General features: G+C 38.2%; 3 protein-coding genes and 5 pseudogenes across 4 annotated transcripts; 4 read left to right on the top strand and 4 right to left on the bottom strand.

Annotated features, from left to right (window-relative positions):
- Positions 1-7374: 7374 nt before the first annotated feature.
- On the bottom strand, positions 7375-8441 carry LOC143671712 (histone H3.1-like; annotated as a pseudogene).
- Positions 7703-35278, top strand: SAGE1 (sarcoma antigen 1). The gene is made up of 12 exons (XM_077144999.1): positions 7703-7889; positions 20030-20183; positions 23743-23923; positions 25579-25626; positions 26057-26428; positions 26798-26891; positions 27275-27323; positions 31496-31676; positions 33332-33379; positions 33809-34180; positions 34554-34647; positions 35031-35278. Exons 2-12 carry the CDS (start codon positions 20097-20099, stop codon positions 35125-35127), a joined length of 1623 nt encoding a protein of 540 aa, XP_077001114.1. The 5' UTR covers positions 7703-7889; positions 20030-20096; the 3' UTR covers positions 35128-35278.
- Positions 35279-44909: 9631 nt separating this feature from the next.
- On the bottom strand, positions 44910-45086 carry LOC143671335 (DNA-directed RNA polymerases I, II, and III subunit RPABC4 pseudogene; annotated as a pseudogene).
- Positions 45087-76425: 31339 nt separating this feature from the next.
- Positions 76426-77019, top strand: LOC143671034 (NTF2-related export protein 2-like; annotated as a pseudogene).
- Positions 77020-106728: 29709 nt separating this feature from the next.
- On the top strand, positions 106729-107454 carry LOC143671711 (ribosome maturation protein SBDS pseudogene; annotated as a pseudogene).
- A 55415-nt stretch (positions 107455-162869) lies between these two features.
- On the bottom strand, positions 162870-175514 carry MMGT1 (membrane magnesium transporter 1). Its single transcript, XM_077146784.1, has 4 exons — positions 175284-175514; positions 170515-170567; positions 168328-168431; positions 162870-165906 (listed from the first exon to the last, which is right to left on the bottom strand). The coding sequence occupies exons 1-4, from the start codon at positions 175360-175362 to the stop codon at positions 165747-165749; spliced, it is 396 nt and encodes a 131-aa protein (XP_077002899.1). The 5' UTR covers positions 175363-175514; the 3' UTR covers positions 162870-165746.
- A 4671-nt stretch (positions 175515-180185) lies between these two features.
- On the bottom strand, positions 180186-180747 carry LOC143670577 (serine/threonine/tyrosine-interacting protein pseudogene; annotated as a pseudogene).
- Positions 180748-196391: 15644 nt separating this feature from the next.
- On the top strand, positions 196392-270111 carry SLC9A6 (solute carrier family 9 member A6). Of its 2 annotated transcripts, XM_077145816.1 has the most exons (17): positions 196392-196736; positions 207088-207287; positions 208986-209063; positions 209357-209433; positions 209733-209845; positions 215158-215263; positions 223049-223190; positions 224726-224831; positions 225125-225213; positions 227844-227957; positions 236193-236304; positions 237255-237408; positions 241687-241776; positions 242969-242999; positions 245324-245403; positions 263982-264087; positions 267371-270111. In XM_077145816.1, exons 1-17 carry the CDS (start codon positions 196406-196408, stop codon positions 267641-267643), a joined length of 2202 nt encoding a protein of 733 aa, XP_077001931.1. In that variant the 5' UTR covers positions 196392-196405; the 3' UTR covers positions 267644-270111. The 2 variants fall into 2 exon arrangements, with proteins under 2 accessions (XP_077001931.1, XP_077001930.1); XM_077145815.1 differs by lacking the exon at positions 241687-241776.
- The last annotated feature ends 18247 nt before the right edge of the window (positions 270112-288358 follow it).

Genomic DNA, 288358 nt, shown 5'->3' with positions numbered 1-288358 from the left:
CCTTATTTGAACACCATAACTACATGGAAGCTTGAATTTGGAGTGCGATCTTGTTGATCTGTACAGGTTAGTGTGATGCCAAGGTATATCACAGAGTAATTTGGCCAGAAGTTTAAAAAATATTTGCAAAGTCCCCGTGAAAAATGATGTAGATGACGTAATTTTCCGTGAAAAGGTGGAAATATTAAACTTCTCCACCTGGGAAAGACCGTATACTCTCGCAAGCATTGGGGACTGCCAAGTTGATAAGCCAGGCCCTTGATCTTGGGGTTTGCCCTTAAGAAGCTTATTTCTGCAAAGGAGAAGGTAAGCCTACTTATGATTATACCTCAGAATCATCCCTAGAAAACCTCTTTTGTTGCTCACACGTGGCCTCAGTCTCTAAGCCAAATCCTCCCTACTCCCGGGGGTGTAAATCTCCCTGGCAACGTGGGACAGGACTCCCTGGAATGAGCGTTGAGCAATGGCATCATGGCATTGACAAAGACTTCTTGACTAAAAGGGGGAAGAGTAAAGAAACAAAATAAAGTTTTGGTGGCTGAGGGTTTTCAAATAGTCGAGAGATCATTCTGGAGGTTGTTCTTATGCAGGCTGTAGATATCCCTTCTTAGGCTTTGGTATATTGGAGTAGCTGGGGGGAAAAGCCTGATACTGTTGAACTGTAATCCAATAGCCGTGATTCTTGAAGATTATTGCATAACTATATGGCTGTTAAGTGTGACTGTGTGATTGTGAAAACCTTGTGACTGGCACTTCCTTTATCCAGTGTATGGACAGATGAGTAAGAAAATAAAGACAAAAAAAATAAATAAATAGCAGGAATGCACAGGGAGTATGAGATGTTTTAGGTATTATTTTTTACTTTTATTTATTTATTTATTTTTGCACGGGCAAGTTCCAGAAATCAAACCCGGGTCTCTGGCATGGCAGGCGAGAATTCTTCCACTGAGCCACCATTGCACCACCCTCATTTTTACTTTTATTTTTATTTTTAATTTTCTTTTTCTTTATTTTTTCGAGTAATGAAGATGTTCAAAACTAAATTATGATGATGAATGCACAGTCATTTTTTGACAGTGAACCACTGATTGTACACTTTGAATGATTATATGGTATGTGAATATATAATGTATATTCATAAAATCACATTAAGAAAAGAAAGAGAGATTTGCCTTTCGGAGGCTAAGAAAAAGTGGTAGAGCCTTTGAAATTTAGGATTCTGTGTCAGTAAGCGCTGGGTTTTTGCCCTAAGTTTTTCCTTTGAAAATTGTTCTCCTACCTGAGGTGAGGGTATTATAAACTCTTCTAAATACTATTATAGTTCTCATTTCTGCATCTGGTTACATGAAGGTATATGACTTTTTAATTTTTTCTTTTTAATGCACCTTTATTGAGATATATACATGCACTATACAAACCATCTGAAGTATGTAATCACTGGCTCACAGTATCATCACTTAATTGTGTATATATCTCCCTGTTTAATTTTAGGACATTTTCACTATTACAGAAAAATAAAAATAAAAAATAAAACCAAAATCCTCCCAAACCACTCATCCCACCTATTGTTGACCCATAGTATTGGTGTGGCACTTTTGTTATTATCGATAAAAGAACATTAACATATTACTATTACCTATAATCCATAGTTTGCAATAAGTACATTTTTCCCCCTATGCCCCTCTATTATCAACTGCTTGTAATAGTGTCATACATCTGTTTTAGTCAGTGAAAGAGCTATTTAGTATTTTTACAATTAATCACAGACACTGTCCACCACAAGATTCACTGTGTTATACATTCCCATGTTCAAACCTTCAACTTTCCTTGCAGTGATATGCATGACTCTAAATTTCACCTTTCCACCACATTCAAACACCATTCAGTACTGTTATTCTCACTATAATGTGGCACCATCCCCTCTATCTATTTCCAAATGTTTAATTCCAACTTAGTTAAACATTCTGCACATATTAAGCAATTGCTCCCCATTCTTTAGCATCATTCTATCCTGGAAACCTACTTCTATATTTTAGGTTTATGAGTTTGCAAATTATACTTAGTTCATATCAGTGAGGCCATACAATATTTGTCCTTTAGTGTCTGGTGTAATTCACTAGACATAATGTCCTTAAGGTTCATCCATGTTGTCATGTGCTTCAGAGATGTCTATTTGTGTCCTTACTTTCAGATCTTCTGGATATATCCCGAGTTCCGGGAATGCTGGATTGTAAGGCAACTATATACTTAGCCTTCTGAGGAATCCCCAATCTGTCCTCCACAGCAACTGTACCATTTTACATTCCTAACAGCAGTGAATAAGGATTCCAGTTTCTCTACATCCTCTCCAAAACTTGTGGTTGCCTGTTTGTTTAATACTGGCCATTCTAGTAGGAGTGAAATGATATCTCACTGTGGTTTTGATATGCATTTCCCTCTTAGCTAATGAAGATGAGCGTCTTTTCACATGCTTTTTAGACATTAGTATTTCTTCTTTGAAAAAATATCAATTAATGTCTTTTGCCCATTTTTAAATTGGGTTACTTGTCTTTTTATTGTTGAGTTGTAGGATTTCTTTATTTATTCTGAATATCAAACTGTTATCAGATATGTGGTTTCCAAATATATTCTCCTATTGAGTTGATTGCCTTTTCACCCATTTGACAGAGTACTTTGAAGAACTGAAGTATTCGATTTTGAGGAGTTCCCATTTATCTATTTTTTCACTGCTTGTGCTTTGGATGTAAAGTCTAAGAAGGTACCACCTACCATTAGATCTTGAAGATATTTTCTTACATTTTCTAATAGGAGTTTTACAGTACTGGTGCTTATATTTAGGTGTTTGATCTGTTTTGAATTAATTTTTTTTAACATGGGCAGGCACCAGGAATCAAACCCAGGTCCTCTGGCATGGCAGGCAAGCATTCTTGCCTGCTGAGCCACCGTGGCCTGCCCCGTTTTGAATTAATTTTTGAATAGGGTGTCAGATAGGGGTCCTCTTTCTTATGATTATGGATATCTAGTTCTCCCAATGCTATTTATTGAAGAAATAAATAAATAAATAAATGTCAGGAAGCATGATTCCTTCCATTTCATTCTTCTTTTTCAAGATGTTTTTCACTATTTGGGGCCTCTTCCTCTTGCAAATAAAATTGATAATTAACCTTTCCATTTCTGTAAAGTAGGCTGTTGGAATTTTGATTGGTATGGCATTGAATCTGTAGATCAATATGGGTAGAATTTCATCTTCACAACATTTAGCCTTTCAGTCCAAGAACACTGATGTCTTTCAATTTCTTTAGGTTTTCTTTGATTTCATTTGGCAATTTGTTTTGTTGATTTCTGTTTATAAGATATTTACATCCTTGGTTAAGTTTTTTCCTCCATGTTTGAGTTTTAGTTGCTATTGAAAATAGAATTTTAAATTTATTATCTCGTAGGTAGATTATTACTAGTGTATAGAAACACCACTGACTTTTTTTTTTGTCACGGGAAGACCCTGGGAATCGAATCTGGGTCTCCAGCACAGCAGGCAAGAATTCTTGCCACTGAGCCACTGTTGCACCACCCAACACCATTGACTTTTTTTTCCTGCTCTCTTTTTATTTCTTTTTCTGAATTGATGCAAATGTTCTAAAAAATGATCATAAGCATTGGCTTTTAAAAATATTTTATTGAGATATCTCCATGCACCATACAGTCCATCCAAAGTATAAAATCAATGGCTCACAATATTATCACACAGTTGTGTATTCATGAATATGATCATTTTTAGAACATTTGCATCACTCTAGAAAAAGAAATAAAAAGAAAACAGCTCATAAATCCCATATCCCTTACCCCTCCTTCTCATTGATTACTAATATTTCAATTTGCCCCATTTTTTTCTGCCCTTTTATCTTTCCTTATTATTTATTTATTTTTTGTCCTTATTTTTTTCTTCATTGTCACCACCCTGGATAAAAGGAGTGTCAGCCACAAGCTTCTCACAAGACCATGGTCACATTGTAAAAGTTATAATAAACAATCATATTCAAGAATCAAGGCTACTGGAATACAGTTCAACAGTTTTAGGTCTTCCTTTTAGCCATTCCAATATACCATAAACTAGAAATATCTACAGAATGCATAAATGTAACCTCCAGGATAACCTTGCGAGTATGCAATCTCTCAGCCACTGAAACTTTATTTTGTCTCATTTCACTCTTCCCTTTTTTGGTCAAGAAGTCTTTCTGAATTCAAAGACGCTGTGTCCCAGCTCATCTGCAAGAGTCCTGTCCCACATTGTCAGGGAGATTTACACTCCTGGGAGTCATGCCCCATGTAGGGAGAAGGCAGTGAATTCATCTGCAGAGTTGGCTTAGAGAGAGAGGCCACATTTGAACAACAAAAGAGGTTCTCTGGGGGTAGTTATTAGGCATAATTATAAGTAGGCTTAGCTTCTCCTTTGCAGGAATAAGTTTCATAGGGGCAAGCGCCAAGGTTGAGGGCTCAGCCTATTCAATTGTTTGTCTTCACTGCTTGCAAGAATATTAGGAATTTCCCAGATTTCCTCCCTTCTCCCCAGTTCCCCAAGGGGACTCTGCAAATACTTTTTTTAACTTCTGCCCAAATTACTCTGGGATGTATCAGGGCATCCCACTAACCTGCACAAACCAAGCGCTCACTCCCTACTCATTATTCCATGTACTTATCATATTTGAATAAACTGACCATACAAGTTAAATTAGATAATGCCCTATACAAAATGTAACTTTTGCGCCAAATAAACACCTCTCCCTTTGGTCCCACAGAGGAGTTGAAGTTTTAAAATATAAACCATGCCATCCTTTATTCTGTATTCTTATTTACCTAACCCTATCCAGATCAGTTCCATTCATAGCCCTAGGCGACGTCTGATTGGTTTTTCAACTTTTTAAACAATTGCTGTATCGGGTAATGCTGACTTTCCTAGCTTCAGAGCTCTAACTCTGGGTCTCAGGTGTCACATAAATATCCAAAGTTCCACAGTACAATCAGGTTATACACAAATAGTCAGCATTTTAGAATTCAGAAATAACAGTTATAACTCTGGAATAGAAGTGACTGTTATAAAAACTTACAATCTAGGGACCTTTACAGTAGGCCCCAACCTGATAACCCACGCTCTCAACCTCAATTCTCTGAGTTTGTATATTATAGTTAGTCCATCTGAGTGATACATGGAAATATTTATCTTTTTGTTTCTGACACTTCATTCAACATACTGTCCTCTAGGTTTATTCACCTAATTGCATGACTCACTTCATTCCTTCTTGTAGCCACTCAGCAGTCTGTTGTATATATACACAATAGTTCACCCATTCTTCAGTCGATGTACCCTTAGGATGCCACCATCCATTGCAAATCACAAATACAGCCACCAGAGACATCACTGTGCAAATGTTCATTCACGTCCCCACTCAGTTTCTCCAGGTATATACTGAGCAACAGGGTTTCAGGATCATATGGCCACCCCACTCCTAGCCTCCTGTGGAACCACCACACTGCCCTCTAAGCGGTTGCACCTTTCCCTACCGACAGTGAATAGGTACATCTTCATCTTTTCTCTAGCACTTGTTTCCCTCTGATCTTTTTTTTTTTTTTTTTTTGGGGCATGAGCAGACACCGGGAATTGAACCCGGGTCTCCGGCATGGCAGGTAAGAACTCTGCCTACTGAGCCACTGGGCCTGCCCCTCTCTGATCATTTTTAAATAGTTTTATTTGCATATTATACGATCCAACTTAAGGAAAAAAAAATCAGTTTTCCCAGCATAATCTCAGAGCCATACCTTTGTCACCACAGTCTATATGAGAACATTTCCTTTTCTTCTACAAAGAAACCCATATCCCTCCCCCATATCCCCACTTACTGACATTTGGTTTTGGCATATTGCCTTTGTTACATTCAATGAAAGCATAGTTTATCTTACTTTTAACTATACACCTTAGCTTGCATTGACTGTATTTTTTCCTGTATACCACCTTATTTTCAACTCCTTGCAATGTTGACATTCATTTCTCCTCCCTCATGCAAAAACACTTTTTTTTACATATAATCACCATCACTCATTTATTAGCTCAAGGAGCTTTGTTGTTTTTTTCAAGATTTTAAAAATATAGGATCATATCTTCTGAAAATAGTGACAGTTTTGTTCTTCTTTCCCCATTTGGATGCCTTTTATTTATTTATTTTTTTCTTGCCTAACTGCTCTATTTAGAACTTCTAGCATGGTGTTGAATAGCAGTGGTGACTGTGGGCATCCTTGTCTTGTACCTGATCTTAGAGGAAAAGCTGTCAGGTTCCCACAAAGGGAAATCTGCGAATTATTGAGGAAGTTTCCTTCAATTCCTACCTTTTGAAGTGTTTTTATCATGAAGGATGCTGACTTTATCAAATGCCTTTTCTGCATCAATTGAAATGATCATGTTGCTTTCCCTTTTTGGTTTGTTAATGTGTTGTATTACCTTAATTGATTTTATTATGATGAACCACCCCTGCATACCTGAAATAAAACCCACTTGGTCATGGTGTATAATTCTTTTGATGTAGCCTTGGGTTCGATTTGTATTTATTTTCGTGAAGATTTTTTGCATCTATATTCATTAGAGAGATTGGTCTGAAGTTTCTTTTCTTGTACTATCTTTATCTTGCTTTGTATTAGGGTGATTTTGACTTCATAGAATGAGTTAAGGCAGTGTTCCCTCTTCTTCAATTTTTGGGTAGATTTTGAACATGAATGATTAATTCTTCTTGGAATGTTTGGTAAAACTCACCTGTGAATCCATTCGGCCCTGGGCTTTTCTTTTGGGTAGAGTTTTTTTTTTTTTTTTTCGCAGTTTAATATATTTTAATAGAAACTTACAGGAACAGCACAGAAGACAGACAACATTAGAAACATGTACTTGCATTAGGACAACTTAGTCAGAAAAGTATAGTGAATGGATGGAATCTGCTGTATGATAAAAATGCTACAAATGCCACTTAATTGCCATCAATAAGAAATTTCCTTGTTTTTAGAAAATCCAAATGCTGGCATTATCCAGAAAAAATTTAACAGGTTTATTTATAATGTTATAAAGTTGAACTGTTGAAACTTGTTCACTGAAACATTTCAGCTTACATTAATGCTTTATGTCTCCGCATTTATACTAAAAATTCACACACAAATGAATGGAAAAACTGCCAGTACCTGATTTCTGTCCCCTAGTTTTCCATTCGCAGTCATATACTTGGGTACCTTTGACCCCATAAAGAAAAAAAAAAAAATCTAACGTTCAGAACTACCGACAACAGGAAGAGAAAAAAATTTTTTTTAAAAAAATACTGCAATGTTTCCCATCAAAGTGGATTCTTAAGCACGTTCTCCACATATGCAGCTTGCTAGCTGGACGTCTTTTGGCATAATTGTTACACCTTTGGCATGGACACAGGTTGGTGTCTTCAAAACGGCCGACCAGACAGGCCTCCTGCAAAGCGCGGAAAGCTACACTCTGGAAATGCAGATCTGTTTTGTAGCCCTGAGCAATTTCTAGCACCAGACGCTGGAAGGGAAGTTTGCGAATCAGAAGTTCAGTGTAACGTCTAACTTCACGGAGTGACACAGTACCAAGCCTATAGCAGTGAGCCTTCTTCACCACGCCAGTAGAAGGCGCACTTTTGCACGTGGTTTTCGTGGCCAGTTGCTTCCTGGGCGCTTTACCTCCTGCGGACTTGCAGGCTGTCTGCTTTGTACGCGACCTGGCGTGGAGACCTTCTCACTTCCCCCATTCTCCTTGGGCTGGAGCTCCGTGAGCTGGAGGCAGCCGGTATCGGAGAGCAACTGCTGCGTGGCGGCGGCAGCAGCGGCGGCGTCTGCGAACCTTTTCGGTAGGTTTTAAAGACTGATTCAATCTCTTTTAAGTTGTCTAGTTTGTTGGCATACAGTTGTTCATATTAACCTCTTATGAGCGTTCCGATTTTTCGTGGTCCGTGGTAATGCCCCCGTGTTTTGTTTTTTTTTTTTTCTCATTTTAATTTGCACCTTCTCTCTTTTTGTCTTTGTCTGTCTAGCTTAGGGTTTCTTGATTTTACTGATCTTAAACAACCGACTTTTTTGTTTTCTTGATTTGCTCTATTGTTTGTTTGTTCGTTGTTGTTTTTAACATGGGCAGGCACCGGGGAATGAACCTGGGTCTCAGGCATGGCAGGCAAGAACTCTGCCATTGAGCCATCGTGACCCACCGTGCTCTATTGTTTTTATATTCTCCATTTCATTAATTCCCACTCAATCTTTGTTAGTTCTTTCTTTCTGCTTGCTTTAGGATTAGTTTGCTGTCCTTTCTCCAGTTGTTCAATTAGATCATTGGTTTTTAGCTCTTTATTCCTATTTAATGTAGGTGTTTGGGGCTATAAATTTCCCTACCGTTGCCTTTACCGCATCCCTTATGTTTTGATACATCGTGTTCTCATCTTCATTCATTTCAAGATATTTAGTGATTTCTCTTGCAATTTCTTCTTTAATCCACTGAGTATTTAAAAGCATGTTATTTAACCGCCGTATGTTTGTGTATTTTCCGAAGCTCTATTTGTTGTTGATTTCCAGCGTCATTCTATTATGATCAGAGAAAGTGTTTTGTATAATTTTAATCCTTTCAAATTTATTAAGACATGTTTTGTGTCTCAGCATATGTGTCTAACCTGGTGAATGTTCCGTGAGAACTTGAGAAGAATGCATATGTCCTGCTGTTTTGAGGTGCAATACTCTGTAAATGTCAGTTAGGTCTAGTTCATTTACTATATTAAGTTCTCTGTTTCTTTATTGATCTTCTGTTTAGATGTTTTGTCTTTTGGAAACCGTTGTGTTGAAGTCTCCCACTATTATGGTGTAGTTGTCTACTACTTCCTTCAGTTTTGCCACTTTGGGGCACCTGGATTAGTAGCATAAATATGTGATTGTTATTTCTTTTGGTGAATTACCCCTATTTATTAATATATAGTGTCCTTCTTTATGTTTTTTAACATTTTATTTATTTAAGGTCTATTTTGTCTGATATTAGTACAGCTACCTCAGCTTTCTTTTTGTTATTACTTGCATGGAAATATCTTTTTCCATCATTTCACTTTCAGCCTATTTGCATCTTTGGGTTTAAAATTAGTCTCCTGTAAACAGCATAGGGAGGGATCATATTTTTAATGTATTCTCCCAACTTTTGTCTTTTGACCGGGAAATTTAATCCATTAATATTGAAAGTTTTGGGGTGGGCCACGGTGGCTCAGCAGGTAAAAGTGCTTGCCTGTCATGCCCAAGGACCCTGGTTCGATTCCCGGTGCCTGCCTATGTAAAATATATATATATATATATAAAGTTTTTACTGTAACTGGAGTTTTTGTTTGTTTGTTTGTTTTTAACATGGGCAGGTACCAGAAATTGAACCCAGGTCCTCTGGTATGGCAGGCGAGCATTCTTGCCTGCTGAGCCACCGTGGCCCGCCCATAACTGGAGTTCTTGATTCAACTATCTTATCCTTTGGCTTTTTCGGTCAGATCTGTTCTTTTTTCTCCTTTTTTATCCTTTTAGCTACTCTCACTAATATTCTTTAATTCTGTACCCTCCTCCAGACCTCCCTCTCTTCATCTTTTCTTTTCAGGCCGCAGAACTCCCTTTAGTAGTTCACATTAGGGTGAGTCTCTCATTCCTGAACACTCTCAGCTTCTGTTTATCTGTGAATATTTTAAACTCGCCCTCACTTTTGAAAGACACCTTTGCTGAATGGAGAATTCTTGGTTGGCAATTTATCTCTTTCAGTATCTTAAATAAATTGTACCACTGCCTTCTCACCTCCATGGTGTCTGATGAGAAATCAGTGCTTAGTCTTATTTGGCTTCCCCTGTAGGTAGTGAATTGCTTTTCTCTTGTTACTTTCAGAATTTTCTCCTCTTTGGCATTTGACAGTCTGCTTATTATGTGCTTTGGTGTAGGTCTATTGGATTTATTCTGTTTTGAGTACATTGGCCTACTTTGATTTACATATTTATATGTGTTTTGTTAGGCTTCAGAAATTTTCAGCCATTATTTCTTCAGATGTTCTTTCTAGCCCTTTTCCTTTTTCTTCTTCTTGGACACCCATGATGCATAGGTTTGCATGCTTTTTTGTTGTAAGTTGTTTCCCTGAGACCCTGCCTAATTGTTTCCATTTTTTTCTCCATTTGTTCTTTTCTTTATTTGAATTCAAATGTCCTGTCTTCTAGCTTGCTAATTCTTTCTTCTGCCTCTTCAAATCTGCTGTTGTGTTTCTCTAGTACATTTTAAATTTCATCCATACTTTTATTTCCATAATGTCTGTTATTTTTCTGTGTTATTTCAAATTCTTCTTTGTGCTCTTATAGTGTCTTTTTTTGTTTTTGTTTTTATTTGTGTGTGTGTGTGTGTGTGTGTGTGTGTGTGTGCTGTATGGTGGGGGTCACATTTCATTATTTTTCCATGTGAGTATCCCATTATTGCCACATCATTTGTTGAATTTTTTTGGTGGCGGAAGTGCACAGGCCAGGAAGCAAACTGGGTCTCCCTTATGGCAGGTGAGAATTCTGCCACTGAACTACCCTTGCACCCCCTGGTGTCTTCTTAATATCCTTTATCTCTTTATACATGTTTGCCTTCATTTTTTTTGAATCAATTCCAGAGATTTGTTTGGACATCTTTGATTAGTTGTTCCAGATTCTGTGTCTCCTCCAAGTTTTTTATTTATTCCTTTGATTAGGCCATCTCCTCTTGAGTTTTACTGTGTTTTTTGATTTTTTTGCTGATATCTGGTCATCTAATTAGGTTGATAGAATATTCTGAAAGTTGGTTTCTCTCTCTTTTCTAGGATTTAGTTGTTGCCTGGTTTTGTATTAGGGCACTGCGTTGATATTGGTTCATTCATATTTCTCAGCTGAGTGCCCATGTAGGAATGTAGACTAGGTCCAGTGGGCCTGGAATAGGGTCTGGAAATGCTCTGAAAAGCCCAGTTCCTCTGCATTTTTCAGCCTGCCCAGAAGATGGTGCACTTTGGTTATGTAATCATCCTCAGAAGACTTTTACCTTCTGGAGCTTTGCAATGTCCAACTGGGTGGGGCTGAAACTGCGAGGCCCCTGTACCCTCACTTTGCTGAAAGTGAATTTGGCTCTCTCTCTTGCACTAAAGGATTCCTCCAGCCACCCCGTTCTGCAGTCATCTGCCAGACAAATATCAGGCTCCTGACTGCTTTTCCCCTCAAGTGTGGGGATGCATACCAGACCCAGGGCTGGAATATTAAGCTCTGTGTCTATTTTCTCAGACTCTTCATCCCTCACTGACCTGAACCTTGAAATATCTTCCCCTGTCTCACTGGGTCCCCAAACAGTTGATTCAAACAGTTTCTGCCTAGCTGCTTTCGACTTTTAGGAAAGATTTTGTGATTCCCTCCATAATCTTCTGTTTGGAAGCTCTTCCTTGCTGCCATTTTGTATTTTGCCCTCCCTCAGCATTTGTGAGATCCTTCTCCAGTCTTTACCTTCCTCAAGAATTCTGAACAAGTGAGAATTGTCCTTTTTTTTCACTGAACCTCTGGGAAGAGGTTGTCAGTAGCTGCCTTGTGTAGTGTAGTTCGATGGATTTTTAAAAATTTTTAATTCTCCTACCCTATATACATTGTAACATTTCCCTTATTAATCCATTCTGATATATCTTTCAGTGCTATTAATTGTGTTCACGATGTTGTACCGCCATCACCACCATCCACTTAACAAAACATTTCCATCATTACAAATAGGAACACTGTACATTTTAAGCCTTAGCGGCCCATTTCTTATCTACCCCATCCCCTACCAGTTTACAAAACTGTATTCTAGATTCTGACTCTATGAATTTGCTTATTGTAATTATTTCAAATCAATAAGACTGTACTATATTTATCCTTTTGTTTCTGGCTTACTTCATTCAACATGATGTCTTCAAGGTTCATTCATGTTGTTACATGTATCAGGACTTTATTGTTTTTTTTGGCTGAATAATATTCCATTGTATGGAAATATCACATTTTATTTATCTGTTCATTTATTGATGGACACATGGGTTTCTTCCATCTTTTAGAAATTAGCAATAATACCACTATGATCATTGTTGTGCAAGTATTTGATCACATCCCTGCTTTCAATCTTTTGGGATATATATCTGCTAGTGGGATTGCCAGGTTTATATGGTAATTCTATACTTAACTTTCTGAGGAAGTGCCAAACTGTCTTGCACAGTGGCTGTACCATTTTATATTCCCAACAACAATGAATGAGTGTTCCTATTTCTGTGCATCACCTCCAATACTTGTTGTTTTTTTGTTTTTGTTTTTAAACAGCAGTCGTTCTAATGGGTGCGAAATGGTATCTTGTGGTTTTGATTTACATTTCCCTGATGGCTAATGATTTTGAGCATCTTTTCATGTGCTTTGTGGCTATTTGTATATTTTCTTTGGGGAAATGTCTTTTTAAGTCCTTTGCCTATTTTCAAAATTAGATTGTTTGTCTTTTTTGCTGTTAATTGAAGGATTTTATAGATCTTGGATGGTAAACCTTTTTCACTTGTGTGGTTTCCAAATGTTTTCTCCCATTGTGTAGGTTGTCATTTTATTTTCATGATAAAGTTCATTGAAGAAAAAAAGTTTTAAATTTTGGTTAAGGTCCCATTTATATATTTTTCCTTTATTCCTGTGCTTTGGGTATAAAGTCTAAGAAACTTTAAGAAAAGTCTTTGAGATGCTTCCCTATGTTTTCCTCTAGAAGCTTGTTATTTCTAGATCTTATATTAAGGTCTTTGATCCATTTTAAATTGATTTCTGTATATGGTGTGAGGTAATGGGCATCCTTTTTCTCTCCAAATGGAGATCCAATTTTCCCAACACCATTTGTTGAGGAGACTATTCTTTCCCAATTGAGTGTACCTTACCCCTTTGTCAAAAATCTGTTGGCTATAAAACTGAGAGTTGATTTTTGAGTTCTTGGTTCTATTCTATCTGTCTCTGTTTGTCCTTATGCCAGTGCCATGCTCTTTTGCTTACTGTGGCTTTGTAATGAGTTTTAGGACCATAAAGTGTGAGTCCTCCAATTCATTCTATTTTTCAAAGCAGATTTAGCTATTCGGAGCCCCTTCCCCTTCATATAAATTTGATGATTGACTTTTCCATTTCTGCAAAGAAGGTTGTTGGAATTTTAATTGGGATTGCATTGAATCAATACATTTCTTTGGGTAGTATTGACATCTTAACAGCATTTAGTCTTCCAATATATGAACATGGAATATCTTTCCATTTATTTAGGTCTTCTTTAATTACTTTTAGCAATTTTGTGCAGTTTTCTGTGAATAAGTCCTTTACATCTTTGGTTTGATTTTTTCCTAGATATTTGATTCTTTTAACGGTTATTGTGAATAGAATTTTTTTCTTGATTTCTTCTTCCAAGTGTTTATGTTTGTGTATAGAAACACTACTGATTTGGGGGTATTGATTTTGTACACTGCCACTTTGATGAAATCATTTATTAGATACAGGAGCTTTGTTGTAGATTTTACAGGATTTTCTAAATATAGTATCATATCATCTTCAAAAAGGGCAAGTTTAACTTTTTCCTTTCCAATTTGTATGCATTCTATTTCTTTCTTTTTCTTCTCTCTCTTTTTTTTGTTTAATTTCTCTGGCAAGAACTTCCAGTATAATGTTTAAGAATATTGGTGACAGTGGACATCCTTATCTTGTTCCTTATCCTAGAGGGAAAGTTTTCAATATTTCACCATTAAGTAAGATGTTAGCGATGGACTTTTCATGTATGCCCTTTATTATAATGAGGAAGTTCCGTTCTATTCCTATTTTTCTGATTGTTTTTATCAAGAAAAGGTGTTGTATTTTGTCAAAGACCTTTTCTGAATCAATTGAGATGTTCGTGTGGTTTTTTTCTTCATTCTGTTAATGTGGTGTATTACATTAATTGATTTTTCTATGTTGTGCCAACCTTGCATTGCAGGGATAAATCCCACTTAATCAAGTTGTATGATTCTTTCAGTATGCTGTTGGATTTGGTTTGCTAGTATTTGTTGAAAACTTTTACATCTATATTCATAAGAGATATTGGTCTATGGTTTCCTTTTCTTGTGGTATCTTTTCTGGCTTTGTTATGAAGGTGATTTTGGCCTTGTACAATGAGTTAGGGAATGTTCCCTTCAATTTTTCTGAAGAGTTTAAGCAGTATTCAAGTCAAGTCTACTTGGAATGTTTGGTGGAGTTCCCCTGTAAAATCAACTGGTCTTGGGGTTTTTTTTTTTTTTTTGGTAAGTTCATGATGACTTATTCAATCTATTTACTAACTATTGGCTTGTTGAGATCATATAATTCTACTTGAGTAAATGTAGGTGGTTTGTGTGTGTTGCTAAGAATTTGAACATTTAATCTAGATAACCTAATTATATAATCTGTAATATGAACAGTTGTTCATATTAATGACAAATATCCTATTATAGTCCTTTTTCATTTCAGTGGGGTTGGTAGTAATGTCCCCCTTTTCATTTCTGTTTTTTGTTATTTGCACCCTCTGTTGTTCTTGTAATATTTCTCAAGCTTTAAATCATATGCAAGAGCACATAAATATTATTGATCAATTATCTACTGACCGCCTTTCTATTTAGTTTCATTCTCTTACTCAGCCTTGGTGGCATTTCTTTATAGGATTATCTGCCTCATGTGTTGGATTATTTCAGTTCTGCTGTCTTTTATACTGTTGTTGTAGTATGTGGATGCAATGCCTGTCCTATGGCCAAGGAGGCCTGTTAAAGGGGGTGGGGGTGAAATGTGGTGACACAGGGCCCAGGCCCCCTCCTAAAATCCCATAACAGACCTGCTTTAGTCAAGGACAAAGGTCAAGAAAGTAAACAATTTCCCCAGAGGGGTAGAATATAACCACGAATACAAAACACATTGATTGTATCTTAGTCTTAAACAATAATCTTAGTAAAGAATCAGGTTTTAGGCTCCTTTAATTATTATACCAGGGACCTGATGTCCTCATACTGTATAAAATGTCTTTGCTCTAAAATTGTATATTACTCCTTGCACTCCCCCATCCCTTGCAGAGGGCTAAACTTCTTGCTCAGTCACCGTGGAGAACTTTTTCTGTTTGTAAGTCCCAACAAACCTATGTCTGTTTCTTTACCTGGTGTGTGTTTTGGTCTCACAGCAGCCCTAGCCCATGCTCTGTATGAGCTTGGTCTGGGCCAGAACGCAGATTTTGAGCTGGGAGCTTAGCACCTTGAGCACATTAATTTCTTTCACAAAGTTCCAAAGCACATTTAGAAGCAATAAACCAATTTCGTTACACTCATTATTTAGACTAAAACATTCTGAGGCAGTATATACTTGGTCACTTGAAACCTTTTATAGACATTTGATTACAGGTATCTAAAAATGAAAATCTGAACAACCCTTTTGCCACTTCCTGACATGTACTTCCAGTGCCTTTTGTGGTGTGAGTTGCGTCACGGGAATGTAGGCTCAGGCACAGCGGAGACTTTCAGCAAATGACTGGCTATTTACCTAAACAGCACAAAGGATCCAATGCGGGACATTTGTGCTGCCACAGTGTGCTTTTTTTATATACTTCTGGAGAAGGGGGACTGAAAAATAAACAAAGGGCATTCATCAAGCACCTTTGTGCCCTGGAAAGTAGCAGGGCTGCTTGAGATTTCACATCTCCCCCAGAATGCTTGTAATGTCTTGTGAAATGGAAATACACCAAACACCTGCAGGCAAACAAGCACTAAGGGGAAAGCGGCATAGGCAAAGGTTGAGTGAAGGCTGCTGAGTGTGTCCGTGACTTCCCCAGCAACACTTTAACCACTGGAAATTAGGGTGCTAAAGCCTTTGAATCTAATCATATTAAAAAGGAATCCAGAAGACCCAGAACGAATTCAGAGAGTTTATGCTTAGGACCCTGTTCCACTGTAGCCACTCTTGGGCTCAAAATCTGTATCATTAGCTTTCAACCAGAAAAGCAAAACCAGGTTGAGGTGTTAATATGTACGGCTTTAAATACATACATCATAAACATTATATATATATATATGTTTGCTGTCTTCACATCTGATGCAGTAGCAGGACAGGCATTCTTTCAGAAAGAGAAAATAACTAGCTATCTGAAACCACGACCATGAAATGGATTCTCACAAGGATGGATTAAAGCCTTTTTTTTTCCATTCTTGTTGCTCTGGCTCGGTGAGGTGGGCATTCTGCAGAATCTGGGGACCTTCATAACAGAATTAAATGACCAAGGCACTGATCTAAGCCCTTTACTCTGTTCTCAGTTTAGGTGTCTCCTACTCTAGAAGCCTTCCCTGACAAACACATTTAAAGTGCCATCAATTCACTTATCACATCACCCTCTTTCAAATTTCTTGGTGTGTTCGCCATTATCTGGCTTTTACTCTGGTTGTTCATTGTCTTTATCTCCAAGCTAGAAGGTTAAATCCATTTGGACAGTGTTTCCTTTGCTTCTATTTCATGCCTAGATGCATAACTACCATTTGGTAGGTTTTCAGAACTATGTAATAAATAAATACATTAGTTTAAATTTTCATAAGAAGCCTAGGAAGTTTATGCTTTCATTACAATAGCAGTGATGCGCAATTCACAGCAGAGTATACTGAAAAGACTCAAAGAAATTAAATAAGTAACTCCAATTCGTTTGTAAATGTGATGCATAGAGCCACAACTCAAACTGTCTGCATTGTACCCAGAGTCCTTTCCAGCAGCCTTAGGATTCCCTCTGAGAGAAGTTTCTCGTTGGTTGCTATTTGTCAAGTTATCCGCCTCCCAAAACATTCTCTTCTCACTCTCCCTTCCTGACAGGAGTGCAGGAGAGGACCTAATGCTCATCTGTCTCTGCCTAGGCCAGTCAGGCCTGACTGATCCCTTTACTCTCACCCAGCCTATGCCTGACCTATAGGGCTGGTCTTTCCTCTGTGTTCCCCAAAGGAAATAATTACAAACCAGTGAATGGCACACCTTGAACTTCAGTCTGCTTCATAGCTTGTCACCTCCTCTAGATATGTGGCCATGACTACTGTTTCTTACATTCAGCACCAACTCCAGGAAAAATCAGCTAGGTATTTGGCAATGCCTTCACTTGTTCATGATCACATTCAATCCCCACAATAACCATATGTGCTAAGGATATTTAGGTCTGTCCAAAAGCTTGGGAAACTGAGCCTGGGGAGAGTACATCACCTGCTGTTTAGAAAACCAATTCACCTCAGAGAGCAGAAATTCTGCACAAATGCTAAAAGGCCCAACATGTGAAATCAAGACTGTCAGCCTGACTCCAAAGGCATCTTGACATTTCCACTCTGCCACAAGCTGCCATATACCTCTTCCACAATGTTGTCGATTCTCCTTCTTTATTTTGGATTCATTACTCTCAGTTTCTCTGTAGTTATGACATGTGTCTAAGGAACCCAGCCATCATCATTCATTATCACGATCGTCATTATCCTCTCGATTTTCTTCGTGCTAGCTCTGCCTGCCACACTACACACATCTAACCAACCTCCTTCTTTTCTCCTGAGGATCTCAACAAGAAGGAACAGCTCACCCCATTTTCCTGTTAAGGAATGTAAGGCCAAGGCAGAGGAAGTGGTGATCAAGGCACACAGTCAATAAATGGCAAAGCCAATACTTTAAGGTTGGGGAAGGACAGCAGGCAGGGCTGTTGGAGCCACCTAATGCTTTTAGGACCTGCTATATGGGGGTGGGTGAAATTAACTGTTGGCCAGTCACCCTAACTTGACTTCCATGCCATAGCACAACCAGATGATTATCAAAAGTGCTTTTACTTTAAAAGCAGAACTTCCCCTGAGGCCCAGAATCAGGTATCCCACATAGTTTCTCCAACAATTATGTGGCTGGCTCCTATTTAACACTGATGTTCTGCTTAAAGCACTTTCTCTATTGGATTTTTAAGAATGTATTCATCTCAGAATTATAATTGAATAATTTCTGAGCTAGTGCTTAAAGAACATAAAATTGTGTATATAGTTGGCATTCTATTTGAAAACTTCCAGTGCTGGGCAAGTCTTTGAGAGGCAGATGTGTAAAAGGGATTCCCAAGGTAATGCATGAAGAGGAATATGTATAGACACCTTCTACTGACAGTCTAATATGCAGTTAGCCAGGGGCTGCACAAACTTGTGTTTTGAACCCCTTAAAATATATCCCTGAATCCTTCATTCATGACAGTGTGGCAAATATCACCCTGGAAGGGACAGTCAAAAGAGAGCCCTGAAGGGCCATGGTCCCTCTGTACCTCCAACCTGTGTGGTATCTCCTACCTTTCCCTTCCCACACTATGCTCTAGACACATCAGCCTCCTGGTTGTGCCTTAAATATGGCAGGCACGTGCCCACTCCTGGCCTTCGCAGGTGCTGTGCCTTCTGCCTCGAACACTCATTCCCCATTCTTCATGCTCTTGGTCTCTGCTTAATTGTGATCTACTTAGAGATGTCAGCTCCGCAGTCACTGGCTCTGGGAAGAGCCTGGCCTCAGCTCCAAGCTCCAGCAGATCCCAAAGGCAATGAGGCTGGAAGCTGTCAAAGTAAATTGCACTCCACTCAGCAGATCCGTCATTATTTTCAGTAAGGGAGCTCTCAGCTGTTCACCTCCATGAGCAAAACTGGCTCATGACTGCCCAGGAGCAAATCTATAATCCATGTGGTCAACCCACACATTTTGGAAATCTCACGGTTTGGTGTTCTAATTAACATACTTGAAAGAGAATATTTCTGGTGGCTTTAATATTTTGTGGTTGGATTAGAATTCAGAACAAGGGTAGCTAAAGGAAATTCTACAGTGGGAACATTGTAATGTAGTTAGTTGTATTGAGTGTAGCTTTGATCATTAAGATTTTAAGAGGTTTACCCATTAAATTAAAACCTGAAGAGTAATTGAAATGATTTGCTACATTTAAAGCAGGGTTTGAAACATTAAACCTACAGAAATGCTTATTATATGGCATGTCTTTTAGATCCATTAACTAGAAGGAGATTCCCTCTGCTGAAATTTAGCAAAGGTTTTGTGGAGGACATTTGCTTGATAATGAAAATGGCAAGTCTCTTGCCAAATGAGTAGTTATTGTGTAATACTGCAATGTTTAGAATGCTTATTTTCACCCAATCTTGAAGGCTACCAAGGTACAGGTTTATTTTTCTGACTTAATATTATGGGAATTGAGGTTTAATGAACATGTACACTACACTCCTTTGATGGACATGGAAAATGAGGGTGAGCATTTAATAGTGTGCCATATTTACTCAAATGTAAAGTGGCAGCTGCTCGTCAAATTCTGGAGACTGCGCACCCTGACAGTATATATCACACTGCCTACAATGATGAGTTCAATAGAGAATTACTCATCTACATGAAGATAATGAGTCAGTTTCTAGGATAATTGTGGTTGCCTCAAAGACCTCTTTACCAGGTCTTTTTTATTCTTTTTTCAAGTGGGCTTATCTGCCCATTTACATGAGCAAAAGATCTCTTCCTACCCCACCTCCTGACATTGTACGCCAAGTTTTATGCGTGAGGGGACTTTTCTGGGAGGAGAGTCTTGTAGATGTAATTAAATGATGAAATATGTTAAGGTCGACTATTTAAGGTTCTCTGGGTGACAGAAAACCTGCATGGAGCCTAAGAAAGAGCGGTGATGTTTTTGTAAGTTGGGATGATGTAAGACGAGAGGTCAATGCATTCTCATACTTGTCTTGAAGGGTAAGGGAGTTGCTAGTTATTTGTGCCTGTAGGCAGGAGGGCAACTTAGTACAGACTGAGTTGAAGGGAGGTGGTCTTAGATTCTAGAGCATGATGATCCTAGTTTCAGATTCTAAACTGTCTTTTGGGCCGAGAAACACGTTGCTATAACAGTGTATGACCTTGACCTCACAAACGATCCTATGCTTCAACCTTATAGCACTGTTTCTTTACAGGTGATCTACCACTTTCCTTTATAGTATTGGAGTCCCACTAATAGGTAACAATCAAGACTTTCTGATCATGTCAAGTTCTCAACCCAGACAGACTGATCGAGATCTACCAAAACGCTTTCATGCTCCTGGTATTCGAGTTAAACAAGATAAGAAGGTAGGAAAACTACTTTTATTTCTGCTCAAGTTATGAATTTTTCCTTTACTTCTTTTCTTCTTGAGAGAATAACACAAATCAGAGTTTCTTGTTCTGTTTGCTTGAAAGATAAAGTAGGAACTTGGGGCTCTATTGTGAATGGAAAGAGGGAAGCTACTAATGCAGGAGTGTGTTGTTTGAACAGATGTAACAGCTGCCATTTATTGAATCCCTATTAGAAGCTGATGTTTTTTTTCATGTTTTTTAAAGAAATGAACTTCAATTTATTTCCAGAGAACAAATACACAAACAGAAGTGGTAGTGGCAGTTAAAAACCATCCCAATTCTGTCCTTTTTTAAAAAAAAATTAATAACATATATATTCAACTTAAAATTTCCCCTTTGAACCAGTTCCAACATAGAATTCAGAGGCATCCATTACATTCATGTAGTGCTGCCATCACCACTGTCCATTAGTCACAGATCCACCATCTGGAACAGAAACTCTGCACCCATTAAACATTGGCACACCTAATCCCCTTCTCTGTCACCTCCTGTAAAGTGTAATCCACTTTCTGTCTATATTAATATGTGTATGCTAGTCATTTCATGTAAGTGAAGTCATACACTGTCTGTCCATTTGTGTCTGATTCACTTCACTGAACAAGATGATTTCAAGGTTCATCCTGTTATCACTTTTATCAGAACATCATTCCTTTTTGTGGCTGAGAAATAGACCTTAGGATGTGTAGATAATTTTTTTAATCCATTTATTTGTTGGCGTTCACATGGATTGCTTCTACCTTTGTTCAATTTGAATAACTATGGGTGGGCCATGGTGGCTCAGCAGGCAAGAATGCTTGCCTGCCATGCCAGAGGACCCAGGTTGGATTCCCGGTGCCTGCCCATGTAAAAAAAATATATGAATAAATATGCATTCACCATTCATGTATAAATATCATTGTGCATCCCTACTTACAATTCTTTTGGGCATATACCTAGAATTTCAATTGCTGGGTCATATGAATATTCTGTGTTTAATAAGAAATATTTTTATTGTACACAACAAGCAAACATACATTCTATTTTTTTTTCAATGAGCAGGCACCAGGAATCGAACCCGGGTCTCTGGCATGGCAGGCAAGAACTCTGCCTGCTGAGCCACTGCGGCCCTCCCCAAACATACATTCTTGACATACAAACATTCTATACATGGTGTATAATCAATGGCTCACAATATCATCACATAGTTGTGTATTAATCACCATGATCATTTTTTTGAACATTTGCCTCTCTCCAGCAAAAGAAATAAAAAAAGGAAAAAGAAAAATCTCATACATGCCATACCTGTTACTCCTCCCTCTCATTGACCACTAGCATTTCAATCTACTCAATTTATTTTAACCTTTCTTCCCCATATTATTTGCTTATTTTTTATACATATTTTTTATTCATCTGTCCATACCATAGATAAAAGGAGCATCAGACACAAGGTTTTCACAGTCACACAGTTACATTGCAAAAGCTTTATCATTATACAGTCATCTTCAAGAAACGTGGCTACTGAATGTGTTTAAGTTTTTGAGGAATCTCCAAAGAGTACTCCCCAGTGGCTGCAACATTTTACATTCCCACCAGCGAGGTATGAGGGTTCCTATTTCTTGACTTCTTCACCATCATTTCTTACTTTCTGTTTCTTTTTTTTTAATGCAGTTTTCATCCTACTGGGCAAGAAGTTTAATGCCACATTATGCTTTTAATTTACATTTCCTCTAATGGGAATAAGCTCTTTTTTTTCTTTCAATTTTGATCATTCCATTCTACGTATATAATCAGTAATTCACAATATCATCACATAGTTGCATATTCATCATCATGATCATTTCTTGGAACATTTACATCTATTCAGAAAAAGAAATAAAAAGAAAACAGAAAAAAAAATTCATACGTACCATACCCCTTACCCCTCCTTTTCATTGATCACTAGCATTTCAATCTAAATTTATTTCAACATTTGTTCCCCCTATTATTCACCTTTATTCCATATGTTTTACTTGTCTGTTGATAAGGTAGATAAAAGGAGCACCAGACACAACGTTTTCACAATCACACAGTCACATTGGGAAAGCTATGTCATTATACAGTCATAGAAGCTTGTTTTTAAAATGATTGAATTTAATGCCCACAACTGATGTGTAAGGTAAATATAGCTATCTTCCACTTTAAAAGAAAAGAATCAAGGCTCACAGTGGTCAAATGTTTTGCTCTCAGTGACACATCCAGTAAGTGGTAAGGTCAGGATTTGAACCCACATCTCCCTGGCTGTAGTCTGTATTCTTTCTCACTGTCCTCTAACTCCCTTAGTACTGAAATCAGTCTACTTCAGCTGTCTGTTATGCAGATCACTTGTGCGCTATTTAATCCATGATTTAGTGTTCCCTTGCTTATGAAGTGTGGTATGATAGTGCCTCACCTGTTTTGCCCTACCAGTGGTCTTCATGTGTGGTGTAGCCTTGTGTGTGTGAGTGAGTACATATGAGTGACATACTGATCATGACCATTTAACCACGAAGGCGAATGTGACTATACGTGCACTCATGGAGCAGAACAGTGGTGTTAAGGCACAGAACATGCAGTACTATCTTCTGTAACCCAGCGAGACTAGCTGTATTCCACTTGCCCCAATCCGCAATTTACTGCAGTTTTTCATGAGCTCTCTGTTGCCCTGGTTTGCTCATTTATAACAAGAGAGTTAGAAAATCTCACCTAATTCGTAAGCTTCTTTAAAATCAACTGAGCTAATGCATGTAAACTTTAGAAGTGTACCTGGTAGGTCGCAAATGCTCAATAAAAATAATTTCCCCTATGTTGCACTCTTCTTTGATGAGAAATGCAAAATTTTCAGAAAGGTTGTTTATCACAGTTTTATTCAAACAGTGGTAAGCATAGTTTTGGGTTGCCCTTGGAGGATAACAGCTTTACGCTAGTATATATCCTTCTATCCCACTCAGTCTCGTTGAATCTGCACCCAACGCTGGAAGGCACTACCAATACCCGCCACGCCTTGCTCCATGGTAGATTTACTTGAATCCTCATGGGATGCAGATTGGGTTGTTTATATTCTCAAACTATCTTGCCATCGCTAATCACATGCAACATTCCTGTAATATGTTAAACAGTATTTGTTAATGATGAGTTCAGAGCACACAAGGAGACTCAAGGGACTATGATTCTGAAAACGTTGACTTAGGTTTGTACTTCTTAGAAGGGAGTACCACGTATTATGCACTATGGATTGGTGAAAGCCACTCACTCCCCGAGGACTCTGAGTAATCATGGTTGTATGATGCTTCTTTGGATAACAACTTGTATTTTACCTACCTCTTTATGTACTTAAACTGGATTAAAATTGAACTGCATATCCTAAGAAAAGAGTGCTTGTTGGATAAAGGTAAAACCTTGGCCCCAAACTTAAATGGATGTGGCAAATGCATGCCTGTTCTATGATTAAGAAGAATGTTTTTTATTATGCAGTGGTTGATTTTGTCTTTAACAGAAAATGTTCTCTAATGTTTTCCAGTATACAATGATGAATGTGGCAGATAAGCTTGAAACAGGGCTTCCAAGCAAAGCAAAACGTCCTGGAGGATGCACAAGTAATATATCATCTGAGGGAAGGGACAACATGGCCCCGATGTCAAAGAAACAGAAAGGACAAGGGGAACCGTGTCCCTGGGGCACATCCATTTCAGCGGAAAATGGTATTTATGTCTTTGTGGGATGGAGCAATACGAGCATGTTTGCAAGTGGAAGGGAAAGGCTCTAATGAGGTGCAGTCATGTGCAGGGACTGAAAGAGTTAGAAGGATGAAGCAGGTTGCTGTGGCCATAGCAGACAGTGCACACAAGTAGATAATAGGGCTGAACTCACTGTCTACCTGTCCTCACCTCCTGTTCATCCTCTATCCCACGGTATCTGCCTTCTTCACTCACTGAAATGATCCTTGTCATTGTCACCACATTCTGTTCCATTTTGCTATTAATTTACAGCAGTGTTGGCAGTTGTTTACTCTCTCCTACAGGGAAACCATCTTGGATTCCCATACAACAAACTGTCCTGGGATCTTCCCCACTTATTGGTGACTCCTTTTCTTAATGTTTTTGTGATATTTCATTTTCTCCCCACTGGTGAATACTGATGGTCCCCAAAGCCAAATCCTAGGCCTTCCTTCTTAAACGCCTGCTCTCTTTAGGTGATCCCATGTAATCTTGGGACTTTAAATCTGATTTGCATTACAACCTCAAAATTTATTCCTCTAAACTGCAACTTGCTCTTGAACTCCAGACTCATTTGCATATATACATGGTATGTCCATTATGGTGTCAAATAGACAGAGAAAATGCAACGTTCCCTCTTTGTACACTGACATGAGATGCCTCTGCCCAGCACCTGCTCTCCTTGCTGACCTTCCCACTCAGTTACTGAACCATTCTGCAGTACACTGGTAAACTTGCAACATCCTGCTGTCCACTTGTTCCCAGAGCTGGTGGGAGAGTGTAAAGGTCCTGGTTTTAGAGTGTGAAGCTTTCCATAGTTTCATTTCTCCCACCTTGGCTGGTTTCACACTCTGAGGTCACTGAATGCAGGTTCAGGGAAGGTTGGGCCCAATCTCCTTTTGTGAGCAGTTGCATAACCCCTCCTAATACACCTGGTTCTAACATTTACCCAGCATTTCTATGAGAATCCTTAGATTCACCTTGAATTCTCGTTCATTCTTTGCTCACTTCCAGGCCATTAAAATGCCCAGGCAACTTGGTGTCTGAAATAAATCCTGAAACCCAGCATTTCTCTACACTGCTAGAGACTGTGGGGCTATGGTCTTCCACTCAGTTACTGCAATAGCTCCTTAGCTAATCTGCCTGTTTCCCGTTTTGCTCCTTTCTAAGTAATTTTCTCTAACCCTGAACCAGACTGATCACAACAACGTGTAAATTGAGTTAAGCCAGTTTTACCTTGAAAATCCTCCATGAACGTCCCTTTGCTCTCAGAACACAGTCCAACCTCCTTTTTGACGATTGTCTTTAAGGCGCTGCATACCTGGCTCCTATAATCATGTCCTAACATCTCTTCAATCAGTCTCTTCCTTGCCTTCTGCTCTCCATCCTTTTCTCTTTAGTGGCAGGCTTGGTTCTCCTCGTGGCCTCTGGACTTGACCTTATTTCAGCCTGGAGCACTTCCTCTGGGTCTTCACTTGGCCAGCTCTTTCTCCTCTTCCAGGGCACTGTTGAGAGGATGCCTACTCAGAAAGGCCATAACTAAACTCATTGTACATTGAGACACTTTCTCCTACTGGATCTATTTCCTACATATTTCTTACCTAACACAAACTCAAAATGGAATTATTTGTTTGTTTCAGGTAAACTTGACACTTTGAGTTCCCCAAGAGAATGTAAGTTCCATGAAGGTAGGAAACATTTCTTTGCCTTCAGTACTGTTTTCATTTCCTGGTTAGAGTGCCTGGCAGAGGGAAGGTTGAATAAGCAACGTAGAGGTAACAGTTTGGAGTAAAAAAAACCTCACTTTATGATACTGTATAGATTTTCAGCTCATTACAACAACAAGAAATGATTAGTAACAAGGATCTGTGAGTGTTTGCTTATTCGTTGCTCTGTCTTACATACCTGTTTTCTCTATGTTTTCATACTGCAAATAAGGCAAGAAGGAAGTTTCATTTCATTGTTATTCCTGAGCTCACCTTTAAAGTCTGAGATTCCTACCTAGTACGTCCTCTTTCTTATGAAATTAGTTCTTCCAAGCTGACGAGCATGGAGGTGTACCTGTGGGGGTGATGATATGCAGTGACGTCACAGCTGAACCTCTTTATTTGGTTGCAGATGATACTGGCGTTCACAATGCCTATGAGAAGATGGAAAATGGTCAAACACCAACTGATGTTGTATCATCAAAATATGTTCTGCCAGAAATAGTTAATATGGCAGGAGATGGTATTCCACCCCAAAAGCCGGATTCTTTGCCTAATGATGCAACCGTTTCCAGGCAATACAGAGTGAATGACAAAATTGGTAGCAATGCACGTTTACAAGGAGCCGCAGGCTGCAGCACGTCTTTAGATGACACAAAAGTGAGAGCAGCTTCTATTTCGGGATCCATGCCAAGCAAATCGCCTATAAGTCCTGCAGCGGCAAAGATAATCAATGATGACATAAAATACCAATTAAGGAAGGAAGTTAGAAAGTTTGGACGAAGTAAGTGGTAAAAGGTTTATTAATACAACGATAGAAAGTCACTGTGATGTTTAAGAACCACTTGAGTTGCTTCCTTTGGTAGAAGTGGATTTTCACATAATTCAGGATGGCTCCTTTTTACTTTGACTAGAAATTCCCAACAAACGTTTTTTTTTCTTTCCGTTTTTTATTTGATCAGTTTTCACAATAGTTTCCATAGGCTATGTTCAGGTTTCTTTATTTAACCATTTAAAACAGAAGCTACAGGGAATATTTTTGGCCATGAAAAATGGTTACTGAAGTAGTGGCTGCACTAAGATAAAGTTATACTTCCTATTCATATTTTAGAAAAACACTAGTTGTGTTTTTTTGTTTGTTTAATATATTCAGAGTTTGAACGAATGTTCACGTTGTTTGAAGAAGTACAAGGGCCCCTAGAAGTGAAGAAACAGTTCGTCGAATTTACCATCAAGGAAGCTAAAAGGTAGGTGTAAAGAGGAACTCTTTAGTTCTCTCTGTATTCCGTTCCTGTTAGGGATGGTGGGGGAAGAGAAGAGACCCTATGTCACATATCTCAAGACCTGGCCCTAAATCATATCTAATGCTGTCCACAAGTACTTAATTGAGTATTCGGAGTACTTAGTTGAGTATTGGGTGAGTCTAAACTATTCCTCTAGGTTCAAGATATGCTTAGGTGGGATTGGGTTCTCAGTTCACATTCTTGATGTTCGCAGAACTGTACATTTCAATAAGGATGAATTTTCTTTTTCCAAGTAAATTGCAATTTCTTTTTTGTAATCCCCTCAGTACCTTCCAAACTATAGGTGTTTAGATCTTTAGATTAATGAAATATTTCTTTATTTTCAGATTTAAAAGAGAAGTCTTAATTCAGGACCTTGAGAAAGTACTAGAAAAAGTAAATTCCCATCTTCTCAACAAAGATAATGACATGGAAACATATAACCATGTTATCATAAATACCATTGAGGAAGAAGAACAAGTTTACCACAGCCTGCAATGGAATCAGTTATTGTTGAAGCTTCCTAAAATAGCAGTCAAGGACATTGCCTTTCAGAGGTTAAGGAAAAGCAGTGGAGCATTTTAATTTTATGATTGTCTGCCAGTAAAAGCTGGGCTCCTGCTCTAAGATTTTCTTTTGAATGTAATACTTTGTTGTTTGTTTGTTTCCTGCTTTTCCTAAGTGAAGTGGGAAATTTTTGTTCCTTGGGTAAATATTATTGCAAGTTGGTCACTGCACTTGGTCACATGGTGGAAGCTGCTGTTTATAACTATTTTCCATATTCCATATTCCATAGTCCCTTTGATCATGGTTCTTTGCTCACTAGGATGTGCAAATCTTCACTCCTTAAAGCTCTGTGCCCTTAGTTCTTCTACCACTGTCGAGAATGGAAATTTTCCATTGACTTTAATCAGAATACACGGAAATACTAAGATACACTTGAGACATTTCAGACATACCTCACTTTAGCCCCTTATGTACTAGCAAACAACTTCCCTTTCATATTCCTCAGTCACTCCAGCCAGTACAGTAACCCTATTTCTGTTACCTGTTGATTGAATCATTGTTTTGTTCCCTGTTGAAAGCCTGTTTCTCATTGAACAAAGACCTCCAGTCCTGATGAGTGTAAAGTTATGGGTAAGGGATGAATAATTCAGGCTAGTGTATCACAAGGATCATAATGAGAGGAGACATTTTCACTTTTACCCTTGCTTTACCAGAAACTTGAATCCAGGCTGTAGGAGAAACAGCACCACATATTGGATGCTTGAACAGAGGAATACCCCTGAACCTAAAGTTACTGACATTCAGCTTGACTCCTACCTGAGTCTTCAAATGCCATTGCCCTGTTCCAGTGAGGCATCCATTCATGATGAATGGGGGTACAATAAGTCTAGTCTTATGAGTTGAAAGATGCCTTGCCCCCCAAAGTAATATATTGAAGTCCTAAGCCCAATTCCATGAATATGACCTTATTTAGAAATAAGGTCTTTGAATTTGTGATTAGTTAAATAGAAGTCAAACTGCTTTTGGGTTGCCCTTAATCCAGTGTGACTGCTGAGCTTCTAATTTTATTTTTAAGGCATTTTATTGCAATATTGTTTTAGTTTTTAAGTTGCCAGATTGCAATATACCAGAAATTGAACAGCTTTTAAAAATGGAATTTATTAAGTTGCAAGTTTACAGTTCTAAGGCCATAAAAATATTCAAATTAGGGCACCAACAAGAGGTTACCATCACTCAAGAAAGGATTATGGTGTCCAGAACAGGTCTGTCAGCTGGGAAGGCGTGTGGTTGACATCACTGGGGTTTCTGGTTTCTGGACACCTCTCTCAGCTGGGAAGCCAGATGATGACATCTACTATCTTTCTCTCCTCATTTCATAAGGCTTGCCTGGGGCCGCCTTCGTTCTTCATCTCCAAAGATCTCTGGCTGTGTGTACTCTGGGGGTTCTAAAGCTTTTCCCAAAGGGGTTCTTTCTTAAAGTGCTCCAGTAAGCAACCCCATCTTGAATGGGTGGAGACACATCTCCATGGAAACAGTCTAATCAAATGTTACCACCCACAATTGGATGTGTCACATCTCAATGGAAACAATAAAAAAGATCCCACCCAGCAATATTGAATGAGTATTAAAGAGCATGGCTTTTCTGGGGTATACAACAGTTTCAAACTGGCATAGATATCTTCACATACATACAGTCTATCCACAGTATACAATCTAAGGCTCAGAATATCATCACATAGTTGTGTATTCATCACCATGATCATTTTTTTGAACATTTGCCTCTCTCCAGCAAAAGAAATAAAAAAAGGAAAAAGAAAAATCTCATACATGCCATACCTGTTACTCCTCCCTCTCACTGACCACTAGCATTTCAATCTACTCAATTCATTTTAACCTTTCTTCCCCCTATTTACTTATTTTTATACATATTTTTTATTCATCTGTCCATACCATAGATAAAAGGAGCATCAGACACAAGGTTTTCACAATCACACAGTCACATTGCAAAAGCTTTATCATTATACAGTCATCTTCAAGAAACATGGCTACTGAATGTGTTTAAGTTTTTGAGGAATCTCCAAAGTGTACTCCCCAGTGGCTGCAATATTTTACATTCCCACGAGCGAGGTATGAGGGTTCCTATTTCTTGACTTCTTCACCATCATTTCTTACTTTCTGTTTCTTTTTTTTTTAATGCAGTTTTCATCCTACTGGGCAAGAAGTTTAATGCCACATTATGCTTTTAATTTACATTTCCTCTAATGGGAATAAGCTCTTTTTTTTCTTTCATTTTTGATCATTCCATTCTACGTATATAATCAGTAATTCACAATATCATCACATAGTTGCATATTCATCATCATGATCATTTCTTGGAACATTTACATCTATTCAGAAAAAGAAATAAAAAGAAAGCAGAAAAAAATTCATACGTGCCTTACCCCTTACCCCTCCCTTTCATTGATCACTAGCATTTCAATCTAAATTTATTTCAACATTTGTTCCCCCTATTATTCACCTTTATTCCATATGTTTTACTTGTCTGTTGATAAGGTAGATAAAAGGAGCACCAGACACAACGTTTTCACAATCACACAGTCACATTGGGAAAGCTATGTCATTATACAGTCATAGAAGCTTGTTTTTAAAATGATTGAATTTAATGCCCACAACTGATGTGTAAGGTAAATATAGCTATCTTCCACTTTAAAAGAAAAGAATCAAGGCTCACAGTGGTCAAATGTTTTGCTCTCAGTGACACATCCAGTAAGTGGTAAGGTCAGGATTTGAACCCACATCTCTCTGGCTGTAGTCTGTATTCTTTCTCACTGTCCTCTAACTCCCTTCGTACTGAAATCAGTCTACTTCCGCTGTCTGTTATGCAGATCACTTGTGCTCTATTTAATCCATGATTTAGTGTTCCCTTGCTTATGGAGTGTGGTATGATACTGCCTCATCTGTTTTGCCCTACCAGTGGTCTTCATGTGTGGTGTAGCCTTGTGTGTGTGAGTGAGTACATATGAGTGACATACTGATCATGACCATTTAACCACGAAGGCGAATGTGACTATACGTGCACTCATGGAGCAGAACAGTGGTGTTAAGGCACAGAACATGCAGTACTATCTTCTGTAACCCAGCGAGACTAGCTGTATTCCACTTGCCCCAATCCACAATTAACTGCAGTTTTTCATGAGCTCTCTGTTGCCCTGGTTTGCTCATTTATAACAAGAGAGTTAGAAAATCTCACCTAATTCGTAAGCTTGAGGAAAATCAACTGAGCTAATGCATGTAAACTTTAGAAGTGTACCTGGTAGGTCGCAAATGCTCAATAAAAATAATTTCCCCTATATTGCACTCTTCTTTGATGAGAAATGCAAAATTTTCAGAAAGGTTGTTTATCACAGTTTTATTCAAACAGTGGTAAGCATAGTTTTGGGTTGCCCTTGGAGGATAACAGCTTTACGCTAGTATATATCCTTCTATCCCACTCAGTCTCGTTGAATCTACACCCAACACTGGAAGGCACTACCAATACCCGCCACGCCTTGCTCCATGGTAGATTTACTTGAATCCTCATGGGATGCAGATTGGGTTGTTTATATTCTCAAACTATCTTGCCATCGCTAATCACATGCAACATTCTGTAATATGTTAAACAGTATTGTTAATGATGAGTTCAAAGCACACAGGAAACTCAAGGGACTATGATTCTGAAAACGTTGACTTAGGTGTGTACTTCTAAGAAGGGAGTACCACGTATTATGCACTATGGATTGGTGAAAGCCACTCACTCCCCGAGGACTCTGAGTAATCATGGTTGTATGATGCTTCTTTGGATAACAACTTGTATTTTACCTACCTGTTTATGTACTTAAACTGGATTAAAATTCAATTGCATATCCTAAGAAAAGAGTGCTTGTTGGATAAAGGTAAAACCTTGGCCCCAAACTTAAATGGATGTGGCAAATGCATGCCTGTTCTATGATTAAGAAGAATGTTTTTTATTATGCAGTGGTTGATTTTGTCTTTAACAGAAAATGTTCTCTAATGTTTTCCAGTATACAATGATGATTGTGGCAGATAAGCTTGAAACAGGGCTTCCAAGCAAAGCAAAACGTCCTGGAGGATGCACAAGTAATATATCATCTGAGGGAAGGGACAACATGGCCCCGATGTCAAAGAAACAGAAAGGACAAGGGGAACCGTGTCCCTGGGGCACATCCATTTCAGCGGAAAATGGTATTTATGTCTTTGTGGGATGGAGCAATACGAGCATGTTTGCAAGTGGAAGGGAAAGGCTCTAATGAGGTGCAGTCATGTGCAGGGACTGAAAGAGTTAGAAGGATGAAGCAGGTTGCTGTGGCCATAGCAGACAGTGCACACAAGTAGATAATAGAGCTGAACTCACTGTCTACCTGTCCTCACCTCCTGTTCATCCTCTATCCCACGGTATCTGCCTTCTTCACTCACTGAAATGATCCTTGTCATTGTCACCACATTCTGTTCCATTTTGCTATTAATTTACAGCAGTGTTGGCAGTTGTTTACTCTCTCCTACAGGGAAACCATCTTGGATTCCCATACAACAAACTGTCCTGGGATCTTCCCCACTTATTGGTGACTCCTTTTCTTAATGTTTTTGTGATATTTCATTTTCTCCCCACTGGTGAATACTGATGGTCCCCAAAGCCAAATCCTAGGCCTTCTTTCTTAAACGCCTGCTCTCTTTAGGTGATCCCATGTAATCTTGGGACTTTAAATGTGATTTGCATTACAACCTCAAAATTTATTCCTCTAAACTGCAACTTGCTCTTGAACTCCAGACTCATTTGTATATATACATGGTATGTCCATTATGGTGTCAAATAGACAGAGAAAATGCAATGTTCCCTCTTTGTACACTGACATGAGATGCCTCTGTCCAGCACCTGCTCTCCTTGCTGACCTTCCCACTCAGTTAATGAACCATTCTGCAGTACACTGGTAAACTTGCAACATTCTGCTGTCCACTTGTTCCCAGAGCTGGTGGGAGAGTGTAAAGGTCCTGGTTTTAGAGTGTGAAGCTTTCCATAGTTTCATTTCTCCCACCTTGGCTGGTTTCACACTCTGAGGTCACTGAATGCAGGTTCAGGGAAGGTTGGGCCCAATCTCCTTTTGTGAGCAGTTGCATAACCCCTCCTAATACACCTGGTTCTAACATTTACCCAGCATTTCTATGAGAATCCTTAGATTCACCTTGAATTCTCGTTCATTCTTTGCTCACTTCCAGGCCATTAAAATGCCCAGGCAACTTGGTGTCTGAAATAAATCCTGAAACCCAGCATTTCTCTACACTGCTAGAGACCGTGGGGCTATGGTCTTCCACTCAGTTACTGCAATAGCTCCTTAGCTAATCTGCCTGTTTCCCGTTTTGCTCCTTTCTAAGTAATTTTCTCTAACCCTGAACCAGACTGATCACAACAACGTGTAAATTGAGTTAAGCCAGTTTTACCTTGAAAATCCTCCATGAACGTCTCTTTGCTCTCAGAACACAGTCCAACCTCCTTTTTGACGATTGTCTTTAAGGCGCTGCATACCTGGCTCCTATAATCATGTCCTAACATCTCTTCAATCAGTCTCTTCCTTGCCTTCTGCTCTCCATCCTTTTCTCTTTAGTGGCAGGCTTGTTTCTCCTCATGGTCTCTGGACTTGACCTTATTTCAGCCTGGAGCACTTCCTCTGGGTCTTCATTTGGCCAGCTCTTTCTCCTCTTCCAGGGCACTGTTGAGAGGATGCCTACTCAGAAAGGCCATAACTAAACTCATTGTACATTGAGACACTTTCTCCTACTGGATCTATTACCTGCATATTTCTTACCTAACGCAAACTCAAAATGGAATTATTTGTTTGTTTCAGGTAAACTTGACACTTTGAGTTCCCCAAGAGAATGTAAGTTCCATGAAGGTAGGAAACATTTCTTTGCCTTCAGTACTGTTTTATTTCCTGGTTAGAGTGCCTGGCAGAGAGAAGGTTGAATAAGCAACGTAGAGGTAACAGTTTGGAGTAAAAAAAACCTCACTTTATGATACTGTATAGATTTTCAGCTCATTACAACAACAAGAAATGATTAGTAACAAGGATCTGTGAGTGTTTGCTTATTCGTTGCTCTGTCTTACATACCTGTTTTCTCTATGTTTTCATACTGCAAATAAGGCAAGAAGGAAGTTTCATTTCATTGTTATTCCTGAGCTCACCTTTAAAGTCTGAGATTCCTACCTAGTACGTCCTCTTTCTTATGAAATTAGTTCTTCCAAGCTGACGAGCATGGAGGTGTACCTGTGGGGGTGATGATATGCACTGATGTCACAGCTGAACCTCTTTATTTGGTTGCAGATGATACTGGCGTTCACAATGCCTATGAGAAGATGGAAAATGGTCAAACACCAGCTGATGTTGTATCATCAAAATATGTTCTGCCAGAAATAGTTAATATGGCAGGAGATGGTATTCCACCCCAAAAGCCGGATTCTTTGCCTAATGATGCAACCGTTTCCAGGCAATACAGAGTGAATGACAAAATTGGTAGCAATGCACGTTTACAAGGAGCCGCAGGCTGCAGCACGTCTTTAGATGACACAAAAGTGAGAGCAGCTTCTATTTCGGGATCCATGCCAAGCAAATCGCCTATAAGTCCTGCAGCGGCAAAGATAATCAATGATGACATAAAATACCAATTAAGGAAGGAAGTTAGAAAGTTTGGACGAAGTAAGTGGTAAAAAGAAGGTCTATTAATACAACGATAGGAAGTCACTGTGATGTTTAAGAACCACTTGAGTTGCTTCCTTTGGTAGAAGTGGATTTTCACATAATTCAGGATGGCTCCTTTTTACTTTGACTAGAAATTCCCAACAAACGTTTTTTTTTCTTTCCGTTTTTTATTTGATCAGTTTTCACAATAGTTTCCATAGGCTATGTTCAGGTTTCTTTATTTAACCATTTAAAACAGAAGCTACAGGGAATATTTTTGGCCATGAAAAATGGTTACTGAAGTAGTGGCTGCACTAAGATAAAGTTATACCTCCTATTCATATTTTAGAAAAACACTAGTTGTGTTTTTTTGTTTGTTTAATATATTCAGAGTTTGAACGAATGTTCACGTTGTTTGAAGAAGTACAAGGGCCCCTAGAAGTGAAGAAACAGTTCGTCGAATTTACCATCAAGGAAGCTAAAAGGTAGGTGTAAAGAGGAACTCTTTAGTTCTCTCTGTATTCCGTTCCTGTTAGGGATGGTGGGGGAAGAGAAGAGACCCTATGTCACATATCTCAAGACCTGGCCCTAAATCATATCTAATGCTGTCCACAAGTACTTAATTGAGTATTCGGAGTACTTAGTTGAGTATTAGGTGAGTCTAAACTATTCTTCTAGGTTCAAGATATGCTTAGGTGGGATTGGGTTCTCAGTTCACATTCTTGATGTTCGCAGAACTGTACATTTCAATAAGGATGTATTTTCTTTTTCCAAGTAAATTGCAATTTCTTTTTTGTAATCCCCTCAGTACCTTCCAAACTATAGGTGTTTAGATCTTTAGATTAATGAAATATTTCTTTATTTTCAGATTTAAAAGAGAAGTCTTAATTCAGGACCTTGAGAAAGTACTAGAAAAAGTAAATTCCCATCTTCTCAACAAAGATAATGACATGGAAAACATATAACCATGTTATCATAAATACCATTGAGGAAGAAGAACAAGTTTACCACAGCCTGCAATGGAATCAGTTATTGTTGAAGCTTCTTAAAATGGCAGTCAAGGACATTGCCTTTCAGAGGTTAAGGAAACCAGTGGAGCATTTTAATTTTATGATTGTCTGCCAGTAAAAGTTGGGCTCCTGCTCTAAGATTTTCTTTTGAATGTAATACTTTGTTGTTTGTTTGTTTCCTGCTTTTCCTAAGTGAAGTGGGAAATTTTTGTTCCTCGGGTAAATATTATTGCAAGTTGGTCACTGCACTTGGTCACATGGTGGAAGCTGCTGTTTATAACTATTTTCCATATTCCATATTCCATAGTCCCTTTGATCATGGTTCTTTGCTCACTAGGATGTGCAAATCTTCACTCCTTAAAGCTCTGTGCCCTTAGTTCTTCTACCACTGTCGAGAATGGAAATTTTCCATTGACTTTAATCAGAATACACAGAAATACTAAGATACACTTGAGACATTTCAGACATACCTCACTTTAGCCCCTTATGTACTAGCAAACAACTTCCCTTTCATATTCCTCAGTCACTCCAGCCAGTACAGTAACCCTATTTCTGTTACCTGTTGATTGAATCATTGTTTTGCTCCCTGGTGAAAGCCTGTTTCTCATTGAACAAAGACCTCCAGTCCTGATGAGTGTAAAGTCATGGGTAACGGATGAATAATTCAGGCTAGTGTATCACAAGGATCATAATGAGAGGAGACATTTTCACTTTTACCTTTGCTTTACCAGAAGCTTGAATCCAGGCTCTGGGAGAAACAGCACCACATATTGGATGCTTGAACAGAGGAATACCCCTGAACCTAAAGTTACTGACATTCAGCTTGACTCCTACCTGAGTCTTCAAATGCCATTGCCCTGTTCCAGTGAGGCATCCATTCATGATGAATGGGGGTACAATGAGTCCAGTTTTATGAGTTGAAAGATACCTTGCCCCCCAAAGTAATATATTGAAGTCCTAAGCCCAATTCCATGAATATGACCTTATTTAGAAATAAGGTCTTTGAATTTGTGATTAGTTAAATAGAAGCCAAACTGCTTTTGGGTTGCCCTTAATCCAGTGTGACTGCTGAGCTTCTAATTTTATTTTTAAGACATTTTATTGCAATATTGTTTTAGTTTTTAAGTTGCCAGATTGCAATATAGCAGAAATTGAACAGCTTTTAAAAATGGAATTTATTAAGCTGCAAGTTTACAGTTCTAAGGCCATAAAAATATTCAAATTAGGGCATCAACAAGAGGTTACCATCACTCAAGAAAGGATTATGGTGTCCAGAACAGGTCTGTCAGCTGGGAAGTCGTGTGGCTGACATCACTGGGGTCTCTGGTTTCTGGACACCTCTCTCAGCTTGGAAGCCAGATGATGACATCTACTATCTTTCTCTCCTCATTTCATAAGGCTTGCCTGGGGCCGCCGTCGTTCCGCATCTCCAAAGATCTCTGGCTGTGTGTACTCTGGGGGTTCTAAAGCTTTTCCCAAAGGGGTTCTTTCTTAAAGTGCTCCAGTAAGCAACCCCATCTTGAATGGGTGGAGACACATCTCCATGGAATCAATCTAATCAAAGGTTACCACCCACAATTGGATGTGTCACATCTCAATGGAAACAATAAAAAAGATCCCACCCAGCAATATTGAATGAGTATTAAAGAGCATGGCTTTTCTGGGGTATACAACAGTTTCAAACTGGCATAGATATCTTCACATACATACAGTCCATCCACAGTATACAATCTAAGGCTCAGAATATCATCACATAGTTGTGCATTCATCACCATGATCATTTTTAGAATATTTCATCATTCCAGAAAAAGAAAGAGAAAGAAAAAGGAAAAAAACTCATACATCCCAAAACCCTTACTCCTTCCTCTCATGGACCACTAGTATTTCAATCTATCCAATTTTTTTACACCTTACACACACCCCCATTATTTATCTATTTTTTGTTCTTATTTTTTAACTCATATATCCATTCCCTGGATAAAAGGAGCACCAGGCACAAGTTTTTCACAATCACAGTCACACAATGAAAGCTATATAGTTACACAATTGTCTTCCAGAATCAGGGCTACCAGAATACAGTTCAACATTTTCATGCACTTCCCTCTAGCCACTCCAGTACACCATAAACTAAAAAGTGATATCTATGTAATGCATACGAATAACCTCCAGGATAACCTCTTGACTCTGTTTGAAATCTCTCAGTCCCTGAAACTTTATTGTTTCATTTCTCTCTTACCCCTTTTGATCAGGAAGACTTTCTCAATCCCATGATGTTGGGTCCTGGCTCATCACGGGAATCCTGTTCCACATTGCCAGGGAGATTTTACACCCCTGGGAGTTATATCCCACATAGTGGGGATGGCTGTGAGTTCGCCTGCTGAGTTGACTTAGAGAGAAAGGCACATCTGAGCAACAGAAGAGGCTCTCTGGGGGTGAGAGCATAATTATAAGAAAGCTTAGCTTCTCCTTTGCAAGAGTAAGTTTCATAGGGGCTGTATTAACTAGGGTTCTCTAGAGAAACAGAATCAGGGTGTGATATCTATAAATATAAAATGTATTAAAGTGTCACATGTAACTGTGGGGATGTACAGTCCAAGATCTGTAGGGCAGGCCACAAGCTGGCAGCTCTGATGAAGGTCCTCAGTGAATTCTCAGGAGAGGCTGGCAGACTGAAGCAAGAAGAATGATCATCTCTTCTGAGTCCTCCTTAAAATCTTCCAATGATTAGTTTAAGTGCCACTCATTACAGAAGACAAATGCAATCAGCTGTGGATGCTGCCAATATGGTCATGATTTAAGTCCATGAAATGTCCTCATAGCAATCGGCAGGCCAGTGCTTGCCTGACCAGACAACTGGGCACCACCACCTGGCCAAGTTGATACATGAACCTGACCATGACAGAGGTGAACCCCAAGAGTGAGGGCTCAGCCTATTGAATTGGTTGTCCCCATAGCTTGTGAGAATATTAGGAATTCCCAGATGGGAATTTTAATATTTTCTCCTTTTTCCCCAGTTCCCCAAGGCAACTTTGCAAATATTTTTTTAACTTTTGCCCAAATTACTCTGGGATGTATTGGGGCATCACACTAACCTACAAAAGCCAACAAGATCTCACACCCTATTCAAGATTCCATATAATTATTGTGTTCAAATAAACTGAACTTACAAGTTAAATTAGATAATGCACTAGACTGTAAGCAAACCATGGAGTGGTAGGTCACACGAAGGCAGTGTCAGAGATTGGACTTTGGGAGCTACATACTAGGAATGCCAAAGATCGCTGACCACCTCTAAAAGTAGAAAGAGGAACGACTAGATCTTGCTTGTTTCAGTTTGCTAATGTGGCTGGAATGCAATATACCAGAAATCGATTGGCTTTTATAAAGGGGATTTATTAAGTTTCAAGTTACAATTCTAAGGCTATGAAAATGTCCAAATTAAGGCATCAACAAGAGGAAAACTTCAATCAAGAACAGACAATTATATCCATGGTTTCTCTGTCACGTGGGAAAGCACATGGTGACATCTGCTGTCCTTCTGTCTGGATTTCTGGTTTCAAATGGCTCTCTCGGTTTCTAGAATCTCCTGGAGCATTTCCATCTACATCTCCAAATGTTTGAATTCTCTCCAACATATCCCTTTCTTAAAGGACTCTACTAAACATATTAAGACTCACTTTGAATGGGCAGGGTCATATCTCCATGGAAACAACCTAATCAAAGGTTCCACCCAACAATGAGTCTGCCCAAAAAAGATTGGGTGAGAAGAACCTAGCTTTTCTGGTGATACATTACAGTTTCAAACCAGGACACTGCTCTACAAACTTCAGAGGAAGTGTGGCCTATCTACATTAGATTTCAGATATTTAGCCTTCAGAATTGTGAGATGATACATTTCTGTTGTTTTAAGCCTCCAGGTTTCTGATGCTTTGTTATGGCAGGCCTAGGAAACTAAGACAAGCAACGAGTTCCATGAGTAGAGCCCCACTGTTACAATTCATGTCCTGTGAACAAGTTCCTTGTTTAAAGTGATGCCGTGTGGAATTTCATGGTGATGGATAAGGCAATATCTAAGTTCACAAATATTGGTTTTCTCTAAGGCAATGTGTATGTAAGGAAAACCCATACCAGGATTAAGTGTTTATTTGAGTAAGGACAAAAGGCTACCCCTTCATTGATGGACATGGTCCACCTTAATCACCCCACCTCCTGGTTGCTAGATGAACACTCTGTAGACTGGTGCTGTATTGTGTGCTCGATGTAGTTCTCTGCTGCTGGCAGATAGGACATTCAGTAATTGTTGTATGGAGATCAGACTCAGTGAGTGGAAATCCATTTCGCTGATCCCATGCATACCCTATATCCCTGCCACCACTTACTCCACGGTCATTTTTTTCTTGAGCCCATTCACTTACAACATAAGGAGCTGGCCCATCCATCTTATTTTACTTCTCCGATACAGACATCCTTGATAAGAAATCTCATGAGACACAAGCATCTTTGCATTATATGCCCATTTGGACAGATCTATTCACAAAGCTTTATTCCATACCTTTTTTGCCACAAATTTTCAATCATGCTTCTTCTACATCCCTGGCCATGCATCCAATCAACTGGAGGATATGCACATATACCTCTGGCCATGTATCTTCCTGGAAGGTTGCATGATCTGGTGTGCTACTCAAAGTTCTGCCCTTTAGGAGGATTTCTGTTCACAGCTGTCATTTATAGAAGGAGGATAGTGGGGCTATTATACCACTGTTCAACCACAATCACACACATAATGTTGGGCTATTATGCATCATCTGTCCACTTTTGCCTCTTGTTGTGGGCAGGATTCTAATTATGCCCTTCCAATGCCCAATATTGGAAACCATATATCCAATATGGGTTTACTCTCCAGAATATACAAATATCCAGAATATATAAAGAAATCTTACAACTCAACAACAAAATGACAAACAACTCCATTTAAAAAAATGAGCGAAAGATTGGAATAGATGCTTTTCCAAAGAGGAAATAAAACTGGCTCAAAATCACATGAAGAGTTATTAGGGAAATGCAAGTCAATACCACAATGAGATACCATTTCACAACTACTAGAATGGTCACAGTTAAAAAAAAAAAACCTACAAATTTGGGAGAGGATGTGGAGAAATAGGAATACCATTCTTTGCTGATGGGAATGTAGAATAGCACAGTAGACACAGTGAAAGACAATTTGACAGTTCCTCAGGAAGCAAATTATATAACTTCCACACGATCCGGCAACCCCACTACTAGGTATATACTTAGAAGAACTCAAAGCAGGGACATGTACAGATATTTTCACACCAATGTTTAAAGTGACATTATTCTCATTGCTAAAAGATGGAAGCAAGCCAAGTGTCTATCAACTAATAAATAGATAAATAAAATGTGGTATGTACATATGATGGAATATTATTTAGCTATAAGAAGGAATGAAGTCCTGATACATGCGACAACATGGATGAACACTGAGGACATTATGTTGAGTGAAATAAGCCAGACACACAAGGACAAATATTGTGTGATCTCACTAATATCTCATTATAATAAGCAATCTCATAGAGCTAAAATCTAGAATATGAGTTTCCAGGAGTTAGAAAAAGGGGTAGAGAATGAGAAACTGGTGTTTAATTTTTACAGAATTTTTAATTAGGTTGATTATAAATGTTTGGAGATGGATACAGGTGATGGCAGCACATTACAGTAAGTGTAATTAATGGCACTGAATTATGTGTGTGATTGATTATATTGTGCGAACAGGGAAGTTTAGGATCGTATATGTCGGTAGAAGGAAAGTTAGAGGATAAAACATGGGATTATATAATATAATGAAGCTTGTGGTTGATGACTAGGTTTAATAGCACAAATACAAGAATGTTCTTTCATGAACTAGAACAAATGTACATTAGCATTACAAGGTATTAACAAAAGAGTGGTAAATGGGGAAGATGTACCTAATACAAACTATGGAGTACAGTTAATATTTAATATTTTAATTTTAATTTTTTCATCAGTTTTAACAAAGGTTACACTCCAATGTTAAGCGTCAATATAATGGGGCATGAGGAGAGCAGGATATTTCTTTTTGGAGTATTGAAAATTGATTGTGGCGATGAATACACAACTCTGAATATACTGTGAGCCATGGATTAAGCACACTGGATGGATTGTACGGTATGTGAATAAATGTCAATAAAATTGAATTCAAAATACAAATTATGGGATGCTGCGAAGGCAGTGCAGAGAGGGAAATTTATAGCCCCAAATGCCTACATTAAAAAAAGAAGAAAGAACTAAAATCAAAGGCCTAACTACATATCTGGAAGAACTAGAAAAAAGAACAACAAACTAATCTGAAAGCTAACAGAAGGAAAGAAATAACAAATACTAGAGCAGAAATGAATGGTATTGAGAATAAAAAAATAAAGAGAATTAACAGAACTAAAATTTGGTTTTTTGAGACCATCAATAAAATCAACAAACCCTTAGGTAGACTGACAAAGAAAATAGGAAGAGGTGCAAATAAATAAAATCAGAAATGAGAGGTGGGACAATACTACATATCCCACAGAAATAAAAAAAATCTTAAGAGGATACTATGAATAAGTATATGTCTACAAATTAGACAACTTAGATGAGATGGACAAATCCTAGAAACACATGAACAACCTATAATGACTCTAGAAGAATTAGAAGACCTGAATAGACCAAGTACAAATCTAGAGATTGAATCAGGTATAAAAGCCTCCCAAGAAAGGAACAGCCCAGGGTCAAATGACTTCACAGGTGAATTCTACCAATAATTCCAGAATAACTATTACCAAGGCTACTCAAACTCTTCCCAGAAATTCAAGAGGAAGAAACCCTACCTAACTCATTCTATGAGACCAACATTACCTTTACTCATGAATTCTGTTGATTTTTTTTCCTCCTTTCTTCCCTGGCAATCACTCTCTTTGTCTGAATTTCATTCTTTTGTACGGAACTACAGTAGAAGGATTAAGACACATCCTGATTTAGGTGGGGAACACTGTAACTGAAGGAACCTCATTGAAAAGTCCTAATTACAATGGGTTCACACCCACAGGAATGGATTATACTAAAAAATATACTTTTCTGGGGTACATACAGTTCCAAACCATCATACATGGATTACTTCATTTTATAGTACAATAAATCTTTGAGTTGATGCTATCATTTCACACCAATTATACAAATGAGGGAAGGAAGGTATGGTACGGTCACAGAGCCAGCTAACAAGGGTCAGTGTGGGTGTTCAGACCCAGAGCCTTCTGCTAATGCCATGCTGTTTACTGAGCTCTTGAATAGCAATCAATCTATCAATAAGTCCTATCAGTTCAACTTCAAAACATTGTCTCTCACAGTCAACTATTTCTCACTCCGTTCACGGCCATCACCCTGGCCCAATCACCATGATTATCTTTCGGAACTATTACGGGTGGGTCTTAACTGGTTCCCTACTGCTACACCTGGCTCTTTATAGTCCATTCTTACACAACAGCATGGGGGATCCTTTAAGTGTTTAATATGTTACTCTCCTGCTTATTTCCCCAATGGTTTCCCATTACAGGGCCCTAAGTGAATTGGACTCTCCCTACCTCTGCAAGCTTCTCTTCCTTCACTCTCCTACCTCAGAAGTTCTAATCACATGGGCTTCATCCTGAGGTGGGAACAAGACAAACTCACTTTCCACCCTGAAGCTTTTCCACTGGTTATTTCCTCTACAGAAATGTTCTTTTTTTTATCTTCCTATGGCTGTCTCCTTCCCATCGTTCAGCTGTCTGCTCAAATAACCATACTCCCCCTTGACTAACTTACAATTTACTCTGGGAGGGGTGGGTATGTACGTGCATATATGTATATGAGGAGGAGGCAATTTGTTTTCACATCTTGTCAGCCATGTCTTTACATATTTTATTATTCCTTAGGGCTGGGTATTTCTACTTTCATCTGTTATATTTGAATTTTTAATAATTTCAATGTGTGAAGATAGCTCATATCTCAAAACATTATTACCTCAGCACATTGACCTCCACAATTTCTCCTCTTTGACAATGAAAATGAAGTTAAAATAAATGAAATGAATTACCTAAAATTATTACGCTAACAAGTGGCAGAGCTGCAACTTACAATTTTAAGTTCCATTTAGTGTCCACAGTTGTGGTTAAGGAGTTTATTAGGGGCCAAGTTGTACATCGATTTCAAGCTCAAATTTACTGATTTTTATATTTATAGAGTACTATTCAAAAGAAACTTTTAAAAGCAATTTTACATATATTTTCTACTTTTTTCATAAAAATATCCAGGTAGGTAAGAGGTCATATTACTTCCATCTTATAGATGAAGGGGGCATCAAGAGGTTAAGTGACTGATTGAAAACAGGTCTTGGGTTCCAGTTGTAATATTTTTCCATTAAACCATGCTGCCTAGTTAACCAAATAACAATATTCAAATAAACGATCAATACACAAAATATCTAGGATGAATTAGAACAGTAAAGAAAAGTATAACTACATTACACTTGGGATTTATTTGTTTAAGGGGCTATTGTAAGGAGGTAGCATATTTATTAGTATTTCCTCATCTGAAAAGGGTAAAGTCAAGAAGAAACATACCAGAACCACAAAATTATAAAAGTCACAGATAAAGGAAAGCCTGGATCAAGGAAGTATTCTTTAAAAAGAGACAGGCATGGCTATTAATAAAGTTGGAATATACCTAAATCCTATGTTAAGGAGGCCAATATGACTTTTCATAATGACGGAATCTTGGAATAGCTGGAGTACAGGTGAGAGCATTAATTCCATGTTCCTAAGATCAAGGCAAAAGATTTAAACATTTATCCAATAAATTTTAGTGTAAACTGATCCCCATTCTCTTTATATTCTGAAATTAGGATTTTTGACCATAATGAATGATTATATCCAGGAAAGTGCACCCAACTGGAGTGTCTGCTTCACCCACTTTACTTGGAGTTGATTTCGCCTTACAGAGAACAACCATTACAATTAATTTCCCTCTCCCAAGATCTTAAAAATAACCAAACATTATTTAGAAATACAGGAAGTCCTATATCAAGTAATATATGAAAAATAAAAGTCAAAATGGTGTATGCACATAGTCAGCAGGTACACTGGTATACTCTGTACCAAATGACACTACAGAGTTTGCAAACTCTGTAAACTGGTGATATAGGACAGTAGTTTCCAAAGAATATACTTAATCAGACCCTCAGGTTGCCCCAGAAACCAGTATTTTAAACAAAAGATCCAGTGATTCTAGGTTTTGATTAAAAGTATGGTTTAGGAAAAGCAATTCTTACCTCACCATGTGTCAGATTAAATATACAATAAAATTAAATTATAAGTCATGTAATCGAACAATTTCTTTACACAAAGTGTTAACAGCTATCTAAATACAATATGGTTTAAAGTGGTCATAAAATGAAATTGTGTATGTGTGGTTGCATTCATAAAGATGAGTGTGCTGGGCGGGCCATGGTGGCTCAGCAAGCAGAGTGCCTGCCTGCCATGCCAGAGGACCCGGGTTCGATTCCCGGGGCCTGCCCATGTAAAAAAAAAAAAAAAAAAAAAAAGATGAGTTGTGCTAACCAAAGCTATACCAACAATGTGAAGCATTAATGGCGACGCTAACTATAAGCGGAGATGTTACTCTGAATTCACATATCATTGAGCATCAAAACCTACCAGTCTTCCAGTTCTTTTCTTGTACATTATTCTGAATCCACATTCTCTGCATCTGGTCGGGTCCCTGGATTTTATTTCATTTTCTATGTGACATTCTCCACAGATAGAGATCACTGACTGCTGCTCTGGGGGTTGCACATCCTTCTGTGTGTCCATTGCGTGTCTGCAGCAGGAAGAACCCCTCTCATTGAGGGACTGCAGTTACCCCTGCAATTGATTTTTACATGAATTTGTTTATTAACTTTTTTGTGAAGTTTTTAGTATTCTCTCTATATAGGGTCATGTCACCCATAAATAGTGATATATTAGTTCTTCCTTTCAAAGTTGGATGCTTTTAAATTATTTTTCTTACTTCATTGCTCTGATTATAATATCCAGTTCAGTGTTGAATAGAAGTATTGAAAACTGGTATCCTCGTCTTTTTTCCTTATCTTAGAGGGAACCCTTTCAGTCATTTGCAATTTTGTATAATATTCGCTGCAGGGTTTTTATAGATGCCTTTTTAACAAGTTGAGGAAGTTCCCTTCTATTACTAGTGTATTGAGTGTTTTCATCATTAATGATTCTGTCAAATGCTTTTACTGAATCAATTGTAATGATTGTGCAATTTTTTTCACCTTCATCTATTAAGGTGTATATTACGTTGATTGATTTTCAAGAGTTGAATCACCCTTACGCTTTAGGGGTAAATCCCAATTAGTTATGGTGCGTAATCCTTTTCCAAAACTCCTAGAACGGGTTTGCTGGAATATTGGTTAGGGTTTTTTGCATCTAAATTTACAAGGGGTATTGGTCTGTAATTTTTTTTTCTTGTTGCTTCTTTGTCTAACTTCAGTTTCAGGGTAATGCTGGCCTCTTAGAATGAGTTAGAAATTATCCCCTCATACTTTTTGGAAGAGTTTGATGACTGGTGTTAACTCGTTAAATGTATGGTAATATTCACCAGTGAATTCATGTGCTTGGAAGTCATCAATTTCTGACCAAATCTCTTTACTTAAATGTCTCTTCAGATGTTCTGTTTCTTGTTGAGTCACTTTTGATAGTCTGTGTGTTTCTAGGAATTTGTTCATTTAGGTTTTCTAATATGTTGGCATACAATTTTCATAGCATTCTCTTACAATTCCTTTTATTTCCATGAAGTTGGTAGAAATGTTCTTACTTTCATTTCTAATTTTAGTAATTTGAGTCTTCTTTTTTTCTAGTCAGTCTAACAAAAGATTAGTTCATTTTGTTAAACTTTTCACAGAACAAACTTGTGATTTTGCTGAATTTCTTTATTATTTTTCTATTCTCTATTTTATCACTACCCCAATATATATTTTTCCCTTGATTTCTCTAACTTTGCTTAGTTCACTCCGGTTTTTCTAGTTTCTTAAGGTCTAAAGGCCTTAGAATTTTTCATAGTATTCTCTTACAATCCCTTTTATTTCCATGAGGTTGGTAGAAATGTTCTCACTTCCATTTCTAATATTAGTAATTTGAGTCTTTTTTTCTAGCCAGTCTAACTAAAGGTTAGTCCATTTTGTTAAACTTTTGACAGAACAAACTTGCGATTTTGCTGAATTTCTCTATTATTTTTGTATTCTCTATTTTATCACTCTCCCAATATATATTTTTTCCTTGATTTCTCTAACTTTGCTTAGTTCACTCTTATTTTTCTAGTTTCTTAAGGTCTAAAGTCCGGTTATTGAGCTGAGATCTTTCTTTTTTTTTAATGTAGGCATTTATAGCTGCAAATTTCTTTGTGATTGCTGTTTTCACTGTATCCCATAAGTTGTGATAGATTTCATTTACATTCATCTCTAAGAATTTTTTTACTTCCCAGTTTCTGTCATTTCTTTTTTCCTTTGAATGGGCCAAACTTTCTTGTTTCATTATATTCTTTTTCTTGAAAACTTTTTGAATAATATTTTCAATATTATGTTGTAAATCTGGAAATCATATTCTCCTCCCCCCAGAACTTGTTGTTGCTTGTCGTGGCTTGTAGTTATTTAGTGACTTTTCTAAACAATTTTTGAATAGACCAGAGTTTTTGTTGTGTGTGCTGTCTAAACTCTTTGTTCTTTTACCTTGGTAGTCAGCTGATGGCTTAACAGAAATCTCCTTAAATGCCTGGAGCAAAAATAGAATTACTCTCACAGTCTTTACAGATTGGCTCTGAGTTTGGGCACTCCTCCAGCGCTTAGGTAGCTGTTTACAATTCTGCTTCAGCTGTGACTTCCAGTTTGTGCTGGGCCTAAAGATCAGAGATGAAAGCTTCTGATCCTCAGTGATCTTTTCTCTGTGTGAGTCTTTCCTCGGGCGCGTGTGTGGCTTTCTAGATTTCCCAGTACACATGGGAGTTTTTCAAAGCCCTTATTCTTCAAAGTTTCTCACTTCCTAGATTTTCCTCCTACACTTTTGGTGTATCTGTTGTTTGGCCCACTGTTTTGTCTTAGGCTGCAGCAGTTTGTTCACTTATCTTTCAAGGTTTTTGAGGATTATCCTACACAGAATGTTTCTTCTCCTCTCTGAGAGTCCCCAGAGAGGTGAAACAGAGGCAAGCCCCTGAAGTCAAACACAAATCCTTGGGGAAAAGGTCTGCTCTGCATCCTCATGTACCAGGACCCGTTTAAGAATGCAGGCTGCCATCTTCCAGACTGTTACCATGCCAGGGATGGGGTTGGGCTAAGGGTAAGTTAAATTGCATAAGACTTTCCGGCTGTGTTTCAGTGGTCTTTCTCCTGATTCAGTATTTGCTTAATTTCTGTAAACCTTTGACTATTTCCCAGAGTTCTGATAAAGTTGTTTCTGACAGTTTTTGCCAGTTTTATTCAGTGTATCTGCGTAGGAATGGTTCCTCAGAGTTACCTACAATACCATTTTCACTGGCATCACTCTTCTGTGAATGATGTTTTGAAGTTTATATCCTTAAGTTCATATCTTACGCTTTTAAAGAAAAACATGCACTATTTTTCCTGGATGGAATAATAAATCATGAGAAAGGCATAGCTAGAAATATCTCCAGAATTGATGATCTTGTGAAAATCAATAAAGTGATTTATTATATATATGCCAAGTCAAAATCTTGTTTGTACACTTAAATTTTTGCAAATTAATAAAAACATATCAATATTGCTCCATATAAACCTTTGTATAAACATTAAAGGAAAAAATACACATTAGTTTGTTTTTCTTTTAGTGCTTCCAAAGAATAGAATGTGCAAGTCTACCTGAAGACTTATTGCCCTCATCGTATACAATACAAAGAACAGATGCCGGGGCTTGGGGCAGCCTCAGGTGCAGTTTGTAATGTCTCTGGAAAATACAGAAGCAAGCTGGAGGTAGATTGTTTGGTGGCTGCACCCGCCTCCTCCCGCAGAGAAATAAGTTACAGGGATGCTTTTATTGTTCAATAAAGCCCAAGTAGCAGCTTCCTTACTCATTGATTCAAACTATGCTAAATCTTGCATGTTTAAAAGGCACAACTAGAAATTGTTGAAAACTTTATTCAGCACACAGATGATAACCAGTTGGATTCTGTAGTACACCTTATCTTTCTAAAGGATATACTAAGAACACTAGCAGGTGGCCTCTAATCATTCTGGAAATGCCAAGAATGGCAAAGTTCAGATGAGTGAACCCTTATTGCTTGTGGTAGGGGCAGCACATTTTTTTTTTTTACTGATTTTAGGCTGCTGAATTAATAATTTAACCTCCTCAGGTGGGAAAACAAACTTAAAAAACCCCAACAAACTGTACACTCAAAGGAAATTCTCAGGGCAAAAGCCCAGCTTTTACTGACAGAGAATCATAAAATTAAAGAGGCTTCACAGCTTTTTCTTAGCCTCTGGAAAGCATCTCCCCTGACTGTTACATTCTAGGAAGGTTCAGCAATATCTATCCTATTCTACTGTAGAGCACAGAAAACTTGTCCTGGGTTCTCATTGGTCTTTGCGATAACATGTTGATCTGTTGTTGATGTGATTAACTTTGTTGAGGAGATGATGGGAATTTATTTTTTCTAGTATCTTCTCAAGGTACTGAATTAAGACTCGTCTTTTAAACCTGAAAGTAAAGAAATATTTCATTAACCAAAAGGTATCTAAATAATTTCCTCAGCATGATAAAGCACATATATGTAAAATGCACAGCTAATATTATAGACAATGGTGAAAGACTTCAAGCCTTCCACCTGATGTCAGGAACAAGACAAGGATGCTTGCTTTTCACCACTGCTATTCAACATTGCACTGAAATATCTAGCTGGAGAAATTAAGCAAGAAAAATAAAGAAAAGGCAACCAAATTAGAAAGGAAGAAATAAAACTATCTCTATTTGCAGATGACATGATCTTTTATATAGCAGTCCCAAGAATCTACAAGAAAACTACTGGAGCTAATAAAATGAATTCAGCAGTGGTGAGCTACCAGATTAATACCCCAAAATCAGTTTCAGTTTTTCCTATATGCCAGCAAAGAATATTCCAAAATGGAAATTAAAACAATTGCATTTCCAATAGCATCTGAAAGATCAAAATATTTAGTAATAAATGTAATCAAGGAGGGAAAAGACTCAGACATGAAAACTTCAAAACACTGCTGAAAGAAATTAAAGAAGAACTGAGTAGGACAGCCTGTGTTCACGGATAGGAAGAATTGCTATTGTTAAGATATCAATACAATCCAAAACAATGTACAGATTCAACACAATTCTTACCAAAATCCCTGCCTTTTTTTTGCATAAATGTAAAAGCTGATCCTCAATTCATACCAAATTGCAAGGAGCCTGTGCCAGTTTGAAAGGATGTATGAACCCTAGAAAAGCCATGTTTTCATCCTAATCCCATTTTGTAAAGGCAGCTGTTTCTCTTAACTGCTATTTCACACTGTATGTTGGAACCTTTAATTAGATTATCTCCAAGAAGATCAAATCAAATGTGGGTATTAAACTTGATTAGATAGAGATGTGACTCCACCCATTGGGTGGATCTTGACTGGTTTTACTGGAATCCTTAAAAAGAAGAACACTTTGGAAAAAGCTAGAGAACTACAAGAGAAAAAGGCATGAGATTCTGAGAGAGTAGAGAACACCGCAGCACCACAAAGCAGAGAGTCCACCAGCCAGCGATTTTTGGAGATGAAGAAGGAAAATGCCTCCCAGGCAGCTGGAGAGGAAACTAGTAGATGATGCCATGTTCACCATGTGCCCTTCCAGCCAAGAGAGAAACCCTGATCATGTTTGCCATGTGCCTTTCCTGATGAGAGAAACCCTGAACTTCATCGGCCTTCTTGAATCAAGGTATCTTTCCTTGGATGCCTTAGATTGGAATTTTCTATAGACTTGCTTTAATTGGGACATTTCCATGGCCTAAAAATTGTTAACTTGCAACTTATTAAATTCCCCTTTTTAAAAGCCATTCGGTTTCAGGTATATTGCATTCCAGCAGCTGGCAAACTAGAACAGGGCCTCAAATTGCCAAATCAATATTGCAAAAGAATAAGATTGGAGGTCTCACACTTCCTGATTTCAAAACTTACTGCAGAGTCACCGGAATCAAAACAGCATGGTATTGGCACAAAGATAGTCATATTGACTCATGGAACAGAACTGAGAGTTCAGAGATGAGTCCTAACACCTACGGACAATTGATTTTCTATAAGAGTGCCAAATATATTAATTGGGGAAAGAACAATCTCTTCGACAAATGATGGGAATACTGGCTATCCAAATGCAAAAGAATGAGATTGGACCTTACTTCACACCATATACAAAAATTAACTCTAAATGGACTACACTGGTTTGAAACTGTTGTGTATGCAGAAAAGCCATGTTCTTTAACCCTAATTCAGTATTTCTGGGTGGGATCTTTTAATTAAGCTGTTTCATGGAGATGTGACCCACTCAATTGTGGGTGGGACCTTTTGATTAGGTGGTTTCCATGGAGATGTGTCTCCACTCTTTCAAGGCAGGATTCCTTACTGGAGTTCTTTAAGAGGGAATTATTTTGGAAAAAGCTTCAGAGCCCACAGACCCAGAGACCTTTGGAGATGCAGAAAGAAAATCCCCAGGGAAGCCTTACAAAACAAGAAGCTGGGAGAGAAAGCTAGTAGATGTTGCCATGTGCCTTCCCAGCTGACAGAGGTGTTCCGGAGGGCATCAGCCTTTCTTGAGTGAAGGTAACCTCTTGCTGGAGCCTAAATTTGGATGTTTTCATGGCCTTAGATTGTAAACTTGCAACTTAATAAATTCTCTTTTTAAAAGCCATTCCATTTCTGTGCTAGTGATAAATGAAAGAGAGGAATAAGGGGTATGGTATGTATAGTCTTTTTTTTTCTGTTATCATTTTATTTCTTTTTCTGTTGTCTTTTTATTTCTTTTTCTAAATCAATGCAAATGTTCTAAGAAATGATGAATATGCAACTATGTGATGATATTGAGAATTGCTGATTGTACATGTAGAATTGAATGATATGTTAATATTTTTGTTTGTTTGTTATTTTTTTTAATTAATAACAAAAAAGCCATTCCACTTCTGGTATATAGCCATCCTGGCAGCTTTAACAAACTAAAACAGGGAGTGGGATGCTGCTGCAGTTTGCAAATACCAAACATGTTGGAATGGCTTTTTAAATGGATAAGGGGGAAATTCTGGAAGAGTTGTGAGGATCTTAACAGAGAAGGCCTAGAATGCTTGATAGAGAAGGCCTAGACTGCTGGTAGTAATGTGGACTCTAAGGATACACTTCTGATAATGCTTTAGAAATGATGCATGTGTTATTGCAAACTGGAAAGAAGGTGATCCTTGCTTTAAAGTGGCAAAGAATTTGGCAAAATTTACCACTGGTTTTGGATAGAAAGCAGATTTTAAAAGCCACAAGCTGGGATAATTAGCTGAACAGATTTCCAAATTAAATGTGGAAAGTGCAGTCTGGATGCTCCTTGCAGCTTATAGGGAATTGTGACAGGAAAGAGATAAGCTGAGAACTGAACTCCCAGGTACAAAGAAACCAGAAATTGATGGCCTGGAAAATCCTGGGCTTCCAGGAAGGGAGACCCCAGAGAATAGTGCCCCACATGAGGATTTAACCAAACATGGAAACAGTCAGCCATTTCAGAAAAAGCCAGGATTGGAGATGGAGTTATCCAGGAAGGACTTGTGGAAAGTCCTCTTGTTTGATGGGTATGATCCTTGTCTACTACATAGAAAACCAACAAGAATGCTGTGGGATTCGTATAAATGGGACCATTGCAGTCTGGGCTAAAAGGGACACAGAAGGGGCAAATTCAAGGAAAAATAACTTCAAAAGCAGAACCATGGAAACTTCAAGGTCTGAAGCCAAGAAAGCTCAGGTTAGGAGAGTGGATCCACCCATGCACTTGGAGAGGGTGAGTTTGTCCTGAAAGCAGAGGGTGGCCTTCCACCTCCATGTTCTGGAAGGGTTTTGGTGTCCCAGGCCTTCGCGAGGGTGGAGCACATTCCTTGGAGATTGGGGAGAGCCTTGCTGCCAGCCCATTGTTCTGAGGGGGTTGTTGCCTCGATGCTTGGAGAGGGTGGAGCCCAGAAAACAGTGGTCTCCCCAGTGTCCTTCAATGCTGCAATTCTCACCCCACTATTTGGAGAGAGCAAGTCTTCTGCGTAGGCCCTTGGAAAAGGTGGGACTGCCACTTTCTAAAGCCCTGAGGATGAATGACTCTCAGACTTTGAAATCTAATGGAGTTTGCCCTGCAGGTTTTCAGAACTGTTTGGGTCCAGTGACCCCTGTGTTCCTTCCAATTTCTCCCTATGGAAAAGGAAATATGTATCCTATGATTGCCCCTTCTTTATGTGTGGTAGCAGAAAACTTGTTCTCAATTTTACAGGTCCACAGCCAGAGAATTTTGCCTTAGGCTAGATCATGCCTGTGGCTGACTTTGATGAGATTTTATACTGTTTCTGACTTCGTATTGTATTTGTGTTGTCACTGAAATGGTTTAAATCTTTCTGACATTGTGATAGAATGAATGTATTTTGCATTTGGAAAGAACATGTCTTTTCAGGGTCCAGAGGGGAGAATGTGTTGGTTTGAAACCATAAGCTGTGTTCTTTAACTCTGATTTAGTACTGCTGGGTGAGAGCTTTTGATTAAGCTGTTTCCATGGAGATATGACCCACCCAACTGTGGGTGGTTCTTTTTTGATTAGGTAATTTCCATGGAGATGTGTCTCCACCCATTCAAGGCAGGGTTCCTTACTGGAGTCCTTTAAGAAGGAATTATTTCGGAAAAAGCTTCAGAGCCCACACAGCCAAGGACCTTTGGAGATGCAGAAGGAAAACCCCCAGGAAAGGCTTCCAAAACAAGAAGCTGAGAGAGAAAGCTAGCAGACATCACCATGTGCCTTCCCAGCTGACAGAGGTGTTCTGGAGGGCATCAGCTTTTCTTGAGTGAAGGTAAACTGTTGTTGGTACCTTAATTTGAACATTTTCATGGCCTTAAAACTGTAAACTTGCAACTTAATAAATTCCCTTTTTAAAAGCTATTCTGTTCCTGATATATTGCATCCCGGCAGCTTTAGAAAACTAAAACATGGACCAAGGACCTAAACAAAACTAAAACTGTAAAATTCTTAGAAAAAACCTTCATAACTATGGATTTGGTGGTGATTTTTCAGATATGACAATGAAAACATGAACAAAAAAGAAAAAACAGATAAAATGGACTTCATCAAAATTAAAAACTTTTGTACATCAAAAGATATTATCAAGAAAGTGAAAAAACCTACACAGTGGGAGAAAATAATTGCTAACCATTGCTGATAAGGGTATAATATCCAGAACATATAAAGGACTGCTGCAACCAACACAATAACAAAAAGACTACTAACCCAATTAAAAGATGGGCAAGGGATTTGAATAGACATTTTCCCAAGAAGACATGCAAATAGCCAATAACCAAATGAAAAGATGCTCAATATCACTGGTTTTCAGGGAAGTGCAAATCAAAACCACAATAAGATACCATTTCACACCCATTAGGATTGCTATTATTAAAAAAAAAACAATAATAAGTATTGGCAAAAGATGCAGAGACACTGCAACTCTTACGCATTGTTGGCAGGTTTTAAATGGTGATGCTACTGTGGAAATGGGTTTGTCAGCTCTTCAAAAAGTTAAGTACAGAATTATCGTATGACCCAGCAATCCCACTTCTAGGTATATACCCCAAAATATTGGAAGTAGGAACTTGAAAAGATACTTGCACGCTGATGTTCATAGCAGCATTATTCACAATTGCCAAAAGATGGAGGCAGTCCAAGTGTCCATCATCAGATGGATTAACAAAATAATGTGGTATGGATACACAATGCAATATTATTCAACCATAAAAAGGAATGAAGTTCTGATGCATGCCACAGTATGCATGAATTTCGAAGGCTTCATGTTCAGTGAAATAAGTCAGACACAAAAAGTCAAATATTGCATAATCTTGATTATATGACATGCCTAGAATAAGCAAATTCATAGAGGCCAATAGTTGATTACAAGTTGACAGGGGTTGGGTGGGGAAGGTGAGGGGAGGGAGAACTTATTGTTTAATAGGTGTAAAGGTTCTGTTTGCGGTGATGAAAAAGTTTTGGTCATGGAGGTTGGCGATGGTTGCACAGTATTGTGAATGCAATTATAGCACTGAATTGTACATTGAAAAGTGGCTAAAATGGTAAATTTTGAGTCTATCAATGAAACGATGGGAAGTCACTGTGATGTTTAAGAACCACTTGAGTTGCTTCCTTTGGTAGAAGTGGATTTTCACATAATTCAGGATGCCTCCTTTTTACTTTGACTAGAAATTCCCCCCCAAAAAAACTTTTTTCTTCCTTTTTTGATTTGGTCAGTTTTCACAATAGTTTCCATAAGCTATATTCAGGTTTCTTTATTTAAGTGTTTAAAACAGAAACTACAGGGAATATTTTTAGTCATAAAAAATGGTTATTGAAGTAGTGGATACACTAAGATTAAGTTCTGTTTCCTATTTATATTTTTTGAAAAATACTAGTTGTGTTCTTTTTTTGTTAATATTTTCAGAGTTTGAACGAATCTTCATTTTGCTTGAAGAAGTACAAGGGCCCCCAGAAGTGAAGAAACCATTTGTTGAATTTACCATCAAGGAAGCTGCAAGGTAGGTGTAAAGAGAACTGTTTAGTTCTCTCTGTATTCCCTCCCTGCTCGGGATGGGGGTGTGGGATGGGGAAAAGAGGCCCTATGACACGCATCTCAAACCCTAACCCTAAATCATAGTTAATACTGTCCACAGATATTTAATTGAGTACTGTGTGAGTCTAAACCACTCTTCCAGGCTCCTCACATGCGTAGGTGGGATTGGGTTCTCAATTCACATTCGTGATATTTGTAGAACTCTGTATTTCACTGAGGATGTATTTTCTTTTCCTGAGAAGATTGCAACCTGCTTTTTTGTAATTCCCTCAGTGTCCTTCAAACCACAGGTGTTTAGACACCTTTTTTGTTTTAATGGGTATGCACAGGGAAACGAATCTGGGTCTCCAGCATGGCAGGCGAGAGAACTGCCACTGAGCCACCATTGTCCCCTCTAGATACCTTTTGATTAATGAAATGTCTCTTTATTTTCAGATTTAAAAGACAAGTCTTAATTCAGGACCTTGAGAAGATATATGAAAAAATAAGTTCCCACCACCTTTGCAACCAGCATGATAACATGGAAAACATACAACCCTGTTATCATAAATACCACTGAGAAAGAAGGAGGAATTTGCCATGGCCTAGAATGGAATCAGTTATTATTAAAGCTTCCTGAAAAGCAATAGAGCATTTTAATTTTGTGGTTGTCTGCCAGTAAAAGCTGGGCTTTTGCCCTAAGATTTTCCTTTATATGTATACTTTGTTGTTTGTTTGCTTCTTTTCCCATGTGAGGTGGGAGATTTTATCTCCTTGGGCTAATTATTATTACAATTTGATTACTGCACTTGGTCACATGGTGGAAGCTGCTGTTTATAACTGCCTGTTTTCCATATTCCACAGTCCATATTCCCTTTGATCATGGTTCTTTGCCTGCTGGGATGACTCACACCTTCAGTCCTTAAGGGTGTGTGCCATTTGATCCCCTGTCACCATCAAATGTTGACATTTTCCATTGACCATAATCACAATACGCGGGAATACTAAGAAGCACATGAGACATTTCAGATGTACTCTTCTTTGGCCCCTTGGGTTCTAGTAAGCAATTTCCCTGTCATATCCAGGATCAGTCACTTCAGTCAGTATAGGCACCCTCTTTCTGTTGCCTGTGATTGAGTCATTGTGTTCCCTGTTGAAAGCCTGTCTCTCATTGAAAAAAAGAACTTCAGTCCAGATGAGTGTGTAAAGCCTTGGTTAGGATGAATAATCATGTTACTGTATCACAAGGGGTAATAATGAGAGGCACACATTCACAGATTCCCTGTCACCCTTTGTTTGCCAGAGGCATGAATCCTGGCCCTGGGAGAAGCAGTACTACATATTGGATACTGGGACAGAGGCAAATTCCCTGACCTGAAAATTATTGGCATTTAGCTAGAATCCTACCTGAGTCATCTAGCGCCAATGCACTATTCCATTGAGGTATCCACTTCATGATGAATTGAAGTATGATAAGTTTCAGTTTTATGAGTTGAAAAATACCCTGGCCCTGAAAGTAATGTCGAATTCCTAAGCCCAGTCCCAAGATGTGACCTTATGTAGAAATGGGGTCTTTGACATTGTAATTAGCTAAACTGAAGCTAAACTGCTTTCAGGTTGAACATAATCCAGCATGACTAATGACCTTTTAAGAAATGAAGAGGCAGACACTAGAGAAGATGGTCATGTGAATGTAGGGACAGAGCCTCAGGCTATGCAGCTCCATGCCATGGAACTCAATGGATGGCTGACCAACTCCAGAAGATAGAGGCAAGAACAAATGCTGCTCCTCAGGTTTTAGAGGAATCGTGACATGTCTGCATAAGTCTTCAGACTTTTAGCCTCCAGAAATGCGGGATGATACATTTTTGTTGCGTTGAGCCACCTGGTTTCTGCTACTTTGTTATGACAACCTTTGGAAACTAAGACAAATAGTGAGTTCTATGTACAGGGGCCCGTTGCAGCAATTCATGTTCTGTGAAACAAGTTCCTTGTTAGAAGTGATGCTGTGTGGAATACCATGGTGATGGATAAGGCAAAATTTAAAAGGACTTAAAATTAAATTGTCCTTAATTTCTCTAAGGACAATGTGTAGATATGGAAAACCTATATCAGGATTAAGTGTCTGAGTAAGGACAAAGTACTGCCCCTTCCATGATGGACAGGGCCCACCATAATCACCTTGCCACCTGGTTGTTGGATGATCACACTGTACAATGGCACCATATCATGCACTCAGTGTTGTTCTCACTCAGCAGTGGCTGTTGTGAGATCAAACTCGTGTCGAAATCAGTGTTTCCGAGCCCGTGCAAAACCCACATCACTGCAACCACTTACCCCATGGTCACTTTTTTCTTGAGCCCATTCAGTTATGACAGGAGTGGCTGAAGGAAAGAGCTGCTTAGTGTCAAAAGAATTGGGACCCTATTCATCTTATTACGTATACTTCTCAGATAAGGACACCCTTGGTGAGCAATCTTATGAGGAACAAATATCTTTACATTATATGCCCATTTGGACCATTCTATTCACAGACCTCTTCCCTAATACCTCTTTGTCATAAACTTTTAACTGCACTTCGTCTGAGTCCTTGATGATTTAGCCAATCAATTGGATGCAGCCTCTGCATGGAAATGTGTACATGCCACTGACCGTGTATCTTCCAGGCAAACAGGAGCACTGCTCATAGTTCTGCCCTTTGTAGAATTTCTGTTCACAATGGCCCTTCATGGAAGTTGCAGACTGGGACTATCATGTGTCATCTGTCCACTTTTGTCTCTTGTGGCAAGGACTTTAATTATGCCCCTCCAAGGCCTCAGTTTACTGATTATTCAATCACCTCCTAATATGAGGTACCACATCTCACCAAATATATAGCATATATATAATGTAAATAGCATAGATATAATAAAATAGCCATAAAAATGTTGATAAATATGTGGAGAATTTAGTGAATACGTGGAAAATTTTTATACATTGCTGGTGGGAATCAAAATAGTTCAGCACCTCTGGACAATATTCTGGTAGTTCCTTAATGAAGTAAATATAGTTTTATCATATGATCCAGAAATTCCTCTTTGGAGTATATTCCTGTGGAGAAATGAAAACTTAAGTCCACACAAAAGCTAGTACTCAATAATCTTAACCAGATCCAACATTATATTTTTTACATCTTTATACTTCATCATTAATATTCTCACACATATTCTCCAGCTTACTGTCTCTATATATTTCAATAGTCTTGCATTTCTGTGGTCAATTGATCTTTGACAAGGCTGCCAAACCCACTCAATTGGCACGCAACATCTTTTTCAACAAATGGTCCTGGGAGTACTGAATATCCATATCCAGAAAAATGAAAGAGGTCCCCATTGTACATCTTATAAAAAAGGAACTCAAAATGGATCAAAGACCTAGCTATAAGAACTAGGACCATAAAACCCCTAGAAGAAAATGGAAAGAAGCATCTTCCAGATGTGGAAAGTGGCTGAAACCCACACATTTCCTTCTGCCGGTGTTGTCTTCCCGTTCAGTCGTCTAGCCAAAGGTTCTTAACCTGGTGTTTGGCTTCTAAGACAGCAAAAACAGAAACCGCAAGTTTCCTTAAGGCCTAGGTCAGGAAGTCACGCAGTGTCACTTGCACTGCATACTACTGATGTGAAGAGTGAGGGATTTGGGGGCTGTTCAAGGAAAAAAAAATATGGCCAATAGATGGCAGTGCTGTAAAACAAGCTGTTTATTGGGGTGGCATTTGACAAGGTGCTCGGAAGAAGCAATCTCTCTCAGTGGAAGACCTAACCAGAGGCTGTGACTAAAAGGTCCACCAGAAGAAACAAACAAGGGACACTCCCAGGAGAGAGGGGAATGGGGGTGGGGCTGCTCACCACTAAGTGGTATTACTCAGTCTAGTGGTATTACTCAGTCACCACACAAGGGAACCTCTGGCCCATAGAGCTCCAAGGGGCCAAATCAGCTTGGTATCCTTTAACTACAGGGCTCATCTTGTATCTATGGCTAGCAGGTGTTGGGTACAAATGTGTGGAATAATGGATATGCAAAGCAGGTTGGCTCTAACTAACTAAAAATGACCTATTTGGGCTATTCATTTATTTAATTTTTTAATTGGAGAGTCTGTTGATTTAGAGAAAAATTATGTAAAAATACAGCATTCCCATATACCCCCCCATTATTGACACTTTGCATCAGTATGGTACCTATGTTAACATTGATCAGAGTATATTATAATTGTACTAGTAACTATAGATCATAGATTAAATTAAAGGTGTGTTTTTTCCTATATAGCAAGCTATTATTAACACCTTACATTAGTGTGGTACAGTTGTTACATTCATGAGAGAACATTTTTATAATTATACTATTAACTGAAGTCAATCATTTACACTTGAACTCACCCCTTACGTCTCCCTCTCATTGACCACTGGTATGCCAATCTACAGAACTTATTTTATCCCTTGTCCCCTTTACTATTTATTTTTTATCTATATTTTTTCACTCATCTGTCTATACCCTGGATAGAAGGAGCATCAGACACAAGGCTTTCACAATCACACAGTCACATTGTAAAAGCTATGTAGTTATACAATCATCTTTAAGAATCAAGGCTACTGGAACACAGCTCACCAGTTTCAGGTACTTCCCTCCAGCCTCTTCAATACACCATAAACTAAAAAGGGGTATCTATATAATGAATAACAATAACCTCCAGGATATCGTCTTGACTCTGTTTGAAATCTCTCAACCACTGAAACTTTATTTTGCCTCATTTCTCTCTTCCTCCTTTTGGTCAAGAAGGCTTTCTCAATCACATGATGCTGGGGCCGAGCTCATCCAGGAGTTCTGTCTCACACTGCCAGAGAGATACACCCCTGGGAGTCATGCCCCATGTAATGGGGGGGGGGGCAGTGAGCTCACCTGCCAAGTTGGCTTAGAGAGAGAGGCCACATCTGAGCACCAAAAGAGGTTCTCTGGGGGTGACTCTTAGGCATAATTATAAGTAGGCTTAGCTTATCCTTTGCAAGAATATGTTTCATAGGAGTGAACCCCAAGATCAAGGGCTCAGCCTGTTGATTTGATTGTCCCCAATGCTTGTGAAAATATCAGGAATTCCCCAAATCAAGAAGTTGAATATTTCTTCCTTTCTCTCCAGTGCCCTAAGGGGAATTTTCAAGTACTTTTTTATCCACTGCCCAAATTACTCTAGGATATATCGGGGTATCACACTAACCTGTATAAATCAACAAAAATCTCATACTCTATTCATGATTTCATGTACTTATGGTACTTAACTAAACTGACCTACAAGTTAAATTAGGTAATGTGCTACCCTAAATAGAAATTTTGTACCAAACTAAACACCTCTCCCTTTGGTGTCACACAGAAGTTGGAGTTTTAAAATATGGACCATATCATCCTTTACCCTGTATTCTGATCTACCTCAGTCTTATCCATATCAGCTTCATTCATATCTCTAGTTGAAGTCTGATCCCTTTTCCAAACTTTTTAAACAGTATGAAAGTCAGGTATTCTGACTTTCATAGCTTTAGAGCGCTAGCTCTGAGTCTCAGGTGTCATATAAATACCTGGTATTTCTGGGAATGACCAGGTTATTTACAAACAGCTCAATATTCAGAATTTAGAAATAACTATTACAACTTCTGAAGATATGTGGCTACTATAAGAGCTTACAATCTAGGACCCTTTACAACCTAATAACAAATGCTTTCAACTTTAATTCACTGAGTTTGTATATTTTAGTTAGTCCAATGAGTGAAGCATGAAAATGTTTGTCTTTGTGCTTTTGACATTTCATTCAACATGAGCATAGCTCTCTTAAAGTTCATTCACTTAGTTGCATGCCTCAAGGTTTGCTTTCTTTTAGCGTTGAGTTGTGGGATTTCATATATTCTGGAAATCAAACCCTTATCATACATGTGGTTTACAAATATTTTCTCCCATTGAGTCAGTTCTGTTTTCATCCATTTGACAAAATCATTTGAAACACTGAAGTACTCGATTATGAAGAGTAACCAGTTTTCTATTTTTTCTTTGGTGCTTGTGCTTTGGGTGTAAAGACATTCCATGTTCATGGATAGGAATGCTAAATGTCATTACAATGTCAATTCTACCCAAACTGATCTACAGATTCAATGCCATACCAATCAAAATTCCAACAGTCTATTTTAGAGAAGTCATAAAGTTAATTATCAATTTTATTTGGAAGGGTAATGGGCCTCAAATAATGAAAAACATCCTGAAAGAGAAGAATGAAGTGGGAGACATCATTCTTCCTGACTTTAAAGCATACTATAAAGCCACAATGACCAAAACATCATGGTAATGGCATAAACACAGATATATTGATCAATGGACTCAAATTGAGATTTCAGAAGTAAACATTCAAATCTATCTTCTATTGATTTTTTATAGGGTTCCCAAGTCCACTTAACTGGGACAGAACAGTCTCTTCAATAAATGGCATTTGGAGAAGTGGATATGCACAACTAAAACAATGAAAGAGAACCCCTATCTTATGCCCTATTCAAAAATTAATGCAAAATAGGTCAAAGACCTAAATATAAGCACCAGTAACATAAAACTCTTAGAAGAAATTACTTCAAGATGCAGTGAAAGAAAAATAGATAAATGGGAACTCTTCAAAATCGAATACTTCAGTGCTTCAAAGTACTTTGTCAAAAGGGTATAAATGCAGCAAACTCAATGGGAGAATATATTTGGAAACCACATATCTGATAAAGGTCTGATATTTAGAATATATAAAGAAATCTTACAACTCAACAATAAAAAGACAAACAACCCAATTAAAAATGGGCAAATGACATGAGTAGGCATTTATCCAAAGAGGAAATACAGATGGTTAAAGAGTATGTCAAAAGAGTTTTTAGCTTCATTAGGCATTAGGGAAATGAAAATCAAAACACCACAATGAGACATCTTCTCACACCTACTTGAGGGGCCACTATTAAACTGGCAACTACAAGTGTTGGACACGATGTGGAGATATTGGAACAGTTTTTCATCGCTGTTGGGAATGTCAAATGGTACAGTCACTGTGGAGGACCGTTTGGCGGGTCCTCAGAAAGCTAACCTTATAACCCGGAAATCCTGTTACTTGGAATATATCCAGAAGGTCTGAAAGCATGGACACGAACAGACATTTGAACATCGATGTTCATAGCAGCATTATTCACAATTGTCAAAACCTGGAAACAATACAAGTGTCCAACCACAGATGAATGGATAGATGAAGTTCTGAATCACACAACATGGATGAACCTTAACGACATTATGTTGTGTGAAATATGCCAGACACGAGAGGACAAATATTGCATGATCTCACCGATATGAACTAAGTACAATATGCAAACGCATAGATATAAAATATAGAAATAGGTTACCATGATAGAATGAGCTAAAGAATAGGGAGCAATTGTTTAATATGTGCAGAATGTTTAGCTAAGTCCATTGTTTAACAAATGGACTTAAACATTTGGAAATGGATAGAGGTGATGGTAGCATATTATTGTAAGAATAATTGACAGTACTGAATCGTGTGTGAATGTGATAGAAAGGTGAAATTTAGTCATGCATGTAACCAGAAGTAGAGTTGGAGGTTAAAAATGGGAATGTATAACATGGTGAATCTTGTGGTGGACAATGTCTGTGATTAAATACACAAATATTAAAAAGTTCTTTCATGAACTAGAACAGATGTACAACACTACTACAAGGAGTTAATAATAAGAAGGGTATATGGGGGAAAAGTACCTATTGCAATCTATGGACTATAGATCATAGTAATATCTTAATGTTCCTTCATCAACAGTAACAAAAGTGCCACACCAATACTATGGGTTATTAATAGAGGGGATACGGGATATGGGAGGATTTGGGTTTTCTTTTTGTATTTTTCTTTCTTTTCTGGAGTACTGAAAATGTTTTAAAATTGAACATAACATATGCACAATTATGTGGCAATACTGTGAGTCAGTGACTGTGTTTTTTCAGATGGTTTGTATGGCGTGTGAATATATCCCAATAAAATTGCATTAAAAAGAAAAAAATTCACCTACTTAAAGATGCAGAAGTAAGGACTTTAATAGTATTTAGACAGAAGAATTTATAATATCCCAAGCCTCAGGTAGGAAAACAAAGAAACAATTTTTAAAAGAAATTCTTAGGGTAAAAACCCAGCATTTACTGAGACAGAATCATAAATTTCAAAAGCTCTACTGCTTTTTCTTAGCCTCTGGAAGGCAAATCTCCCTTTTTTTTCTTGATGCAATTTTAGTGATATACATTATATATTCACATACCATATAATCATTCAAAGAGTGTAATCAATGGCTCACAGTATCACCATATGGCTGTGCATTAATTATCAGAATAGATTTTTTGAACATTTTCTTTACTCCAAAAAATAAGTAAAAAGAAAAAGAAAATTAAAAATAAAAGTAAAAAAGAACACCTAAAAACCCTATACCCCCTGTATACTCTTACTATTTATTTATTTGTCTTTATTTTCTTACTCATCTGTCCATACATTGGATAAAGGGAGTGCCAGTCTCAATGCTTTCACAATCACACAGTCACACTTAACAGCTATATAGTTATACACTCATCTTCTAGAATCAGGCCTACTGGATTACACTTCAGCAGTATCAGGAATTTCCCTCCAGCTACTCCAATACACCAAAAACTGAAAAGGGTTATCTATATTCGGTATAAGAATAACCTCCAGAATGATCTCTCAACTCTATTTGAAAACTCTCAGCCACCAAAACTTTATTTTGCTTCATTACTCTTTTCCCTCTTTCTCAATGCCATGGTGCGAGGACCAGGCTCATTCCAGGGAGTCCTATCCCACGCTGCCAGGGAGATTTACACCCGTGGGAGTAGGGAGGAGGAACGCACCTGCTGATTTGGCTTAGAGACCGAGGCCACGTCTGAGCAACAAAAGAGGTCCTCCAGAAGTAACTCTTAGGCATGCCAATAGGTAAGCTAAGCTTCTCCGCTACCTACATAAGCGTCACAAGAGTAAGCCTCATGATCGAGGGCTTAGCCTATTGATTTGGGTGTCCCTAAATTTTGACACAATATCTAGGGATTCCCTGATGGTAAGGTTTAATAGTTCCATAGTCTTTTTCCCATTCCTCAGGGGACCTTGCCAATAGTTTTTGATTATCTGCTTAATATAATATTTCCAGGCATTACAATAATCTATACAGGATTAAAGGACCTCTTTCTTATTCTGGGCTTCCTGTGTTTCAATTGCTCAAATAAGCTATACAGATAGGTTGAATCAGATTATACACTACAGAAAATTTCATTTGCAGACCAAATAAGCCATTCTTCCATTGGTCTCAAAGAGTATGTGTGGTCTAAAAATATAGACATTGTCTTCCTTGCCCCTATGTTCTGAATTACTTTAATCCCAACCTGTTTAGCTTCGTTCTTATCTCTAAATATCAGGTTAAATATATAAAACAGCCTCTCAAAATCCAGAAATAATAATCACCACTCCACACTTCATGTGTATGCTATAAAAGCTTGCAATCTAGGCCCCTGTTTTCTTATAAGCATTTTCTAAAGGTGACCATTTCATTTGGTCTCACCAAATGTCCCAAATGTTTATTCACACCAATGCATGCTTCACAACATTGTTCCTTTTTGTAGCAGCACAACCTTTGTTCATAAGTACACACCATCATTTGCCAATCTACTTCTCCGTCAGTGCATCCTTCAGCCACCTGCATTCATCGGGCATCATGTATAGGTACAATTTAATTTTTTAATTCCCAATAATTATTTATCATGTTTCCAACATTCTCTATATCAACACTGTCCATAAGAAATTAACTACGAAGCCCGAGGTCTAATTAAAATTTTTCTAGTAGCCACATTGTATAAGTAAAATTAATTTTAATAATTTATATATCCAATGTGCTACCATTCCAACATACAATCAATATAAAAATTATTCAGATAGTTTGCATTCTGTTTCCCATACTAGTCTTTGGATTCTGGTGCCGATTTTTTTTTTTGATAAACATTATTTCTTTATACAATCATCTTTAAAAAGAAAGACTACTGAAACACAGCTCTGCAGTTTCAGGTGCTCCCCTTTAGCCACTCAAACACACCATAAGCTGAAAAAGGATATCTATCTAATGCATAAAAATAACCTCCAGGATAACCTCTAGACTCTGTTTGAAATCTCTCAGCCATTGACACTTTATTTTTTCTCATTTCTCTCTTACCCCTTTTGGTCAAGAAGGTTTTCTCAATCCCTTGATGTCAGGTCCCAGCTAATCCTGGGATTTTTTGCTCTACGTTGCCAGGTAGATTTACACCCCTGGGAGTCATGTCCCATGTAGGGGGTGGGGTGGGGAAGCCCAGCAATATTAATTTTTTTTGACCCCCCGCCCCCCCCCCCTTTTTTTAAGGGAAACTGAGGCTCAGCCTTCTTTTCTTTCTTTCTTTTTTATTTTTTTTAACATGGGCAGGCACCACAAATCGAACCCGGGTCCTCTGGCATGGCAGGCAAGCATCCTTGCTTGCTGAGCCACTGTGGCCTGCCCCATATTCATTTTTTTTTTCCTCTATGCTCTTTTTTTTTTTTATTAATTAAAAAAAGAATTAACAAAACAATTAGAAATCATTCCATTCTACATGTACAATCAGTAATTCTTAATAACATCACATAGTTGCATATTCATCGTTTCTTAGTACATTTGCATCGATTTAGAAAAAGAAATAAAAAGACAACAGAATAAGAATTAAAACATTAATAGAAAGAAAAAAAAAACAAAAAACCTATACCTCACATGCAGCTTCATTCAGTGTTTTAACATAATTGCATTACAATTGGGTAGTATTGTGCTGTCCATTTCTGAGTTTTTATATCCAGTCCCGTTGTACAGTCTGTATCCCTTCAGCTCCAATTACCCCTTCTCTTTTTTTTTTTTTAATTAATGGAAAAAAAGAAATTAACCCAACATTTAGAAATCATACCATTCTACATATGCAATCAGTAATTCTTAACATCATCACATAGAGCATGATCATCGTTTCTTAGTACATTTGCATCGGTTTAGAAGAACTAGCAACACAACCGAAAAAGATATAGAATGTTAATATAGAGAAAAAAATAAAAGTAATAATAGTAAAAACAAAACAAAACAAAACAAAACAAAACAAAAACCTATAGCTCAGATGCAGCTTCATTCAGTGTTTTAACATGATTACTTTACATTTAGGTATTATTGTGCTGTCCATTTTTGAGTTTTTGTATCTAGTCCTGTTACACCGTCTGTATCCCTTCAACTCCAATTGCCCATTATCTTACCCTGTTTCTACCTCCTGCTGGACTCTGTTACCAATGACATATTCCATATTTATTCTCGAATGTCTGTTCACATCAGTGGGACCATACAGTATTTGTCTTTTAGTTTTTGGCTAGACTCACTCAGCATAATGTTCTCTAGGTCCATCCATGTTATTACATGGTTCATAAGTTTATCCTGTCTTAAAGCTGCATAGTATTCCATCGTATGTATATACCACAGTTTGTTTAGCCACTCTTCTGTTGATGGAGACTTCGGCTGTTTCCATCTCTTTGCAATTGTAAATAATGCTGCTATAAACATTGGTGTGCAAATGTCCGTTTGTGTCTTTGCCCTTAAGTCCTTTGAGTAGATTCCTAGCAATGGTATTGCTGGGTCGTATGGCAATTCTATATTCAGCTTTTTGAGGAACCGCCAAACTGCCTTCCACAGTGGTTGCACCATTTGACATTCCCACCAACAGTGGATAAGTGTGCCTCTTTCTCCGCATCCTCTCCAGCACTTGTCATTTTCTGTTTTGTTGATAATGGCCATTCTGGTGGGTGTGAGATGATATCTCATTGTGGTTTTGATTTGCATTTCTCTAATGGCCAGGGACATTGAGCATCTCTTCATGTGCCTTTTGGCCATTTGTATTTCCTCTTCTGATAGGTATCTGTTCAAGTCTTTTGCCCATTTTGTAATTGGGTTGGCTGTCTTTTTGTTGTTGAGATGAACAATCTCTTTATAAATTCTGGATACTAGACCTTTATCTGATATGTCATTTCCAAATATTGTCTCCCATTGTGTAGGCTGTCTTTCTACTTTCTTGATGAAGTTCTTTGATGCACAAAAGTGTTTAATTTTGAGGAGCTCCCATTTATTTATTTCCTTCTTCAGTGTTCTTGCTTTAGGTTTAAGGTCCATAAAACCGCCCCCCATATTCATTTTAATTGAGAAATCTTCACACACACACAGTCCATACATGGTATACAATCAATGGCTCAGAATATCATTGCACAGTTATGTATTCATAAACATGATCATTGTGAGAACATTTGTATCACTCCAAAAAAGAAATAAAAAGAATAAAGAAAAAATGCATACATCCCATACCTTTTACTCGTCAACTCATTGACCACTAGAACGTCAATCTACCCATTTTTTACCCTTTATCCACCTTTTATTATTTATTTATTTATTCATTTATACACTTATGTTTTTAGTCATCTTTCCATACCCTGGATAAAAGGAGCGTCAGACACAAGGTTTTAAAAATCACACAGTCACATTGTAAAAGCTATATAGTTATACAGTCATCTTCAGGAAACATGACTACTGGAGCACAGCTGAACAGTTTCAGACACTTTTCTCTAGCCAGTCCAATACAACATAAACTAAAAAGGGATATCTATGTAATGAATAAGAATAGTCTCCAGGATAGCCTCTCAATTCTGTTTGAAATCTCTCAGCCACTGAAACTTTATTTTATCACATTTCTCTCTCCCCCTTTTTGGTCGAGAAGACTTTCTCAATCCCATGATGACATTTCCCTGCTCATCCCAGGAGTTCTGTCCCACGTGGCCATGGAGATGTACACCCTGGGGAGACATGTCACACATGAGGGTGTGGGGAGGGCAGTGAGTTTACCTACTGAGTTCCCTGGCATATTTCTAAGTTCGGGTAAAACCGATGATGCTAGACCACTTTCTGGCTTTTTATCATAGATGTATCATGATTGTCAGTAGTATCTGGAAATGAAATTAAGAGGTTGATCTGAAGACTAGGTGCTCTACGTCACCCACACAAGTACATGTCTGTGCTCACCAGTTCTGAGGAAATTACTTCTTTCATAAAACAAAAGGTGTAACAGGCAGAAAGATGAGAATCCCTCAAATTTAGCTCATGAGTGATAATGCAAGAAAATCACCTTTTTATTTTGGTGGCACTATAAATGCATGCAGAAATCAAGTAAGACAGTACAACTAACAGACTTTCACAGATCCTTGGCACTCATGATTTGGCCTCATCTTCTTGCCTGTCACAAGTAGTAAAGCTGCAAGTCTCACATGTCAGGACTTCACAAGTGCGCCTATAAACTGCCATGCTTTCACTAAGCTTGAAGCCAGACAACTTGGGTCTGTGTCAACCTGCCTACTCGCTACTGAAACATTCTGTGAAATATGGGGGCACATCATGCATGAAAGCTCTAACTCTTCTCCATTGCCAAACATCCCTGACTGGATGATTCTCTTCATCCTCTTCTCTGCCTCAGAGGAGTGTGTTTCTTTTGGCTCCAAGTCCAACACACGTACGTCATTTGCTCAGCTGTGCTGGGCAATGGGAGTCAGCAGTGAAGGTGCCACAAAGAAGCATTCCTCATTCTTATGAACTTACATTTTCTTAGGAAGATATACGGTACAGACACAATCTGCAAACAGCCAATTACAGTTTGAATTTGTGTTAGGGAAGAAGAAGCAGGGCTGTGATGGAGAGTAGAAGAGGACGGGGTGGTTAGCCATGGGGATTCTGAGGAGCTGACTTTGGGTAGAGCTTTGGAGGAGGAGAAAGAACTGGTGACTAGAATATCAAGAGGATGAGTTCCAGGAAGTGGTGAGGATGAGTTCACAGACCACGAGGAGTAAAAAGCCTGGTACAAAAGAGCTACAGACAGAAAGCACTGAACGCATGGAGGAGACTGAAAGGAGAGGCTTTAGGAGAAGATAGCAGCGACCAGGTCAGGCAGAGCCTGTAGTCCAGGTTCAGGAGTTCAGATTCCGTCTCAGGTGTAGAGAAAATGTCATGAAGGGTTTCTCAAGAGACGCTCAGTGTGACACAGCTTTCTTGCTGTCAAAATCATGCTGTCTGCAGCACAGAGAAAATGTGAGATGGAGAAAGAAAGGGAAGCAAGGAGATCCAGAGAGGAACAACTGTACTACCTTGATGAGAGATCATGGAGGTGTGGCCTAGAGGGTTGGAGAGAAACAGTGGGTGCAGGTTGTATACCAGATGTAAAGCTGCCTGTATTTGTTGATGGATGGAAGTGAGAAAAGAATGAAAGGGAAAACACAGGAGAATCTAGTTTCTTGGTCTGAACCAGTGAGTAAATATAAGCACCAGTGGAGTTCAGGAGGCAGCAGCAACAGCTTGCAAAAGCAGGTGGTTCCCAACCACTCTTGACTCTGTGTGCAGTGACCTCACGTCGGTAGCTGACATCAATCATGGTGGGAATATTTTCTCTAAGGCAGTCTGCAAATATTGCAAACCAGAGCTTCTCCAACCTCCCAAACCCCACTCCCATGGACAGCTGGTTGTTTCACCATTACCAGCACAACTTTGAATGTTGGTGAAGGCTATAAATAGAGGATGTTTGAGGACTAGGAGTTTGGGAGTTCAACTTAACTTATGTAACGTGTTGAGCGTTACGTGCCTATTTCAAAACTAATGAGAGGTGCCATGTATGCAGATACATTTGCATTTGGAAGGGATGAGGTAGGGATTGGGAACAAAATCTTAAAAGGTAGAGATTTCTATTTGGGTCAATGGAAGTGATTTTGGAATAGATGGTGGTGATGGTACATTACATTATGAATGTAATTAACAGCACCAAATTACCTATTTGAATGAGGCTTAAAGACGAAATGTTAGATTTTCTATATGGTACTAGAATAAAAATTCAGAAAAAGATCTGTGGAACTGCTCAACACCATGAATCCTCATTTAAACCGGGGACTATAGTCAATAGTACAATTATAAAAATACGTGCTTTCATCAATTGTGACAAATGTGCCACATCAATGCAAGGTATTAGTGATAGAGTGGTTTATGGGAATCCTGTATTTTATGTGTGATTGTTCTGTAAACCTACAGTTTCTCTAAAAAAATTAATTATTTTTAAAAAATTGTGATTGGAGTTCAGGAATAGGGTGTAGTCCGGAGATAGACATTTCAGAGTTGTTGAAAGGCAAAATATATTTGAAGCTTCCAAACTGCATGGGATTGCCTAGGGAAATAATGTGGTAAAGAGAAGAGGGCTCAGGAGTGGGTTGATGGTCCTCCAATATTTATAGGTGGGAAAGAAGAGGAAACACCAAAAAAGGAGGATGAAAGGAGTCACCAGTAAGTGGGGAAGAAATCTAGGAGACTGTGTCTTTGGATCCCCAGAAGGTTTCCATGGAGGAGAGAGTAAGCCACTGTGTCAAACACAGCTGAGAAGTCGACAGCCTAACCTGGAGCAGAAACTGGTGCCCTTGACAAGGACCATTTCAGTGGAGTGCAGGGAGCAGATGCCAGACTGCCTCGGGTTAGATCATTAACGGGCGGTGAGGACAGGCAGAGAACAAGTGCAGACCCGTCTTCTTCTTGAGTGCATCCTCTCCTACTGCCTCAGCAACCTGCGTTTTCCTTCTGTCTCCTGCAGCCACTCCCAATGCTGCACCTCACTGGAGCCTTTCCCTTCTACTTGCAAACAGGCTCAGTCTCTCCAGCTCTCAAAGACACAAGTACCATTTCGCTTTTACTTGGCTGGGCCCTCAAGATGGCATTCTCCTTCTTCCTGTTTCCCGAACAGCAGGACCATTCTCCACCATCTTTTCATAAAGAAGGACTGCTGGGTTCTCCAGGGCATTTTCCCTTGTCTTTGGATTCTGCAACTAATTCTTCATCCTTCATCATTCACTGAGAAATAACCATGAACATATTGCATTAATGAAAAAATGTAGCCATTGGAGAAATTTTCCTATATTCATATGCACAGACAAGCATGTATTTGCATAAGTAACATGCTTTAATCCTGGTCCAAAGATTCACCATCCTCCAACAAGCATTCTGTTCTCAGAAATGCAACCAAACTTTAGTCCAGTCTACGTGAAACAAGGAGAAAAGAGGCAGGAAAGCTGTTGTCCCCAGAATCGAGAGAAGGGAAGCTGTTACCTAATATGCACAAAATTATTAACGAGGTTGAACTTAAATGTTTGGGAATGGATAGAGGTGTTGGGAGCTCGTTATTAGGATTATAAATAATAGTGACATATTGTAGGAAAAGCTGATTGAAAGTGACTGCTTAAAGTCATGTAAATAAGCTCCTGCATGAATTCTTCAAATGTGAAACTAAGAACAGGGTAATAGATGAGGAAAACATAGCTATTGCAAACTAGAGACTATTGTTAACAGTAGTATTTTAATATTCTTTCACCACCACATCAAATTGACTACACCACTACTATATGTTGACAATGTGGGGCGGATAACGGGTATGGGAGGGTTTGGGTTTTATTTTACACTCTTATTTCTGCTCTGGAGTAATGACAATGTTCTACAATTGATCATGGGGATGCATGCACAGGTATGTGATGATGCTGTAGGCCCGTGATTGTATACTTTGGATGGTTGGTGTGGTGTATGAATATATCTGAATAAAACTGGAAACCAAATCTTAAAAGAAAAGTGTTGTGGAAAGACAAATCTGGTCAATTGTGGTTAATCAGAGGGCTTGAAGAATGAATCGATCTCATCAACCAAAATGGTAAAAATACACAGTTAACTCTCTGAAGAAGTACAAATAACACTTACTCAAGCCTTGTTAGTGGAAATAATTCCTGTTTCTCTCCTTTGGTCTTTTGGTGATTTAAACTTATCAGTAACAAATATTAGCACTTTATAGAATGCTACATGTATATGGTGAAGGGCAGGATAGTTTGAAAATTTAAATTCCCCCAGCCCAAACCCAGGTAGATTCAAATACGCCCAGTTTGATGCCGGCCTGAGGAGGTGGGTAATGAGAACCAGTGGGATAGAAGGTTACTTTAAAGCTTTTACCATCTAAGGATAACCCAAGAATAGGCCCCAAATTATTTGAATGAAATCATGATAAACATCATTTCCAAACCATTTGCATTGCCCAAAGTAAAAGGGTGCATAAAACATTTTCACTGAGTATTCACTCTGCCAAGAGCAGTACTAAGCAGTTTACATATATTAACTCCTTTAATATTGCACAGAGCCGTATGGGTTAGTTGAGATTATTATGCCCATCATTTATGTATACTGACACGGAAATATTAAGGAAAACTCCAACGAATTTAGGTTTCAGTTATGGTGGAGTACCTTGAAGAACAAGTTTGTGACAGAAGAGATTGTTGGATGTTCTGTACCTTGGTTCCAATGGTCTTCTCCATGCGTGCAGAGATAGTATTTCCTCCAGCACCACACGGTAGAGATAGAGCATTCAAGAAATAGTCTCCCAGAGGACCCAGGTTTGATTTTCGGTGCCTGCCCATGTAAAAAAATAAATAAATATATAGTCTCCCTACCCCAGGGCTTATGTACAGCACACAAGGAAGAGCTCCACTTTACAGGGATGCAATCAAACATACAAGGAAAAGTATCAGTCTCTGCAGAAACCCAAGGAAGAGTCTCCTACCAGGGTTGAATTCTGACGACAAGTAAATCCCCCTCAATATACCTGAGATAAAGCACCCGAAGGGAGGTCCTTCCCCAGTGCTGAGATCAGTTCCCAGGGGACCTCACCGTAATGCTAAGATGGAACATTCAATAAATAGTTCTGTCCACCCAGGGATGAGATACAAATAAATTTACTGACTTACTTGACTGGTAAGGACGCAATGACTGCCTTTCATATTCAGCTATTTAATCCTTACGTAGATAGCAGAAAGAAACGGTAGTCAAAGACGTCAATTCCCTTGGTGCTTGTCCCCCACCCCAAAAGGAAATCCTTGAACACAAAAGGGATTGGGTGACTGTAACCTGAGTTGTGACACACCCTGTTGCGGAATAGCCAATTCTAGACTACAGGTTAGTGGTTTTTAGTCGGCAACTCTATTTCAAAAGAACAGTACAGGAATCCTCATGCCTCATCAGAGGCCAAGAGGTGATGAGAAACTGCTTCATGATAAACCACAAGGAGAGCTAGGGAGGCAAGTGGAAGATGCCTTATAACAGCTCCTCACAAGCCGCTCTTCCTCTCATGTTCTGGAAGCGGCACAAGACATTGAAGCCTTTGCCTGTTGGCCTAGGTGAAGCTATTTTCCTGCACAATAAACTTGTCAATGCAAAAGTCCAGGAAGTAGTATACCCACGAGTTTTTCCTTCCTAAGAAATCTGCTGAAGAAAGAAATTCGTATAATTTTCCCCATGAATCTTCTGTTTTACAATTAATTTTTGAACACGCTTTTTCCAGAGGCTGTGCAATAAAGACAAACCATTGTTAGTGGGTCAACGATTGACAAGAACAGGGCCTGCTACCTGTTCTTGTCAATCGTTTTATGTGAACACGACCATATACATTCATTTTTGTATTGTCTAAGGCTGCTTTCATCTATAATGAAAGAGTTGGGCATTTGCAACAGAGACGGATTGGCCAAAGCACATAAAATTTTTACTATCTGGTCTTTTATGGACAATGTTTGATGTCCCCTGGTCAAATACTGAATACTTCTTTCACGTACTAAGGCATTTTTTGTAATATGCTTAATAAAGTTTGGGAAATTAAAAGAAAATAAGTACCACCCCAGGACTGAGTTAAGTCACCCAAGGAAGTTTCCCTACAGGGCTGAAATAGAGTACCCAAGGAAAGCAGCCTCTACATAGCAGAGATAAAGTCTCCAAAGAAAATCTTCCTACAGTGTTGAGATAAAAATCTGTGGAAGAGTCCCCAAAGGGCTGAGATTAAACACCCAAAAATAATATCCCTCTAGGACTGATATACAACATTCAAGATGTTCCTGTATTTCATGGATAAGATAGAGAAGCACCCAAGGAAGCAACCCTCACTGCACAGCTGATATATAGCAGACAAGAAAAAGTCCCCCTCCAGGGCTGAGAGAGTGCATCCAAGGAAGAGCTCCCCACAGGGTTGAGATAATGACCCAAGGAATATTTTCCCTTTCTGGGCTGATATATAACACCCAAGAGAGCGATCTCCCTCACAATTGATAGAGCACCCATGGAAGAGGCTGACCCAGTTGAGCTACAGCCCTAAAGGAAGCCTCCTCCCCAATCACGAATGACATGGAGCACCCAAGGAATAGCCCGCCCGCAAGATAAGCGTCCAAGTAAGTGTCCTCCTCAGGGCTGAAATAGGGACCCTAAGGAAATGCATCACCATTGTATTGCTGATATAACATTTCCAAAAAGTCCCTAACCCCACCTCAAGAATGACATAGTACACCCAAGAAAGAGGTCTTCCTCACAGGACTAACATACATATACATAAATATACTGGACTTACATGTAGATATATATATATATTTATTTATTTATATAATACATAGGAACACAAGTGATGCTAATGAGAGTTCTACAGTTTGAAAGGAAAGGACAATAGACAATAGATCATAGCCAAACGAAGGAACACAGATCTCCCAAAAGGGTAACAACATGAATACATATAAAATGTAATACACTGAGAATTCCAGGAAGATGGCAAAAAAGGATAGGCTGAGTCCACCCCTGCTCCAAGGAACAATTAGAGAAGTGACTGAAAAATGACTAGGACCGCAGTTCCAAGGTGGTATTAACCTGAGAGGACTTTGTGCACTATATTGGGAGGTTCTGGATGAAAAATTTGAGGAATTGGGATGCAAAGATGGGGAGAGTGGGCTCAGCCAGGATTCCATCAGGGTCCATACCCAGGAAATTGCCTGCCCCCACAGCTAGCTTGGGATATTAGCCCCTTTAGCGCTGCATCACTGAGCTCCCTTGAGGAACCTGTGAGCCAATAAACTTGCTTTTCCTGCTCTTAAAGACCATCCAGTTAATTCACAGAGTCTACTGCTCCCCTTTCCATATGGAGGCCTAGAGCCCTTAGGAGTATGCAGATGGGGAGGTGGGATGAGGAAGCAAGTCATGCCTTCCACTGTGCCCACATACCCCCACCCCTATGCCCCACACCTTGACCATGAGTTGCACCCTGGGCTCTCACTCCCTGCCCTATGTCTCATGTCTTTGCACTCTGTGCCCCTGTGCACCCTGCCCCATACTCTGTGCCACGCGTAGCCAGCAGGCATTTCCAGGTTGCCTGTGGAGAGAGGCAGCTGACATACCCAGTCCCACAGCCCAAGGTAATTCCAAGTGGGAACCTGGGGGCCACCTGTCCCCTCAGGCTCCCAAGCAGATTCTCTGTTTGGGTGCACACTGCCCTTACCACAGGCCCAGGGTTGGTGGCTTTCAGCACGCACTGGTACCAGCCAATGCGGTTGGAATTACACCTGGTCTCTATACAGTTTAGCCAGCTATGACAGTCAGGGAGAGGGTCTGAGGGGAAGTGGAGGCCCAAGAGTGCCAGCTGCTGGGTAGAACCAGAAAGTGCATTCTGGCAAACTGCCTATCCACCTAGCTTCAAAAAGATCTTCAAGTAAAGTCGCGGCCCCTGAATGAGGTCCAGCCTTTCGTTTAGTGGGGAATTACTCATGAGCCAAATGCAAGAGGAATCCTTCAATGCCAAGTCAAGCAAATGCAAAACCTCAGATTACTGAGGGAAATCAACTTTCAAAATAACCCTATTAGAATAATCAAATGCATCAAAACCAACAGAAAATCACAAAACATATAGATGCAGGCATATATGGCCCAGTCAAGTGACTAAATTAAAACACCAGAGGAGACACAATCTTTAGAGCAGCTAATCAAAGATGTTCATATAAATCTCCTAAATAAATTCAGTGTGTTGGTTAATGGCATAAAGGACATCAAGAAGACACTAGAAGAGCATAAAGAGGAATTTGAGAAAATAAGTAGAAAAATAGCAGAAATCACAGAGATGAAAGGTACTGTAGGTCAAATTAAGAATATTCTAGAGACACACCACAGCAGATTTGAAGAGACAGATGAAAGAACAAGTGAACTAGAGGATAGGATATTTTAATTAAAATGCACAAAAGAACAAATGGCAGAGAGTTCTGAGCATTTGGTGGGTTTCAGGAACTTCCTAAATATTTCATTATACCGCAGTCACGGGAACCGAACACGTGAAGATGTAGTGACACCACCACTGCCAGATCAGATTGCTTCAGGCTCCCTGATGGCCATGTCAGTAGATTTTAAGATGTATGTGGATCAGGCATGTAGAGCTGCTGAGGAATTCATCAATATTTATTATGAGACTGTGGAAAAAAGAAGACAGGCACTAACCAGCCTGTATCTGGACAAGGCCGCTTCAGTATGGAATGGAAATGTTGTTACTGGGCTGGAAGCTTTGGATAATTTTTTTGAAATGTTGCCTTCTTGTGAGTTCCAGGTCAATATGTTAGATTGCCAGCAAGTTCATGAGCAAGCTATTCAGTTCCGGTCTATGGTTTTGTTATGACCACAGGAACTGTGAAGTTTGATGGAAACAAACATTACTTCAACCAGAACTTCCCGCTGACTGCTCAGTCCACTCCTTTTTTTTTTTTTTAACATGGGCAGGCACCGGGAATTGAACCCAGATCCTCTGGCATGGCAGGCAAGCATTCTAGCCTGCTGAGCCACCGTGGTCCACCCTCAGTCCACTCTTAACAACACCATGTGGAAGACTGTAAGTGATTGCTTCCATTTTCAAGATTGGGCTCATAGTTAAGGGGGGCAAAAGTCCATTCTCCTTTGGTCCATTAGTGCCAGCAAGAAAAATTTATGTGAATTAATTCATTTCATCGTAGAAGCACTGTAAACTAGTATGTGCTGAAGCTAAATTTCTTTATTGGTTTTTATTCCTAGAAACACCTTTTCTTGCAGTTGCCAGTTTGGATTGTTGCCTTTAAGATCCTTAATGCTAGTTTTTTTAAGCTGTCATATACATTCCACTACTGAGGTTGCTACAGTAATATTAAACATATGATCACTGAGCTAACATACTCACTGTGAATCCAGCCTACACAGAAATGAAATCCTCTTATAAGAATCCAAAAGTTGGTTCTTTGAGAAAATCAATAAAATCATGGACTCCAAGCTAAGGTGACAATGAAAAAAAGAGAGAGGATGCAAATAAAATGAGAAAAATGAGAGGGGGTTCGTTGCCACAGACCCTGAAGAACTTTTTAAAAAAATCATCAGAGGGTACTATGAACAAGCATATGCCAACTAACTAGACAACTTAGATGAAATGGAAAAATTCCTAGGAACACATGAACAACCTACATTGACTTGAGAAGAAATAGAAGATTTCAACAAACCAATCACAGGTAAAGCGATTCAGTCATTCATAAAAAAATCTCCCTACAAATAAAACACCATGCCAGATGGTTTCACGGGGAAATTTTATCAAATACCCCAAAAAGAACCAACAACAATCCTGCTCAAACTCTTCCAAAAGAATTCAGGAAATAGGAACACTACTTAACTTATTTTATGAAGCTAACATCACTTTAATACCAAAACTGGGTAAAGATGCTACAAGACAGCAAAACTACAGGCCAATCTCCCTAATGGATATAAATGCAAACATTCTCAACAAAATACTAGCAAATCAAATCCCATGACACATTAAAAGAGCTATACACCATAACCAGGTGGGATTTATACCAGGAATGTAAGGGTGGTTCAACACAAGAAAGTCAATTGCTGTAATACAGCACATTAACAAATTGAAAGGGAAAAATCATGTAATTATATCAATTGATGCTGAAAAAGCATTCGACGAAATTCAGCATCCTTTTCTGATAGAAACAATTCAAAAGTTAAGAATCAAAAGAAATTTCCTCAATATGACAAAATGCATATATGAAAAACCCATAGCCAAATTCATACTCAATGCTGAGAGACAGAAAATTTTCTCCCTAAGACCGAGAATGAGACAAGAATGCCCTGTCACCATTATTATTCAACATTGTACTAAAAGTTTTAGCTAGAGCAATCAGGCAAGCAAAAGAAATAAAGTCATCCAAATCAGAAAGGAAGAAGTAAAACTTTCATTATTTGCCCATGACATTATACTATACTTGGAAAATACTGAGGAATCTATGACAAAGCTTCTTGAGCTAATAAACAAATTCAGAAAAGTGGTGGGATACAAGATTAATGTGCAAAAATCAGTAATGTTTCTATAAAAAAGCAATGACCTAAATGAGGAGACAGGGAAAAATTATGTTCAAAATAGGAACTAAAAGAATCAAGTATCCAGCAATAAACTTAAGCAGTGATGTAAAGGACACGTACATAGAAAACTACAAAACATTGCTAAAGAAGATTCAAATAGGAGGAAAGACATTCCGTGCTCATAAATAGTATGGTTAAATGTAGGTAAGATGTCAATTTTACCCAAATTGGTCCACAGGTTCAATACAATACCATCAAAATTCCAACAACATACTTTGAAGACTTGGAAAAGCTAGTTATCAAATTCATTTGGAAGGAAAAGGGACCCTGAATAGTGAAAAATATCCTAAAAAAGAAGAACGAAGTGGGAAGACTAACACTTCTTGATATTAAATCTTATTACAAAGCCATAGTGGTCAAAACAGCATGGTATTGGCACAAAGATAGAAGTATTGACCAATGGAATTGAATTGAGAGTGTAGCAATAGACCACCAATTTTATGGTCAATTGATCATCAACAAGGTCCCCAAAGCCACTTAACTGGGACAGAATAGTCTTTTCAATAAATGGGCATGGGAGAACTGGATATCAATTGCCAAAAGAATGAAAGAGGACCCTTACCTTATACTCTATTCAAAAATTAACTAAAAGTGGATCAAATACCTAAATATGAGAGCCAATTTCACACCCAGAGCACAAGTGTATTAGTTTGTTAAATGTTGCTAGAATGCAATATACTAGAAATGGGTTGTCTTTTATAAAGACAATCTATTAATTTACAAGTTTACAGTTCTAAGGCCATAAAAATGTCCAAACTAAGGCCTCCAGAGAAGGATATCTTGACTCAAGAAAAGCTGATGTGCCCAGAACACCTCTGCAGCTGGGAAGACACATGCCTGGCATCTTCTGGGGTCTTTGGCTTCTGGTTTCAAAGAGCTTCCCCGGGGGCATTTTCTTTCTGCATCTCCAAATGTCTGCGTCTCATATTGGCTCTCTCTGTTGTCTTTGTCAGCTGTGAAGCAATTGTTCCCCAAGCCTCTGCGTCTGAGGTTCTCCAAAATGTTTCCCTGTTTAAAGGACTCTAGTAAACTAATCAACACCCTCCTTGAATAGGTGGAGTCACATCTCCATCCAATCAAAGGCCACACCCATGATTGGGCATGTCCCATCTTTGTTGGGGTAATCTAATCAAAAGGTCACACCCACAGTTGCAAAAGTGAGTCTCCATAGAAATAATATAATCAAAGGTTAAATTGATTCTATTAAATATCGAATCTGGATTAAAGGACACAAGGTACCAAACAATTTCAAACCAGCAGAACAAGCAACCAAAGAGAAAATAGCTAAATGGGAACTCCTCAAAATCAAATGCTTCTTTGCCTCAAAGGACTTTGTCAAAAAGATGAAGAGTCGGGCAACTCAGTGGGAGAAAATATTTGGAAACCACATATCTGATAAGGGTTTGATATCCAGTATATACAAAGAAATCATACAACTGAACAACAAAAGAGCAAATTACCCAATTGTGAAATGGGCTAAAGATATGACTAGACATTTTTCTGAAGAGCAAATGCAGATGGCTAAAAAGCACATGAAGAGATGCTCATTTTCATTAGCTATAAGAGAAATGTAAATTAAGACTACAATGAGATACCTCACACCCATAAGAATGGCTGCTATTAAACAACAAATGTTGGAGAGGATGTGGAGAAATTGGAACACTTATGCACTGCAGGTGGGAACGTTTAATGGCACAGCTGCTATAGAAGAGTTTGGTGGTTCCTTAGGAAACTAAATATTGAGTTGCCCTACAACTCATCAATACCACAACTTGGTATAAACCCAGAGGAACTGAAAGCATCACACAGATATTTGCACACTGATGTTCACAGCAACATTATCCACAATTGCCAAAAGGTGGGGAAAATCCAAGTGCCCATCAACAGACAAGTGGATAAACAAAATGTGGTATAAACATATGATGAACATTATGCAGCTGTAGGACAAAACAAGGTCCTGAAATATATGAAATATGGATGAACCTTGAGGACATAATGTTGAGTGAAATAAGCCAGACACAGGAGGATAGATACTGGGAGATTTCTCTATTATGACCTTGGTATCGGTAAACTAAGAGGCTTATAATATAAAATATAGGGACCTAGACATACACAGAAACTAGAGATGGATGAATGGTTAGTTAGTGAGGTGGAACTTGAATGTAAGGGAATGGAAAGAACTGAAGGCAGTCCATTAGCGGGTTTGGAAGTAATATTGCCATATTGAAGGTGAACATGATTTAAACGGGTTGTTTAGAGCCATGTATCCCATCAATTGAGTCCAAAAATATAAATAAGTTCTTGCATGAACTACATCAAAGGTATGAATCTCATAACAAAGAGATATAGGGGGGAAATACTATTGCATGCTATGGCCTATATTTAACAGGAAGGCATCTATGGTACCACAGCAATATAAGGGATAAATAATTGGGGGGAGGACAAAAGTTAAGGGGAGGTTTGGATTTTCTATTTGGTGAGGGTGTGTTTATCAGTTATTTTTCTCTTTGGGGCAATGAAAATTGCCTAAAGTTGAGATTGCTGATGACTGTACAACCAAGTGAGAATAATGTGAGACATGGATTGTTGACTTTGAACAAGACACATGATGCCCAATGAATGGAGGTGGCTGAAGGATACATTGATTGAGAAGTAGAATGACGAATTATGGTGTACACATATGATGGAATATTGCTTGGCTACAGAAAGGAACAAAGTCGTGACACATGAAAAGAAGTAAGTGAGCCTTGCAGGCATTATGTGGTACACAATAAGCTGAAACAAAAGACTAAATATTGTATAGGCTTTTTTAGAAAATACTTATAGGAAAATTGGGGCCAATGTGCTGGTTTGAAAATATTATGTACCCAAGAAAAGCCATGTTTTAATCCTGATCCAATCTTATGGGAGCAGCCACTTCTGTTAATCCTGATTCTATACTGCAGGTTGGGAACTTTTGATTAGATTATCTCCATGGGGATGTGACTCTACCCATTCCAGGTGGAGTTTACTGGAATCCTTTAAAAGAGGAAACATATTAGAGAGGGTCAGAAATGACAGACCAACAGAACTTCAGAGCAGAGTTGATAAAGTTGCCAACACTTGGAGAACAGAGACATGGATGTTCAGAGATGTTTGGAGCCCAGCAAATGTTAAGCAAGCCAGAACCTGGAGAGAGCCAAGGGAAGCCAAGAGATGAAAGCCAGCCCCAGAGAAGCAAAGTGAGGAACCCCCACAGGAGCAGAAGCTGAAAGCAACAGAGTCCAGCAGATGCCAGCCACTTGACTAACCAGCTGACAAAGGTGTTCCTGATACATTGGCCTTCCTTGAATTAAACTATCTTTCCCTGGATGGCTTAGTTTGTGAACTTGTAACTTATCAAATTTTTAAAAGCTGTTCCAGTTCTGGTATATTGCATTCCAGCAGCTTGCAAACTAACACAGATTTCGGTACCAGAGAAATAGGGTGCTGTTGCGTTTGCAAATACTAAACATGTTTGAACAACTTTTTAAATGCATAAGGGGAAGATTCTGGGGGAGTTGTGAGAAGCTTGATTAAGGTGGCCTAGAATGCTTTGAAGAGACTATCGGTAGCAATGTGAACTGTAAAGATACCTCTGATAAGGCTTTAGACAGAAACGATGAATGTCATTGAAAACTGGAGGAAGGCATTCTTTAGAGATGGAAGGTAGAATTTGAGAGTAATAAACTTGGATATTTAGCAGAAGAAATTTCCAAACTAAATGTGGAAAATGGACTATGGCTGCTCCTTGAAGCTTATAGTAAAATGCAAGAGGAAAGAGATAAGTTGATAACTGAACTCTTACATACATAGAAAACAGAAATTGGTGTCTGGAAAATTCTTGGCTTCCAGAAAGTGAGACTGCAGTGAATAGGGACCAATGTGAGAATTTATCCAAGCATGGAAGTAGTCAGCAATTAAAGGACCAAATGAGAATTGGAGATGGAGTTATCCAGAAAGGATTTGTACAATGTCCTTTTGTCTGATGGACATGATCCCAATATTGCATAGGAAAACAACAAGAGTGTTTTTGATCTGTATAAATGGAACCACTGCTAGTTTGGACTAAAAGGGACAGAAAAGGGACAAAGTGAAGGAAAAATATCTTCAGAGGCAGAACCACGGCGGCTAAAGTAGGGAACCAGGAAACCTTGGGCCAGAAGAACAGACTGACCCATACATGTGGAAAGGGTGAGTTTGCCCCACAAGCAGAGGGTGGGCTTACTGCTTCATTGTTCAGGAAGAGTTATGCCACCTCAGACCTCGGAAGGTGGCATATAAACCAGGGATTGGGGGAAGCCTGGCTGCCACTCCATTTTTCTGGAGGGGATGAGTGTGTGACCCAGAGATGACAGAGATCCTGGGTGCTGCCCTGATGTAGGAGAGGGTGGAGCTGAGAAAAAAAGTGGTTCCCCCAACGAACCCCAGTGCTGCAACATACCCCAGCATTGGAGAGAGCAAGGCCACTGCATAGGGCCCTTAGAAAGGGTGGGGCTGCTGCTTTCTAAAGCCCCAATGTTAAGTGACTCCTAGAATTTGAAATCCAATGGAGTTTGCCCTGCAGGTTTTCAGAACTGTTTGTGTCCCATGACCCCTGTGTTCCTTCCAATTTCTCCCCAAGAAATGGGAACATCTATCCTATGACTGCTCCTCCTGTGTATTCTGGCGGCAGATAACTTGTTCTGAGTCTTACAGATCCAGAACAAGAGGAGAATTTTGTCTTAGAACAGAACATGGCTGTAGTTGACTTTGATGAGATTTTGTACAGTTGCAACTTTGTATTTTAGTTGTATTGTTACTGAAAAGTTTTAAGGCTTTGTGATTTTGTAATGGAGAGAAAGCGAATGTATTTTGTACACTGAAAAGACATGTCTTTTGGGGGATCCAGAGGGTGGAATGTACTGGTTTGAAAATATGTATGTACCCCAAAAAGCCAATTTTTAATCCTGATCCACTCTTGTGGGAGCAGCCATTTCTTTTCATCCTGATTCAATCCTGTAGGTTGGAAACTTTCCATTTGAGTATCTCCATGGAGATGTGACATGCCCAATTGTGGGGATTAAACTTTGATGAGAGGTAAATGTGATTCCATCCATTCCAGATGGGTCTTGATTAGGTTACTGGAATCCTTTAAAAGAGGAAACATTTCAGAGAGACATTCAGAAATAACAGAGCAAACAGAACTTCAGAGCAGAGCTGATACAGATGCCAACACTTGGAGAATAGAGATATGGAACATAAAAAAGTCAACATTGTGCTTAATTGTGAAACACTAGAAACACTTCCCAACTAAAACACCAATAGGGAAGTCAAGTTTATCATCACCAATAGTGGGATAACCTGACATCATGTGCCCCTAATGTGATGCAGTAAGTATACTCCCGGATGCTCAGCATATACCAGATTGAAAGTGAGACATTTTGTAGGGGGTGCGGTGATATGAGGCTGTTTCATACCTCAGAAAGGGCCATGTTCTTTTGATCCATTCCTGTGGGTGCAGACCTATTGTGGGTGGGACCTTTTGGTTAGGCTATTTCAATTTGAGATGCAACTCACCCCATTCAAGGTGGGTCTTAATCCTTCTACTAGAGTCCTTTATGAGAGGATAAGGACAGAAAAAGCCCAGAGAACTCAGAGAAGCCCCAGAAAGCTGAGAGACAAGACAGATGCCAGTAGCCTTTCTTCAGAGAAGGTATTGCCCTGTTGATGCCTCAATTTGGACATTTTCATTGCCTTAGAACTGTAAATTTGTAAGCTAATAAATCCCCATTGTAAAAGCCAAGCCATTTCTGATATGTTGCATTCTGGCAGCTTTAGCAAACTGAAACAGGAGGATTTTCACAATTTCATGTGTTTTATGTCCAATCCTCACAAATTTCTCATGGTAAAGGGCAAAGAAGGATCATCTCTTAGGTCTGGCAGGTGAAGGTGGAATATGCCCAGAGCATTCTATATAACACAGATGTAATCTTCTTCAGAAAATATCTCACCAGAGCCTTAATCCACCTGGAAGAATGTCATTTGGGATCACTGAAAGACTGAGATTTAATCATAAGATTATAAAACACTCTCCCCACACATACACCTTGTTACTACACCAGCCAGGTTGTAGTATAACTAGATAGCAGCTGAAAAGGCCACAAGATTAAGACTCTACCTACAGAGTAAATTTTAGGAAAGCACAAAGCCAACGTGGAAGAAAAAAGCAAGGACACTAAAAGAAGTCACTGGCACTTATACCTATGGTGAACAATAAACACAGCCCTACTCCTAGCCACAGCAACATAAGGGATCACACTAATGGCTTATTTACTTATTATGCCCACCTTTCAACTACGAACTGCAAGAAATACTAAGAGGCGAGAAACAAAACATTCTAAAGAGACAAAGAAAGCATCAGAATCAAATTTAGATATGATACTTATGCTGACATTATCAGCCAGGGAATTTTAAATAACCATAGAATTAATATGCTAAGGGCTTTAATGGTCAAAGAAGACAACATGCAAAAATAGATGGGTAGAGATACTGAGCTGTTTGTATATAACTGGTTTCCCAGAAACTTTGGGTATTTATGTGACACCTGAGACTCAGAGTTAGATCTCTGAAGCTATGAAAGTCGACAGTATCCCATACAAGAACTATTTAAAAAGTTGAAAAAGGGATCAGAACTCAACTAGAGATATGAAGGAAGATGATCTAGATAGGACTAGGGTAGAAAAGAATACATGATAAAGGATGATATCGCCCATATTTTAGAGCTTCAACTTCTGCGTGAGACCAAAAGGAAGGATGTTCCTTTGGTGCAAAATTTATATTTTGGGCAGCACATTACCTAATTTAACTTGTATGGTCAGTTTAGTTGAAGACCATAAGTACACAGAATCTTGAATAGGGCAGGAGATTTTGTTAGATTGTACAGGTTAGTGTGATGTTCCAATATATCCCAGAGTAATTTGGGCAGTGAATAAAGAAATATTTGCAAAGTCTCCTTGGGGAACTGGGGAGAAAGGAGGAAATATTCAACTTCTCCATTTGAAGAATTTCTGATATTCTCAGAAGCAGGGGGCACAACCAGATCAATAGGCTGAGCCCTTGATCTTGGGGATTGCCTTTCTGAAACCTATTCCTGCAAAGGATATGTTAAGCCTACTTAAAATTAGGGCTAAGAGTCAGGTCATGCCCCAGAAAACCTCTTATGTTGCTTAGATGTGGTTTCTCTCTCTAAGCCAACTTCACGGGTGAACCATTACCCTCCCCCCTATGTGGGACATGACACCATGAGGTGTAAACCTCCCTGGCAATGTGGGACAGAACCCCTGGGATGAGCCAGCACCCAGAATCAAGGGACTGAAAAAGCCTTCTTGACCAAAAGGGGGAAGAGAGAAATGAGGCAAAATAAAATTCCAGTGGCTGAGAAATTTCAAACAGAATTGAGAAGTTATCCTGAAGGTTATTCTTATGCATTATATAGATATCCTTTTTAGGTTTATGGGGTATTGGAGTGGCTGGAAGGAAGTACTTGAAACTGTTGAGCTGCATTCCAGTAGCCTTGATTCTTGAAGATGATTGTATAAAGATATTGCTGTTGCAATGTGACTGTGTGATTGTGAGAGCCTTGTGTCTGATGTTCCTTTTATCCAGGGTACGAAAATATGAGTAAAAATAAATATGGACACAAATAAATAAATAATATATGAGACTGGAGTAAAATTAATTGGGTAGACTGAAATTAAAATACTGGTGGTCAATGAGAGGGAGGGGTAAGAGATATGTGATATATGAATTTTTTCTTGTTTCTTTTTATTTCTTTTTCTGAAGCAATGCAAATATTCTAAAAAATGATCATGGTGATAAATACACAACTATGTGATGATATTGTGAGCCACTGATTGTAGACCATGTATGGACTGCATGTGTGTGAAGATTAGACAATAAAAAATTTTTTTAAAAGAATGGTTAAACAAAGTATAGTACTCTTGCTAAAAGCATGCCGTCATGCATAGTAAAATGAAAAGCTAGCCAACAGTTTTTAAATTAAATGCATGGGGGAGAAAAGATTATGCTGTCTATATTTGTAAATAAATGAACAGATGATCTCTGGAAGGGCAGACAGTAGCTGGTAACAGTGTCTCTGGGGAGAAGAACTAGGTGGTACAAGAAGTAGACAAATGGCTTGTTCTTTTGTGTATTTCCTATTTGCACCCTTTTGATATGTACCAAATACATATTTTCAAAGAATAAATGATATCACAAAAGGAAAAAATAAGAGGAACAGATGGCCAATGTAAGCAGAGAGATAGAAACCCTGAGAAAGCATCAAAAGAAATGCTAGCAATCAAAAACAAAGCCACACAAATGAAGAATGCCTTTGATAGGCTCATGGATGTGGAAGGAATCATTGAGCTTTAAGATAAGTCAAGAGAAACTTTCCAAAGGAAATGAAAATGGAAAAAGAATAGGGAGAAAAGAAATTGGGACAATTTCAAAACGTGTATTAATGCACAATAAGAAAGCAGAAAGCAGAAGAAAGAGATAATAAAGCAGAATAAATATCCGAAGGAATAATGGCCAAGAGAGGTATAGTTTCAGTCAACCAACATGGTAGTGCAGGACATGCCAGGGTGTCATTCACTCATAGAATCATTAAACAACTAGCAAAAACTGGCAAAGCCATCTTCCTCAAAACTCTAAAAAACAGGGGAGGCTTCCAGGGAAGATGGTACAGTAGAGTGATACCATTATTTCAATACTGGCTGGTGGAAGATGAAAAAATATATGCTCCCTCCTTTGGGCTTCAGGGAAAGGTCTGTTGAAGAGCGCCATCTGCTGGACACGCTAGAAAAACGCTGCATAGGGAAGGCAAGAATAAGAAAAGGCTTTCTGACATCTTTCCCACCCCCTCCCCAGGGCCCTTTGCAGTTGGTCTGAGCCCCTTCATGGGTTGCTGGCCCTATTTAGATCAAACACTGGTAATTCTAAAGATCAAGAATAAGTTGAAGGGCGGGCCACGGTGGCCCAGCAGGTAAGAATGCTTGCCTGCCAAGCCTGAGGACCCGGGTTCGGTTCCCGGTGCTTGCTCATGTAAAAAAAAAAAAAAAAAAGAATAAGTTGAAGCAAGTGTCAAAGAAGAGCCGTAACACAAAGCCAATCAACAATAAAACCCTAGGCAAAAGAGAGAAACTGAGCATTAGAATAAACACATCAAGATAAGCAGATGTCTAAACATTAGAAAACAATTACAAACCATATTAAGAAACAGGAAGACATGGCCCAGCCAGTGGGAGAATTTAAAAAGTCAGAAGAGATGCAGAATTTAGAACAACTAATCGAAGATGTTCAAACAAATCTCTCAAAACAATTCAAGTACATGAAGGAAAATATGGTCAAAGAGATAAAGGATATTAAGAAGATACTGGGTGAGCATAAACAAGAATTTGAAAGCATGCAATGAAAAATAACAGAATTTATAGGTATGAAAGTCATAATAGATGAGATTGAAAATGCAGTAGAGGCATACTACAGTAGATTTGAAAAGGCAAAAGACAAGATAAGTGAATTAGAAGACAGGATATCCAAAATTTTAAAGACAGAAGAATAAAAAGAGAAAAGAGTGAAACAAAGTGAGCAAGTTCTCAGGGGATTAAGTAAATGAAGTGTACCAGCATACATATGATGAGTGTCCCAGAAGGTGAAGAGAAATGAAAAAGGGCAGAAAGAATATTAGAGAAAATAATGGCTGAAAATTTCCCAACTCTTCTGAAAGACTTGAATATACATATCCAAGAAGCACAACATACTCCAAATAGAAAAAAAAAAAAACATAATAGGCCTACACCAAGACACATGCTAATCAGAATGTCAAATGCCAAAAGTGAAGAGAAAATTCTGAAAGCAGCAAGAGAAATACTCATAATAAACAAGGGATGCTTGATAAGGCTTGGTGCTGATTTCTCATGTGAAGTCACGGAGTCAAGAAGGCAGTGGTTGGGCAGGCCAAGGTGGCTCAGCAGGCAGAGTTCTTGCCTGCCATGCTGGAGATACGGTTCAATTCCCAGTGCCTGCCCATGCCAAAAAAAAAAAAAAAAAAAAAAAAAGGCAGAGGTATGATATATTTAAGGTATTGAAGTGAAAAACTGCAGTCAATAATGCTTTATCTGGCAAAACAGTCCTTCAAAACTGAGGGTGAAGTTGAACTAAGCAACTCTGCAAGACAAAAACATGCAGTTTTAAACATTCATGTAACACCAGTAAAGCACCACCTGTATGCCAGGAGTAATCTGTTCTGCATTCAAAAGTACTTACAGGGTTGCATGGGTGCTTCAGTGGTAGAATGCTCACCTTCCATGCAGGAGACCTGGGTTCAATTGCCCAACCATGCACCTAAAAATAAAAAGCACTTACAATAAATGCACCCTGGAAGGCTTGAAAACCAGCTTCCAAAAAACAGTGGCAATTTGGGGAAAAAATGAGGGTGAGTTTAAAATACTCACAGATAAACAGAAACTGACAGAGTTCATCAACAAGAGATCTTCCCTACAAGAAACACTAAAAGGAGTTCTGGAGACTGAAGATAAAAGACAAGAGATAAAGGCCTGGAAGACAGTGTAGAAATGAAGATTATCAATAGGGATAACTAAAAGGGTAAAAAGCGAGACAAAAATAAGATATGACATATAAAATCCAAGGGATAAAATTGTTGCAGAAAGTACTGCCTTTACAGTAATAACACTGAATATAAAGAGATTGAAGTCACCAATCAAAAGACACCCATTGGGGGCGGGCCGCGGTGGCTCAGCGGGCAAGAGTGCTTGCCTGCTATGCTGGAGGACCTCGGTTCGATTCCAGGCCCCAGCCCATGTAAAAAAACAAACAAACAAACAAACAAAATATAATAAAACAAGAAAATGTTTAAAGATGTTTCCCTTTCTTCCTCCCTTCCTTCCTTCTATCCTTCCTTCTCTGTCTTTCCTTCCCTTCCTCCCTTTCTTTAAAAAAAAAAAAAAAAAAGACACCCATTGGCAGAATGGATTAAAAATATGATCCATTTATATGCTGTCTACAAAGAAACTTACCCAGACCCAAGGACACAAAAAGATTGAAATTCAAAGGCTGGAAAATGATATTCCATGAAAACTCCAAGCAAAAAAGAGCTGGTGTAGCTATACTAATACCAGACAAAATTGACTTTAAATACAATAAAAAGACAAACAGCCAAATTAAGGAATGGGCAAAAGATTTGAATAGACACAGCTCCAAAGAGGATACAAAAATGGCTAAAAAGCATATGAAAATATTCTCAAAATCACTATCTGATAGTGAAAGGAAAATCAAAACCACAATTATATATAGTTTCACATCCTCTAGAATGGCTACAATTTAAAAGACAGAAAATTACAAGTGTCGGAGACGATGTGGATAAATAGGAACAGTCATTCATTGCTGGTGGGAACGTAGAATGGTGCAGTTGCTGCGGAAGACCGTTTGGCGGTTCCTCAGAAAGCTAAATATAGAATTACCATAAGACCTGGCAATTCTGCTACTATGTGCATACCCAGAAGAATTGAAAGCAGGGATTCAAACAGGTATTTGCAGACCCAATTTTCATAGCAGCATTATTTATAATTGTCATAAGATTGAAGCAACTCAAGTGTTCATCAATGGATTAATGGATAAACAAAATGTGGTATATACATAAACCTATAAGAAGGAATGAAATCCTGATCTATATGGAAACATGGGTAAACCTTGAAAACATTGTGCTGAGTGAAATAAGCCAGACACAAAAGCACAAATATTAATTAAATAATTAATTCAATCAATTAATTAATCAATTAGTTAATAACACTGATATGAACTAATTATAATAAGCAAACTCATAGACTTAGAATCTAGAATACAGGTTACCAGGGTACAGGTTGGGGTACAGGATGGGGAGTGGATGTTTCATTTGTACAGAATTTCCATTTAGGTTGATCATAAAGGATTGTCAATGGATGTTGGTGAATATAGCATGTTATTGTGAGTGTAATTAACAGTGCTGAACTACGTGTGTCAATGTACTTGAAAGGGGATATTTGAGGTCATGTGTGTTACTAGAATGAAAGTTAGAAGGTAAAACATGCGACTTAATAACACAGTGAACCACCTTATGGATGTTGGACTGGGGTTAATAACACAATTATAAGAATGTTCTTTCATGAAAATGTATGTCACTAATACAACCTGTTAATAAGAGGGTGGCATATGGGGAAAATATACCTAAGGTAAACTATGGACTATAGTTAATAGTATGATATTAATATTCTTTCATCAACTGTAAAAACTGCACCACACTTATGTAAAGGGTCAATAATAAGGGGTATATGGAAACATTATATTTTTACATGAATTTTCTGTAAACTTATAACTTTTGTAAGTAAAAAAAATTTTTTTTTAATAGATATCACCTTGTTAGTCAAGATGTAATGCAGAGGCTGGAGGGAACTGCCTGAAAATGTAGAGCTGTGTTCCAGTAGCCATGTTTCTTGAAGATGATTGTATAATGACATAGCTTTCACAATGTGACTGTGTGATGGTGAAAACCTTGTGTCTGATGCTCCTTTTATCTCCCTTATGGACAGATGAGTAAAACATATGGATTAAAAACAAATAAAAATTGGGGGAATAAATGTTAAAATAAATTTAAATGCTAGTGATCAATGAAAGGGAGGGGTAAGGGGTATGGTATGTATGAACTTTTTTCTGTTTTCTTTTTATTTCTTTTTCTGAATTGATGCAAATGTTCTAAGAAATGATCATGATGATGAATATGCAAAAAAATACAAATACACTCACAGCAAAAGCAAAGTTTGCCTTGGGCTTTCTAAGATTGTGCTACCTTAGCGTATGGATAAAAAGACCATCCGTTCTTCTAAGATTGTGCTACCCCAAGGTAAGGATAAAAAGACTGCGCATTCTTTCACCTCGAAAATGAAAAGCTTTTCAATAGAAAGCAAATGATGCAAAAAAAAAAATTTGAAAATAAAAAGTGCTATCATCAATTTCAACAAATGTTCCACACCAATGTAAGCTGTTAATATTTGGGTGGTATATGGTAATCCAGTGCTTTTTTTTTATATGCTGTATGGTGGGGGCCACATTTCATTCTTTCTCCATGTGAGTATCCTGTTATTGCATCACCATTTGTTGAATTTTTGTTCGCTTTTTTGGGAGGGAAATACATGGGCTGGGAATTGAATCTGGGTCTCCCACATGGCAGGCACAAATTCTACCACTGAATTACCCTTGCACCGCCTAATCCAGCATTTTATGCATGATTGCTCTTTAAATCCACAAGTTCTCTAATAAAGGAAAAAATATAAATCATAACTGATTAAAGACCTAAATATAAGAACCAGTACTATAAAACTCCTGAAAAAAAATACAGAAAGCATCTTCAGGATCTTGTGGTAGGCAATGGTTTCTTAGACTTTACACCCAAAGCACAAACAAAAGAAAAAATAGGTAAATGGGATCTTATCAAAATTTAAAACGTTTTCATGTCAAATGATGTTGTCATGAAAGTGAAATGATAACCTACTCAATGGAAGAAAATGTTGAGAACCACATATTCAATAAGGATTTGGTAACCAGAGTATATAAATAATTCTACAACTCATCAATAAAAAGAAAACCCAATTTAAAAATGGGCAAAATTCTTGAAGAGACATGTCTCCAAGAAGGATGTACAAATGGCTACAAAACACATGAAAAGATGCTTAACATCATTAGCATTTAGGGAAATGTGAATCAAGCCATAACGAGATTATTTCACACCCAATGGAATGGCTATGATAAAAAAAACAGACAGTTAAAAATGTTGAAGAGGATGTGGAGAAATAAGAACACTCTTTCACTGCTGGTGGCAGCAATGGTGCCAGTTTGGCAGTTCCTCAGAAAGCCAAGTGTGGGATTACCATGTGACTCTGCAATCCCTCTGCTGGGCATATACCCAAAAAGATTTAAAGCAGGGACTTGAACGGATATTTGCCCATCAGTGTTCATAGCAGTATTATTCACAATTGCCAAAAGATGAAAGCAACCCAGTGTCCATCAACTGATGAATGGTAAATAAAATATGGTATATACATACAATGTAATATTATTCAGCATTGAAAAGGAATGAAGTTTTGATTCATGCAACAACATGGATGAGCCTTAAAGACATCAGATTGAGGGAAATAAGCCAGACATGAAAGGACAAATATTGTATGATCTCACTGATATGAAATAATTGTAATAGGTAAACTCATAGAGTCAGAATCTAGAATAGAGCTTACCAGGGGTGGGGTTTGGGAGAGGATGGGGAGTCACTGTTTAAACTGTATAGAATTTCTATTGGGGTTCATTGTAAAGTTTTGGTAATGGATGGTGATGATGATGATAGCACTACATTGTGACTAAAATTAACAACACTAAATTATGTATGTGAATGTGGTCAAAAGGGACAATTTTAGGCCTGTTGTATACATAGCCATACTTATGCTCCTAGGCCTTAGGCTTCAGATTCTTCTCGACCAAACTAGGCCTCAGTTAACTTCCTCTTTTAGAAACGGCCCCAGCTTTTAGCTATCTGCCCAGCAACCTATGACAAATATATCACCCCACACGCTAGCTACCTCTTCATAGGATAGCATAGTAACTGCATATATCACCTCATACCATCCTGCTTCTCATACCTGATAGGACAAAAGCTAACCACACATTATAATATGGCATAACTCATTAACATACCTGCTTAACTCATTATCACGCTAATATAACCATACGTATAAACCCCGCACCCCAATCAGAAACAAACACATATCCTACCCTACCAATCACTATCAGACACCATCCCTTCTCCCAGTTATTTCCACCCTCTCCTTACCGCTATATAAACCCTTGTATTTCCTCAAATAAACGTCCTGGTGCGCAGACTTGCTATCTCCTCCTGGTCCCGTGGTCGTCATTTCTCTCGTCGGCTGCGCGCGCTCCAAAACCAGCTCGAGCCCCTCGAAGGCGACTGATCACCGCCTTCCCCGTTCGCTGGCGCGGAGACCCCTCAAGACCGGGACTTAGCAAACCCCGGCCTCCCCAGGCGGGCGGAGCGCGAGGAACCTCGGCTGCCGACCCCGCAACGGCCATATATGCTACTAGAATAAAAATTATAAGAGAAAATAAATGACTCTGTAACTCAATGAACATTACTGTAAATGATGAACTGTAGTTAATGGTAAAATTACAAAAATTTTCTTTCATGATTTATAACAAATGTACTTCATTAACACACAGTGTTAATAATAGAGTGGTTTATGGGCTGTCCGTGTTTTATTTATTTTATGCACGATATTTCTGTAAAACTACAACTCCTTTAGTAAAAATTATCAATAAAAATGTTAAGTAATTAAGTATTGACACATGGGTGAACCATGAAACCATTATGCTAAATGAAAGAAACTAGACACAAAAAAGCCATATATTTTTAAAAGGCATATATTATATGATTCCCTTATTATAAAATATTCAGAATAGGCAAATGCATAGATACACAAAATAGATTAGTGACTGCCAGTGGCTTGGGGGAGGGAGGACTGCTTATGGGGTTTGCTTTTGGATTGATGAAAATATTCTAGAAACATATAGTCATGATGGATGCACACCAGTTTGAATATTCTAAATGTCACTAATAGTTAATTTTAATATGTACATTTCATCACAATAAAAAATTAAGTTGATGAAAATAGTAAAGGGATGTAGAAAAACATACCATGGAACACTAATGAAAAGATGAACTAGCTCTATTAATTTCAAACACAGCAGTTTATGGGACTAGAAGATTTTTTAGGGGTAAAGGGGGCATTTTAAAATGACAAAAGGGCCTAGAGTGTATAACGATAGTGACTAAATGTACAAATTTAAAAATGTTTTGCATGAGGAAGAACAAAGGAATGTCAACAATGAAGGGTGCTGAAAATAGATGGCAATTAATATTTTAAAACTTTAACTTATGTGCGAGACTAAATCAAAAATATTTATTTAGTACAAAATTTATAATTTGACTAGTACATTTCCTAATATTACTTATGTGGACAGCTTAACTGAACACCATAAGTATATGGAACCTTAAGTAGGGCATAAGATTTTGTAGGTTTGTCCAGAGTGATGCCTCGATAAATCCCAGAAGGATTTGAACAGTGAATAAAAAAGTATTTGCAAAGTCCCCGTGGGGGAATGGTGAGAAAGGGGGAAAATTCAACTTCCCCAAATGGAGAATTCTTGATATCATCACAAGCAGTGGGGACAACCAAAGCAATAGGCTGAGCCCCCAATCTTGGGGTTTGTTCATATGATGCTTAACCCCACAAAGGTTAGACTAAGCTTACTTAAAATTAGGTCTAAAAGTGTCCTCCAAGAGAACCTCTTTTGTTGCTCAGATGTGGCCTCTATCACACAGCCAACACAACAAGCAACCTCACTGCCCTCCCCCCTCTCTATGTGGGACATGATTCCCAGGGGTGTGGACCTTCCTGGCAACCTGGGACAGAAATCCTAGAATCAGCTGGGACTCAGCAGCAGGGGATTGAGAAAACCTTCTCAACCAAAAGGGAGAAGAGAGAAATGAGACAAAATAAAGTGTCAATGGCTGAAAGATTCCAAACAGAGTCGAGAGGCTATCCTGGAGGTTATTCTTACACATTAAATAGATATCACCTTTTTAGTTAAGGCATAACAGAGAGGCTGGAGGGAACCACCTGAAAATGTAGAGTTGTGTTCCAGTAGCCATGTTTCTTGAAGATGATTGTATAATGATATAACTTTTGCAATGTGACTGTGTAATTGTGAAAACCTTGTGTCTGATGCTTCTTTTATCTACCTTATGGACAGATGAGTAAAACATATGGATTAAAAATAAATGAAAATGGGAGTAATAAATGTTAAAATAAATTTAAATGCTAGTGATCAATGAAAGGGAGGGGTAAGGGGTATGGTATGTATGATTTTTTTTCTGTTTTCTTTTTATGTCTTTTTCTGAATTGATGATGCAAATGTTCTAAGAAATGATCATGATGATGAATATATAACTATGTGATGAAAAAAAGAGTGTTCATATTGTTTGTTGATTGGTTTTACTAATAAAACTTTAAAAAAAAAAGACAAAGGGGTCAATTCTCCAAGAAGATATAACAATCCTTAACATATACGCACCTAACAACAGAGCACAAAAATATTTGAGGCCCAAACTGATAAAATTGAAAGGAGAAAGAAACAAATCCACTTTTAGAGTTAGAGACTTCAACAACCCTTTTTCAATAACTAATACATCAAGCAAGCAGAAAATCAGCAAGGCTATACATGACTTGAATAGCACTATCAATCAACAGGATCTAACTGACATTTAAAGAATGATTCACCCAATAACAGCTGAATACATATTCTTCTCAAGATTACATGGAACATTGACCAAGATAGACTACTTTCTGGACTATAAAACAAACCTTAACAAAATTCCATGTTCTCAGACTACAATGGCATTAAACTTGAAATCCATATCAGAAACATAGGTGGAAAATCTCCCAAATATTTGGAACTTAAACAACACACTTCTAAACAACATGTGTCAAAGGAGATGTCTCAAGATATTTTTTTAAATATTCTGAAATACATGAAAATGAAAATACGTCTCATAAAAATTTGTGGAATGCAGCAAAAGTTGTGTTTAAAAGGAAACTTATAGCATTGAATGTATATATTAGAAAAGAAGAAAGATCTAAATTCAATCACCTAGGCTTCCACCTAGAAGAAAGAGCAATTTAAACCTAAAGCAAGCAGAAATAAAAGAAATAAAGAAAATTAGAGCAGAAATAAGTGAAATTGAAGACAGTACCAAAAAAAATCAGTGAAACCCAAAGCTGGTTCTTTGCAAAAATCAATAAAGTTGATAAATCTCTGACCAGACTAGTAAAGACAAAAGGTGGGAAGACATGAATTATTAATATCAGAAATGAAACATCACTATGGATCTATGGACTTTGAAGAATACTAAAAATTAATATGAACAATCCTATGCCCACAAATTTGATAACTTAGATGAAATTGACCAATTCCTTTGTTTTAGTTTGCTAAAGCTGCTGGAATGTAATATGCCAGTTATGGACTGGAGTTTTGGGAGATTTAGTTAGTTACAAATTTAAGGCTCCTCAGAGGAAAGGCAGCTGGTTTTCCTCTGGCTTTCTCTATCACATGGGAGGGTGGAAGGCACATGGCGATGACTGCTGGCCCTCCCTCCTTCCTTCTGGGTTCAACAGTTTTCCCAAGAGAGATTCTTTTATGCATCCCCAAATGCCTGGGTCTTTGTCAGCTCTGAGCTCCGAGCTGAGTTTTGCTGAACTGGGCTGAGCTCCTTCCCTCTCTTCTGACACTTCCTTTTAAGCCTCCAGTGGATCAAATCAAAACATCACTCATTGTGGAAGGCACTCCCCTCAGCCAACCGCAGTTGTAATCAGCCATAGGCGAATTTTACTATACTGATGATTTAAGTCCACAGCAACAGAACAGCTGGGCACCATCACCTGGCCAAGTTGACACCTGAATCTAACTACCTTATCCCTGAAAGGAACAAACTACCAAAACTCACAAAGAGTTTTTATTATTTCTAATAAAAAATCTGAATATGTATATATATCTATTAAAGAAGTTAAATCAATAATTAGTAACATTCCAAAAAAGAAAGCATTGGACCCAGAGGGTTTCACTGGTGAATTCTACCAAACATTTAAGAAAGAAATCATACTAGTTCTGCACCATATCTTCCAGAAAATAGAAGCAAAGGGAACCCTTCCTAACTCATTCTAATACCAAACTCGGAAAAGGAAATTGCAAGAAAGGAAAACCATAGAGCATTTTTTCTCATGAACATAGATGTAAAAATCCTCAAAAAAAGTTTGCAAAATGAATATGACTATATTTAAAAATATGATACACACGATATAATTTGAAGACTATGTGTAAAGACTGTAAAGCCAAAATAATCAAGATGATGTGGTATTGAGAAACCAATAGATGTATAGATCAGTGGAACAGAGTGGAGCCCAGAAATAGAACCACACGTACAGTCAATTTATTTTTTACAAATAAGTGAAAGCAAGGGTGACATCATCAACATGGTGATGTAAACAGCCACTGAAAGTCTCTCCTCAGAGATTTAGTGTTAAAAAAGAACAATTCTGAATAATTCCAAAATCTGGAGGAGTATATGGACTGGAAAGGGACCCTACAGATCCCAAATTGAAGAAGAAGAAGAATGTTAGGTATGAAATTTCTGTCTTGGACTGGCTGGGTCTCTCCCCTACTCCTGACTTGGTCTCACAGCATGGGATGGACAGAGGAGACGGTGGCAAGTACCTCTCCCAATGGGGACAAAGAATACTTATTCTCTCACAGCAGTGGGACAGATCCTCACCTTTTGGAGACCAGGGGAACAGGGGAGAGCATTTCAAGGCCCAGATTAGTGAGAGACAAAGAGTCTGAGAAAATGTGGGCAGAAGCTTTGTATTCAGCTCTGGGTCCTAAAGTCCTCCTACCCACTCCTGTGAGAGACCTGATCCCTGCCTAGAGGAAGGGTAAAACTGGGACAGACAGAGGTGTACTCTGCCACAAACAAAGTCAGCAACACAGACCATATTGGGCCAGATTCTGGCTGGCAAAGAGAGGCAATAGGAAACCTGCATTTTTTTTTTTTTTAGGTGCATGGTCTGGAAATTGAACCCAGTTCTCCCACATGGAAGGCAAAATTTCTACCACTGAATCTCCCGTGTACCCTGGAAACCTGCAGCTTTATTCATACCTGGAGAGATACAACCAGTGCTCTGAGGGTGATTAAGTTATAAAACAGTGCCATATGCTGGCCAGAATGGAAAGTGCAAGAGAATTGAAGGGATTTTACAGAGACTACCCAGAAAATTATTTGAAGCTGACTGGAGCAGGTCTAGACTCCCTGCACAGGAACCCACCTCAGTTTTAGCTGAGAAACACATGCAGCCCAACTGTTAAAGCAGTGCCCTAAAACAAACCCAGGTCTTAAAGGACAGGGAAAAACAGAACACCACTGGGAGACAGCAGACTTGTTTTACCCACAAACAGTCATTGATGTGCTGCCCAGTGCTATGCACATCCTGAGGTAAGCCACAATAGATGCCTGGTTTGGGGGGAGACTGAAGGCAGAACAAATCTGATAACTAGCTGGTGGGAGAGACAAACAGATAGAGAACAAACCCAACCAGCAGGAAAACTGTAGGCAAAGGAGTTAAAATGACCTCTAGAATAAACTAAACAAGAAAATAAGATGTCCCAACAACCACAGAAAATCATGACTCATACCAGGAAGACTGAAGATATGGCCCAACCAAAAGGTGGGCCTCAACTGAGATACAGGAATTGAGACAACTAATTAATGATAGTAAATAAGATCTTCTAAATCAATTCAATGAGTTGAAGGGAAATATTGAAAAGGACATGAAGGATATAAAGAAGACGCAGATGTCCATACAGAAGAACTTGAAAGCTTGACAAAACAAATGGCAGAACTTATGGGAATGAAAGGCACAATAGAAGAGATGAAAAAACAAAATAGAGACATAAAACAGCAGATTCAAAGAGGCAGAAGAAAGGATTGGTGAACTAGAGAACAGGAAATCTGGAAGTTCTACATACAAAAGAGTAGACAGGAAAAAATGGAAAAAATTGAAGAGTCTCAGGGAACTGAATGACAACATGAAGCACATGAATATGCGTTTTATGGGTATTCCAGAATGAGAAGAGAAGGGAAAGAGGGCAGAAAAAATAATGCAGGAAATAATCAATGAAAATTTCCCAATTGTTATGAAAGACATACAACTACAGGTCCAAGAAATACAGTTACCCCAAACAGAATAGATCCAAATAGACATATGCAAAGATACTTACTAATCAAATTTTTAAATGTTAAAGACAGAGAGAATTCTGAAAGCAGCAAGAGAAAAGCAATCCATCACATGCAAGGAGAGCTCAATAAGACTAAGTGCAGATCACTCAGAAGAAACCATGGGGATGAGAAGGCAGGGGGATGATAACTTTCAGATGCTGAAAGAGAAAAACTGCCAACTAAGTATTCTATGTCCAGAAAAACTATTCTTCAAAAATGAGGGGAGGATGGTGGAGTGGTCTGCAGTGAGTTCACTCCTGTTTGATAGAAAACAGGGAGAAAATGCCCAGGACTGCACGCCCCACGGTGTGAGTAGGCTAGAAGGATCTTTAGTCAATTTTGCAGGGGAAGATCAGAGGAGAGCAAGTGAGTCGAGTGACCCGGAACCCCACTGGGCGGGCTGCAGTGCACCAGGGAGGTGAGATAGGAGGGAAGTGACCCTCCTCGCCTATAGCCTGCACAGCTGCCAGCTGGAGAAACCTCCCCTTGAGGTTGCGGTGGGCAGTGCCCACAGGGAGCCCAGAAGCCGGCGATCATCCACCGTGGGGCGGACATCAGGGTAGGGGGAGTGATCACCGGGTCAGGTGCGGGAAAAGCCAGCTGCATTTGTGGTGTCTGGCAGGCCCGCCAGCGCTGTGGTCAGCTGATCATCTGATCCCCCACGCTCTAGTCAAGTCCACAATCCCCCGGCAGAGACCTGCTAGCGGCTGCCGACTGAGCAGGACCCTGATGAGCAAGACCCCTGATGAGCACGCCAACCTCCAGTCGCTCAGGTCAGGAGGGGTGGGGTTGAGGGAGGAGGAGACTCAAGCATGCCATCTGCTGGCCAGACGCCATAAGTACAGGTCAACTGCCCCAGACAGAGGGGAGAGCTTGAGGAAGGAGGAGCCTCATGGTCGCCACCTGCTGGGGACCAGGTGTAGATGCAGGCAAGTTAGCTCCCTAACTGTCTAGGTCTTTATTTTTAGTTATTTATTTTATTTTATTTTTATTTTCTTCTCAATATTCTTTTTTTACCTCCCCCTTTAAAAAGTATTCTTTCTATACATTTTCATTAGTAATATAATTGTCCTTTTCATTTTTAAAATTTTTATAGATATTTTATGTTATTATATTTTTACTCATTTTCTATTTTCTTTTTCACATATTATTTTTATAATACCATTGCCTTTATTTTCATTATTACTATTATTATTTTTCGCTTAAATTTTCTTTCCCTCTGGTAGGCACCAGCCTGACTTCACTCCCAGTATATCCTGGGGGTGTTTCCTTTTGATTCTGGTGCCCACTATTCTTGAGGTGTGTTTTGTTGTGGCTCTTGTTTTTGTGTTCCATATTTTTATTATATTATTATTTTACTTTATTATTATTATCTCTTTTTTCTTCTTCTTTTCTCTTTCTTTCTTTGTGTGTGTGTGTGTGTGTGTGTGTGTGTGTGTGTGTGTGTGTGTGCATAGGCTAGGAGCTGAGCCTGAGTCTCCTATATGGTGGGCAGCCGTTATGCCACTGAAGTACCTGTGCACACTGGCCTTGCTTATAATAGACACTTAAGTTGGATTGTATCCCCTACATGAGATCTAGATCTTGATTTGGCAGAGAATAACCAACAAACAGAGTGCAAAAGGAAACATCCAGCAAAAACTAAGTAAATACAAACTTTAGAAGAGTAAAGGAAACCAACTTGCAAAATAACCATATCAAGATAATCAAATGCTCTGAGCACAACAGAAAACCACAAAGTACATGAAGATCCAAGTAGAAATCGCCCAGCCAAATGAGCAAATCAAAACTCCAGAGGTAGGGAGGGACAGAGAATATGGAACAACTACTCAAGGATATTTATCAAGAAATAAAGAATATATGAAAGACACTAAAAAAGCATAAAGAAGAATACAGGAGGTTAAATAGAAAAATGGCAGATCTCACAGAAATGAAAGATACAGCAGACCAAATAGAAAATACACTGTAAGCACGCGATAGCAGATTTGAAGAACCAGAAAGAAGAATAAGTGATCTAGAAGATGGAAAAATAGAACTAGAGAGCAGAAAATAAAAATGGCAAAAAGTTGTAAAAAAAAATGCAACTGGATCTTAGGGAAATGGTGAACAATGAGAGGTGCACAAATATAAGAATTATTGGTGTCCCAGAAGGAGAAGAGATGAGTAAAGGGTTGGGAAAGTTAGTTGAATATATAATCGGAGAAAACTTCCCAACTCTTATAAAAGACACAAATACGCACATCAAAGAGTCACAGTGAACTCCAAATAGAATAAATCTGAACAGACCCACTCCAAGAAACATACTAATCAGACTGTCAGTTGTTGAAGAGAAACAGAAAGTCCCAAGAGCAGCATGAGAAAAAGCAATCTACTACATACAAGGGAAAACACATAAAACTGATTTCAGACTACTCAACAGGTACCAAGGATGCAAGAAAGCAGTGGTATGATATTTTTAAGATCCTGAGTAAGAAAGGTTTTCAACCAAGAATTCTTTATCCAGCCAAGTTATCCTTCAAAATTGAGGGAGAGATTTAAATCTTCAAAGACAAAGAAAAATTGAAAGGACTAGTCAGCAAGAGACCAGCCCTACAGGAAATACTAAAGGGGGCCCTGTCTGCCAATAAAAAAGATAGGAGAGTGAGGGCTGGAGGAAGGAACAGAACTGAAGAATATGAGTAAAGGTAATTTAAAAGAAAAGAGAGAGAGAGTGGGAAAATAATATACACATCTGACAAATAAAAACTAAAGGACAAGATGGTAGAATCAAGAACTGCTCTTACAGTAATAATTACTTTGAATGTTAATGGACTAAACTCACCAATTAAAAGATAGAGGCTGACAGAATGGATCAAAAGACATAATCCATCTATATGCTGTTTACAAGAGCTGCATCTTAGACTCAAGGACACAGATTGAAAGTGAAAGAATGGAAAAAGATCTTCTATGCATACTGTAACCAAAAGAAAGCAGGAGTAGTTATACTAATAGCAGACAAAATAGACTTTAAATGTAAACATGTCATAAGAGACAAAGAAGGACACTATATATTAATAAAAGGGACAATTCAGAGGAAGAAATAACCATAAAATGTATGCTCCCAGTCAAGGAGCTCCAAAGTACATAAGGCACATATTGGAAAAACCAAAGGGAGCTATAGAGATATCATATCTTTGCTATGATGTCATTTTTCATTGCTTCTGTAATTGGTATTGGCTTAGCAGCATCTGGAGATATATATTTTGTAAAAGTATTCACTGCATCTTGTTCTATACTTTTCATTAGCTTTCCTGATAATTCCTTTAGTTGAGAAGAAGGACTACTACTGGCTACTAGAAGTCTGGAGGATTCTTGGTTTTCCACGGAAACTTGAGGAGTTCCTACTCTGGCCATTTCAATATGGAAAGGATGGGCACTGTCACATTCCTGAAGTGATAATCATTGATGCTGCAAGTCTGGATCCAGAATCTTTATATCAATAGACATATGCAGGGAAGATGATATTTGGAAGAGTCAGTGACTGGGGGCAATTCATCCGGGAATCTGAGCCTGAACCTCATGTGAAGAAATCAAAAGGATCCATGTTCTCACAAGCTATGAAGAAATGGGTGCAAGGAAATACTGATGAGGCCCAAGAAGAGTAGCTTGGAAGATGCCTAAGATGATAGTCAGTGACGTTATGCAGCAAGCACAGTATGATCAGCCATTAGAAAAATCTACAAAGCTGTGACTCAAAATCTGAAATAAAGGATTTCTACTTTTGAGAAATAAGAGAACTTTTTTCCTCTGGTTGGATTCTTCAACAATCCAACAGCACCAATGAAAACAAAGCACTGTATTTCTTTTCACTGATCTATCACTGTTGTTTCCAAGAAAGAGTAGACAACCCAAGACTTCCAGCCTAACACCAAGTAATGTTAGATATATTTGATGCACATGATGTTCACTCAAAGAAAGTCATTAAGAGACTAAATGGCACTGTTTACATTTCTAGAAGATTGTTAGTTTTCCAATGGCAATAACCGATTCACAAGAGTGTTTTGGCCCAGTAGGCTAGATCAGGGCCAAATGTTGTGGGAGACAGGTAAGCACAGAGCTGATATCTGATGCACATTCCTTTAGAGCATCGTAAATCAGGTACCACAGGTGTTTTGCTTTATCATTCTAAAACAAAAAGGTGAGCCAGGTGGCTCAGAGGAGCTGTGTGGTGCTGGCACTGTGTCTATCTTCAGTGGAAGAGGATGAGGGTGTACTGTGCAGTCTTCCTTCACAGAGGCAGTAATTTAGGAGGAAGCTGACAGGTCATGGGAGAATACTCAGTGTCACTGTCCTTCCCTTTGGTGGCAGCATACAATTTTCACATTTTGTTTGCTCCTGAGATGCTGTCTCCATAAAGTCAGGCTCTCCCAGGTTAGCCCTCTGCTAACGACAGTGTGACTCAAGTTGACGTGGAGAGTTGATCTTTCTACTCTGGTGTTCTGGGCTCTGGTTACTTAAGTTTCAGAATACATGTGGAAAGAGAGAAATAACAGCAAACACTCCAGTTTTCCCCTGTGGTACCTTGAACTAGTTGTTTATTCCCAGACTGAACTATTTTTTACAAAGAAGGCAGAGAGGATGGGTAGAAATGCACTCAACTTATTTGACTACATCCCCCTTTTTTCGCAGTGAGCTGGGAAGTTTGCAGTTGGTGGCCTTTTTTCTTTCTGTCTTTAGGACAGTAAGAAACTCACTCACTGCCCTTCTGCTTAGTTGGCTTCTGCATCTAGGCCACAGAACCACTGAGCAGGGCTGCCCTCGGCAAGTACAGTCCACCAGTTCTTCAGGGCTGAGGCTTCCTTGCCACAGGCATCTGTTTGAGGAGAAAGTTCTCTTGGGTGTTATTGCTTTTGCTCAGACTTTGCAATATATATATATATATATATATATATATATATATAATTAATCACTTCTGTCCTTTCAAAACTCTTAAGTGAATAGGAAATTTATTCCATTGCTGCATTTGATTGTATAGAAGCACAGTTTCATCAACAGAAGAAGCAAAAAGGCTCTGTATGTTTTTGGTACTATGTACCACCTCTATTATTCTTCTAAAGCTGAAGTACTCCTGTACTTATATAATATTCTATTTAATTATGTTTAATTTTAAAAGATATATAGGGCAGGCCATGATAGCTCAGCAGGTAGAGCTCTTGCCTGCCATGCCAGAGACCCAGGTTCAATTCTCAGTGCCAGCCCATGCAAAAAACAAAAAAGAAGAAGAAGAAAACTTATATATACATGAATTATATTTTTTTAAAAATGAAGGGGACCTGCCATATGGGAGACCCAGATTCAATTTCCAGTCTATGCACTTCCCAAAAAAAAAAACAAAAACAAATAAACAAACAAAATTCAACAAAAGGTGCTGCAATAACAGGATGCTTACGTGGGAAAATAATGAAATGTGACCCCACCATACAGCATACCAAGAAAAAGGGGTGTTTAGAATATATACAGACAAACTGACACTGAGCCAATTCATGAAAAAGAGACCTGCTGTACAAGAAATACTAAAAGGAGCACTACAGGCAAATAGATAAAGACAGGAGAGAGAGAAGTTTGTGAAAGAGTAGAGAAATGAAGATTAGCAAGAAGGGTAGATAATAGGGTTAAAAGAGAGAAAAATTAAGATAAACAGATAAAATCTAAAAGGAAAAATGTTTGAAGAAAGTACTGCCTTTATGGTAATAACATTAACTATTAATGGATTAAACTCCCCAATCAAAAGACATAGATTGGCAGAATATATATAAAAGCAGGATCCATCTATACGCTGTCTACAAGAGACTCACTTAAAACCCAAGGACAAAACAGTTTGTAAGTGAGAGGATGGAAAAAGATATTCCCTGCAAACAAAAACCAGAAAAGGGTGGGGTAGCTATAATAATACCAGACAAATTAGACTTCAAGTGCAAAACAATTAAAAGAGACAAAAAAGATACTGTGTGTTAATAAAAGGGACAATTCATCAGGAAGACATACAATCATAAATATCTATCCACCATGCCAGAGTGCCGCAAAATACATGAGGCAAACACTGATGACACTGAAGGGAGAAATAGATACTTCTACAATAGTAATTGAAGATTTCAATATACCATTCTCATCAAAGGATAGAATATCTAGACAGATGATCAATAATGAAACAGAGATCACGAATAATACAATAAATTAATTGGGCTTAACATATTTACAAAACACTGCACCCAACAACAGCAGGATACACATTCTTCTCAAGTGCTCATGGATCCTTCTCCACAATGACCACATGTTGGGGCACAAAGCAGGTCTCAGTAAATTTAAGAATATTGAAATTATAGAAAGCACTTTCTCAGATCCTAATGGAGTTAAGTTGTAAATCAATAATAGGCAGAAGACAGGAAAATTCACAAAGTATGGAGAGTAAACAGCATACACTTAAACAACCAGTGGGTCAAGGAAGAAATTACAAGAGAAATCAGTAAATATCTCAAAGCAAATGAAAATGAGAACACAACATATTAAAACTTATGGGATGCAGTAAAGACAGGGCTGAAAGGAAAATTTATTGCCCTTTAATGCCTATATTAAAAAAAAAGGAAGAGAAAAACTGAGGAATTAACTGCTCACCTGGACCTAGATAAAAAAACAGCAAAATTAACCCCAAAGCAAACAGAAGGAAGAAATAACAAAGATTAGAGTAGAAATAAATGAAATTGAGAACATGAAAACAATAGAGAGAATCAATGAAACCAGAAATTGGTTCTTTCAGGAAGTCAATAAAATAGATGGACCATTAGCTAGGTTGACAAAGAAACCAAGAGAGACGATGCAAATAAATAAAATCAGAAATGTGAGAGGGGTCATAATTATTGACCTCACAGAAAAAAAGGGAGATAACGAGAGGATACTGTGAACAACTATATGCTAACAAACTAGACAACTTAGATGAAACTCTAAACTTCCTAGAAAAGTATGAACAACCACCATGACAGGAGAAGAAATAGAAGATGTCAACAAACCAATCATAAATAAAGAGATTGAATTGATCATCAACAAACTCCCAAAGTTATTACCTTGCACTCTGCCAGGTTGTTATATCACAGCACCAGTGGCCCTCAGGGTAGGTCTGCTCAGGTTCACTGTACCTGAGGTCTATGAGCTGCCATCATGTCAATCTTCACCTCCACCAACCAGATAGGTTTAACCAAGGTGGCCGGGGTTCACATGAAGCACACCAGGAAGTGCTTCAAAAATTGCTTGCTACAAAAACAAGGTCATCAACTGGCAGACTGGAATGGAAAAAGGCCTTGAAGTTCTGCAGACCCACTCGGTGTTTGTAAACATTTCTAGAGAACAGGTTGCAAAGAAGGAAGATCTTGTCAGTGCATTTGGAACAGATGACCAAACTGAAATCTGTAAGCAGATTTGGACTAAAAGAGAGGTTCAAGTATCAGATAAAGAATGGCACCTGCAGATGAAACAGATGTTTGGAGACATTGCAGATAAATGTGTGAATCCTGAAACAAAGAGACATACACTGTTATTTTTATCAAGAGAACCATGAAGAACATCTCCTATGCAGTCAAAACCAATAAAAGTACAAAACAGCAGGCTTTGGAAGTGATAAAACATTAAAAGAGAAATTGAAAATAGAAGATGGTCACATGAGACTTCAGTTCATTTTACCAGTGAACGGATGGAAGAAGCTGAAAGAAAAGCTTAAGCTTTGATCAAGGTTATAGAAAGTGAAGACTGCAGTCAACAGTTAGAAATTATATTCTGATTGACCCAGGATGCTGCAGAGAAATCGATGAGCTAATTAAAAAGGAAAAAAATAAAAGGCAAAGGTTCATTGGACAACTCAATTTGAAAGAGGTTGTTCTAATTTGCTAACTGCCAGAATGCAGCACACCAGAGATGGATTGGCTTTTCATAAAAGGGGGTTTATTTCATTAGTTCTTCAGAGGAAAGGCAGCTAACTTTCAACTGAGGTTCTTTCTCATGTGGGAAGGCACAGGATGGTCTCTGCTGGCCTTCTCTCCAGGCCTCTGGGTTCCAAAAACTTTCCCCAGGGTGATTCTTTCTGCATCTCCAAAGGCCTGGGCTGAGCTGTGAGTGCTGAGATGAGGAATGCTGAGCTGCTTGGGCTGTGCTACGTTGCGCTCTCTCATTTAAGCGCCAGCCAATTAAGTCAAACATCATTCATTGCAGCAGTCACGCCTCCTAGCCAACTGCAGATATAATCAGCAACAGATAAGGTTCATGTACCATTGGCTCATGTCCACAGCAACAGAACTAGGTGCCTTCACCTGGCCAAGTTGATAACCGAATCTAACTACCACAGATGTGGAAGAAAGAGATGTGAAATTTGAATGACATTCATCAGTGTCTTCAGCTATAAAACACAAAAGAGTTTTAGTTTTCCATGGTACTGTTCCCTTTCTGTGGCATGCCAAATGATTGTTTGGGATAGGAATCAGAGGTAGCTACCTCAATATGATAAAGGGAATACATGAAAAACGAATAGCCAGCATCGTACTCAATGGAGAGAGACTGAACGCTTTCCCCCTAAGATCAGGTAGAAGGCAAGGATGACCACTATCACCACCATTATTCAACATTGTGCTAGAAGTTCTAGCTAAAGCAATCAGGCAGGACAAAGAAATAAAAGGCATCCAAGTTGGAAAGGAAGAAGTAAAATACTCATTATTTGCAGATGATATGGTCCTATACTTGGAAGATCTTGAGAGATCCACAGCAAAGTCACTTGAGCTAATCAACAAATTCAGCATGTAGGGATGGAAAAGACTTGGTCAAGTGATTTTTGACAAGGCACCCAAATCCTCTGAACTGGAACAAAATAGTCTTTTCAATAATTGGGCATGGAAGAACTGGATATCAATAGCCAAAAGAATGAAAGAGGACCCCTATCTTACACCCTATACAAAAGTTAACTCAAAGTGGATCAAACACCTAAATATGAGAACTAGCACCATAAAGCTTCTAGAAGAAAATGTAGGGAAATATCTTCAAGACCTGGTAGTAGGAAGTAGCTTCTTAAACTTTACAACCAAAGCCCAAGCAGCAAAAGAAAAAATAGATAAATGGGATGTCCTCAGAATCAAATGCTTCTACACCTCAAAAGACTTTGTCGAAAAGGTGAAGAGGCAGCCACCTCAAAGGGAGAAAATATTTGGAAATCACATACCAGAGAAAGTTTGATTTCCTGTATATACAAAGAAATCATGCAACTCAACAACAAAAGAACAAACAACCCAATTATAATATGGACTAAAGATATGAATAGGCATTTTTCTGAAGAGCAAATACAGATGGCTCAAAAGCACATGAAGAGATGCTCATTTTCACTGGCTATAAGGGAAATGCAGATCAAGACTACAATGAGATACCACCTCACACCTATAAGAATAGCTGCTATTAAACAAACAGGAAACTATAAATGCTGGAGAGGATGTGGAGAAACTGGGACACTTATGCACTGCTGGTGGGACTGTATAATGGTGCAGCCACTATGGAAGACTGTTGGGTGGTTCCTAGGAAACTAAATATCACGCTGCCCTATGACCCAGCAATAGCACTGCTTGGTATATACCCAGAAGAGCTGAAAGCAATGACACAAACAGACATTTGCGCACCAATGTTCATAGCAGCATTATTCAGGATTGCCAAAAGATGGAAACAAACCAAATGTCCATCAACAGATGAGTGGGTCAACAAAATGTGGTATATACATACGATGGAATATTATGCAGCAGTAAGACAAATGATGTCCCGAAGCACATGACAAGATGGATAAGCCTTAAGGACATAATGCTGAATGAAATTAGCTAGACACAAAATGATAGATACTTTATGATTTCACTTTTATGACAAGCACAAAGATATAATCAGAGGCTTATAATACAGAATATAGGGGACTTAAAGATACGTAGAAACTAGAGATGAGTGAACCATTAGCTAATGAGGTTGAACTCCAATGTAAGGAAATAGATAGGAGTAAAGGTGATTCTGTAGCAGGTCTAGAAGTAATATTACCATACTGAAGATGGACAAGATTGAAAAGGGTTGTATAGACCTACGTGTCCCATTGACTCACACTAGAAATATGAATGAGTTCTCATAAGAATTACTTCAAAGATATGATTCTTGTACAAAGAGTGTTTACATCCAGGGTACAGGGGGAAAACTGCTATTGCATGCTATGAGCTATGTTCAAAAGGAAACCATCAGCACTACCACAGCAACAGCAGACATAAATAATGGGGGGAGGGACAAGAGCTAAGAGGAGGTTTAGATTTCCTGTTTGGTGAAGGTGTGTTTATTGGTTTTCTGCCTCTTGTGAACAATGAAATTGTCTAAAATTGAGAATGTTGACGGACTGTGGACTTTGGCCCTATACATGATGCCTGATGAATGCTGGTGGCTGAAGGATGCACTGCCGGAGAAGTTGATTGGTGAACGATGATGTATAGTTATGAACGAAGGTTGTGCTGCTACAAAAAGGAACGAAGTCGTGAGGCATGCAACGACGTGAATGAACATGTGGGACATTTGATGAGACAAAATAAGCCAGAAACAAAAGAACAAGAATGGTATGGTCACCTTTAGAAAATGCTTATAAGAAAACAGGGGCCTAGATTGTAAGCTTTTAGAGCAGACACATTAAGTCCGAAGTAGTGATTAAGATTTCTGGGTTTTGAGAAGCTGGTTTATATATATAACCTGACATTTAGAGATAAGAACGAAGCCAAACACTTTGGGGTTAAAGTAATTCAGAACATAGAGGTAAGGAAGACAGTGTCTGTATTTTAGAACCACTCATACTCTGAAACAAGTGGAAGAAAGCTTTATTTGATCTGGAACTGAAATGTTCTCTAGTGCATAAGCTAATTCACCCTATCTATATACCTCATGTGAACAACCGAAGCATAGGGAGGACAGAATAAGAAAGAGGTCCTTTAATCCTGTATAGATTACTGTAATGCCTGGATGCATTCTAGAGTATATTAAGTAGATAATCAAAAAGTATTGGCAAAGTCCCCTGAGAGAGTGGAGAAAGACTATGGAACTATTAAACCTTACCATCAGGGAATCCCCTGATACTGTGTCAAACTTTAGGGACACCCAAATCAATAGGCCATGCCCTCGATCATGAGGCTTACTCTTGCAAAGCTTATGTAGGTAGAGGAGAAGCTTAGCCTACCTACAGGCATGCCTAAGAGTTACTTCTGGAGGATCTCTGTTGTTGCTCAGATGTGGCCTCAGTCTCTCTAAGCCCAACTCTCCAAGTGAGATCATTGCCCTCACCCCTACATGGGACAAGACATCCAGGGATGAACGTCTCCCTGGTGACGTGGGAGATGACTCCTAGGGGATGAATCCAGATCTGGCACCATGGGATCAACAACTACATCCTAAACAAATGGGGGGGGAAGAGTGTAATTAATAAATTATCAGTGGCAGAGAGAGTTCAAATGGAGTCGAGAGGTTACTCTGGAGGTTACTCCTATGCAAGCTTCAAGTAGACCTTGTACCTATCATAACCTGCCAATCCCCAACCAGAACCACTCCAGCCAATCCTAAAAAACAGCTAGGGCAATATATAAGATTCCACAAGGGTTTCAGGCACTAGAGTAACTTTTCAGAAGCCTACAACCTCCAGATGGGTCCCTGGTCCAGATAAGTACTGAAACCTAGCCCAGCCTCTCTAGAACATCAGATAGTTCCATCTCCCTATCCCATATTAGTGGCAGACTCTTCCAATATCAAAAATTTAGAATTGCCATAGCCCAACAACCCTAAATAAAAGTATGGAAATATGTTATTTTTCACCAAAAAGAAGGACAAATAGTCAATTATGATGATAAAAAATATATAAGCCCTCTAACCTCCTGTATTCTGGAGCAACTAAAATGAAAAATATGGGAGGATGGTATGATAGTCCATGACAAACCCTGGGATCTGTCCTGTAACTACTTGTTGAAGAGTGCTTTGAAAACTATTGCTTTTTTTTATTTCTTTGCTTTGTATATATGTTATACTATGCAATAAAAAGTTAAAAATTAAAAATTAAAAAGAATGCATAATGTTTTGTTTCTGCTTAATGAAACTTGTTAAGTTTCAAATGTTAAGGCTTAGTTTGAATAAAGACTTTTTGATTGTCTGAAAAATAGACATACGATGACTGTCCAGGACTTAAATAATTTTCATTGAACATGCTACCATAACTTAGATTATTCTTGGCAAAAAATAAAGTCATTTATTCTAAATCTTAAAATCATAATATATATTAAAATAGATAAAATTATATATACTCAATAAAACCAGTCATTTCTGTTCTGAAAAAAACTCCCAAAAAAGAAAAGTCCAAGACCAGATGGCTTCACATGTGAATTCCAGCAAACATTCAGAATTGCTCAAACTCTTTAAGAAAATTGAAGAGGAGGCAAAGCTACTTAAATCATTCTATGAAGCCAACATCATCCTAATATCAAAGCCAGGAGAAGATGCTACGAGAAAAGAAAATTTCAGACCTGTCTGTTTAATGAATATAGCTGCTGTGCCAGTTTGAAAATATTATGTACCCCCAGAAAGCTGCATTTTAATCCTGACCCATCCTGTGGAAGCAGCGATTTCTTTTACTCCTAATCCAATATTGTAGGCAGCAACTTTTGATTATATTACCTCCTCGGAGATGTGACACACCCAATTGTGGAGAGACCTTTGATTAGATGGACATATAACTCCACCCATTCCAGGTGGGTCTTGATTAGTTTACTGGAATCCTTTAAAAGAGGAAACATTTTGGAGAGAGAGTCAGAAGTGACAGAAGCCTCGGAGTCAACAGAGGGAAAGCAGAGATGCTTGGAGAACAGTTGCTTCAGAGAACAGAGACACAGATGTTTTGAGATGTTTGGAGCCCAGCAGACATTACCATGAAATGTTAAGCAAGCCAGAACCTGGAGAGAGCCAAGGAAATCCAAGAGATGAAAGCCAGACCCAGAGAAGCAAAGTGAGAAATCTCAGCAGGAACAGAGGATGAAAGCAACAGGTCCCAAGAGCAAGAGACCAGCAGATGCCAGCCATGCAGCTTTCAAGCTGACGTGGGTGTTCCAGATGCAATGGTGTTTTTATTTGTTCTTTTTTTTGTTTTGTTTTGTTTTGAGTGAAGGTAACCTCTTGTTCGTGCCTTAATTTGGACATTTTTTTATAAGCTTAGAAATGTAAACTTGTAACTTAAATTCTCCTTTTTAAAAGCTCTTCCAGTTCTGGTATATCATATTCTGGCAGCTTTCAAACTAACAGAGATGCAAAAATCCTCAAGAAAATACTTGCAAATTGAATCCAGCAGCAAATTAAAAGATTTACACACCGTGACCAAGTGGGTTCTGTCCCAGGTATGCAAGGGTGGTGCAACACAAGAAAACAAATTAATGTAATACACCATATCAATAAGTTAATGAGGAAAAACTATGTAATCATCTTGATTGATACAGAAAAGGCATTTGACAAAATTCAGCATCCTTTCTCTTTTTTTTAAAATTATTTTGTCATTTTTTAACCAATGGCCACCAAAATTATGAAATGAACACATTTACTTTTGTGGGGGGGACTTTCTCCATTCATATTTATAATTATTTTCTTGTGCTTTGCAGAATATTTAAAACATACAGAGATGGAGCAGGCCACGGTGGCTTAGCAGGAAAGAATGCTTGCCTGCCATGCCAGAGGACCCAGGTTCGATTCCTGGTGCCTGCCCATGTAAAAAAAATAAATAAATAAAAATAATTAAAAAACATACAGAAATGTATAAAGAAAACAAAAGTCACCTATAATCCTACTATCTAAAGATAAAGACTTCTATCATTTTGGTATCATCCTACCAGGCTTCTTTTTCTATGTATATGTGTGGCAAGATATACATAGAATATACTTGTTATCATAAATACTCTTTTGAAATCTGCTTTTATTATTTAATATATTTGAACATCTTCCATAGCACCAATTATTTTTCTAAAACATTTCTACATAATATTTCATTGTATGAGTGTTCCATAATTTATTTATAAATTTAGATTCAAGTTTTTCACTACTAGAAACTTAATATGATTTTATTTGTCCATAAATCTTTGTTTTCTGGTTTTATATAGAATAAGAAAATAAGATCGTTTCCTTAAAATCAGTTGCTGGGAATGGGAGATTACTGGGCAAGAGGAAATTATTTAGGCTCTTGAAGCATATGGGCAGATTGCTATTCAGAAAGTTTATGCCAATTTATACTCCCACCACCAGCATACTTTCTTAATGAAAATACTTCAAGGGATAATAGTGAGGGAAATTTCCTCAACAAGATAAAGGGTATATATAAAAATCCACAACTAACATCACACTCAATGTTGAAAGACTGAAAGATTTTCTCTAAGATTAGGAACAAGGCAAGGATGCCTTCTGTCTCTATTGTTATTCGGTATTGTGCTGGAAGTTCCAGCTAGACCAATTAGGGAAGAAAAAGAAACAAAAGGCATCCAAATTGGAAAGGAAGAAGCAAAGCTTTTACTGTTTCAGATGATATGACTCTGTATGTACAAAATCCTGAACAAAACTACAGTAAGCTACTAGAGATAATAAACAAGTACAGCAAAGTCACAGTATTCAAGATCAGTGCTCAAAAATCATTAGTTTCTATATACCAGCAGTGAGCAATCTGAGGAGGAAATCAAGAAAAAATTTCCATTTAAAATAGCAACCAAGCAATTCAAATATCTAAGGATAAATTTAACTAAAGACATAAAAGACCTATACACAGAAAACTACAAAACTTTACTAAAAGAAACAAAGGAAGACAAAAAAAAAAAAAGGAAAGACATAACGTTTTTATGGATTGGAAGACTAAATGTAGTTAAGATGTCAATTCTGCCCAAATTGATTTATGGATTCAATGCAATACCAATTTAAATCACAACAACATCCTTTATGGAAATAAAAAAACAAAGAGTCAAATTTATTTGGCAGAACAGTGTGACCCTAATAGCTAAAAATATCTTAAGACAAATGAAGTGGGAGGACATGCACTACCTGACTTTAAAACATATTACAAAGCTACTGTGCTTAAAAGATCATGGTACTGGCATAAAGATATGTGTACTGAGAAGTAGAATCAAATTGAATGATCAGATGTGGACCCTCACATCTATTCCCAGTGGATATTTGATAAGGCAGTCAAACCAACACAACTGAGGAAGAGGTACCTCTTCAACAAATGGTACTTGGAGACCTGAATATCCATATCCAAAAGAATTAAAGAGGGCTACTATCTCATACCTTATAAAAAATTAATTCAGAATGTATCAAAGAACTAAACATTAGAGCTAAGACCATAAAACATTTAGAAGAAAATGGAGGGAAATACCTTAAGGATCTGTGATAGGCAGCAGTTTTCTAGACCTTAAACCCAAAGCATGAGTAATAAAAAAGAAATAGATAAATGAGATCTCTTCAAAATTGAACATTTTTGTGCATCAAAGGCCTTGGTCAGGAAAGTAAAAAGGCAACCTATGCAATGGGAGACAAGATTTGGAAACCATGTATCAGATAAGGGTTTAAAATCCAGAATACATAAAGAGATTCTACAACTCAACAACAAAAAGACAAACAACCCAATTAAAGAATGGGCAAAAGGCATGGACAGACACTTCCAAAACAGAAATACAAATGGCTCAAAAACATGTGAAAAGATACTCAACGTCACTGGCTATCAGGAAAATGAAAATCACAAATACAATGAGATAACATGTCACATCTACTAGAATGGCCATTATAAAGGAAAACAGAAAATGACAAGTGCTGGAGAGGATGTGGACAAAGAGGCATACTTATTCACTGTTGGTGGGAGTGTAGAATGGTGCAACCACTCTGGAATGCTGTTTGGTGGTTCCTCAGGGAGCTAAGTTTAGAATTGCTATGTGATAAGCAATTCCATTACTAGGTATATAATCAGAGGAACTGAAGGCAAGGACACAAATGGATGTTTGTCCACACCAATGTTTATAGTGACATTATTCATAGTTGCCAGGGGATGGAAAAAGCCCAAATGTCCATCAACAGACAAGAGGCTAAACAAATTGTGGTATATATGTATATATATACACACACACACACACACACACACACTGTGGAATATTATGCACCTATAAGACAGAATAAAGTCATAAAACATATAACAATGTGGCTGAACCTTGAGGACATTGTGCTGAGTGAAATTAAATAAAATGACAAGTACTATATGGTCTCACTAATATGAATTAACATTAATGAGTGAACTTTGAGAATTAAAGTTGATAGCACAGGTTATCGGATAGAAAGAGGGTAGAGATGGGGCATTTGATGATGAAGGAGTACAGAATGTTCAACATAACTGATTGTAAAAACCCAGAAATGGATAGCACAATAATACCTGAGGGTAGCACAGCACTGTAAATACAATGAACAAAGCTGAGTGTGCACATGGTTGAGGGAGGAGGAGTGAGGAATGGACAACACCAGAAGGAAAGATAGCAGTTAAAGGCTGTAACAGTAGTTTTGAGACGGAAGTGCAGAGCTCTCAGGAGTGCACAGGCAGGGAGATGGGGATAAGGAAGTAAGCCTCATCCACACCACCCCCAACTCATGACCCACTATTCACCCCATGCACCTGAACCCCATACCTGCCCACTCCACTGTGCTCCAAGCACTCCTGCCCAGAACACACCCCACACTCATGTTTGCCCCAGGCCAACCCACCTCTCCTGCACAAGTGTACAGTCTTTTTCCACCCCTCCCAAGGCCCTTAACCTGCCTCCAGCCCCACAAACCCCACCTTCCCCTCCCTACCTCCTGTAGACAGCCACCTGAGTATCTGGGCTGTGGGTGTTCACCTTCATACCCAGCACTGCTGTGACCTGCACCATGCCCTGCATCCTGTTCCATATCCATCCCACAGATACAAATCTCTAGACTACTGGAGGAAACCAACATCCAAAGTAACCCTATCAAGATATTTACATGCCTCAAAAGCAGTACAAAATCACTAAGCATTTCAACATTCAGATAGATATAGCCCAGCCTAATGACCAAATTAAAACACAGAGGAGACAAAGATATTGGAACAACTAATGGAAGATGTTCAAATAACTACTAAATAAAATCAATGGGATGGTTAATAAAATAAAGGAGATCAAGAAGACACTAGAAGAGCATAAAGAGGACTTTGAAAGAATAAATATAAAAATAGTAGATAACACAGAGATTAAAGATACTGCAGACTAAATAAAAATATACTAGAGACACATAACAGCAGAATTGAAGAGGCAGAACAAAAAATGAATGAACTAGAGGACAGGACAACTGATTTCAAACACACAAAAGAGCACAGAGCAAAAAAGAGGGAAAAAAATGAATTGGATCTCAGGGAAATGATGGACAAAACAAAGCACACAAATGTGAGAATCACTGGTGTCCCAGAAGGAGAAGAGAAGAATAAAGAGCTAGGAGGATTAGTTGAGGATATAATGAGGGAATACTTCCCAATTCTTATAAAGGACATAAATATGCAAGTCAAAGAAGCTCAACAAACTCCAAATAGAATAAATCCAAGTAGACCTTCCCCAAGACACATACTAATCAGTCTCAAATGTTGAAGAGAAGCAGGAAATCCTGAAAGTGGCCAGAGAAAAACCATCTACTATATACAAGGGAAACCACATAAGACTGAGTTCAGATTACTCAACTAGCACCCTGGAGGTGAGAAGGCAATGGGATGATAGATCCTGAAAGAGAAAGAGGGAGAAATAAGAATTTTCACAGACAAACAAATGCTGAAAGAATTTATCAACAAGAGATAATCCCCACAAAAAATTCTAAAGGGAGCTCTGCCAGCTGAAAAAAAAAAAAAAACAGTAGAGGAAGGTCTGGAGGAGGACACAGAATTGAAAAGTACCACTAACGGTAATTTAAATAATACAAAGAGAAAGAGGGAAAAGAATATATAGATATGACAAATAAAACCGAAAGGATGAGATAGTGGATTCAAGAAACACATTTTCAGTAATAACTTTGAATGTTAACAGACTAAACTTAAAAATTAAAAGATACAGATTGGCAAAATGGATTAAGAAACATAATCCAGCTATATGCTTCCTACAAGAGACTCATCTTAGACACAAGGATACAAATAGATTGAAAGTAAAGAATAGAAAAAGATGTTCCATGCAAGCTGTAACCAAAAGAAAACAATAGTAGCTATACTAATATCAGACAAAATATACTTCAAATGTAAAGATATCATAAGAGACAAACAAGGACACTATATATTAATAAAAGGGACAATTCATCAAGAAGAAATAATAATCCTAAATGTTTATACTCCCAATCAAAGAGCTCCAAAGTACATGAGATACATTCTGGCAAAACTGAGGGGAGAGATTGATATTTCAACAATAATATAAAGAGACATCAACACACCACTTTCCTCTACAGATAGAACAACCAGACAGAGGATTAGCAAGGAAATAGAGAACTTAAACAATTTGATAAATGAATTAGACCCAACAGACATATATAGGTCGTTATACCCCAAAACACCAGGATATACATTCTTCTCTGATGTTCATGGAACATTTTCGAGGATAGATTATATGCTGGGCCACAAAACAGGTCTTCATAAATTTAAAAACATTAAAATTATTCAAAGCATTTTCTCTGATCACAATGGAATGAAGCTGGAAGTCAATAATCACCAACGAAAGAGAACTTTCACAAATATATGGAGATTAAATAACACTCTTAAACAACCAGTGGATCAAAGAAGAAATTGCTAGAGAAATCAGTAACTATCTGGAGAAGAATGAAAATGAGAATACAATTTATCAGAACTTATGGGATGTGGCAAAGGCTGTGCTGAGAGGGAAATTAATTGCCCTAAATGCTTACATTCAAAAAAAGAAAGAGCAAAAATTGAGGACCTTACAGCACACCTGGAGGAACTTGAGAAAGAACAGCAAACTAACCCCAAAGCAAATAGAAGAAGAGAGATAAAAAAGATTAAAACATTAGAGTTAGATGAGTGGGAGAACAAAAGAACAATAGAAAGAATCAATAAAACCAAAGGCTGGCTCTTTGAGAAAATAAATAAAATTGATGGGCCACTATCAAGGCTGACAAAGAAAAAAAGAGTAAGGATGCCAATAAACAAAACCAGAAATGAGAAGAGGGTCATTACTACAGGCCCTGAAGAAATTTTTTAAAAATCATAAGAAAATACTATGAACACTATATTCCAACAAGCTAGACAACTTAGATGAAATTGACAAATTCCTGGAAACAAATGAACAAGCTACACTGACTCAAGAAGATTTAGAAGATCTCAACAAACCAATCACAAGTAAAGAGACTCAATCAGTCATCAAAAATCTTCTTACAAAGAAAAGATCAGGGCCAGATTGCTACACAGGGGAATTTTTTCAAACATTCCAAAAAGAACTAACAACAATCTTCCTCAAACTTTTCCAAAAAATTGAGTAAAAAAGAACACTACATAACTCATTTTATGATGCTAACATCACTTTAATACCAAAACCAGGTAAAGATGCTATAAGAAAGGAAAATTACTGGCCAATCTAATGAACATAGATGCAAAAACTCTCAAGAAAATACTAACAAATCAAATCCAACAACACATTAAAAGAATTATACACCACGACCAAGTGGGATTTATACCAGGAATGCAAGGACAGTTTAATACAAGAAAATCAATTAATATAACATAGATACTAACAAATCGAAAGGGAAAAATAACATGAACATCTCGACTGATGCTGAAAAAGCATTCGATAAAATTCAACACCCTTTTCTGACAAAAACATTTCAAAGGTAGGAATCAAAGTTAACTTCTTCAATATGATAAAGGACATATATGACAAACCTATAGCCAGCATCATACTGAATGAGGAGAGACTGAAAGCTTTCACCCTAAGATCAGAAACAAGATAAAGATGCCCTCTGTCACCACAATTATTCAACATTGTACTAGAAGGTCTAGCTAGAACAATCAGGCAGGAAAAAACAAATAAAAGGCACCCAAATTGGAAAGGAAGAAGTAAAACTTTCATTATTTGCAGATGACATGATGCTATACTTGGAAAATCCTGACACATCTACAACGAAGTTACTTGACCTAATAAACAAATTCAACAAAGTGGTGGGATATAAAATTAATGTGCAAAATCAGTAATGTTTCTATACACAAGTAATGACATGAGGAGTCAATTAATGAAAAAATTCCATTAAAAATAGCAACTAACAGAATCAAGTATATAAGAATGAATTTAACCAAGGATGTAAAGGACTTATACACAGTAAATGGCATAACATTGCTGAAAGAAATGAAAGAACATCTGAATAGGTGGAAAGACATTCCCTGCTCATGGATAGGAAGGTTAAATATGGTTAAGACGTCAGTTCTATCCAAATTGATCTACAGATTCAATGCAGTACCAATCAAAATTTCAAAACCTACGTGAAGACCTGGGAAAGCTAGTTAGCAAATTCATCTGCAAGGGAAAGAGACCCTGAATAGCTAAAAGCATCCTAAAAAAGAACGAAGTGAGAGGATTAACACTTCCTGATTTTAAAAGGTATTATAAAGCCACAGTGGTCAAAACAGAATGGGACTGGCACAAAGATAGAAGTATTGACCAATAGAACCAAATCGAGAGTGCAAAAATAGACCACCAAATCCATGGATTTTTGACAAAACTTCCAAATCTACTGAACTGGGACAAAACAGTCTTTTCAATAAATGGCTATGGGAGAACTGGATATCAATAGCCAAAAGAATGAAGGAGGACCCTAACCTTACACCCTATACAAAAAATTAACTTAAAGAGGATCAAACACCTAAGTATAAGAACCAGTTCAATAAAGCTCCTACATGAGAATGTACAGAGACATCTTCAAGACCTAATAATAGGAGGTAGTTTCGTACCCAAAGCACAAGCAACAAAATAAAAAAATAGAAAAATAGGAACTCCTCAAAATCAAATGCTTTTGTGCGTCAAAAGATTATCTCAAAAAAGTGAAGAGGCAGCCAACTCAAAGGGAGAAAATATTTGGAAATCACACATCAGATAAAGGTTTGAAATCCTGTATACATAAAGAAATCAGACAACTCAACAACAAAAGAACAAACAACCCAATTATAAAATGTGTTAAAGATATGAATAGGCATTTTTTTGAAGAGCAAACACACATAGTTCAAGAGGTACATGAAGAGATGCTCATTCTCATTAGCTATAAGGGAAATACAGATAAAGACTACAATGAGATACCACCTCACACCTCTGAGAATGGCTGCTATTAAACAAACAGGAAACTACAAATGTTGGAGAGGATGTGGAGAAATAGGGACACATATACACTGCTGTGGGAATGTTTAATGCTACAGCCATATGGCAGACAGTTTAGGCAGTTCCTTAGGAAACTAAATATTGAGTTGCTGTATGACCCAGCCATACCATGACTCACTATATATCCAGAAGAACTGAAAGCAGTGACACAAACAGACATTTGCATACTGATGTTCACAGCATCATTATTCATAATCGCCAAAAGATGGAAACAATCCAAGTGCCCATCAACAGATGTTGGACTAGCAAAATGTGTTATATAAATACGATGGAATATCATGCAGCAGTAAGATGAAATGATGTCCTGAAATATTATTTCTGGATCTTGAGAGGCTGTTTTATATATCTATAACCTGGTATTTGGAGATAAAAACAAAGCTGATCAGGTCAGGATTAAAGTAATGCAGAACACAGGGGTAAAGAAGACATTGTCCATATGTTAGAAATGCACCTGCTCTTTGAGACCAAAGGTTTACTTTGACTGGAACCTAAATTTTCTGTAGCACACAAACTAGCTTAAATTGTCTGGATAGCTCATTTGAACAATTAAAACACAGAGAGCCCAGAATAAGAACAAGGGCCTTTAGTCCTGTATAGCTTAATGTAATGCCTGGATACATCCTAGAATATATTAAGCAGATAGAAAGTATTGGCATACTCCTTTGAGGGATAGGAGAAAAATATGGAACTATTAAACTTTATCAACATGGAATCCCCTGATACTGTCAAACATTAGGGACACCCAAATCAATAGGCCAAGCCCTTGTTCTTGAAGCTTCCTCTTGTGAAGCATATGTAGGTAGCAGAGAAGCTTAGCCTACCTAAAGGTATGTCTAAGAGTTACTTCTGGAGGACCTCTTCTGTTGCTCAAATATGACCTCACTGCCTCTAAGCCCAACTCTGCAAGTGAAATCGTTGCCCTCTGCCCAGTGTGTGGAACATGACATCCGGGGGTGAAAGTCTCCCTGGCAGTGTGGGAGATGACTCCCAAGGATTAGTCTGGCCCTGACATCATGGGATCAACAATTCCATCCTGACCAAAAGGGGGGAAAAAGTGTAACTAATAAAGTATCAGTGGCTGAGAGAGTTCAAATAGAGTCGAGAGGCTACTCAGGAGGTCACTCTTAGGCAAGTTTCAGTTAGACATTGCTACCTATCATAACTTGCCAAACCTCAACCAAAACCAATCCAGCCAATCCTGAAGAACACCTAGGGCAAAATATAAGATTCTACAAAGGTTTCATGCACTAGGGTAACTTTCCAGAAGCCTACAAACTCCAGATGGGTCCCTGGACCAGATAAGTCCTTAAACCTTGAGGATCCAGCCTCTCCAGAATATTAGCTAGTTCCATCTTCCTACCCATATTATTGACACTCCCTTCCAACATGCAAATGTTAGAATAGGCATAGCTCAAATGCCCCTAAAGAATGGGAGAGAAAGATCAAAGGTGATGGTGGAGTTATACAGAGAAAGTAGGGTTTAACAAATGAATATTTTTACTGAATCAGTATATCGATATGTCTTTTTGTCTCCAGTATCTTAGAGCAGCTAGAAGTAAAAACCTGAAATTCCCTATGGGGAATTGTAACCCATACCAAACTCTGAAATCTGTTCTACAACTAATCATGCTGTGCTTTGAAATTTGTTGCTTTTTTGTATATATGTTATTTTTCACAAAAAAAGAAAAAAATGTCAATTGTATGATAAAAAAAAATATTTATTCCTTTTAGCCTCCTATATTCTGGAGCAGCTAAAGGGAAAAATCTGAGAAGATGGCATGGTTGCCCATGATCTGTAATTACTTGTTGAAGAGTGCTTTGAAAACTATGGCTTTTTTATTTCTTTGTTTTGTATATATATTATATTACACAATACAAAAAGTTTAAAAAAAGAGTAAAAGCTAGATAACAGACTTTGTTTTTCCAAAAACAATTCTCACAGTTCCTAATTCTATCAGATTAGTTTTATAAATTGTTCCTAAGCATTTATGCTCATTTTTTCATTGCTGTAAAAACATCAAGTCTTCTTGCTTGAAAAGAAAAAATGAACAGAGATATATAAGTGCTGGATAAAATGTGAAGAGAAAGATGTACCATTTCACTGTTGGTAGGGAAGTAGAGTGGTGCAGCCTTTCTGGAGGGCAGTGTGGTACTGCACAGGAGACTAGCTATATGACCCTGCAACCCCATAGCTAGATGTATTCTTGGAGGAACTGAAAGCAGGGACATGAATGGATATTTGCACACTGGTATTTAAGGTATCAATGTTCATGATTTGCAATGGATGGAGCTGGCCTAAGGGTACATTGACTGAAGAACCTAAGGGGAAACTGTGGTATATACATACAATGGACTATTGAGCAGCTGCAAGAAGGAATGAAGTTGTGAGGCATGCAACTAGGTGGATGAAACTTGAGGATAGTAAGTTGAGTGAAATAAGTCAGAAATGAAAAGACTAATATTATAATGCCTCACTAATATGGACTAAATATAATGTGCAAACTCTGAGAATTAAACTGGAAAGCACAGGTTATCAGGTCAAAGCCTGTTGCAAAGATTCCTAGATTTTTACCTCTTACAACAATCACATCTATTCTAGAGTTTTAACTGTTATTTCTAAATTCTGAGATGGTGAGCTCTTTTTTTATTATTAATTTTTTAATTTTTAAAAAATATAACAACAAACAAATGCAAACATTCTTAATTTATGATCATTCCATTCTACATGTATAATCGATAATTCACAATATCATCACATAGTTGCATATTCATCATCATGATCCTTTCTTAGAACATCTGCATCAATTCAGAAAAAGATACAAAAAGACAACAGAAAAAAATTAATACATACCATATCCCTTACCCCTCCCTTTCATTGATCACTAGCATTTCAATCTAAATTTGTTTTAACATTTGTTCCCCCTATTATTTATATTTATTTCATGTTTTACTCATCTGTTGATAAGGTAGATAAAAGAAGCATCAGACACAAGGTTTTCACAATCACACAGTCACATCCTGAAAGCTATATCATTATACAATCATCTTCAAGAAACATGGCTACTGGAACACAGCTCTACATTTTCAGGCAGTTCCCTCCAGCCTCTCCATTACATCTTGACTAAGAAGGTGATATCTATTTAATGTGTAAGAATAACCTCCAGGATAACCTCTCGGCTCTGTTTGGAATCTCTCAGCCATTGACACTTTATTTTGTCTCATTTCACTCTTCCCCCTTTTGGTCAAGAAGGTTTTCTCAATCCCTTAATGCTAAATCTCAGCAACCCACGTTGCCAGGAAGGTCCACACCCCTGGGAGTCATGTCCCACGTAGACAGGGGGAGGGTGGTGAGATTGCTTGTTGTGTTGGCTGGAAAGAGAGGCCACATCTGAGCAACAAAAGAGGTTCTCTTGGGGGTGACTCTTAGGCCTAATTTTAAGTGGGCTTGACCTATCCTTTGTGGGGTTAAGTTTCATATGAACAAACCCCAAGATTGGGAGCTCAGCCTATTGTTCTGATTGTCTGCACTGCTTGTGAGAATATCAAGAATTCAACTTGGGGAAGTTGAATTTTCCCCCTTTCGGTGAGCTCTTTTTTTTAACCTGGTTGTTCCCTGGAAATTCGGGAACTTGTGTGACGCCTGAGACAGAGGTAGAGTTCTATAGCTATGAAACTCAGCATTACCCCATACAGCAACTGTCAAAAACACTGAAAAAGAGATCAGAGTTCAATCAGACATATGAATGAAGCTGACCTGGTTAGGATTAAGGTAAATCAGACTAAAAGGTAAAGGATGATATTGACTCTATTTTAAAACTTCAACTTCTGTGTGAGCCCAAAGGAAGGGATGTTATTTGATGCAAAATTTATATTTTCAGTAGCACATATCTAATTTAACTTGTATGGTAAGCTTATTCAGACACAATAATTTCATGGGACCATGTATAGGAATGAGAGCTTGTTGTTTTGTACAGGTTGGTGTAATGCCCTGATATATCCCAGGGTATGTTGATCAGAAGATAAAAAAGTATATTGCAAAGTCCCCTTGAGGGACTAGGGAAGAAGGTGGAAATATTCAACTTCTTCACCTGAGGAAGACCCAATCTCTTGTAAGCAGTGGGGTAGCCAACTTGATGGGACAGGCCCTCAATCTTGGGGATTGCCCTTATGAGACTTATTCCTGCAAAAGAAAAGCTAAGCTTACTTATGAATATGCCTAAGAGTCACCCCCAGAGACTCTCTTTTGTAGCTCAGATGTGGCCTCTCTCTCTAAGACAACTCTGCAGTTGAACCCACTGACCTCCACTATGTGGTATATGACTCCCAGAGGTGTAAATCTCTCTGGCAATGTGGGACTTGACTCCAGGGGATGAACCTATCCCTGACATCATGGGAATGAGAAAATCTTCTCAACTGAAAAGGGGAAGATAAATGAAATAATTAAATTTCAAAGGCTGAGAGATTTCAAATAGAGGTTTTTCTGGAGGTTATTCTATATACAGTATATAGATGTCTGTTTTCTGTTTTTTGTTTTGTTTTGTTTATGTATTGGAGTAGCTAGAGGGAAATACCTGAAACTGGAACCCAATAGCCTTGATTCTTGTAGATGATTGAATAACTATTGAGTTTTTAAGGTGTGACTGTGTGACTGTAAAAACCCTGTGACTGACACTCCCTTTATCCAGTGTATGGACAGATGAGTACGAAAAAGAAAGCCAAAAAAGAAAGAAAGAAAGAAAGAATATGGGGGTTATGGTATGCTTTGGATACTAGTTTTTACCTTTATTTTTATTTTTATAGCCTTTGGAGTAATGAAAATGATCAAAAATTGATAGTAATACTGAATGCTCAGCTTTGTGATGATACTGTGAACCACTGATTATACACTTTAGATGACTATATCTCAATAAAAATATCATTGAAAAAAGAAGCAAAGGCAATTCAATGGATCAAGGATAGTCTTTCCAATAAATGGTGCTGGAACACCATAAGAATAAAAAATGTGTGTACAGGAAGATCTTATACCTTTCACAAAAATTAACTCAAAATAGATCATAAATATTGTGAACTATTAATTGTACATTTTGGATGATTACATTGCATGTGAATATATAACATATATCAATAAAAATAAATAATTAAAATAGATCATATTGCTAAATGTAAAATTCAAAACTATCAACTTATACAAAAAAACAGTAGAAAGTCTAGGTGACCTTGGGTTTGGCAATGAGTTTTTAGATTTAATCTCAAAACCACGATCAATGAAAGAGATAACTCAAAAGTTGGAATTTATTAAAATAAAAATTTCTCTGTTAAAGACACTCTTATGAAAATGAAAAGACAAGTCATGGACTGGGAGAAAATATTTGCAAAATACACATTTGATAAGGGACTTGTGTCCAAAATAGTCAAAGAAGTCCTAAAACACAACAATAAGAAAATTAACAGCCCCATTTAATATGGGCAAAATATCTGAACAGATAGCTCAGCAAAGTAGATATACAAAGGCAAATAAACATATGAAGAGGTGCTCAACGTTGTTTGTCATTAGGGAATTGGAAATTAAAACAATGAAATATCACTACACACCTCTTACATCTAAATGTAAAAAGCTGACAATACTGATTGCTGGCAAGGATGGGGAGTAACAAACATTTTCATTCATTGTTTTTGTGAATGCAAAATTGTACAGGAACTCTGGGAGACAGTTTGGCAGTTTCTTACAAAGCTAAACATACCATTCAGTCTAACAATCATGCTCCTAGGTATTTACCCAACTGATTTGCAAAATTATGTTCACGCACAAACCTGCACATGAATATTTATAGCAGCTTTATTCATAATTATCCCAAACTGGAAACAATCAAAATGTTCTTCAATAGGATAATGGATAAACAAACATTTATACAATGGAATATCATTCAGAGATAAAAAATAAATGTGCTATTAAGCCACAAAAAGAGATGGATATATCTTAAATGCATATTGCTAAGTGAAAGAAGCTGGTCTGAATAAGCCGTAAACTGTATGATACCAACAATATGACATTTTGGAAAAGGTAAAGCCGTAGTGACAATAAAATGATCATTGGTCACCAAGGTTAGGGTGGAGGGGAGTAAGGGTAGAGTAGGTAAAGCATAGCGATTTTTTAGGGCTGTGAAACTATTCTGTATGATAATGCAATTGTAACTACACAATGCTTTGCATTTGTCAAAACCCATTGAACTTTAAAATACAAAAAGGGAACCTTAGTGCATGCAAATCTAAAAAAATCATTTAAGAGATCAGGAGAACCCCAAGATAGAATGCCAAAAATGACAAAACAATTTAGCAGTATTACAGATTTTTGAAACAACTTCACTGAAGGGAATAGGGAAAAGGTGCTGTGCTGGTTTGAAAGGATGCATGTCCCCTAGAAAAGCCACGTTTTAACCTAAATCCCATTTCATGAAGGCAGAATAATCCCTATTCAATACTACATGTTTGAAACTAGAATCAGATCATCACCCTGGAGATGTGATTTAATCAAGAGTGACTGTTAAGATGGATTAGGTGATGACATGTCTCTACCCGTTTGGGTGGGTCTTGATTAGTTTACTGGAATCCCATAAAAGAGGAAACATTTTGGAGAATGGCAGATTCGGAGAGAGCAGAGAATGCTGCAGCACCACGAAGCAGAGAGTCCACAGCCAGCGACCTTTGGAGATGAAGACAGAAAACGCCTCCTAGGGAGCTTCATGAAACAGGACGCCAGGAGAGAAAGCTAGCAGATGACGCCGTGCTCAGCATGTGCCTTTCCAGCTGAGAGAAAAACTGTGACTGTGTTCACCATGTGCCTTCTCACTTGAGAGAGAAAACTTGAACTTCATTGGCCTTCTTGAACCAAGGTATCTTTCTCTGGATGCCTTTGATTGGACATTTCTTTACACTTGCTTTCATTGGGACATTGTCTCAGTCTTAGAACTATAAACTAGCAACTTATTAAATTTCCCTTCTTAAAAACCATTCAGTTTCTGGTATATTGCATTCTGGCAGCTAGCAATCTAGAACAGGTACTGACCTAAGAAACTTTAGAAATGAGTAAAGTTTTAAAATAAAGGCAAGAGGATGGTAGAAAGATGGCAGAGTACAAAGCTCCAGGAATCAGTCTCTCCACCAGAACAACTATTGAACAGGCAGGAACTGTCTGAACCAACTATTTCAAGACTCTGGAGTCCAGAAGAACACTGTGCAGCGTTGACAAAACAGTGGGAGAAATTTGCTGGTAAATTATTGCACCTTCCACACAGAGACAACCATTGTCCATTCCCCAACCTTGTGGCAGGCAGCAGTAAGGGCACTGGCACAGCTTTCTAGTGTCTAAATGCGACACAAAGGCTCAGTTCCCCAAGAACCAGGAGTATACAGTCAGAGCACTGATCGCTGCTTTTCATTATCTACTTCAGATCACTGGGGGCTCCTATCTGAGGGTGGCCATTGTTCCAGCCACCCCTGACTATGTCAACAGAGGAGACTTAAGATGGTATGCTCCTCAGAGCTGTGGAGGACAGTGGAAAGGCTGCATTTGGTGAGCAGGTACCAAGACATGAAAATGCACCTTCGGGAAGCCATGGGGGAGCTCCTGATGCACTCCCTAGCCCCTCCCTCAATTCCTCCCCAGGGCATTTTGGAGCTGGCCTCTGCTCTCTTTGTGGATCCCTGGTCTTATTTTGGCTGGGAAGGATTGACTTGAGAAACTCCTCTCAGGCTTTCCCCCCTTCCCAGAAATTTTCCTTGCAGTTAAAGAAGCTTAAGACAGTGAAAGCAGAGTAAAAAACAATTGAACCAGGCAGTCTGGGGCAAAGCCTTACCTGCTTCAAATCATACAAAGGAACACCTTAGAGAGTGAGAAGGTCTGTTTTCTGAGGAATAGAGGCGACATTCAAATTCCTGTAAACAGGGGAATTCCTAAGGCTACTAGCAAGCACAAGCTCAGCATTAGACAAAGGCCCAGAAAAGACAAGGATAAGTATGAACTCTGCATTTGTCTTGGATGGGCTTTCTTGATAGGAGGGCTAAATTCTGAAGGAGAAAACCAGCAAACACAAAGCTAATTTGCAAAGAAAGTGAAAGGTGATTTTTGCTTTGGTTTACTTGGTTTTGTTAGTGCCTAACTCTAAAAAAAAAATCTCACATCACTAACCGGATACAAACATAAAGAAGAGATATTTTCAGGGATTAAATCACAGAGGTAACATTTTAAAATATTAAAATGGGGTGCATGGGTGGTTCAGTGGTAGAATGCCTGCCTTTCATGTGGGAGACCTGGGTTCAATTCTTGGACCATGCACCCCCAATATATGTATATATATAATGTACAGTGTTTAACAAAATGTTATGAGACAAAGAAACAGAAATTGATGGCCTACCCAAATGAAGAGAATAAAAATCAGAAAGGATCAATGAAGAAGAAAAAATTAGGGTAGGCCATGGTGGCTCAGCAGGCAGAGTTCTCACCTGCCATGCCGGAGCCCTGGGTTTGATTCCCAGTGCCTGCCCATGCAAGAAAAAAAAATTCAATATGCTCAGTGGATGTGGGAAAAAGAGAAAGAACTAATGGATATCAGGAAAATAATGAACGAACAATATGACAATTTTAGTATACAGAGATAAAAATTTTTAAAAGAAACCAAACAGAACTACTGGAGCTGAAGACCACAATAACCAAATTGGAAATTGGAAAATGCCCAGGAGGGTTTCAAGAGCAGATTTTCACTAGCAGAATAAGGAATCAGTGAATTCAAAAAAAATGACTGAAACGAGTCAGGTTGAGGAGCAGAAAAAAAAAGAATGATAAAAAGTGAAAATAGCCTATGAGACCTGTGGGACACCATCAAGCGTAGGAATACATGCATTACGGGAGTCCGGAAAGAGAAAGAGAGAAAGGACTGAAAGGAATATTCAAAGAAATAATGACAGAAAATTTCCAAATTTAGCAAAAGACATAAATATGCACATCCAATCAGCCCAGAGAACACCAAGAAGGATAAACCAGAAGACAAATATGCCCCACCAAATACTGACCAAATTGTTGAATTCAAAGGAAAAGGAAAGAGCTCTGAAAGTGCAATAGAAAAGCAACATTTTATGTACAAGGGAGTCCCAATTAGATTACATGCTGATTTCTCATCAGAAGCCATGGAGACAAGAAGGCTGTAGGACAAAATACTTGAAAGACTGAGGGAAAAAAATTGCCAACCAAGAATTTTATAGCCAGTGAGACTTTCTCTCATAAGTAAGAGATTAAGACATTCCTAGATGAACAAAATCTTAAGGAGTTCACCACTACTAGACCTGCCCTAGGAGCAGCATTAGACAAAAGGTAGTTCATCAAGCTGAAAGGAAAGGACACTAAACAGTGGTTCGTGCAATATAAAGAAATAAAGATTGTTGATAAAGGTCAAAATATGGGCAATTAAAATGCCATATTTTTATGGCATCAACATGGTGATAAGACATCCCCTGAAAATACATCCCTAGAGATTCAGTGAACAGAAGATAAATCTCACTTGCTTAGAACTCTGGAGGAAGGTAAAAACCAGAGAAGGCTCCACAAATGCTGAATCAAAGAAAGAAAAATATCAGGTCAGTAACTTCCATCCCAGACCAACCAGTCCTCTTCACTACCCATTGTTTAGTCCCATGCAGCTTTGGAAGTGCTCAAAGGTGGAAGATCTTTCACCTCCCAGAAGACTGGAAAGCCACTTAACAGCAGTGAATTAGATCCCATGAATATCCAGACACAGGGACCAAGTCCACAGAGACCTAGGACAAAACACAAGCCACTGAGAAGTGCAGAATACGAAGGGTCCCCAGCAGGAGCTTCCAAAACGAAGAATTAAAGAGGGAGGGACAGAACCTATGTCTCTCCCAAAAGCAGCATGTACCAGGTAGAAACTATCCAAATAAACTAGGGCAGGTCAGTACAACAGCCCGGGAAATAAAGGATGAAGAGACTGAGAAGCCATGGTCAGAGACTGAGTAATTCCCTCTATGGTTCCTAGTGCCCATCCTTTATGCTTGAGGGAAACAGGAACCGGCAGCCCACTCCTTGCCTGCGGGGCGGCTATAGGTTGGGATGGCCACAGGTGTGTTCCTCCCCAAGTAGAGGGGAGACAGCCCCAAATTGAGCCAGATATTGACCTGTGAAGTGAAATCAAGGGATCCCACAGTTGCAGACCCTCCCAGCCAGAAGCTGCTTTAGAAGTGAATCTGGCAAAAAGCCAGAAAAGCCTACTTTCATAGGGCTGAAGGGACTAGGTAGCAAAAGAGCATCATCTGCTGGGAAGGACAGTGAGTGCAGTCTGGTGACAAGAAAGGGAAAAAAATTTAAAAAAGAAGGGCTTTTTGGAGTCTTTCCAGACCCTTCCCCAGGGCACATTGGATGTGGTTTATACCCCCTGTATGGATACCTGGCCCTATTTTGGCTGGGAAATACTGATGATCCAAATGTCAAAGAAGAGTCTTAATACAAACTGAATCAACAACAAAATCTTAGACAAGAAAGAGAAACCAACTGTGGTAGTTTGGAGCTGTTATGAACACCAGAAAGGGCCATGAACTTTTAATCCCATTCCTGTGGATCCACATCTGCTGTAGATGGGACCTTTTGGCTAGGTTATTTCAATTGAGATGTGATCCATCTCATCCAAGGTGTGTCTTAATCCTTTTACTGGAGTCCATTATGAGAGGATAAAGAACACAGGAAAAGTCCAGAGTGCTCAGAGAGAAACACCCAGAGAAATTTGAAGGGATCAAGCCCCCAGAGGAGCTGAGAGGAAACCAGATGCTGGAAGCAATGAATCCCACGGGAGAAAGACCAGTAGATACCAGCAATGTGCCTTCTCATGTGAGAGTTGTCCCAGATGCTGGCAGTGTTTCTTCAGAGAAGGTATCATCCAGTTGATGCCTTAATTTGAATATTTTCATAGACTTAGAACTGCAAATTTACAAGTTAATAAGTCCCCATTGTAAAAGTCGTCCTATTTCTGATATAGTCCATTTCACGAGCTTTAGGAAACCAAAACATCAACCTTCAGAATAAACTCATCAATATAATCAGATGACCCAAATAAGAACAAAAAAATCACAAGGCTTACTAAAACACAGGAAGCTATTACACAGTCAAAGGAACATATTAAAAAGTTGGAGGAGTCACAGAATGTGTAACAACTAATCAAAGAGGTTCAAAAAATTCTCCTTAATTAATTCAAGGAGATGGCTAAAGATGTAAAAGATATTAAGAAGACACCGAGTCCCACGATGGCAGCATAGGGGGTTCTAGGATTCAATCAGTCCTCCAGAGAAGCTAATAAGGAACCAGGAAGTATCTGTAATAACTATTTAGGTTGTCCTGGAGACCCAAAGCACATCATACACCAGCCAGGTATGAGCAGAAGGAAGAGACTGATAAATTGTGGTGAAGAGCTGTGAGATCTTTCCATGCTCTGGAGGCTGGTGCGTATCCTCCAATGGCACAGCAGGCTACCTTGGGAGTCACTCACTGGCTGGAAATAGAAGGCTTCTGAACTAAGAACAGAGGGAGGGCACTAATTGCAGATTCTGATTAGCAAATTTGGTCTTTTGGGTACCAGATTCAAGCACTACTAAATTTACAACTAACCCAGGATAGAAAGAACCTGGAAGGTTCTGTTTCAACTCCACTCCCAATAGGGGGGAAGCAGGGCGGATAGAGAGACAAAGAACCTTCTTGAGGTGGCAAAGCTCAGTTTGCTGAAGGATGGCTCTGCCCCAAGAAAAGGGGGAGACAGGACTTGGCACCAACTCTGGCTCTTGATTGATGAATTCAGAGTGCTGGACTCCAGCTTCAAGAGTAGCTATATTTTTTAAGGAGCCTATTAAACAAAGCAAGTGGCAGTCCCTGTTTTTTTTTTCTCAGCCTCTATTTTAAGCCTGCCCCTGGTGGGGTAGGAAGCAGGGCTAACGGGGGGGGCAAGACTTCTCAGGGTTATGGGGAGAAGTTTCCTGAGGGATGACCCTTCCCTTGGAAAAGGCATGGGGCAAGGCCCAGTGCTGTTTGCAGCAGTTGTCTAGAGAATTCAGATCCCAGGGTCTGGGATCTAAGAGCAGTTTTAGTCTGCACCAGAAAAAAAAAAAAGCATCTGGCAGTCTCTGTCTCAAGGATGCACCTGGCAGGGGCAGAATTGACTGAGATTTAAAATCACAGTACCACCTTGGGACTGTGGGGAACAGTTGACTGAAGAACACAATCTGTTGGGCAGGACAGGAAAAGCACAGAATCAGGAGAGTTTATACAGAAGACTGACATACTTCCTGGTGTCCTCCTCAGGGCACTTTGGAACTGACCAACACCCCCTTTCTGGGTGCTGGACCTCTTTTGACTGGGACAAATTGACTTGTTTAGGTAGGTGCTCTTCAGTGGGACCCTCTTACCAGAACCAGCCCTCAGATAAAAGTATCAGAAGACAACAAGGTAGTGTTCAAAACATATAGAGACTGTTCAAATCTGTTGTATACCTCTAATGTATATAACTTTTCTATTGTGCCTTTCATTCCCATAATTTCTGTTATATTTCTTTTCATACTTTCCAATTCTTCTTTATGTTTATCCACTGTCTTTTTAATATCCTTTATTTCTTTAGCCATACTTTCCATCATCTCCTTGACTTGTTAGGAGATTTGTTTGAATGTCTTTGGTTAATTGCTTCAAATTCTGTTTCATCCAAAGTTTTAATTTGTCTCCCTCTTTCATAGTATGACTTGTAATTTTTTGCAGAGGTCTAAGCATTGATTATCTTGATTAATTTGCTCTGAAGATCAGTTTCTCATGCCTGGGGTTTTAATGTTTATTTGCTTTGTGTTAAGGCTCCTCTTTGGCTCTTGGTTTAACTTATTCTAGACCTTTAGAATTTTAAGAGTAGGATATGGGCACCACCCGCTGCTGCACTTCTTCCTTTCACTCTTCCCTGGATGCTGTACAGAGCTCTCCTGGCCTCTGAAACCAAACAGTTGTTTCAGACAGTTTCTACCTGTCCACTCGCTGTTTGGAGGAGGAGTGAGTCCTGGAGCTCCCTAATCTGCCATCTTCCCGAGAGGTTTCCACCTGTTTCTTTTTTTATTTATTTTATTTACATTGTTTCTATAATATAAAGTATTTAATTGTAACATCCATACTACTACCACCACCAAATCTCTTGTTTACTAATATCTTTATTTTTTTTAATTAAATTTAAAAATTTTTTTAATTTTTAGTCTACAAGAATTGTAGAACTAGAAGATGGATAGTGAATCAAGGAAATAAAGTAATTTTACATAATGATCAAATATTATTTAAGTTGTTATTACACAACTTGTCTCTGATTTTTGTTTTTTAATTATTTTTTATTGAAGAAGTTGTAGTTTTACAGAAAAATTATAAAAGTAAACACAGACTTCCCATATACCACCCTATTATTAAGACCTTACATTAATGGGTACATTTGTTATAATTGATGAAAGAACATTTTTATAATTGTACTGATTATAGTTTTTAAATCATCACTTTATTATTTGCTTTCATTTTTAAGAGTTGGAACACTTTCCTTTAAATAAAATAACTGTATTTAAAAAAAATATATAGAGGGTGCATGGGTGGTTCAGTGGTAGAATGCTTGTCTTCCATGCGGGAGATTCAGTCCCCCCCAAAAAAAGAGAGAGAGAGAGAGAGAGACAAATTTTTAAAACTAAACAGAGCAGGTCAACATTCCCAGAGGAGAGAGAGGGAAAAGGAAGCTTTATCCTGCAGGTGAAACAATTGCACTAATAGTGCAGTCTCAAAATTCACACCATATGTGCAAGGCAAGAATCAGAAATATTTTAAAAAATCAGAAATATAAGAGCTGAAAAATTCTGATTAGTTAAACACAAACTATTTTAAAAGTCTAGAATAAGTTGAACCAAGTGCCAAAGAAGTATTATAGCACAAAGTCAATCATCAAGAAAACTCTAGGTAAGAGAGAGAAACTGACCTCCAGAATAAATTCATCAAGAAAATCAGACATCTAGACACTAGCAAAAAATCACAAGCCACACTAAGAAATGTGAATAAACGATCCAAAGTAACAAACTAAAATTTCAGATGAGATACAGGAGTTGAATCAAATAACTAATGTCGTTCAAATAAATCTAAGTAAACTCAAGGAGATGAAGGAAATGTGGCAAAAGACATAAAGTATATAAAGACAAATGATGGGTTACCATAAAGCACTCAGAAGCATGCAAGTAACATTGCAACATATAAGGAAAAGCTGCATGAAAAAACAAAGAATCCAAGACAGACATTGCACAGCACGAACTCAACTGTGGCACCTGGTACCCTCAACTCCTGAAGTTGGCAGCTGTGGGACAGCTTGGTTCTGGACAGTTTGTGAGATATGGTGCAGTTCTGCTCCAACTGTGGGCCAGCAGCTAATCATCCTGGTCCTGCAGCGTAGGGTCTTTCCACACAGGAGGTTGGAAGCTCAAAGTTCCATTAATCCCACAAATTGAGAGATTGCAGTAAGAGACTAATTTCCACTGTGGTTCCTGATGCCCATTTCCCATCACTGAGACAGGTGGTTTGGGGCAGCTTGGTTCTCACCGTGGTGCAGTCTTGGACAAACTGTTCACCAGCAACGTTAACCCTCTCAGCCCTGCACCCTAGAGCCTTTTCACATTGGAGTTCAGGAGACTGCAGAATCATTAGTTCCACAAACAAAAAGACTGGTAAGAGACTGACCTACACCAAGGTTCCTGGCACCCATCCCCCACCCATGAGGCTGGCATATCCAGGTACAACTGGTTCTTCTCTGGATGGCTGCAGTGGACTGGGTGTGGGTCATGGCAAAGTCCTGTTCTGGTTGCTGGACAGACAGGGTGACAATCTGAGTACCATTGCTTTAAAACTTTCTACCATTTCCCCAGAGAAGCTCAGGGCTCACACATTTCCACTGTTTCCACAAACAGAGAATCTGTGGTGAGTGATTGAGCTTCACTGTAACCCCAGATGCTTATCCTTCAACCCCAAGGCTGGCAGCACCAGACATGCCTGATTTTTGTCTTGCAGGCTGCAGTGGTATGAAAGGGACAGGAAGGCCTTCCCCTAGAAAGAGAGGGGGATGCAGAACAATTCTGACCCAAGTGTTGGCCAGTGAAATAGAACAGCCTTGGTTCTTTCTGGACAGGCATGCGTAGCACTGCAGGGTTATTATGTCCACCTACAGTAGAAAGAGAGTGGTCAGAAAGATAAAATAATAGCTTACCTTTGTAGAGCAGTAGGAAATCATTGCTAAAGACCACCATCTGCTGGAAAGGCTGGGAAAGTGCAGTCTGAGAAGCTACTTTTCTGACCATTTTGCAAGAGCCCTTTGGTAAGGGTCTGCACCACCTGCATGGGGCCATTCTCTTGGTTTGGCTGTGAAATACTGATAAGTATTTCATAATACTTATAAATACTTATATAATACAAGTGCCAAAGGAAACCTTCAACATGAATACAAGCAAAACAAAATCTTAGGGGCAAGATGGCAGCATGAATGAAGCAATGTGGTGTAATGAGGTGTGGAATTTAGTTTGTCTTCCAGAGCAGCTGGTAAATAACCAGGAACTGTACAGAAGAACTGTCGGGGGGACATCAGTGACACATTGCATACCAGTCTGGAACAGGTGGAATGGCTGAGATCCCATGCAGAACTGTAAGTCTCCTAAGCCACAGAGGCCAGTGCCCCTCCCCCTTGGACACAGCAGGCTGGATCCCTGAATGGACTGGAAACAGACTTGACTAGTAGCAAGGAAGTTAGCTTAACAAGCTCCAGTTGCAGAATTAATTAATAAATTTGGACTGCTGAAAACAGACCCCAAGCACAGAAAAACTCAGAGTAAGCACTAAAGGAACCAGGAGTTTTCACCCCAGTAGAGAGGGGGCAGAGAGGACAAAAAGAAGGGGGGCGCTTTTTTAGTTGGAAAGTACAAAACACTGGAAAAGGGCTGGGCCCCAAGAAAAGGGGGCACATAGAGCCTGGGGACACAAAAAGCCCCATACCAACTCCAGCTTTTGATTGGCAAATCCGGGGAGCTGGGTTCTAGCTCTGAAAAGACTTTTGTCTCACATGCTCTCTTGCTCTCTCTCTCTTTTACTTTACTTCTTAACAGTTCATTAGATAAAATTGCTGGCACTCTTAGCTTTCAGCACTGCCCCTGGCAAGAGTGGTATCAAGGCATGTCTGAGTGATAAAGTAAATAGTCAGCAGAATTGGGACAATTCCCTAATAGGAGCATCTTCCCCAAGAAAAGGAGGGTAGGGCCCAGCTCAAGTGGTGGCCCTCCTTCAGGGTATTCAGGCCCCAGGGGCTAGAAAACAGAAGCAACCTAAGCCCACCCTCTAACTTAACCTCTGTCTCAACTTCTAGAGGCTTCATTGGAAAGTCTGACAACCTGCTGAGTCTCACCCTCAGGGAAACTTGATAATAGAGACTCTCTTCTCCTGAGATGTGGGCTTTTCTGGCCTGGGAAAGTATGACTGGGTTGATCATAACTGACAAGATCCTCCTCAAAAAGGTTTCATATAGACAGGGCAAGAACCAGGAAAAGAAGAGCTGAAAAAATTCTGATCAGTTAAACAGAAGCTATGCTAGAGGTCTAGAATGAGTTGAGCTGAATGCCAAAGAGTAGATAGAAAACAAAGCCAGCCAACAAGAAAACCCAAAATAAGAGTGAAAATGACATTCAGAATAAATTAATTAAGGAAATCAAATGCCTAGAAACAACAAAATAATGAGTCTTACTAGGGAAATAAAAAACATAGCCCAGTCAAAGGAATAAACCAACATTTCAAATGAGATTCAGGAGTTGAAACAACTAACTAAGGATGTTCAAACAGACATGCAAAATCACGTCAAAAATCAAATCAATGAGTTGAGGGAAGATATGGCAAAATAGGTGAAGGATATAAAGAAGACATTGGGTTAACATAAAGAACTCAAAAGATTGAAAAAAATGCAGAATGAAAGGCACAATAGAAGAGATGAAAAACAATAGAGACCTATAACAGCAGATTTGAAGAGGCAGAAGAAAGGAGTACTGAACTAGAAGACAGGACATCTGAAATCCCACATACAAATAAAAGATAGGGAGAAGAATGGAAAAATACAAGCAGAGTCTCAGGGAATTGAATGACAACATGAAGCAGACTAATATATGTGTTATGGGTGTCCGAGAAGAAGAGAAGGGAAAGGGGGCAAAAGCAAAAATGGAGGAAATTATCAATGAAAATTTCCCATCTCTTATAAAAGACATAAAATTTCAGAGCCAAGAAGTACAGCATACTAAAATCAGAATAGTTCCAAATAGACCTATGCCAAGATACTTACTAATCAGATTGTCAAATGTCAAAGACAAAGAGAGAATTTTTAAAGCAGGAAGAAAAAAGCAATCCATACAAGGGAAGCTCAATTAAGACTATTGTGGATTTCTCAGCAGATACCATGGAGGCAAGAAGGCAGTGGTATGATATATTTAAGATTCTGAAAGAGAAAAATTGCCAACCAAGAATTCTATACCCAGCAAAACTGTACTTCAAATATGAAGGGGAGTTTAAAATATTTTCAGACAGTTGCTGAGAGTTTGTGACTAAGAAATCTGCTCTGCAAGAAATACTAAAGGGAGTACTACAGGCAGATATCAAAAGACAGAGGAGAAAGTTCTGGAGAAGAGTACAGAAATGAAGACTCAGTAAATTTAAAAAAGAGGGAAAAAATGTGAATATAAACTCCAAAAGACAGAATTTCAGAATAAAGTACTGCCTTAACAGTAATAACATTAAATGTTTATGGTTTATTTTAAAACTTCAACTTCTTTGTGAGACCAAAGGAAGAGATGTTTATTTGGTACAAAATATATTTCTTGGGTAGTGCATTACATAATTTAACTTGTGTGGTCGGTGTAGTTAACACCATAAGTACATGGAATCTTGAATAGGGGATGAGATTGTGTTGATTTTTCCAGGTTAGTGTGATGCCCCAATATATCCCAGAGTAATTTGGGCAGTGAATAAAGAAGTATTTGCAAAGTCCCCTTGAGGGACTGGAGAGAAAGGAGGAAATATTCAACTTCCCTATTTGTAGAATTTCTCATATTCTCACAAGCAGTGGGACTATCAAATCAATAGGTCAAGCCTTTGATTTTGGGCTTTGCCCTTATGAAACATTTCTGCAAGGGATAGGCTAAACCTACATAAAATTATGCCTGCGACCCCTGAGAAAATCCTCTTTTATTGCTCATTTGTGTTCTCTCTCTAAGCCAACTCAGCAGGTGAACTCACTGCCCTCCCCCCACTACGTGAGACATGACTCACAGGGGTGTAAACCTCCCTAACAACACGGGACAGAACTCCTGGGATGAGCCAGGACCCAGTATCATGGGATTGAGAAAGGCTATTTTAACCAAAAGGGAGAAGAAAGAAATGAGACGAAATGAAGTTTTGGTGGCTGAAAGATTTCAAACAGAGTCAAGAGGTTTTCCTGGAGGTTATTCTTATGCAATATATAAATTTTAGTTTATGGTATATCATAGTGTATTCCTATGGAGGGACATACCTGAAACTGTTGAGGTGTGTTCCAGTACCATTGATTCTTGAAGACTATTGTTTAAAGATATAAAGACATAATGTTTGCAAGGTGACTGTGTGATTGTGTCTGATGCTCCTTTGATTCAGGGTATGGAAAGAGGAGTAAAAAAAATATGGGTACTAGATGGAAGTACCTGAAACTGTAGAGTTGTGTTCCAGTAGCCATGTTTCTTGAAGATGATGGTATAATGATATAGCTTTTACAATGTGACTTTGTGATTGTGAAAACCTTGTGTCTGATGCTCCTTTTATCCAGGGTGTGGATGGATAAGTAGAAAATAAGGATAAAAATAAATAATAGGGGAATAAAGGTTAAAATAAATTGAGTAGTTCAAAATACTAGTGGTCAATGAGAGGGAGAGGTAAGGGATATGGTATTATGAGTTTTTTCTTTTTTCTTTTTCTGGAGAGATGCAAATGTTAAAGAAATGATCATGGTGATGAATACACAACTATGTGATGATACTATGAGCCACTGATTGTACACTATATATATAGAATGTTTATATGTCAAGAATGTTTGTATATTTGTTTGTTAAGGTTTACAAGAAAATATTTTTAAAGTATGGATAAAAATAAATAAATAATAGGGGAATAAGGGGCAAAATAAATTGGGTAGATGGAAATACTAGTGTTCAATAAGAGGAAGGGGTAAGGGGTATGGATGTATGAGATTTTGTTTTTTTTTTAATTTCTTTTTCTGGAATGATGCAAATGTTATAAAAAATGATCATGGTAATGAACATACAACTATGTGATTATATTGTGAGCCACTGATTGCAAACCATGTATAGACTGTATGTGTGGGAAGCTTTGTCAAAAAAATATTTTTTAAAAAAGGAATTGTCAGACAAATTAAGTAAAAAAAAAAAGAAAGAAAAGAAATTATGGAAGACCTAAATAAATGGAAGGGCATACTGTGTTCATGTTCATGCATTGGAAGACTAAATATAGATAAGATGTCAATTCTACCCAAATTAATCTATAGATTCAATGCAATACCAATTAAAATCCCAACAACTTACTTTGCAGAAATAGGAAAACCAATAACAAAATTCATTTGGAAGGGCAGGGTGCTCTGAATAGCTAAAAATATCTTGAGATGATTGCACACTAAGTATGGAATGTTCATATGTTAAGAATCCTCATGTTTTTATGTTATTTGGTTTTATCATTAAAATTAAAAATATATATATCTTGAAAGAAAGAAAAACGAAGTGGAAGGTCTCACACTACCTGGCCTTAAAGCATATTGCATCTTACTGGAATGAAGATAGTTGTAATGACCAATGGAATCAAATTGAGTGTTCATAAATATACCCTCTCATATATGGGCAATTGAGCTTTGATAAGGCAGTCAAGCCAACCCAATTGGGACAAAGCAACTGCTTCAATAAATAGTGTTTAGAGAACTGGATATTCATATGTCAAAATATGAAATGATCCTTATCTCACAACTTATACAGAAAGTGAACTCAAAATGGTTCAAAGTCCTAAACATTAGAGCTATGGCCATAAAGTTTTCAGAAGAAAATATAGGGAAATATCTTCAAAATATTGTGATAGGAGGTGTTTTCCTAGACCTTATACCCAAAGCACAAGCAATGAAAAAAGAAGTAGGTAAATGGGATCTCCTCAAAATTAAACTCTTTTGTGCATCAAAGAACTTCATCAGGAGAGGAAAAGGGCAGCCTATGAAATTGGAGACAATATTTGCAAAACACATATCAGATAAGGGTTTAATATTCAGAATATATTAAGAGGTCCTACAACTCAACAAGAAAAAGACAAAAAAAAAAACAATTAAAAAATAGGTAACACAGGGAGACCAGAATAAGAATGAGAGCTTTTAATTCTAAATAGCTTATTGCAATGCCTGGACACATCCCAGAGTATATATAGCAGATAGTCAAAAAGTATTGGCAAAGTCCCTTGAGGGACAGGAGAAAAAATATAGAACTATTTAACTTTACCACTGGAGAAATCCCAGATACTGTGTCAAACATTAGGGACACCCAACAATAGGCCAAGCCCTTGATCGTGAGGCTTGCTCTTGTGAAGCTTATATATGTAGCAGAGAAGCTTAGCCTACCTATATGTATGCATAAGAGTCACATCCAGAGGACCTCTTTTGTTGCTGAGATGTGGCTTCACTGTCTTTGAGCCCAACTCTTCAAGTGAAATAATTGCCCTTCCCCCTATGTCAGATGACATCCAGGGGCGAAAGTTTCCCTGATGGCATGGTATATGACTCTCAGTGATGACACCAGCCCTGGTACTGGGTGATCTCAGTAGGGAAGCTGAGAGGTACAGCTTCTCTGGAGAGTAGTGTGGTGGTTTTATAGGAGGCTAGGGTTGTGGGTGTCATATTATCCTGCAACCCTGTTGCTAGGTATTTACCTGGAGGAACTGAGAGTTACTTAGCATGAATTCTAGGATTACATCAGAGATGCTCTCCTTCCCTGTCTGCAAGACCAGTTTGAGTTGTTCTGTACATTGTCTAATTTCTCATTTCTCTCTTCCCCTTTTTGTCAGTAAGCCTTTCTCAACCTCTTGATGATGAGTCCTAGCTTATGCCAGGCTTTCTGTTCCATGTTGCCAGGGAGATTTACACCCCTGGGAGTCATGTACCACATAGGAGGGAAGGCACTGAGTTTACACGCTGAGTTGGTTTAGAGAGAAAGAGGCCACATCTGAGCAATAAAGGAATTCTATCAGGGTGACTCTTAGTCCTAATTTTAAGTAGGCTTAGCCTATCCTTTGCAGGAATAAGTTTCATAGACGCAAACCCCAAGATTGAGGGCTTGGGCTATTGATTTGGTTTTTCCCACTGCATGAGAGAATATCAGAAATTGTCCAAATGAGGAAGTTAAACACCTCCTCCCTTCTCCCCATTCCCCAAGTGGGACACCACAAATACTTCCTTACTCACTGCCAAGATCACTCTGGCATTTATTGAGGGCATCACACTAACCTGTACAAACCAAAAAAATCTCATTCCCTGTTCAAGATTCCATGCACAATAGAATGTTGCCAAGCATTACAATACGAATTAAAACCATTCCTGTTCAAACCCTTCCAAAAACTTGAAGAGGGAACACTACCTAACTCATTCTATGAAGCCAACATCATTCTAATACCAAAGCCTGACAAAGTTACTACAAGAAAAGAAAACTACAGACCAATCTCTCTAATGAATATAGATGCAAAAATCCTCAACAAAATGATTTCTTAATATAAAACAAATGACTACTGTTTTTATTTCTGAAAGCAGCTTCATTTAAAAATGCTTATGAAATTAAACTTATCCCTGCAAAAGATAGGCTAAGCCTACTTAAAATTAGGCCTAAGGCTAAGCCTACTTAAAATTAGGCCTAAGAGTCACCCCCAGACAACCTCTTTTGTTGCTCAGATGTGGCCTCTCTCTCTCAGTCAACATGACAAGCAAACTCACTGCCCTCCCCCTGTCTATGTGGGACATGACTCCCAGGGGTGTGGACCTTCCTGGCAACATGGGACAGATATCCTAGAAGAACTGGAACTCAGTATCAAGGGACTGAGAAAAACTTCTCAACCAAAAGGGGGAAGAGTGAAATGAGACAAAATAAAGTGTCAATGGCTGAGAGATTCAAAGCAGATTTGAGAAGTTATCCTGGATATAATGCATAAGTTATTCTTATGCATTATATAGATATCACCTTTTTTGTTAAGATATATTGAAGAGGCTGGAGGTAACTGCCTGAAAATGTAGAACTGTGTTCCAATAGCCATGTTTCTTGAAGATGATTGTATAATGATATAGCTCTCACAATGTGACTATGTGATTGTGAAAACCTTGTGTGTGATGCTCCTTTTGTTTACCTTATTGAAAGATGAGTAAAACATATGGATTAAAAATAAATAAATAATGGGGAACAAATGTTAAAATAAATTTAGTAGATTGAAATGCTAGTGAGCAATGAAAGGCAGGAGTAAGGGGTATGGTATGTATGAATTTTTTCTGTTTTCTTTTTATTTTTTTTTCTGAATTGATGCAAGTGTTCTAAGAAATGATCATGATGATGAATATACAACTATGTGATGAAAAAAAGAATGTTCATATTGTATGTTGGTTTTATTAATAAAAATTAAAAGGAAAATGGAAAATATATATATATATATCAAACACCAAAATGTTAAAAAAAAAAAATTAGGCCTAAGAGTCACCCCCAGAGAATCTTTTTTGTTGCTCAGATGTGACCTCTCTCTCTCAGCCAACATGACAAGCAAACTCACTGCCCTCCCCCTCTCTACATGGGACATGACTTGCAGGGGTGTAAACCTTCCTGCAATGTGGGACAGAAATCCTAGAATGAACTGGGACTCAGCATCAAGGGATTGAGAAAACCCTCTAGACCAAAAAGGGGGAAGAGAGAAATGAGACAAAATAAAGTGTCAATGGCTGAGAGATTTCAAACAGAGTCAAGAGATTATCTTGGAGGTTATTCTTATGCATTAAGTAGATATCATCTTGTTATTCAAGATGTAATGGAGAGGTTGGAGGGAACTGCCTGAAAATGTAGAGCTGTGTCCCAGTAGCCATGTTTCTTGAAGATGATTGTATAATGATATAGCTTTCACAATGTGACTGCGTGATTATGAAAACCTTGTGTCAGATGCTTCTTTTATCTACCTTATTGACAGATGAGTAAAACATATGGATTAAAAATAAATAAACAGTAAGGAGAAAAAATGTTAAAATAAATTTAGCAGATTGAAATGCTAGTGATCATTGAAAGGGAGGGGTTAAGGGTATGATATGTATGCTTTTTTTTCTGTTTTCTTTTTATTTCTTTTTCTGAATTGATGCAAATGTTCTAAGAAATGATCATGATGATGAATATACAACTATGTGATGATAAAAACAAAAAACATAACTACATTTATCTATAAATTCACAACATAAACTAACCAAAAACATATTTATAATATCTAAAAATAACACATGTATAACCCATTAAAGGCATATATTATGCAATATTCCAAAAAAAATCCTCAGCAAAAAAACTTGAAAATTCAATCCAACAGCACATTAAAAGCACTATACACCATGACCAAGTGAGTTTTATTCCAGGTATGCAATGGTGGTTCAACAGAAGAAAATGAATTAATGTTATAAAACACATCAACAAACTGAAAGCATATGATCCTCTCTATTGATGCAGAATAGGTATTTGAAAAAATCCAGCATCTTTCCTTGATAAAAACACTTTGAAAGGCAGGAATTGAAGGAAATTTCCTCGACATTATAAAGGGCATATATGAAAACAACCTTAGCTAACATTGTACTCAAATGTGAGACATTGAAAGCTTTTCCGCTTAGATTGGATACAAGACAATGATGCCAAATGTCACCATGCTTATTCAACATTGTGCTAGAAGCTCTAGCAAGAGCAATTAGGCTAGAGAAAGAAATCAAAGGGATCCAAACTGGAAAAAAAGAAGTAAAACTTGTGCTATTTGTACATGACATGATCCTCTATTTTGAAAATAAAAAAAACTACCACAAACTTACATGAGCTAATAAATGAGTTCAACAAAGTAGTGGAGAATAGATCAACACACAAAAATTAGGGTTTCTATGCACTAGTAATGAGCTATCTGAAGGAGTAATTTAAAAATTCATTTATAATAGCATCTAAATGAATTAAATATCTAGGAATAAACTTAACCAAGGATATGAAAGACCCATATCCAGAAAACAACATAACATTGCAAAAACAAATCAAAGAAGATCTAAAGAGATTCCGTGTTCATGGATTGGAAGGCTAAATGTCATTAAGATGTCAATTAGCCAAAAGTGATTTACAGAAACAATGCAATACCAATCAAAATTCCAACAGCTTACTTTGCAAAAATGGAAAAAGCTAATTTTCAATTTCATTTGGAAGGGCAAGTGGCCTCAAACGGTTAGAAACATGTTGAAAAGAAGAATGTAGTGGGAAGGGCACATTTCTGGACTTTAAAGCATATTATAAAGTCACAGTGGTCAAAATAGCATAGTTCTGGCATAAAGATAGACAAACTGATCAGTGGAATTGAATTGAGAGCTCAGAAGTAGGCCCTAAGATCTATGGTCAATTGACTTTTGTCAAGGCCTCCAAATCCACTAAACAAGGACAGAACAGTCTCTTCAATAAATGGAGCTAGGAGAACTGGATATCTACATCCAAAGGAATGAAAAAGGACCCCTACCTCAAACCCTATGCAAAAATTAACTCAAAGTGGATCAAAGACAAAATACAAGAGTTAGTACCATAAAACTCCTAGAAGAAAATATAGGGAAACCTCTTCAAGACCTAGTGATATGTGGTAGCTTCTTAGACCTTATACCCAAAGCATAAGTACTGAAAAAGAAAATAGATAAAAGGGAAATCTTCAAGACTAAACACTTCTGTGCTTCAAAGGACTTTGTCAGAAGGGTAAAAAGGCAGCCAACTCAATGGGAGAGATTATTTGGTTACCACATATGTGATAAGGGTTTAATATCCAGTATACATAAAGAAATTCTATAGCTCAGCAATAAAAGGACAAACAACCAAATTATAAAATGGTCAAGAGGTATGAATTGACATTTTTCCAAACAGGAAATACAAATGGCTAAAAAGCACTTGAAAGGATGCTTATCTTCATTAACTATTAGGGAAATGCAAGCCATAACCATAATGACATATTTCACACCTACTAGAATGGCTGCAATTAAACAGGAATCCACAAATGTTGGAGAGGATGTGGAAAAAGAGAAATATTTATTCACTGCTGGAGGGAATGTAAAATGGTATAGTCACTGTGGAAGACAGTTTTATGGTTCCTCAAAAAGTTAAGAATAGAATTATCATATGACTTGGGAATTAAACTTCTAGGTATATAATCAAAAGAATTGAAAGCAGGGATGCGAACAGATACTTGCACATTTATGTTCATAGTGACATCATTCACAATTGCCAAAAGATTGATGCAACTCAAGTGTCCATCAACCAATGAATGAATAAAGAAAATATCGTATATATGCATGTGCTGGTTTGAAAGGAAGTATGCCCCCTAGAAAAGCCATGTTTTAATCAAAATCCCATTTCATGAAGGTAGAATAATCCCTATTCAATACTGTATGTTTGAAACTGTAATCAGATCATCTCTTTGGATGATGTGATTTAGTCAAGAGTGGTTATTAAACTGGATTAGGTGATGACATGTCTCCACCCATTTGGGTGGGTCTTGATTGGTTTACTGGAGTCCTATAAAAGAGGAAACATTTTGGAGAATGAGTGATTCAGAGAGAGCAGAGAAGAATGACATAGCCATGAGAAGGAGAAGTCCACCAGCCAGCGATCTTTGGAGATGAAGAAGGAAAATGCCTCCCAGGGAGATTCATGAAACAGGAAGCCAGGAGAAGAAGCTGGTGGATAATGCCATGTTTGCCATGTGCCCTTCCAGATGAGAGAGGAAACCGTGACTGTGTTCACCATGTGCCTTCTTGGATGAGAGATTTCCAAGCTAAGTGTAGAAAGTGCAGCTAGGTTTCTCCTTGCTGCTTATAGTAAGATACAAAAGGAAAGGAATAAGCTGAGAACTGAAATCCTGGGCCCAAAGAACCAAAAAATTGATGGCTTGGAAAATTCTGAGTTTCTGGATAGTGATTATCCAGAGAATAGGGCACCATGTGAGGGATTAACTGAACATGGATCTAATAGGTCATTTCAGTACAAGTCAGGATTGGAAATGCAAATATCTAGGAAGAATTTGTGGAAAGTTCTTTTGTCTGATGGTTTGGTCCCCTATGTACTACTCACAAATGAAAAAGTTTGTGGGGTTCTTTTGTTTTGCTTTTGCAAGAGTTGTATGAAAGAAACCACTGCCAACTTGAACTAAGGACTGAGTGGCACAAATTGAAGGAAAAATACTTCAAGGGCAGAACCATGGAAACTGAAGTCTGGACCAAAGACATCTCAGGCCAAGAGAGCAGGTCCATCCATATGTGTGGAATGGGTGAATATACCCCAGTGCTTGGAGAGGTCGGCCTTCCACCCCATTATTCAAGAAGAGTGCTGATGCCTCAGTGTCCTGAGAGTGTTGAATCTGTTGCCTTGGGAATTGCTGAGAGTCTGTCTGCCATAAGCTTTAAGAGGATGAAGCCTTCACCCTAGTGTGCAGGGAATGCATGGCTGCTGTGCATGTGCTTGGAAGGGGTGGGTCTGCTGCTTCATCAGACACAGAGGACAAAACACCATTCTATAGAATGATTCTCAAATCTTGAAATCTGATGGAGTATGTTTCAGAGTTTTGGAATTGTTTAGGATCCATGATGCCTGTCTTTCCTCAAATTTCTCTCTATGGGAATGAGAATGTTTGTCCTATGCCTGTGCCTCCATTGTATATCGAAATCAGATAACTTGTTCTCTAGGTTTCACAGGTTACAGACAGAGGGGAATTGTTCCCCAGGACAGGCCACGCCCTTAACAGATTTGATGACACTGAACTTAGCATCGTTATTGAAGTGACTTAAGGCTTTTAGGATATTGTGATCAAGTGAATGTATTTTGTATGTAAAATGTACATGTCTTTTGGAGGTTCAGAAAGTGGAGTTTGGTGATTTGGAAATGTATATACTCCAGAAAATCATGTTCTTAAATCTTATCCATTCCTGTGGTGCAAACCCACTGTAAGTAGGTCTTTTTGATGAGACTACTTCGGTTAACGTGTGGCCCATATCAATCAAGATGGGTCTTAATCCTCTTACTGGACTCCTTTATAAGAGAATGAAATTCAGACAGAGACAAAGCCATGGAAGCAAGAAGCTGAAATCATGTAACCTGGAAGAGAAGGGAGAGAACAGAAGATGCTGCCATGTGTCCTGCCATGTGGCAGAGGAGCCAAGGATCAGCAGCAGCTAATCTTAAGGAAGAAAGCATCATCTTGATGATGCTTTGGTTTGGCCATTTTCCTGACCTCAAACCCATGAGTGAACAAATTTCCAATTGTTTAATCCAACCCATTTCATGGTATTCCCTTTGAGAATCCTAGGAAACTAACACAATAGGGATTTATTAAAGGGACATAGGAGCCAACTAAAAGAGCTGCCAATATCCAAAACTGGAACAATTTCACATAGTATCACATTATAACCTAAAGTATAAAATAAATGTCCATTAGTCCTTACTTATGTAAATGATGGAATGAATTAATAATGGGGGAGAAGAGAAAAATCTCTCATGCAGAAGAATTCTAAATAATTGAGGTAGACACTCTGTCCCCAAAGAGGTTAAACATATATCCCCAATCTCTTACTGTGGGATACAGAAAGTATCTTCCTTCTAAAAAGTACAATATAGAAAGGGGGAAGAGGGTAACTTTACATTGGAGGAATCTCACAAGTACTATCTCAGCCAAGTGACTAAGATTAACATCAACGCTGATAAGGTATATTAATAACTACATACCCTTGAGATGATGTGATGGGAATGCACTTTATCCCCATGATCTTTCTCTCCAAAATACATAACTCATATAATCATGGAGAAAACATCAGACAAATTCCAATTGAGATATTCTACAAAATAGCTGAGCTCAAAACTGTCTAGGTCATCAAAAAGTAGGAAAGCTTGACAGTGTCACTGACAAGAGGATACTAACGAGGATTTGACTATTAATGTAGTGTGTTATCTGGGATGGGATGCCAGAACAGAAAAGGGACATAAGGCGAAAACTAAAAATGTCTGAATAGATTATGAAATTTAGATAACAATGAGAGGGAGGGGGTAAGGGATATGGGATGTATGAGTTTTTATTTCTTTTTTTCTGAAGTGTTGCAAATGTTCTAAAAATGTTCATGGTGATGAATACAAAACTATGTGTGATGATATTGTGAGCCATTGGCTATATACTATGTATAGACTGTATGTATGTGAAGATTTCTCAATAAAAATGTATTTTTAAATAATAATGTAAGAGCAAACAGAGCCAACAGAAAGGAGAGAGCCCTGGGGAAGCCATTGAAGAAAAAGCCAACAGATCTCACCATGTGCCTTTCCAGCTAAGAGAGAAACTCTGAACATCATTGGCCTTCTTGAACCAAGCTTGCAGACTAGAACAGATTCCTAATCCCTGTTCCAGAAGGAGAAGAGTACACTTCATGCATATACTGGAAGCATGCATGTCTGGCTCAATCTGTCTGTTGGTAGCCTGAGAGGCTCTCAGAGACTGACCTGCTTGTGAAAGGCAGTTCACAGAGCTCTCCTACAAAATGCTGTGGACTCTGAAAAAGCAATTAAGTTGTGGTACCTAGGGCAAGGAATTGCTGGTTGCATGACATACAGTGTAGTGTCCATGATGGAAGAAACTGTTTCTTAGGGAAGAGGGGACATTCATAACTGTATAGATGGGGAAATTCCTAGAGCTACATGTGCATGCCCAAGAAAAGATGTGTGCAGCAAGGGTCAGGGTGGTCCCAACACTTTGGCCTGAAAATACTCTCTAAACTCACTGTATGGAGAAATTCTGAAGGAGAGTACTTGCAAAGGTCGATCTGCAAAAACTAAAAAAGTTTTTTTCTTTGTTCCTTCTTCTTCTTCTTCTTTTGTGTTAAGTTCCTAGCATTCAAGGAAAGCTCTGTCATAATACTAGCTGGACACAAGCTTAAGGAACAGAAACCTCAGAGTCTTAATTCCAGCAACAACACATTAAAATATCAAAAGATCAAAACTAGAAACTATCAATGTGCAGGACCAGACCTGGGACATACCAGACAAAGACATTTAAAAATAATGGTCCTAAATTGTCTCAACGAGCTAAAAGAAACATGGACAAAGGACTAAAGGAAATGAGGAAATCGAGAAACACAAAGAATATCAATAGAGAGATGGAAATTATGAAAAGGAACCAAAGAGATCTGAAGAATACAGCAACAAAAATTTAAAATTCCATACAAGGATTCAACAGCAGTTTGAAGTTGTCAGAAGAAAGATCAGAGAATTTGAAGAATTTAAATCATCCATTTTCAGGAGTAGAAGGAAGTAAGAACAAAAAAAAATGAACAGAAACTAAAAATGAAGTTGCCCTATGACCCAGTAATAGCACTACTTGGTATATACCCAGAAGAGCTGAAAGCAATGACACAAACAGACATTTGCTCACTAATGTTCATAGCAGCATTATTCAGAATTGCCAAAAAATGGAAACAAACCAAATGCCCATCAAAGACAAATGGATCAACAAAATGTGGTATATACATACAATGGAATATTATGCAGCAGTAAGACAGAATGACATCCTGAAGCACATGACAAGATGGATGAGCCTTGAGGACATAAGGCTGAGTGAAATAAGCCAGACACAAAACGATAGATACTGTGTGATTCCACTTTTATGACCAGCATAAAGGTATAATCAGAGGCTTATAATACAGAATATAGGGGACTTAAAGATACATAGAAGCTAGACATGGGTGAACCATTAGCTAATGAGGTTGAACTCCAATGTAAGGGAATAGATAGGAGTGAAGGTGGTTCTCTAGTGGGTCTAGAAGTAATATTACCATATTGAAGATGAACAAGATTGAAAGAGGCTGCATAGACCTACGTGTCCCACTGATTAATACCAGAAATATGATTTAGTTCTTGAAAGAATTACTTCAAAGACATGAGTCTTGTACAAAGAGTTCTAAGTCCAAGGTACAAGGGGAAAACTGCTATTGCATGCTATGAGCTATGTTCAAAAGGAAACCATCAGCAGTACCACAGCAATAGCAGAGGTAAATAATGAGGGGAGGGACAAGAGTTAAGGGAGGTTTAGATTTCCTATTTGACGAGGGTGTGTTTATTGGTTTTCTTCCTCTTGGGAACAATAGAATTATCTAAAATTGAGAATGTTGCTGCACTGTGGATTTAGGCCCTCTACATGATGTCCAATGAATGCAGGTGGCTGAAGGATGCACTGACTGAGAAGTAGATTGGCAAACGATGGTGTATACTTACGAATGAAGGTTGTGCTGCTCCAAAAAGGAACGAAGTCGTGAGGCATGCAACGATGTGAATGAACATGTGGGACATCTGGTGAGACAAAATAAGCCAGAAACAAAAGAACAAGAATGGTATGGTCACTTTTAGAAAATGCTTACAAGAAAACAGGGGCCTAGATTGTAAACTTTTAGAGCAGACACATTAAGTCTGGAGTGGTGATTAAAATTTCTGTATTTTGAGAGGCTGCTTTATATATATATAACCTGACATTTAGAGATAAGAACGAAGTCAAACACTTTGAGGTTAAAGTAATTCAGAACATAGGGGTAAGCAAGACAGTGTCTATATTTTAGAACCACACATACTCTTTGAGACCAGTGGAAGAAAGCTTTATTTGATCTGGAACTGAAATTTTTTCTAGTGCATAGGCTAATTAACCCTATCTATATACCTCATTTGAATAAAGTAATTCAGAAATTCAGTAATTCAGTGGAAGAAAGGTATATTTGGTCTGGAACTGAAATTTTCTGTGGGGAATAATCTAACTCAACCTATCTGTATAGGTCATTTGAACAATAGAAACACAGGAAGCCCAGAATAAGAAAGAGGTCCTTTAATCCCATATAGAATATTGTAACACCTGAATACATCTTAGAGTATATTAAGTAGATAATCAAAAGGTATTGGCAAAGTCCCCTGAGGGACAGAAAAAAGAATATGGAACTATTAAAACTTACCATCAGGGAATGCCTCCATGTCAAACTTTAGGGACACCCAAATCAATAGGCCAAGCCCTTAACCATGAGGCTTACTCTTGTGAAGCTTATGTAGGCAGTGGAGAAGCTTAGCTTACCTATAGGCATGCCTAAGAGTTACTTCTGGAGGACCTCTTTTGTTGCTCAGATATTACCTCACTCTCTCTAAGCCCAACTCTGCAAGTGAAATCATTGCCCTCCCCTTTACGTGGGAAATGACATCCAGGGGTGAAAGTCTCCCTGGTGACATGGGAGAGGTCTCCCAGGGATGAATCCAGACCTGGCACCGTGGGATCAACAATTACATCCTGACCAAAATGGGGGAAAGAAGTGTAACTAATAAAGTATCAATGGCAGAGAGAGTTAAAATAGAGTTGAGAGGCTACTCTGGACGTTGCTCATATGCAAGCTTCTGTTAAAGCTTGCTACCTATCATAACCTGCCAATCCCCAACCAGGACCATTCCAGCCAATCCTAAAGAACACCTAGGGCAATATATGCAATTCCACAAGGGTTCCAGGAACTTGAGTAACTTTCCAGAGTCCTACAATCTCCAGACGGGTCCCTGGTCCAGATAAGTCCTGAAACCTAGCCCAGCCTCTCCAGAACATCAGATAGTTCCATCTCCCTACCCCATATTACTGACAGACCCTTCTAATATGGAAAATTTAGGATAGCCATAGCCCAAACACCTCTAAAAACAGGGATGGAAAGATCAAACGTGATGGTGGAGTTATACAGAGAAGGTAGGATTTAACAAATGAATATGAACGCTGAATCATTAAACTGATATCTCTTTTACTCTACAGTATTTTAGAGCAGCTAGAAGTAAAAACCTAAACTTGTGGAATTGTAACCCATGTAGAAGTCTGAAATATGTTCTACAACTAATTGTGGTGCTGCACTTTGAAATTTATAGCTTTTATATATATATGTTATTTTTCACAAAAAAGAAGAAAGAAGTCAATTGTGATGATAAAAAAATATTTAAGCCTTCTAGCCTCCTATATTCTGAAGCAGCTAAAAGGAAAAATATGAAAGGATCGTATGGTAGCCCATGACAAACTCTGGGATCTGTCCTGTAACTACTTGTTGACGAGTGCTCTGAAAACTATGGATTTTTTATTTCTTTGCTTTATATATATGTTATACTATGCAATAAAGAAAGTTAAAAAAAAAAGTGGACAGGGGCTGAGAACCCTGTAGTACACCATCAAGTGTACCTATATATATATATATATTCTGGGAGTTCCAGAAGGAGAAGAGAGAAAGGGGCATAGAATAATATTCAGAGAAATAATGGCTGAACACTTCCCAAATTTAAAGAAAGACGTGAATATACACATCCAAGATACTCAAGAACTCCAAACAGAATAAACCCAAATTATACTACAGCATATGTTAATCAAATTGTCAAATGCCAAAGAGAGAAGCAACATGTCATGTGCAAAGGAACCTCAATCAAATTATGGAAGCAAAACATTTCAACCAAAAACAATTTTTTTTAACATGGGCAGGCACCAGGAATAGAACCTGGGTCCTCTGGCAAGAATGCTTGCCTGCTGAGCCAACCTATCTGTATAGCTCATTGAGGGCATGGCCCGCCCTCAACCAAAAATTTTCTGTCTGGAAAAGCTGTCTTTCAAAAATGAGGGAGTTACAGCCAACACAGTAAGCAAACTCACTGCCTTCACCCTCTCTACGTGGGACATGACTCCCAGGGGTGTAAACTTCCCTGGCAACATGGGATAGAAATCCTAGAATGAGTTGGGACTCAGCATCAAGGGATTTGAGTCCCAAATCAACTGAAAGGGGGAACAGCAAAATGAGACAAAATAAAGTGTCAATGGCTGAGAGATTTCAAATGGAGTCAAGAGCTTATCCTGGAGGTTATTCTTGCACATTATATAGATAACCCCTTTTTAGTTTAAGGTGTATTAGGGAGGCTAGAGGGAAGTGCCTGGAACTGTAGAGCTGTGTTCCAGTAGCCATGTTTCTTGAAGATGATTGGATAATGATATAGCTTTTGCAATGTGACTGTGTAATTGTGAAAACCTTGCATCTGTTGCTCCTTTTATCTACGATATGGACAGATGAGTAAAACATATGGATTACAAATAAATAAATAATGGAGGGAACAAATATTAACATAAATAGAGAAAATTGACATACTGGTGATCAATGAAAAGGAGTGTAAGGGGTATAGGAAAAAAATAGGGGGAACAAAGGCTAAAATATATTGGGTAGATGGAAATGCTAGTGGTATATAGAGGGAGGATTAAGGAGTATGGTACGTATGAGTTTTTTCTTTTTTCTTTCTATATCTTTTTCTGGAGTGATGCAAATGTTCTAAGAAATGATCATGGTGATGAATATACAACTATGTGATGACATTGTGAGTCATTGGTTATATACAAAGAATGGAATGTTTATATGTTAAGAATGTTCATGTTTGTATGTTGTTATTTTTGTCAATAAAAAATCGAAAAATAATAATATATTGATATTGGTTCATTAATTGTAACAAACATACCATGTTAATGTTAATAATAGGGGACACTGAGAGTGGGCTACAATGGAACTTTGCATTATTATCCCAATTTTTCTGTAAATCTAAAAAACTTTTAAAAATAGTATATTTAGAAAACACCTTTAGAAAGATAGAGGGCCCATTTAAAAGACTAAAGAGACACACTAATGAAGAAATGTGTGAATCTTGGTAGAGGGCAACAGCTTAAAAGCCATTTTGGGAAACATGGGTTAATCTGAATGCAAAATAATATTGGATGGTTGATTATGTTCTTATGTGTGAGAATGGTATCGTGGTTAAGTAGGAGAATGTCCTTATTCTTAGGAGAGGCACACTGATGTATTTAGGGATGCCAGGAAGACATGAAGCATCATGATGGGGTATGAAACATAAATGATTGCTGGAAGGGGAAAAGATACATTTGGAGAAAGCAGAAGTAAAAGAGACAAGATGTTAGGGATCAGTGAACCTCAATGGAAGGTATACTTGTGTTCATTATACTATTCCTTCAAAATTTCTGCAGGTTTGAAGTTTTTCAAAATGTTCAGGATCCACAATGATTGGAGGGGGCCTAATGTAACAATGACTGGCGAATGAAAGGGGAAACTGTGGTATTTACGTACAGCAGACTACTGAGTGGCTGCAAGAAAGAATGAAGTTGTGAGGCATACAACTAAGTGAATGAAACTTAAAAATGACATGTGTTGAATCAAACATCATGCCTAAGTCATATGGATTAATTATAACATACAAACTCAGAGAGAATTGAAGTTGAGATCATAGATTATCAGGTTGGGACCTATTGTAAAGGTTCCTAGATTGTAAGCTCTTATAGCAGTCACATATATTTAGGAGTTGTAATTGCTATTTCTAAATTCTGATTACTGAGCTATTTGTATATATCCTAGTCTTTCCCTGAAACATTGGGTATTTATGTGACACCTGAGACAGAGAGTTAGAGCAATGAAGCTATGAAAGTCAGCATTACCGTAATCAGTAACATGTACTGTCAGTTTACTTGAACACAATAATTACATGGAATCTTGAATAGGGCATGAGATCTTGTTATGTTTATACAGGTTAATGTGATGCCCCAATAATATCCCAGACTATTTGGAGCAGAGAATTAAAAAGTATTTGCAAAGTCCCCTTGGTGACTTAAAGAAAGGAGGAAATATTGAACTTTCCCATCTGGGTAATTTTTAGTATTCTCACAAGAAGTGGGGACAAACAACTCAATAGGCTGAGCTCTTGATCTTGGGGCTAATCCCTATGCAGCTTATTCCTGCAAAGGAGAGGCTAAACACATGATAATTATGCCTAAAATTATCCCATGAGAGACTCTTTTTGTCATTCAGATGTGGCCTCTCTCTCTAAGCCAACTTGCCAGGTTGCCCTTCCCCCCTATGTGGGACATGACTTCCATGGGTGTAAATCTCCCTGGCAACATGGGACTGACTTCTGGGGATGAGCAGAACCAAGAATCATTGGAATGATTCTTGCATGTTTATTTATCCGGATGAACGTTTGTATCATTCTGTCCAATTCTAAGTCCTACTGGTACTTTTTCTTAAGCCCCAAAGATAACTGAATCACAGATTTTGATATCTAATGGAGTTTACCCTGCAAGTTTTTGAAACTGCTTGGATCCTGTGACCCCTGTGTTCCTTCCAATTTCTCTCTATGGAAATGGGACTATGTATTTATGACTGTCTCTCCTTTGTATATTGGCAGCAAATAAGTTGTTCTGAGTTTTACAGGTCCAGAGCCAAAGGAGAATTTTGCCTTAGGACAGACCATGCCTGTAGCAGTAAATCTTCCTCTTAGCACTGCATTTGCTGCATCCCATAAATTTAGATATGCTATGTTTTCATTTTAATTTGCCTCAAGATATTTACTGATTTCTCTTGTAATTTCTCCCCTGACCCACTGTTTGTTTAAGAGTGTGTTGTTTATTCCCCATGTGGAGAATTCCTGATATTCTCACAAGCAGTGGGGACAACCAAAGCAATAGGCTGAGCCCTCAATCTTGGGTTTCTTTATATGAAACTTATCCCTGTAAAGAATAGGCTGAGCCTACTTAAAATTAGGCCTAAGAGTCACCCCAGAGAACGTCTTTTGTTGCTCAGATGTGGCCTCTCTCTCTCAGCCAACACAACAAACAAACTCACTGCCCTCCCTCTCTCTACGTGGGACATGACCTCCAGGGTGTAAACCTTCCTGGCAACATGGGAGAGAAATCCTAGAATGAGCTGGGACTCAGCATCAAGGGATTGAGAAAACCTTCTCAACCAAAAGGGGGAAGAGCGAAATGAGATAAAATAAAGTGTCAATGGCTGAGAAATTCCAAACAGAGTTGAGAGATTATCCTGGAGATTATTCTTATGCATTAAATAGACATCACCTTGTTAGTTAAGATATAATGGAGAGGCTGTAGGGAATTGCCTGAAAATGTAGAGCTATGTTCCGGTAGCCATATTTCTTGAAGATGATTGTATAATGATATAGCTTTCACAATGTGACTGTGAAAACCTTGTATTTGATGCTCTTTTTATCTACCTTTTCAACAGACGATTGAAACATATGGAATAAAAATAAATAAATAATAGGGGGAACAAATGTTGAAATAAGTTTAGTAGATTGAAACTCTAGTGATCAATAAAAGGGAGTGATACGGGGTATAGAAAAAAATATGGGAAACAAAGGCTAAAATATATTGGGTAGATGGAAATACTAGCAATCAAGGAGAGGGAGGGGTAAGGGATATGGTATGTATGAGTTTTTTTCTTTTTATTTCTTTTTCCGAATTGATGCAAATGTTCTAAGAAATTATCATGCTGATGAATATACAACTATGTGATAATATTGTGAGTTCTTGATTATATACCAAGAATGGAATGATCATATTATAAGAATGTTCGTGTTTGTATGTCGTTATGTTTAAAAAAATTTTTTTAATTAAAAGAAAATAAAGGGAGCCCATAGTTGTCTTGGATGTTGGGTATTTAATAAACTCAGCCTGTGTTCAGGATATCTCAAAAATAATAATAATTAAAAATTAGAAAGAGTGTGTTGTGTACCTCAATATATTTCTGAATTTTCTGGCCCTCTGCCTATTATTGATTTCCAACCTCATTCCTTTATGATCCAAGAAAGTGTTTTTTATGATTTCAATCTTTTAAAATTTATTAAGGATTGCTTTGTGACCTTGCATATGATCTATCCTTGAGAATGATCCATGAGCACTTGAGGAAATTGTGTATCCTTCTGTTGTGGGGTATAATGTTTTATAAATGTCTGTGACGTCTAGTTCATTTATCGTATTATTCAAAATCTATTTCTTTATTATCCTCTATCTAGATGTTCTATCCATTGATGAAAGTGGGGGATTGAAGTCTCCAACTATTATGGTAGACATGTCTACTTCTCCCCTTAGTGTTGTCAGTGTTTTTCTCATATATTATGCACTCTGGCTCAGTGCATGAATGTTTATGATTGTTATGTCTTCTTGTTGAATCACTCATATTATTAATACATAGTGTCCTTCTTTGTCTCTTTTAATCATTTTACATTTGAAGTCTAATTTGTCAGAGATTAGTACAGCTACACCTGCTCTTTTCTGATTGATGTTTGCATGAAATATTTTTTCCCAACCCTTCACTTTCAACCAATTTTTGTCCTTGGGTCTAAAATGAGTCTCCTTTAGACACCATATAGATGGGTCCTGTTTTTCAATCCATTCTGCCAGTCTATATCTTTTGATTAGGGAGTTTAATCCATTAACATTTACAGTTATTACTGTAAAGCCAGTACTTTCTTCTGCCACTTTGTCTTTTGGATTTTCTGCATGTCTATTTTTTTTCTCTTTTTACCTTTACTGATAGTCTTCAGTTCAATACTCTTTTCCAGACAACACTCTCTTGCCTTTTCCTATCTGCCTCTAGTGTTTCCTTTTAGTATTTCTTGCAGAGCCTGTCTCTTGATCACAAATTCTGTCAGTGATTGTTTGTCTGAAAATATTTTAATTTCTCCCTCATTTTTTGAAGGACAATTTTGTTGAGTAAAGAATTCTTGGTTGGCAGTTTTTCTCTTCTAGAATCTTAAATATATCATACCACTGCCTTCTCACCTCCATGGTTTCTGCTGAGAAATCCACACATAGTCTTATTGAGCTTCCCTTTTGTGTGATGGATTGCTTTTGTCTTGCTGCTTTCAAAATTCTCTTTGTCTTTGACATTTGACAGTCTGATTAGTAAGTGTCTAGGAGTATGTCTATTTGGATCTATTCTGTTTGGGGTATGCTATACTTCTTGGATCTGTAATTTTATGTCTTTCATAAGAGATGGGAAATTTTCAGTGATAATTTCCTCCATTAGTCATTCTCTTCCTTTTCCCTTCTCCTCTCCTTCTAGGAAAACTGCATGTATATTCATGCACTTCATTTTGTCATTCAATTCCCTGAGACCCTGCTCATGTTTTTCCATTCTTTTCCCCATATTTTCTTTTGCGTGTCAGATCTCAGATGTACAACCCTCTAGTTCACTAATCCTTTCTTCTACATCTTCAAATCTATTGTAGGTTTCCATTGGTTTTACATCTCTTCTATTGTGCCTTTCATTCCCATAAGTCCTGTGATTTGTTTTTTCAAACTTTCATGCTCTTCTTTTTGTCCACCAAATGTTCTTCTTTATATATGCCCTCAACTCATTGATTTGATTTTGAATGAGAATTTGCCCGTCTGTTCGAGCATCCTGAATTACTTGTTTCAACTCCTGTATCTCATTTGAAGTTTTGGTTTGTTCCTTTGAATGGGACATATATTTGATTTTCCTAGTATGACTCGGTTTTTTTGCTGGTGTCTAGGCATTTGATTTCCTTAATTAGTTTATTCTGGTGGTTGCTTTCACTCTTCTACCTAGGGTTTTCTTGCTGTATGGCTTTGTTCTCTATCTGTTCTTTGACATTCCATTCAACTTATTATAGACTTGTAGCATAGGTTCTGTTTAACTGATCAGAATTTTTCAGTTTTTGTTTTTCTGTTTCTTGCCCTGCCTATATGGAGCTTTTTTTTGTTTGTTTTGAGGAGGGTCTCCTCAGATTTAATAGATCCAGTCATATTTTCCTGGATAGGCCCATGTCTCAGGAGGAAAGAGTAGCCAGCATTAGTTTTCCTCGAGTGTGAGACCAAGCAGGCTCTCAGACTTTTCTATGAAGCCTCTAGACTCTATGCTTTTTCTATAATGCCCAACATGTGGTGCTTGTCTGCCCGTGGCTTCCCACCAGCTTAAAGCAATGTGGTGCCTTTAATTTCAGCAGACTGTCCCTGCCAGGGGGTGGCTGAGACATAGGTGAGGTAGTAGGATGGCTTTGACTGCTTCTGTTTTCCAGTCCCTGGGGCCTGAATTCCTTGAAGGATGGATTCCATTCGAGCCAGCCCCGCCTTTCTCTTTGGGAAGATACACCCTTTAGGGCATTAACCCCCTTCACCTGACTGGTTATTTTGTCTCTCAGGCAAAGGGAAGTCTCTCAAGCTTAATTTCACCCTTGCCTGGGGCAGTGCTGAAGCCTGAGAGTGCTTCCAGTTTTATCTAATGAGCTGTTTCAGGAATAATAAAAAAAGCAAAAGAGGCTTTTCAGAGCTGGATCCCGCTCCTTGGGTTTGCCAATCAAGAGCCTGAGTTGCTATGTGGTTTTATTTATCTCCAGGCTCTATGTGCCCCCTTTCCTTGAGGCCTAGCCCTTTTCCAGTATTTTGTGCGGTCCAACTCAAAAACCTCTGTTTTAGTTTTCCCCCATCAGCCCCACCCCTCCCCCCTTGCCGGGGCAAAAACTCCTAATTCCGTTAGTGCTTATTCCAGGTTTATCTGTGCTGGGGGCCTGTTTTCAGTAGTCAGAATTTGTTAATTAAGTCCACAGTTGGAGCTTGCTTGTGCTAAGTCCTTACTGCTAGTAAAGACTGTTTCCCTTCCCTTCTCAGGGAACCAGCCTGCCATTCTCATGGGGGAGGGGCCCAGCCTCCGCAGCTCAGGCGACTTACAGTTCTGTGTGGGATCTCAGCTGATCCACCTGGTCCAGACTGCTGTACACTGTGTGTCCAGTCACTGATGTTCCCTGGGCAGTTGTTCTGTACCATTCCTAGCTATTTACTAGCTGCTCTGAAGGACAAACTAAATTCCACTCCTCACTATGCTGCCATCTTGCCCCGCCTCCAAGGATAACCTTTTAATCAGTGTGGAAAAAAGACAATAAATGGGGTTGGGATAACTAGATAGCTATTTGGGGGAGAAAATATTGTATCCTTATCTCACTCCTTCTACATTCTAAATGAGTCAAAGATTTAAGGGTTAAAAAAAAAACTTAAAAGTACTGGAAAAATACGCTAAATTTATTTTTAAATATAAAGGCTTTTCTATGCAAAGCACAAATCTCAGAAGTCATAAAATGTTTGATAAGTTTGCATAAATAAATAAAACTCAGGAAAATATTAGTAAACATGATTTTCTTAGGAGCTTTCTCAGCTTACAAAGAGCTCATACAAAATCAACTTTTTAAAAAAACATCTAATAGAAAACCAGACATGACCATACAACTCACAGAAAATGAAATATAAGAAACCAATAAACATGAAAATGTGCCCCATCTCCTTCATTAAAATTCATTGCACTTTTATCAAAATGCAAGATACCACTTTGCCCTTTCGAATTACCAAAGGTCAAAAAGGGTGATTAGTACTCAGTATTGCCATGGGTCTGGTAAATTATCATTCTCACATTATATGTGGAAGTGTAAACTGAGCAAGGATTTTTGGTGAGCAACTTGGCAGTAACTATTAAAGCAAAAATGAAAAATATCCTTTGTTCTAGTGATTCTATTGCTAGAAATTAATGTCTGCAGATACTATCTCATTATAGTACAAGCATGTTCATTACTATATGCTTTAGTTGTGCTAAAATACTGGAAACCTAATAGTCCATCAATGACTGAATATTTATGAGACATTCATACATTGGAATACTACACAGTCATTAAAAAGAACGAGGTATTTCTGTATATACTGATACAGAACGATCTTCGGATATAGGTAGTGACAAAAAGTTGGCACCAGGAATGCATAAAGTCGATTTCATTAATGTAGAATTTTAAAAATATATATTTGCTGGTAAATATGTAGTCTTTCCCTTGAAAGAATACACAAGGCACTTTTAGCTCATTACCATTTTAGAAGCAGGAAAAAGGACTTTGAATTGTATGCCTTTCTATACCACATGAGTATTTTGTTTTGCCGTAAGCATACACTTTTCTTCGTCCCTTTTTAAAGAACACTTAGTTGGTTATTTTGAGATGTCCCTACGTAGAGATAAATACTGGCAGTGCAATTTTTCAAAATACTGTAGATAAGTGCCAAGTTTCGTAACCAGAGCTTCCTGATGGATTTTGATTAAACTTTACATTTTACTGATTGCACACCATGTATATGGGCTGTATGTGTGAAGATTTGTCAATAAAAATATTTTTAAAAATCTTTAGATTTGCCCCCTGTGGCTTTAATTATACTCATTTCCTGTTTAAGTATGTTAAAATTTTGTAAAGGTGATTTAGTTACATAACAACTTTGTGATGGAAATGATTAGACACTTCTGCTCAAGGAACCAATTCTTACACCCAAAGGGCATCTGATGATTTAGAACTATAAAATGAAATTATAAATTCTATTTTTATCCTAAAAAAACATAAAATTGAAGACTTTACTTGTACAACAAAATGTAAAGCACCCACCGAATTTAATAAAATGGTACCACACTTGAAAAAAGGCACAAAATTCACCCTTACATTTTTCCGGGGACAGAGAAGCAGAAGAAAATGAGATTAAAAGTATTAAAATAAGAAACAATACACTACCAAAAACAGGGTGAGACAACCATTTATTTATTGGACAGGGCAAGGTCATTAAAAGAGAGGAAACATATCCAAAAAAAAAAAAAAAAATGGGTTTAGGTTGGGGTTACAAGCATTGATGCTCACAACAAACAACATTACTGAATACATCATGGAAACAGGCCACATACAACCAGGAAGGTGCTGTCATGCCCACTTAAAAAAAATAAGCCACAATGCTTAGGAAACAATCATTAGGTAGTTACAAAGCATAATAGCCTCCAGTGAACCCCTCTGCATTTTCATCGGGTGGGCCATTAGCCCATAGTATTTAGGTGGTTCCCTGAAAATTTTCCTCTATTATAGAGAACCTTGAATAGTACACACTTCTGAATGTTACTGAAATCATAGTTAACTGCAGGCTTAACTAGTTCACATCACATTTTTGGACTACCATAGGTAGTACCGGTACTCATAGTACTGTACTCATAGTACTGTACTCATAGTACTGTAAATAAAATTCTGTACTCAATTCATTTAGCAGTTTTACAATGCACCCACATCATCTTCAGTCCCATGGTACCTACTTGAAAAAGACAGCAGAAATTCAATGGAGGAAATTTTGTTTTTAATTGGAAGCTCACCTGGCCCAAGGTATACCAGCTGCTAGCAAAGCTAGATGCACCTGAAAACTGCAATGCCAATTACCTGTCAAATTATCTTGCATCGTTCTTAGCAGGACCTTCCAGACTGGGCAGGCAAAGATTTAAATACCCATTCCAGAGACTAGCCAAAATATTCTAAGCAGTAATATCTCAGGAATGATTGGCTGTGAGGAAAAACTACTGAATACATTCAGCATAAGATTTACTGAGACATCTGCTAGGCGTCTCACCCTCCCTCTTCAAATCTATTGATTTTGCCAACTACTTCCTTTCACAGCAATAACGGTTCTCCAGATGAGAAAAATTTCACATGCCACATAGAATAAAATTGCATTTGGAAGGCAGACACAAAAGACCACGTATTGTACAATTCCATTTATATGAAATTCCCAGAATAGGCAAATCTATAGTGACAGAAAGTAGAATAGTGATTGCCTAGGGCCTGTGAACTTTGGAGGGAAATGGAAGGTCACTGCTAAAGGACATAGGATTTCTTTTTGGGGGTGATGAAAATATTCTAAAATTGTTGTGGTGATGTTGGTACAACTCTATGAATATATTACAAACAAACTGAATTGTACACTTTAAATGGGTGAATGGTATGGTATGGGAACTATAATCTCAAGAAAGCTGTTACAAGAAAATATATTAGGAAAGGAAGACAGCCCCAAAATAAAACAAGAGGCTCTCCCAAATCAAGTCACACTTGAGGAAAATGGTAAACAAGGCTGATTTAAGGAGCGTGTTTTGATTTAATAATCATCAATTTAACTCCTAACCTCACATTTTTAACTCATTTCTATATTATTTTAGGTTATCAGCAGATTTCTAACTTTGTTCTCATTAGAGAGCAGAGTCAGTGTTCCAGACAGACTGGGCTGGCAAAAAACAACAATAACAACGACAATAACAACAACAAAAGCCCAATGACAAAACAATCTCATGCTTTGGAGCTGTGCATTATCAGATAGAATACAAGGGCTAAGGTTCAAGGTTCAAGTGTAAGGGTATCCGTATTACTCTTTCCTAAAGCGCATTTCCTTTTCAAACCTGTTTCCATTTATTCCCATTACACCTATGCAACTCAGCAAAAGCAATGTGCTCCAGAAAGAAATGTTCAGCTTTCTGAAGATTGAAGTGCTAACCAAATTTCCCTAAAAGTAAAATCTCTGTTTAACACACAAAAAAATTCAACTCAGTATCCTCATTCTCACCTTCAGCAGCTCTCAGCCTGCTATAAATTAGAAGTCACAAAACAATTTCTTAAACGACAATTTTTCTTTTAAATTAGATGTTAGTTCTTAACATTTAGAACACATTTGAACCAATTCCTAAATCACCTCTGCTGTCAGATGAGACCCCTTCTTTATTTTACTAATTCACTAATTTAGTATACAACAAACTGAGTTTTTGAATAAGTTAAACTAGCTAATGACAAATAATCAGTTTTCCTTCTACAAAGGCAGTATAATTGAATCATGAATGGTCATTTTGGTCTATCTTCAACTATTCTTACACTATATAATCAATTAGGGCAAATTTTTACAGATAAACAAAGAGAACACAAGTAACTTTACAGCCAGTTAAGCTTGTTAAATATATTTGTTATAACAAAGAATTTCTGATGCAAAAATTGCTCACTGCATACATAGAACCTCAAGAAGTGAAACAAGACAGATGACGTTTGACAGCATATGGGAGCAAGGTGGGGTGAAAAGTCATGGATAAAATAAAACTGGCAAGTATCTGCTAAAGCAGAGCCACTTTTTAGGGGGCGTAAGAAAAACTGATGAGTCACCATTTTGATCTCGTTCGTGAAGTCCATTTGTTGTTAAGAACTGAAGATCATTTTTCCATAATTCATGCTGCAAAATGCAGTAGTCACATAGTATTTCCTAAAGGATCCTAAAAACTGTAGTGCAAAAGAAAAGAAATCTAAGAAAATAAATAATCACAAAAACCATCAACAATTTTCAAAAGAATCTGTTCAAAACAGTGACTTTTACAAAAGATGTGAATTTGTTTTAAATGAAAATAAAATTCCTTCTTTGAAAGATCAGAGATTCATTTCACAGATAATTTATACTGCATTAATTACTTGATTAACAGTATACAAACAAGGGCCATAGACTTTTATTAGGTCTGAAAAATCAATATAAATACTGATGGGGGGAGTGTTTTATACCCCAAACTCCAATATTCCAGCTCTGTGTTCTGTCCTGTTATTATAATCTGTAAAAATCTAACGACGCAGTGATTCAAGTTTTCGTAACTTCAATGATGTATTAGAGGACAATGCATCTTGGGTTGAAGAATTTGTTGTATCTGAAGGCCGGAACAGTACTCTACCACGATGATTAAATACATAAAATGATGGGTGATTCCTTAATGTGTCAAATGTCCTTTAAAGAAAAAAAAAAAGCATTAGTTTTAGGTGAACTTTCATAAACGCCTATATGACAATAAGACTTCCAATGAATTATGGATTTGCTGTGGGCTACATTTCAAAGTAAGTACAAATCCATGAAATCAAACTATAAATGATAACCATATTGTGTGCCGGTTTGAAAGGATGTATGTACCCTAGAAATGCCATGTTTCAATCCTAATCCCATTTTGTAAAGGCAGCTATTTCTTCTAATCCCTATTTTCAGCATTGTATGTTTGAAACTGTAATTAGATCACCCCTAGAGATGTGATTTAATCAAGAGTGGCTGTTATGCTGGATTAGGTGGAGGCGTGTCTCCACCTGTTTGGATGGGTCTTGATTAGTTTACTGGAATCCTATAAGAGGAAACATTTTGGAGAAAGTGAGAGATTCAGAGAGAGCAGAGCAGAATGACATAGCCACAAGAAGCAGAGTTCACCAGCCAGTGACCTTTGAAGATGAAGAAGGAAAATGCCTTCCCTGGAGCTTCATGAAACAGGAAGCAGGAGAGGGAGCGAGCAGATGACGCCATGTTCACCATGTGTCTTTCCAGATGAGAGAGGAACCCTGACCATGTTCATCATGTGCCCTTCCAGCCGAGAGAGAAACTCTGACTGTGTTCACCATGTGCCTTCTCACTTGAGAGAGAAACCCTGAACTTCATTGGCCTACTTGAACCAAGGTATCTTTCCCTGGATGCCTTAGATTGGACATTTATATAGACTTGTTTTAATTGGGACATTTTCTCGGCCTTAGAACTGTAAAACAGCAACTTGTTAAATTCCCCATTCTAAAAGCCATTCTGTTTCTGGTATATTGCATTCCGGCAGCTAGCAAACTAGAACAGATTTTATAACATTTTTTTACTGTACAAGGAAACTAAGAAATCTGGAAAACTAACATAAAGTCCCCAAATGTCTTTTTTATTCAGTCATTCCTTCCTGGATACCTATGAATAATAAAATAAATCACAGCTCAACTTTAATCACCACTGTAAATGTAATACTAGCCCATGCCAAACAGTCTTTACATAGATTGTACCTCTGATTATTCTCTTTTGGTCCCCACTATTCAAGTCATATAAACAGTTCATAGATCTGCTTTCCAAAAATCGTTCAAGTACAACAAAAACTCCTTTTGGTTCTTCTGTACCTGCCATTGCTCCAACATATTTGGATATATATTTTTTACTACCACCTACTCAAACCATTCATTTTAATTATTTCTTTCCTGGTCCCTTGCCTATGATTCTTGGTAGACTTTCGTTAAGATCAGTAATGCGTTGTGACAGTGGAGTATCCTTTCTTCTTTTCCAGTTTCATAGACAGTCTAAAAAATTTACAAGCGGGTGAGCCACGGTGGCCCAGCAGGCAAGGACACTTGCCTGCCATGCCAGAGGACCCGGGTTCGATTCCTGGTGCCTGCCCATGTTAAAAAAAAAAAATTCACAAGCATCTAGGTGTTTGGCCTATATTATTTTCTTTTAAATATTATTTTCCTGGAAAAAATAGAACTCTTCATTTGATAAAACTCAGATCTCAAAGTCAGACTGCCTAAGAATCCAAACATACCCCCATAGAAAACAGGAGGCCTGAGATCTGACTATTTAAAATGTACATATGGAAGTAAAAGTAAAAACGGAGGGGGGTGTGTGAATTTCCTCTAACACATAAATGTTTATTTTGAATGCTTCTAAGAAATATTGTAAAGAGATATCATTTCCTGGATCAGAAAGGAGATGGGACTGAACAAAGCTAAAGGATGTTTTGAGGGAAGTAATAAAGAAATATTATGGAAAAGTGAATAAAGCTCGTGAAAACAGAAGTATAGGAGAAAAAAAGCAAGTAGAACAACAAATAGACTTTAATCCAGGAATAGAAAAGAGCCAGAGAGCACAGCTTATGTCACAGACTAGGTTGAAGTGATATATGGGTTTTCTGTTTCCCTTATCAATGAGTAAGATAGGATAAAAGGATGAAAAGAAATAGAAAAAAAGAAGAGAAAGCAAGCAAAGAGAAGACAGAAAAGGAAAAGAAAAGGGAAGGGCAGGACAAAATAGGGCAGAGAAAAGAACTTGGTTAAAATCTCCGAGGGAATATCTTTCTATGTATCTATCTATTTCCATCCATCCAACCAAGCAACAAATAATTTTAACCAACTAAGAGGTAATATAAGAATTGATGTTATTCTAATGCCAATAATCTGGCATTCAACTTCTATTTTTCCTATCATGTCAAACACTACTTCAATATTTTTACCCAATTATTCACACATTGCATAATCAAATTTAAAAGAAAAAAATAAACTTTTCTGCACCAGAAACCACACATTTTAAGTTATATACATGTAGCAAACCCTTATGAAATGAAATGCCTCTGGAAAGGGAAAGACTTACTTATTTTTTAGTTCTGAAGTGGCATCCATGTCTTTAAACTCCCCTGCAATATGAACTATACCATAACAGGTAACTGCAAAGGCGAGAAGTGTTTGAAGAACTATCTGTGAGTATAAAGATTGAGATTACTAAATAACATACAAATATTACTCTAAAAATTCACAATTTTCTCTCCATCTTTTTTTTAGCCTCTAACAGCTATTCTCCCAGACGCAAGTATTACTCATCAAGGAGTCAATTCTTACTTCAAATAATCTGGACTCAATAAAATTCTCTATAAATTCTGTAGATTAGCTGCGAGAATATTTTTGATGCTTCAATAAATGAACTTAGTGACATATGCAAATCGCAAAAACAGGCACTACATCATTCAGAACTTGATTAGCAAATATTGCCTGCTTCCATGAGTAACTTAGAAATGTTTAGTGTAAGTATTGTTAAATAGCATACATACAAAAGAGCATACATACATGGTAAAGAAAAGCAATGAAAAGGCCACTTACCCAACCCCCAGCCCAAGAAAAAGAACATAACCAGTATCTCTCAAGTCCCATGTGTCCCTCTCCCAGTATATACTTCGTCCTCCCTCTCAAAGTTAACTACTTTCTGAATTCTGTATTAATCCATTTCTTGATTTTCTTTATAATTTTACAGCCTAAGTATGTACCTCTAAAAATTATATCACTCAGTTTTGCCCAATTTGAACTGTATATAAATGAACTCAATGTATTCTTTTGTGTCTAGCTTTTCTGCTCAGTTTTATGTTTGTGAGTTTCATTCCTGTTATAATTTGTAGTTGTAGTCCATTCGTTTTCATTGTGTCTCATATTTCATTGTATGAAAATCCCACAATATATCCATTCTACTATCAGTGGATATTTGGGTTGTTTTCTGTTGGTTACTTTTACAAAAAAATGCCAACAAGAATATTCTTGTATATATGTTCTATTGCCCAGGAGAGGAAATCTCACTGGGCCTAGGATATGCATATGTTCAGCTATATTAGGTAATATCAAACAGCCTTCCAAAGAGGTTACACAGGCAAAAATGTTAAAAGTTTGCTATTAACCAACATGGGATTACAGGCATATTTTACTTTCTGGTATGAGTTTTCTGTTTTTCACATTTTCTAATTTGTCATCAGAAGTTATTTAAAGTATATATAAATGAAGCACCACAAAGCAAAGGTGACAGGAAAATGAGTTAATAGGCATATATACCATATCCTTAATTAGACAACTAAAGTCAAAAGTAGCCTCAAGCTATTATTCTAACTTCCTAAATTAAAACCTGAAGTCATGTGCTATATCAGTTTATACTCCCACAATCAATGTCCTAGGAAGGCCTATTTCATACAATGGAATAGCTAAAAAGCACTGTTAGCAAAAATGTGGTAACTCTGTAAGAATTGTCGTAAATTATGTTCTAGATAAGCTGTCAGGTTAAATCCAAAACTACACATATATATGTACATGCATAATAACCTTTTTAAAGAGAAAAACACTATTTCTGTGGATATGATTAGATAAAACTATATATACCTAAATAAAGATACCGTTGTTTATGCATAAGAATACTGACCTAGTAAACTCCAAACTTAACAGTTTGGCATTAGAACTGGAATTGCTGAGGAATAGGGTCAGTTTTAATTTTTATGTTTACTGTTTGATTCTGTTAGAAAGAACTTAATGTTTTTATAATTTAAAACCCAGTAACAATAAAAATTATGAGGTAAGCTGTACTGTTTATCAGTTTAGCTTAAAAAAAATACACCCTTACTTCAAAAAAAAGAAAAAAAACATCTCCTTGGTTTGTTTAGTTTTACCACCTATGCAAGTGTTCCTAAACAATGTATTTTTAGTATTGTTTGTTTTTAAACTTTATATAAAAGGAACTTTTTTAAAAATAAATAAATCCAAATATTCAAGTTTTATAAGCCCATCTCATACTTGGACAAAACAATGTCTACGAAGACTATTTAAACTATAGTTCTGGAAATCAAACAGAAATTCTTTAAGGTTTCCAATTATTTGAGTTTTATAATGAGCGATGAAAAGTAAAAGTGGAGAACAGATGTTATTTCATGTCTAGAAAATTTTAAGAGAATAAAAATCAGTTAAAAATCATTATAAGCTATGTGGCTAATTCAAAAAATATACTTTAATGGAATATAAATGACCAACTTACATCTATTGGCAGTGATTCATCTTCCTTTTCTGTTAATCGCATATAAGAACGATCTATAAACCAGAAGCATACCATTAAAGAAATTGTAGCCCAATTTTTTTTCTTAAAATGCAAGCAAATCAATATACCAAAAAAAGGCTGATCTACGTGCCACATAAAGTAATGCTAATCCCAGATTCCTCAAAAAACCTCTGTCCTCTAAACCAGTCAGCCTTATCTTAATGAAATATTTTCATCTCATCATGACCTGCTCTATCAACTTATAAAACGGGGTGAGAATGAAAGATTAGCAAGCATGAGGCAGAAATATCTAAATGTCATTTTTCTTTCACTATTATAGGAAAACTAGAAACCTCTCAAACTAAGCAGAAGAAAACCATTTCTTTCACTAACTGAGCAAAGAAATCAATTATTTAAAACTTAGCCAACCTACAGAAAAATCTCAATTCTGAAATAGCACCATTATCTCATACTACTGACAAAGTAGTTTCACTGAGAGAAGATGCTAGGGCAGTGGTGGAGTAGGAATTCTAAGACATCAATTTTTTTTTACCTCTACTATTTAAATTATAGTTCTGCTGCTACCTTAACCTCAGGAGGCAGCAAGATATAAAGGAAAAGGATCAGAATTTTCAGGCTGATAAACCTGGATCTTAATACCAGCTCTTCAATTTATTTTATTTTAATATATCTCATTCAATTTAAGACAACCTCAATGTGCTATAAGGAAAAAATGCCAACAATTAAACAAAGACATGCCACTGACTATAAGACACATATCAATTTCAGAACGTTATGAAGTGGGAGTAGGAGGGGGGAGTGTCTTAGAATCAAAGAAATTCAGTATTTATCTTTTCATTGCCTAAATTTCCAAAAGGGTAAAATGGCACTAACATGAGGATTAAATGAGATACGGTACACAATAGGTGCACCAATATAACAAAGTTCATTATGGCAAAGATGGGCACACCATACTACCAAAGCATTTACTGCCATGACCTGACATAACCCAATCAGGGGAAATAATAGTCTCTTCCCAACATGAGCATTATAAAGAGGTCCCATTGCAGTGATAAATCCACAAGGCATTCTCATCACTTGAAAAGTAAAAATACAAAATCCTGATTCTAGAGGAACTCTGCACAATCCCTATTTAACAATGGACTTTAAACTAAAAACTCCAAACTGTTTTGAGTGAACGTGCTTTGACTCTCTCTTAAAAGAGAATGTATATTCAAGTGGCTGAGAGAGTTCAAATAGAGTTGAGAGGCTACACTGGATGTCACTCTCACACATGCCTCAATTAGAAACTGCTACCCATCACAACTTGCCAAACCCCAACCAAAACCATTCCTGCCAATCCTAAAGAACATCTAGGGCATTATGTAAGTTCTACAAAGGTTCCACACACTAGGGTAACTCCAAAATCTACAACCTCCACATGAGTCCCTGGACCAGATAAATCCTGAAATGCAGAGGGGCGAGCCCTTTCAGAACATCAACTAGTTCCATCCCCCATCCCATATTATCGACAGCCCCTTCCAACATGAAAAGTTAGAATGGCCATAGCCCAAATACCCCTAAAGAATGGAAGAAAGATCAAAGGTGATGGTGGCGCTATACAGAAAACGGCGGGTTTAACAAACGAGTATGAGTGTTGAATCTTTATACTGATATTTCTTTTAGCCTCCAGTACCTTAGAGCAGCTAGAAATAAAAATCTAAATTTGTAGAATTGTAACACACACCAAACTCTGAAATCTGTTCTATAACTAATTGTTGCAATGAACTTTGAAATGTATTGCTTTTATGCATATATGTTATTTAAAGAGAAGGAGGAGTGTACCAGAGAAGATAGAATGAGTATGACTGCTAAATCATTATATAGATATTTCTGTTGGTCTCCAGTGTCTTGGAACAGCTAGAAGAAAAAAACAAAAAATCGTGGAACTGTAATCCATACCAAATTTTAAAATGTCTATAAGTACTTGTTAAAATGTAGCTGGAAATTTATTGCTTTTTTGTATATATGTTATAGTTCACAATAAAAAAAGTTAAAAAATGTATTCAGAGACTTTCTTAAGTTACAGTGTTTATCATAAGGACATGTGTGAAAAAAAATCAAATCAAACCCCAAAATAGGTTTTTGGCTAACCTCCTACTATTCATTCAATTATCAGCTAGCTTTCTTCTTTGCATGAAGCCTAATCTGACTTTAATATTACCTTTTTAACCAGGTATTTCCTTGTCTGTAAAATGAAGGAGTTTGACTTTGGTGATGTTCAAGGGCCCTTCTTGTGCTACTGTTAAATAATTTTACAGCTAAAGCTTACTGGAAAAAATGACACAGTACTCCAGGGTATCCTAACCTCCTCCAAGACAGTGCTTCTCAAACATTAATGTACATACAAATCACCTGAGGATCTTATTAAAACACAGATTCTGATTCAACAGATCTGGGGAGGGGCTTGAGTTTCTGCATTTCTAACAAGCTCCCAAGTGATGCCCTTGACGCTGGTCTCTTGATCACACTTTGAGCAGCAAGATTCTATGATACTTGTCTTAACCCCCTTGCCCCCCAAAGAAGTGAATGCTCCTGCCCCCATGCATCCTTACATAATTTCAATGGAGCATCTATGCCACTTTATTGTGACACTCCAACTTATTTCTCCACTAGACACTAAACTCCCTCAGGGCATCACTATACCTCTAGCACCGAGGCCCAGCACAATTTCAACCAATTACCTGAGATTTGATTTTATAAAGCTATATAGCACATAAGAATCAAACTGCTTAAGTTTGAATGCTGGCCCCACTACTTATTATTTCTGTCGTTTTGTGCAAGTTTTTCCTAGTGTATCTCAGTTTCCTCATTGTTCAAAAGGAGATGATAATAATAATAACTGTTACCTCACAGGGCTTTGGGGAGGAACAAATTATATAATACACTTAATAAATGTTAGGTAATATTAGTGGTAGTATTATTAGTTATCATCATTAAAGGCTGAGGCTTTGGAAAAACTGTCACAGACCAGAGGAGACTGGGGAAACATGCCACTAAAGGTAAGTTGACACCATGTATTAGATCCTGGAACAGAAAGAAGACATTAATGGAAAAAATGGTGAAATTCAAATGAAGTCTAGACTGTAGTTAATAGTAATTTACTGATGTCAGCTTCTTAGTTACAACAACATCCCATGGTACTATAAGATATTAACAGTGGGGGAAAGTGGATGAGGGATATACAGTAACTCTCTGTACTATCTTTGCAACTTTTCCATGTATCTAGAATTTCAAAATAAAAAAACCTCTTTAAAAATACAGCTGAATTTCTGTCAGACAAAATGTTATAATACATGTATGTTAAAAGTAGTTAAAATAACTGAAAATTTTTAATTATATATAAAATAAATATTACAAAAGATTTGATTTTGAACAAAAATTGGAGCTTTAAAGGAATTCAGATACACATTTCATTTTCTACTTTATTCGTGGAGATGGGATACAATCTGGAGAAGCAAATAAAGGAATTCATGTCCTTCTTTCAACTCATTTATCAAGTACCTACTGTGGAGAGCACTGTGCTAGGCACTGAGGGTATCACAATGAACAAAATACACACAGTCCCTGCTTTCCTGGACTTTACAGTCTAGGGCAGGTGTCAGAAAACCTTTTCTGTAAAGGGCTTTTCTGTATAGTAAATACTTTAGGTTTTGCAGACCATAGTGCGTCTATCACAACTACTCAAGCCTGCATTGGAAAGCAACCACTGACAACACCTGAATGAATGAACTTCCACTAAGACATCACTGATGGGCACTGAAACTTGAACTTCATATAATCTTAACGGATCATAAAATGTTATTCTTCCTTTGGTTTTTCTCCCAGCCACTTAAAAATGTAAAGCATTTTTAGTTCACTACAAAAACAGGAGGGAGGCAGCATTTGACCCATGTGCTATGTCTTGGTGACCCCTGGTGGGGGGGAGAGAAGGAAGACCTCGAACAAATCAGCTGTCTCAGGAGTGTTCAGCAGCCTCTGCTACACTCCAAGTTTCCTCTTGACAAATACAACACAACCGCTTTTGTATATTTCACAAGAAGCACTTTCACTTTCTTTTTTTTTTTTTTTCATATAAACTTCCCAAACACTCTGTAAGGTACAAAGGGCAGGAACTAAAATCCACCTCACTGAAGACTCAGAAAATGGATTTGATTTGCCCAAGGTCACATAAATTTACCTGTTAAGTAAGTTTTTAAGAAGCAGCCCTTTAAATGCCTCCAAATGTCCAATTCTTTTCACCCTGTACCAGAGTGCCTCCCTCAGGCAACCGGTGTCACTTAACTTCTCAGTCTCTGGACAGCCCAGGAGTGCCCAAAATGTTCTCCATCTAGTTGTTGAGGGACCCTGAACATATGAAGTCATCAATCCCACACTTTGCCAATAAGCCCCAGGCTGGATCTGCTATCACTTGTCCGGGATTCCCGGCTAGACTCCCTCTCTGCCCACTCCACAGTCCGCACGCCCCACTCCGCACCCTTTCCCAGACACCCCCTCCCCCGCTCCAATCCTCCAGCAATCTCAGGTGCTCCACTCTCTTCAAACTCCAAACCTGTCAACGGGGAGCCCTGCACTGCTTCTCTTAGTCAACCCCAAGGCCTCAAACGACCCTATCTCAGACACTCGGGTCCGACACTTCCTCAAGGGTGCGCCCTTACTCCGCTCCCCGACTCTCGCATGGGAGCGGTCCCGGTTCCCCAGGCACTTACGCTGAGCAGCGGAAAAGGCTGCATGGGCTAAGGCAAAGAGGCCGATGCCCACCAGCCCCTTCCACAGAGACGGCGCCATGACTCGAGACGAAAAGCAGTCCAACAAAAGAAGTGAAGGGTGGCGAAGCGGTTCCTTCTTCCACCGGCAGACGTGCGCGAAGCGCAGAAAGATGACGTCACTGACCCGCTGGGCGCGAAGCGCCTCACTGGTGGAAAAACCTAAGAAACCGTGAGAAGGCGGAAATAAGAATGACGGGAAGAAGGGAAAAGCGACAAGGTAAAGTCTACGAGCCTGCGCAATGTCGCCTCTCTGGAAGGGGTGGAGCTGAGTAGAAGGCGTCAAAGAAAAGCACAAGGGGAGAGCAAATGGGGAAATGAAGAGAAAGGATGCCGGCAAGCGAGCGTGGGTCTAGGGCGAAGGGGACGAGCCCTGCTGGAGATGGAGAGGGTGGGGCAAGGTGCAAGGAGCAGGTGGCTGGAGGCGGTCGTTAGAGCTGTGCGCTCTGGGTTGCGATCCCAGACAGTTGCATTTTGGTTTGGTTTTGCTTCTTTTTGTTTGTTTGTTTTTCTCGAGCTATGTCCTTGTGTTTTCCCCCCAAAATCTGCACCAGCTCTTCCAGTGCCCCCTAACTGATTGGCACTGTTTTGTAAACTGCAAATCAAAAGGTAAACATAAAGTATGATCATCATTCGTTCTTCTCTATCCTATCAGAATCCTGTGCTTTAGTTTTAGCAATTTGCCCATACTCGCTTGAAGATGCTTGTCATGACTACCACTTTCAAATTTGTAATATTCTCATTCCCGAGTTCCTTAGCCTGCTCTATTTCTATCTCACCTTCTAACATGCTGTATCATTTATGTATGTTGCTCTGTTATTATTTACTGTCTGTCTTTCTCCACTAGAATGAAAGCTCCCAAGGAGCTTTAGGGATTTCTGTCAATGCCTGGAAGATTAAATGTGTAAGAGTAAATAAAAATTGAAAAAGGAAAAACTAATAATAATTTGCCCTGGTGCACAAAGGGAAAAAGCCTCTCCACCAGGACCCTTCCCTTTTTTAAGAGCATTTTGTTTACAAACCTTGTCATTGTAAATTCTTTCTCTGCCTCCCCCTTGAGATGTCTGTAAGTCTTTTGAAATGCTAAATAAGCTTTTTGTTAGCTTTGCTACCTAGGAATGTCTTTCTCAAGGATTTGGGAGCCATCTCTCTGAAATGTTAACATCAAAGAAGTTAGCACCCTTATCTCCCCACCCTCATGGTAGTTTAACTTAGGCATCAAGCTTCCAATTGTAACTATGTGTCACGGGGGATATGAGAAGTTTTACTATTCCTTTGGATTGCCGCAATTAGGAAACACAAAGGCCACTCCAATTACCAGGTGAATTTAAGATCAATTATGCATGACAAATGGTTCTGTCAAATCACCTTACTTGACATCTAGTTGTTTATCTTGAGAACCCCAATGAAATGGGTTGCATATACTTAGCTATGTAAAAGGGTGGACTCTCTGTCTGCAGTCTCTTTAGCAGGTTTTCTGTGATACATCACATTCTGGTTTAATGCTCATTCAATAATAAAATTGTTTTGTCTTCTACCTTTGTGGATTGGCTTTGTGGGTTGGGAGCAGATGTCTTTTTAATTATATATCCCCCACAACAGTCACATGGTTTGCATTCAATAAATGTTTGTTGAATGAGTAAATGGATTATGGAAAAGAAGGGGGAGGATGTATTCTCTTTGGAAAGGATCTCTAAAGAGAGTCCTTCCATAATTTTAAATTATGTTCAGAAATCCCTGTAGATTTGCATGCACTCTTAAATTTTGGTACCCCTTTCATCATAAAAAAAATTGCTGATATATTTGAGCTTCTTAAAAGCTGGAAATAAAAAACTAGGAAATGAAGAAGGCATACAGGTGGGCAATGGTGGCACAATGGCAGAGTTCTCTCCTACCATGCCAGAGACCCAGGTTCGATTCCTGGTGCCTGCCCATGCAGAAAAGAAAAAAGAAAAGAAAAAGAAAGCATCCAAGATTCGTCGGATTTCCTCAACTTTTCTTCACATAAATTTTGTCCTGTCCACAACCCAGGCACAGAAAGTGGAAGGCCCTGAAGATGCCAAGTGAAGCATACATTTTTGATAGCTTTGTACTTCTAGTGACTACTGTTTGAAATACTGTGGGGTTTTTTTTTTTTTTTTGAGTCAAGTTTTATAAAAATGTAGAAATTGGTTTATCTTTTTGTTGTTGTTATGTTGTTAGCACACAGAATGCTTCAATGTTGTCTTTTGTAGAAAGGTCAAATACCATTAATAGAATGAATCTCAGGGGACAGACTGAAATGGGGGGAAATAGGATTTTCTATCTTGGATTTTGAAGATTGTTCTTGGTTCCCAGGAGGAATTCTCCAACATTTTGGCACAGAAAACCTTGTCATGTGGGGGAGCAACACTTCATGTTTTCTTCTTCCCTGACGCTATTAGCATAGAATTGAGACAAGTGTGTTGATATGGCCCTGGCACCCCAAAAGCAACTGTGTTAGGTAACAATACACAGACAGTACAGACTTTTGGTGACGACATCAAGATCGTGTCATTCAAAAGAGCCAAGATTCCTGTTTCTAGTTTGTGGATTGCCCCACTGAGGATCCTGCTTTTTATCATTTCCTCCATATCAGAATTGGCCTATGAATAGCTCTTAAACTACATGCTTCATGTGAAATAGCCACCTAGGTTGAAAAGTTTTCCTGCTGAAAGCAGCCAAAGAAGTCTGTTAAATTTTACAATGACTTTTGGGGGAGGAGAGTTTGGAAGTTGTAAAATATTATTAATTGTTGCCTTCCCCTGTAAGTAAACATGACTGCTTTTGTACAGTATCTTACAGAGCCGGATACAAATTGGCTTCGAGAGGGTGGATGGAATCATTTCCTACTGGATGTCGTTAAGATAGTCTCCAGTATTGACTTACTTGTAAACGTTTTATAGTTTTGCTTTTCACATTTGTCCTTAGTCTGCCCTCAACTGACTTGTGAAAAGTGTGAGGCAGAAATCCTGTTTAATATTTTCTCCATATAGAAAGTAGTTGTCTCAGAACCATTTACTGAAAAGTTCATCCTTTCCCTACTGATCTGTAAAGCTGACTCTCATAAACTAAGCTTCTTTGTGGGGGTGGGGGAAGGTGAGTCTGTTGTTGGGCCTGGTTCTGATACACTGATCAGCCTGACTAATCTTGGGCCAGTATTAAACACTCCTGATTCCTACAGCATTAGAACAAGGTCCTTATATCTCAGAGGGTAAATCCCACCTCTACCCCCAATATCACACCAAACTTTTCTTCCTTGGGAGAGTGTTGATTCTTCTTATCCATATGCTCTTCCATTAAACTTCTAGAATTAGATTGACAAGCTCTACATTAAACAAACAAAAACTCTGAGTCTCCCAATCTGTGAATATGGTGTAGCTTTCCATTTTATTTTGGCCTTTAAATGTCTTTCAATAAAGTTTTATGATTTTCTCCATTAAAAAAAAAATTTTTTTTGCCTTGGATCCTACTTTCCAAACTTTTAATTGTGATCATTTTTTTTGTCTGGACCTTCTCCAATTTCTTCATGTCTAAACCAAAATTTTGCACATACTTGATCAATGTCAAATAGAATATATGCTCCTTACAAATGTATTCCTATTTATAAACCTCACAATCAGGCAGAGCCAGGACGTAATCTCCCTTTACTTGGGAGGAAAATTCTTTCTTTTCCACTCTTGGGAAGTGGCAAATTAGAAAAGGCAGTTGACAAAATGAATATTTTGAAGCTTTGTAGTAGCTTTAATAATGGTCAAATTGCAATTAGCCTTTTCAGGTGTCCTGTTAAATTACCTCTCCCAATATCAATTTATCTGAAGCAGAAAATCATTAGAAGATTTCTTAAAAAGATCTGAGATCAGGCTCCTTTCTTTTGAAAAGATAAATTTATGGAAAAAAGGACAGCGCCAGAAAGGAATCTGATATTTGTGTAAACCACCCAATACATTATCCTTGTCTTCAGGGAAGCATCCTGTGTCCAGGCATTGAGTTCTGTTTTCTCCATTGTCCCCTTATAATGTAGTACCCACCATCTTTCTCTTTTTTAGCAAACTTTAGTAAATTCTTTTGTTATAAATTACCCAAATGTTGCAACAAAAATCCCTGGTAACTTGCATTTTGTTTACAGTATTAATGTAACCAAGAAATCAGAATTTAAGGGATGATTTTGATTACTGAATCGTTATATAGAGATTCCTTTTTGCTTTCTGGTATATTGGGGTAGACAGAGGGAATACATGAAATCTCTAAATTGTAATCTAGCTGCCTCGACCTCTGATAATGATTGTATAACCTTTATCGTCTGCCCCTGTGATTGTAAAAACCTATGACTAACCTTTATTTGTACCTTGTTATCCAGTTTTTCAACTTTAGAGTCTTGTGATCACTAAAGACAGCCCCTACGCACGTAGTAGTAGTAAACTCTTTCTCTCTTTGAAACTCCGGTGTCTCAGGAATGGGTTATTGAGCATATCTGGCAACAGAATCCATGGCCTTTGTCTGGTAACAATTACTTGATATCATATAAATAAATTTCTAGTATGAAAAAAATGCATTATTGCAATAATACCTCTTTGCAAGTAGAAAATCCTTGGTTTATAATAAAACTGTTAAGTGAAAAATAAGAAAAAAAGGTGTAAAATCATCAGCGCCATCTATTGCAGAAGTTCAACAGCTTCTTAAAATGTTACTCAACAAGTTGCAGAGCAACATATCTGGAAGCAACATATAATTGAAAAGAAACTGCTTGTTTTTTACCATTTTATATTTTCTGTAAATTTCTGTAGTATTTTCTCCTTCCCAAGTAGAGATGTACATCTTTTTGTGTCAGCCATTCTGTGCATTCGCCACTTGCATGTTTCCAAAATCATCATCTTCTTCATGTGTTCTCTTCAAACAGCCTGTGGTACCAGAATGGACAGATAATGACCTTTCTAACTGTATTAGAGACATCATCTGTATTGTTAAGTTTGCTAGGTAGATGGCTTCATATTCCTGAAGTTGATGGACCAGCATTAGGATTAATACAAAATCTTCTTTCTTGACCATAAGCAAATGCATCTCTCCTTGAGATCCCTGCATTTTCACAGACGAGAACTTTCTTCCAGTTTGTAAGCGCCCATCAATAAATTCTTTAGTCATGGGTTTAAAAAAAAAGTGTCATATTTTTCAACTGGATATCTGCAATATCCAAGACTAAATATCTTGCTTTTAAAAAATATTTTTATTGAGTAATATCAAATATCTTGCTTTTCATAGCAGAAGAACATGGGCCTAAAAAGAATCCAGGTAAAATTTCCTGCATCTCTCAGCTCACAGGCTAGGTCCATTCCTCGGCATCTTCTTTGCACTGTGGGAACATGGGGAACTCTAGCTTCACATCCTCCATAGTCCAGGCCTGTGGGCTGGTGGGCGGGTTGGGAAAGCGAGTTGCCAGGATGGCTGACCTCACAGCGGGAGGTGGCGGGACAAGGGAGAACCAGTGGCTGGGAGGCCTGACCGGCTTACAGCTAATGCACACAATCTAAAGGATCCCCATGGCAGCAACAGTGAGGAAGAAGAGGATTGGATGGCTGGGACTCAGCCACCATCTGCTGCCACCTTCCACCCTGAGTGTCTCTTCACCCTCAGGCCGCCCTACCACCCCCTTCTTTTTATCCTCTTTCCCATGTACCGAGTTCAAGAAAATCAACATAGTTTACACATCTTCTAGAAATAAATGGTTAATGTTCATGGACTGGGTTTTTCATTCTTTTATCTGTAGATTGCAACCTAAAGAAAGAAGCCAAGGTGTGCCGGTTTGAATCTGTTGTGTACCCCCAGAAAAGCTAAATTCTTTAATCCTCATTCAATGTTGCTGAGTGGGAGCATTTTGATTGTTTCCATGGAGATGTGACCCACCCAATTGTGGGTGGTAACTTTTGATTCGATGGTTTCCATGGAGATGTGTCTCTACCCATTCAAGGTGGGGTTGCTTACTGGAGCCCTTTAAGAGGGAACCATTTTGGAAAGAGCTTGAGAGCCCACACAGCCAGAGACCTTTGGAGGTAAAGAAGGAAAACACCCCTGAGGGAGCTTCATGAAAAAGAAGCCTGGAAAGAAAGCTAGCACACGTCGCCATGTTCATTTTGTGCCTTTCCAGTTGAGAGAGAAAAACCCTGAATGTCATTCGCCTTCTTGAACCAAGATATCTTTCCTGGATGCCTTAGATTGGACATTTCTATAGCCTTGCTTTAATATTGGAGATTTTCACAGCCTTAGAACTGTAAATATGCAACTTAATAAACTCCCTTTTTAAAAGCTGTTCCATTTCTGGTATATTGTGTTCTAGCAGCTTGCAAACTGGAACACAAGGCATTCATAGTGACAGTTACCAACTACTCTATCAGTTGAACAAGTACCCTGGGTCCATTCATACTTAATTTTCTAGATTGGAGTTAATCTCAATGGTGCAAGGTACCGCTGGTTGTAGCACTATTTTCATCAGCTTTTAGAACAAATGTCAAACCTCTTGAGAAAGAGCCTTTAAATTCCTAAGTGACCCCAAGAGAGCCTTTATTTTCTCCAAAGCAACAGCCATTTTCCGTATGCACAGTGAATAAATGACATGGGATGTTATCAAAAATCTCTTAAGACATTTCCTGCCAAAATATTATTTGTGAAGAATCATCACATTTCCCTGGCATAGCCTATTGATTAGAGAAAGAACTACTCTCCCAGAATTGTTTTCAAGTTAATTAACCTTGTTACATGCCACCCAACTGGACTCTTTATATGTCACTCATCTATGTCTCCACGCAGATTTCCCCTCTATCTTGCACACAGTCTTTTACTACCTAGTTCAGAAATCCACTTTCCCTAGGAGTAATTTCCTGAGTAATAACCTATTATAGGTATCTATATGAGGTATATATCCATTGTTGGTACTAAACCTTTCTTCAAGCTATTTCTATTTATTAGAACCTCACTGGGTAACAAATTCCAGAAGTTTGCTACCTGCTGGGAAAACTAGTATTTTCAATATTTGTATCAAATGTGTATCTTTATTTTTTTCTTTAAAAAAGTGATGCATCCTCATTGTAAAAGAATATTCGAATGACAATTAAAAAGCATTCCTCTTAAATCATTATGTGGAACCTTGGTATTTAGAATTTTGAATCTTAGTAAACAAGTTTGTGGTCATAGGATTCATATTTTAAAGATTTGTTTGGTTGTTCGAAGGTTTATACTACACACGGGTTAAAGCACATGCTCTGGAATCAGATTGGATTTGGGTTCTGGCTTCTTCTTTTCTAGTTCCGTGAGAATGGAGAGTCTCTTTAACCTTACCATGTCTCAGCTTCTTCATCTATAAAATGGGGATCATAATAGTACTGACCTGCTAAGGTTGTTAGGATTGAATGAGATGATACCTACAAAGTATTTAAAATAGTCTTCCACCTAGTGAGCACTTGATAAATGTCAGCTAAAATTTTGTTGCTGTTGTTGTTGTTGATCCTTCTAGCTCTATTTTTCCAGACTGAAGAGGTTCTTTATCCCTTAAGTCTTTGCTAAAACATCAGTTGCTTCTCTCCTTTGGTTATTTTAATTGCTCTTCTCTGGACCATTTCCAGATCTACTAATATATCTCTTGAGATTTCATTACCACACTCGCACAAAGTACCCTAGGTTACTTGTATGAGGGTAATGTGATGGTTCATTTCAAATCCGAAAATCTTACTTGATTTTTTAGCAACTTAAGTTATGTTCAGGAAATAAATTGGGAAAACTCCAGCATGCTTATACTGGATTCTAACTGATAGTTATGAGCTCATCTTTGTTCAACTCAGTAAATATAGGCATTTCCTATACTACTGCCCTAGAACTCTTTCTACCCTCTCTTCATTGGAGAAGGCATGAATTCTCACTGCTTTGATATTGTGCGTATAGCTTTCAACTCTGTCACTCTTCTTGACTTTGCTTCTGAACTCCAGACCCAAGTTTCCAGCTGCCTCTTTTGATATCTCCACTTGGATAGCCATACCAGTCCCTTAAATCCAATCTGTCCAAAGCAGTGCTCTTCCTTCTGACTACTGTATCCATGCTAGGAGCAGCCCTAGGTTTTCCATTTATCCAGGCTCAAAACCTTGGAGTCATCTTTCAATCCTTCCTCAAGCGTGCCCCACCACAAATCAATTTCCAAGACAGGTTAACCTTACTGTTGCATTGACTCTTGCATCTAGTTTCTCATTTCTATTCCTACTGTATCCGCTTAGTTAAGACATCATTACTTTTCAGCAGTGTCACTTTTCTATTGCCCATCTCTGTATTTCATTCATCCCACTTTCTGAGCCCAAATTAATATTGGGAGTTTTTTTTCATTTTTATTTTTTTTTAATTGGGAGGTTTTTGGTAAGGGAAATGGAGGAGTTAAAATTTCTGAGGCATAAAGGCCTTCCACAGTATAACCTCAACCTGACTTTTCAGCCTTTCATCTAATACACAAATTAATTAGTTCAGTGTTTCTCAAAAGCCTCCAATGACCAAGGACTCTATTAAGCACTGGACCAAACTTATCTACACTTTTCAATGATTAAGTGTTTACCAAACACTTAATATGTATGCAGCATCATAAAACCCTCTTCCAAGTTGTCCTTATTGAATTGAACCTATATCCCCAGGTTCAAACCTGAGTGACATTTACTGATGATCATGCATGTTTATTGAATGAGTCCCTACTTTGTTTAGGCTTAATGCTATAAATTGTCAGAAAAGAAATATATACACTTGGTCCCTACTCCCAAGTTCCTCACAACCTGTGGGGATAACAAATGTGTAAATCAGACATAATAATATGTTATGAGGGTTATGACAGAGATTTTCCCACTGTGGGAACCCATAAAAGGGGTCACTACCTCTGCCTTGAAAGCATCTTGGAAGACTTCATGACGTTTAACCCGAGTTTTGTTGGATAAACAAAAGTTAGTGAGATGAGAAAGGGGTGGAAAGACTATCTGAGCAGAGGGAATACATGGGAAGGCATATCAATGGCCTGAAACAGCATCCCGCATGCAGCCAACTTCAATGAGTTCAGAACTGAGATAATAGCAGGAATTCCCCAGGAGAGGAAGTTTAATAATTCCACACATTGTTACTCCAGTCTCTAAAGGTTTTTGCAAATATTTTTTTCATTTTCTGACCCAAATACTCTGAAATGCATCCAGGTAGTACAACAGCCAGTACAAAATATTAAGATCTCATTCTTTATTCTAGGTTTCATGTCAAATAAAGTTGAATTACATTGGTTAAATAAACTGACCAGACAGCTTAAATCAGATAGTGTGGTACCAAAAATTTAAATTTTGGCAAAATAAATCTCTCCTCCTTTGGTTTCACGCAGAAATTAAAGTCCTAAACTACAGAAAATGTCAACCTTTACCCTGTGTGCTGGTTTGAATCTGTGGTGGACCCCCAGAAAAGCCATGTCTTTTAATCCTCATTCCATATTGCTGGCTTGGAGCGTTTTGACTGTTCCCATGGAGATGTGACCCACGCAATTGTGGGTGGTAACTTTTGATTAGATGATTTCCATGGAGTTGTGACTCCACCCATTCCAGGTGGGTCTTGATTAGTTTGCTGGAATCTTTCTTTAAAAGAAAAAACATTTTGGAGAGAGTCCCTTTTCAGAGCAACAAAGCAGAGAGCCCACGCAGCCAGAGACCTTTGGAGATGAAGAAAGAATATGCTCCCAGGGGAGCTACATGAAGCAAGGGGCCTGGAGAGGAAGCTAGCAGCCATCACCCTGCTTGCCATGTGCCTTTCCAGCTGAGAAAGAAACCCTGAACTTCATCTGCCTTTCTTGAGTGAAGGTAACCTCCTGTTTGTGCCGTAATTTGGACATTTTTATAGACTTGCTTTAATTCGGACATTTTCATGGCCTTAGAACTGTAAATTAGTAACTTGTATTCTATTTACCTTCGTCCTAACCAGATCAGCCTCATTCAGATCCCTAATTGAAGTCTGATCTCTCTTTCAGCTTCTTTAACAATTGCTGTATGGAGTAATGTCACTCCTTTAGTACTTCTAGAGCTCAAGAACGCTGAGTCTGAGTCTCAGTTGTCACACAGCTACCCAAAGTTCCACTGAGCTGCCAGGCTATACGCAAAGGGCAAAGCATCTCAGAATTTAGAAATAACAGTTGAAGCTCATGAATAACTGGAACTGCTGTAAGAGTTTATAATCTGGGCCCTAGTTTTCTTTTAAGCATTTTCTAAATTAACCTATTTCCAGAAATAAAAACATTTTATTGGGGACATCAACCATAAACTATAGTAGAAGTTTTGTCTTCTCTCACTTTTACACATTGTTCTAGTTTAAAAGCTGCCGAAATCTGATATACCAGAAATGGTATGGCTTTTTAAAAGGAAATTTATTAAGTTGTAAGTTTATAGTTCTAAGGTTGCAAAGATTCCAAATTGAGGCATGAATAAGAAATTACCTTCACTCAAGAAAGGCCAGTGAAGTTCAGGGTTTCTCTGTCAGTTGGGAGTGTACATGGTGACGTCTGCTAGGTTTCTCTTCTGGCTTCTTGTTTCATGGAGCTCACCAAGGTGCATTTTCCTTCTTCATTTCCAAAGGTTTCTGGTTGTGTGGACTCTGTTGGTTCTGGTTGCTCTCCTGGCTCTGGTGGCTCTAAGGCTTTTTCCAAAATGGTTCCCTCTTAAAGGACTCCAGTAAGCAGCCCCACTTGGAATGGGTGGAGACACATCTCCATAGAAACCATCTAATCAGAAGTTGCCACCTACAATTGGGTGGGTCACATCTCCATGGAAACAATCAGAAAGGTCCCACCCAACAACATTGAAAGAGGATTAAAGGACATGGCTTTGCTGGGCTACACAGTAACTTCAAACTGGTGCATTCCACCCTTTGGACCCTAAAAACACATGTTCTCCAAATGCAAAATATATTCATTCCATAACAATGTCATTTAAACCATGTCAGCAGCAATACAAATATAATACAAAGTCAGAAACAGTACAACATCTCATCAAAATCAGCTACAGGCATGGTCTGTCCTAAGGTAAAAGTTCTCTTCTTGCTCTGGATCTGTAAAACTCAGAACAAGATATTTGCTGCCAACATACCAAGGTGAGATAGTCATAGGCACATATTCCCATTTCCATAGGGAGAAGTTGGAAGGAACACAGAAGTCACTGGACCCAAGCAGTTGCAAAGACTTGCAGGGAAAATGCCATCAGATTTCAAAGTCTGAGAGTCATTTATCTTTGGGGTTTTAGAAGGTGGCAGTCCTACCCTTCCCATGGATGCACGCAATGGCCTGCCTCTCTCTGAATGCAACCTTGGGGGACATTGGGGAGACCACCTTTTTCTCAGTTTCCCCCTCTTCAAGCATCGGAGCTGTACCCGGACTCTCTGCCATCTCCAGGGCACATGATGAAACGCTCCACAACAACGTGGTGGCAGCCAGGCTCTCCTCAATCCCGATGGAATGTGCTCCACCCTCTCCAAGGCCTGAGGTGGCACAACTCTTCCACTGCAAAATGTGAAGGCCAACCCTCTGCCTTCTCGGCAAACTTACTCTCTCCTAGTACTTGGGTGGGTCCACTCTCCTGGCCCAAGGTTTCTTGACTTCATATTTTAGCCTTCATAGTTCTGCCTCTGAATTTATTTTTCCTCCAATGTGTCCCTTCTCTGTCCCTCTCAGTCACGACTGGGGATCTTTATACAAATCCCCAACACTCTTGTTGGCTTTCTATGCAGTAGCCTCAGACCATGCCCATTAGATAGAAGGAGTTTACACAAATTCTTCCTGGATAATTCCATCTCCAATCCTGGCTTTCTCTGGAATGGCTGACTGGTTCCACATTTGGCCAAATCCTCACATGGGACACCACTCTCTGGAGTTTCTCTTCCTGGAAGCCCAGAATTTTCCAGCACCTCACTTTCTGGTTTCTTTGCATTCAAGAGTTCAGTTCTTGCCTTATCTCTTTCCTGTTGCATTTTGCTATAAGCTGCAAGGAGAAACCAGACCGCACCTTTCTGGTTTCTTTTTTGCTAAATATCCAAGTTTATGGCTTTTAAAATCTGCCTTCCAGCCAAGGCCACTAGCCAATTTTGCCAGATTATCTGCCATTTAAAAATAAGGATTCCCTTCCTTCCAGTTTGCAATAACACGTCTCATTTCTGTCTATAGCCTCATCAGGGGCATCTTTAGAGTCCACATTTCCACCACCAGTCTCTTCAAAGCATTCTAGGCCTTCTCTGTCAAGCTCCTCACAGCTCTTCCAGAATGTTCCCCTTATCCATTTAAAAAGCTGTTCCAACATGTTTGGTATTTGTGAACTGCAGCACCCCACTTCACTGGTACCAAAATCTATTCTAGGTAGTAAGCTGCTGAAATGCGATATACCAAATGGAATGGGGTTTTGGAAAGGGTAATTTATCAAGTTGCAAGTTTACAGTTCTAAGGCCATGAATATGTCCAAATTAATGCAAGGCTATGAAAATGTCCACATTAAGGCACCAACAAGAGGTTACCTTCACTCAAGAAAGGCCACTGAAGTTCAGCATTTCTCTGTCAGCTGGAAGGGCATATGATGAACTCTGCTAGCTTTCTCTTCCAACTTCTTGTTTCATGGAGCTCCCCCAGGGGCGTTTTCCTTCTTCATCTCCAAAGGTCTCTGGCTGCATGGGCTCTAAAGCTTTTTACAAAATGGTTCTCTCTTAAATGGCTCTGGTAAGCATCCCCACCTTGAATGAATGGAGATACATCTCCATGGAAACCATCTAATCAAAGTTTACCACCCACAATTGGGTGTGTCACATCTCCAAGGAAACAATCAAAAGCTCTCACACAACAATATTGAATGAGACTTAAAGAATTTGGCTTTTCTGGGGTACACAACAGATTCAAACCACCAGAATCTCTAATATATGAATAACATTTTACCCATAGAAATGTATGCAAAGAAGCTTAGAAAATCCCTTTTAATTTATTTTTATTTTTATTTTTTGGTATGGGCAGGCACCAGGAATCTAACCTGGGTCTCTGGCATGACAGGAAAGAACTCTGCCTGCTGAGCCACCATGGCCCACCCCCTTTTTTATTTTGATGACACTTCCTAAACACTTCTCATGTAATATATTAAACTAATTTTAGCACCTCACTTTTACAAGGTGATAGAACAAATCTTTTGCAAGAGTTTGAAATAAAAACATATCCTTTAGCATTCAATTTTGGGGAAGGCAAAATGTCAAAAGTTATTAGGTTTGAATGTTATGTTAAACAAGAAAAAAGTTTACTATAAAACAATATTTGGTTCCTTATTTAACCCAGGTGACAACAAAAGGCAAAATAGGTATTAATATGAGTGTAAGGAAAAGATTTAGCTCCTTTAAATGTGAGAAGATGTTTTCTAAAATAAAAGATGGTAAAGTCAACAAAAACACCAACAAGGATATTATGAAAAACCTTTCATAACTTCATTAAGAGCAGACCAACAATCCACATTATTTTAGGAGAGAAATTAAACTCTAGTTTCGTATGAATGCATAGTTTGACACCCAAGCTTTTTAAAAATATTATAAATGAACTTATTATAATTTTGGTCAACATTGACTAGGACAAACAGAATTCACTTTCACAAACCTTCTACAGCTTTCATATCCATTCAGGTCTTCTCTTACATATTAAAATCAACAATCTTACTTTAGGACAAAACCGTACTTCTTTAGACAAGGTTATCAAATTTTAATCAGCAATGAGTGCAATAAATAAAATTCACCTTCACAAACTTACACAAATTTCCATATTCACCCAGGCTTTTTCCTATATATTTTTGAGGATTAAACTACATACCTTTCCTTAACAAGGCACATCCTGCATACTTCATACACCTGAATAATTTAAGTTACCAAAAAAGATCTTTGACACTCTCTTTAAACATCCTACAAAACATAATTATTCTTAAAATAAATTTTGTCAAAGTAACTTCATTTCATAAACACAAACTTACATTTTCACCTTCTTAAAGAGCTAATACATAAAATGCTAGCTTATTTTATCAATAAACTTGTATAAATTTAGGAAGAATATACCCAAGTAGAATATAATTGTATTTGTGTGCTTCAAAAGTCATCACAAAAACAGGAATAGGACTATATTTTGTCACTGCATTTTTGCAGCTCTATTTGCTTTTCCCCTTTTTATTGATGGTTATCTTAAAGGTTATAAATATCTTAATGTCTTTAAGATATTTAATATCTTAAAATTATGAACCACTTTAAAAGCATACTGTCAAGCTCTGCAAAATACACTACAATTGTTTAATTTGTCCCAAGCATAAATCCAGGAAAACTTTTTCTCAGGACATTGTCTTTTACTCACTGAAATTTGGCAGTTAGCTCTTATTTAATCTCCCCTATCCCAAGGCTACTTATGTTTTAGAAATAATTTATTGTGGCTACTGTGGCAAAGGTATTGTTAGAAAAAATTTAACTGGGGAATTCTTTCAGAGCAAACAGGGCCTATTCTTTTTTTTTTTTAATCTTTTAGTGCAATGTTATTGATATATATTCCCACACCATATAATCTATCCAAAGTACACATCAATGACTCACAGTATCATCATATAACTGTGCATTCATCACCATAATCAATTTTAGAATGTTTTCATTACTCAAAAAAAGAATAAAAATAAAAATCAAAACCCAAAACATCCCATTCCCGTTATCCACTCCACCCATTATTTTTTTCTTTATTTTGTTACTCATCTATCCATTTGCTGGATAAAGGGAGTGTCAGTCACGAGGTTTTTACAATCACTTTTTCACATAATAAAAGCTATATAGCTATAGGATCTTTGTCAAAGATCAAGGTTACTGAATTGCAGTTTAACAATTTCAGGTATTTCCTACTAGCTATTCTAAAACACTAGAAACTAAAAAGAAATACCTATATAATAAGTCATAGTCATAATCATTTGTTAGATCCTATTTTCTCAATTACACCTCCTCCCTCTCATTTGATCGTTTTCTTAATCTTCAGGGAAGTCTTGGCAATGGCCATTTTAAGTTCTTCGTGCTGGAAAGGTGTGTTAACATTATGGCATAGAGGAAACATGGTCTATTCTATGACATTTATTCTGTTACCCTTTCTAATCTTCAGGCCCAGTAGAAAGAACTATAAACCAAATTCACACCTCCTTCATCTTTCTGCACTCAACTCTCTTCCCCCATACTTCCTTAACAGGTTCCTTAATATTTGGCCAAGGTTTAAGAGGCCCTGGGAGCAGGGATAGGTGAGACAGAAAGAATGTGGCCTGCACTTCTGAATTGGTTCTAAAAGTTTTAAATGAGGGTGGTGGGATTTAAGATCCATAGCGTTGATGAGAGTTCCTATGACCTTCTGTTGTTTCCATTTATTAGATCTATTTTGCTTAAAGCTGTGACCCTGACCATTGGAAAAGCCTTTGTTTTTGCCTGGATTTGGGAAATTATAGGCAGGGGTTTCTTTCCAATGTCCAGGTTTTTTTTTACAGTAATTACAAGTACGAAGGCCTTGAACCCTGGTACCTAGAAGGTTGTTGTTTTGTTTTGTTTTTTTTTTTCCTTTTTCTCTAGGACTCCAGGAGTACTAATTTATACATGTATATATACTTATTTACCTTTAACCAATTTGAATAGAGAAGTATTTTAACAGTTTTCTTGTTGATTTGCTGTTACCTTCCAGAGGCATGAAAATATGCTTTGAGCAAGCAGACAGACACAAATAGAAAGTTAGACACACAAAAAACATTTGAGAGAGACAGAGGATTGACTATACATCATCTCATCCTATTTCTGCTCTCTTTTGCAGAACAAGTCTAACATTAATACAGTTCTTTTCCTTTTTTTTTTTTTTTTTACATGGACAGGCACTGAAAATTGAACCCAGGTCTCTGGTATGGCAGGCGAGAGCTCTGCCTGCTGAGCCACCTTGGTCCACCCCAAATCGTTTTCTATAGGACCATTTCCAGACCATTTGTCTCATGATTTTAAATCATATTAAGGTCATACTGTCTTACAGAAATAACAACTTTTTTACTTTTCATAGGCACGTAACTAAAATTCTTCCAGTTTTTTCAAAACACAGCCCAAAGGGATATATTGAGGAATGGTATAAGAATTAGAATTTCCCATTTTAAATAATTTCAGTAACCAGTAACTAATTAGGAACATTTGAACAATACAAATGCAGTAACACACCAACTAACAATTTAAACACATTTAACACTTACTATACATTTAAGTAACACACCAATTAATAATTAAACCTTACACACCAATTAACAATTAAACAGGCATTAAACACTTACTTAATCTCATTAAACACCAATGAATTGTTGAATTGCTTATTTTTTAGGAGTATACTCAACAGCAGGAATAAATTCAACACATGAACTCAGGTCAGGGCCTTGAACCCTGTACAGAAAGGTACTCAGAAAACAGAAAGGTGTAGAGGTCAGAGCAAAGGGGGATCATTCTGGAAGTGAGTCCCAGACATCAAAACTTAGATCCAGGGGACTCGAACCTCCGTAGTAATTCCTGTTCCACTTTGACCTTGGTGACCTACTCACCCGCTCAGCTGACAGATCTGGAACTGGAAACTATTTCTCTCTTTGAAGCTTTTAGGCACCTAGGGCTTGTGGTGCTGGTGAAGGTGCTCACCTAGTTGCTGAGCCCCTAGAATAACAGAGTCTAGTGACTACAAAAGGCTGGATTACTGTGCTTACCTGCCAGGGCTCCAGAATTTCAGGTAGTTGGGCTCCTTCCTTCTTAGGAACCTTGTCCCATCTGGTTTGCCAAATTGATACTGATCAAAAGTGGGGGATTCTCTGTTTGATGCACACTCAATTGACCAATTCTTGAGACAAGGTATTTCAAAGAGAGAAAGAGTTTATTGCTAAGCATGAAGCAGATCAGATGGTCTATCAGCCTAAAAATCTGTCTCTGAATTGAAGTAACTCTGACTGTTTTATAAAATCAAAAGACAGGCAGGTTTTAGTATAATTAGTACAATGGCTTGAGATGACAAAGTTAGAGATTATCTCATTATTGAGCATGAGAAGATTGATTACATGCCTTGACACAGAACATGTAGGAAAACGGTGGCCTTAATATGATGATGGGTGTGATTTTGAGTATTATAATGAGGTATAGGTCACTTATGGATGATGGTTTAAGCTACTGTGCATGTCAGGTGGGCCAATTTTAGTTAGATCCAGATTTGTCTAGTAAAATAGTCTAAGAATTGGGGTGGGTTAGTTTTGGGCTTTCTCAGACTCCTTCATTAATAATCATTAGAGTCTCTCTTTTGTGATCATAAGACTCTAAAGTTGAAAAACAGGATAAGGGAGTACAAGTGGGGCCAGTCACAAAGTTTTTACAATCACCAGATAAAGGTTATATAATTATACACTCATTATCAAAGGTTGAGGGAGCTGGGTTGCAGTTCAGTTATTTAGGTACTTCTTTCTGGCTATTCTAATACACTAAAAAGTAAGAAGAGCATATATATATAATGATTCAGTAATCAAAGTATTTGTTAATTCTTAATATCTCAGTTACAGGATGGCTGAGGCAAAATATACTTGGGGGAGAAGGACAGGATATAAAGATAAAGAGGCAGTATGGAGTCAGCATATGGGGAGCATTATGTACCAGACCAAGAAGCCAGAACTGAAGGTAACTGGTGGCCAGAGAGGAAGGCTGTGATAGAATCAGATTTGTGCTTTAGAAATACTCTTCTGGTAGCAGTGTGGAGGAATGATTGGAAGGCACTGAGGCAGGGGTCAAGAAACATTTCCTGTAAAGGGCTTGATTGTAAATAACTTAGGCTTTGTGGAGCTTGTGGTCTCTGTTGCAACTACTCAACTCTACCTTCGTAATATGTACAGAATGGGTGGGTGGGTGGGGGTTCTGATACAACCTCACTGATGGACACTGAAATTTGAATTCCGTATAAACTTCATGTGTCACAAAATATTATTCTTTTTTTTTGTAAACCATTTGCGGAACCATTCTTAGCTTTCAGGCTGTAGAAAACTGGTTGCCAACGGGAATTGGCCTTCAGGCTATACTTTAATAATCCCTGGCCTAGGGTATAGGAGTTCAGAGAATATAGACAACAGTTTTGAGAAGTTTTTTTTTTTTTTTAAGGGGAGGGGTGAAATAGAGCAATAGCTAGAGTGGTGGTGTAGACAAAGGGTTGTTTCTCAGAGGAGACTTGAAAGTGTTAATAGAGAGCAGAAAGAGAGAGTGGAGAAGGAGCCTTTGAAGACGGTAGGGTGTGTGTATGTCCAGGGCAGTGATGAAGTAGAACCTGGAAGAGGTGGGAAGGAGGTTATGGACCGCAGAGCACAGGTTGAGGGGTACTCTCTGAAAAGGAGGAGGAAACACTTCTTTCTCTGAGGCTGGAGGGGAGGAAGAAAAGATGGGTATTGATAGGAATATTTAAGAAAGTTGCAGGGTGGGAAAGAGAGGACTTTTTCTTGAGGACCTTGATTTTCCCAGTGAAAAAGGAGGCAAGGCTCAAATTCTAGGTGATTTGTCTTCATGAGCACTGAAGGCACCCAGGGGGAGGGCAGGGTGATGGGGAAGAGAAGGAACCAGATGCCCAACTACCCAAAGTATCTGCAGGAGTGATGAGGAAGTAATTAGATGACATGAAGGTGGAGGAATAATGGGTTGGGAACAACAATGGAAGAGAGCAGAGTCCTTCTTCAAGCCACGTAATACAGGGTGTGAGTTGTGTGCATGCGGTTGGGACGAAGTGAACAGCCTTCTCTTGAAGCAGCATCTGAGCACAACCAGAGACCTGGGCAAGACTCAGGTACTGGTGAGGGAGGAGATGGAGGGGGCATCATGGCAGCAAAGGATAGGGTTGGGTGGTCCGTTCATAATGGCAGGCCTTCTAGAGAGTACCCTGAAAAAGACTGGCAGGAAAGGCAGCTCTGAGGGGAGAAACTGAGGGTGGGGTCAGAGGCATAGAGCAGGGTTGGGTTGAGAGAGTATATTCTGTGGGGAGGCAACGGCTCAAGGAATTGGTTGTTTGTTGGAGTTATTGCTATCTCAAGATTCCTCTTGGAATCTTGATATAAAGTGCTTGCTAGAGCTACGGAAACAAGAGATACCATAGTTGAGTCTGGGGCTGGCAGACATTTTCTAACTGTGGTCAGGCAAGCAATTTGTAACCTTGGTTTTCCAAGTTCCAAACACTTAGAGAATGAAAAATGGTTTTGTGCTGAGGCAAAACAGCCTTGGATTGGGTGGTTAAGCCTAAAGAAGCAGTCAAATTCATTTGCTAGGTCTTCTGGAGCGACCAAGGTAGGTCTGGGGCAGGGGCAGTGGGGGAGACTAGGAAGGATCCTTGCCAGCCTTTCTCGCCTCTGCAAAGCCTAGCTCTGTGTGAAAGTCTGGTTAGGCTGAAGTCAGGGTATAAGGAAAGTCTGGTTAGGCTGAAGTCAGGGTATAGGGGACAGGCAGACTTGAAGTTTCTTGGGAAGTTACTAATGGTAGAAAATAAACTCAGTCACATTCCCTGGTTTGGTAACGTTCCTGACCTGACACGAACACTGTTCTGGTGCTTTAAAAAAAAAAAGAGAGAGAGAGAGAGAGAGAGAGAGAAAGAAAAAGAAAAAAGCTCACCATCTGCACAGAGCTTAAATGCTCGTTAGTGGGGGTGGGGAGTGAAGTCTACATGGGGGCAGCCTGAACGTTATTTGCTTTAGCAGAGAGGTTATATGGCCATGAAATGAACGCATTTGAGAATCATGATTTCTAGGCAGAATGATAGGTATTGGAGTGATAGGAGTACCATTGATGGTGTGAGGAATTTGAGAAAGAAAGCGTGTTTGCAGAAGGAAAATAACCAGCTCATTTTAAAGCATTTTTAGTTTTTGAGGTTGGCAGACTCCAACAGGTCTGAAGAGTGGGGAGCAGGTCAGGGCTTGAGATTTGTAGCTCATCCATGTGGAGGTAGAAATGTCAGTCTACAGAAAACAAAGAGCCCACAGAGACCGGGTGATGTGAAAAACACGGAGAAAATAGGAGTACACTGTTCTCTAATATGGAAGCGAGAACTGAAAATTCCGATGTGCGAGGTTGAGAGGTGTAGGAGGCTGAGAGCAGAGAAAATACTCTTTGAAGAAGAGAGACAGGAGATCGGGTCAAAGGCGACTTCCGAGCTAGGGAAATTTGCTTTAAGTCAGCAGAAAAAAGGAGCAAGTAAAGGAGAAACCCACCATACCACCTCTTCTTGAGGAGGGGAGAGGAGTTTGAGCCCGAATTGATTGAATCTTCCTTGGGGGCGGGGGTGGGGGGAGGGCGATGAGTTAGTTTTTCGGTGCAGTCTACTGCCATGAGAGATGATTAATTAGGTGTGCACAAGTAAAGAAAACTGAATATACAGACACGCAAAATCCATGCCTTTGAGCCAATTCTTTTTATGAACTACTGGGGTGGTGGTGTTTTTCCAAGGAGGACGGAACGAGGAGAATCAGATTTAAATTAACAGAGATGAAGATTCAGGCCACGCCCAAGGGGGCAACTTTTTATCCTGTTAAGAGACACAGGGGGACAATATTGAGATGGGTTATGAAAGATCGATTCCCCTGAGAGCGCTAAGAATAGGATTTAAAGTAGACGTGTCGCTCAAACTGCCTCTCCTTCGATATGCTGAGCGGATGTCTCTGTTTCAGAAGGCAGTGCGCTAGATTCGACGGCCTTTCATTCCTACCCAGCGCTCGGGTGTGTTCTGTGCTGAGGCGGGGTGGATATGGGGGAAGAGATGGGCCCAGTGGGGACAGACAGGCAAAGGGATGGGGAAGAGCAGCCTGGGGATGTTGCGTCCCCTTTAAGAGCGGCGACCGCGGAAGCGGCGGCGCGCGCTTCGGCGGCTTCCCTCGGGCCCCGCCCCTTTCCCGTGAGCCCTCAGGGAGTGGCCGGACCCCGGGCGGCAGCCGGTGAGGACAGGGGCGGGGGACGGGGAGGGGTGGGGGGGAGACATGGCTCCGCGCGGCTGGCAGCCGGCTCCCCTCCGCCGTGACAACGGTGGCGGCGGCAGTCCCTGGGTAGGCCTGCTTACGCGGCCCCTCTGGTTGCTCCTGGCAGTGGGCATCTTTGGCTGGGTCGGCGTTTCCGACGGCGCCGGCGGCGCGGCCAGAGCCATGGACGAGGAGATCGTGTCCGAGAAGCAAGCAGAGGAGAGCCACCGGCAGGACAGCGCCAACCTGCTCATCTTCATCTTGCTGCTCACCCTCACCATACTCACGATCTGGCTCTTCAAGCACCGCCGGGCCCGCTTCCTGCACGAAACCGGCCTGGCTATGATTTATGGCAAGTGCCCCAACCCCTGTCCGCCTCTTGGCGCTCCACTTCTCTCTGCACGTCGGCTTCTTCACCTCCTCTCCCGGTCCTTCCCGGCCTACGATCGGCTCCCCTTCTGTTCCTTCCATTTTCCGCCTCGCCTCCCAGCCCCCGCCGCCCGACTCTCTGCCTCGCTCACCCCCCCCCCCCTTTTTTTTTGCAGCTTCATCTCACCTTTCTCCGCCTTGCCTCCTTTCCTCCTCTGTTTCACCCCCCCCTCCATTTTTTCTGCCTTGCACCCTCTTTCCTCTGCCTTTTCACACCCAATTTCTCCTCCGACCCCACCCCCTTTCTCACCCGCACCCCTCCATCCCTTTCTCTGCCGCTTAAGCTGGGAGGCCCGGACTGAGGCTAGGAGGGGAGTGGGTGCGGTGTCTCGGATTGGGCTGTGGACTGCAGGAGGGGAAGGCACCATTTCCATCGATTTCTCTGGAGTGCCAGTTTGTTTAAGGTTCATTGAAGCTGCAGTAGTATCCATACCGCTAAGAATCTGGTGTTCTTTTGGAGACGGAGTCGACCTTTACCCATCACCCAGCCCTTGCTACGCCTTGTCCTTTCGAGGTCGATGATGAAAGAAAGCCTCCTGTGTAACCGATGTGGAAACCCGAATGGGAAATATGCCAAAGAAGGCTTAGAACATTTTAAATGACCTGCCGATTTATTGAACTACACCTATATCTGATACGGATACATATGGTTGACCCTCCCATTTCAGGCGTACAGAAGTGAAGCCAGGGAAGAGTTAAGGGTTCTCCGAGTAGTGTGTTGTACTATAGATGCTCAGGACAGTTCAGCCAAACAGTAATTTCACACCCCACGCTTATGCAGTATGGGTGACTTGATGTCGGCGTAGGATTATTGGCTGGTTGGTAGAGTAAATGGCTTCGGTCCTCGTGACTTATGGTGCTTTCTTGTTGAGACTTTTACTTTATTTTTAGTTTTTGGTAATGGGAAGAAAAGGGCAAATCAGACCTTGGGCTCAGAGGTGTTTTGAGCTGTGCTGGTGCTTCTCATGAGAGGGAAAGAAGATACATATTGCTGACCATCAACCTAAGATGACTGTGAGGGTATAGCTGAAGAAATAGGGGTAGACAAGCAATCCTTTCTGTGCAGCACATGAGTGAAGGTTGTTTATCTTCATTTGGAACAGACCTAAACTGGTGAGCTTATTGAGGTTTGTTTCACAGACTAGCAGATGGGTAGAAGAAGCTTTGGCACAGAGAGACAGTCCTCTAAGCTCCCTCCACCCCCACCCCTTTCCAGTAAATACAGACTTCTGGAACGTGCATCTCAAGGGTAGCAAGGAAAGCTTGTGTGGTGAGGAAAATGCATGAATTGAGGCTTGTTTTTCATTTGTAAGGTAATAAAATTATAAGACTGTGCACAGTGTCTCAGCTCTCTGGGACACCTCAGTTTTAAACACATTAGATGTTTTTTAAATTGGTATTTTTGCACTTAATTCACAGCACCCCTTAAGCTAAATTGGCCAGAGAAGCTGTACATTTCTATATGAATTCTCTATATAACAATGTGTCTTTAATTTAGCATCCTCAACAAACATTTACTAAGGAGCCAACTAGATATCATGCATAGAAAATGCAAAGAGGCATAAGATTTTTGCCTTCAAGGAACTTATTGTCCTTTTTGGATAGGCAGGTTGTATATAACACACACACAGAAACACACACACACACTTATATAAAATAATGGCATCTTAAATTTGGTTAAATCCCAAATGAGTATTATATTAAAAGAAGGAACCGATCATAGATAAACCTTTCTTACAGAGATAGTATGATGTAATGGTTATAGGTGCAAGGCTTTAGACCAGAGGTTGAACATTTTTTTCTGTGAAGGGCCGGATAGTAAATATTGTCGACTTTAATGGTCACATAGATCTCTGTGTCTTTGTTACATTTTCCTTCTCTCTCTCTCTCTCTCTCTCTCTCTCTCTCTCTCTCTCTCTCTCTCTCTAAAGGCATAAAAACCATTCTTAGCTCGTGGGCCTTAGTTTGGCAACCCCTGCTTTAGAATCAGACCTGGGTTGCCATCACACTGTGTGTGTGTATGTGTGTGTGTGTGTGTAGTCTTAGGCTAGCTTTATACCCTCATCTATAAATTGTGGGTAAGGATGGTAGGATTGTGAGGCAGAGATGTTGTTAGTTTAGTCCCTGACTCCCCAAGTAAGTGCTCAATAAGCCATGGTTGTGCTGTTGTTATTGTTGGTGTTGTAGCTCTATTTGCTTGGGTTAGACTTGGAACAATTCTTTTAAATTGCTCAGTCTTGTGAATTAATAGATAAACATGGTACTTTAAAAAAAATCGAATAGGAACTTAAAATTGTCCTGAAGCCATTTGCTCTTGGGAACCTGATATCATTAACCTCATCTCACTCTTGGGTTGGAGTAGAAAAATGGGATTAACGATTACTTTTCCTGAAGTCTCCCAAATTAGTAAAAAGTCTGAGAGTACTTTAGTGCTAGTATTTTGTAAAGAAACAAAAAGAGTTTGTTTTGTGGATTATAAAGTGGAAGGGCATTAATCTGAGAGTCGAATCTGAGGTTGACTCTGCCTGGGTTTGGCATTATTTAGCCTATCTCATTTTCTCAGTTTGGGAAATAGGGATTCTATGTGTACCTTCTTGAGTAGCTCCCAAGGTCAGTTTGAGAATAGATGGGATTGGGTCAAAGTATTTCCGATATCATGGGAATTGAAGTTTTCTGAACCTAATTACTGTCTGTCATTTACCTTTTCTTATGACTCTTGTACTATCGTGGCAATTGTGTTACTCTATTATTTAAGACCTTTATTTTTGACTTCCAGGTAAAAAAGGCTCCTCTGGGAATGTCTCGACCTCCAAGTCTCAGCCCACTGATGATTTTATTCCTGTGATGTTGGGGTTAGCTACTTAAACCCTGGGGGAAAAAAATGTTTATTTTCTTAAGAATGAAGGCTAAAAAAAAAAAAAAGTTTAAATTGCCAATGTGGTCAGTTTCCAGATTGTGATATAGACCCACAAACATACAATCTCAGAGCTCCCCAAGTGTTTTGTCCATTTGGCTAGCTTTCTTAAGCTTAAAAATGAGTCACTATTAGTAAAAATTGTCAAGGAAGTTAAGTCTGGAAAGCGACCACCCGCTGCAGTGTGCTAACAGATGGTATAAACAGCAAAGGACAGGAAAGAAGTTTTTTATTTATTTTTTGCCTTAAACTTAAAGCATCCAGACTTTTAGGCTTAACTATTGTGATTCATCAATAAACATTTAAGTGTCTGTGATATGCGAGAGATGAGAAATACAGGTACGAGTCACAGTCCCTGCCCACAAAGCACTTACAATCTAGCAATTTAATAGGTAACATTTATAGAGTGTTACAATGTTTTAGACTCTGTGTTAGATACTTTTCATTTTAAAACTCATAACAACCCTGTAAGATGGGTATTTTTATTTTTCTCATTTTAGAAATGAGGAAATTGGGGCACAGAGAGGTTAAATGACCCCCCTGAAATCATATAACTAGTAAGTATTGAGCCAGGATTCAAACCCAGTCAGGCTGGTTCAAAAGCCCCATTCTCCTAACCCCTAAATCATAGCGACTCAAGTTGAAGTGAGAAAACTTAATTGTAAGTGAAGTAAGTTGATAAGAAAAGAGAAATTAGTCCCCGTCTGGGAGAAGGAGTAAATAATCCATATTACCTTCTCAAAGGGGCATGTGATCCTCCCCACCCACACCCCCCAAATTTGGCAACTGTTTCTTCAGAGAGTGCAGAAATTAGATTACAAGGATTTGAGGAGAGAATAGGTGGTAAGAAATATACAGCTAGTAATTTACATTGACATTTATGAAATGCATGTAATTTATGTTTACGTTTATTAACTCATTTAATCTTCGACAGCATCTCTGTGATGTAGTAGGTACTATAAATATTGCCATTTACAAATGAAGAAACCGAGGCACAGGGAGATTAAGTCACTTGCCTGAGATCACACAGTTGGAACTGCAGAGCTGAAATTGAATATAGGCAATCTGGCTCAAAAGCCTGTGCAAGCAACTCTTTCAGAAAGTTTGGAGGAAGGAAAGGGAGCTACCATTGTTAAGTACTTACAAGACCAAGATACTGGACTAAGTTTTTAGAATTATCTCATTTAATGGTCTCAGCAACCCCATAAGGTTAGTACTGTCATCACCACAAAGGAAGACACTGAGGTCCAAGGAGAGGTTATTGACCCTAAGACCCATTAGAACTTGATGAAATAAGAATTTGTACACCGGTCTGACTTCTAAACCTATACTTTTTCTCCTGCACTATACTGTAAATTTTGTAATATCAAACGCATAGGGAAATAATACTCAAAGTTGTAGGGGTTTTAGTAAGTGGTTTGTGAGGGAAGGCTATGAGATAATGGAAACCTAAGCCATTCTAGTTCTCTGGCGAACCACTGGAAAAGTTGATGAAGTGAGATTGAGGAGATGATTAGAAAACCATAGAGTCTTTAGAATTAGAAAAGCTAGGTTTCAGTTATGGCTTTGTCACTTAAATGACTAGGCAAGTCATTTATCCCCATTTTATAGATGAGGAAGCAAAAGACTGAGAAATTGCTAATAGCTATTTCCCAAGGTTATGAGGATTTCAAATTATATATGCAGAAACAGTGAGGGTGGGGATTGGTCCAAGGTCCTTGGTGAAAGGATTTCCTTGGGAAAGAGATTTCTCTCTCCTGAGAGAGGAGCTAAAAGATAACAGCTTATATTGAGGTGGAGAGGCTTGGAATTTAGGCAGCTTATGTCAAATGAGCCCTATTTTCTCAGAAACCTAGGTATAGTGGGGGGTGAAGACCTGAGAAAGAAGATGAAGATTGGAGGAGCCACTGTGGAAAATGTGGTGGGAGACAAAGAGATGAATAAACACATTTAAAACTAGAGGTCAATAAAAGCTTACTTTCTTGACCTTCTTGGAGTTTAATCAGCTTTTAGCAGAATCGAGCAACCTTCTTCAAGCACATATATAGATAGATATTTATTACATATATATGTATTTTATCTGTATATATACTTTTTGTTCTGTAGAAGTTTTATCCGTTGTTTGCCACACTTAATGCCCCAGCAGTGTTCCTTCTATATTTCTGAGTGTCAGAGACTTGAAGTATGATGGGCTGGAAGAATGGGCTGAAATCAGTGAACAAACCAGTTTGTCCTAACAGTGAAAATCAGACAATAAAGGGGCCTAGGGCCATCTTAAGTTCCTTATCACTGGGAGAGTTTCCAGCCCAAGTGGGTCAGGAATGTGTGGGAGGGGTCTGACCTCTCTGTTTTGTGAAAAATATCTCTTTGTGATTGTGTTCTTTGTATCCTGTTAGTGGTAATTTTAAATCTCAATATCAATATTTTCTGTGTCTTGGACTGTGTAGGAAGCTAGATGTTTCTGCCTTGTTCTCTTAACAAAGCCCTCTTTTTGTGTTTTCTCTTTACTAAGAATTGCTTTAACTCTGTGATTAGGATTTGACTTTTCACAGAACCCAAATTAACTGATACTGTAATAAAAGGATCCTGATTTCTTTTTTCAACCTAAGTAATTTTTCTCTTTGTTTTAACTCAGCCAAGATATGTGCCTGAAATTTGTCTGAGTGCTGAGTCCTACTCAGGGCCCCCATTGATCTGTTAGCTCCAGGGAGGCAGTAAACCAAGAGGATACTTTTCTTTGCATAGTTGAACTTGAGGGACATGAAAAGAATGTATGCTGCAGTTATTAGTATGTTTAGTAGCTTATCTGTGATTTCTGCATAAAAATCCGAAGCGATAAACTTTACTGAGATCCTATGGTAGAGTAGGGAAAAGAGGTGCTTCTATATCATAATGCCTGGCTTCATCCACCTTGTAACTGCTAAGTGGATACCTACAGTGGAGAAACTCCCCACCCCTCCTTGAGGCTAACTGACTCTAGGTCTATAGCCTTTTCTAGATTATGTCCATCAAACACAGTTGATAGTCTGCTGTCTAGTTTATTATTTTGTTTTTGGAAGGTGAGACATTGTCAAAGTAGATCGTTCACTCATCTTAAATCTGGACATCTGTTAACGCTTTTTAAAAATTGATGGCCTTTTACTGTTACCAATTAATCATTACTGTTCACTTTTTTAAAAAAAAAAGTTTGAATATAAATTGACTGGAAGGATCCCTCATCCCTCCTCCCTCCCTGGCCAACTGCTGCTCTTACACCTCCGTGTTTCTGCTTTATCACTTCCCACTCTAGTCTGACTTCTACCCCCCACTACTCCACTAAAATTGCTCTTCCCAAAGTCACCAGTGACCTTCTTGCCAAACCCAATGGATGCTTCTTATGGCCTATTTTATTTGACCTTGCTGAGGCATTTGATATTTTTAACCACTTCCTCCTCCTTGAAAAAAATTTTTTCCCTTGGCTCCCTGAATTCTTTGCCACCACTGGTTCCTGTTTTCTTCCCATTCCCTGTGGCTTTTCCTTCTTAATCTCCTTCATCAGTTGTTCCTCTTCCTCCCCCTCCACCCCCCATTAATGTTGGCTATCCATAGTCCTCTTCCCATTTTATTTGCGCCCCAGATAATCTCATCTACGTCTGACTTCAACCACCTTATAACTGCCGAGTGTATCTCTCCAGTTGAGTCACCCCTCCCCCTTTCTTGGACTCAGGATCCCATATAGTTAACTGTGCATGTGTCACAGGTACATCATACTCAACATGTCCCAAACTGAACTTGGCATTACTCCTTGTGTTATAATGTGCCAGGGAAGCTGCAATAAATACTACATACCAGTTGGCTTAAACATCAGGAACTTATCATCTCACAGTTTTGGAGGCTACAAGTCCAAAATCAAGATGTCAGCAGGGTCATGCTTTCTCTGAAGTCTGTAGCAGTCTGGCAGTGGCTTGTAGGCAATCTGTCATTCAATCTCTGCCACCTTACATGACCTTCTCTCTCTCCCCCATCTGTCTCCTCCTCCTGTGTCCACATTTCCTCTGCTTTGTATGGACTGCAGTCAGTGGATTAAGGGCCACCCTGATTCAGTTTGACCTCATCTTAATTAATAACATCTTTGAAGATTCTATTTACAAATAGGTTCACACCACAGGACCAGGGGTTAGGGCTTGAACAAGTCTTTGTGGGTATTCATCATATCCTGTAAAGGCAATCTTCTCCCTGTGATCCCTGTCTTACTGAATGGCACTGCTGTCCACCGAATTACCAAGCCAATTTAGGACCCTCTTATTCTTTTATCTTCTTTCCTCCCAGTCTATCCAGTCACTAAATCCTGCACCTTATACCTTCTGAAAATCTCCGGAATTCAGCCCTCTTTCTGCCCCTCATTTACTCCCTTACATTAGGCCCTAACCTCTGAATGCCAGAATGACTGCCCTGGCTTTCTCTATCTGGCCCCTCTAGTCTAGACCAATTTTTTATCTCATCTCAAGTCTCTGCTTATAACTTGCTTTTGCTGCTAGGATAAAATCCAAACTCCCTTCCGCAACATCCAAGGTCTTTTATGATTCAGGCCCTGCTTCTCTTTCAAACCTAAATTTTTGACTCTTTCACCTGTACCTTATGAGCCAGCCATGCTGTACCACTTGTGATTCCCTAAATGGGTTGTGTTCTCTTGCTCTTCCTTGACTCCATACATATGGCTCTTCCCCCTTCCTAAAATATCCTTTCCTCTACTTTGCTACCTGCTCAGTTAGCATCTCTGGAAAGACTTCCCTAATGTCCCCTCCCTCAGGCTTGGTTAGGTACCCATTTTCTGTTTTGTTTTTTTTTTTAATAACCCATCGTATACATATATATTGTATTATAATTGTTTATTTGGTCTGTTTTCCCTTACTGGACTGAGCTCTCTTTGAATGAGGGACCTTGTTTTGATCTCTGAACCCTGGTGGGCTACTTAGCATAGTATTCCATTCACCTATAGTAAAAGAATGGCTGGCTGGTTGAAATAAGAATGGAAAATGTAACTAGTAGTGGTATACTATGCATCTGGAAGTTAAGGAATGTTGCAGAAGATTGGGTTCAATCTGTAGTTGAGGTATACTCATACAGTGGAATATTTGGCCATAAGAAGGAATGTATTTCTGCTGTTTACTTCAACATACACAAACCTTGAAAACATTATGTGAGTGAAAGAAACCAGACACACATCATACAATCACACATTGTATGATTCCACTTATGTATTTCTTTTCTCAGAAGAGAAAATACCAAGAGTAATGGTTGCTATGGACTGGAGGACTGGGCAGGGGAGAGGATGGGGAGTTACTGCTAATAGGTATGTGGATCTTTTTTGGGGTGATGAAAATGTTCTAGAATTAGATAGTGGTGATCAATATCCAGCTATTTTTTCTGTATTAGAGGAGTCGTGGGTTTACAGAGCAATCATGCATAAAATACAGAATTCTATATACCACCGTACTATTATTATTTTTTAATCTAGCATTCATATATTAAAAATACTGACAACCATTTCCTCCTTTCCTCCGGACATTAGTGTGTTGACACCAACAGAAGTAATCTTATTTTTAAAAAACAGTTTTGTTTACACATCATACAACCCATCCAAATTGTACAATCAGTGACCCTTGGTATAATCACATGATTATGTGGTGATAAATGCACATAAACATTGATAAATTGAGAACATTCTCATTGCTCCGAAAAGAAGAAAAAAAAAATCTCAAACACCTTATACCCCCTACTACTGATGCTTAGCTTTGGTATAGTACCTTTGTTACAATTAGTGGAAGGCTATTACAATGTTACTATTAACTGCAGTCCTTAGTTTGAATTCATTGTATTTTCCCCCATGTACACCCTGTTGTTCCCCCATGTACACTCTGTTGTTAACACCTTGTAATAGTGAAGTACATTTGTTCTTGTTCATGTAAGAACTTTCTTATATTTGTACAATAACCACCAGTCATCGTCCACAGTAGATTTTGCTATGTTATAAAGTCCTATTTTTATATTGTAGCTTTCCTTCTGGTGACATACATGACCCTAGACTTCTCCTTTCAACCACATTCACACTCCACATTGTTAAGTACACTTACAGTATTGTGCTATATTACCTCTATTTCTGAACCTTTACAATCAACCTAAACATTATGTATACCTTAAACATCATCTGCCCATTTTGCACCCTCTTGCTATCTTTTGGTAGCCTCTACTCTAGATTTTAACTCCCAGAGTTTGCTCATTATAATTGGTTCATTTTATTACCCTGTCGTTAGCACCTTACATTGGTGTGGAACATTTGTTACAATTGATGGTAGCATATTTTTCAGTTGTACTAATAACTATATAGTCCATGGTTTAATTTAGGGTTCACTGTTTATGTAGTATAATTCCATGATGCACAGCTTTTTGAACATAGTAAAACCTGCTGCATTGTACACTTGAAAAGGGTGAACTTTATGGTATGTGAATTACATCTTAATAAAGGTGTTAGCAATACAATTTTATTATACCTAGAACATTGTACCTAGCAAATTTGAATATCAAAGTCCAAGTAATATGTTGATCTCATAGCACTAGATTCAGGACTTCTATTCCATATTTTTATTATTTAAAATATCATATTGTGGTAACATTCATACAACATAATATTTCTCATTTTAACCACTTTCAGGTATTCAATCCAGTGGTATTAATTGCATTGACAGTGTTGTACTCCCATCATCTCCATGACCAAAACCTTTCCATCACCCTGACATGTTTTGATTTTTAAGCAGATATTTTTAAATTGAAATCTGGCCTTTTATTCGTTGAAGAATTCAGTCAATTTATAAATATTATTGATTTTTCGGTTTGTTCATGGTGCATTATTTGGCTAGTGTGTGCTGGAAGGATAAAGTGCGGAAGAGTACATGTTGAACAGTCTTGTGACTTGATGGATGGAGATGGAAACCACGTTTCTAACATGATAGCGCTGTCAGCTGTCAGGTTGGGAAACCTCGCAGCATATTCTATGTGCTGATAATTTGAAGATATTTCCTTGTTTTGTTATGTTCTTGATCACTTATTTATGTATTGATCTTGAAATGCAGTCTGTGGTCTATACTGATACCCAAAGGACTGATTTTCTCTCCTCTCCCACTGGATTATATGAATATTGGGCTCTAAGATTTGTGAAGTAAGTAATACTTAAAAATATAACTGCATTTGGTCTAAAAATTGGTTCTCAGCCACAGGAGACTATCATAAGAAATTTTCTATTAGCAATCCAATGGTTTGCGTGGGATACAAAGGAAATGGTCTCTGTCTGCAAGAAAGGCTTACATTTTTCTTTTATTTCTAGGACTTTTAGTTGGCCTTGTGCTTCGATATGGCATTCATGTCCCAAGCGATGTAAATAATGTGACCCTGAGCTGTGAAGTGCAGTCAAGTCCAACTACCTTATTGGTGAATGTTAGTGGAAAATTTTATGAATATACGCTGAAAGGAGAGATCAGTTCACATGAACTCAATAATGTTCAAGATAATGAAATGCTTAGAAAGGTAAGTTCTGGTTAAAGGGAATCTTTGAAATATTTCTAAGAGTATAACACAGCAAAGTGATTCGGAAGAATAATCAATGTGAATTTTTTAAGTAATGAATTTTTAATGATATTCAAAATAGTCTTTTAAAGTGGAGTAAAACCTCACTGAAGTAAGGTAATGTGATGCTAAGGAAATGGATGTGTTTGTAAATTTCATTTTCTGATTGAGGCTCAGTACTATATTTTTTGTTTCACCCCATGTTGTTTACAGTTGTAACAAGTGTGAACAGTGTCAAGTTAAGCAGAATTTAGAAACATTTGTTTCCATTTGCAAATGGCCCTTACAGTTTTATAGTGCTTTAGCACATTGAGCTTATTTATAATACTGAAAACTATTCCATTAATGTTTATTTGAATTCTCTCCCGCCTTGAATGTATTCTATACTGAGCACAATTTAATCATTTTAAATTCATATTCTAGTACAACTTCAGGGGCCTTTGTATGAGTATCAGTTATTTGTTGTACCGTGCTGTCATAAAGACAGCAACCATTACTCTTGGTATTTTCTCTTCTGAGAAAAGAAATATATAAGTGGAATCATACAATGTGTGGCGGTTGGATTGCATCTTACTGGCTTGCCAAAGTTTCTGGAGCTGCTTTCTCCTATTCCCTCATAGTTTCTGTCGTGAAGCTTCTGAATGCAGTTTGCTCATGTCTCTTTGTTTTCCTCCACTTCGACTGTCTTGCTCATGTCCCTTTGTTTTCACCCATCCATGGCTGGTTGCCTCTACTTCGACTGTCTTCTGCATTGGCAGAACTGGGCTTTTATAGCTCCTTGGTTGTGTTCCTGACTATCTTTAATGCTTTTGGAATTTCTTATGAACTAAACATTTACTCTGCAGCAAGAGTTCTTTCCATCTGTGGAAAATGCCAGTTTCTTAAAAGTTCTGGTAAAGTGTTTTAATATGGGCGTATCTATAGCTTCTTTGTATTCCTGTCAAATTCTACTATCGTTCTTATAAACAAAAGGGGGCATTTGCATTATTATATCAAATAGGTCTTAAAATAAGTGACTAGAAGTCTGGGTTATACAGAAACTTAACCACAATACCATGTTATATACCTTTAGAGTTGTTACCTATGCAAGAAGTATGTTTTTTCTTATCACCTATGGTGTTATGCCCCTAAATTTTATATTACCAGTTTTTTAAAAACATTTTTTATTGTGAAATATACCATATATGCAGAAATCATACCATATATGATTTCAAAGTACCTTTTAACAACTAATCATAGAACAAATTTCAAAATAGTGGTTGGGTTACGGTTCCACAATTTCAGGTATTTCCTTCTAGCTACTCTAATACACTGAAGACTGAAAAGAAATATTAATATAATGATTCAGTAATCATACTCATTTGTTAAATCCTATCTTCTCGGTTACAACTCATGCCTCTCATTTGAACCTTCTCTTGATCTTTAGGGATATTTGGGCAATAACCATTCTAACTTCTTCATGTTGAGAAGGAGTGTCAACATTATGGGTTGGGGGATGCAGCTGGTTGATATTCTTGGAGAGACTGGAAACTCTGGGCTTCAGGGCTTATCTGGCATAGGAACAATCTGGAGTTTTTAGGTTTCTGAATAATAAACTGAGTGAAACTGTTATAGAGTCTCAGATAGAGTTCCATCTAAAAGAACTCTTTATTTTAACAGGTTACTTTTGATCCAGAAGTATTTTTCAACATATTACTTCCTCCCATCATATTTTATGCAGGCTATAGTCTGAAGAGGGTAAGTGATTTTGTATTTCATATACTTTGAACAAACTGCATAGGGTTAATGTATTTGACACTTCCAAACCATATAGTTCTTTCCAGATTCTCCTCCCTTCTCGTTCCTGTTTGTTTAATTGCTTATCCTTTGTAGGCGCTAAAATTTATGCCTGTACAAGAATGCTGTCTCTTACTTATTTCCTTTAATGAATAATGCATTTAATATTAGCATAACACAGTAGAATAGAAAGCTTTTCTTTTTCAAATAATCGGTACGTATTCTAACACAGTGTAACTTTTTTTTTTTATCAGAGACATTTCTTTCGAAACCTTGGTTCTATCCTAGCATATGCTTTTCTTGGAACAGCAATTTCTTGTTTTGTCATTGGGTAAGTACTCGACACTTATGTAAGACACTTTTTAGTCTTCATATTATAAGTTAAAATAATACATATTAGATTTATGCAGTATTGTATTCTTGAATGTGACCAAGGACTTATGCAGTAAAATATATTCACATAGATAATAGTTTGAATTTTTCTGAAGCCTAAGGTTTACCATAATTAAATGACATGAATCAAATTCAGGATCAATCAAAAGGTATTACTACGGTAGATTCATTTGTTTTTACTCTAACTTCTTTAGCAGTTGATGTTTTTTCTAAAGTAGAAATATTTTTATTTAATAGGTCAATAATGTATGGCTGTGTAACATTGATGAAAGTAACTGGACAACTTGCAGGAGATTTTTACTTTACAGATTGCCTCTTGTTTGGTGCCATTGTTTCGGCAACTGATCCAGGTATGTGTTACATGAGCATGGACCATAATAACAAGGTACAGTGTTTTGCAGTCAAAGCATATGTGGGTATTTGAATTCATGATTCAGTACTTCCCAATTGTGGAGGAAAATCGAGAATTAATGATTCTTTTTGGCTTAAGCACACACTTATTTATTTTTTCTTTTAATTCTTGATTGCATTTGCCAGTTGCTGGTCCACAGTTTGATGCTATTTAGGCAAGCTTTATAAGGTACCTTCTTTAGAAATTCAGGTTGGTCTCTCGCTCTGCAGTGATTGGGTTTAGGAGATTAGCTAGATTAATTGAAATGGGTTCCTTTCCAGCTTCCAAAAAGCTGGGTTCCTAGAAAAATTCTGTTTGTATTCAGCTGCTTACATTTAAAAAAATATTTTTATTGAGAAATCTTCACACACATACAGTCCAAACATGGTGTACAATCAGTGGCGCACAATATCATCACATAGTTGTGTATTCATCACCATGATCATTTTCAGAACATTTGTATCACTCCAGAAAAAGAAATAAAGGAGAAAATCTCATACATCCCATACCCCTTACCCCTCCTTCTCATTGACCACCAGTATTTCAGTCTACTCAATTTTTTACCCTTTATCCCCCCCATCGTTTATTTATTTTTCTTTTTTTACCCTTTAACCCCTCCCATTGTTTATTTTTTTATTTTTTTATTTTTTTACTCATTCTATCCTTTAATAGAAGTACTTATCCATACCCTGGATAAGAGGAGCATCAGACAGAAGGTTTTCACAATCACATAGTCACATTGTAAAAGCCATATCGTTATACAATGATCTTCAAAAATAAAGACTGCTAGAACATAGCTCAACAGTTTCAGGTATTTCTCTCCAGCCTCACCAATATGCCATAAACTAAAAAGGGATATCTATATAATGCATAAGAATAATCTCCAGGATAATCTTTTGACTGTATGAAATCTCTCAGCCACTGGAATTTTATTTTTTTCTTTTTTGAAACTTTATTTTGTCTCATTTCTCTCTTCCTCCTTTTGTAGCTACCTACATTTAACAGTAAGAAAAAAGAGTTTTAAATTATTGTTACAAGGCAATTGTGTTAATACACAAGTATGAGTTGGAGTCATTGGTGGGCTTTAATATACACTAAATATTTGCTTATATAAAATGGAACTGTGGTTATAAAATTGTTTTGATATTAGCACTTCTTTCCCTTGTGCTTTTAGTGTTTTCAGATCTTTTAAAATGTCATGTAAGATGACTTTAATTATACTGAGTTATGTGTTTTATCCTAATATAGTATTGGTGAGCGTAACTTCTGCATTCAATGAAGGAATTTAGAGAAAATGCATGGTGAAGAGGTAGGGGCAGAACGTAGACTGAAGCTTTTGAACTAAGAATGGAAGTTTTTTTCTGTTATACTTCATGATCTTGGTAGAGGTTTGTTCTGTTTTACCTTTTGACCTCGTAAGTTAATCATCTTCTTTAATTGTCTTTCAGCACAATTAAATGAAGAATCCTAAGGTTATCTCTGAGTTCCTGTATTAACTCTTATAGCACAGGGTATTATGGGAAAGAGAAAAAATGCATTCTGTACTCTATAAGAAATGATTGTAAAAGATTAGTCAGAGAACCATTTTAGAAAAGCATATGTGTATGATGAGCATGTTTTGTTTTATTTTCACTCTTAAACTTGATATCCTTTAATAGAAGTACTAGGATATAAACAATACAATTTATATTATATGATAAGCGGGTAAGAGGAAAGAAAAAAGATATTTGCTTAATTACATATACAAATTTATTCATAACAAAACAAGGAGAAGATATTTATAACCATTTAGTCCTTATTTCTGTAACTTGTCACATGGCCATAGCTTGTATTTAAAATTGCATTCTTCCACTACTTATTCCATACTTTCTTTACCCTCAACAAGTACCTCAGTTGCTCATGGTTCTTTTCATGGTGACCCAAGCCTTCATTCTTGAAGTTTCTGGGTAATTGGTAGTCTGGCCTGGATCAGACTGCTGCAGTTTCCCATTGATTTTAATCACAGGCATGTTAGTACTAAGAGATGCCCTAGGGAATCTCTTGTACTCCAGGAAAACTGTTTTTTATCTCCATTGTGTAGCTGCAGTCCTATTTCCCCTTGTAAATGAACATGCTTTAAACCAGAAGTTAGATTGCTTCCTTAAAGACAGTCCTGGCTGCCCACTTACTGTTTGTAGGTAGGAAGGGTTTTTGCAGGGAGCCAGTGGTCTCTGTTTTCTGTGTCTTCTCAGTGAGAGCAAGCTCCTTAACTTTTCAAAGCCTAATGAGAAATCTTAGTCAATCAGGCAGAGCTATATTACTTCAACCTTCTAGTTTTATTTTGGCAGGGGTATTGCCTTAATGGCTTAAACAAAAATCTTTTGCTTATATTTTATTTTAAAGTTATAGTTTTTTTCTGAGTTATGTAGGCATTTGCTCCAATTCTATGATTTATCAGCTGTTCACGTGATAGAAGAGTGAGCCATAAGTTGTTTTCAAAATGCTGCTGCAATGCTGCCTCCCTCCTTCTTTCTCTCTTTGTAAGCCTTGGTATCAGTAGATTTCATGAGATGTCTACAGTTGAAACTATATCTTTTAAAATGCAAGTTTCCTAGTTTTTGTCTGACATTTGAAGAGGCTTTCTTATCTTTGGTTATATTAATCTTTCCTGTCTGTTTGGGTTTATTTAGCTAGCGACCTGTACATGACTCAGCAATTTAAGTTATAATACAATTTCATTCTCATCTAACAAGGATTCTCATTTAATTTTTGTAGATTTAGGAACACAGCCATGTTTTCCTAAAAGAAGGCTTTTTTTTCTTCTCAAGTTATAATATCCTGATTTTGGCTTCTTATTATGTTAAATGTAGCACTTGTGATTCTTTTTTTTAATAATAGTTTTATTAAGATGCACTCACACACCATACAGACCATCTGAAATATACAATCACTGGCTCATACTATCATCACGTAGTTGTGCATACATCCCCATCAATTTTGGAAATTTTCATTACTCGAGAAAAAAATTTAAAAATAAAACCCAAATCTTCCCATATCCCTTATCCCTCCCCCCCCACACCAACCCATTGACCCATAGTATTAGTTATGGTACATTTGTTAACTGTTAATGAAAGAATATTGAAATGTTACTGTTAACCATAGTCCATAGTTTGCAATAGGTACATTTCCCCCCATGTATCCATCTATTTTTTTTTAACATTTGTTCCCATTATTTATTTATTTTTAATCCATATTTTTTACTCATCTGTCCATACCATAGATAGAAGAAGCATCAGACACAAGGTTTTCACAATCACACAGTCACACTGTGAAAACTATATCATTATACAATCGTCTTCAAGAAACATGGCTACTGGAACACAGCTCTACAGTTTGAGGCATTTCCCTCTAGCCTCTCTAATACACCTTCAACTAAAAAGGGGATATCTACATAATGCCTAAGAATAACTTCCAGGATAAACTCTCAACTCTATTTGAAATCTCTCAGTCACTGACACTTTATTTTGTCTAATTTCTCTCTTCCCCTTTTGGTCGAGGTTTTCACAATCCCTTGATGCTGAGTCCCTGCTTATTCTAGGATTTCTGTCCCACTTCTGGTGAGACTAAAGCAAAAAATGTATATTTGGTACAAAATTTATATTTTGACTAGTGCATTTCCTAATGTAACTTATATGGACAGGTTAATTGAACACCATAAGTACATGGAACCTTGAATAGAGCATGAAATTTTGTAGGTTTGTCCAGTGTGATGCCCTGATAAATCCCAGCTGTTGTGATTCTGGCCATACATTTTACCACAACCAAAAACTAAACTTATGCTTTATTTCTTGTTGTCTTTGCCAAACTGATATGCTTGATATTTGAAAGTCAAAAAGAAGAATTAAAAAAAAGAGAGCTGGGGAACAGTTGTCTGTATTTAATTACTGAAAAGTAATCAGTTCTGCACAGCTACAGGTGCAGGTGCAATTTTTTTGTTTTATTGTTTTTTTTTCTGATCTTTTTAGGTTCAGTTTGATTTACCAAATTAATGTGCAGATGACAAAATTGGCCTTGACTTTGTTACTCGAAGTTCAGTTAAGTTGGATTTGTAGGTTAATTTTAGGATTTTTTGTTTTTACTTTTGTTTTGTTTTGTAAGATTTAAAGAATAATGTTGTTTGTACAAGAGTTACTTTAACAAATGAAAACTGACATGTAGCCAGTATTTCCTGCCTATATTTTGTTCTCTATAGACGTTTTAACTTTTAAAAATAATTTGACTTGGGACTTACAGTTTCTTTTCAGTATTCATCATTTTGTATAGATAATTTCGGTTCAAAAAAATATGTATCAGATAAATACATGGGCAATTCTCATTGTGGAATGACGTAGTCATACAGAACTATTTTATATTTAAGGATGTTTATATATCAAATATATAATTGTTGGTAAAAGTCTGAGAAAGCTATGCCTCTAACATTTAACTAAAATTTCTTAATAGCTCTTATTGTGCCACTTACATTATACAACATGGGCAGGACCATCTAACTTGCCAATTATTTTTCCTCTTGATTACTATAATGCCTTCATCCATTTTCAAAGGAATTTACTAATCATGAAGGTGGAAAATCTGTACTTTTCTTGCTCATTATGTCTTAATAATCATAAATGTTTAAATTTGACAGGTCTGTCTCAGTGAAGAAAACTTATAAATCTACTTTATTGCATTGTGTTTTTATTTGACATTTGAGATCTGTACATTTGTACACAGCAATGTGTTTTTTATGAAAATAATGTACAAAAACTGAAAAAAAAGAGGAGTTATAAGGCTCCACATAGAAAATAAGTTTGCAGCAGGAGATACTTTTAATAATAATTATAATTATAAATAATTATTATTATTATTAATCATCAAAGATTAATGGCTACCTAGTCTATAAGAAATTCTAAATATGTTCTTTATAGAAAAGAAATATAAAGACAAGATTGTTAGCATTTGCAAGAAGAGTGTAGGTCAGGCTAGCCCTCCAAGGTTATTTTCAGCTGTTTTTAAGAGAGAGAAAGAAGATAATGTGTGCCTACAATTAGGGAAAAGAAAAATATTGACATAAAATTACTGAATCTTCAATATGGTAAGAGAATGTTTGTTAGGAAAAATTCTAAGAGGAAGTAATGAATTTTAAATTGCTATTATAATCATGAATTTTTAAATTACTATTATAACCATCTGTTGTGGGGGGTAGTATATTATTTGTAATTTCTAAATATTCCTCTGGCTCTTTCTACTTGCTAGTGACTGTTCTTGCCATTTTCCACGAGCTTCAAGTTGATGTTGAACTCTATGCACTTCTTTTTGGTGAAAGTGTCCTCAATGATGCAGTTGCCATAGTGCTGTCTTCGTAAGTGTTTTGATTTCTTACTATATTCTGTATATTAAATGTTAGGGTACTAGGAACCAAGTCCCTCATTGAACAAAGTACCCCACTACCTAGAGACAATTGCTATAAACATTCTAGAACATTTCCTTCTGCTCCTTCCCCTCCCCCCTCACATGTGGTATTTTTAAATCATTGTGATTGTACTATAGATATATAATTTTGTATTCTGGTTTAACATTATAACCTGAACATTTTATTTTTTAAATTAAAATTTTTTTGAATCGCTAATACTTCCACATGGTCAGAGATCAAAACTATATAAAAACGTACACACTGAAAACATACATTCTTACTCCTGTCCTAGTTTACCCTGTCCCCCCAACTCACCTTATAGGTAGCCATTTTTATTCATTTCATGTGTATAAGTCTAGTATTTCTTTATTCAGATGCAAGCACATATGAATAAATATTCTTATTTGCCTCCCATTTCTTAATTTTTTTTTTTTTTTTTTTGGCATGGGCAGGCACCGGGAATCGAACCCGGGTCTCCAGCATGGCAGGCGAGAACTCTACCTGCTCAGCCACCGTGGCCCACCCCCTGTTTCTTATTTTTTAAGTATTATACTGTACCTGTTTTATAGGTACAGTATAATACTGTACCTATAAAAAAGGTTTTATACCTACCTTTTTTCTCATTTAACAATAGATTCTGGAGATCTTTTCATATCAAAACAGTTTCCTCATTCTTTGTTTGTAGCTGCATAATATTCTGTATGTGAACTGTACTATATTTAATCAAGTTCTATTACTAGACACTTGGAATGTTTTCAATCCTTTGCTATCCCAAACAATGCTGCAATGATTAACCTTGAACTTTCCTAACTTTGTACATGCGTAAGTATCTTGGTAGGGTAAATTCCCAGAAGTGAGATTGCTGAAAGGAGGTTTTTGTATTAATTTTTAATTATTTTTTTAGACATTACTAAATTGCCTGCCATATTGGCTTATCCCATTCTGTACTTTAACCAGTAAAACATGGGATTGCCTGTTTCTTCACAGCTTTGCCAACAGAGCACTTGTCATACTTTTATATTTTTGCTAATTTTCTAATTATGAAATATTTCATTGTAGTTTAATTTGCATTTCTCTTATTTAACATAATCATTTCAGAAATATTTTTAATCTTTAGAAGTGTTAAAGTTTTATTGAAGACAGTTATTGAAATGAGGAATATTTTTGCTACAATTATAGAAATTATTATACATGTCATTAGAAGGTTTTTGCAGGTAGAAAAATGGGTCTGGGCCTCTAAGGAACTCAGTTCTCCCTATCTAGTCCTCCTAAGCAAATATCTAACCCTATAGGCATTACTCCATACCAGAACTTTTTATGAGAGAGAAATAAAAACCCTCATATTTTTCTCTTTATTTTTATTTCCCCCCTTAATTTCTACTTCGCTGACTATAACAGAATAATAATTGGTCACTGACTCTGGTTTGTGTAGCCTGATTTCCCTTGTTACTTTATTGCAAAGTGGGAAATTATCCTTTTTGAGGTGACTCTGTAACACCGATCCCTTAAGTTTTGTGTATGAGCATATACAAAAGGCCAAACACATTTTTGTGAATGCAATATGTGTAACTTCTAGCCCCCCTCATATTTATTTTCAGAACTTTTTATAGCTATATAAACTAATATAAGTTTAATTAAGAAATAAAGCCCAAAGGCTGTGACTAATACTGATACCAAACGTAAATACCTTTAGTGGCATTAGATGCAGGATAAAAGTTTTATTTTATTTGAAGAGAGGACAAAATGAATAGAATGGTTTTAACTTGTGTGGTATAAAACCAATGAGGCTGCAAAGATTGTTGAAGCTTTAGGTACTTGGGAGAGTACAGTGCTACTGAATGAAGAGAATATAATACAGGCAATTGCTTTTAGCATCAATTCCCTATCCTGGAAAACCATTCTACACTTAATCATCTTAGTCATAAATGTTTCTTTCTCATTGCTCTAATGGATTAAGAGTCAAAACTCTCTGTTTTGGTCCTATCTCAAACTGATGTTCCCTGTGCCTTAGTTTTTTATTAATAAAGTAACCTACTTCCTGCAACTTTAAGAACAATTGCATAGTGTTAAAGGTAAAACAAAACAAAACAAAAACTCATAGAAAGGTTTTGAGCTTGGGATAAATACATATCGATATTGACGAATAAATGTGTTAAAGAGAGAATACCCTTTCCACAACACTTCTCGCAAAGAGACATGCTCGCCCTTCTGTTACAGCCATTTTCAAGCAGGTTCTGTGAGAAAGTTAAGCCTTATAGAGAATGATTTGTGTGACTTTTCTCAGTTCTTCTAAGGATCCTGTATAGCTAGTATTATTCTAGAGGGGTAGGAGATAAATAATTATATACTCTGGTGGAATTCTGATAGAGAAGGGTTATATGTAGAACATATTATATGAGGGAATTTGTTGGCTGTGTAAGTGTCTTAATGGAGTTGATCAAATGAGTTCTTGCTCAAAAACTGAAGGGAAGTCGGTTGTGTTGCTGACTGTTCTAGTTTTCTAGCTGCCAGAATGCAATATACAAGAAATGGAACAGCTTTTAAAAAGGGGAATTTAATAAATTATAAGTTTACTGTTCTAAGGCCATGAGAATGTCCAAATTAAAGCAAGTCTATAAAAATGTCCAAATTAAGGCACCAACAAGAGGTTAACTTCATTCAAGAAAGGCTGATGAAGTTCTGGGTTTCTCTCTCAACTGGAAAGGCACATGGTGAACATGGCAACATCTGCTAACTTCCTCTCCAGGCCTCTTGTTTCATGAAGTTCCCCTGGGGATGTATTCCTTTATCTCCGAAGGTCTCTGGCTGCATGGGTTCTCTGATTCTAGTGGCTCTGCTCTCTTTGAATCTCAAGCCTTTTCCAAAATGCTTCTTTCTCCAAAGGATTCCAGTAAACTAATCAAGACCCACCCGGAATGGGTGGAGACACATCTCCCTCTTTTCAAAAGTTAATACCCACAACTGGGCGAGCTGTATCTCTGTGGAGATAATCTAATCAAGCTTGCAGCCTGTAGTGCTGAATAGGGATTAAGAGAAACTCCTGCCTCCATGTGCTGGATCAGCATAAAAACACGGCTTTTCTAGGGTACACAATCCCTTCAGGCCAGCACACTGACTATGGAAAGTTACTAGCTGGAGTGCTCAGCAATATGTTTGTCATCATTTATCATTTGCTGTCTATGTGTCAAAAGTATGTTAGACAGGGCTAGTCTATTTTTTTTTTAGTTCTGTTCTGTACAAACATCCTTGCATCAAAGGGAGACTCCTTTCTGAAAGAGTTATGCTTGGTAATTAACAGGTTATGGCAACCCTTCCAATTTAGTTTCTATTAGATTAACAGTACTTTATAAAAAATGGTAATACTTTTAATGCTGGGAAGGTTGAAGTGAACTGATCCCCTCAAATAAAGATCTGTATGTACAGATATAATATTGTACATTTATCTAGAGATAGAGTATAAGTTGAGTAGTATTACACTGAATGGTTATGCCATAATTAGGTTGGAGACCTAAATCCACAGTTGTTTAAATATGTTTTTAGAGCCATTTACATTTTGTGAAAGAGGAAGTACACTGAGTAGACAAACTGTGCAACTTCACTGGTTACCAAAGGTATATATGTTAAAATAAGTGGCCATTTAACCTATTTAATTAGCCAGAAAAAATTGTCAATAATGATAGTTATTTTGTCGGTACTTTTTTTTTTTTTCTAGCATAGGCAGGCACCAGGAATCGAATCCGGGTCTCTGGCATGACAGGCGAGAACTTTGGCTGCTGAGCTACCATGGCTTACCCATGGGGACGTTTTTAAATTATTATTAATAAAATCAATCAATATACAATATAAACATTCTTTTTTTCATCACATAGCTGTATATTCATCATCGTGATCATTTCTTAAAACATTTGCATCAATTCAGAAAAAGAAATAAAAAGAAAACAGAAAAAAATTCATACATACCATACCCCTTACCCTTCCCTTTCATTGATCACTAGCATTTCAATCTACTAAATTTATTTTAACATTTGTTCCCCCTATTATTTATTTATTTTTAATCCATATGTTTTACTCATCTGTCCATAAGGTAGATAAAAGAAGCATCAGACACAAGGTTTTCACAATCACACAGTCACATCGCGAAAGCTATATCATTATCCAGTCATCTTCAAGAAACATGGCTACTGGAACACAGCTCTACATTTTCAGGCTGTTCCCTCCAGCCTCTCTGTTATGCCTTGACTGAAAAGGTGATATCTAATGCATAAGAATAACCTCCAGGATAACCTCTCGACTCTGTTTGGAATCTCTCAGCCACTGACACTTTATTTTGTCTCATTTCTCTCTTCTCGCTTTTGGTTGAAAAGGTTTTCTCAATCCCTTGGTGCTGAGTCCCAGCTCATTCTAGGATTTTTGTCCTATGTTGCCAGGAAGGTCCACACCCCTGGGAGTCATGTCCCACGTAGACAGGGGGAGGGCAGTGAGTTTGCTTGTCATGTTGACTGAGAGAGAGAAGCCACATCTGAGCAACAAAAGAGGTTCTTTTGGGGGTGACTCTTAGGCCTAATTTTAAGTAGGCTTAGCCGTCCTTTGTGGGGTTAAGTTTCATATGAATAAACCCCAAGATTGAGGGCTCAGCCTATTGCTTTGGTTGTCCCATGGGAACATTTTTGATTGTCAAAAAATGGGGAAGCTGCTATTGGTGTCTAATGGCTAGAGGCCAGGGTACTATGAAATACCTTTCAGTGCACAGGACAGCCCCCCACAAAAAACAGTTATCTGGCCTAAAAAGTGAGTAATGCCATGGTTGAGAAACTCTGGTGTTATTCAATCAGACCCCTCATCATTGAAATTGTTATCACATATACTTTTTTTTTGTATGCTGTGTGGCGGGGTCACATTTCATTATTTTTCCATGTGAGTATCCCATTATTGCAGCACCATTTGTTGATTTTTTTGTTTTACGTGTTTTTTTATTGTTTGTTTTGCTTGTTTGTCTTTTTGGAAAGTGCATGGGCTGGGAATCGAACCCGAGTCTTCCGCATGGCAGGTGAGAATTCTACCATTGAACTACCCTTGCACCCTCTGCACATACATTTTTATATTCCATCTTTTATCATTTTTTATGATAATGAAATTAATACATTTGTCAAAGTAGAAGATTCCTGAAATTTCAGCTCTCAGAGAAAGTTGCTATTATGGTTTTCATGCCAACTTTTTCCTTTAGGATATTGATAGACATATAAATATATTAATAAATTCTAAACAGAAAAAAGACATAGTACCAGGCATATTTTTTCTGTAACTTGCTTTTTCATTAGGACATTCTACTATAATAATACCTCTGTTATTCCATTGTGTGGATGCACTACAAATTTACCTCTCCAATCCCTTGTTGATTAATTGCTTTTTTGTAACGTTTCATTATTATGAACAGTGCTACGTAAACATACTTACGTGTAAATCTCTGTGAATATTTCTGTGGGATATTTTTTGAGAAGTAGAATTTCTAGGTCAAAGGTTATGATTATTAAAATAATTGAGAAATATTGCCGTTTCCCTGCAAAAATATAATGGACACCCTTTTGAAAGCAATTGAACAATATATAAAAAGAGCCATAGATAGAATAATAATGTATTTCTAGGACTGTAGCCTAAGCAAATAGTCCAAAATGTGTAAAAAGCACAAAACTGTTCTTTCACACTGTTAATTTTAATAGGAAGAAAATCTGAAGCAAGTTTTAAATGTCTGATGTCGAAATGGCTAAATAAATTGTGCTATATCCATTTGGACTATCTTGAAATCTTAAAAATCATGGTTAGAGAGAGGCTGATATAATTCCTTAGGTCATTGTCAGCTGAAGAAGCAGAATTCAAAACTGTTCACTATGGTTATAACTAAACATGAACTAGTACACATGTTAAAAAAAAAGGGGGGGGTGGATTACAAAAGGAAAATTAGATGTGTCAGCATAGTGGAACAATGGGGTGATTTTTCTCCTAAATTGTACATTTTATTCCTTTTAGAATTTAAAAATAGTACTCATAAAAATGTTGCTGCCTTGAGATAAAATGTTGATTGGTGTGGAAAAGATGAGTTAAGATGTCCATCCAGAGGCCAGCTTTTCACTAAAAAAAAAGAAAAAACCCTATCTGTTCTTAGCCATGCTTCTCGTTTTGTTCTTGTACTCTTTAATGATTAAAGAATAAATGATAATGATGATTAGTGTGAATCTTGAATTTACATGAACCAATTCCATGGAAAGCAACCTTGGAAGGCATGGCATAGGTAATTTGTTCTGGCCAGCATTTTGAAACTATTTCAAGGGAGAAAAAAAGTGGTCATAATAATATCCTTTCTTTTCTTCAGCCAGCTACTGTATTTTAACATTATAATGTGGTCAAATCTTATTTATGGTGGTGGGGCCCTGTATGTTTAAGTAAGGTAGTATGATATTAAAGGTCATTTTATATTCATTAAAACAATACCAGATTTGATGGTCCCTAAATATTCTGGTTACTTTGAACATTTAAACCCAAATTTCAAAAAGTTCAACTCTGTTTGAGTCGTGAAAATTTCTGGATGCCATTACCAGAAATTAAGTTCAGTGCCATACTTCAATAAAGTAAATATAAATTTAAAATTTTTAGTTCGGTTTTGTAAATATATATGTTTAACTTAAATTTTAAGCATAAATTTAAAATTTAGTTTGGTTATATAGGTATATGTATTTAACTTAAGCTGAGAAGTATGAAAAGAACCTGGTATATATGGTATAACAAGCACAGCTTTTAAAAGCATTGCAGTAATTGCCAGGAGAATTCATAATATTCTTAGGAATGTTTTCCCTTCTTTTCTTTGACATGGCTTGTATGATGTCTTTGAGTCTGGACTTTTTATAATGTTGGTACCTCAATTAACTGAGATAAGAACTGATTTAGTAATGGCAAGCACTCTTGCCAGAGACTGCTGGCACCAGCAATTTTCTCAGCCATTTCAATTTCCTGGTGTGACTGTATAAAAGAAGCTTTTTCAGTCCCAGTTTGGACTGTGAGTTCAAGATGGAGAGCGTCTCCTGTAATTGCCTGCCTTGGCCTGTTACAGCGTGACTTTCTTTCAGAAGTTTGGGTTGGAGGGCCCAGCTGGGTATGCTAAAAGTACTGTTGAGTGGATTATAATTCCTTGGAAGGTCTTTCAAGCCATTTTTTTCTATAAAAGTCCATTTCAACGAGTGAATAAGATATTAGGCATTTGTCCCATTCTGGTATTGTAAAGGTTGAGAGCATGCTTCAGTCATCTTTTTTTTCCCATAGGAAAAACAAAATGTGGCTAGATTGAGTATTGAACAATATTCTTTATCTTCTTATGCCTCTGCTGGAAATACGTGGAATTTTTCATTTGTTTGTTCACATTAGTACGTTAGGGCTTTCAGGTGCTCAGTACTGGTAAGTATTAAATAGAGTCGCAAGAGAACAATGTTGCACAATAATTTGAGGATGAAGGAAAAGCTCTGTACAACATTTATAAAGACAACTATGCTCTTTCTTAAAATCATTTAAGTAAAAGCTGTGTTTTCTTGCTAGCTGGTTACATGGCAGGATTTTGTCCTTATTTTAAGCATTTGATTCCAGAGCTGCTTTTTTCCCTCTGATTATGTCATCTTTCAATCTCTATACTAGATAATATTTTTAAAGTATAAGTTGCTTCTAAAAGTAAGCACAGTCTCTCTTTTGCAGCTCAATAGTGGCCTATCAGCCAGCTGGGGACAACAGTCACACTTTTGATGTCACTGCCATGTTCAAGTCTATTGGGATTTTTCTTGGGATCTTCAGTGGATCTTTTGCGATGGGTGCTGCTACTGGAGTGGTGACAGCTTTGATATCCTTTTACTGCATTTATTTTTTCTGGTTAATCTAAAATGAAGTAGGCAAATGCTGTGTTCAGTGATTTCTCCTAGTTCCCTAATTGGAATTACATTATAATTATTAACCTTATAATCAGGTACTTGGCTTGAAAATATTAGGCAATAATATTTACCACTAAACAAATAAAAGAATTTCACTGTACTGCAAAGGCTCAGTGCCCTAAAGCTTTAGCTACAAATGCCTGATTAGATACCATGACCCCTTGGAGGTAGGATATATTTCAAAGAGATTCTATGTTCTGTGCCATTGGTTGGCCAGGCAGTCTTTTGCTGTTTTTAATAGGACAAATAGGAAATGTAAGACCATGAAGTCAAATGAAGAAAATGTGGTTGTGGGGTTAGGATATATGATTTTATCTGCTCTAGAGGCCTGAGTTGTAATACTGGCACTACGACTGTTTAACTATTAGAAGTATTTAGCAAGTCATTCTTCTATTCATCCAGGCCCTAATTTATCAATTACTTGCTATATGCCAGATAGATGCTATGCTAGGCTCTGGGTATCAAAGATAAGCAAGACAAACATGGCCCCAGCCCTCATGGAACTTACAGTATAGTGATAGACATGAGCACATTGGAAGCTTTGACACTACATCTCTTTGAACCTCAGTGTAGTAAAGTGGGGGGCAGGGACGGTGGGGAAGAAGAGTGGGATTAGAAGATCTCCAAAGAGTTTCCAGCTCAAAAACTTCTGAGATATTTTTATGTAAAAAAAAAAAAAAGTGCATTATCGATTTTTCAAGGATCTATTAAATTGACTGTATTTCAGCTTTATGTCAGAAGAGACTTGTTTTATTGCTTTTTACGGGTGAATTAAGGCATAAAAGGGGCAGCAGGAAGAGTTCTGAAATAGGAGCCAGACCAGATAATATCTCTTCCCCTTACATTGCAAGTTTCTTGAGAATAGGAAGTGTATCTTATTAATCTTTTTGTGGTAGTACATATTTGTTGAAGAGAATCTAGATTCTAGCCTAAGATAGGTCACAACTTGACACGGGTCCCACTGCTGTCAACTTACAAATAATTTTTAGACTGGTATAAGTGGAAGAAGTGCCTCAATTTCTTCATCATCAAATGCCCTGCATCACAGAGGTGGTAGAGGACAAACTAAATGTGAAATCACAGGTTCTTATAAATGTCCCATTTCTTTAATTATGGAAGCCATCTTGCTTTGGGTCATAAATGAAGAGTCAGAGTTCAAATGGTTGTACATTCGATCTGTTGCTCCAGTTGCTACTTGACCTTTGCTGCATGGTTTCCGGTAAGGTATGTAATACCCCTAAAACAATTGGATTGACCAAGCCGTAAGACTTCCTTCCTGAAGGGAAGAGTGCTCGGTCCTCAGCAAGATGCAAGTTTTAAGAGTTCTTCACTTCGTTGCCTGTTCATTCTCGAGTGTTTTGTTAAAGAGGCTAGATAGAGAACCCTTGCTTTTGCAGTTGCCTTGTTCAGACTATTATTTTTCTGTTACCAACCCTAACAGTCTTACGTAACAAAGTTCACCAAATTACGGGAGTTCCACTTACTGGAGACTGGCTTGTTCTTCTTGATGTCTTGGAGTACCTTCCTGTTGGCCGAAGCCTGGGGTTTCACAGGTGGGTTACTGTCTTCTTTCTCTGTTAAGCTCCTTACAAGAAAGGACTTTGCCACTTACTTTTTCTGCCAGCAGACAATCCCCCCTAGGATTTGAACATAATTTTTTATGGTGGGCTCTATGCTACCACTTTAGAGTGTAAAAATGATTCTCAGTATAAGTGGTTCCGCTCGCCAGAGTAAGTCACAAATGAAAATTTCCATGTGACACCTACTTCTCTAAAATGAGCCTTCACTATAGAAGTCGGAAACCATCCATCCTTTTATGTGAACTTGGAACTCATTGTATTTTTAGGTGTGGTTGCAGTATTGTTTTGTGGCATCACACAAGCACATTATACATACAATAATTTGTCCACGGAGTCTCAGCATAGAACTAAACAGGTAAGAGAAACTTTAGTTTATGAATAAACTTTTCCTCCTTTCACTATAACAGAAGTGACTTTACTTAAAAACAATCTTTGATCTGTTTAAAATGATGGCTTAATCATTTCAACTCCTCTTCCTTTGACTGGAGAAATAAACTGGTTTGGCAAATTGAAGGGCAACAGCTTTTAGGGCAGAGATGGGCAGCAGAATAGCCAGAGGCTGTTAGTGTTTTTCCAAATTAATGGCTTGTAGGTGGACTGTTTTGAATACCCATTCTGATCTGATCAAAGCTACTGCTGTGTGATAACAGATAAGGTTAATTTACTTCAGTGTTCTTTCAGGCACCCAGAAGCTACTCTGTTTCTAGGAATAAGAGGGGACTACATCAGTGGGTGGGTCAGGCTTCATATGGGATTGAGTAACCAGTTGTGTCAGGATCCCTGAAAGGAATTAGAAAGGAAATAGGCATAGAATATTCCAGTCTTACAAGGGATATGGGACAAATACATGAGCAATGTGTAAATGTCTGCAGTAGAAACAAATGCATGTTTAATTATGCTCTGTTGAAAAATGGAAGCCTTAAGTTTTGCCAAGTGATTAGAATGCATTGAGATTGCCCTGGAAAGGGCTAATAGTAAAGCAAGAGCAAGAGTACTTTTTCTTTTCTTCTTTTTCTGGAGCCACAGATTTATTTTATTACGTGAGGTTTTTCCCAAGCCTTCAGGAGAAACAAGCATTTTTTTTCCTCCAAACAAAATACATTGGGGTTACAGGGTCTTTTGTTGTTTTTTTTTTTTTTTTTTGCAAATTAATTCAATACAATAAGAACAGAGAAAACACATACCTCTAGGTAGTGAAGTGGAGAAATAAAAAAAACAAGTAGGATAAGAGTTTCCCACCTTGTTGGTGATATGAAGCTTGTTTACTTAAAAAAATGATTACTAATACAAATCCTAGATTGGGTGTTTCAGATTAGGTGTCATATAAGAGGTCAAAAAAAGGGGAAAATGATTTTAGGCTTGAGGAGCTAGAAAACCATGATAGAGGAAGTGATGCTCCTAGGAGGATGGGAAAGATTCGGAAAGGCCTGAGGGTAACAGTGCAGGTCAAGGCAGTAATAATGATAATACCTGTTAGTATAGTTTAGTTTAGTGCAAGGCTATAGTGCCAGGCAATATAGTTTAATGCAAGGGTTGGCAAACTACTACCCTCAGGCCAAATCCAGCTCACACCTGCTTTTGTAAAGTCTGGAAGCTAGTAATGGTCTTCATATTTTTAAATGGTTCGAAAAAAATCAAGAATATACATATATTTGTATGGACAGACACTGGCAATCGAACCCGGGTCTCCAGCATGGCAGGCAAGAACACTGCCTACTGGGCCACCGTGGCCTGCCCAAGAACAATATTTTGTGACACATAAAAGCTATATGAAATTGAAATTTCAGTGTCTGTCAGTAAAGTCTTCTTGGGACACAGTCGTTACACTCTAAATTTGTTTCTGAATGGTGTGTGGCTGCTTTTGTGTTTCTGCAGCAGAGTTGGCTACTTGTCACAGAGACCTTGTGGCTCACAAAGCCTAGAATACCTATCATCTGACCCTTTAAAGAAAAAGTTGGCCAACCCTGGGTAGTGGTTTAAAGCTTGGACACTGGAGTATTGTTTCAAATCCTGGTATTACTACTTGCTAGCTGTGTGGCCTGAGGCACTTTATGTAACTTCTCTGTATTTTCAGTTTTGGCCTCATTTAAATGAAGATGATATTAGACCTTACCTTATGGAGCTGTTGTGAGATTAAAATGAGAAAATGCATGTAAAGCACTTAGCCTAGTGTTGGGCACATAGTAAACCTGATAAAGCTTAGCTAATATCATTAGATAAATAAATAGTAATGGTAAGTATATTGAGTAATTAAAAATAATCTAAGTATACTTAGATTACATTCATTCATTCAGTAAGTCCTATAAGCCTGCTAAGGTAGCATCTCTTGGCTAAGCAGTGATGCAGAAGGTGGGTGGACAGAGAGTAGGAGGAGAGGGTGTGGAGCACAGGCGTATAATACACAAACCCTATCCTTGCACGCTTACTCCTAAATGAGGGCTGCAGCCCATAGAAAAAGTGAAATCACGCAGCAAGGCAACAATACAAGATGTGTCATGAGGCCCTCTGTGCCAGGATAAAAGAATTTGAGGTGGATTTCTAAGAGGGAAGTGTTTTGAGAGAGACTCATTTTGGTGGGGATGTAGAAGTTGGGGGGAAGGGAAGAACCTGGAGGCAGGGCTACTAGCTGAGAGCCTTTGGCAGCATTATGGATAGGAAGTGATGAAAGCTGGATAAGGATAGTGACAGGGACACATGAAACATTCCCAAAGAAAAATTGACAGTCTTTAGAGGAGGAGGATAAAAGTGACCAAAAATGGGGATTTGGAGAGGGAAACGACATGGTAATGTTTCTGGCTTTTTTCCATGGGAATAAAATGTCATCTGTAATTCTCTCCCCTCTGAATCACATATTTTATTATGTATACATGAACTTTACATATTTAAAATGCCTGTTTCATTATCTTAATAATAATACTCATGTTTTCAAATTATGTAACTTGTTTGCTTTTTAAACGGGACTAACCTTTTAAATTTTTGTTTCAGTTGTTTGAGCTTCTCAATTTCTTGGCAGAGAATTTCATCTTCTCCTACATGGGGCTGACACTGTTCACCTTCCAGAACCATGTCTTTAACCCAACATTTGTAGTAGGAGCATTTGTATCCTTTATCATGTGTTCTGTTTTGAAAACTTTTTTAAAAATTGAAATTTTCATGTGTTCTTAAAAGGTGGCATGGTTGATAAGAATACATTTAAATACATACAGATTTCCTCTGATTAAAACAAATAAGGATTTCAGCCTGTTTTTTCTATTTGCAAGGAACTAGGATGGTATTTTTTCTTATTGTACAAATAATGTTGACAGATTTGAAATGACAGAAAAAAAAAACAACTCCTACCATCCTGCCATCCCCCAAAGATAAAACTATTTGTCCTTTATTGTAAGAGGGTGGAAGGAGAGAATGGATACTGAAGAGGAATTAGCAGTCTATGCCACAGGACTATAGTTAAAAGATGAGAGGTTGAATGAGATGGTTTTTGTCCTTTCTCTCTCCTCCTAACTCCCTCTCCTTGGTGAATTGAATCCTTAAAAATCATTTGAAAAGGAAAAACTGATTTTATGAAAAAGATCAATCAGAGAAAGCAGGAGGAGATGGAATGCAAAGCACAGGGAGAGGGATTGGTCTTTAGCAGGAGGAGGGACAGCTCCATCATTATAGGAGAGGTTGGGGTACGGCGTAGAGATGGAAGTACATTTGGGAGGTGGAGTTCCTGACTGATGACTTCTAATTTTATCTGTAAAGGAGGAGGTGAGATGATATATTGCAAGTGAGATAGAGAACATGGTGTATCAGTTATCTAGCGTATAAGAAATTACTCTAAAATTTAACAGCTTTAAACAACAGACATTATCTTACACAGTTTCTGAAGGTCAGGAATTCAGAAGTAGCTTAGCTAGGTGGTTCTGGCTCCAAGATCTCTCATGAGCCTGGGGCTGGGGCTGCAGTCAGTGAAGACTTTACTGGGACCCAAGGATCGACTCGGGTCGAAAAAGATAGTTGGGTCCATACAGAGTTGGGGTTTTGTCAAGTGGGTACAGTGAAAACACAGAGAAAGACAAACAAATTTAGGCTATTGGGAAAGGTATTATTAAAATGATGGATAAGAAGGGAAGTAGAAAAAAAAAGGAAGAGTATATATTGATTGAGAGAAAAGGACAGAGGTCATTGGACTGGAGGGCCCAGTGATTTAGAAGAATGATCAGAGAGTGATAGTTGAATAAGAAATATGGAAGGAAAGAGTGTGGTTGGAGAGAGGAATGTTCAAATTAGCAATTTTCAAAAGAAGTGTATTGAAAAAAAAACCCACCTCAGAATGAAAATTATGCCAAAGAGATCAGCAAAAACAACGGTTTTTTTAGTTAAGGCTCTGAGTAGGATCTCTATCAGAAAGTAAGGTCTTCCTGAAGTGCCGTTCTGCTGTCTTAGTATGCAAATGCATTTCAGTCAAAACAGATAAACCCCTATTAATAAGAGAAGAAACTTAGCTAGAAGACTACCATGAAATCAGTAATTTCACTTCCTGCTAGTCTGAGAAATTTTTGATCGGATGAGTGATTTGATGAATTAGTATCACTATATTTAATCCAGAAACAAGGCTAAATATTCTCTATAGGTTTCTGAGTCATTAGGAACTGAAGTTCCTCAGTAAAACATTCTATCGTGAAAATGAGTCTTAATAGGAGCAAGTTCTCTTTCTAGCTATATTAGTTAGTATATAGGTTTAATTTCATGTGACAAAGACCCAAACGAATGGATGTTTAAACAAGATAGAAGTTTCTTTCTCATGTAAAAGTGTGAACTGGTGTGACAGCTTGGCTCCACAAAATCATCAAGGACCCAAGCTCCCACCTTGTTACCATTCTTAGGGAACTGTCCTTTTTGGTCCAAGTAGCTGTTTTAGTATCCTAGCTGCTAAAACAAATCCCGTAAAATGGGTTGACTTAAACAATAGGAATCTATTGGCTCATGGTTTTGAGGCTAGGAGAAGTCCAAAATTGAGGTGTCGCCAAGAAAATGCTTTCTTTCAGAAGACTGTGGCATTCTGGCTGGCTGCCAGGGATTCTCAGTCTTTGGCTTTTCTGTCACCTGTTAATGCATATGGCAGGGTTTTTTTTCTCTTCCAGGTTCTGTTGACTTCTAGCTTCTGGCTGTTCCCATGGCTTCTGTCTGTGTGACTTTCACTCTGCATATAAAGGCCTCTAGTAATCTGGATTAAAGCCCAACCTGAATCAGATTGGGCCACACCTTAACTGAAATAACATCTTGAAGAAATTTAATTTACCATGGGTCCACACCTGGCAGAATGAGGACCAAGACCAAGAACATTTCCAAACTGGGGTGCAACATTCAGTCTACCACATTGGCTTACCCCATGTCTGCCAATCCCCTTTTAAGGGCATGACCCAGAAGATCCACACATCCCTTACACTGGACATCCCGTTGACTGCCGCTACCTGCTAGGGAGGCTGGGAATTATATTCTTTATCTTGGTTACCATGTACCCAGTTAAAAATCAGGCATGCGGTAGGGTGGGTGGTGATATATGGGAAGTTCAGTGGTAGAATGCTTGCTTTGCATGCAGGAAACCTGGGTTTAATTCCAAGACCATGCAGCCCCTCCCAAAGAAAAAAAAAATCAGGTGTGGGGGGATGTCTGCTACTATAGAAGGAGGGAAGAATAGATATTGCGGATAACTAGCAGTTGCTGCTATGTTAGCCCATGTGTTTTGTTGTTCTTTTGTTTTCTTGTTTTTCAGGGAATCATGGCTTTTTTTTTTTTAACTTTTTTATTGTATAGTATAACATATACAAATCAAAGAAATAAAAAAGCAATAGTTTTCAAAGCACTCTTCAACAAGTAGTACAGGACAGATCCCAGAGTTTGTCATGGGCTACCATACCATCATCTCAGATTTTTCCTTCTAGCTTCTCCAGAACCTAGGAGGCTAGAAGGAATATTTTTTTATCATCACAATCAACATTTTTTCCTTCTTTTTTATTTTTGTGAAAAATAACATATATACAAAAAAGCAATAAATTTCAACACACAGGGCCACAATTAGTTGTAGAACATATTTCAGAGTTTGACATGGGTTACAACTCTATAATTTTAGGTTTTTACTTCTAGCTGCTTTAAGATACGGGAGCCTAAAAGAGATATCAATTTAATGATTCAGCAATCATATTCATTTGTTAAATCCTATCTTCTCTGTATAACTCTGCCATTACCTTTAATCTTTCTATCCCTCTCTTTAGGGGTGTTTGGGCTATGGCCATTGTAAATTTTTCATGTTGGAAGGGTGTGTCACTAATTGGGATAGGAGGTGGAACTAGCTGATGTTCTGGAGAGGCTGGGCCCTCTAGGTTTCAAGACGTATGTGGTCTAGGGACCCATCTGGAGGTTGTAGGTTTCTGGAAAGTTACCCTAGTGCATGGAGCCTTTGTAGAATCTTATATATTGCCCTAGGTGTTCTTTAGGATTGGCTGGAATGGTCTTGGTTGGGGTTTTAAATCAGCCTTTTTTTTAAAGATAGCTTTAAATTTACTGAAAAGTTGTGATGTAATACAGAGAATTCCCATGTATCCCACACCCATTTTCCCTGACTATTAACATCTTACATTAGTATAAAATATAATTAATCTGTTAAAATTAATGAGCCAATGATGATAAATTACTATTAACTAAAGTCCCTACTTTATTCAGATTTCCTTAGGTTTTGCCTAATGTCCTTTCTGTGTTCTAGGAGCCCATCTAGGATACTGTATTACATTTAGTTGTCATGTCTCTCTTTGCTGTGACAGTTTCTCAGACTTTCCTTGTTTACAATGGCCTTGACAATTTTGAGGAGTATTGGTCATGTATTCTGTAGAATGCCCCCTCAATTGGAATTTGTTGGTTTTGTCCTGTTTACACTGTGCTTATGTGTTTAGAGGAGGAAGACCACAGAGCTAAAATGCATTCTCATCACATCATATGGAGGGGACCCTATCAGTGTTGATGTTAATCACTCAATCACTTGGCTGATATGGTGTTGGTCAGGTTTTTCTACTGTTGAGTTATCCCTTTTTCCCCTTTCCATACAGTACTCTTTGAGAAAGAGTCACTGTGCAGAGCCCAAATTTAGGAAGTGGAGTGTTTTTCCTCCTTGAGGGAAGAGTCTCTATATCAATTATTAGCAATTCTTCTGCATAGGAGATTTGTCTCTTCTCCCCCATTTATTGTTTTATTCAGTCATTTAATGTATCTCACTATGGGTTCATGGATATTTATTTTATACTTTGGGTTATAATCTAATACCTCATTGTTTATTTTGTTGAAATCGTTCCATTTTTGCACACCAGTAATTCTTTCAGTTGGCTTCTGTGTCCCTTTAATATACCCTATCATTGTGGATTACCTTTTTTTAAAGCTTTTTAATTGTATAATATAACATATACACAAAGCAAAGAAAGAAAAAAGCAATAGTTTTCAAAGCACTCTTCAATAAGTAGTTACAAGACAGATCCTAGAGTTTGTCATGGGCTACCATACCATCCTCTCAAGAGTTTTCTTTTTAGCTGCTCCAGAACATTTGAGGCTAAAAGGTATAAATATATATTTTTATCATCACAATTGGCTTTTTTGTGTGTGAAAAATAAGGTATATACATAAAAGCAATAATTTCAAAGCACATCGCAGCAATTAGTTGTAGAACAGGTTTCAGAGTTTGGTATGGGTTACAATTCCACAAGTTTACGTTTTTACTTCTAGCTGCTTTAAGATACTGGAGACTAAAAGAGATATCAATATAATAATTCAGCAATCATGCTCGTTTGTTAAACCCTATCTTCTCTGTATAACACCAGCATCACCTTTGATCTTTCTTCCATTTTTTAGGGGTATTTGGGCTATGCCCGTTCTACCTTTTTGATGTCAGAAGGGGCTGTCTATAATATGGGGTAGGGAGATGGGTCTAGCTGATCTTCTAGAGAAACTTCCCAATCTAGGTTTCCAGGCTTGTCTTTTCCAGGGACCCACCCGGAGGTTGTAGGTTTCTGGAAAGTTACCCTAGGGCATGGAGCCTTTGTAGAATCTCGTATATTACCCAAGGTGTTCTGTAGGATTGGCTGGAATGGTCCTGGTTGGGGATTGGCAGGTTATGATAGGTTGCTGTGTCTAACTGAAGCTTGCATAATAGTGACTTCCAGAGTAACCTCTCGACTTTATTTGAACTCTCTCAGTCATTGATAGCTTATTTGTTACACTTCTTTTCCCCTTTTTGATCAGGATGGAATTGTTGATCCCATGGCTCCCACAGCCAGACTCACCCATGAGTGTTCTAGTTTGCTAGCTGCCAGAATGCAATATACCAGAAATGGAATGACTTTTAAAAAGGGGAATTTAATAAGTTGCTAGTTTGCAGTTCTAGGCTGAGATATTGTTCCAATTAAAGCAAGTCTATAGAAATGTCCAATCAAAGGCATCCATGGAAAGATACTTTGGTTCAAGAAGGTCAATGAAGTTCAGGGTCTTTCTCTCTCAAGAGAGAAGGCACGTGGCAAACAGAGTCAGGGTTTCTCTTTCATCTGGAAAGGCATGTGGCGAACATGGTGTCATCTGCTAGCTTTCTCTCCTGGCTTCCTTTCATGAAGCTCCCCAGGAGGCATTTTTCTTCTTCATTTCCAAAGGTCGCTGGCTGGTGGGTTCTCTGCTTCTTGTTGCTATGTCGTTCTGCTCTCTCAGAATCTCTCTCATTCTCCAAAATGTTTCCTCTTTTATAGGATTCTGGTAAACTAATCAAGACCCACCGAAACAGCTAATCCAGCTTAACAACCACTCTTGATTGAGTCACATCTCCAGGGGGGTGATCTAATTATAGTTTTAAACGTACAGTACTGAATAGGGATTAGAAGAAACAGCTGCCTTTACAAAATGGGATTAAGATTAAAGTATGACTTTTCTAGGGTACATACATCCTTTCAGACCAGCACACTGGGGGGTCATCTCCCACTCAGCCAGGGAGACATTCACCCCTGGATGTCATACCCCATGTAGGGGGAAGGTCAACGATTTCACTTGCTGAATTGGGCTTAGAGAAAGTGAGGCCACATCTGAGAAAGAAAAGAGGTCCTCCAGATGTAACTCTTAGGCATACCTACAAGTAGGCTATACTTCTCCACTTCATGCATAAACTTCACAAGAGCGAGCCTCAAGATCAAGCGCTTGGCCTATTGATTTGGGTATCCCTAATGTTTGACACAGTATTAGGGGATTTCCTGATGGCAAAGTTTAATAGTTCTATAATTTTTCTCCCATCCCTTAAGGGACGTTGCCAATACTTTTGATTATCTGCTTAATATATTCTAGGATGTATCCAGGCATTACATTAAGCTATACAGGATTAAAGGCCCTCATTCTTATTCTGAGGACCCTGTGTTTCGATTGTTTAAATGAGCCATCCAAACTGGTTGAGTTAGATTATGTGCTGCAGAAAATTTAGGATCCAAACAAATAAACCTTACTTTCTTTGGTCTCAAAGAGTAGGTGAGGTGCTAAAATATGGAAAATGTCTTCCTTTCCAGTGTATTCTGAATTACCTTAATCCCGACCTGATCGGCTTTGTTCTTATCACTGAATCCCAGGTTATACATGTATAAAACAGCCTCTCAAAATCCAGAAATAATAATTACCACTCTGAACTAAATGTGACTGCTGTAAGAGCTTACAATCTAGGCCCCTGTTTTCTTATAAGGATTTTCTAAAGGAGAGCATACAATAATTGCTCTTTTGTTTCTGGCTTTTTATGTCTGACCAAATGTCCCACAGGTTCATTCACAATGTTGCATGCCTCACAACTTCATTCCTTTTTGTAGCAGCACAAAATTTGATCATATATATATACCTTTGTTCTGGACTTCCTTTTAATTAAAGAAGTTATAGGTTTATAGAAAAATCATGCAGAAAATACGAAGTTCCCCTTTACCTCTCCCACCCCCTACCTCCTACCATGGATCTTTTTTTTTTTTTAGTACTTACTTTCTGATACTACAAGATGCTTCAGGCTTTCCTTGCGTATTCTCTGTCTCAGCCATAGAATCAGCCATTTCTCCAAGAAACTGCCTGCCTTTTATTGGAGAGTGTTAGGTTTGTTTGTTACTGTAGTGGTGTTACTTCTAGGTTCTTTCAGCTGAAAGCAATGAAATATATACATGTATACTGATCCATGTATGTGTGTATACATGTGTGTATTTATATAGAAATCATCAGTGTTAATGTTAAACTTAACGTGAATTCATACCTATATCTCCAACTAATCCATAATCACATGGATGATTCTAGCCTCCTCTCCTTGCTGATCTGTAAATTCCCATTCTACAAATGAGAAATGTGCCTCTTACCATTCACCATCTGTTTACTTAATTGTTCCCTTCCAGTATACATGCATGGCAGTGACCTTTACCCCATGGAAATCAACTTTATCAACAAATATATAGGACTTATGCGCAATTCCTTTTGTGGTTAATCTTACAGTTTCACTCATTTCTAAAGTTACTTAGGTCAGCACCATTTATTCCACCATGTTTTGTTTTTAATCTTAGATTTTCTTTAATACCCCTTTCAGGAAATTGGGTGGGGACTGTATTGTGATTTTCTATTGAGAACTGTAATTGTAGAGCAAGGGTCTCTATGGACAGTTTGACATCTGTTTTGACTGGATAAAAAGATACTAAAATTGGTTTCTAGCTAAAGCCAATCTGAATTCACATTAAGCCTTTCCTTTGAAGGAAGTTAGAAGTATAGACTCAAGGGAACTTAGCAGGGCTAGCAGGATTTTCAGTGGAATTTCAGTGAAGTGTTTGAGCTGCCCTTTGCTCTGAGAAAGGAATGGAAAGTTTAGCCAGTGTTACTTTTCTTCCTACCAACATTGCCAGTTAAAACTAATTAGCCTATTACATTAATGAGCTAAAGATGATACCTAAGAAGTTCTGCTTTTAACATGTTCCTGTTCATCTAATGAATTTCCTGTAAGTTAGACTTGGACTGTCCAATTTGGTAGAAACTGACCACGTATAAATATTTAAATTAAAGTTAATCAAAATGAAATAAAATTAAAATTTCAGTGCCTCAGTCACAGTAGTCACATTTCAAATGCTTACTGTATTGGACAGCATAGATTCAGAACATTTTCATCACTGCAGAAGGTTCTGTTGCACAGCGCTAAATCGAGACAGTGGAATCCAAAGAAGATGTGTTAGAAACTGAGTTCCCAAAGATATTCTTTCACCATCTTGAATGTATAATTTAAATAATACTAACAGTAAAAGGAAATTATCCTTAACCTATTTATTTTAGATTGCTATTTTCTTGGGAAGAGCTGCCAATATTTATCCCTTGTCCCTCTTACTTAATTTGGGTAGGAGAAGTAAGATTGGATCAAATTTTCAGCATATGATGATGTTTGCTGGTAAGTTGACAACATTTCCTCTCTTTCCCACCCCAGGAAACCACTTACAACATATATGTCTATTTAATTTCAAATGAAAATCATCTGTATGTAATATATGTCCCCTCTCCACCCTTTAAACATTGAAATTGCAACCTCAGGGGGAAAATTCATTCCCTTCTATATTCCCATGGAAGGGAATGAATTTTCACGTTTTGAATCCAAATCCCTGTTTACGAAAGATGTTATATGAATTGAGAATTGGAAAAGACAAGAATTAATGTAGTTTCACACAAAACCTGTAATGAATGCCTATAGCAGCTCTGTTCATAATTGCCAAAAACTGGAAACAACCCAACTATCTGTCCTTCAATTAGTGAGTGGATAAACAAATTATGTGCATCGATACCATGGAATATTACCCACTACTAAAAAGGAATGAACTATTGAAATATGCAGTAACATGGATGACTGTCAAAGGCATTATGCTGAGTGAAAGAAGCCAGTCTCATAAGGTTATATATTTTATGATTCCATTTATATGAAAGTTTTTTTATAAGACAATAGCAATGGAGAACAGGTCTGTGGTTGCTAGAAATTTGGCACTGTGGTGGTAAAGTAGACTATAAAGCCATAGACAAAGTACATTTGGTGGGGAGATGCTCAAACTATTCTGTATCTTGAGTGTGATAGTAGTTATATACCTCTATGCATTTGTCAAAACTCGTGGAATTGTATACCCAAAAGAGCTCATTTTACTGCATGTAAATTAAAATTAACAGTTATTTAAAAAATTAATCCATATCAGTATCATACACTAGTTCTATTTCTCTATTTATTTATTTACATACATTAGCATATGTTGCATATCTGTTCACGTGCTCCTGCATTTTTAAAATGTGCTTTCTTTCTCTGAATTTATTCCTTGGTAATGAATTAATAGAAGAAATACCTCTTCCATTCCCTTATAGGGCTTCGTGGTGCAATGGCATTTGCCTTGGCCATTCGAGATACTGCCACTTATGCACGGCAAATGATGTTCAGCACCACACTTCTAATTGTGTTTTTTACTGTGTGGGTATTTGGTGGTGGCACAACTGCAATGTTGTCATGCTTGCATATAAGGTAAGTAGTAATTGGAGACCCTCATTTTAATATTAAATTACAATTTGGTTTATTTTTCTTTTAATCTTGACAGGATTTTAGGATTTGGTGAATCTATGATGTTTCATTTTTTTTTCCTTTTAAAAAGTATATAACATTGGGGGTGCAAGGATAGTTCACTGGTATAATTCTCGCCTGCCCTGTGGGAGACCCGGGTTTGATTCTCAACCTATGCACTTCTACCCCCTGATTTTTAAAAGATATTTTTATTGATAAATTTTCACACATGAACATTCCATACATGGTATACAATCAGTAGCTCACGGTATCATCACATAATCACGTATTCATCACCATGATCATTTCTTAGGGCATTTGCATCACTCCAGAAAAAAAAAGAAAAGAAAAACCACATACATACCATACCCTTACCCCCCCCTCTCATTGATCACTAGTATTTCCAGCTACCCAATTTATTGTAAATTGATTTTTTAATGTAATATAGCATGGAAGTTTATGTCAGTAAATGTATGTATGTCATTATTTTTACTGGCTGCACGTATTTATTAACCAAATTTCTATTGTTGGAATTTTGTATTGTATCTAGAATTTTTCTGTTACCATTAATACCGCAAACATTCTTACATGTAAACATTACTGTATACTTGTTTGATTATTTCCTTAGGATGCAATCCTAGAAATGGAATTGCTTGGTCAAAGGATATGCATGTATTTGAGGCTTTTGATTTATACCACCAGATTTGATCAAAAAATTTTCTCCCATCTGCAGTGTATTATTCCAGCCCTTTAATCAATACTAGATAGGATCATTCTTTCTCATCTTTATGATCAGCATTGCTTCTAATCTGACAATCCAAGGCCGAGATTGTGAACTCTTAGTCTTGAATGCATTCTGGTTTACGTATTCAATTTGAAAGCTCCCTTGCATCTCAAGAGTTCTGCATTTGTTTCCATGGATACAGCAGTCTGTATTGCTAAAGCCTTTGTACATTTTAGTTCTGTGTTTGACTGAAACTTCATAGAACTGAAGAGTACTGAGCTACCAGAATTTATGGTTCATTAGTGAAAACAGTATTTCACATTTTATAGAATCTGGTCTCCATTTCTTCATTCAGTTTTATTCCTTTGCCTTTCTTTTAACCTTCTAAAGACCAGCCATCTCTGAATCACACTTTGAATGTTTTTATCATTGTCTTAATCTCTCTTTAATATGCAACCTTTCTTATTATTCCTGTGCTGTATTTAATAGAAAATGCATGAAATTAATGTTCTAACAACTATTACCTCAAGGAGGACCTGGCATTTGTTGAGCACCTACTATGTGCTAGGCATTGTGCTAACTGCCTCTTTCATATTTATCTAATCACAGTAAGCCTATTTTACAAGTGAAGAAATAGAGGATCAGAAAGATTCTAAGTTGTTCATGGTCATACTAATAATTAAATGGAGAACAGAGGAGTCTCTAGTCTCACTTAATTTCTTCTAGACATAATACATCAGTAAATGAGGCTGGTGATGATTGGAAAGACTAAGTACCTGCATTTTCTAAAGAGCTTGTAAAAGTCTTTCTAATACCAGGAGGATAACAAAATGAAATGTAAGGTAATTTAGGAAAAATAATAGTCTTCAGCACAATCTCTATCTTTAAGTAAGAATAAGTTCTCTTTCCTGACTACCCTCTACCCAAACAAAACACCCATTCTTACCAACCCCTACCCCCAACCAAGGCCAAAACCCCAAACCCACCTACTCACATAAAGTTTAATCTATTTTACTTCCTGTGAAATCTTTTTGTCTGGCTCCATCTTGCCTGTCCTGTAGTATATAATGTGGCATTTAATTATATACCCTGCCTTATAGTCTTAAATGAATTTTCCTTCTTTTTTTCTTTTTATTTTTTTGCTTTTCCCTCCCCCCAAATTTGTCTGATATAATTTTGAGGATGCTAGTAAGTCCTTAAAGTTTAAGATTCATGCAGACTTGACTTTGAGTACTTATTCCTTCAGTTACTAATTCTGTGATCTTGGGCAAATTATTTAAGATTATTAAGCCTCAGTTTCCTGCTCTGTAAAATGTGTATAATAGTACCTCCCTCCTAGGGTTGTTGTGAGGACTCAACAAGCTAATGTGTGTAAAACTTTTAGCACAGCATTTCAAATGTATCTGTTATTCCTTCATTTGTTATATATTCCCTGCACACCAGCCATGTGCTTGAACTCAGTGGTTCTCCATTGGGGTGATTTTGCCTTCCAGGGTATATTTGGTAATATCTGGGGACCTTTTTGATTGTCACAACTCAGAAAGAAGGCTGCTACTGGCATCTAGTAAGCAGAGGCCATAGATGTTGCTAAACATCCTACAGTGCACAGGACAGGCTCCCCCTACCCCAGCCCCATCCCCAGCCTTCCAACAAAGAATTATCTAGGCCAAAATGTCAGGGATGCTAAACTGTGCTCTAGAGAGGTACAGTGGTAATAATTAGATAGAAAAGGTCCCTAGTCTCATAAAATTTACACTTCAGTGGGAGAAGACACACAATAATCTAGTAAACAAATAAATGAACATGACAATTTCAGGTTATATTAAATACTGTGATGACACTCAAACATGGAACTGTGGTAATGACTGAACATGGGAGTGTATTCTATGAGGAGGTCAAGGAAGTTCTCTAAGAGGTTACATTTGACCTCAGCCTACCTGAATCTCAAGATCATGCCAGTTAAGCGGTGATTAGGAATTAGAGAGAAGTCCAGGCAGAAGGAAAAGGAAATGCAAAGGCCCTGAGGCAGGAACAAACTTGGCCTGTTTAATAGGCAGGAAAAAAATGCCCGTATAGATCAAGGGGGAGGTAGAAAATGAAGTGGCCAGGATTAGGAGGTGCTTCATCCTACAGAGCAGGCATCAGCAAACCTTCCATGTAAAGAGCCACATAGTAAATATTTTAGGCTTTGTGGGCCATATAGTCTCTATCCCTTCCACTCAATTCTAGCACAAAAGCAGCCGTAGACAGTATATAAATCAATTGGCATGTATGTGTTCCAACAAAACTTTATTTATGAAAACAGCAGTGTACCGGATTTGGCTTGTAGGCCTTAGTTTGCAAACTTCTACTATAGGGTCTTACAGGCATGTGTAAGGAGTTTCAATTTTTAAGTACAACTGAGAATCTTGGGGGATTTTTAAGCAAGGAAGTGACATGATCTAATTTACAGTAGAAAAGTATCACTCTAGCTGTTGTGTGGGCAGCAGATCCTCAAAGAGTTAAGAGACAGCCAGCTGTTCCCACTTCCTTTCATATGCTTTGTGACAGTCACATGTGACTCCCTGTCAGTTACCGAACATACTTGGCACTTCTCTGTCTCTGAGCCTTTGCTCATACTGTTCCCTCTGCTTGGAATTCTGTTTGCCTCCCAATAAATGACTCAACTCAAGCTTCTCCTTTTTACTCCATTCTTTTCTATTGGAGCCAGTCTTCTGTTTGCCTAACAAACTGTGAATCTCTATTATAGCGTTTATTTCTTTCAACCTTGTAATAATTTAATAGCTACCACTTTAGTGCATGTTTATGATGTAGCAGATACTCTGCTAAAATCTTTAGATACATTTTCTCATTTAATCATTGCAGCAACTCTGTGTGATGGACATTAGTCCCAGTTTTCCAGGTGACAGAATGAAGGTTCATAAGGCGGCATAATTTAACTACATTTAGACAACTAGAAAGCAGCCTCAGCCAAACTTGAACCCAACTTCCCTGATTGCAAAACTCCTGGGAACCATGCTATGGTTGTGTCAGTTTCCCCCACCAGTCTGTGAACTCCTTCAGGGCAGAGGCCATGCCTAATTCATGTCTATGCCCTGTGCCTAGTACAGTGCCTGGCAAATAATAGGTGCTCTGTAAATGTTTATGATGCTGAATTGGCTTGAGTTTCATGTACAATCTAAGAGTATTACCAATGTGCTATCTTCAAGACCACTAGATGTCACTTTAGCTGTATAAATGTTACTATGACTAAGAAGATAGTGACTGGCTTCTAGCAGTTTCAACAAAGAAGAAATGAGCCTTTCTGTGGATTATGAATCTGGTCATGGACATGTGTTTTCAAGTACTTGACCATTTATTCACTTGCCTTCCAGATGAGTTTTTGCATCAATTTCTTCCCTCAATATTATTCATATGCTGGGATGCTACTGCTACAGCTTCTTACACTGCTATTTTTTCTGTGTTGTCTGTAGTAGTTAACTTAATTGATAAACATTTGAGCACCTATTGTGTGTCAGGTACTGTGCTAGACTCTGGGGATACAGAGATGAATTGAGACATGGCCTTTACCCTCAAGGAGCTCACAGTCTATTTGGGGAGACTGACAGGTAAATAACTATAATCTGCTGTGCTGAGTATTGTAATGGAGGAATCTAGAAAGTGCTGCAAAAGCAGAAATAAATGATTCTGCTTGAGGAGGACATAGATGGTTAATATGGAACTTGTAAATTGAGTAGATAAATGAGGGAAAGTACATTTCAGACAGAGGGAACAGCATGAGCAAAAGCATAGAGGCTTGGGAGAGGACATGGATTTGGGGAGAGGAGTAGTCAGGGATGTCTAGCGTAGGGTATGTAGACATCAGTGATGGGAGATGAGGGTGGAAAGGTAGGTTGGAGTCGGGGTGGGGAGGTAGTCTGTAGAGAGCTTGAATGCCACACGAAGGACTTGACATTCTGGGTTGCAAGCTGCTCTCAGAGTCTTTTGTCAAGGTTGTAACCCAGTAGTGAGTTCTACGCTTTAGATGGCTAACTCTAGGGGAGAGCCTGACAACTGGAAAACCTTACAGCCAGTGGCTACAGACTCCATGAGTCAGCTTGAGGGCCCGAACTTAAGCACTTAGGGTGAAAAGGAGGGAAGACCTGAGAGACAGTTTAGAGGGAAAAAAATCCAGCAGCAGTTCACAAGCATTCTTCTTTGGGGGGTAGGAAGGAGTCCTCAAGAACTTCTTCATAATCAAGCTGTTCCCTAGGATGCAGAAGACAGGAATTTAAAGCAAATATGAAAGAGATATGAAGAACCAAGGTTAATATCTATCCATTAGCCTGTGGGGGGAGAGAAAACTAATCGGATTCTCTCTTCAGTCATTGTAATAGAAGGTTGCCATGAGACAAGAAGTCTAAACACAGGCAACTCCCTCCTGGAATTTCTTTGTGCCGGCCTTGTATTTGGAATAGCGACCTAGTACTACTTATTCAGCAACTGAAGCAGTGTTGCTGTGTCTGGCTCTACTTATGATGGACTTATATTCAGAGAAGGAGATGTTGTTTTTCTGATGCTGGTAAGTGGGGTTGCAGGAAGAGCATCATCGGTAGACACTGCTAGACTTAGAATCCAAGCTACCTTCTAAGGAAGTGTCAGGAACCAAAAATCAATGTCAACAACCATAGAGAAGCAAGAAAACAATTAACCATTCCATAGCTCCTGTGTTACGAAAAGTAGTCGCCCGTCCGTGTGCATATGTGAATACACCCTTTTTTGGCTTCAGAATCTCATTTTTCTTTTGTGTTTCTCCTTTAGGGTTGGTGTTGATTCAGACCAAGAACATTTGGTAAATATGCGTTTGTGTTGTCTCTGGCATTTCTGTCGAATGTGCAGTTGTTTGGAAAGAAAACAACCTACTGTAGACTTCATTCCACTGTGATTTAGATCCTGTCCTATTTGCCTCAGCTTTGAACTGACATAATGTCTGGCTTTTCTCACTGCTTGATAGAGACAAAACCAAATTTTAGGCAGCATGTAGTTATCAAGGGTGACAGCTTCCATATCTGTGGGCCGTACTGGGCTTTTGCCATGGAGGAAAGTAGTCTCTTAAGTGCTCCTGGGTTTTCAAGTGACTGCTCTGGCATGGGGAGCCTTTTTCCACTTGCGTTTGCGCATGAAGACTTGTCTCTGATGTAAGCCCCACTCCAGCTGCTCTTCCTGTGTAACTTTCAAATTGGATGACCAGCAGCTGCCCTTGAGAACCCACTGCCTAGAAACTTTTGAATCTCCAACCACAATTCCCTGCCTGTTAAGGAGAATACACTTTCTTACTCTGTACCTCAACCTTGTCCAGATTTCCTTGTTTATATACATGTGTCATTTTCTCCATCATTCCTATGAACCTGAGTCTGCTGGAATGAGTATCGTGTAACTTGGTTCCCTGTATAGGCTGACCACCCTTTTCTGGTATTTTCCATCAGCTTTTTAATGTTTTCTGAGCACCATTGAATATATGACTCTGTACTGGACATTATTCATAATGGTTTGTATGATGAATCACAGAAATTCTTTTTTTTTTTTTTAAAGATGGAAAACATCTCAGGGTAGCATTTAGTTTCAAAACACAGTTATTTTTCTTGTCTGAAACAAGCCCTGGTATATTTGTCTTTGGGGCATGGTTAAAAAGCAAACAAACACGTTTATCAGATTCATTTTCTAAATGCTAATTTTGTTAGCTGGTGAGTGATGAGTCTGTATGTGATATATTAAGTCCTTGCCCTCTTTTGTGGTGAGAACCTTAACATATAATTCCATGGGCTTAAAATACTTGTACAAACCAGGCTGGATAAATTCCCATGATGCCAAGCTGCTGGGGTAGTCTTCAAGCGATAATAGCTCCTCAGTGCCTCCACCCCTGAATCAAAACAAGAATAAAGTTATCACACAGCTCACGGGACAAATGCTTGATTACTGTCTGCATGAGTCTCTACCTGCTGTGTCACCTCTGTCACCACAGGGAAGAAATGGAAATGGAGTGACAGGGAGAGAGCGAGGTAGGTGAGTACCAGTTGCAACAGAAAAAAAAAATGATCATTTTCTCCTTGCCCTCAGAACCCTAGGAATTTCTTGGCTATATTGTTACTCAGTACTTTGAGTGTCTGCTAGGAAGCGCAGAGGAAGATTATACTAAGTATGGAGTAGGGGGAGCAGTTAGCTGTACAGGTAGGTGAATGGTCACGGGGTGGTGAGATTTATAGTTGAATCAAAATGTTTTGCTCTTCAAGAAACTGGATCACCCAAACATACGCCTCCGATTTTTAGTGGTCTTACAAATACTTTTATATTGTATATGTTCTGATATATGTTGAGGGGGAGAGTAATTTATTTTGAGTGTCAGGAAGGACGGAAGGAGAGGAATGAAAAGCCACAATCTCAACACTGCTCTTAGGAAATTAGGGAACCGTAGAACGTTAGAGCTGGAGAGGATTTTAGGGATTATCTAACCCTCACATTTTTAAAAAAGAAACCTTTTTGTTGTAGTAACATAAGTACATGAAGCAATTTGGGGCCTAGAAAGGGAAAGGGACTTGCCCAAACTAGTTTATCTCAGAGCCAGGACTAGAAGCAGATCGCCCAAGTGGCCGACTCCTGACTGAGCGCAGCATATTACAAATAAGGGCACGCTGTTTTCAGTAGCTATTTTTGAAGATGCCTGCTGGCTCTGTTAATTTTTCCTCCTAGCCTGTCAGTTTACCATGGAATTTCCCTACTTGCTTTCATTTTATTAATGTGCTAAGGACATACTAGCAACTTTTAGCATGCCAGTTTTTTGGAATTCATGACAGTTCCCAAAGACAGGGATGTTGATATGATATTTTATATTTAAGGTGCTGTTCATGTTGGAAGTGTAGGTCTTTCAGACTTAGGAGTGAATTATCCCACACTTATTTTTAAATGGCAGTAAGCAGTCTGAGTAATAGAGGCATTCAGAAATAAACATTTCAATTTCTTCTTCCAAAACTATGATATACAAGCTGTTAAATTTCTAATATTACCCATGTTAGTATCTTATACATAGTAGGCTGTATTTCTGAGTGTGCAAAGGAACGGCTCTAAGTAATGTATTTTGTCTTTGCATGTAATATTGATTTATTTATTATTTATTTACAGAGTATTCCTGAAAGTGAAAGGAGAACTACCAAAGCAGAGAGTGCTTGGCTCTTCCGGATATGGTACAACTTTGATCATAAGTATCCTTAATTGAGAAAAATATATAGTATGGACATAGGTACTTTACAGCTTAATGGAACAGCTGTTTCGACCTTTCCCTTCTTGAAGTGGAATATGAAACTTTCCTTTAGTCTTTCCTTTCCCCTTCAGCATACTGGAGGTTATTTATGGACACACAGAAATGAATTCTTCCCCAAACCCATGAAACCAGTAGGGACTGGTTGTTTCAGAAGCTGGCTGTGTGGAGGAAATCAAGAGTCCTAATGCCATACTTTCTTTGATGAAGAGGTATATTTATTTAGCAAAAATTAATATTTATTGTCCCTTAGCTAATTTAGTGAGTACTACAAGATATTTTTGTTGATTCTTGTCAGTGTACCTGCTAAAATGAAAGGAAAGATTGCCTCAGGAAGAAGCTTGATAATGAAAGAAAAATGCGGTAGTGTTAGGTACCGACTTATCAGTGATTTACCTTTATTCCCTGACCTTTCCAAATGCTGTGAGATTCTCCTCTCCATTTGGAATGCCGCAAATAACTAATAGTTTTCATTGTTTACCAAAATATCCATCTTGTCCTATTCTAACAGTCTTCTTCATAGCTATCCAACACATATCCAACACTTTAGATAGTGTTGCTATTCTACAACCTGTTTAAATTATGCATTTTAAAAAACATTTGATCATTGTTAGATATAATTACTTTCTTATTTGAAAATCCACCTAGATAAAGGAACCATGGAGTCCTTTCAGGCTGAGACCTACCAGCAGGTGAATCAAAACTCAGTTTATGCGTCACTGAAACAAACTTGGGACAACCACGTGAAAGTTTTTGGCTTTCAGCTTTCTGATCAAAGCCTTGTATATTTAAAGAAAACGTACTTGAAACTTACCATTAGAAGCTATTACTTACTATATACTATTTACTGGATTTGTACATTCACTTTTTTACTTCAAAATTAAATGACTGAGGGTGGGCCACGGTGGCTCAGCGGGCAAGAATGCTCACCTGCCATGCCAGAGGACCCGGGTTCAATTCCCGGTGCCTGCCCATGCAAAAAAAAAAAAAAAAAAAAATTAAATGAATGGAAACAATTAAATTACTATATGGAATATTTGTGGTATTAAGACTCCGATTATGGAGAGAGATCCTGGCTTTTCAAATGTGTTTTATGGTTGTGTCATAGCTTTTGTCTCCGTTATCAACATTTGGGGTATAAGTCACTCCCATATCTCTTTGGCTTTTACATCCCTCTGATTTAACATTATTTTTAGTGTTTTTTGAATTAAATGTCTTGTATGATTCTGCATAATATATAGAACAGTTAAATGAACCTAATGTAGTAAAATAAGTTGAGTAATCACTTATTTTACCGTATATCCTTGTAGAAGTAAACAGTAAGACTTGTTAACCTCAGCCTCACTTAGCCTATTAAGCACTACTAGATCAAAACCTAGCAGAATTAATCGTTCCTTTGTGTGTCCAGATTGTTCGTTTGTTTTAATTGGGATATAACTTAGATCCAGTAAAGTGTACAGATCTTAAGTGTGCAGCTTAATTGTTTGACCTGTGTGACTAACTGTGTAAAGATCAGCACCCCAGAAGGTACTGTATGTTCCCTTGCAGTCAGTTAACCCCTTCCCCACCCCTGTCCCTACCTCATCTCCACCACAACAAAAGGCTAACCACTATTCTGACTTCTGTCAACATGGATTAGTTTAGCCTGCATTTGAACTTCCTATAAATAGAATCATATATGGTGTAGTGTTTTGTGCCTGATGTTTTTCACTCAACGTTATGTCTCATTTTTCCATATTGTTGCATGTATCAATAATTCATTCCTTTTCATTGTTGTATAGCATTCCAAGGTATGTTTATACTATTCTTTTTATTGTTGGTGTTTTGTGTGTGTACATGTGTGTGCTTACCATTTTACTACTGATAAAGATTCTTGTATGTAGTGCTCAGTAAATACAAACACTCATTTCTCTTGTATATGTCTAGGGGTAGAATTTAGGGCAAGTGCATGTTTAGCCTCAGTAGATACTGCCAACCAGTTTTCCAAAATGAATATAACTGATTTACACTTCCACCAGCAGGTTATAGAAGTTCTGCTTGTTCCACATCTTTGTCAAAACTTGGCATTTGTCAGCCTTTGAAACTTCAGCCATTTTGATAGTGTATAATGATATCTTCTGTTGATTTCATTTATAGTTCTCTGAAGACCGGTGAGGTCCTGCACTCTTTCATATGTTCATTGTCCATTTGAAGTTCCTCTTTTGTTCAAGTTTCTTACCCATCAATTCATTGGGTTATATTATCTTTTTATTGATTTTCTTATTGAGTTCTTTTTATATTCTGGAATTGAGTGCTTTATTATATGTATTGTGAATATCTTCCCAGCTCATAGCTTACCTTTTCTTTTTATTAATCCTATCTATTGAGAAACAAAAGTGCATCGTAAGTCCATTTTATTGATCTTGTCTTTTATAGGTAGTATTTTTGTATCCCAGGGACTGTTTTATAGCCCAAGGTCCTAAGAATGTTTTCCTAGGCTTTCTTCTAAAAGAATGATTGTTTTAGCTTTTTCATTTAAGTCTTTGATCCATCACAGATTAATTTTTGTTTGTGATGTGAAGTGTATAAGTCAAGATACTCTTTTCCACATAAATAGTCAGTTGACTCAGCACTGTTAATTAAAAATGCCATCCTTACCTTCACTGAATTGCAGGGGACTCTCGGTAGTAGGTTGCATGGCCATTAATGTGGAGATCTGTTTATAAACTCTCTGCTATTGTATTTATCATTTTGTTCACTGATACTACACTCTCTTAATTGTTGTACTTTATAATAAGGCTTGCTATCTGGTAGGGTAAATGCTCTAGACTTGTTCTTCTTGAGTATTGCCTTGGCTGTTTTAAGTGCTTTGCATTTCTGTCTAAAATCAGAACAGCTTGCCAATTTCTATACACATACTCAAACTGCCAGCCATTTTATTGGCCTCAAATTGAATCTATAGATCAATTTGCAGAGAATTGATATCTTAAGAATGTTGGATCTTCCAATCCATGGACATAGTACATCCCTTCATTTATTTGGTCTTTAACTTCTCTCATAAATGTTTTGTGGTTTTCAGTATATAAGTCTTATATATTTTCATTAGATTTATCCCTAGACATTTTATGTTTTTGATGTCACTTATCATTGCTAATATATAGAAACTCAATTGGATATTATATTTTTTTTTTAAAAAAGTATTTTTATTGATAAAACAACATACAAACATTCTTAACATACAGATATTTCATACTTGGTGTACAGTCAGTGGCTCACAATATCATCACATAGTGGTGTATTCATCACCATGATCATTTTTTGAACATTTGCATCTCTCCAGAAAAAGAAATTAAAAAGAAAAAACTCATATACCCTTACCCCTCCCTCATCAACCACTAGTATTTCCATCTACCCAATTTATTTTAATCTTTGTTTCCCTTGTTATTTGTTTATTTTTATCCATATTTTTTACTCATCTATACATACCCTAGATAAAAGGGGCATCAGACACAAGGTTTTCACAATCACACAGTCACATTGTAAAAGCTAGGCTATATCTTGACTTTGTATTTGCTAAATTTACTCACTAATTCTAAGTTCGTAGGTTCTTTTCTTTTATATTTGATATTTAATGAATCATCTGCCTTATGTGAACTTACATGACATTTTTGGAGCTTCCTTTGTAGCACTTATTACTTTCTTCCCTGTGCTGCTTATCCCCTGTCCCCTTTTTTAAAAAACTATTATTAGAGAAATTTATGTTTACAAAAAAATGAGTTCCCATGTACCACCCCCCACAAACCCCCATTTATCTGTTCTCTAATATTTATTTCCTTCTTTCTTTCTGCTCATTTTGATTTAATTTCCTCTTCTTCTTTTAGATCTTCCAGTTCTGAGGTTAGAGCTCTGATTTGGGATCTTTCTTCTTTATTAATATAAGCATTTAGGACTATAAATTTCTCTCTCAGTCCTGCCTTTGCTGCATCCCATAAGTTTTGGTATTTTGTATTTTCATTTTTATTCACCTCAAGATATTTCCTTAATTTCCCTTGTAGTTTCTTCTTTGACCCATTAATTGTTGAAGCGTATGTTGTGTAATTTTCACATATTTGTGAACTTTCAATTTTCCCTCTATTTTTTATTTCTAGTTTCATTCCATTGAGGTGGGAGACAATACATTGTGTGATTTCAATATTTTAAAATTTATTTAGTCTTATTTTGTGACCTAACAGATGGTCTGTCTGGGAAAATGATCCATGTGTACTAGAAAAGAATGTGTATTCTGCTGCTTTTGGGTGAAGCATTCTTTATATGTCTATAAAACTAGTTGGTTTAGAGTATTGTTCAAGTCTTCTGTTTCCTTATTAATCTTCTGTCTAGATGTTCTGTTATATGAAAGTGGTGTACTAAAGTTTCCTATCAATGTTTAACAACTGTTTTTCCTTTCAGATCTGTCAATTTTTCCTTCATATATTTTGGGGCTATGCTGTTAGGTGCATATATATTTATAATTGTTATGTCTTACTATTGAATTGATCCCTTTATCAGTATATAATGATCTTCTTTGTCCCTCATGACAGTTTTTGACTTAAAGTCTATTTTATCTGATATTAGTATAGCTATCCCAGCTCTCTTTTGGTTATTACTTGCATGACGTGTTTTTTTTTTCTAACCTTTCACTTTCATCCTGCTTCTATTTGAAAAAGTTTTTAATATTTTTATTATAAACAATGAACTGACATACCAGAATTCTTGAAATACAATCATTCTTGACATTCGAACATTCTTGACATGGTTACATCAGTGGTTCACAGTATTATCACATAGTTGTATATTCATCACCATGATCATTTTTTTGAACATTTGCACCTCTCCAGAAAAAGAAAGAAAAAAGAAAAAACTCATACATCCCTTTCCACTCCCTATCATTGACCACTAGTATTTCAATCTACTCAATTAATTTTAACCTTTGTTCCCCCTATTATTTGCTTATTTTTTACTCATCTGTCCATACTGTAGATAAAAGCATCAGACACAAGGTTTTCATAATTACACAGTCACATTGCGAAAGCTGTATTATTATACAGTCATCTTCAAGAAACATGGCTACTGGAACACACCTCTACAGTTTCAGGCACTTCCCCTTAGCCACTCTAATACACCATAAACTAAATAGGGGATATCTGTATAATGCGTAAGAATTACTTCCAGGATAACCTCTCGACTCTGAAATCTCTCAATCACTGAAACTTTATTTTGTCTCATTTCTCTCTTCCCCATTTTGGTCAAGAAGGTGTTCTCATTCCTGTGTTGTTGGGTCCTGGCTCATCCCTGGGAGTCAGGTCCCATTTTTCCAGAGAGATTTACACCCTTGGGAGTCATGTCCCACGTAGTGGGGGAGGAGTGAGTTCATCTTCCCAGTTGGCTTAGAAAGAACAGCCATATCTGAGCAACAAAAGAGGTTCTTTAAGGTTGACTTTTCTTTTATATATATATATTTATTTATTTATTTATTGAGAAGTTTCCACACACATACAGTACAACCATTGGGGGTGACTCTTAAGCATAATTATAAGTAGGCTTAGCTTCCTCCTTTGCAGGAATGAGTTTCATAGGGGCAAACCCCAAGATTGAGGGCTCAGTCTATTGATTTGGTTGTCCCCACTGCTTGTGAGAATTTTCTCCATAGTCACCCCAAGGGGGCTGTTCTAGTTTGCTAGCTGCCGGAATGCAATATACCAGGAGAGGAATGGCTTTTTAAAAGGGGAATTTGATAAGTTGCTAGTTTACAGTTCTAAGGCTGAGAAAATGTTCTAATTGAAACAAGTCTATAGAAATGTCCAATCTAAGGCATCCAGAAAAAGATACCTTGGTTCAAGAAGGCCTATGACATTCAGGGTTTCTCTCTCAAGTGAGAAGGCACATGGTGAATACAGTCAGGGCTTCTCTCTCAGCTGGAAAGGCACATGGCGAACACAGCGTCATCTGCTAGATTGTTCTCCTGGCTTCCTGTTTCATGAAGCTCCCTGGAGGCATTTTCATTCTTCATCTCCAAAGGTCACTGGTTGGTGGACTCTCTGCTTCGTGGTGCTGCAGCATTCTCTGCTCTCTCTGAATCTCTCGCATTCTCCAAAATGTTTCCTCTTTTATAGGATTCCAGTAAACTAATCAAGACCCACCCAAATGGGTGGAGGCATGCCTCTACCTAATCCAGTTTAACAACCACTCTTGATTAAATCACATCTCCAGGGCAATGATCTAATTACAGTTTCAAACATACAATACTGAATAGGGATTAGAAGAAACGGCTGCCTTTACAAAATGGAATTAGGATTAAAACATGGCTTTTCTGGGGTACATACATCCTTTCAAACCAGCACATGGACTTTGCAAATACCTTTTTATTATCTGCCCACATTACTTTGGGCTATATCGGGGCATCATACTAACTTGTACAGACCAACAAGATCTCACCCCTATTCAAGATTCAGCTAAACTGACCATACAAGTAATTATGTAATTATGGTGTTCAGCTAAACTGACCATACAAGTAAAATTAGATAATGGGCTAGCCAAAATATAAATTTTGTTCCAAATAAGCATTTCTCCCTTTGGTCTAGATTTCCAAGTCTTAATTAAGATTCTCATATTATTCTTTCATTGTTTCCCTGATTTCCTTTAGTTCTTTCTCTGTTTTCCTCTATCTTCTTGGGCATATTGAGGATCATTTCTCAAAATGCATTTTTTTAAATATATATTCACCCACCATACAATCCATCCAAAATACATAATCGCTGGTTCCCAGAGTCATCATATAGTTGTATACTCATCACCACAATAAATTTTAGAACATTTCCATTACTCCAGAAAAAAAAAAGAAAGAAAGGAAATGAAAAAGAATGCCCAAAATATATTGTACCCCTTACCCCTCCTTATCATTGATCCCTCACCTTGGTGTGGTACATTTGTTACTTTTGATAAGATAATATTAAGATATCACTGTCAACTATAGTCCATAGTTTGCAGTAGGTGAGTTTTCCCCTATATACCACTCTATTATTAGTATTTCGTACATTTGTTCTAGTTCATGGAGGAAATTTTTAATATTTTTACTGTAAATCACAGTCATCATCTGCCACAAAGTTTGCTGAGTGTAAGTTAGATACACACAGTTCATCAGAGTTAATTATAATCATAATAATGTGCTGCCAACCTCTCTATACATTTCCATTCATTTAAATTCAACCCAGTTAAAAATTCTTCATGTCTTAATTAAAAAATGTTTTTGCATAAGGAAGAACAAAGGAATGTCAATATTGAAAGGTGTTGAAAATAGATGGTAACTCATATTTTAAAACTTTAGCTTATGTGCAAGAGTAAAGCAAAAAATGTTTATTTGGTACAAAATTTATAATTTGACTAGTGCATTTCCTAATATAACTTATGTGGACAGTTTAATTGAATACTGTAAGTACATAGAATCTTGAGTAGGACATGAGATTTTGTAGGTTTGTCCAGAGTGATGCCCTAATAAATCCCAGAGTGATTTGAACAGTGAATAAAAAATTTTTTGCAGAGTCCCCTTGGGGGAATAACGAGAAAGGGGGAAAATTCTGCTTCCCCATGTGGAGAATTCTTGATATTCTCACAAGCAGTGGGGACAACCAAAGCAATAGGCCGAGCCCTCAGTCTTGGGGTTTGTTCCTATGAAACTTATCCCTGCAAAGGATAGGCTAAGCCTACTTAAAATTAGGCCTAAGAGTCACCCCCAGAGAACCTCTTTTGTTGCGCAGATGTGGCCTCTCTCTCTCAGCCAACACAACAAGCAAACTCACTGCCCTCCCTCTCTCTACGTGGGACATGACTCCCAGGGGTGTGGACCTTCTGGCAACGTGGGACAGAAATCCTAGAATGAGCTGGGACTCAGCATCAAGGGATTGAGAAAACCTTCTTGACCAAAAAGGGGCAGAGAGAAATGAGACAAAGTGTCAATGGCTGAGAGATTTCTAACAGAGTTGAGAGGTTATCCTGGAGGTTATTCTTGCACATTATATGGATATCACCTTTTAGTTAAGGTATATTGGAGAGGCTGCAGGGAAGTGTCTGAAAATGTAGAGCTGTGTTCCAGTAGCCATATTTCTTGAAGATGATTGTATAATGATGTAGCTTTCGCAATGTGACTATGTGATTGTGAAAACTTTGTGTCTAATGCTCCTTTATCTGTGGTATGGACAAATGAGTAAAACATATGGATTAAAAATAAATAAATAATAGGGGGAACAAATGTTAAAATAAATTTAGTAGATTGAAATACTAGTGATCAATGAAAGGGAGTGGTAAGGGGTATAGAAAAAAATATGGGAAACAAAGGCTAAAATATATTGGGAGATGGAAATACTAGCAGTCAGTGAGAGGGAGGGGTAAGGGGCATGGTATGTATGAGTTGTTTTCTTTTTTCTTTTTATTTCTTTTTCTGAACAGATGCAAATGTTCTAAGAAATGATCATGATGATGAATATATAACTATGTGATGATATTGTGATTTATTGATTATATACCAAGAATGGAATGATCAAATGGTAAGAATGTTCATGTATGTTGTTATGTTTAAAAAATTTTTTTAATTAAAGAAAAATTCTTCCTGTCTTAAGTAACTGCTCCCCATTCTCTAGCCTCATTCTATCTCCTGGTGACTTACATTTTAGATTCTGTGTCCATGGGTTTACATAAGTATAATTATTTCATATTCATGAGATCATTCAATATTTGGCCTTTTATGTCTGACTTATTACACTCAACTTAATGTCCTCAAAGTTCATCCATGTTGTCACATGCTTCAGGACTTCATCCCTTCTTGCTGCTGAATAATAGTCCATCACACGTATATCCCACATTTTATTTATCCATTCGTCAGTTGATTAACAGTTGTATTGTTTCCATGTTTTGACAATTGTGAATAACAGCACTGTGAACATCAGTGTGAAAATGTCTGTATTCCTGCTTTCATTTCTTCTGAATACACACCAAGTAGTGGGATCACCAAATTGTAGGGCAACTTTATACTTAGCTTTTAGAGGAAATGTCAAACCACCTTTCACAGCAGCCGTACCATTTTATATTCCCACCAGCATTGAATAAGTGTCCCTATTTCTCCACTTCCTCTCCAGCACTTATAGTTTCCTATTTGTTTAATAGTGGCCATTCTAATAGCTGTGAAATGATATCTCATTGTGGTTTTGATTTGTATTTCCTTAATGGCTAGTGAAGTTGAACATCTGTTCACATGTTTTTTAGCCATTTGTATTAAGGATCATTTTTTAAAATTTTTGTCTAGTGTGTCCAAAGTCTTGTCTTCCTCATTGGTGGTTTTTGGATTTTTATCTTTTTTCTTTAGAAGGGCCCTCTTTTCCTGTTTCTTAGTTTGTCTTGTAATCTTTTGTTGCACACTGTACATTGTATTATTCTAATGTGGTAACATCGGGATTTAGTCCCTGAGTTGTCTTTTCCTTGGGCTTGTATCCAGTTATTGATATGACAGCAGTTTCCATGAATGCTAGTAACTCTAATAACACACAAAAGAATGTAAAACACACCCTTCATGGTCTTTGAAAATTGTCTCTGCCTTACCTGGTACTCTCTTTCAGAGTTTAGCCCTTCTATCAAAATGTCAGCCTGAAGAGAAAGGAAATTTCAGACTGCTGTCTGTCATTTCTGAGCCTGAGTCCAGTCCTGGGCTTGTGCTCATGGCTTTAGGAATTTCCTCACTTGCAGGAATTTTAATGCCCTCCTCTTCTCATTGTGAAGTGGACTTTCTTCCTCTTCTAGGTGCTTTATTTTATCACCTAAAAGGGTAGTCCCTTGCCCCAGGCAACTTTGGCTTGATTGTTTCTTACTATGCTGTGGTTGTCTGAGCTGCTTCTGTGTGCAGGGCAGATCCTGGGAGGGTGAGCCCCAGACAGAAAGGGAAACAGTTTCCTGTTTCAGTTTTGTCATGGTACTACCCAAGTGATAGATGGGGATTACACTGCTAAACAGGTCCAGGGACTTAGAGATCACAGGTTGGCTCCAGGCTGCACCAGTAAGGGGTACAGGAGGGGCCAGCAAGGATGTACAAGATTCTCCTATCCTTTTTTTTAAACTTCTTTATTGTTAAATATAACATATATGCAAAGAAAAGTAAGAAAAGCATTGATTTTCAAAGTAATTTAATCAAGTAGTTACAGAACAGACTTCAGAGTTTGTTATGGGTTGCCATTCCACTATTTACAAATTTTCCTTCTAGCTGCTCTAAAACGCTGGAGACTAGGAGAATTTTTTTTCTTTGTGAAAAATAACATATATACAAAAGCAATAAATTTCAAAGCACAGCACAACAATTAGGTGTGGAATATATTTCAGTGTTTGGTATGGCTTATAATTCCACGATTTTAGGTTTTAAATTCTAGCTGCTCTAAGGTAATGGAAACTAAAAGAAATATCAATATAATGATTCAGCAATCAAACTCGTTTGTTAAACCCTACCTTTTCTTTATAACTCCACCATAACCTTTGATCTTTCTCCCACTATTTAGGGGTATTTGGGCTATGTCCATTCTACCTTTTTCATGTTGGAAGGGCTGTCAATAATAAGGGGGCGGGGTTAGGGAGATGGAACCAGCTCATGTTCTGGAGAGGCTGGACCCCTCTAGGTTTCAGTACTTACCTGGTCCAGGGACCCATCTGGAGGTTGTAGGTTTCTGGAAAGTTACTGGAGTGCATGGAAACTTTATAGAATCTTATATATTGCCCTAGGTGTTCTTTAGGATTGGCAGGAATGGTTGTGATTGGGGATTGGCATGTTATGATAAGTAGCTATGTGTAACTGAAGTTTGCATAAAAGCGACCTCTAGAGTAGTCTCTCGACTCTGTTTGAACTCTCTCAGCCACTGATACCTTATTTCTTACACTTCTTTTCCCCCTTTCGGTCAGGATAGAATTGTTGATCTCACAGTGCCAGGTCTGGATTCACCCCTGGGAGTCATCTCCCACGCCGCCAGGGGGACTTTCACCCCTGGATGTCATGTCCCATATAGGGGGAGGGCAATGATTTCACTTGCAGAGTTGGACTTAGAGAGAATGAGGCCACATCTGAGCAACAAAAGAGGTCCTCCAGAAGTAACTATTAGGCATACCTATAGGTAGTCTAAGCTTCTCTGCTACCTACGTAAGCTTCACAAGAATAAGCCTCAGTATAAAGGGCATGGCCTATTGATTTGGATGTCCTTAAAATTTGATACAGTATCAGGAGATTCCCTGATGGTAAGGTTTAATAGTTCCATATTTTTCTCCCATCCCTCATGAAACCTTGCCAATACTTTTTGATTATCTACCTAACATATTCTGGGATATATCCAGGCATTACATCAAGCTATACAGGATTAGAGGCCCTCTGGGCTCCCTGTGTTTCAATGTTGAAATTAGGTTATGTGCTACAGAAAATTTAGGTTCTGGACAAAATAAACCTTTCTTCCTTTGGTCTCAAAGAGTAGGGGAGGTTCTAAAATATAGACAATGTCTTCCTTACCCTTTTGTGTTTTGAATTACGTTAATCCTGACCTGGTCACCTTCATTTTTATCCCCGAATACCAGGTCATACATACATAAAACAGTCTCTAAAAATCCAGAAATAATAATTTACCACCCTGGACCAAATGTGACTGCTACAAGAGCTTGCAGTCTAGGCCCCTGTTTTCTTATAAGCATTTTCTAAATGAGACCATACAGTAATTACTCTTTTGTTTCTGGCTTATTGTGCCTCACCAAATGTCCTATAGGTTCATTCACAATGTTGTATGCCTCACAACTTTTTGTTCCTTTTTGTAGCAGCAGAATATTCGATCATATATATATACACCATCGTTCGCCGATCTACTTCTCAGTCAGTGCATCCTTCAGCCACCTGCATTCTTTAGGCGTCATGTATAATGTCTAAAGTTCATAGTCCATAAGCACTCTTAGTTTTAGATAATTTCATTGTTCCCAAGAGAAAGATAACCATAAACACACCCTTACCAAATAAGAAGTCTAAACATTCCTTTAACTCTTGTCCCTCCCCCCATTATTTACCGCTGGTGGTGTTGTGGTATTACTGATGTTTTCCTGTTAAACATAGCCCATAGCATGGAACAGCAATATTCCCCCTATATCCTAAACTTATACACTCTTTGTACAAAAATCATACCTTTGAAGTAGTTCGTACAGGAACTTAATTTATATTTGTAGTTTTAGTCAGTGAGACCCATAGATCTATATAACCCCTTTCAATCATATTCACCTTCAATATGATAATATTACTTATAGACCCACTAGTGAATCACCTTCACTTCTATCTATTCCCTTACATTTGAGTTCAGCCTCATTAGCTAGCCATTCACCCATCTCTAGCTTCTATGTATCTCTAAATCCCCTACATTCTGTATGATAAGCCTCTGATTTTACCATGGTTTTTAAAAGTAGAGTCGTACGGTATCTGTCCTTTTGTATCTGGCTTATTTCACCTAGCATTATGTCCTCAAGGCTTATCCATCTTGTCATGTGCTTCAGGATGTCACTTTGTCTTACTGTTGTATAATATTCCATCATATGTATATACCACATTTTGTTAATCCTCTCATATGTTGATGGGCACTTGGATTGTTTCCATCTTTTGGTGGTTGTGAATAATGCTGCTGTGAACATCAGTGTGTAAATGTCTGTGTCACTGCTTTCAGCACTTCTTTGTATATACCTAGTAGTGCTATTGCCACATCATAGGGCAACTTGATATTTAGTTTCTTCAGGCACCACCAAACTCTTCCATAGCGGTTGCACCATTATACATTCCCAGCAGTACATAAGTGTCCCAATTTCTCCACATTCTCTCCAACATTTGTAGTTTCCTGTTCGTTTAATAGCAGCCATTCTTATAGGTGTGAGGTGATATCACATTGTAGTCTTGATCTGCATTTCCCTTATAGCCAATGAAAATGAGCATCTCTTCATGTATTTTTTAGTCATCTGTATTTGCTCTTCAGAAAAATGTCTATTTATATCCTTAGCCCATTTTATAATTGGGTTCTTTATTCTTTTGTTGTTGAGTTGTATGATTTCTTTGTATATACAGGAAATCAACCCTTTGTCTGATATGTAATTTCCAAGTATTTTCTCCCATTGAGTTGGCAGTCTCTTCACCTTTTTGACAAAGTCTTTTGAGGCACAAAAGCATTTGATTTTGAGGAGTTCCCATTTATCTATTTTTTCTTTGTTGATTGTGCTTTGGGTGTAAAGTTTAGGAAGCTACCCTACGTTTTCCTTTTACTGAGTCTTGACGATGTTTCCCTACATTTTCTTCTAGGAGTTTACTGGTACTGGTTCTTATATTTAGGTGTTCTATCCACTTTGAGTTCTTTTTTTTTTTTTTCTTAGGCAGGCTCTATGAATTGAACCCGGGTCTCTGGCATGAGTTCATTTTTGTATAGGGTATAAGGTAAGAGTCCTTTTTCGTTATTTTGGCTATTGAAATCTAATTCTCTGATGCCCATTTATCGAAAAAACTGTTTTGTCCCAGTTCAGTGGATTTGGGGGCCTTGTCAAAGATCAGTTTACCGTAGATTTGGTGGTCTACTTCTGTGCTCTCGATTTAATTCCATTGATCAATACTTCTATCTTTGTGCCAGTACCATGCTGTTTTGACCACTGTGGCTTTATAATAAGTTTTAAAATTAGGAAATGTTAGACCTCCCACTTCGTTCTTCTTTTTAAGGTTGCTTTTAGCTGTTTGGGGTCTCTTTCCCTTCCAAGTGAATTTGGTAACTTGCTTTTCTAAGTCTTCAAAGTAGGTTGTTGGAATTTTGATTGGTACTGCATTGAATTTGTACATCAAGTTGGGTAGAATTGACATCTTAACTATATTTATGCTTCCTAGCCATGAACAGGGAATGTCTTTCCACCTCTTTTGACCTTCTTTGACTGTTTAGTAATGTTATGTAGTTTTCTGCGTACCAGTCCTTTACATCCGTAATTAAGTTCATTCCTAGATACTTGATTGTTTTAGTTGTTATTTTAAAGGGAATTTTTTCCTCAATTGACTACTCAGTTAGGTCATTGCTTATATATAGAAACTTTACTAATTTTTGCATATTAATTTTATATCCCACCACCTTGCTGAATTTATTAACTTAGCTAACTTTGTTGTAGATTTCTCAGGATTTTCTAAGTATAATATCATGTCATCTGCAAATAATGAAAGTTTTACTTCTTCCTTTCAAATTTGGATGCATTTTATTTATTTTTCCTGCCTGATTGCTCTATATAGAACATCTAGTACAATGTTGAATAAAAATGGTGACAGAGGGCATCTTTATCTTGTTCCTGATCTTAGGGGGAAAGTTTTCAGTCTCTCCCCATTAGTTCAATGCAGGATATAGGTTTGTCATATATGCCCTTTATCATATTGAAGAAGTTACCTTTGATTCTTACCTTTTGAAGTGTTTTTGTCAGAAAAGGATGTTGAATTTTATTGAATGCTTTTTCAGCATCAATCGTGATAATCATGTGACTTTTCCCTTTCGATTTGTGCCATATTACATTAATTGATTTTCTTGTGTTGAACATCCTTGCATTCCTGGTATAAACCCTACTTGGTCATGGTGTATAATTCTTTTAAAGTATTGTTGGATTCGATTTGCTAGTATTTTGTGAGAATTTTTGCATCTATATTCATTAGATCAGCCTGTAGTTTTCCTTTCTTATTAGCATCTTTACACGGTTTTGGTATTAAAATGATGTTAGCTTCATAATATGAGTTAGATATTTTCCTTTTTCCTCAGTTTTTTGGAAAAGTTTGAGCAGGATTGGTGTTAGTTCTTTGTGGGATGTTTGATAAAATTCCCTGTGAAGCCATCTGGTCCTGGGCTTTTCTTTGTAGGACAATTTTTGATGACTGACTGAGTCTGTTTATTTGTGATTGTGTTTCTATTTCTTCCTAAGTCAGTGTAGCTTGTTTGTGTGTTTCTAGGAATTTGTCCATTTCATCTAAGTTTCCCAGTTGTTGGTGTGTTCCTGGTGTCATTTTATGATTTTTTTTTATTTCTTCAGGGTCTATGGTAACGACCCCTCTCTCATTTTTTATTTTATTTGCATCTCTCTCTTTGCTTGGTCAGCCTTGCTAGTGGTCCATAGATTTTATTGACTTTTCTCAAAGAACCAACTTTTGGTTGTATTGATTCTTTCTATTGTTCTTTTGTTCTCTCATTTATTTATCTCTGCTTTAATCTTTGTTATTTCTCTTCTTCTATTTGATTTGGGGTTCGTTTGCTGTTCTTTCTCAAGTTCCTCCAGGTTAACAGTTATGTCCTCGATTTTTGCTCTTTGTTCTTTTTTACTAGGCATTTAGGGCAATAAATTTCCTTCTCAGTACAGCCTTTTGCCACATCCCATAAGTTCTGATATGTTGTATTCTCATTTTCATTCTTCTCCAGATAGCTACCAATTTCTCTAGCAATTTCTTCTTTGACCCACTGGTTGTTTAAGTTTGTGTTATATAATCTCCTTATATGTGTAAAAGTTCTCATTCTTTGCTTATTGATTTCTAGCTTCATTCCATTGTGATCAGAAAAAGTGGTTTGAATACTTTCATTGTTTTTAAATTTATAAAGACCTGTTTTGCGCCCTAGCATATGATCTGTTGGAGAATGTTCCATAAGCACCAGAGAAGAATGTATATCCTGGTGTTTTGGGCATGTAACAACCTATATATGTCTGTTAGGTCTAATTCATTTATCAAATCATTTAAGTTCTCTATTTCCTTGCTGATCCTCTGTCTTGTTGTTCTATCTATAGAGGAGAGTGGTGTATTGAAGTCCCCTACTATTATTGTTGAAACGTCTATCGCTCTCTTCAGTTTTGCCAATGTCTGTCTCATGTACTACGGAGTTCCTTGATTTGGAGCATATACATTTTTGATTGTTATATCTTCTTGGTGAATTGTACCTTTTATTAATATATAGTATCCTTCTTTGTCTCTTATGATGTCTATTACATTTAAAGTCTGTTTTGACTGATATTGCTATATCTTTTGGTTACAGCTTAGTGAAACATCTTTTCCCATCCTTTTACTTTCAGTCTATTTGTATCCTTGTGTCTAAGATGAGTCTCTTGTAAACAGCATATAGCTGGATTATATTTCTTAATCCATTCTGCCAGTTTTTATATTTTAATTGGTAATTTTGTTCCATTAATATTCAAAGTTATTACTGTAAAGGCATTTCTTGAATCCACCATCTTATCCTTTGGGATTTTATTTGTCAGATCTATATATTCTTTTCCCTCTTTTTCTTTTTATCCTTTAAGTTACCCTTACAGGTACTCTTCAATTCTGTGCCATCCTCCATACCTCCCTCTCCTGACTATCCTTTTTAAAGCTCCATTTTCTTGATTTAGCACTCACCCAGTTACTGCAATCCTTTAACTGTTTTTCACAGTTTTGAGGAAGATGGCTCTGCAAGTCCTGCTAGTTGGTCAGAGATTCTGTGGAGAAACAGCAGCCTGGAGCATCTTATGCCACCATCTTGATTGAGTGGACACCCTTGTAGGTTCTTTTTGGTTTTCTGTATACACAGTCATTTCATCTATCAATAATGACACTTTATTTTTTTCTTTTCAAATAGCTTGTGGTTCTTCTTGTTGTCTGTTACATGGCTGTATCTTTTTTTTTCCTCATGCAAAAACATTTTTTAATTTGTAAATTTAGTCACTATCATTGTACACACTAGGCATTGCTAGTTTATACCATCTCAGTCTTTATCGTCCATCTTTCCTTCTGGTTTCATGTGAGGCTGGATCTTTCCAGTGCAGTGTTGAATATAAGTGATGATAGTAGACATTCTTGTCTAACTCCTGACCTAAGGTGAAATTGTTCAGTAATTCACCATTATGTATGATTTTAGCTATAGGTTTTTGAGAGACCCTTTATCAGATTAAGAATATTCCCTTCTGTTTGAAGTCTGCTGAAATTTTACGATGAACAAGTCTTGAATACTATCAGATGTTTTTTCTGCATTAGAATGATCTTATGTAGACTTTTTTCTCCTTTAACCTCGTAATCAGCTGATTTCCTTCAGTCAATTGTTTGAATGTTAAACCAATTTGCATTCCTGGAGCATGTTATCCTTTGTAGATATCACTGGATTTAATTCACTGATGTTTCATGTCTGATTTTTGAGTCTATTTTTATGGGAGATATTAGCTTGTAATATTTTTCTTGCAGTGTTCTTGTCAGGTTTTTATAACAAGATTATACTGGCCTCATAGAACAAGTTGAGAAGTATTCCTTTTTTTCTGTTGTTTGGAGGAGTTTGTATAAGGTTGTTGGTGTTTCTTCCTGAAGTGCTGGGAAGATTTTACCAGTGAAACCTGGAGCTTTTTGTTTTTAATTTCTTTAATAGATTTGAGAAGATTAAGGTTTTTTCTTTTTTCATCAATTTTTGGTAAGTTTTGGTTTTTAAGTAATTTTTTTCTGGTAGCGTTAAACACCAAGTCCTGTTAGCCTCGATTTATCCTATTAAATACCACTAGATGAAGACCTGGTAGCTTCTGTACTCAACATATTAGTAGTATTCATTATTCCTGTTTCTCAGTCACTCTGTTTGGCAAAATGTTTCATAAAGTACATAAATGTGTTTATTTAGAATGCTTTTGCCTTTACTTAGAATTTATAAATATGGGAATTCATAAAGTCTTCTCTTTCTCATTTTTAATTGAGAACAACCTGAGGTTCTAATTTTAGAAAAGTAGAAGATATGGTATATGTGTCTTTCTCCCTATTTTTTTTCTTGTGATTCCCTCTTTTTTCTTCTGCTATATATTATCACATCTATTTGGATATTTTTTCACAATAAGTGAATACTGAAATGAAGGTCCATGATGAGAAGCTTAGGACTCATAATCTTTTTAAATGTTTATAGAATTTATTTTCTTTTCCTCCTTACAGGTTTTTAGGAGAAGAGTCAACCTGATACTGAAGTTTAAACTTATAACATTCAAGAGGCCAGCTTAATCCACACTAAATGATTAATACCATTTTTTTTTACCATATTCCAGAGCTAGAATATTCAGTCTCCTCTCTGTTATCATAGTTTACTTTCTTCTTTATCTCCTTCAATGCTAAATGTAGAGTGATTTTGTCTTGGTTTTAGTAAAATCAAAGAAGCATTATGATATAGTGGAAAAGGCAGAGGATTTGGAATCAGACTGATTGGGGTTAGAGTAACATTCCTCTATTGACAGAATTGTGTGACATTAGGTAGACCATTGACCTCTCTGAGCCTCAGTTTCCGTGACTGTGAAATAGAGATAATAAATTTCCCTTTGCTAGTGCACTGACATAATGTGAAGATGAAGTAAAATTGTGTAGCTCTTTGCAGCCAGTCCCCTGAACTTGTAGGTAAACTCACGGTGTCATTATCAGATGGGTTGTTCTTTTAAATTTGTGAAGAAAGGAATGAAGTTCTTCCTTAACCAGCACAGCTATCTGAAGCCTCTGCTGACACACAGTGGCCCTCCTCTTACCACAACACTTCCTGCCTGCTGTGGACCCATCGCAAGATGCCTAACCAGCCCTCAGGCTTATGAAGTAAGTTGGTTTTACCCAAAACCTAAGCTGTTCATTAGGTTAAATTTATCTCCTCTATGGCTGGCTTGCTGATTTTATTTTGTTGTTTGCCTTTGAGGTATAAAAACCATGAGGGGGAGTACAAGCATATTTTGCTCAATAGATTGACCCCAGAAAAGTCACAGAAATCTATAAATATGATTCATAACCTTTCAAACATCTTTTGGAAACAGCTATAGAATATACCTCATCTTCCTGTAGGTGATTTTAGCAAATAATTCCATTTCCATGCTGACTTTTATTTATTTGCAGTGTGTGGCCTGAGCTCAGTACTAAATGTACTAAATGTTCACATATAAATTAGGGTTGTCGCATTTATATTGAGAAGATTAATAGAAAAAGTTTTGATGTGCATGAGTGTTGAACAGATGCACACCTGCCAACTTTTCAATCTTAGGGAAAGTTTATCTACCTCTGTTCCACATACTGGGAGATATGAGCCTATCTAAATATGATCTAGATCCATATTTTTGTCTTAACTGCCAGTATATGGTTGGTGATTTGGTAAGTACTGCAACTAAGAGAGAAGTGACAGATATGCTAACCAGCCTTTATTTTTAAATATAAACATTTTTATCTTTTGAGTTCTGTTTTTAAAAAAAAACAAAAAAAAACTTTGAAATCTAGCTTTTTTATTTTAAACCATCCCTTCAAAAATAAGCAGCTAGGTACCCAGGTAGATAAAATCCGTCAATTTTGACTCCCCTTGGGTGGAGAAGAGAAGCTGTAGAGAAGCAGGGTAGTGATGCACCTCCCCAGTTGCTTACAAGGTCTTTTGTGGTATTAGAGCAGCAAGACTTGGCAAGTTACAGGAGGCTGGGGTGGGGGCGGGGGGCTCGCTGGGCCAGGGAGCAGCACTCTGCAGCCGAGTGTTAATGTGAAGTCTGACGGATTTTGCTATTGGGGCAGGGAGACTCCCCCATGCTGCCTTGTCTCTCCCTCTCACATCCTCAACCATAGTTTATATTTCCTCTGGGCCCTGGTAGCCTATGTGACAATGTATAGAGGGCTCAGCCAGCCTCATTAGTTAAGTCAGTGAGGCTTGGCTCTTGGATTCCAGAGACCCATTCGCCGTCACTTGAAGCCAGAAGAATTCTACAACAACCATGCGTCTTGTGGCATGTAATAAAATACAACATACTGTCAAACTTAATTTTTTTTATTATGCTTTGTTTCCGTCAGCTGCTACCTTTTTTAGTTCTCAAACTAACATGCTTGTAGCCAAATATTCAAACACTGTGGAATGTACAAAATGAAAAATAAAAGTCCTCCTTCTCCTACCTGCATTCCCCAGAGGAAACCTTAAAGGTTTACTATATATACTTCCTGATATGTTTTATCTGTACAAACATATATATAGATATAGCTTTGTTTGGCATTGTTTTACACAAATAGGATCATAATAAGTATATTATCCTTCTACTTGCTTTTTTCATTTAATGATACATTATTAATTCCTTTCCATGTAAATCCATTAGATCTGTTACTTTCTTTTTTCATGGCTACATAGTTTTCCATTGTGTGGCTATGTCAAAAATTTTTAATCAGTCTTCTATGGATAGACATTTCGGCTTTTTCCTTTTGCTTTTTTTCTTCTTTTTTTTGCTGTTACAAATAATGCTTATAATGAATATCCTTTTACATATAAATTTATCCAAGTATATGAAGGAATGTAGAATAGATTTTTAGAAGTAAACTTGCTGGGTCAAAAGGTTTAAAATTGATTTTAAAAATTGATAGATATTGCCCCAAAACTCAAACTTAATAAATTAGCAGGTGCTGGAAAGCCCAGGCTGACCTGTAAAGGAGTTACAGAGCTTTGTTGCAACTTAAGTGATAGAGATTATCATTTTGTTTTTTGCTGACTTAAGTGATAGAGATTAGTTAGACACGAAGGGATTTTGGCTGGGTGCTGGTTATGGGTTGATATATTTTTCAGTGCACATTTTGTTTTTACTTTAAGTACCAGGCAAATTTCTATCAACAGTGATTTAATTTTTTACAGTTTTGTCTAATGGTCTTCTCACTCTAGTTTGACTCTCAAATAAATTAAAATTTTTCCAACACACACAAAATTGGGAAACCTGGATGATAGTATAAAAGTTCATCAACATGTATGATATGCCTGTCAACTCTGCTTCCCTCAAGGAGTGTTAGTCACAGTTTTTTTTTTTGCTAGATCAATATGAGTATTAGAATGAGTCTTACTCTTTACATTAGAAAAAGTGATTTTTTTAGTAATATGTATTCATTATTATAAAATATAAATAGTACAGAAACATATAAAGAAGACAATAAAAATCATCATCAGTCCTATCATGCAGTGCTATCAGCACTTGATTAAACACCTTTCCAGACTTTTCTATGCATACATACTTTCTTTTTTAATTTACCAAAATGGGACTATATGTTCTTGACTTTTTCCCCTTTTGTAGAAGTTGAAACAAATTGCACTGTTTTGGCCACTAAGTTTCCCTTAGAACCAAAGGGCTGAGAGACAAGTATGCAGTGAGGGTTCAGTATGTTTTGGAGATATTATCTTTCCACACATTGTTAAAACAAATGTAAAAGCTTTTATTTAATGCCATTAAATAATCAGTTAAACCTGCATTTAGTCAGTACTTTCTGTGTGCCACAAATTGTGTTAGGTACCTTTCCACATAAATACGCTAGCTCTGTTACTTTCTTTTTGCTGTTGGGGTGGGGAGAATCCCCCATGTTGCCTTGTCTATCCCTCCCACAGAAGACAACTCGGTCCCTGACCTCAAGGGGCTTAGAGACTAGTGGGGGGAGGGGGAGCAGACCAATGCACCTGCAGTTGTGATGCAGGGGTGAGTGCCACTATAGAGTTAGGACTAAGCACAGAGTGCAGTGACAGCACACAGGAAGGACACCTAGCCTAGTCTAGGGAGACCAAGGAAGACATCTTGGAGAGGGTTTTTCAAGCCAAGGCCTCAGTGATATGTAGGCATTAGTCACTTGGAAACAGACAGAGAGGATAGCATAACAGCCTGGAAGTGAGAGAGCACACAATGGGGATGTTGAGGTGGGAGAGGCAGATTGTGATGGGCTGTGAAGCCTAAGGGTTCCAAGTCACTACACAGTGTCTTTTAGGACAAAATAAGGGCTTTAGATCTATCCTGAGGGCCGTGGGATACTGCTGAAGGGTTTTTCATAGAGACTCCTTTAAATTCTATTATAAATGTTCCTTACGATTCTTAACATTTATTTTACTTGCATTTAGAACCAGGAACAGTTGAAAGATGATGATTCAGATCTTATTCTCAATGATGGCGATATTAGTTTGACCTATGGTGACTCTACTGTGAACACGGAATCAGCCACATCCAGTGCTCCCAGGCGGTTTATGGGAAACAGTTCCGAAGATGCTTTGGATCGGGAGCTTGCATTTGGGGACCACGAACTGGTCATTCGGGGAACACGCCTGGTTCTTCCTATGGATGATTCTGAACCCCCATTAAATCTCTTAGATAATACGAGACACGGTCCAGCCTAAGCTTGCTGATACTCACTTAATGATTTGTACAATTTGCACATGTGATCGTGAAGAAATTTGTACTACCTAAAAAGTCCCAGTGCATGTCTCTGAATGTTTAAGCTGTATAAATACTATTTATATGGCATAAAACAGAATATAAATATCATGTACAAGGCAGATTGTGAGCAAACTATTTCTTCTTTCAAAATTTACTGACTGCACTATGTAGAACGGATCTGTTTTAGAAAGTTATTTTTACAGTGATGCTGTGTGTTCTGTTAGCTTTGTGTCTCAGTTACGTATAAAAAGTGACCGATTTACTCTTTCTTACATTTACCTGACACGTAACCAGAGTATCAAGTTCTTGTGATGTGAATTAATTATTTTTGTTGTGTGCGTGGTAGGGGGAGGAGGGAGAGGGAGGAGGGAGTGTTATTTCCTAGGGAGCCGAGGGAGGAGAGGCTCCTTTGCTGGGAAACTTTGTGTTAATCGCTGCTGCTTTTGTTGTGATCTTTTCTTTCCTTTATCTCTGATGGCCTGTTGTGGTGCAAGGAGCCGATGAAGTATAATGCCGATGGCATTCTGATCTTGCCCTTTTCAGGTTGGGGAGTGAAGTGTGGGGGCCCTTTTCCCCTCCTTGCTGTGAAAGAACAGATTCTTTGACTACAGTACACTGCTGTTCAGAAAAGAAGACTGCAAATGACTTCCAAGACTTTATCTCTTTTTTTTTTTCCAGACCCAAGACCATAGAAGGAGCTGCATCCAGCCTGCTTAGCCAAAGTACAGTTGTATATAGTTCAGAGCACGTGATGTAGACTTGGAGGGGCTGGGGCAGAGAGGCGATGGAGGGCAGTAAGGGATAAAGAGAATAGCGGTTTCGGAGCTCTCTCTTCCCAAATATGTAAATATTCTATGCGAGATAAGTTTAAATAAGAAATTTAATTGCTGCTTACGTTTTGATTATGTACTTTATCTGTATAGCAAGCTTTGTGGTCAGAAGTTTTTATATCAATTTAAATCGCTGCTCTTTAGCAGCCAAACAGGAGCAAAATGTAAAATTTTTGAACTTTACTGTGTCTGGTTGTCATTTTTTAGTTTGTAGTTAATACTAAAAGTTAATTTATGAATCCACAATAGTTCCACGCTACCCCAAAGTCAGTTGTGCAAGAAATATAAATGCTTTGGTGCACCTTCCCCTTGGCATTTATTGGAAGGGCAGTGGCTCTTTTGTGTGCACTGGGTGTAGTCGTCTTCATTTTTCTGTTACCTTTTAATATAAGCTGCCAGGTGGGTTCTTAAATGTTTCAAGGAAGAACACAGAACCATTCCCCATTTCATATGCAGAGTATGAAAGTGGGTTTTTATTTTGTGACAATAACAATATCTAAAGGCACTTTGAACACTAGGAAGGGGGGAATGCTTTTTGATATAGATTCTGATCTATTCATATTTCAGAAGAAAAATAGGAACTTTTGTGTTTCCTTTTCCCCCTCTGGTGTGAGTAGTAGCATTGCCTTAAAGTTTACCCAACTGATTTACGTGAGGTTCACATTTTCCAGTGAAAAATATCTTTGCAAACAAGTGTGGACTTATTTTCCAAAAGGTATCTGTGCTATTGAAAACACTCCTTGGGATTTTAAGGGAATGCAAATGTTGTACCCTTTGGTGGCAGCTCTCACTGTTGGCATAGCCGTTTGTTATGTAGTGATAGTGACTTCCTGCCATGCAGGAATCCCGTGACGTGTGCATTTTCTATGACGTGTGCCTCTTCATGCAGTAAATAGTTTCTTGTTAATGTACATTCAAGGGGCTTTGAACTTCCGTGTCATTCACCCACAAAGTTATTCAAATTGTAAAACGTTACACAATAAATTAACAACTACCTTTTTTTATTCTGTCAGGTTACAGAGCTCACTTTATGAAAATTGCTGTAAATACATCGCATGACAAACTCAGTAACTCATCTGTTTCAGCATGCGTAACACTTTTTATTAGGGAAACTGATAAAGCTTGAGTCAACTAAATCTGCCTTCGTATTTTATCAAAGGGGAACCAAGCCTGCTGTGCTTGCATCAGCATCTGGAAGATTTTTCTGTCCTCTAATCTACATACACATCTCCAAACAAAGAAGAAAAACCAAACTCTGCTTATATACCTACTGGTTTCAGACACCTGAGTGATCTTGGATGAACTACCATCTGTTACCATCATGCACAAGTAGAACTGTTCTCCGACTTGTTTTTCTGTTGTTTCTGGAACCAACATGTTTGAATGACTTGAACGTTGCATCTTTTAAAATTATTTTTTAAGGTTTCTTGGCATTTTATCCTAGTTGTCTGTGTTTGGCAATGTGCTGTTAAAGTAATAGACTTTTAATCTTAATGTATTTTGTTTGTTTGTTTTTCCTTGGAGTACTTGGATGGATGTTACAGTGGTTTCTTTTAGGAAAATCTGTCATTAAAAAAAAAAAATTATAGCCTTGCAAATATCACCTCTCTGTATTTGAGTCACAGTTTATTCTAGTGAGAAGTAAAGACTCCTGACTTCATATATTTTTCTACCTGTATACCTACTGGAAAAGGGGAAAGACTGATGTTTAAAAAAGAAACAGACAGAAACCTAACAACATGACTTATGGGGTGGCAAATTTGGGGCACTTATGTATAAAGGTGGCTATATGTGCTCATGGTCACAATTGGACCATTTAAGAAACACAGCCCAAAGCAATCAAATTCCATCACACTGATATGTAGCATGATAGCTCAGTAATGGACAAGGTCATGAAAATTTTGTTTCATTATTCAGGGACAGTATATTCTTAACTCTGTTAGGTAGAGATACAGTTCCAAGTTTAGTTGCCAGAATGATCCTGCAAATACTGTTTTCTCGAGTTAAAGTTACATCTCTCTTTTTGTACTTGAGAAGTTTTTTGTAGGTTAGAGTTCTCTGATGGCAACATTGTGTTGTCTGGTAATGGCACCAACCAAGCTGTACGGGGAGTACAATAGCAGCTTTGTTTCCATCTACTCTGGGCTTCCATTTTCCTGACCTGGTGACAGCAGGCCCTCTCCTTGAAGAAACCCATGTTTTCTGATTCACCACAAATACAACCCTCCATTAGATTCAAGCAAGGTCATTCAACAACCTGACCCAGGGCATGAACATAAGGAGATGAGGTCTTGACTTAATCAGAAATTCCTTGATAGGAAGTACACCAAGCAGATGACGCAGTGTGAGGCTTGAAGATTGCAAAGGATAACAACAGTGGTTACCATTTTTATGGGCAATGTGTATACTAGGTATTTTTCATCTACATTTTAATTCAGTCTTAATAATGCTATGAGAGTAGATTCATTTATTTGCATTTCACTGATGAGGATGCAGAGAAAGCATCACACTGTCAGTAAGTAAGTGACAGATTCAGGACTCAAATCCAGTCTGATTTCAAAGTCCAGCTTACGGCTCCAAAGACAGGTGATGTGCTCATCCAACTCGGCTATGATTAGAAGGATAATTAAAAGAATTGCAGGGTCTCACGGCCCACCACATGCTTGTCATCAGTCCAGCCTAGGGCACGGAGTCTCAGCTGTGTCCCTCCATTCACTGCCCTGTTGGCTGCTGGTTATGAGTTCCCTGATTGAGAGGGTTCTCCGCATTCTTAGCAAAGTGTCCTCCTATGTCTCCTAGAGTCCTTGGGCAAGGTAGTTTGGCTGGGAGCATTCCTTCACACTCTGCATTCCAACATTTCCCCCAAGGGGGCTTTCATGGCAGGGTGTGCAGTCCTGAACAATGGTGCTGTGTCCGCATGGTTTTGTGTAGTAGAAAAAAAAAAACCCAGGCTTTGGAGTTACATGGACCGGGGTTCAAATCCAGGCTCTGCTTCTTCCTTATGGTGTAGTGTTGGTCAGTTACTCAACTTCACCGAGCCTTTCCATTTTCTTAGCTATAAAGTTAATTCATTTTGAAAATACTTGAGTACTTACTTTGTGCCACATGTAGTGGCTATAGCAGCAAACAACAGTCCCTTCTCTCACAGAGTACAGTCTATAGGAGATATAAATTATCTCATGGGGTCATTAGGTGTCATTCATGAAAGAACTACTGATTGCCCTCTTGTAGGGGCATATATATCTCAATCAACAAAAACATTAAATATAACCATCCCAGTATTGTTATGAATAATTACTATTATTATTTCCAGAATAACCAAAAAGTACTGGAAGCTATGAGAGGGTACTATAATCTGGTGGTGGGAGATGTAGGAAAAATGTCCCTGAGGAAGTGATATTTAAGCTTAAACCTTAAGGTTAAGTAAAGGGAGTGGGGGTGAGATGTATTCCTGGCACAGTAAAGAATAACAGCTCTATAATTGATATTCTGCACAGCATCTAATCCAATATTTATTGAGGGGCAAACATATCACCTACTGTCCTATATATATATACTGATGAATAAAATAGATGTGGGGCTTCTCTGATGGTACTTACATATTAGTGGGGTTGATGCCACATATCCAACAATTGTATAAGCACAAGCATAACAGAGTATATTGAACCCAAATCTGCCCCCCTGCAACTTTCCTCCACCTGCCTTCCACTGGACCTTGTAGAGCAAGTCTGCTCCCCTCTTCTATGTTACAGCCTTCCAACACTTGAAATGGGAACTGGTATGTTTTCCATGAGTCTTTCCAAACTTATGCTAAACAACCCCATTCCTTTTCTATCTTCTGGACATCCAGCAGAAATCCATTGTCTAGATGCTTCTGTGAGTATACCTGAGACTACACTGGCTTTTTGTTTCAGTAGTTGCCTTATATCCTCACCTTACATTGCAATAGAAAGTCTGGGCCAGCACCCTGCCCTCATGGAGCTTACATTCCAGTCAGGGAATAAATGCATGCCTACATACATAAAGTAATTAAAAGATTGCGGTAAGTGTAACAAGAATTATGAAATGTAATAGAGAGTAAAGGGCGGGTGGAGGTGGAGGTGAGAGGGGAAGGAGGATTACTTGGGAGGTAAGCTTAAAACAAAGGGTTGAAGGAGCCAGTCAGGCATAGGATAGGAAGAGTGGTGAAAAGGTCTGGTTTAGGATAGATGATTATCAAATATTTGTTGAAAGGAGCAGAATGTACTCCTGACCTTTAATTGAATTAATGAATGCCATCATGGTGGAATGGGAGAAGTAATTGGGTAATAAGAGGCCAGAGTTCCAGCCTTCCTGCCATTGGTACCCTTTAAGCGGGGAAGCTACTTAAACCTCTTTGAGCTGCTTTATTCCTTTATGAAACTATGAAGTTCATTGATCAATAAACATTTATCGAGCTACTACCATGTGCCAGCCTCAAGTAGCTCCCAGGGCTGTTAAGGAGATCTCCCAGGGCTGTTAAGATCAGATGAAGTGATGTACATTGAGACAGTTTGACAGATCCAGAAGGCTCTCCTTGAAGCTGAGGTTGAGTATTATATAAGGTTTGGCTGATGCACTATTATGTAAATAAAATATGGAAAGCTCTTAACAGACCATGGGCTGATTTCCTTTGGAATCTCCAATTCAGCAAGTTGGAGGTGCCCCAAGCCGTTGCCACAGTGAAGATTGAGCTCTGAGAACCGACTTAGCTGGGACTGTCATGTTTGGAACCAGAACTTCATGAGACCTGACTTCTCTGGCCGATTCTGCCTAAGGAAAAAATCCCTCCTTTACTATGAATCCTTATTTGCAGTTGCAGCTTAGGAAGTCCTGCCTTTGGTATCCCAGTTGGACACCAGGTCTGCTTATTTTCCACTTGGTGCTGCCTGGTGGGCACTGGGTCTCACTAAAAAGATGCAGCTCAGTTGTGCAGGTTATTTATTTTGTGGCAGTGGAAAAATATATTGAAAGCTCTGGGAGTGCTTCTTGGAAACAAGGTTTAATTTCTCCAGATTTGTTGGAACTGAAGTGGTTCACTGTGTGTTTAAATACTAATCCTACAAAAATTTCTTGAGAAGCATTCAATTCTTGGTTGCTTTGGGAGTCACGAGGCTTTATTGCATGAATTTTTGCCTTCATTTGAATTTCCTATACAGCTGTGTTCCCATGTGGACTGGGCAAAAAGCATGTGAGCTGCTTTTTCATCTGAAAAATCTGGAAGGCTTCTGTCAGATAATAGAAGTTGCCTGGTTGGTGGTTTTTTGTTTGTTTGTTTGTTTGGATTTTTTTTTTTAGGTCTTAGAGCTGATTTAAAGTGAGAAATCAAGTTAATGGCAATTGAACCCCGTGATTATGCTACAATTTTTTTAACACTTTGTTGAAACCTCAACAATTAAAGCTCTGTTTTCTTAGGGGAACCAAGAGGTTGGTATTTAAACTTTCCAGCCAAACAACATTTCACTTACTAACTTTCATTTGACAGACACTGAACATCTCACATGGGCTGAGCCCTGGCCAGACACTGGGGACAAAGAGATGAGTAAATCATGGTTTTAAATTAAAGAGATTGCTGCAACTAGGTGGGAGCATTGCAATTGTGTGGAAAGCATCATAATGGGCTTCTGTATGGAATTTAGATCCCTCACTTAGGAAGGTAACCTAAAAATGTACATTATCCACGGAACCTCACAAAATATGCCCCTTACCATCTTAGATGTATAGCCCCTGGGAACATTAAGGAGGAAGAAAAGTCTCTCTTACCCCCTCTCCCCAAGGTTCTCTTGAACCAACACAAATCCCTAGCAAGGGAGCTCAGGTTGGGGCACCAATTAAGAAAAGGAAGATTATTTCTTGGAGCCAGACCCTACCAACATTTGGGTTAATCATTCTGCGTTCTCACCATGTCCTTTTCATGACCAACATTATATTTTCAAGATGGCCAGTTTGGGTTCACAGTTGGCCTACAATAAATAGAATATAGACCTCCCAAAAAGTCTGCATCCTAATTCTGGAACCTGTGAATATGTTAGGCTCCATGGCAAAAAAAAAAAAAAAAAAAGTCCTTTGCAGATCTAAGTATGGTTAAGGCTCTTGAGATGGGGAGAATAGCCTGGGTTATTTAGGTGGGCCCAATTAACATCAAGGGCCCTTAAAATTGAAGAACTGTTCCCAGCTGTTTTTGGAGAAAGAGCTGTGATGATAGAAGTAGGATCCAGAGAGATGTTACAGTGCTGGCTTTGAAGTTGGTGGAAAGGGCCTCCAAAAGCTGGAAAAGGCAATGAAACAGATTCTGACGTACAGCCTCCAGAAGGCATGCAGCCTTGCCAACATCTTGGTTTTAACCCAATGAGATCCATATAGGACTTCAGACCCAAAGTACTGTAAGTTAACAAATGAATATGGTTTTAAGTCATCAAGTTTGTGGTAGTTTGTTATGAAAGCAATAGAAAACAAATAAACACACCTTTCAGGAAGAGGGTATTGTCACTGTTACTATTCAGTTCTGAATGTCTTCTTTGTGTCAGGTGCCGTGCATGGTGCTGTGAATACAGAATTGAATGAGATCACTGTTTGAGGTCTCATGGGGGAGACTAGCAAGTATGCAATCAACCGTGACCCAGAACACTGGGAGCCATGAGGGAGAAAAATCCAGATGATAAATGCACTGCTTAGAGAAGGATCGAGAAGGATTGGGAGGTTGGAGAAGGCCCTACCTTTCATGAATTTAACATAGCTTTAACTAATATTTCCACATTACTCACTGGTATGAGAAATTTTTCCAGGCCACCAAGCTCACTATATTATCAGGGAATGGCAGTGTACAGGAGACGTGATCATGTTTAGGTTTTAGAAAGATCACTCTTTTTGTGGTCACAGTGGGAAGGATGGAACGGATAGGGGCAAAAAGAGACCCAGGGATGATGCCTAGAAGAATTTTTCAGATGAGAGAGAGTGGAGGCCTAGAATAAAGAAATGTCAGTGGAGATGGAGAGGAGCAGTAAAAGTTCAAATCTAAATTTGCCTTTGTGTCACTATGGGTAAGGAAGGATGGAGCCCAATCTAGGAAAGAAGTGCAGAAGAAGGAGACTAAGGGCTCCAAATGAGAAAGGTTGGAAAAGGAATGCAGTTTGAAAAATACAAGTACTTGGAATTCATTTTCCTATTATAACCTGGGAACATCTGCTTTGGGTGGTGTCTGGGGAAAATAATTGCTTTAACCAGAGTACAATAGATGGAGGAAAAAATGAATTATTTTCCCTCCTTAGAAAAAGCAGAAGTTTTCAGAAGTTCTCAGGGAATGATGGTGGTGTTATTAGGAAACCTTTAAAAGTATATCACTCTCATTTCAGTATATCCCATCGCTGGTCTGGCCAGAAGAATGAAAATATATGTTGTGGGCTCTAAAATGCAGTTCTTAGCATTTTCCAGGAGGTCAAGGGCCAAGGAATGAATACAGGATATGGAAAGGAAGCCACAGCTCATTGGCCAGACCCTTTCTGGTGCTGTGGAGGTTTACATGCAAGCAAGGAGGCAGCTTCACTTTATATTATTTCCCAAAGGCTGTCGTGCGAGTTCTCTAGCAAATCCAACCTCGCGTCCAAAGCCCTCTGGTTTGCTGTTCTCATATGCTGTGTACCATTTAGCCTTCTAAAACAGTCAGTGCCTGAAAGTTTGAGCCAAGGAGCAATTTTTGGGACGGAATTCATCAAAATGCAAGGATACAAACTTTTAAAAAATTAATTTTCGCCTCAGTGGAAGGAAATCAGCCATTGGCAGAATAACTGAAAAAAAAAAAGAAAAGAAAGCATAGAGGTCTACATTAAGATGAAGGAAACATCTGGTTTTTGTTTTCTCAACTTGTATTAATTCATCTGAGGTGTGAGTCACCAGCTCATCTAGCCAATGTTTCCAAAATGAAGTCTTCGGTGCCTCTGGAGTAGTTGGGAAAAATCACTTCAAAACTACTTTGAGAGAATCTGATGATCTATAGAGAAGTGTCATTTAAAAAAAAATTCATTGTTGGTCGTGATAGGTATTTTCTAAAACAGCTTCTACATTAACTCACAAATATACACTTTCTTCATGAGGATTTCATTTCTTCACACACAAATTGTAGGACTGTTGAGCTGGCCTAAAAATGTACATTAACCACAAAACTTCATAAAGTATGCCACTCACCTATAAAGAAAACCTGATCAGCTCATCTTAGGGTGGGGTTAGACATGTACCCCCAAGGAACATCAAGGAAGAGAAGAAGTCTCCCCTCCCCCATCTCCCCAAGGTTCTCTTGAACGAACACCAATCCCTAGCAAGGGAGCTCAGGTTGAGACACCAGTTAAGAAAAGGAAGATTATTTCCTGGGACTAGACCCTACCAACATTTGGATTAATAATTCTGTGTTCTCATCAAGTCCTGTTCGTGACCAGCATTACATTTTGAAGATGGCCAGTTAGGGTTCACAGCTGGCGTATAGTTACAGCTCAGGGCAAAGCTGACTGCTCTGCATAATAATGAAGCCAGCAACATTGCCCTCATTACACTGTCCTTCATCCATCTGATCTCTATCTTTCTGACCCATTTGTAGGGATGCCAGTAGTGGGACTCAAACCTCTACTTTTCATAGTAGATGAATTACTTGATTCTGCTCACCACTCACTCACTCATCCATCCATTCATTCATTCAACAAACTTTGTCTGGATGCCAACTATCCTAGGTACTGGGAATTCAGAAGTGAAAAAGACATGGTTCTTTTCCTCAAGGAACATACAGTATAGCAGTGAAGACAGACTTGTAGTTAGATGAAATATGTTTCTATGATTCCTGAGGAAGATAGTGTTGAAATGAGCCTTTAAAGGTAAGTTAGATATGTAAGTCTGAAGCATAGGAGAAAGATCTGGGCTGTGGGAGTGGAAGAGATCACCAAGAGAAACTGTATGAAAGTATAAAAACAGCCCTAGGAAAAAAACACAAAAACAAACAAGCAAAACCAGTGCTATTAAAGGGAAAGTAGAATAAGAGAGAATTGAAGAGAAATAACTAGAAATCTTGGTAGAAAACAAGGAGAGGGTGGTGTTACAGATATCAAAGGAGTAAAAGAGTTTCCATGAGAATGGAATAGTCAATGATGTCAAAATCAGTAAATAGATCAAGTAATAAAAAGAAGAGCATCCATTAGATCCAGAAACATGGAGAAATCATTGACCACTTCTGACAGCAAGGGCATAGCAAGAGCAGATTTAGGGGTGACCTATTGATTGCTTGGATATGGGAAGTGAGGGGGTGTTTCAGTTTGCTAAGGCAGCCAGAATGCAACACACCTGAGATGAATTGGCTTTTATGAAGGGGATTTATTTAGCTATAAATTTACTAATTTGAAAAGGCACAAGGTGACATCTGCTGGGCTTCTTTCCAGGCTTCTCAGTTCAAATGGCTTTCCATGGGGCATTTCCTTTCTGCATCTCCAAACACCTGCGTCCAAGCTGGCTCTGAGCTCTGAACTGCATTCTGCTGGGCTGTACTGAGCTCCTCCTCTTGCGTCTGACTTTTCCTTGTAAACCTTACTCATTGTGGAAGACACGCCCCTTAGTTGACCATGGATGTAATCAACCATAGATGAATTTCACATGCTGATGATTTCAGTCCACAGCCACACAACAACTGGACACCAACACCTGGCCAAGTTGGCACCTGAACCTAACTATCACAGGGAGAACGGGATGTTAAGGATGACTACAAGTGTTCTGGATGGACTGATTGAGTGAATGAAGGGTGGTTCCATTTACCAAGATATGGAACTGAAGAGGAAGAGCAGATCATAGGGAAAAGAAAAGGGAATGATCTCAGTTTGGGTCACATTGAGCATGAGGTGCCTATGGGATAGCCAAGTAGAAATATCCAGTAGTCATTAGATATGTGAGTCTAGAACTCAAAATTCCTAGTTTGAAAATATACTTGACCAAAATGGTCCATTTTTTTTCTGTAGAGACCTCCATGACATCTTTTCATTATACCTTTCACTAGGATCAATCACTGAAAAATTTTCTAATTTTCACTATTTCTCTGTGTATCTCCACTGATTTTATTTGAACCAGGAGCATCCATGCTGGTAGTTCCTGTAGTACACGTTTGGAAACACTTCTAAAGAGAAACAGAAGTATATGAAAGTACCTGGAATAACTCTTCTCTCTGTATTGAACCAGTTGTCCACCTCCTGTCCAAAATGCTGTTGTTATATTATAGAACTTTCCATTGTTGTTAACCTAAGGAAGAAAGGTAAAGCTTAGTATCAGTTTCCGGCTCATTTATATAGGATCTAAGGTCAGAAGTGATCCACTTCCATATTAAATAATTCACAAAACAGAGTTTATGTATTTAAATGGCATGGTTGAATTTGAAGAACCATACCTGTCCTAGTAGTTCAGGATGGGAATTGAAGCACTGTCCCTTTGCCTTAAACACAGTAGGTCTTCAAGTCTTTAAGTGCATGAAGGAAGGCCTGTGTCTAGCTAGCAGAGAAATATCTCTTTTTCCTTCAGCAGATAATCTTAAATTTTTGCCAGCTTCAGAATCATTTTACTCTAAGATAGTTTTTGCACCTTGTCCCTTCTAGTAAATGAAAACTCCAATCTTCCCAAAGAAAATGATGTCATTGGCTCACCTTTTCCCAATTCCCCATCAGATTTGGTCAATTGGAAATGGTCAATTTGTGATGTGTAGGGTCCAAGGGAGTTTGTTTCAGCGGTGTGTTCTAACAATGCAAGCAATGTTTCCAATAAGAATTTTTATTAGGTGTTGTCACAGATGTAAATGTTTCATAAAGATGTCAATCAGATTGTAAATCATACACTTGAATTGACATTGAAGTCACTTCATTAAATACCAAGAAAAACCGTGTCTTTCACATAAATCCCAGTCTCAGTTGATTTAAAAAAAAAAAAAAAAAGGAGCAAAGACAAGAAACAAAACTTAAGCCTCAACCATCTGAGGCTGAACTTTGAGAGACTGAAGAATATGAAGATTTTCCTTTTCTGTGTCTTAGTCCTCAATTTCTGGAGCAGAGATTCAAACATTTTCCTGATCTTCCTAAGTCCCTCAGATTCTCCAGAGGTAATAGAATGGAAGGAATGATCAGGACCACTTAATTTAAGTCAGATTTATTGAGGTATGACTGACACAGAGTAAAACATCCTTTGTAGTGTACAATTCTATGAGTTTTGGCAAACACATACAGTCGTGTAATCATCATCACAAATAAGAAACGGAACAGCTCCATCACTCCCCAAATCCCCCTGTAATCTTTTTGTAATTAAGTCCTTCTTCCACCTCCAGTTCCTGGCAAACACTAATCTGTTTTCTGTTCAAATTATTTTGTCTTTTCCAGAATGTCATATAAAAAAAATTTGAAATAGTGCTACATGCGGAGTTTTGTATTTTGTAACTTAATATTGTGACCATTTTCTTAAGGATTAACTTGTCCTTGAGGGCCAGAGGCAAGAATCCAATCAGCAGGCCCAGGGAGGAGCAAGAAACAGGAACAGAACCTCAGAGACCCATACAGAAAACCTCTTATTCAACCTTTAAAAGCTCTGAGCCCTCTGCATATGGTTTCCTGGGCTGCTGAGTCCCACTTGTTTCAACCGAAAGGTGTTTTTATTTTCTTTCTGTTGCTGGCTTTCCCTCAGACTAAAACAAACATGTACTCTCGGAATGAATTTGGTGTCCATTCCTGTGGGGCCCTACAGCGCCCTGCGCCCCTCGCTAACAGAGAACTTTTCACAACACATTAGAATCATTCATTTATTTTGTCCATCTCCCCGACTGGATAATGATGAGCTCCCTGGGCACAGGCACCCTGTCTGATTCTTCCCATTTTCCCAACGTTTCTGCAAAAATCCATTGCCTCTAATATTACCTGGGCAAAGAGCAGCTACTAAGTGAAAGTAGAATGAATGAATGAATGAACAAATAAACCAGTACACCAAGAACAAACATTTCCTTCACTGGCCTGGTTGGTGCCATTATTTTGAGCCCTTCTACTTTACCCTCAGAAGAAGAAAAATGCCTTTTTGGACATTACTTTTGGTGGGTATCAGAGAAGGGGTGAGTTTTGCTTTTAAAAGCCTTGACATTTCTGACTCACAGCTATAGTGCCTGGCGAGATAGCCAACTAACCACTTTTCACATTGCTATGGCATTCCTCATAGTTGCCCTCTGGAGCCTGACCAAAGTTGCAGCGTCAAGGAGATGTGAGATGTAGAACCAACTGGACCTATCAGGGGGGAAGAGCAAGATAGTCGGCTCAGAGTTGCTCTTGATGGGCACGTGGACCTGTGGGTGATTCATTCAGAGAGAACCGAAAGGGTCCGAGTTTAAGAACCAGAGCGAGGGTGGGAGAAGAAAGAAGCACAGCAGTGTGGGGAAAAGAATAAAGAACAGACTCAAACAGATCCTTGTATGTTCATAGCAGCATTAGTCGCAATAGCCATGAGGTGGAAACAACCAAGCACCCATCAAGAGATGGGTGGAGGGCGGGCCACGGTGGCTCAGCAGTAGAGTTCTTGCATGCCATGCCGGAGACCCGGGTTCGATTCCCGGTGCCTGCCCATGCAAAAGAAAAAAAAAAGGGATGGATAGATAAACAAAATGCTGTCCATGCATACAATGGAATATTATTAAGCCAGAAAAAAGAAAATGAAGTTCTGATGAATGGGAAAATGTGGATGGACCTGGAGGGCATTATTCTGAATGAAATAAGCCAGACACAAAAGGACAAATATTGTACGATGCCGCTCATATGAAATAACCAGGATTAGCAGATTCATAATGACCAAGTAGATTCCAGGTTACCAGGAACTAGGTGGAGGAGTGAATGCTTAACGGGTACAGAGTTTCTGTTTGGGGTGATGAAAAAGCTTTGGTAATGGATGGTGGGGATGGTAGCACCATATCCTGAATGTAATTAATGTTACTGAATTGTACACACAATAAGCGGTTCAGATGGGACATTTTGTGTTGTGTATATATCACAATAAAAACTCAAAAATCCCAAAATGAATGGTATAGGGAAGATTAAGGCTCTTCTCTTCTTCATCTTTTTTTGTTTTTTGTTTTTGTTTTTGTTTTTTTATCTTCATCTCTGATCCTAGTCATTAGGTATTTCTCACATGTAATAATTATAATAGTTGTAGAAGTTGTCACTTACTGAACACCTGCTTTGGGCCAAGCCCAGGTCTAAGTCCTTCGCCTGCTTTGCTGCATTGAATCCTCATGATCCTCTGAGGTAAGCACTATTATTATCCCTATGTTATATATAAGGAAGAAATTGAGGCTCAGAGAGGTTCAGTGAAGGTCAAAGATCACACAGCTACGTAGCCCAGTGCCAGGGCTGCAAGGAACACTCGATCAACAGCATCTATTATGATAATCAATACTATCATTGATCATAAGAAATAGCAGATGCCAAAGTCCAAGCAGCCAGGCCCAAAGGCTCAAAGCAGGGGCTGAGATGCAGACTTCCACAGGCCTTCTGGAGCTTGCGGAGGCCTGCTAAACCAGCCATGGAGCCCCCTGACTTCCCGCTTCTGCTTCTTGAAGACTTGGAAAGGTGGCTCCTTGGGTGGTGGGGCAAATGATGTTGGGCTTGTTTAAGCCTCCTTCTTGGTTCCCGCAAATGTCCTTAACATTTTCCACTTTCTGAGGGCTTTTTGTGAAAGAGCTATGATGTGGTTGACAGTGTTTGTAGTGAGTGCCCAAGTCAAGCCTTCTTCTGGAGGGAAGCTGGAAACCTTTAAGGGTCTCGTCAGTGCTCACGTAGCCCACAGCCTCCTTCCCCGAGCAGCACAAGGCTGAGCTTTCCTGGCAGTCAGCTGCAGAGCACATAGCTCTCATCGATGCCAACGCTGTTTCTTTGGGTGGGGGGACCAGCACCCTGTGAGCCTGGCTTGGGCTTGTGGGGGACTTCCTTTGTCCAGGGAGGGCTTTGCTGGAGCCACTGATCAGCCCGAGATGCTGTTCGCAGTTTAGGGACTTTTGTGTACTGATCGAGATGATTTCCCTTTCCGTATTTCTGCAACTTGTTTTTTCCAGGGCACTAGAGAAACTTTGAAACTTAAAATTCCCTACATGCTAGGAGTCCCCACAGCCTCCTCGTGACGTGTAGATAAGCCCCACATGCTGTTTCCATCAAAATAAATGACTTGCCCCATAAAGCATGCGGGTCCGAATCACTGGCTAGCCCCTCTTTTACCTTAGCAGCTGGAGCCCTGTATGTGAGGATGCCTTATATGTAGATAGCAATTTGGCTCTGAAAAGTCCCAAACTGTTTGTTTGTATGAAAGCTGCATCTCCTGGGCAGGCAGATAGTGGGCAGACCAGTCTTCCCCTTTGGGATGGGTGAAGAAGGCAGGAGGAAAAGACAGACAGATAGTGCTGCAGGATTTCATGCTGCTTCCCCAAGCAGACTTACAGAGAGGCAGAGGCCCCCCTTCAACCTAATGATCCCTCCCAACACCATGAGCTGTAGGCACGGAAAGAAGAGACAGCTCTCTTGGACCTCAAACATGGTGCAGCTTGGCTGGTGTTTCATTCATTCATTCTTTCACTCATTCTCTTGTCCAGGAATTATCAGGCACCTACTAAATGCACATCCAAAACTGCACCAAGTCCGGCTGCTACATACCACTTCTCCCCAATATTGACCTAACCAGGACACTGGGCTGGAACTAAAAGTTTGGAAGTCAGACAGGATGAAACCCAATAGCCTGGGCTACTAGTGAGCGTTGCTACATTCCACTGGGGTTTCATTCATTCATTCAACAAACGATGCCTGAGTTATGTGTGCAGACATGCCACTAGGCACTGGTTTTTCAGAAGGGAGAGTCCCAGCTTCAATCAATGGGAATTTCAGGTAGAAGCAGTTAACAATGATTGAGCACTTCTGTTGTGTGCCAGGCACTATGTTGAATGCTTTCCATTCCTTAACTCGTTGAATCCTCATTCTCTGCTGGCTGGGAGGTCCACAAAGATGGAGAAACTGAGGCCCAGAGATGTTCCTTACTTGCTTAAAGTCACGTAGGCTGAAAACCTGAACTTGTCAGAAGCAGACTTGGAATCCAGGTGAGTCTAAAAACCAGAGGCTGGGTTCTTGAAACATGACTACGCATAGCAAACTACAGCCTGCAGGCCAAATCCTGCAGACAGCCTATTTTTTGTACAGCCCGAGACCCAAGAATGGGTTTTACATTTTTAAGGAGCTGAAAAAAAATCAAAAGAAGCTGAATATTTTATGATGTGTGGAAATTATATGAAATTCACATTTTCAGTGTGCGTCAATAAAGTTTTATTGGAAAACAAGCAGACCCATTCATTTACATATTGCCTATGGCTGCTTTTCCATTCCTGTGGCAGAGCTGAGTAGTTGCAACAGAGATACAAGGCTCCACAAAGCCTAAAATACTTACTACCTAGCCCTTTACAGGAAGAGTTTTCTGACATCTGGCCTAGAAGGTCAGTGGCAGTGAACGACGCAGGTCTCAGCTCATCTCCAAAATCAAGTGCTTTACAACAACTCACGGAATTCTCCAGGGGGCCTCAAGCAAGCATTTTGAACAATGGCTGCCTTTGAGTTGTTTTCAGTACTTCTTTTGAACCCTGGAGTCTTTGAGGCCTGAGATGTTTAGGGTGGTGTTAGGGTTTTTTATCAAATGTTTAGATGAAAATGGAGACAGCAGATTTGGGGTTATTTGTGGACCAAGGCCTGAAAGCAATCCTGTTGGTCTTTGCTGAGAGGTGCCAAATTATCTCAGGCTCCACTGGGAGCTGCCTGCCAGGCCTTATATAGGCATAATCTCCTAAACCCGGCTTGTCTCACTCTGCAGTATGGTCAGATCCACTTTTAAGGATATGTGCGAACATTTCTAGTCTTCCTGTTTGCTCACCCTGTGGGGAATTTAGCTTCTGCTGTGCCTGAAGGAGATATGAATGCTGTCAACTTCTGCACATGTCTTATTTGTACATGAAGGATGACAGTTGCCTTCCGTTTGGCATTTGTCTCCCTTTACATTTGTCTGTAGGTACAAGGAAGCATTTTTGCAGGAGCTGGGATGGGGAGATGGCAATCCATTCCCCTAGTTGCTTCCTGGGATTAGTGTCTTTGATGAGATGTTGATTAAATATTTTCTATTTGCCTATAGGCAATAGGCACTGTGGGAAGCATTCCACGGGTGTTACCTTATTCACACCTCACAGCATTCATTCATTCATTCAATAGGTATTGAATGCCTCCTAAATGCTGAGTTCTGGGCTAGGCCAGGGCTATGAAGTGAATGAGACAAAGGTAGTCAGTCCCTAACCTCATGGACTGTCCTTCTACCAGGAAAGGCAGACAATAAACGTGTAAAGAAACAAAAATAAGCCATTACCAATTATGAGAAATGCTTTAGAGCAAAAGAATAGTGTTCCAAGGCAGAGTTATGGGGAGCCCTCCGCAAGAAGGGGAGGAGGAACATACAAGATGAGGCCTAAGAAGGAGCCAGCTGGCTGGGAGATTCTTCAGTAATTGGAGTGGAAATCTTGGTGTTTGAGAGTTTAGTTAAGAAGGTAAGCGAAAGAGATGCCCCAATAGTTCACCAACGTGGCATACTGTGGAATCCAATCTACAGATGGCTTTCTCTGGAGATTTCAAGCTGGATCCCTGGCAAATAGCTCTGGTTCAAAGAAGAACAATTGGACAAGCGAGGCGCTCCCACTATTGGCCATCGAATTCCACAAAATGTGTATGCAGCTCTTCCCACGTGCCCAGAGCTCTCTAGACTCTGGGGATCCACAGGTGAATCAGACAGCAAGGAGCTCCCTGTCTAGTGGAGGAAATAAATCTTATAACCAAATAAATGACCCAGACAGGGTGGTAAGTACACAGAAGAAATGAAAGTACAAGATCCCAAAGTAGCAGAAAAGAGGGGGTGGTGAGCACATCTGGGAGTGTCAGGGATCAGTGAAGGTGGTGTCATCTGGGCTAAGTTTTGAAGAGCTAGAAGGGCCTTCCAGAACAAGGAAGTAGCATGAGCAAAGGCCCAGGGGCCTGAAACCACGTGGGATGTTTTTGGAATTTGATGTCGGTACGTATCTTTGAGCTCAGGGTACAAGATAGAGAGTGGTAAGCATTGAGGTTGGAGACGTCAGCAGGGGCAGGCTAATGAAGGGCTTTGCAAATAAGTATCATGGATTTGAGCTGCACTAACAGTATGTAAACTTGAGAAAGGAGATGCCCCCCGCCCCGTTAATTTGCCTTGGTAATGCCCCTCTTGTTACTTAATCCTATTGGTTTAGACTCAATTTTCTGGGAAGCTATGGCATTTCAAAGAAACTACCTGATCCTTTTCTAGACAAATGTCATGCTTTTGGAAGTGCTTTTGGAAGTGGCTTTTCCCCCCTAAATACTTTATACTTTTTTTTTTACAACTTTTCAAAGCATCTACCATATGGTATTTCTCCCAAATGAGAGATTATGGTCCCTTTATTTGGGGAGAGCTGGAATGAAGTCATCTGTCCACTGGAGTGGCAGCTGCAAGCAGGGATGTGCTCCCTGGGGCATTGGTCGCCCCATCCAAGCCCAGCCCACTGTGTCTTCTCTGGGAGAGACTGACCTTACACAGCCACCTTCTATTGCTGCCTTCCCTTTTCCCTTGCTTCACATTATATAAGAACATTTTTGCAGAGATGAGCTCTGGTTCTGAATATTTTAGGTGTCATACATCCTGTTTTTCTCTGAGCAATTTGACCCTGGCAATGACCCACTGCATTTCAGAATGACATCATGGGATTAAACTGAGAATGGTTTGAGAGAGGCAAGAGAAGTGATTATGGGAGCTCAGGGACCTCTGCTTGTCCCTTTACCTTTCAGCAAGTTGTTTGGACATGTTGAACAGTAACAAATCTGCAAATGAGTGTAGTGGAGGAGGGATCGGCCAACTACAGCCTGCAGACCAAATCCAGTCCCCAGTTGTTTCTGCAAATAAAGTTTTATTGGAAGAGAGTCATGCTCATTCATTTACATATCGTCTATGACTGCTTTTCTACTACAGTGACAGTGGGTCCATGTGACAGAGACCATATTGCTTGCAAAGACTAAAATATTGACTATCTGACCCTTTACAGAAAAAGTTTGCCAACTCTTGCACTACCTCATTCTGCATAGCCCATCCCCACCCTGCTGAAGAGGCCATGTGAATTCAGTGGCATCCCTTGACTGAATACCATCGCCAATTCTTCCCCTCCCTTCCTTTCCAAACACGTTACAATGAAAAAGTACAGATTGATTTTTAACAAGCATATCGGAACTTTCATATTTATTAAGTGACGTCAGAACTTTCCACTTTGCTTTCTTTTTGGACCCAAAGTAGTGTAGCCTTTTAGAACATCTGCAGACTTGCTATGGGTCCAGGTTGTCCATTTTTTTTCTTTAAATAAAATCTAGTGCTAAGGATATTCCAAGGAATTGGCTGCAGGTTTTGAAGGCAATTCCCTAAAAGGCACATAACATACAATTCTTTCAGAGGCGAGGTGGCCTCACCCAAGGAATTGGGAGTTAAGGTTATACTCTGGAAACACCCCTTACTGGATTCTGGTACATGCTCTAAGCATTTGGGCCATATTATTTCCCACAAAATGAAATGTTCAGTATGTGGCCTTCTTCTCCCTATTTAGGACTATTCCCTTACTTCAAATGACTTTACCATCTGCTCTCTATTTCCTTATCTGTTTTGCTGTGGCTTGGTGCACTCTACCCATTTGGTTGAAAAACAGCATGGGTTGGGAAAAGGGAACCCTTTGCTCCTCAGTTCCATTTCTCACAGCCAACTTCAGATAGGAGAGAGTTCCCTTAGGAGCTGGAATCTGGTATTCTGTGGGTGAGCCTGGGATTGGTGGGAGATAGGGGAGGCAGTGGGCATGTCAACACTTGGTGGTATCTCTTGCCTCATAGACCCCATGCTGTTGCTCGGGACTGCTGTGGTGAAGGGGACGTGGAGTTTGGTGGTTTCCAAAAACCATGCAATGCCCACTGATAACTCTACATTTCTGCTTTCTCATCTTCCTTAAACTCATTCTGCCATCAGGGTATTGTGTGGCCAGTCCTGAAGCAAAAAGATAACCCGTTTAGCAAATTGTTTCTTTTTTTTTTTGTCTTTTAGTTTTTCTCCCAAGGTCACTGTCTCCCATGCAAAATGTCTAAACTTCCTTGTTCACAGTTATTTTGCTGATTTCTGCTCTGGCAGGGTCTCAGACGCACCCCTCTGGGTCTGTTGTTGCTCAGATCCACATTAGTATTTATACTTCCCATTAAACTAAATGTGCTTGTGTGATTGAGTATAAGCACATGGATTACTAAGAAGAAAGGAGGATTAGGGTCTAGAGCCACAAGTGTAAATGCCTCCCCAGGGCTCCTGGATTTACAGATAACCCTTAGTTAACAGCCGATTGATTAGGGAGTCGCTTGGTTTGGGGACCTCTTCTGAGATTTTCTTGCTCCAGGGACCAGAACATAAACTCAAGCTGCTATCTACAGCCCTGAATAAGGAGCAGGGCTGGCTTCTGGTGTTGGGAGCCAGGTCTTTGTGCCTCGGTGCCTGTGATGGCTTAGAAATACGTACCCTAGAAAAAAATGTCCTCAATCTTAATCCATTCCCGTGAGTGTGAACCCATTGCAAATGGGAACTTTTTTTTTTTGCATGAGCAGGCACCAGGAATTGAACTCGGGTCTTCAGCATGGCAGGCAAAAATTCTGCAACTGAGCCACTGTCACACCACCCATAAATGGGAAATTTTGA

This window comes from Tamandua tetradactyla, chromosome X (genome assembly GCF_023851605.1).
Source record: "Tamandua tetradactyla isolate mTamTet1 chromosome X, mTamTet1.pri, whole genome shotgun sequence".
Classification (NCBI taxonomy): domain Eukaryota; kingdom Metazoa; phylum Chordata; class Mammalia; order Pilosa; family Myrmecophagidae; genus Tamandua; species Tamandua tetradactyla.
Note: the sequence above shows the minus strand (reverse complement) of the source record. Positions and strands in the feature narration are given on the sequence as shown.

Coding starts and splice junctions, on each gene's coding strand:
- SAGE1 (XM_077144999.1), top strand. CDS start 20,097: ATGTCAAGTTCTCAACCCAGACAGACTGATCGAGATCTACCAAAACGC. Junction 31,677..33,331: donor ATCCATTTCAGCGGAAAATG/GTATTTATGTCT, acceptor TGTTTGTTTCAG/GTAAACTTGACACTTTGAGT. Junction 33,380..33,808: donor AGAATGTAAGTTCCATGAAG/GTAGGAAACATT, acceptor ATTTGGTTGCAG/ATGATACTGGCGTTCACAAT.
- MMGT1 (XM_077146784.1), bottom strand. CDS start 175,362: ATGGCGCCGTCTCTGTGGAAGGGGCTGGTGGGCATCGGCCTCTTTGCC. Junction 170,568..175,283: donor AGCCTTTTCCGCTGCTCAGC/GTAAGTGCCTGG, acceptor TCTGGTTTATAG/ATCGTTCTTATATGCGATTA. Junction 165,907..168,327: donor ACTTCAGAACTAAAAAATAA/GTAAGTCTTTCC, acceptor TTTTCTTTAAAG/GACATTTGACACATTAAGGA.
- SLC9A6 (XM_077145816.1), top strand. CDS start 196,406: ATGGCTCCGCGCGGCTGGCAGCCGGCTCCCCTCCGCCGTGACAACGGT. Junction 196,737..207,087: donor CGGCCTGGCTATGATTTATG/GCAAGTGCCCCA, acceptor TTTTATTTCTAG/GACTTTTAGTTGGCCTTGTG. Junction 224,832..225,124: donor CGAAGCCTGGGGTTTCACAG/GTGGGTTACTGT, acceptor TTGTATTTTTAG/GTGTGGTTGCAGTATTGTTT.